Here is a 288,358-nt window from a genome sequence, read left to right on the forward strand (position 1 = left end):
TCTCTAAATTTGTCTGTGGTTTGCATTATCATCCACTAAATATATTTGGACATAGCATTACTTTTCTTGATCTGCAGATTCGAAAGCTCTCCGCCTTTGGCCCTCCTCCCTTTTAGGAATTTCACAAATAAATCAGTAACTAGCACTCACATAATGAATTGCACTCTTTTTTTTGGTGTTATATAATAGTTACATGCTTTTTAAATAAGAAGGGCAGAGTAACACAGTTACTCTAACGACTCACTAGGTTGAAAGCCTTGAAATGTGTCATTCTCATGTTTACACTGCACAATTTCTCCCTTTCTTTTTGAAAATATGTAAAAGTATAATGGATAATTTGACACTGTGGTAGCTTAATGGTAGGTCACAAAAATATCTTTAAAAAGAAATCTCTATTATTTTGTCTGAAAAATCACCACACTCCTGCCACCAATTATTTTTATTAACAACTTAAATGCTTTATGGAAGTCTCTTTTTGTACTAATTTCTGCAATTTTCAGAAAGTATTTTTCATCAAGTACCAAAAAGAACAAGCTACTTGGGACTGAAATGAGCCAGACCAAAAAAGTATCTCGTGTTACCTAAGCAATAACTACATGCTGAATTTGATATGCCACTGGTGCCAGAATTAGCCAAAAGGAAGCTCGTCTTGGCTGTGAATTTGCTGAAGATGTTACCAAATACAGTGGGAGTTTGGGAATCTCCTGATCGCCACTTTGAGAAGAAAAGGGGACAGATTTGGCTTTCAGAGAGTCAATCCACACAGGTAGCCACTGGTGTTTCCTGGAGGCCTCTGTGGAGTTCCTGCTTATTGAGAGAAAAAGAGATTTGCCCCACTGTTGCTGTACCACCAATTAAGGAAAAGAAATAACACACAAAGTGAAATTTCCAAAACTCAGTAAATTTGTGTTTCACTGCTAAAGACAAAGAAGAAAGAGATGGCATTGCATGCTGGGTCTAGAGTTGCGTAGGTTTCGCTACCAAAGGAAGAAGCAGCAGCAGAAAAGATCTGCCAGACCATGGGTAGGATAGGCTGTCTAAAACAACAGACAAAGATATATAATTTGACTCATGAAATCATTAATTGGGCCTTCTGGTATTGATTTTAATTTTTAACCACACTGGTCTGGGCATTATTGGCTTTGTAGCCAGGACAAGGCTGGTGCTTGTCTCTTACTCTTTTTTTTGCAAAGATGCTAGACAAGTTCATCTTTGAAAATTAGGACATGTGACTAAATACACAATGATAAAAGCACTTATATTATTTCCATAAATTCCCCTGACATCCATTTGAATGCAAATTGAGAAGGAAGAAACCCTGTTTAAATGAATTAACAAGGAAAGGCAGCAGGGGGATGCAGGGGGAGAAATGGAACTGAATACAGAGTAGATACAACCTCTTAAAAATAGAGTTGGTTTGTATTCAATATAATTAAAGAAGGCATTTTTAACACCATTATTTAGGGTCAGAGGCCTCTTCAGTTTGTTTATCCAGCTTGAGTGCACTGATACAGTCAAGATAGTGACACATGCTTCATCTATTTCAATACTGCAAACCAGGGACTGCCTGTTATGTATTGTCTTTCTTTCCTTTTGTCTCCATGAACAAAAGAAACAGCAATCTCTTAATTGAAATGATAACAGCACAAAATTAAAATGATACAGCACAAAAATTGTGTCATATGTTTAGAATCTGCAGCAAGCATAATCTCCTTTTGGTGAGGCTCTGTGATTGCGCTTGCTGCCCTGGTGTGTGCAGGCTGTAGAAGATAGATGACTGTTAGAAGATTTACAATCAACCTACACTTAATCAGTCAAACAGTTTATTTCAGCTTGAAAACTGCAAAGTAAGACAAAAGTTTATAAAACTTGAGTGTGGTACATTATTTAGATTGGGTTTCTCAGAGAAAGGGATACACTGCTCAGTGCAAACACTGCTTCCCAGTACTGTGCCTCTACATTGCCATAGTGGAAACTGAGGCTACAGCACTGGTGCCAACTCCAAGGTCCGAAAATGAAGAACAAGGGAGGAAGATAGGGCAGAAATACACTTCTTCCCATAAACCCACTACCAAAGAAACCAGACGAAGCCTGCAGGTTCACCCGGGTATTAGTCATCACAAAGCATTGAACTGGAAAGGATTGGGACAGATAAAATAAGATGGATGGAAATTAATCTTGTATGAGGCAGTACGGAGAAAACAAGTCCAGAAGGAAACCAGACAGAAATTAGGCATACACTCTCACCACATGTTCCCAAATCAAGTATCTGCTGCAATATATCTGTATGCAGTCCTTTCAGATCATGAAGACCAGTAGGTAGATACAGACCTAATGCAAAAACAAGTATGGGTTGCAAAAAGTGGCAATGGTAATTCACTGCATGGTATTACCACTGCTCAATTGCTAATCAGCTCTGACAAGTCAGGGATAACTGTACAGATGGATGTATCATGTTCAGAAGAGACATAAAATTACGGCACACCTTATTTGCAAATATATTTTCATTTAAAATTACTTAATCTAAAATAACTTTTTAAGAAAATTTAAATACCAGTCACTATTTTTTCACTAAAAATGTAAATAAATTTAACATAGTTCAAAATATTTGAGGCTGGAATAGCCACATGAACCCATTTGTTTAAATAGAATCAGTTTGAGCTTTGAGAACCACAGTACACAGTTCCATAACTCAGCTTATATGCAGATATGAACTTCATATTGCCTGAAAATTAGAAACTAATTTATTTGAATTATAGTAAAGAAATGAATAATACATTTAAATAACAACATGAACTGTCCATAAATCTGAGATAGTTGGTAGTATAATTTAATCCAATAGCGAGGGTTTGAAATATGTAATAGAACTGATTCTAAATTGTGAACTGATATAATTTCTTTGTGGCTGACTGGGTTTGAGTTCACATTGCTCACAAGATACATGCGAATGTTTAGCTACAGCTGAAAGAAATGAATTATATCCAATAGATCCTTTCTTCTATAGAACACATCAAAAACACAAAGCCAAAATCTATGAACTGCTTAGACAAAAGACTCCTTAAAATTAGTCTTTCATGAAAGCCATCATTCAATCATCTTCTTAATATGAGCAAAGATGTAAGTATACAATTCATGTATCAGGTGAAATTACACTATTGTATGCACATTGCCTCCATAAAACCATAGTACTGCAAAGCAAAACTTAGCTTTTATCCCAGAGCACTCTCTGACAAAACTAAAATGCTGGGACACCACCTTGACTCCTCTGAAACAGCTGCAGAGGACAGTCATAACTCTTCACAAGGTACAACAGGACTACATGATAGTTGTGATTAATGAAATCAAAGCCCTTGTTACCAGACTAATTTGGTTGGGTTACCAAAGTAAAAGTGCCTTGGGAAGCTTAATGTAAAAGGATTACAAACTTGCTTTGGTGGTCTCATCTTTGGAAGGCCTTCGTTGCATTGAGAAAGCACTACAGTGAGAACCTATGTTAAAACACCAGCTTTGCTTCAGAGTCCAGATGATCTTCAAGCCAAAATCACTCTGCATTTGATCTCCCTTTCTGCAAAATGGAAGGAAAAAAAGTCCTCACTTTTGTAGAAGACCTTGTGAGGCTTAATTGTGTGGCCTTGTAAACCTATTTGGGTAATAAAGGAGAAAGAGCCATAAGAGAATAATGAAGATAAGTTAGGATGTTCCAAAAACACAAAACTATGGCATTGATTAAATATTGAATTGAGGAGTAGAAGTAATAGAAATAGATTAAATACCATTATATCAGACAAAACATCTTCCCTACAGAGCTAACAGCTAGTACTGCCCAGGTAGATGTTCAAGGGCACTCCATAAAACCTAGATAAAAATGGGGAAACATTGACACAGCTTCATCTATTTTAACTGTTGTTTTGTCTGGATGGCAAGATAGTTTACTTACAGGTCATGTAGCATTCACCATCTAAAAACATGCATACTTCAAACTGTTACATACCCCTGTAAAAAATTATTCATATGATGGTGCTGAATGTCAGCAGCACGATGAGTCTCAGCTCCTATCAGACAGGCAGTGGAGATTCTGTGGAAGGCTCCAGATATAACTAGCAGCCTTGAAAGACAACAGTACTTCCTTAATACTCCCAATGCTGAGTTTTATGTCAAATTCTAAAAACTGCCCTTTTTTTCCAGCAAGATTGCAATTGCTTGAAAGGGGGAGAGAGAATCTGAGATAAACAGCCAATTAAGAAAACATTTCCTAGAATGATCTTGAGATGTTGTCTCACAATTATCAGAGCTACTGGCATTGTGCCATGTTGTTAAAGGAGCTAAGCTGTGATGTTAGTCAGACTTTGTGCTGAACTGTGCCACAGATGCCACCTTCCCTTGAGAAGATGTTAGCTGCAGCCACCTGGAGGTCACTGCTCAGGGCGTTCCCAAGCCTTATAGCTACTAGGGCTGTATGAAAAGGAGGTATGGTCCTTTGGATGTTAGGGCCTTTTTTAGAGTTTTGAAGATCAAGAAGTGAAGCAGGAAATTAATGAAAGTTTAATGGGTTTCTATGGTTTTAGCTGATTAGGTAAGATAAGGATCAATGTTCTGGACTGGTCAAAGTTTCTGGGTAAGCACTAGACCTACCTACTCAGAGAACTGCACAATGGCCTTGAGATTTAAAAGAAAAAAAAAAAAAAAAAAAAAAGAGAAGTAGTAAACCTGCCTGCCTGGGGAAAGGATGCAAGCAGAGTTATCTGGCCAGACAGAGAAAAGAAATTAACAACTTTTACCTGAGTTCAAGACCCGACCCCAGGATATCATGACCAAGGACCAGTAGGTTGTTTTGCAAGTGCTGGAACAAGAAACTAATCATCTGTTTCTGAAATATGTTTGTCCTAAGCAAGGGAAGGTGATACCCATCATCCCCTCTAGTCAGTTTGTATAGATTTACCAAGTTCACCTGCACTCAGTCACTACTGTGGAAATGCTCCCCATACTCTAAATATTTCTGCTCTATCTTTCCATCCATTGAAGACTTTTCTTCCACTGGAAACTCATTCCATGCTGTGTAAATGCTGTAGGCATGAAGACAATTCACAGGTGGAGGGGAAAAGGTATAATCCCAATGTTTTGTGAGACCATCAGCACCACAGTCCCCATAGCTCTAAAAAACAAGAGCTCTAAGTCCCAGTAAGAGGGTTGATCAACTGTTCTAGCATGAAGGTGATCCAGTTATGCACTAATTTTGACATTGGGGATAACTGCAGGAGGACAGGGAATTTTACTGAGAATGAAATCCAGACCATGTGTTGTTTGGAAAGATGTGTTACAAATGCAGATAAAGAAATGAGAATACATGACAAAGTTTCAAAATAATGTCAATTATAGGTAAGTATATCTGACACTAAAGTAATTCTGATAACAGAATCTCACATTTACATCCTCTGAAACACCAATGCAATATTTTTTGTTTTTTAACACAACATTTTCTCTGAGTGCCATTTTGAGCATGCACATCAATCTTTCCTACAGCACTCTTTAATCAAGCTACTTTGGTAATATTTTTCTCTCTGAATTTCCTATACTTTCTAGTTCAAGAAACTGAATCTGATACACTGTGGTATTAAAGTAACCACAGTATTCAGACATGTAGATCAGAGACTACTCAATAAGAGCAAGTCATTTTCAAGATGAGAAAAAAAAACAGCAAATCTGAAGGAGAAATAAATATCGTAATATTTTATGTATTCCAGCTATAATGTCCCATAAATGATTAAATGAAAGAGCTATTTTATAAAATGCATATAGAGAAGACTTTTCCTTTGTTCTGTAACCACAGATAGGGCTAAACTTTCCTCATAGGAAATTTTAAAATGGGGAAAAAATTATGGCATTTACCTTACCATATGGAGGCCTACATACCTCAGTACAGTGGTGGTATCCAACATGCTTATCTGCACTCCCACTTGACTCTACATCTGTCTAGCTACCCAGGAGAATGATGCATCTGGAAAGGTTGAATAGGCCAAGGGAGTTTACATGTATTTTGCAATGTTCTTGAGAAAACTTACTGGAGAGAGGTCAACATGTTTTTTTTCTTGCATCTCTTTGCATTAAATAAAAACATATTGTAAGTTATTTGAACATCCTGAGATCTGTTTTTATCACTAGGAACACAGAAACATATTTGAAAGTGTTTGCTTTTGAGAACTTTGTATGCAAGGGGAATGCTTGAGAGGGCATTATAGAAGGGTTAGTACTGAGCAACAGATATAGACAAAAACAGACCAAACAGGTTCCTGATGGAGCAAATTACCACAGAAAATGCTTTCTGAACAAGTTTGTACAATTGCAATCCAAAAATTAGCATCTTTGATATTTATGGGAGTAATCTGTGGTATTCTGTGACAAAACACATGGGAATGGTTCAAAGCTGCATGCAGGGAGGTTCAGACTGGATATTAGGAAACATTTCTTTACCAAGAGGGTAATCAAACACTGGAACAGGCTTCCTAGAGAGGTGATCGATGCCCCAAGCCTGTCAGTGTTTAAAAGGCATTTGGACAATGCCCTTAATAATACTCTTTAACTTTTGGCCAGCCCTGAAATGGTCAGGCAGTTGGACTAGATGATTGTTGTAGATACCTTCCAACCGAACTATACTATTCTATTCTATCTAAGAAAAAATCCTCATTTTTTCTTAGGGCAAAATTAACAATGAATAAAGGAAACAAAAAATTTTAGAATATTGATTTAAAAAACAAAAGAGAAAAATATTTCTGTATTCTTTGAAGATCAAATACTTTAAGGCAAAATATATTCACAAACATCATGGAATTTCAGAAGCCTAAGATATTTTCTCTGTTATTAGGTTACTAACCCACGGAGCAGTCAGAAGTAAAGGTTTGATTATTTGTTTTAAAAAGTCAGCAAAAATATGACAGAGAAATTTGATTTCTTGCACTGTGATTAAGACCAGTTGGTGATGTCCTCCAAATCTTAATACCTCTAGTTTAATAACAGTGAGAACTGAATAGATCTTTGTAAATCAACGAGTCCACCAGGATTTCTAGAACAGGATGTTTTACCTGCCAAGTGGTTTCTCTTCATTGCCTGGAAGAGGAGAGTTAGCTTTCCTGCCTCATTATCCTTTCAATTGTTTTCTCAAATTTAAATAGTGTAGTGCAAAAAAGGAAATTATTTCTTCTGCAGCTATGGAGGAAGATACCCAAGTAAAAAGCTGGTAATCCTGTATTTGAATGCCCAGACAGTAACGTCTAAATCATTGATTTAACTTTAACTATGGAAATAGATGAACATTTCTGGATCAATCTTGAACAACAACTGAAAGGCAGAACAGCTGTCATCGTTAAGCAGTAGATACTCAGCAACAGCCATGATTCTGGTAGCTCATACTCTAACCAGTTACTCTTTTACAGTTGAATCAGGTCTGACATTGAAACAGAGAACTCTTCAAAATAGTTAAGATGATCCAACATCACCTGCACGTTCTAATTTAGGATGTCTGCTACACTCGTTGCTGTTAAAGACTTTGTAAAAAGTAGTATGTACCTTCAAGCAGACAGGCTTTTGCCAATTTAATTTTAATGAACAATGCAAACATACCTTTACCAGCTGTGATGTTCTAGAGTTGTAAATGTTAAGTCAGGAAAGCAACTTGCTTCTCACCCTATAATATAGCTGAAAATGCTGACCCATGAAGATACACTACTTCAGAACATTCTTCCACTTACAAAAACAACTGCAAACCCAATATTTTTCCTAAAAAAAACAGACTGCATTTTTTTACATCTATAGGAATTCAAAGCATCACATTTAGCATCAAATGACATTATTAATAAAGTACAACAGCATCCTTCCTTATTTAAACAGCATGTTCCAGGGCTGTGTCAGTGAGGACAACCTAATGATGCAAAGGTTCATTTGCAAGTAATGTATTTTGCAGGTACACTATTCAGCTACTAGTGATACCCAAAAATTAATTTACACAATTACTCACTACCAGGCTTGCCGGGCTGAAACTAGTCCAAACCTAACAAAGGGGTCAATTTTCAACATTTAAACCAGATCATAAACTTTCCCAAATTTGATTGCTTGAAGTGGTAAAACTTCTAGTTTCCATATTACCCAGCAGTTTCTCTTTAAAAGAGGCAGCTGTGGAATACCTGAAATACTTAGAAACTTCTCTCTACAACTCTGGGTGGAAGCTGGCCAGCACAAAGGTTATAGGCTATATCTTTACACGCCAGTAAATGCATGAGAGCCATAGCCACCAGAAAATCCCACATTCTGGTGTACTTGAACACTTCACAGAAGTTAATGCACCCAAAAAACCCGGTTCAAAGCAGCAGCAAAACAGTATCACATCCATGGAGAGGCTCAGAGAGTCAAGGAAACAAGGTCTGGAGACAGGACTAAAATTTAAGAATTCATTGTTCCCACCTGTTTCCCCCCTTTACCTTATGCTTGCTTTTGAAGTCAAAAGGCTGTATTGATTCAGGATGCTGGTGAGCAGGGACTTTCCAGCAATTGTAATGCTGTAGGTTACAATATGTGAGCTCTGAGCTCATTGAGTCCTGGGAGATGGCCACATGCTTGTGTTTGCTTCATGCCACTGATCTTCATGGGAACACATTTTGTTTAGCAGTGATTTGGGGCATAAAAAACAGTCCCAGGGAAAAAATTAATATATTTCCTAAGTTTTTGATAGCATTTTTGTGAGCAAGAAACACCCCCTGTCCCTAGAAACACAAGGGGAACCTTGTGTAAAGAAATCCAACTAGGGTGGGAACTGGGACATTGCAAATGGTTTCCCATGCCCAAGAGCCAACTCTGTTACCACTTAAACTAGCTTTGAAACCTACTGTCCTCTGTGCCTTGCTCATCTGAACCACAAACATCTGCACTGGCAACTCGATGTCCTTCCTGGGATGCAACACATGCCACAGCCCTGCTGCAGCCGCGAGCCTGGCTTGGCAGCTCCAGGGGGAACACTGCCATGCTCAGGTGCAGGTGCTCCTGCTGCTGAGGCAAGCTGGTACATCTGAAAGCACAGGGTGAGACAGTTGCTATTACACTGGGGTACTTCTCTGAGAGAAGCAGTAGGGAGGTCTGAGTGGTGGCAAGGGAAAGGCCTTGCCTGGGGGAGGGGAGGCCTTCCACATCTCCTCTGGCTGAGGAGAGGGCTTTGATCTGCCTGGAATGACTGCGCCAAACTGTCTCATTCAAATGAATCTGCCAGACAGTTGGGAGACATTCCTCAAAGGGTCACCAGGCAAAGGGCTGCAAAGGAGGGTGACTCTGGCCCATGCTCCTTTATAATTTCTCCTCATCACCTCATCTGTCTGCTGAGCAGGCCTGCTGTGATTTCCCCCCACATCCAGGCTCAATTTGTATGCAAATCCTCCCTCATTTGTTCTTGCTCCCTTCAGAAAGGACAAATTTAGTATAATAACTGTAATTGCTTTAATAACATGAAAAAAACCGACACCTTTATGGGACCAACAATCAAAGATTGAAATTGTAACACAGCATGACAGGTGTGGAGGCATGCCACCATTACCGATTTTCCCATCTCAGTATTTCTTTCATCGTCTTGAAAAATGCTTATGTCAGTAAGCCAGGCATGGCTGGCTTGTGGCTCTTGATCTCCATGCAGTTCATAACAAGTTAGGCGGGGCTCCCACAGTAGAGGCACATAGCTGGTGAGCAGTGGGATCTCCTGGGACAGTGGCTGCTGGGCATTTGAATCCCTCTCTGGAGGAAGATGTGGGTCAGCATGACCTGGTGAAGTAGAGCTGCTATCAGTATCTTCTCACACTGGCATCCTCCCTCAGCTCCGTGGCGATGTATTAAATATCTTATGGCCTACATACATGTCACAGGTTTAGGCAGATGGCTATCTCTGGTTCCCATTAGAGAGACAAGAGGTCTCAGTGACATTTGCAGTGGTGGCCCATATCTCCAATTACACTCAGCTAACCTGCATCCCTCTTGCTGACCTGGAAAATGTCTATTCTTGGCAACATTTTCTGGTTTAATTCCGAGATTAACAGTTGAGAATCCATTTTCAGCATCAGTCAGCTGGACCAGGACGCACTTGATCTTGGCTTTTAGTTATACTCAAACCCATTGACTAACAATTACATTTTCTAGTTACTATTTGCATTATAACCTGTAATTTTGGTCATATAACAGCACCTCAGAGCTAGTCCTCCTGTAACAGCCCCTGCTTTACTAAAAGATAAACCCATCATCAAAGATCAGTTATTGCATGAACCAGAGTTCCCCTCCAAAATATGCAAATATGGAAATGCAAAAGATGCTGAGAAATGGGTCTTTATGCACACTCTGGTGGCCAGGGGCCACAATACTGCATTTCATCTGGAGACAAATGGGAATGAACTGATCCTTTTGAGTGCAAGGGGAACTCCAGACCCACCTCAACAGTCACTCCAAGGGCACACTTGCATGATGCAGGAGAGATAGGTGTAAACAGGTGTGAACACCAAGGATTTTTCTAAATCTTACATGCAGGGAGGAATTAAAAGATCTAATCAGTAACTGCAAATATTGATTAGTAGCGACCATCTCCTTCAGGCCTTATTCAGGCTAGATGTGAAGTGGTTCTCACAGATGAAGTGCTTGAGAACATGCTAATCACCAGTATCCAGGTGCTATAAAAAGCCAAACTTAAGGAACAGTTTCCCTTCCATTTGTTTTGACCCAAACCTAAAGGTAAAACTGCCTGATGAATCTCTCACAAGCAACCACAATAAGATTCACTGTCCCTAAGCACTTTTATGGATTATTTCTCCTCAGCATTGAGAATGGAAAAAAACAAGTAAGATTTCTTCTCTACAGATATGTATGCATTTTCTTTAATGTCTAGGTCACCAATACATCTACATATGAAAGCACTACACAGTATTTGACCTTGATATTAAAATTTGTCAGAGGTCAAAAGCGCTAAAACTAGGCAAGATATTTATATAGCCCATAATAGTAGACTCCTATATCACTGGCACCTCTCAGTGGAGACAGACCTGAACCAAAACCTCAGGTCTGCACATCATACCAAGAACAGAAAACAAATAAACAAAAAGCTAAATTTCTGTCTCAGATCTCAAGAGGGTTACCAGAAATGTTCCCAATTCTGCTAAGGTGTTTGAGTTTCAACTCTTCATGCTACAGAAAAAAAAGAAAAGAAAAAAAGCTCTCTAGTCTGAAAGTGAGCACTGAAGTCAGCTTGCCATGTGAACGAAATGAGAGAACCCCAAGGAACAAAATCTCAGCAACCTACTGCTATCTCTGGGTAAACATTTGTTTGCAATATCTTTTTAAAATAATACTGTCTACTTCAGTGATTGACGATTTCACCCCATTTATCACTGACAACTAGAATTATTTTTTCAGCTGTGGATCATGTTAATTGTGGAAGCTAATAGGGAGGAATGTGAGGTAAACGGTCTCAATACCTTTAGTGTATGTGATGACTTTACCAGACTTGCAGTACTGTATTTACTGTAACCAAAAGGTCATGCTCTATATTTTAACGGTAAACAGTGATCTTTTCTGCATCAGTCACACTCCTGCAAATCATGTACAAAAGTATTTTTAGAAAAGGCAATTAGCTTATTTTTTTTTTTAAATTAACCTTACTTTCAGATATTTGAAGGAAGGCTTTCAACTTTAACAGACACCCCTGTGTAAACCAGAGAGGATTACAGTGTCTCATTGGCAAACAAAGCAATTAAGTAAAGATGGACTAAGGCTGTTATAATTTACATTACTGACAATGTGTGCTCGTTTCTTCTCTGCAGCAAGGTAAATATTGAGGCAATGATGAGATTGCATTGTTCATTCCACTGTTAAATAAAAAAAGCAGTTTCCCAGATACTGCAGTTTAATCAGTGTTAATTTTAATGGTACATTCCCATTCACATCTTGAATCTCTAGGTTTTACAAAGACACCACACATGGGAATATTATAATAAAATAATTCTGATGTAGTTTTGCAAATAGACGTGTGTTACAAGCATTAAAAATACACAATTTTGATACTGGCAGAAATGGGGTCTTTGAAAGGTACACAGTATTACTGTAATTTGGGTGTATAACCTTCTCTGAGGATATGCTATGGACCATGGTAGCACACAAAGCCTACTATGAGATGTACATGAAGCTTTTGTTTCAAAAACCAGCAAGATGTGTATTAGCGGAAAATGGATATGTGCTTTCAAGTAAATGAGATAAGGTGACACACGACAGAAAATGCTATTTTAGCATGCGCTAACAGAACACAGAATGGATTCATTTCTACAGAATAAATTTTTAGACTGCCAACCTTAACACACAGCAGGAATTGTTGCTTTAAAGGGACTGTGTCAAAGTTGACAGGCCCAAAACGTTACCTACCATAAAATTAAAATTTTTACAAAATGCCCTTTTGATCCTGAGAAATCTATCAACCTTCCAAATCCAAGACTGTCACATTGTTAAAATACCAAATACTTTGCTGTGTGATTGGCCATTAAACTTGGTTTGGTTTTGCAACATGCATATGCAAGTCACGATTTTGGTCTCTCCTCCACACTATCTTTGGGACTATGCACTTAAACAGTACCAGATCTTTTGTTTGGGATTTCCATGATTTAGCATTTCAGTTAGCAGTAATTTATAACAAAGCTATAATATGAAGCTTTTGTACTCCAATGGTAAATGTCTCCTTAGAAAGGGGGGAGTTCTTCATACATGGAAGTTGCCAAACCACAGAAGGATTTATTTTTGTCTTGTTCTATTTAATACATGCAAATACTTTCCAGTGCACACTGAATTGCAATAAATTATAGTTACATGGCATAGTAATAAAAATGAACAACAGCATTTCACTATTTCAAGGTGACAGGTAAAAAAGAAGTGCTGTGATTGCTGGTTTTACTTTTTGTCAGTTTTAGCGCACAATCTAATAGTGAGAATTGAGGAAATTAATTATGAATGGCTTTCCTTATATTGCACACAAGCATAATAGGTACAATTCATGTGTCTTACTTATTAGCATGTGGGCAGCTTCTCAATATATGTATAGATTTTTCATGTGTGACAAAATGTTTCTGTGCTTAAAAATTAACTATACAACAGCTTTTCATTACAAATATGGTCTTTACCAAACCCAGGCTATTTTCAGGCAATGAGTCCCTCTATTCCCATAACAGTAGTATGGCTGGGCATGGATTATGTCATTCCTCCTCTTCACACCCTCAACTCTTAATTTTCCAAAAGCATCCCAAACCAGCACAGGACCTTTTGCTAAACACTTTTGTTGGGTTTACTGTAAACCTGACAACCAGATGATTAAAAGCTCTCTTCTATTCTTCCCAGTTTATTATCACAGATAACTGGAGCTGCACAGACTACTGCTAGCACCAATATTCACATTTGAGTATCTGCCTTTTCTAGACAGTTTCAGTGATTAAAAAATTAAGGCATATTTAAGACATCATAAATGGAAGTGCTGAACATGCTTGATGAACATACACTCCACAAACAAGGCTGTCCTGAATATATTCCATCAAAACCCAGCAGAATACCACATCTTACATTTTCCTGTGAAATCTGGTGAATGAACAAGCAATATATACAGCAGGCTTTGGCTTCTCTAAATATATCTGTGATAAAAGCTAAAATACATTATAAGCAGCTAGCATTAAGCATATATGTCTCAGAACTAGTTAAATTAGAGCTGATCTTTGGTCCAACCCACACAATTAAGTTCACCCATGAGCACTGAGGATTAAGGGTAATGGTCCTGTTCAGTCTCTTCATCTAACAGAATTCAGCAGCTCTACTGGATTTCAGGGGTCCTTTTCAACTGCAGATACAGATAACTTTGTATGGTTTTTGTTTTCATGTAGGATATGGGACTCTCTCGTCCTTGTGTTAACCTAGGCCCTGGATGACCAACCCTACAGCTGACACAAACAGATGTTTTTATTTGTTTGAACTATTAGGTCAAAGGGCTAATGAGCTAATGAAAATTCTTTCAAGAGCTGTCAAATGACGCACGATTAGCAGATTTTCAGTTCCTATTTATATGAAACAAAAGCACTAAAAAAATATTCCGAGTTTACAAATCTTTCATTTCCATCCCAGTCTTGGTAAGAGGCAGATTTAAAAATAATAAAATGAAAAAAGCATACCTCACGAGCTGAATCCACAAATCCAGTCTGGCTCAGCAGTGGTGTACTTCCATCAGCTGTCACAAATTGCATTGTGAGAGTCTCTTCTACTCAAACGTTTGATAGAATAACATTGAGTTGTCTCAGCAAGCTTATATTTTTCTCCTAGTATTTTCCTTTGCTCAACTTCTGTAGCTTCTTTTTGGTATATGTACTTTGCCATGTCACTTTATTTTAAAATAATTTTTAGTTATATAAACATGTCCTTCAGTTCAACATTATTGAATAATTGTATGAAGATTACTCCAATATCTGTTCCACCAATAAACCTGCAATATCTTTCAGATGTATTTCCAAAGTAACAACACCTTGCTGTGAAAATAAATCAGCCAATTTTTGGAAGTTTCTATTTTTATATACATGTGTGTAAATGTGTAACTGTATAATTTAGCAATGATAATACAGTAATATTTGTTTTCATCTAGGAGTAAATAATTTATCTTGAAGATTCCAAATCAAGGTAATACACCATACTCCCAAACTGGCTACTCCTCAAGAAATTCAAACTTAGCAACTCAACTCTACACAGTGTTTATTTTCTTTTTTTCTTTTTTTTTTTTTTGATATTGGAAATCATGTATAAATCACAAACAGTACAAGTTCCTCATGTCAGCAGTTGTCCACTTGAATGGGTCAACTTCTGTGTATAGACACTGTATTTTTAGTATAAAGTCAAGATAATATGGCAGTTAACTAATACTTTCTACTACAGTAAAGATACAAACTTTTGTAATATAAATTAATTGCCATTACAAAAAGGCAACTGTATTAACTAATACGGTACAAAAATCTGCAACTTCTATAAATATAATGAAATGCAAGAAGTTAAATGAAATAATACATCACAGATTTTTGTATAGCGCATTTGAAGAGGCAAGCTAAGATACACATGGAGCATTATACAGCAAGAAAGAATATCAAAACCCACTAAGATTTAACTTTTTTCCATACAAATGCTAGAAGTACAAGTACAGGACACAACATGGAAGCAGTAAGATTACCAGCTTAGAGCGGGTAGACAAAGAAGTCTTACTGACAAGTTGTAAAGCATTAGGCAGCAGACAGAAGCTTGTCAAAACCAGCTGTTGTTGGATACTGATTGATAATGTTTTCATTCTGACGGCTGAGACACTGCAGACAGCCACAAGTCTGAGAAGAAGCCCAATGTGGGCACATACACATACACACACATACACACAGAAAGTGATTTAACAGATGGCCAAAGAATACTTAAAGCACAATATCTTTTTTAAAAAGACAATGTTCACTCCTTAATGAACTTGCATGGGAAGTAGAGCCTAGTGCCCAAGTTTATTTCACCTAAATGATGAACACGTGAAAAGATTAAAAAAAAAAAAAAAGAAACAATTGAGATTGGTCATCTCAATAAAAACTGCATGGTGCTTACAAATTCTACCATAGCCAGAGCATTCAACAACACTTTAGACATGGAAGTACTACGTGAGCTGCTATGAACATTTTTGATTCCTCCATAAAAAGGTGAAGGTGTTTATAGACATTAAAAAGGTACACATCCATTAAGTCCATCCACAACACAAAACCACAGAAGAACTACATTCAAAGTGAAGTTAAGCATTGGTCTTAGCCTTAAGCAGTTATGAGGTATTGTTTCAACCTGTGGTGAGGAATGATCACTGTATTAGTAAGAAAAAGCGTATTTAAAATCATTCTGAAAAAAAATTCACTGCTCCTGTGTGCAACTGGCATTTTCCTAAAGAAAAAGCACTAAGCATCAAAAGGTCCTAGTCTAGGTGGCCACTGGCATATGCCAAAGCCATATTCTCATTGACTATTTGGACTTCTGCATGTTAGTCATGTAGCACCTTCCAACAGTGCATAGTTGGGAAATCATGACCAAAATGTAACATAGAAATTCTAAAAGTTTTTGAACTAGACTCACTCATGGTACATATAAGTATGGTTTTAAGAATGCAATACAGTTGGGCTTACTTTCATTTGCTGTAGCTTTTGGTCCACAACTTTAATATGGGAAAGAAGGGGAAAAACAGTAAAAAAAATTTTATCTCTCATCTTCTAACTAATGCTCAATGAAAAGCAGTAAAAGCTCTGAATCCCTCTTTTTGCCTCCCCAAACTGCCTGCCTTCTCTGGGAAGTAATTCTCTCACTCCTCCCCTCCACTTATTTGTCATTGTCCCTAAACAGGACAGAAATCTGGGGACCTTGTGGAAATCTGGGGACTCTGTAGCCTCTAAGCTCACATCAGCTAAGAGAGAGTTTAGAACTGTAATTTAGATCCAGTTCCTCTTTAAATGCAGGGAAAGGAGCCTCCTTAACCTACATGAGAGAGACTGATGGGCAGTTGGGTTCCATCTAAACTGTGCAGAGAACCAAACCAACATAGGGCTCCACTCTGTGTTTTAAAATTAACAATTCCAGTTCTTGAGTATTTCCAAGAGTATTAGGAGTGAGGCAATTGACCTGGCAGGAATGAGGCGAAAAACAAAGCAAGAAGAGAATCCCTTCAGGCTTTCAGCCTATTCTATCACAAAATTAAACAAGGAGCATATCAGGTTTTTGCAGTTTCTTTCTGATAATAGGAAGCAAGTTAAAACAGTGACTATCAGGCCATGCATTTCAGCAGAAATAATTCTGACAGAGCAATGCAAGAAATCTGAGGAAACTGAAACCTAAACAAAAAACCTATTAGAAATAATTTTGTCTAACAAAGAGTATAACTGCAAGTAAGAGAGAAATGGCTTTTATAGGCCTTTAAAAGCTGATCCTTGCTATTTTCTTATTCCCAAATAAACTAGCGAGAAACTACAATAAACTTCAAACTTAAAAAATAAATGCTCAGAGTGGAAAGATATGTTGCTTAAAGCCCCAAAAATAGGAGTAACAGGTTCCAAAACACAAGCACAATCAATGAGGAACCACTGACACATCACTACAGTTTGTGTTTGCAGACACTCATGCACGAGGGTAGCTGAATGCACAAGGCACAACATTCAAGGTGTGCACTAGTCCAGTGACGGATTTGCACATACCCTCTTGTGACTGACTTAATGGTGAACCAGAGACCTGGCATGTTTATTTAATGGACAAAATCAGATTATAAGATTTTAAAAAATCAACAGAAGGCAGCCAAAAAACTGCAAACCTACAATGGGGAAAACTTGGAAAGAGGAAGTATGCACTGTGTTACTGGAACCAAATGGGATTTTTCCAAATGCATTACAAATGTTGTTTCCAATGAATACTTTTTTGTCTTCTAAGTAACATTTGGCCCAGAGGAAGTTTGAAAGAACATTATAATCCCCTGAAAAGAGAAGCTTATAGTACAAACACTGGAAGGCCCTTAATTATGGTATAGATGCCTTGGCAATATTATGATAACAGTAGTACTCTATGAGTGAGTGATAAAGGAAGCAATCCTTACTTAAAATCAGTCACACTTCTAACTAGTAATAAAGACTCCACAGCTGAATTAACAGATATTTGCTTTGCTTCTCTTATGGAAAACTACTTTCAATGAAAATTATTGCTTTATCCAACTTCTGTATATTTTCTAAAAATATTGTTACTTAGACCACCTGTTTATGTTATTTATTTTTCCCAAATACTGTTATCAGCACACATCTGTTTGTTAATTTACCTTTCAGGAAACTTCCAGCAAAATAACAGTTCTGCCTTTGACAAAGTTATGCTGTGACTTTAGAAGAGGAATCAACTAACTTGTCAACTGTGTTTTCACTCAGTAAAACTTCAGGACTAACCCTTGCATTAACATGAAACTGCTTGCCTTTAAGGTATCCCCATTAAGATTCTTAGTGGCTGTGCTTTCCATACTGCAGGATCAGTAAACAGGCTAATACAAATTAGTCTCACAAATCCTTAAGACATTAGTTATTTTTTTTTTAAAAAAAAGTAGCAAGTAGAATTCCTCCTTTACAGACTGTTATTTTTGTGCGTGTAAAATTTCCTATCAAGGATGGTCGCAACGCAAGAAAGCAACATACAGTGTGCAGAAATAGTGGTAAACAAAGAGGAACTCCCTATTTCAGTAGTGTAGACAACTTTACTGGAAATAGTCATGTACCTGATTCACAGAATATTTACTTTAACAAAAGGACATTCTGCACTAACTGTGTATGAATAACATATCACAGCACTGTCTTGATACCACACCATAATTAAGCTGTGAGCAGAACATGCAGGTACAATGATGCCTGGAGAATCACTCTTCTCTCTTGCGTTTCACATTCTGGAAGGTTCGAAGTCTCTCTCTTCTAGTAAGTTTATTAGAAGGGAGAAGCTGTCTTTTACTGCCTCCATATCATCCAAGGAGCAGGGTTTAAGAATCCAGCGTTTTCCACGTGCAAGTGGCTCAAGTTCAAAATACTTTTTTATCTATTAAGAAAAAAAAAAAAAAAGAGATCATTGTATTAATATTATAATAACTCTCTGTCTCTCATCTAAAAACCCAAAACAAAACATAAAAACATAAAACATAAACCCCCCCCCCCCATGTAAAAAGAACAGGATACTCATTTTTAGAATCTTACTCACAGCTGTTCTTATAATACAGGTTATATGACATGACCTGAAAATGTTTTCTTTAGGGGTGAGTGACCTGCTTGGAAGCTACCATTCTACCCATACATTTAACAGCATGGGAGGTCTGGGGAAGAATTATATGGACTTTAAGGCAAAGAGCAAAGCACACAAAACAACAAAAGAAATTTTAGGTTATGTTCATATTTTAATGTTAAAGCTGCATGTTTCATCATACTCTTACTGGTAAACACTTAAGATGCAGAATTTTTCACCAGACTACTCTAACTACACAAATGAACTGTCAAAAATGTACAAATCCTAAACATTCCGGTCAAAGGTGACGTATAGCAGAGGGTTTCTTAACAACTTTGAGAACACTAGAAAAAAAAAAAAAAATCATCCAAACTCATTTAGTTTTTCTAAGATTAAACATAGAAGATTAGTGCACTAATGTGATTAGGATAGTAATAAGTATTACACGTGAGACATGATGTTTTCCACAATCAGTTCAAAATCCAACATGTTCCAACAAAATTTAGCTCTTTACTAACAATACCTAATAATGCCTATAAAGAAGGAAACTTTTAATTAAACTAATTCAATTTTTACTTCTGCAGCAACTGTGCAACAGAGGCATAAGAATATGATGTAATACAGAATTGCAAGTTTTAAGGTGATTATAAGCCTTGACAAAATAACTGAGGAAGATGCAGTTTCTTGGAAAGACCAATCATGGCTGACACTAATTACACCAACTGTTAAGGCAGAAACACAGCCCACAGAAAGACTGAGAAAGAAAAGATTTTCATTTAGTAGTATACTCCAATCACTTTTCAAAATAGCAAGTGCAGTATCAAAACATATTTTTGATGCCTCTTAGGAGAAGACAGCAGTCTGCAGGTTATTTTGGTCCATAGATTACTGTTTTCATCAAAATTTTAGTGTGATCCAACACTAAAATCCAAAAGTCTACTCATGTTTGACTTGTCAAAATAGACATTTAGTTTTCACATCCAAAATTATATCCATCAGTACTTGCTATTGTCAACATACCAACAGAAATATTTAGTCCTGACTTAGTTTGCACATTCTTGTTCCTTGTAATTATTGCCAAATATTCTTAATTCTTTTTTTTTTTTTTTTTTATCACAGACTGTGTCACAAATATGCAAGAACAGTTACTCATATTGTGGTAGGCAGTAGAGGCCCTAGACGGGCAACTGCAGCCACACTGTATAAGGCTCCATGTGCAGGGGGAATAAAAAAAGAAAAAGAACAGAAAGGCTTCCAAAGCCCAAACAAGCTGCAACATCTCTATGCACCTCTAGTAATGTATTCTATTAGAACAAACCGACTGTAGCTGTATCAACTCACATAAATCAGAATTCAACTGTGACAGTGTGTCAGGAAGGGTTTCTTATTTTTTAGAAAGGAATTTTGAGCAGAGTGTATAGTAACAAACATCAGAGAAAAAAGGATGGTTTTGAGATGGGAACTTCTTCCCCAGCTAAATACAGGTGAAACCTTTTAAAATCTATTTCCAACAAAGCAGAATTATACAACCTGCAAACATGAAAATGAAGTGTGGTATTTGACATTGACTTCCCCTCAAACATATTTCAGAAAACATACAGGTTGAAATAAATGGGACTTCAACAACCAGTATTTTAATATCAGCATACCTACTTTTTAGCATTGCTAACTCAGAGCTGTATTAGTATCTGATATGTTAGCATGGTTATATGTGATCAGAACCTAAATACTAATCTCAGTAAGGGACATACTGCAATGTTTCCAGCAGCTCAAGTGACACCAAATTGAATTTACCCCCATTAATATATTAATGGCACCGATCATAGTACTGGAGAAGCTCTCTTGCCTGTTTCAGCAACAGTCTCCTTGTCTGCTAAACAAGTGGAAGAAGTAAAAGCTGCAGAGCAGCACAACAAAGCAAGGTATGAGTGCAGCTAGCTGACAGAGCAGCCTGCTGGTGTTAAACTGACAAATATGGCTGAGTAATTTGAGGTGTTTCAGACCCACAACCCAGAGGATGTCCATCACACCCCCTCTACTGGAAGACTATTGCCATCAGCCCCCTGAGCTGACAAGTCTGTTCGCAATCTTATTTACATAGTCTCTTGAATTAAGGCTATACCATATGAAGAAATGATTAGGAAAAGCTCATTACACTGTAAGGAGAGTACTTGGGTTTAAAAGCATTAAATATTAGAAACACATACATAAGGAAATGATGGCAGTAAGCATACTAGCTCTGAGTTTTGTGCGTTTGTGGGCAAATACATCATTGCTTACCAAGGTAGCCTCAAGCCAAGAAAAACACAATGACTTTAAGCTGTATTTCAGTGACTGCAGATGCCAAGATAGAGTTTCAGCAGTTCAACTGATTTTGTGTAACAAATTTTGCAGATAAATTATTTATTTGGATGCCCAATGTTGATTTAAATTTGTTTTTTCCTATTTCTAGATGTGTAATCAAAATGTAACAAAATCAGCAATGTGCTGCCATAATTTTTCACACCTAAGGAACACTTCAGAGTTAATAGGCCTTAGATGAATGATGAAATTAAAATGATAGTTAAGCAGTGGCTTTTGAAATGGGAAGTTTTGATAATGGCATGAAAGCTCAACTGCTTATATTCACATAAGTAACAGCCATTCTGTTCATACCTACAGAGAAAAAAAAAGATTTGCTAGATGACTTGTCTCTAATCCAAATATAAAAAATAACACTAATTGGCTTACAAATAATAAATAACTAAGCCAGAAGTAGCACAGAAGTGATTTTCCACAACCCAAGGGACATTCTGTGGTATGTTACTACATTTCCTCATTTAAACTTTACACCACAATGGAGTTTGCTAAAGCCCAGAGCTCTGTAAGTGGGCTCTATGACTTTGAAACTTCCAGAAGAACAGTTTGCAGACATAAATATTTTTCAATTTACTATAACTTCTCTCCCCTTTAACTCAGAAGATGTGATTCAGTCCTAAAAATAAGTAAGTTTTTTTAGACTTAAAAAGGAAACCTTTTTTACATGCAAGAGGCGAAACAACTACACGAAAATAAAACAACACAATCAAATGACCAACAAGTTTATACAGTTGAGTTGTCCACTGAAACACTCTCAGTTCTCCATCCACTTTTCGTTTCTCTAGTTGCTTTCTGCTGCAATGACTATTATTCACACTCATTCCCTACCAGATTTCCTAACAGGATGCACACTATCACTAAAATATCCAAAGGAAGCTGAAATTCTCTGAATACTTGCTCACCTAGGTAGTCCTTGCATAATCAGATAATCAGCAGTAACTATTTTACAGCTCCCTTCAATCACACTAGCACACAAGGGGTGAGTTCCGAAGAGTTCTTTTGTCTTCCCCTCTTGCATAAATAGTGAAAGTTTTCTGCCTGTTCATGGATGCTGAAGAAAAATATAAAGACTCAAACATGATTTAGATGTCTGACACATTAGACATGCATTTACATACTGGCTTTGCATTTTTAAGTGTTCACTTTGGGACTGCTAAATTTTTAAGATATAACCTTAGAAGAAAATACAATCAATTAAATCCACATAATTTTAAGACTTCTTTACTAGTATTTTACAGGATCTCACTGTATGTCTTGACTCCACATGGGGGCCTTGTTTTATAGAGAAGCTGACATTGTATTTATGCCACATTCTGAAGTCAATAAAATCTAACTATACACATTTGCAATTATTCCCACTCTTCCCACACTCCACCTTCTAAGTCCTATTCTACTGGCACAATACGCTAAGCATATGGTTATCAAATGTTGCTTAACCTACGTGCTAGAAAAGTCAAGACACAATAAAAGGATTGGTGCCCAGAACCTCAGCTGGTGTAAATTAGCATAGCAGCGTGGAACTGATGTTACTAAATCGATATACGTAAGCTGAGTAACCAGGCCCTGCTGAAAGCTTTTGTATGTTCTATTACTCATCTAGCCAGTTCTCAACACACATGAACATAAGATGTATAGGAAAACTTAGATACTGTAATATATGAATACAGCCATTTCTGTTATTCAACATGAAGAAAACTTGATTGAAAGTATTATTTTTCATTCAAATTCAAATTTTAATACCAAATTTCACCAACACAAAAAGGCTTCTAACCCACTCGGATTAATCTGTTGTAAACAAATACAAAATTCAGGTAGTCACATTACCATGCTGTATTTTGAGAATTTAATGGATAAAGTATTTTTTCATCTATTGCTGTTTTGCTGCACAATTTTATTGGGGAAAAAAATTTGTAAAAACATATGTATGTTATATCTAATCAAAGGCTGCACAGTCATATCATTGTCCCCACTAGTCAAAATTTTTCAAAGATTTTTAAAGGACTAAGCAAATACTCCTGCAAGAGGGTGACTTGTGGAGATAAGAATTAAACTAAAATTGCATGAATCCATGTATTAACCACAAGAAGTCGTTCATTCATCTATTCCAAATCTGCATGGACAAGAAATACAGTAATAATGGGAGGTTGGGGTTCCCCATATTCACATTGTGAAAGTTTCATTGAGCTGTGATGCTGAGATTACCTTTTCAGACATCATAAAAATCTGCCTTTTGGAACAACTGTTTAGAAGATGCAGGAGACAAAGGCAATGTTGACTGCCAAGTCCATGGACAACACTGCCTGTAACAGTGACCAAAGTATGAGCAAATTCAGTATCTTTGGAGAAGAGAAAAAGCCAAAAGTCTATCACATAGCATTAAGTTTTAAAAAGGGAAACTACATAAAATGAGTAACTTAAAGAAACTTAACTGTGCAGCTAAAAAGGTAAAATGCTTGCAGGTGGCATAGAAAAAATACCATAATTAGAGGCTCAGAGTATATTTATACAGCTACAGAAGACTTTAAAAGAAACAAAAAAAGCTTTCAACAGTTGCAATAAGGAAAAGGATGGTATTAGAGGTAAAAGAAGTCACGTCTAAAAAAGGAAAACAGAAAATAAAAGAAAGGAAGTTCTGGCAAATTAAATAGAAACCACAAATGTTGACCTACTAACCATAGAGTGAAACCCATTGCTTAAATCACCACTGATGCTAAAAAGTAAACTGAAATCCACTCTAGTTTATGTTAGTGTGCTGGACTGCAAACTGCACAGTCTCTCGAGCAGCTACATGTGCTTTTCTGCTGGTGCTGTTCCGAGTATAGTGATTTATAAGAGTGGGTGGAATGGATCGGTAGCCACTTCATCTTAAATCAACTTGGTTAAAAAGAACCTCTTGTCTGACCAGAGCAGCTGCTCTAATGTGCAAAACTGTCAGCAGAAGTTTCGTAACTTTTATTCTTCCTACAGAGACACTTCATATCCTCCTGAAAAGATACTTCTCATGTGATTGCTCTTATGCTTCTTCATAACAGTGATCTCATCCATGTCTAGAGGGATTCTTGTAATGCACCTATGTCTCATAAGCACTCCTCCTAAAACACCTCTACCTCATATTTATTGACTCCATATGGAATATTGCTTACGCAACAGGAAGGGGAATGAAAGTGCCTCAGCTGATGGGAAGGGATGGTGATATGCTGTGGTCTAGAGCAACCTATGCACACGGTTATTGCCAGGAACACCAGTTGAGGTTAAACAACACTATCAGCCACAGAAATGCTCTTAAATTCTAGTTCTTTGAAGCTAAATATTTCTCTGCCAGCTGACTTTTATGTGCCACTGAATCCAAAGCGTGTACATGCGATGTTAAAAATTTGCCATGAATCAATTAAGTACATATTATGATAATGAGAATTATGTAACTGAGCTGCATTTTTTTTTTTGTTTTTAAAATATGATCTCCTGAAGTAAAATCAAAAGAAAACCTAAGACTGTCTTCTTCAGGGTAATTTCTCTAGACAGGATTTCAAAACCATCAGAAGCCTTTTTGTACAACTCCTCACAGGTAGTGGTGAATGCTTTACAAATTAGTATTTCTAGTTTGTACAGCTTCCCCCTTTTTTTTTTTTTTTTTTGCTTTTTACAAAAGATTACCTGAAACACTTCCAACTGAGATTTGTACTTAGCTTTGTAATAGACCTGGCTGATATTTTTGGCTCACTAGTCTTTACAAAGAGAAATACAGTCACTTATATGCATATTCCCCAAAATAATTCATACAATGCTTTGTGGAACAGATGCACTTTTCCATCCTTGCTATCTCCAGTGGGCACAAGACACTACACTTTTCAAATTGCAAGTGACTGCTGGAAGAAATGTATTCTAAAGAAGATACCTAACTGTTCTGAATGAAGAAATAGGATGCCTGGCAAATCATCATAGACACGCTGTTCCAAACAGAGAGCATACAGTACTGGCAAATGTAAGTGTGAGACAAGAAAAAGGGGAGTGAGCTAGAGAGCTGGAAGATGAATGCAGAGGGGTGCTTACTGTAAAATATAAAATGTTGCATCATCTATCAGGATGGAGAGAACAGAAGATTTTTTAAATGGATAAGTATGGTTTTTTATACAGATACATATGGTCATGTTATAATGGGTCTGGGACAAATAAGACTGATGAGAGTGAGGACAGAAAAATGCTGAGGGTGCGAAAGTGCTATTGAGATTTTCATGTATGTGGATGGAAGCAAAGATAGGCTTTGAGGAGTTACTAGCCTCTATCAGCTCTTTTCATGCAAGTCTTTACCACACAATGGACTATGGCATATTAGATTTCTTTGGTTACACTCCATTAATCTGTTCGAAAGAAATAGTAAGAATCAGGTAGCTGCCAAAAAACATACACCTATACTTTGCCTTCCATGTCGCATTCACCCAGCATATTCTGTTTATATAAGCACGTGCTTTTCCTACAACTGGAAGACACAGAGATAACATAAGAACAGTAGCAACGTATCTATTTAGAGAAAACCAGACTTCCAGCTGAAGATTCATATAACCAGTGCTGGGCAGCACAAACAAGACAAGGGCTCACAATATCCAACACTAGAGCGAGCAAAACAGCATCCCTTCTTGAGTGACAAGTGAAACGAGAACAGAGAAGGAAGCATTGTACAAAAATGCATGCCATGAAAGCACAGTAAAATATTTTCCTTTAATATCTACAGCTTTAATTCTTTAATTTATTCCAAAGAATTAATCAGAAGTGGAAATCAGACATCACATTTAATACAACAAGACTACAACTATTTAACTTACTGCTCATACTGCTTCCTCTCTTACCCACTGTTTTCTGAAAGTACTTTGGGTTTAAAAAAAAGGTTTTAAAAAAAAAAAAAAAAAAAAAAAAAAAAAGGAGCATATCCAAAGGCAATTTTGTAAGAAACCTTTTAAAAGCTTTTACTATACCACCACTCATCTCCTCCCTACTTTCTCTCACTCAGTTTTGTTCTTTTGTTACATCTTCAATTAAATAACTTAAAGAATACAAATAGCTAGTAGAAACTCAGCACTCAAGACCTTTAAGCAGATATCTTTCAGAGCCTTGCAGAGTTATCATAGCATTTTTTTTTTAAAACAGACTGCAGATATTAATGGTTTACTTCAGAATATACTACTAACAACAGAATACGCTGATTTCAGCAGCAAAATATGCTAGCTTTAATTCCAGATTGTGGTTTCAACTACTAACAAAACCTGAGACACAGGTACATAAGTGCTGAGTTTTTACCACCCACCCAGAAAAGTTTACCTGTGATGTTGAATGTCAAAATAATATTTAGAACAATGAGAATTCCAAAGGTCATCCTTATTATGACATCCTTCCTGCAAATGGCATGTTTTCTGTTCAGATAACAGTTAAACAGTATTTTCTGGAGAGGTGCATATGTGATGATTCATCTGCATTTGCCTGAACATGTATATAAATCTAGCACTTGAATAAATAACATCTGTATACCGTGCCCACATCTGCAAAGCACCAAAACACTGTATGGACATGTATTCTTGTATCAACAGCAGAGAACAGGATTTCTAAGGGCTTTGTGGTTGGTTCCCCACACTTACACTGCTAAAACCGTTCCAAGTCAATAGCCAGCATGAACACAAAAGAAAAGTCATTTATTCAGCAAGAGCTATAGTTTTACAAGATGAGCATTCTCATGCTCAGATCAGACAGTGGTGGTGCTGCTTATTTCGCTTGTTTCGTACCAGGTACAGATCAGAGGGTATAAATGTAGGATGGTTTCAACCTCCTTTCAGGTCCTTTGCTGATGGGAGTATTATTAGTTATGCGAAGTCCACACAGAGGCAATAGAAGCCCCAAACTACCTGCAATTAATCCTTTCTTGTTCAAAAGCAGAAACTGTGAAATAAATCAATTTTGGAAAAAGTTAACATACAATATTTCCAAAGCAGAAAGTGCTCCCAGAGACCCTACCACTGCCCTGCCACTTCAGCTCGTGGCTGCCAGAATGCCATGGGCTCTGTGACTCCCCCAGTTCCCCCACCACCAGGGACTTCTGCAGGAGGTTTTCTAAGGATTTTCTCCTTGCCCTATGGTTAGAGAAGACAAATCTGTGCTTTGGGTTTTCTAGGTCCAGGCCTCTGAAAGCACCAATGTTTCCAAACTCACAGTAATCCACTGTTTTAAACTAGTACTCCAGGAAGCTCCAGACTCATCTCCATTTCTTGATATTTAATAACTCTCCACCTAGAAATATGACAGAACCCCTTCATGCTCTGTGACTAGGACCCTGCTGGAGTAAGACCCCTCAAAACTTCCAGATTCCTTCATAAAGCACAAGGATACCAAAAGGAAAATTATACACCTCAAATCAGACTCAGTCCTGTACACAGGGATATAGAGAACACCCATGTGCAAAACCAATGTGCCACTACCTCTAAAATGATAGCAAATCCATGAACAATCATACATACAGAAAAAAGGGAGCACTTCACACTGAGAGAGGATGTTTTAAGGCAGATAACTGAATTGTTTCTGGTATTGGAGAGCAATATTAGTGAACTAACGCAGAGGTTTGCAGCACTGATGCTGGAAAAGCCAGGGATGACCAGAAGGATTTTGAGAAGATGGGTGAATACAATGAGATGCTGAAAAACTGTATGGTTCTTTTGACTCTTGAACTTAAAGGTAATAGGCTAGAATCTCTCTTTTTCCAAGCTCCAGCATTATTCCTTTCATCACCGTAGGCTGCAGCAGGGAGTCCTACCTGTCTGAAAAGTCTTTTAGTAAAAGGTCCCATGGGAAGGGACAAGCAAAAGAATAATGAATATTCTTCACTTACCACAACAAGATACCACTTGCCCTACATTATCCTGACCCACACTTCAAGGAAAAATATGAAATAATAAGCAGTAGATCAAGAGTTGCATATACATAAAAGAAGAAAGATCCACTGATACCTCAGGCAGGATATCAACCTTTACATAAAAAAACCTCCCACACCCAAAGAATCCACACTCGTCTCCAAAGAATGCCCAAATTCTAGGGCAGACAGACAGCATCTATGAGATTTATGGCCTCTGTGAAGGAGAGCTACTGATAATAATATGTAAGATTGCTTAAAACAGGATCTATAATAATACTATTGTTACTTTGATTAAGTGAATTAAGGCTTCCCTTTGTACACCTACCGCTGTGGAGTGTCTTTACCGTGTCACTGAAAAGCCAGATTATTTTTCAAGAACACCTCCCGAAGGCAGGAAGATTATGTCCTGGTGATGCCTCAATTCTCATGATTGCATCAATGAAAAACAAAAGCAGGTATTTGTCAAATGATTCCACCAGAAAAGGAAACCTGGCTTCTGCAAGCTAACAGGCAACTCCTTCCCTCTACCTCTGAATCTGACTCGCAGTTTTACCAACAGGTCCTAACATTAAACCTCAGGTAAGCTTCTCACTGGAAAGGAAACTGTATATAGCAAATATATAGCTAATATTAATTTAGGAGGATGAGAAGTTTAATATCAGTTGACTAAAATATCTTAATGCAACAGATTTTTCCAAGCACTCTCCACTCACCTTACAGAGTAACCTACCTATTCAAAACTGTGATGTAATGGAGGTTTAACCACCTCTTTAAATTCTGGAGTTCTGGTGCTCAAGATAAGTCTTAATTCTGCACATTTGCAATTACTGATTGAGTTTTCTTTACATCAGAAACCACCATATGATAAGTTTGCTGACCACTAGTTACAAGCTAAAAGGTTATAGTCTCTATCTAGCTTTTTGAGAACATAGTCTAAATTTGCACTATTTTACCACTTCTTGATAATAAACTATTAAATTTGACTACAGCTAAAAAGACCTTAAATAAGTACTCCATATCAGGCCAGGAAAGCTTCTGTATATTGAAGCTAATGAGTTTAAGTCCCAAACTTGCATATAAGGAACAACCAATTATCCTGTCTGAAACACAGGCTTGTAAAACTCTCAGTTACTTGTAAAATGGTCTGCTACACATGAGTAAGATGTTGTTTAAATGACTTGTTTGACTAGATGCATTCACCATGAAATTGATTCTTTTAAAGCATTATTTTTAAACTTGATACAAGTTAACTGTGTAAACTGAAAATGGAAAAAAAATCTGGCATTATACAGTGTAAGTTTCAGTATGAGTTTAGTTTTTATGAGGTCGAGGGTTACTTGAATGAGAAACTCATCAAGAACAAATAGTCATTTGTAGAGTAGTATTTGAAAGGTTTAATATGATTAAACTATTCTGCCATTTCTGTGCCAAGATGTATGGCATAGAATCTACTGTTATTCTACCACAGCCCGTGCAGCTCCAAAGTAGTACAAAGACAATAAAACAACAAATAAAACATCTTTCAGCCATAAGCACCAAAAATAAATCTGAGTTGCTATTTTTCTACAGTCTGAAAGCAGCACTGTATTGTGGTTTTAACCTGACACTTCCAGTTAGATTTATTATTATTATTTTGTTAAGCCTTTTGTTAAGGCTTATTGTTTTGTTAAGCCACCAGCGGGTGGCATGAGAAAGAGATAAGTAGCAACAGGCTACTGAATATTCCTCAGTCTCCAGCTCAGGAATACAGTTTTCAATTTTAAAGTGATCCAGATTTGAAAGAAAAAGAAAAAAACATTGCAAGGTCATGGAGTTGAATATATATATTAAAAAAACAAATCTGAAAATATGTTCTTCAATAACATTTTAGATTTGAATATTTAGCATGGTCCTATAAATATGGACAGATAGACCATGCCAGGGTTACTGACACACTAGAATTGGCAAAGTAATGTTTTATGTTTTATTCCATAACTGGAAAATGGTTCTCTTGGTTTATTACAAATCAGTGTACTAACGGTACATTGCTAATAATTCACAGATGTTTTAGTGACTTAAACCAAAAAAAGTTTACTTGGTAACAGCTAGAATTTGAAATCTTACTAATGGAACATTTTCTCTCAAAAAGAAATGACCTCATTAAAAGATGAAGCACTAACAGTAATTTAAAAAAAAAAAAAATCAATACAATGAATAAAGTGTTTTATACATTGCTACAGAGAAGTTGGAAAAGATACTATGCTGCCTACTGCAAAACTGTTTTGGAGAAGAATCAAGTTGTCAGACTTTAAATAAAGAAGTATTTGCACATTCTACAGCAGTTTACTCAAGATCCAGTGAAGAGTGCCACCAGCCATGCTGTTTTAAAAGCCCAGCTGTAGACAGATTAATAGAAAGGACAGTGTCATCATCACGTCAGTCAGACCACAGGCAGTGCAGCAGGAATTGGAGAAGGGAAGTAGAGAGAGGTGTGAAGAGATCAACTACACAAAATGGCTTTAGATGACTTACAAGCAATAAAACATCCTGCTTCTAAAGATGTCTAATCCATCACAGCAGAAATTACATCATATTAAAAGGAAAAAAAAAATCCAGTCCAGCTGGTAGTGTATCATCTTGATGTTTGCCAACTAGAAAGCACAAATCTGCAAATGGACTTGACAGTGCTTGAAGCAGAGTATATTGAAAAGTGGATAATGGTCAGAAAAATCAAGGTGAAACAGTGACATATTTATCAGGAAACAAAAAATGGTTCATTTGTTCCCTTGATAAGAATCTATCAGTAAAAACAAGGTATAAATGCAATCAACTGGGTTTAGACTGAAGACAAATGAAGGACAACCAAGTACAACTGGATCCTATAAAAAATCCACTGGCTGGTGGGCCAGCTGGATCTTCAGCCATTCTTGGGGGAGGGGAGAAAGCAGTTCTGCTTATTTTATACAAGACACATGCAACACCATAATGCTTCTAGTAAGATTTGTATATTCCATTTTTTATTAAAGGTTAACATATGTGAATTTTGTGAATTTTACCATAAGAGTTAGTTAACACTAAGTTCCTTCCCTTTTAGCCTCGTCTCTATTTATGGATACAGTATATGAAGATAAAAAGCCAATGAAACTATATTTGATGTTATATTGTTCTACTAATATAAACCAGTCCTTATTTCTGTGAACAAACTCAGTCATTTGCTTTGCACAACAAATTTTTTAACATAAAGGGTAAACATGAACAGTTCAATTATTTGCTTTTCATTACCCACAGTATATGATTGATCAGCTCAGTCATTTGGTTTTCCTTCTTCATTGGATGACATTTTAAAGCACAGCAGTAACAGACAGATAACCCAATAAACAACAATACTTGTGTTTGTGCACAAATACCCTGGATGACATGCAACTTCTCATTCTCTCTCTTCCTTTCACTATTAGCATTCAGAGATGTCAGTATGTTTATTATCAGTTATGTCATTTACTCATGCTTGATATAACAGTTTAAGAAAAATACAGGACTGCACTTTAGCTATCACCTACACATCAGTCTACACACAAGACAAACATCTCAATTTGTATCATATAAAAAGTTAAAGAGACATTACCATTAAAAATGCCCAACTGAAGCAAGAGGAGAAATACCATGTCTTACTGTCATATCCAATACTGTTTCACCTCACTAAGCACTCCCAACATCTTGATGAGCTATAAAGAAGTAAAAAGACCTGGCCAAGTAATTTTTTTTCACGAACAGTTCATCTACCTAGCACCAGTCCCAATCTGTGGAGATATGTACATATCCAGTGCAGCAGAAACCCATTTTACAGGAAGAACAAAATAATCTGTGGTCTTACACTTTGATATTGGCACATACTTGTGCACAGTACATTTTTACCACTGCATGGTAGACTCAAGTTCATTTGTAATCACACACCTGTGCAAACTGAACAATATATACAAGTGAATGCCTGGAAAACAGGACAAGGGAGAGAGAGTAAAACAGGAGCTGTCTGTTGGAAACAACATAACATATATAATTCAAAAAGGTTTTAGATTCCTCCTTGTAAGTATTCTTTGTCAGGGAATAATACTATTTAATTTAATTACTCATTGCCCATTCAGACATATTTTAATATGGTAAAAACAGCTACTGTTCAGAACTCTCCATAGTGCACTGGACTTGGATGCATTCTACTAACCTCACAACAGGCACCCTTCCAAATCAGAGGGGAGAGTAGAGGGCAACAACACCTCTTCCAGCTAACAGCAGCTTGTAGTATTTTTCACTTATTCATTTATTTATTTTAAAACCAGTACAGATTGCAAGACACTGTGATACCACAGTGATATAGATCATACCTCTATTTGATACAGATCAATCTGGAACATTTTGAATCTCTAGTTTGAACTTAAAGCTGAAGATACCCAGAAACAGGAAACTGTGAGGAGAAAAATTAGTAGAGGAACATCAAACAGAAGAAAAAAAAATCCCTTTCCATACAATTGCTAGCATTAATATATTTTAGGACCATGATCTAGGCCACCTTCCTGCAGAAGGAAGTTTGTGCAAAGAAGTGGAGGTCAAGCCTAGAGTGACACAGTTCACTGAATGACCAAATAGAGGTTTACATATTTCCTTTATGGCTGCTGGCACTGGTTTTGGCCTAGAAGCCTCTAATGAACAAAGAGAGCTCTGATCCCTTCTGGAGCCATTCATATGTGATTAAGATCCAACAATACAGCACTTTGATCCACTGAGCTACAGAAGGATTGGATGTTTCCTGAAGGAGTCATTTCGGGTGAAAGGGGAAGAGAAGAAAAGAAGAAGGGATTTTTCCTGATCAGGTCAATCTTACTGAGACAGCACTCTTCTCACATCTGACATGCATTGTACTCCCTTGAGAGTTTTGAAGCTTTGGAAAGATGACAGATGACTGAGGTATGAAAAAGAGAGTGAACTGTGGCATCAGTGTCTCAAGTACAAAGAATAAATTTATCTTTTCTAAGAAGGAATAAGACTCACTTTCAAGAGAGTGAAACTGAGTTAGCTGTTGCAAGTCATATTGCAGCAAAGTACATACAAACAGACAATTATTACAGCAAATTGGATAGCATCCTTCATAGATATGTTTGAAAAGCTTGCAGTACCATAGTCAAAAATACACACTTCTTCACTCTGATGTAGCTGAAAACAGCAGGAGATGTATGGGTAGGTCTATGAAAAAAAAAAAACCTCTCAGAAAATGAACACCTGGTTCCTTGAAAGTAATCTTTCTATCTTGACACCAATATACTTCACATAACCCAAGTGAATTAAAGGTCTGTTTGAAGTTAGAAGAGCATGCACATGACACACCATTTGGAGGAGTATTTACTTTTTTCAACAGACATAAGTATTAAGCACAGGTGATGGATTCGGATCCACAGGAATGAACAGAACCTGGAATGTCTAGACGACCAGGAAAGCATAACACAGGTGTGACAACTCTGCTTGACTATCACATTCCAACATTTTCAGTATAAACTAAGTAACTTCCATCATCTGTTGATATAAAAGCAGAAGAGGGAAAACATACTTGGCTTTGTCTACTACAAATGTCTACTCCTAGTAATTTATTTTGGAAGCTAACTCTCCTTTTCATATTTGGGTTGGATGCTTCCAAGTCCACCTGGGGATGGCTCAGCTCTCTGGCTATGCAGTACAACAATTCTAAGTTCAGAAAACACTTTAAATTCTCTGTCACTGGTTTAGCCAGATTGCTCATACTTGAATGCTTTTTATGAAGCTGTCCTACTGGACAGCAGGTGATTTTTTGCTCAAGAGAAAATCTTCATATTTGACTTTTACACTCTAACTTCTTGAATCCCTTGCCAATGTATGTGTAATACAATTACTCATGCACAAATCAAGCAAAACACACTATCTTTCCTCAGATGATTTTTGAAACCAACGTAGAGCTGCACTGACAGCCAACTACCAACAGCAGAAGAGTCAAAGTGAAAGCAAAGGAATCAATACGGTGGTAGTTCCAAAACTAAAACCTACTGTGGCTATTTGCAATGAAAGGGGGTTTGCCACCAATCTCGTACCATAGAAGAGACTACCACTCTCTGTAAACTACTCAGTTTTATAGCGCTATAATGTCAGATGTATATTAAATAAATCTTGAACTACTGTGTTTCTGCACACAAGTAATGAAATTAAAAGGTATCTACTCCTTAAAGCAGAACCACAGAAAAAATATATGGAACAAGCATTTTGCATTCTGTATTAATTCAATGTTGATAAGGAGGGTTCCTCCAATTCTAAAAAACACAGTTCACAGGAAAAAGATGGGATTTGCTTTGGAAAGCTCACCCACAGTTTACGCTTAAGGACCATATGGCAAGTGATTTAGGTATAGTTTAGCTGTTTTGAAGTTGAAGTTACAGAAAGGCAAGTTTTATTTTCCCTATCACACATCTGCAGTATAACATGTTCGGAAGACAGCTTATCAGTAAAATCTTCTTCAATAATTAAAGTTTGATTATTCCTGTCCTAATTTCATCTGCTTTGCAAATGATAATCTCAAATTAATAATTTAATTTTCACCAACTAATTAAAAATGTATTAGAGCACATTTGCTATTGCAAATCCATGAAATAGGAGACAATTTAACAAATTCATTAGACTAGTATAAGTACAAGTTTTGCAACTTTAGAACTATAGACAAGAAATTGGTCCCTTTGGAAAACTAACAGTGGGTCATTCCCTTGGACCCACCTGTGAGTTAGCAGAGGGGCAGAAGTCTGGAGAGCAGCACTTCTCCATGACATTTACAAAGCTGCAGTTCATTAATATTACTGCTAAGAGCAGAACCTGGTGTGACAGACCAACACAACTTTTGACCCTATGTAGAATTAACAACAAAGGCATAGATTTTAATGGCAAGTAAACAGTTAGGTCAGCTGCTAACCACTGCCAACCTGCAACTGGATGTAGTGACACCTCTGCTTTTGAAAGTAGGGTTGAGATAGCGCTTAGGGATATGGTGTAGTTGGGAACTGTCAATGCTAGGTTAATGGTTGGACTGGATGATCTTCAAGGTCTTTTCCAACCTAGATGATTCTGTGATTCTGTGAAACTTGCCCTACAGCCATACACAGCTGAGATGTTTGACAGCACTAGTGTGACTGCTCTTCTTCACCTTTAGGAGTGCTCCACTTTTCAGAATTGTCTGTACTGCAAAAGTACCCCACATGTAATTGTGTGACAAATAATTTTTGGTAATTTTATTATATTCTGGGTTTTGGAAAGTCTGCTTTGTTCTACTCCAGTGACTGACAAACTCGTTTTCTGATATTCATAGAATCATAGAATAGTTTGGGTTGGAAGGTACCTTAAAGATAATTTCATTCCAACCCCCTGCCGTGGACAGGGACACCTTCTACTAGATCAGGTTGCTCAAAGCCCCATCCAACCTGGCCTTCAACACTTCCAGAGAGGGCGCATCCACAACATCTCTGGGCGACCTGTTCCAGTGTCTCGTCACCCTCACAGTGAAGAATTTCTTCCTTATATCTAATCTAAAACTACTCTCTTCCAGTTTAAAACCATTACCCCCTGTCCTATGCCTACAGTCCCTGATAAAGAGTCCCCCCCCATCTTTCCTACAGACCCCTTTAACTACTGGAAGGCTGCTATAAGATCTCCCTAGAGACTTCTCTTCCCCAGGCTGAACAACCCCAAATCTCTCAGCCTGTCCTCACAGGGGAAGTGCTCCAGCCCCTGAACAACTTTGTGGCCTCCTCTGGACTCGATCAAGAAGGTCCATGTCCTTCTTATGTTGAGGGCCCCACAGCTGGATGCAGTACTGCAGGTGGGCTCTCATGAGAGCAGAGTAGAGGGGGAGAATCACCTCCCTCGACCTGCTGGCCACACTTCTCTTGATGCAGCCCAGGACACAGTTGGCTTTCTGGGCTGTGAGTGCACATTGCAGGCTCATAGTCAATTTTCCATCCACCAACAACCCCAAGTCCTTCTCCGCAGGCTTCCTCTCAATTCACTCATTGTCCAGCCTGTATTTGTGCTTGGGATTGCCTTGACCCATGTGTAGGACCTTGCACTTGGCCTTGTCAAACTTCATGAGTTTTTAATGGGCCCACCTCTCCAGCCTGTCCAGGTCCCTCTGGATGGCGCACCCCTTCCCTCCAACGTGTCGACCACACCACACAGCTTGGTGTCATCGGTGAACTTGCTGAGGGTGCACTTGATCCCACTGTCCATGTCACCAAGATGTTAAAACAGCACCAGTCCCAACACCGACCCCTGAGGAACTCCACTTGTCATTGCTCCCCACTTAGACCTTGAGCTATTGACCACAACTCTTTCAAATAAAAAAATGCATTCTTAAAGGTTGTTGCTATAGATTATGATAATTAAATTCTATGCAGAGTATTGGTGTACTGCAGCGGTTCAGTTATGTCCAGCTTAATCAGGCTTTCCCAAAAAGCCCTGTCACATCCTTCCTGATTTAAGTTCAAAGTCAAAGTCATAGCAAACTTCTGACCAAACTTGTCTAAAATAGAGAGAGCTGCCAGCTCAACTTTGGCTCCCAGTGACAACTGAATATCCAGTTGCAGCTAGGATGAAGGATGAAAATTTGGCATATCTGCAGCAGTCAAACAGACTCCAGGGGTAAAGGATCACCTTCTTTGCTTTGCCTGGCTAGGTGGAACAAGGGGGGCAAATTTTCTCTGCATTCGCTGGCCATAAGCTCAGTCTGCTTCATTTACTATTCACTGTAGCAGTAGAATTGTCCGTGTGACTCATGGAGGACTCAAGTCTTTCACAAACACATGATGACTAGAGCTCCAGTTGTGGGCATACATCGAAATTAAGTCAAGTTTGGTCAGCAGAAATGGAAATAAGAAGAGCAAAGGGACTACGCAGTTGTCTGGGGTGTTTTTTAACATTTTCCCACTTCCCTAATTCAGCTCTAAAGAGAGACCAGGAAGGTAGGAATAGGTGAAGAAATGGTGAAGGATAGAGGCAACAGGCAGCAAAAGAAAGACATGCTCCATTAGGAACATATTGAGACAGAAGGAAAGATGTAGAACTCAAAGCAGAAAGTTCAGATCATGACTAGTTCCAGATTAGTTTTGTTTACTGGAAATTGCAAGAGGCTGACACAAGGCATTATTGTAAGAGAACTCCACCTTCCATTACAGCTACTTGTTTATCTCCAGTGTTTCCCATTCATTTCAGAAGTCATCTGAAAGCTCTCATTCCATAAAGCCCATATTTTGGGACACAATACAGAAGTTAAAAAATAATTATATTTTGCAAATGGTACTGACATGTTAAAGGAATACCATATTACTCCCTTCTCTTTCAGACCCACCTTAATTTGAAAAAGCTTCAATGTGAGTAGTTTTTATGATTCATGGTCATTCAAGAATGCCACTACTAACTGCAAATCACCATCATGATGTTCCCTGAAAGCATGGCTAATAAAACAATACGGTAACATTTACTATCCTTGTATCCAGTAACAGGATCTAATATTCAGCTAAGAGAATACCTAGAATCATATACCATAATTAGAGAGAAAGTAAAACATTCAAGGCACGTCTTCAATAAAATTAAATTCAGATCTTGGATTTTTTTTCTTTTTTGTAAACACATAACCTATGAGCATCTGGTTTGTTTACTGCTATATTGCTTTCTTTCATTTTAAGATAACATCTACTTGTGCAGGCATAAATAAACTCTAGATTGATACAAATTACAAAAGAGACACCAGATCTCCTTCTCAAAAAGAGTTGTTGGATTATAGAAGGCTTTTGTGCAAGAATACCATCTGACATTAGAGATATTAATGAAGGAAATGTCCTATTTCCCTGTGAGCTATATAACTATTATTTTCCTAGGTTTACAGATGGAAAGCTGAAAGCCAGAGATTAAAATCCTCAAATAGGCAAGTTATTTCATCAAGTGTTTGATTCCCAGTTGTAAGCAGTCCCATTCAGGTAAGTAAATACTTCACTTCTGCCTTGCAAGCAATTTTTTCCAATTCTTCCCACCCACCCCCATCCCAAGTATGCTGGAATAAGCTCTGCCAGGTAATGGCTAGCCAGAAGAAAAACAACACTTCTTTTTAGGAACTGACACCAGCACAGACTTGTTCTTTTCTGAGTCTGTGCCTTGAAGAAGTTCAGGAAACTTGTCATTTCTACACAGAAACTGTCTCCTAAAATAGATTCACTTACAAATGGGCTCCGGTAGCACCTGGATCTGGCACATCTTGTGACCCCAGAAAGGGAACGAGACAGGTGAGTTGGTGAGGAGCTGTGACATGTTTCTGGGTTTTCCTTAGGTCCTTGTTGTTTTGGAAAACATTATTAGTGCTTACCATCTAGCTATTCAGTAAATTACTTATAAAAGTGTGAGGACATCCAGGTTCTCAGGCAGTTAACTAGCTAAAAGTTAGAGTGCCAAGCAGGTAATAACAGAAAAAGGTGTAGAGGGCTGGTGTGCTCTGAAGACAAAGACAACCTGTCTCTCTTTAGATCAAATATTGGGAAGCAGTAAATTACAGTACTTTGGAATTATGGAAAAATTAGGATTTTTTGACTAGTCTCTTTTCCAGTATATATTAGTATAATGAATTATATGTTGTGAATACCGTAATCTTTCTTATTCATATCTTTTAACTTTTTCACATCACTGTGATATGACTATATGAAGTGCTAATTTTCTTTCACTTGCAGGTAAGTTTGAATACACAAATTCAAGGGGGTTTAAGATAGAGTAAGACCAAGTTTGTACAAATGATGTTTTGTTGGCAAATATTATCTCTTACTCTTATGGGTAAATTTACATATAAAGAACTGCAATGTGACGAACAAATTCTGTCCCACTTCCCCACATTTACAGCCATATTAGGAGTCCCAGTGCTATGTATCTGCCACACATATAGCTGTGTAAAGACAGCTGAGACTTCTGCTTGGCATGGAGCCAAGATGACAAGATACTAAAGCCTATTAACAGTGCATCATGACTGTGAATTAAAGAATCCTGTGGAACCATAAACTGTCTAGCAAGAAAATGAGAAAAATAATAAAATTTGATCAGAGGGTTAATATATTTTTATTAGTGCCTGGCAACAGACTAGTAATAGACCATTTAAACATGTACAGCAATATAACTGACTTTTGTCAGATGCATGGTGGTGAAAAAGTCTGCAGACAGTAGAGTATTTATAGCTAATTAAAAAAGAAAAAGAAAAAAGAACCTGACTAGACTTAGCATAGATTTTATCCATATTTCTCAAGCTGATATTCTCTGGAATTTGGAGATTCTCTAAAGGAATCAAAACATTACCGAATGCTTCAAGGCTATCAATGACAATAATTACATAGCAACCACTGCTGGGAAAGTAGAATTCCCACTTTAAAATCCCAATCTATCTAAACAGCTCAAAACACAACTCTTCCCTCACCAAATTCTGTCTAAACAAGGTAAAAATAGCTGTTCCATGCACAGAAAATTTGCCCAGTCCAGAAGATGAATGTTGCAAGCTAGAGCTATGTCTCTGTCGGTGGCTGCAAAAACTAGTATTTTGAAGTATGTCTGGCCCATTAGACAATAATTTTATAGCAAGTCTCAGAAATAAAATAACTACTTTTTCATCATAGATTATAAAATGAATATAAAGTATTTTGTAACTTAAATTTTATATTTCCTCAAACACTTAAGTCCTGAGAAACCATATTTTATGGCCGTGGAAAGTCTTGTATTTAAATACTGAAAAGACTGTATTTAAAAAACCAAGGATGTTTAAGAAGCTCCACACTCTTTTTCTGGCTTTCCCATTTGTGTTCTGTGAACTACTAAGCTAATATTAATTCAGTTTAGCTACTAACACATTTGAGAAGTTTGTGGACAAAGAGTTTACGAACACAACTGAAGATTTTTCAAGTAAATACAAACAGAAAGTCAGAACATTAGCTGAGTATGGAAACATTAACAGTAGGTTTTTGTTGTCCTCCTTCCCTGCCAAAATGGTCTTACTGTTTACTTGTTAAGATATTTATATATATTTATGCAGAATTTAAAAATAGAAAGGAAAAACATCAAAGAAAAAGGAGAAAATAAACACGGCCTGTTTGTCCCTCTTCATTCCTTCCCCTCTCCCCCTCAACTGAGTGCCTTTCCTGTGCTTACCTTGTTCTGATCTTTCAAATCCACCCAACTGGACAAGAACCATCTGCTGCAGCACCACAGCCCACAAGGCCAGGAATAGCATGGAGAACCATAGCATCACTTAGCCAACAGGCTGTTTTCTCACGAATCCTAAAAACGTGTCCAAGAGCCAGGTCATACTGCCTTCCATCTCCCACAGAACAGATTGCAGTGACTCAGGATCCTTCTGGGTCAGAAGAAGTCTGCTGGGCCAACTTGCCATTGCTGTACACAGAACTAATTCACCCCTCTTAACGGCCACTCCACCAAGCCTGTTTTCAAATCATTTAAACATGTTCTGGCAGACAGCTATAACAAGTAAGTGCCTTTCAGCAGCAGGTTGAAGTGAAACTTTGGGACTTTCAATGAGAACAGACGTGCAATTCAGCTTAACACTGGAAAACTAATTTTTGTTAACATTTTTTTTTTTAAATGATGTTTCATCAAATGACAGTAAAAGTTATAGTGGTATCACATAAACACATTTTCTCTTCATCTCTTGAGGATCTCTTAGAACAAAACCTGGAATCCTAACACCTTGCTGTGCTAAAGCAATGGTTATTTTAGTGATTTGATTAATCCATTCTAGGTCAGTAACTCACTAGTTACTGACTAGTTATGTGAGTTGACTTCATAAATAAGACTATAAAAATGATACAGAGAAGGGGAGAGGTTACTGCCAGAGACAGAACATCTTTAAATAATAAAAATTAATAAACTCCACAGCAGAACTCAGATGGAAATACAACATATGCTTCTTTTTGTTTCATGCTTACTATGCAGTAGAACTTATTTTGGCAATTAAATCATGGTAAGAAAGATTTTATATACAGAGAGATTTTCCTATTGGTATTTTATATGGAAGCAACTGCTATATGAAATCTTCATACAGAAAGGCAGCTATAATAAGCAAGTTAAATAGCACTGCCTTTCTTTGGTGTTATTCTTCATGTTCTTGATGTAAGAGTTTCACCACAGTCTCCCTCTGATAATACTCTAGTGATGGCAGTATCAAAACTGCATTGAGAGCATCTGATATAAAGCAATACTATGACTACTTAAACAATATCATAAACATAATCTATTTTTCCAACTAAAAATATGACCAATAGTTCCATTAAAACTCTGTATTCTACTAAAACAAGTTGGAGATACATGAACTGAAGTACAGGAACAGCAAAATGCCTTATTTCACTACTTTAAAAAATATTTTAAAAGCCAGTATAAAATTCTGGAACATCACAGCAAGGCAGCACAACCAAGCTTATTTCAATACAATATCACCACTAATGACAGTTCAAGAACCAGAAAAAGGAGGCAAGGAAAAAAACAAAGAAACTATTTCTTCAAGCATTTGTGATGTCTGCTAAAGGGCAGAAGTAAGGTGACTGATAGCATCAAGATAAGCAATAAGTTGCTTATTAGTCTGGGAAGTCACTATGCTCTGCACACCTCCATTGCAAATTGCTAATTACTTTCAGTGGTGCTCTTTTACTCTTAAAAGGTGTTTCAGCAGTTCCAAACACAGAAGTACTTACAAAAACTACTCACAGCTTTGCTGGCTGCTAGTCAGTCTTTTGCTGTTGACAGGTGTTTCCTTAATAGCTATAAGCAATATAGCAAAGTTGATCTGTAGGCTAAAAAAAAGATGAAGACTTGAAGCACTGCTAGGTGGCCTGAACGCAAATGTCAGGAAATATGCAAAAACTCTTCATGTGGGACAAGTGAGGAGAAAAGCACAGTGGAAGTCATACCTCAGAGAACAATGTTCTTGTTCCAACCCAGAGATCTGTGGTCCTTTAACACTACAAGGTACCCGGCTCTTTAATGACAGTAGCCTTCTACTTTCAAAAGTAAAAATAATTTGATGCTAATGACAACAAAAGTTTAATGTCTGTGTTTACAAAGCAGCTAAATACCACGGGTCACAAAGAGTAAGAAACTCTTAGGCATTGCGCTGCAAGCCAGAAGGCAGAGCTACTAATCTATCTGTTTGCTGCAGCTGGTGGCTCTTCCTGCTTCTCCTACTGGAGAAGCAAGACGAGGTCTTGTCTACCACAGGACTATTGAGAGATGTGGAAAGGGAGAGCGCAACACAGCCAATAGACCAAAACCAGACAGCTATTGTGCTACCCAAGCAATTATTTCTGTGTATTGGCTTTCTGTATCTATAGGCAGGTACCTGAAGCTTGGACGATCTTACTTTCTGTTTTGAAGGCCCTGATGCTCCAAAGCAAAGACTCTGAAAATGACTGCTGAGTCTCACTAACTACCATAAATGCTGTGACAATGAAGGAAGAATTGTTCATAGAGACGGTGTCCTCCCCAGCTCCCTCTGAGGGCAACTATAAGTTCAATGGCAACCATTCACATGGGAAGCTCTGCCAGGTTATGCTTGCTCACAAACTGCTCACGCAACAGCAATATGACTGAGAGCAAAAGCTCCCAACTGAGAATAAAGAGCTCTTAGATGAAAAGTGAGCCATGACAACCTGAAGAGACTGGGTTTTTCTGATGGGAATATCCCCATGGAAACTCTCCCAAATCTCATATGTGAGACCACATCTTTTTTAACTAAACGTTCAGGAGGCTCATGTAATTATTTGCACAGAGAAAAATCAGATAAACATACATAGAAATTGCATGAAAAGAATACCAGCTGTGAATGAACAAATCAACTATCTTAAAAAACTGAGCTACAGAAATACAGGCCAACATTGTTTACTTATTCCAAGCTCCAGACATTCATTGTCTGATTTGTCAAAGTTCTTAGCATTTTATAGCACTTTCCAGATTCAAACAAAGTGCCTACTGAATCTTTGATTGACAATATTTAACATAGAAAAGTTCTCTCAAGTTGCATATCAAGAAAAGAGAACTGGGAGAACACACAATAACAAAACACTCAAAAATGCTATGTTTCACTGATTTATTGGACATGAGATAAAAATTCTGTAACAAAGGCACTCAGATAGAGAAGCATTCAATTACTTCAACCATACACTTCTTTGTGCCATTGCTTTGCACACCCTCCCAAACTGATCCTATTCCTTTCTCCAAGGATCACCAGTAGAGACCAGGATTAAGTAAAACACGAAATAAAACTTCCATATTCAATAAGGCTTTTAAGCCCATGCTGAACTTCAAGTATTTAAACTGTCCCATTAGTAGTTAAAAAGACATTGAAGAGCTTTAAGGACCAGGGATGGGACCTTTATAATCTCTAAAAATAAGTCCTTGTTTAAGAGCTTTGCTAAATCAAGGCTTAAACACTTAGAAGTATTACCAATGGCTGACCCCCAAAAGAATCCTTGCTGAATCTTACTCTTGTCCCTTACCACAGAAGCATCTGCATGTACTTCAGCCTGCCTGATGGCCCATTTTTGGCTCTCCACACTTGCTCTGTGAAGAACGTCTAACACAAAGACACTGCAGAGGAAGCTGAAGATGGAAGGTGACATCCAGGAATATCAACAGTGCAACTGATATTAATATTTCACCAATATAGAATGCCAAAAATAACCAGAAATTAATTTAGGCCAAATTTTTCAAATGAGATGCCTACAGTTAGATTCCTAACCCAGATCTGAACGCTGACCTGAGCAACTGCTCAGTTTTCAGAGGTGTTGAGAACTTGCAAGCTCAGGGTTTCATAATTTCAACAGCACTGAAATATCAAGCCTTTTGTTGAAGTACCTAAATACAAATTATGTAACATAACTTTAGGCTGGACTGACTTGCTTTAAAATTTTGTTGATGAGAAAATTAAAATCAGTCACTAAATTAGTCCAATGAAATGACAAATGGAAGCACCCAAAACCATGTGGTGACTTTCTGTTTTATAGCAGTATGGAGCCCCAGCACTGTAGCTACCTGAAATCAAATTTCACAGCTAGAAAGCTACTTTCAAAAGTATTCTCTACAGCTAGTTTTCAACATGGAAACAGAAAAAAAAACTACTGACATTCTTTGTTGTACACAGTTTTGAATCATTTTTTCCTCTCTCAGTTGAGGTTTTTTGGGAATATGATTGTAAATCATTCAGGCAAAGAAAACATTTCCATAGATGGCCAAATCACCCCACAGCTGAAATGCATCCACACAAAAACTAAAAATAAAACAGAATTATGCATCCAACTAACGTAAGTGTTATCTATTACAAAGAGCAAAAAGAATGCAGCTCACACTGAACACAAACCATAGCATGCTTAAAAGGGAGACCACACCAGCCTACATGCTACCAACCGATAACGTAAGACCAACAATTACAACTAAAAAAAATGATTATACAAAACCTGCTTAGACACAGGTCCATGCAGGACTTGAGTATAACTGGTCACTGCCATTTGCTGTTGATGCAAAAGACTAGCAGAGAAACAGAAACCTACAGAGAGAAATGTGCCTGAAGCATAAGCCCTCTCTCCCACATACCACCAAGATCCTATCTCGCATACTCCTGGAAGCCACGCACACAGGGCAGAACCTTAGTACAGGTTCCAAAAAAGCAAATCAACTGTTCCTCAAAATAATTCACTGAACAATCAGAAGACAGAGAAGTCACTTCTATGGAAGAGAAAAACTCTTCTCAATGTGGTAACACTGACCACCAAAAATCATCTACCAACAATCATCTGTGCCTGACACAGTACCAGGATGATTCTGTAATCAGATGAAATTGCAGCAGGATGAAAGTGTATACAGAGGTGAGAACATTTTCCCCTTAAAAACAATATTCATGTAGCTACTCTATATGCATGTTCTCAGATCATTTTCTATTCACTTATTTATATATTAAAAAACCACAACCCTATTACTTTAGGAATTGGAGCGTTCTTCTCTTTCATACACAAATGCGCATCTAGCTACATAAAAACAGCTCCTCATGGAGCTAAAAGGGGAAATTCTCTTCCTCCTACAATCCCCTTTTTCACCCTCAAATGTCATATTATACATAATACCAACTTACACATATGTATAGAGGAATAAATGACTTCATATACTGTTGTATCAGAAGACACCTGAAATGTTTGTAATATTCTTAATAAATAGCCAATTTTAGGATAGTCCACATACTTGAGCATTTGCTTCACTTCCATCCGCCAAAAAATGTAATGTAAAATTGATTCTTATTTGTAACTGGAATTACTAAATATTTTATTAGGAGAAAATGCACTTGAAAACAACTTATGGAGAGAAGCAACTTCTTAAGTGTTTTTCACCACATCTGTTTCCTCTTACGCAAGTGTACAGAGGTATAGAGTATGTCACAAATAGACAAAGCTTACTGAAGGAAAGTTAGACATCTAAAACCAAATACAACCACATCAGGCTGATCTAGTTAAATGAGACTGCATGTTGTAAATTTTCTTCCCATAGCTAATATTCTTAGTGTCTACATTTCCCTTAGTGAAACTATCTATCTATTCATGAATATGTGTCCTTCAATGGGAGTGTATTTCACAAACTGTGTGGGGGAAATACAACCAAACTGTGACACTCACTGCCGCAGTACGCTATGGATGCCAGAGTATAAATACATTCACTAAATAATTTGAGAAATTCATGGAAGAAGCACTCTTTTAGGTGGAAAGGCGAGAATGCAACCTGCACAGCTGGGAAATCCCTAAAGAGTACTGGAAACTGGGAGAGGACAATGGGTGAAGCATCACTGTATATCTCACATGTTCTTACACTGGTACAATGGGAGTCCAAGCAAGCCATGATCGGAAAGGTGCACTGGGAAAAATGGGCCTTCTGTGTGACCCAGTGCAGCAGCTCATACACTCTTCACGTGAGCAGCATTTCTAGTCTTGCAGTTCCAAATTCACCTTTTATATGAAACACATCTGCTTTATGCCATTTTAACTTGTGCATCATACATGTCTTTTCTATATTAACTGAAATGTAATCCTCATCAGAGCAATGGACCAAACAGCCAACAAACAGATGACTACATGAACCTCACCGTCACACTGTATACTCATGCTTTACCACTAACAACTCTGCATACCTGTGCTACTCACCTATGGACAATACCTATATTAACACAGTACAGGAATACAAACAAGGTGTGAGGAAAATGAAATTACGATTACTGCTAATTAATAAGAATGTTACAAAATCAAGAAAGTTGCTCTACATTTTGATTGATAAAAAAAGACTTAAAATATACTCCCCCTAATTAAATGTAAAACACTTTACACTGTCTTGCAAATCAAAACACCATACTGTACCTATATTCATAAAATGTGTTAATCATCTTCCAAAACAAACAATTCTTTAGAATTATTTCTAAAATCCTTTCAATAATCACAAGTAATCTTTGTCACAATGCAAGTCCATGATGAGATGTTTCTAAAAATACAAAGCCCCTAACACACTTTCTGAATACAGGAAGTGATGCTAAAGTATCTGAGAAGATCATAGGAAGTCTTTGGATGTGGTAACACACAAAAACTCTCAGTATGAGAGTAAAACACCCTGGGATATAGGCAATTCCTGTTACTCAACTGCATCAGACATTAACTCCTATAAACAAGAAAATACATCTAAAATTTCCTATATCATATTTGAATATAAATTAAAAGCAACCCTTATACAATCAGATTAAAAAAACCCAATTATTTCTGAACAAGAAGATTATGCTACCTGGTAGGACTGGGAGCACAATTTTGATGAACAACAAGTAACATAGTAAATGTTTCTGTGGGGCTACACTCCTCTCATGCTCTAATGTAAATAAGGACAAACATCAGTATAACGAGAGTTGGGAATCAGAATTTGTGACTTTTGCTTTCAAAATTTTAAGAGGAAAAATAAGAAAGAATGGAATGGCATTAAAGGTTTGTCTTTTTCTTTTTAAAAAAGGGAGCAAATCAACTGCAAGATGTCATGAACTAAAATTAAAGAGATTAAAAATCATTAGTGAAAATATTAATCCACAGAAGCCAATTGCAGATTTCTACCAACAAAAATTAATTATAAAGGTTCCGAAAGGACTGGGAGCCTAAAATATCATAAAGCATAAAAATCCCTACTCTTCAGGGGAAGATTGCAAGGTTGAGCCAAAAGAAGTGATATTGTGATAGAGTGCAGTTCATTTATAAATGCTTTTGCAGGGAAGGAGGAAACATTCCTCTGGTATAAACCACGAGTAATTAGTCTGCTAGATGATTAGCCCGGCAGCTTCTAGGTTTCTATCACGTACCATTCTGCCTTATATTATTGACGTTACTGTGGTTAAAAACAATAGTAGTATGTGCTTTAACCTTGTATTCTGGATAGTTGCCTGTTGGACTTGACTTTCAGAGGCTTTCTGAGTGCAGGATGTTCAGCATGGTGTGAAAGGCCATAAATAGTTTAAACATCACTCAAAGCTACCAAAAGACATCCACAGCTGAGCTGCAAACTAAAGTGGAGGAACTCATGCACACAACACACCCTTGGCAGCCAGCAAAGTTCAGGCCTCCCAAACTTCCTGGTTGTTTTTCCTCTTGCTTTGGGTGTATAAAAAAAAGAAAACAAAGCAAAATGTTTTAAATTTACAGACTGCTATTGGGTTTCTTAGCAGTCAGCCCCGGGTCAGTTATGAGAAGATTATTTTCATATGATGGATAACAGAAGTAAGCTGAATTTATGTAAAGCATTATGTAAGAATCCAGACTAAATCTTACTTTGTTTTCACCAACAAGAAGCTTGGGAATCAACCAGATTACAAACATTAATGTATTAAAAAAAGCCATATGATTTTACTTAGGATCTCAGTAAGGAGTGTGAGCCAAAATGCTCACTTTGCAGGAGGTATCATTGCAAGACCAAAGCACAGGATTGCTCATCACATTCCTTGACCGTATGTCCCCCAGGTTCTACTTTTTTTCTAGTTTTGGTTGGTGAACGGGCATAAACAAGGAGACTGAAAATTTGCGGCTGATAGAGATGTTCAGGGATAGTGAGGGCAAGTATTGATGGATTGATGGATCTCTGATACTGAATTTTTTGTACATTAATCTTATACACTGACGGAAACAAAAAGTTCCATTAACATTCCAAAAGTAAGAGCAACCAGGAATGTATGTCCTTTCTGTTGCACAAAAGTTTTGAATTAAAAAGCTCAGTTAGGAATCATAAGAAATGACCACCTTGATTTTTCAGGAGCACCCTTCAGAATATGGAATTAGAGTATTCTGTACTTTAAAAGACAGGTTATTAGTTCTGTAGATCTAACCCTTGCTGTGCCATTGTGAATTGTTTTGGATGAGTTAATTTTGCTTGCTTATCCTATTCCCCTCAAAGGCAACTAGAAACTGTATTTCCCTGTTTGTAACATGTAGATAACACTTATTTTGACTTACTTCTCATAAGTAGAAGTTACTTACATTCATCCAATTATTTGAAAACTCAAAGCCTTATAAGCAAACTTGTTATTGGAGCCTGTGAAGAATACACCTTTGCCGAAAATGGTATAGTATGATAAAAACCTAAATGTATCATCTTCAGCTTAACAGAATAGCTTTTCATGTACTGGAAGGAGACAGTGGCATGTTTCAGCAATGTTCTTTCTAAAGCCTCTGTATCACCATGAAGCATATGGCTAAGAATCAATGCAGTGAGATCAGACTGAAGTTCATTGAGTTACATAGTGATCTCATTTATCTTTGTTTTTGAAAGGCAAGGTTAGGTAGGCTATATTTTCACATTAACATCTGCAGAGCATTCCAAAATCCTGACATGGCCAATGACATGTAAGTTCCAGGTCCTGTGATTTATCCTTCTCCAGTACACATAAATTAGTGTGTATAGATGGAATCCTTTCACTTCAACTAAAGTACATAATGTAAAATAATTTTAGCTGACAGATGTTTTTCTTCACCTGTTTTTTAAAATTAATTTACAAGTCATTATGATTTTATTCAGCATTAAACCCATAACATATATATATCCATAGACATTCTCCAGTCATCTATCTGGCAGAAATTAAGACAGGAAACAGCTGAATAGGAACTATACTGCATTTGCTTATTACATTTCTGTGTTCAACAGGCAAAAACATACCTAATAATAATTACTGAAGGAGAATAGAATGAGTGCATGTGTAGATGATGGGTTTGATCACAAAGCACATACAGTTTACTGAAGCTCACAGTTAATGTGCTTCATTCCTCAAATCCTTCCATATATGGGTAGGATCTGACCTTTCCTTCAGACTGGCCACCACTGTTCAAGTTTGTCTGGTCAAATAATTTCACTGCAGCCTTTTGACTAGTTTAAACTGTAGCTGAAACTGTTCATAAATATATGTAACTTGCAATGACTTCTGTTTCTAAATGCAATGAGTTTAATATTTAAATTGGGAAGAATAAAAGTTTGAAAAAACACATTTGTCAAAAACGGAACTTTACCGTTGTGTTCAATACAATTCAGGGAAATAAAAGTCAGCATATTATTCCACCATATTTCCCAGCAGACTTAAACATCAAAATACGTTTCCTGCAGTTTATATAAAGGCCAGACACAGAGGCAAATGCACAAAGTATGACATTAGCCATACTGGAGCTATTAATGGAATAAACACAGCAGTCAAAGACCTTCTGAAGATAAAAGCATCACTCTCTCCCGTCTCTGGAACTTTGCCCAAATCACAGTCATATTTTCAGATTTGTCAGCTTTTTTTCCCTGTAATCAAAGGGTTTCCTTCATAACAGTAAATAAAAATTAAGTGTTCCTTCTGTGCTTCAAAGTAAAATGGTTTCAGTAATGATGCACACAGTACAGTGTGTATCGTTCTAAGGAAAGATTTACTGCTTCAATTTCAATTTAAAAATTTGTATTGCCTCAGGGTTAAAAACACTGGTACATGTAATCATGCGGAAATCAATTTCTTACAAGTGAATTGCTTGCTTTTTCTAGTATCTAGCTCTATGTTTGAGAAGGGTCATATTTACTAATTAATACTCAGAGAAAGAGGTTTTATAATGTAGAGTAAATCTAAGTCTTGCATAGTCAACAGTAAAATAATGTTAAAAACTTCAACTTAGAATGTTAACTACACTTGGCCTTAAAATCCTTTCTGCAGGAAAAGTAACTGAGCTAGAAAGGACAGTTATGTCAATCACTGATTTGACAGACTGACAGTTACATCAGTTATGACAATTTCTGGTCTTACAGACAATCCACAGAGTTTCTGTACAAATCTCAGCTATTATTGTTTGAACTAGAACGAAACTTTAAGCAAGGTATCTGGTCTACTTTTAAAAATTGCAGAAGCTTCAACATAGGGACAAGTCACTGCGGAACAAAGAGTTACTATGTATCAGAGCACCATGCTGACAATTTGTGCATTTACCCTGGCCCATGACAAATTCAGGATAGTTTGCATCCTCTGAGAATTAAGATCATTCAAATTACTTTGTGTTTGCTGACGACTAAGTATGCATGGACTATGACCATGAATGAGCTGACATGTAGCAAGTTTGTATTCTGCTGCAGCTGTTTTTTTTTTCCCCAAACGCTTACTGGAGTATGGGAAATTATTTCTATATTTAACACCATCGAATTGAAGATCCCCTTCTATTCAAAATATTCCATGTATTTATTTACAGATGACAGTACAGTAATTTCTGAATGCTTTATTTGATTAAGAGACATAGCTTCTTAACTGATTGTCAAGGATTTTCTGTATCTCAAATCAGATACTTTAACACTTGCCTCTAAAAACCTGGATCAAAGATCTGTTAGAAATGGGGACAAAACCCACTAGAAAGTGTTTGGACTTATGAAGACAATGCTTTCTTTAGATGAATTAGAATGGCAGTTACAGTCTTTGGTATTCAAAGTAAGCCTTGCTGTCATCATTGCCGAAGGAAGTCTGCTGTCTTATGGCAAAGCTGAAGCATCAGAGAGAAGATAGAAATGCCAATGTTACAAACCTCATCTCACTTTGTCTGTGCCATGTTTCATCTTACCGTGATTGCACATCAAGTGAAATAATATGCTTAAGTGGTATTCTTCATTTCCTAACCTCTCTGTTAAAAGGAAAAAAAGTGTTGCTGGCATATAGTAGACCTTCAAATCTCATTTGGATTCCTTTTCCACATACTGCAACAGTGAGCTATTTTCCGTCCTCCCACTCTCACCCAGAAGCAATGTCTGCTTGTCACTTCGATAGCTGCTCATGAGAGATATAAGTAGTAACAAGTTGTTGATTTCAATATTTAATTTATTGCCAAGAGCAGAAGCAATAAGCAAAATTCTATCTGACTATGAGCAGTCAGCAGATTAAATACCACCACAAACAAGCCTGTACCCTTTAAGTGTGACTTAACCACACCTTATAGCTCTTCTACTTTATGCTACAAGCCTTTACATAATGTCTAATGAAGCTGCAATTTCTCTACACTGGCCTGAATATCTAGATCACTTGACATAGTACAGTTGATCTGCCTGTTTGATACCCCTACAATTCTTTTTATTATTACCAAATTTTGAGTATAGTCGGTGAGACACACTGTGACTGAGGCTACTCAAGTCAGCACACAGGCATGCTTTTCTCTAGCACACACCTTTTTGGGGGCCTGCAGTCTGACTGTCAGCTACAAGAGTGAAAAGACTTTCCAGATCTCAGAAGACTTGCAGAACATACCCAGGCATGTGGATAGAGGACTTGGAGGACAAGTATTACGGATTTTGAAAAGACTTACCCATTGTTACACATCTCTTTCAATGCCAGAGCTCCTGTGAGGGAAGCACAATGTCAACCATCCTCATGCTCTGGGACTATTGACAGCTACAAGCAATTATTTCTTTATAATTTATTTCAAAGTTGTAAGTGTGTCTCAACTCTAACACAGCAAAAGATTACATTTTTAAACTGTCAGTTTTTTCATGTTTTCCAAAAGTTGTATCAGGTAATACATGTTATTTTTTATCTGAACTCAAGTGACATTTATTTGAATGTTCTAACACTTCTTGTTAGGTGTGTATTTCAATACTAATTGTACATTTTAGTAATAAGCATGAACCTCCTGAGCTGAGGTTCCATTAAACCACAGTGCACTCTCTGCAGTTCACAATAGTGCATTAAATAAGTACAGTTTCTACAGCTACCTGGACTAAAGCTAAGATCTTTAGTTTTATTTGTAAAATAAATCTATGACAAACCATGAATATGAGCAAATATGTATAAGAAGTTTTCAACCTGTAAAAATTTTCTGCAGATCCAGTATGAAGGCAGATTCAGCATTGCTAATGGCATACAACTCTCAGTGTGGTTGTAGGAAAAAAACCCCAAGGTCCACAAAATCCCTACAAGCTCTTCTAATTCCAGCAATAAACTGAGTAAGATAAAAATAGGGGCAATGAGAAAAACTGAGGTGCAATATTGATGGAACACTGCCAGTTGCTGCTCTCCTTTAAATGGAGATCTTTTGTTCAAGCTCCCCTGTTGCTCACTGTTAAAATAAACTGCCAAGTTCCAAACCTTCAGGTGTTCCATAGGCCAAAGTCAATATTTTAAATACCACTCTGAGAACACCAACAGCATTATTAATTTATGTTTTTATTGTGAGTCTCAGGATATTTGTTGAATTTTTTTTTCCCCACACCCCAGTTTCCAGAGTCATGCAATGACAACAAAAACTCACCTGTTGCATTAAATGAAAAGAGTTGTTGGAGATAGACACTTAAATAAGCAGGCTACCGTTCCTTACCAACTTTGGGTTATGAAGGCAGGTTAAAACACAGTTCAATACAATGCATGTTGCAAATATCTAATCACAAGCAGACAAAAGAAGTCTGCACTAAACAGTGCTCCGCTCTCAGTCTTCTACAAAAATACAGATGGAAAAATGTTTTTTGGCCATTGATGCTACTTGATCATTGCCAACAGCTAGGAATCTAGCAGGATTCATAGCACATGAATACTTCACCAAATTTTCTTGTAGTTTTCCTTAAACTAGTACCAATACCTTTTTTCTTTTATTTTGATTGAGCTTCTGCCAGCCTTTTGCGCATCAACTTTTGTGCATCAACCATTCCTCCAAAATACAGTGACAGACTGCTCAGACCATCTTAAAAGAAAAAACCTCGTGTTGATAGGCTTTGACAGCGACAAGCCTGTAGCTCTCTGTTCCTGTTGGATTTTGATGCCAGGAGAGTTCCCCTAAGTGAAAAGAACTTCTTCAAACTCCCTGGGGGGGTGTTCAGGAAAGCAACACTTGAAATCAGATTTGTCCACTGAATCAACATTACTAAAAGTCTGTTCAAATGCTATAACAAACACATGAAGTACAGCACAGCCAAGTAACTTTACTTTATAAATCATATCGTTTTCATTTCCTGAATTCATAACCACAGTGATGCAACAATGGAAACTTTTGTATGTTTATAAGTTAGATGACCCACAATCGTTCCCTACAGTAAGCACTAGTAATTTCTGACTATTAAAATAATTGTTATATTCTATTGCTATGGTTTGCCTAACATTGTAAGCCAGTTTTCTATTTAACAAACTGTATTACATTGGCAACAAGCTTTCTTACCTTAGCCAACGGTACTGGATGTGATTAATTTCTAACATTCCTTTTGGAAGTCAAAACAAACATCCACTAAGTTTTCTTTGTTTGCCATCTCAACATCCTAAGCAGGCTGGCCTTCTCACAAGTTCATGTTGGTTGTCCCTAATTAACTTTTTTCTTTTTAAAATGTTTGATTTGCATCCAGTCAGATTCTTTCCCTTTAAACTCCCTTTCATCTAACATTAATCCCCAATTGTTATATTTCATTTAAATGACAATCCCACATTATATTTTCAATTAAACTTTCAATTAAAATAGACTGTTCAGACTTACAACAGAAGTCATTGATGTGGCAAATAATGATGGGAAAAATGAAGATACCCTTTACAAAACTCTATATACAAAGTACTGTATGATAGGATGAGATCTTAAGACAATGTCACATCTGATCAAGAAGGCTGGTTTGTAAGGTTCTAAAATATTTAGAGGGATTACTTTAGGGTATTAATTTGTAATCCCTCACTTTTTCTTAAATTACTCTCATCTCAGTATTCTTGTGCTGGTTAGAGGTAGAAGTTAATTTATTCTTTCAGCTTCTGTCATAGATACCTCACCTATGTAGTCAGCAAAACTGCTGAAAAGATACCTTGCAGATTTTCTCAATAAGAGTTCCTTTGAAGGAAAACAAACTTGTGCTTCTGTCGAATAATACACAAAGTAGCTGTGCAAGGTTGGATTCTACTCTTCACACTGCTAACTAATATTCACGCATCTGCTTCACACCTTCAGCATAGTAGCTGCTTTCCAGACACTTGAGAATGGCAGCCTGTTATCTTTCAGGTGGCAGATCAAACTAGATGTGCCATTTAAGCAAAATAACCACAGAATAGCTTGCTGGAAGCAACAACCACACTATGAGGCTCAACGGATGAGATGCAATGAAGAAATTCTGTCTATACAATCTGTTTCATCCATTTCTTTTCATAATTAACTTTAATCTTTGCATCCTATGTCTCATACTTAATTTGTTTAACTGGCTGAAGTCTAGAATGGCCTCCAGCTGTCTAGACCATTGAACTAAGAGTGTAATCCTGCACTAGCTCAAAGTACATTGCCCCAGTTTTTGCTCCCGGAGATTTATGTGAGCAGTCATTCACAATGCTTTCTAGTTTGTCTTTGTAAGGTATTTCCTGTTCTACTTGTTTTAACCGCCTACCTTTTATTCTATCCAAGAATCACCTGACTACCAGTGTATTTACCATAAATATACATCTGTTTTGCCAAAATTTAAGGTTTTTCTTGGTGTAGATCTTCCACCATTTTGTTCTTTTGGTCACTTACAAGGTATAGTTTATGTCCTTCCATGATATTAATTACATTATTGTGTACATTTGCTCCAGTGTGATGAAATATCTACATCTTTCTTTCTCTCTTCCTCTCCCAGACTGTATTTTTTCTTTATTGTGGGTGCATGACCCCATGGTATAAGAGTAGAAAATTTCTTCACATTTCATCTTAACTTTTACATGTACAATCTCTGCTGGAAATTTTACAACATGTTATTTTCTAGAGTCAGTTCTCTGTAGCACTTAGGTAAATAATAATTTAACCTACATGTCTAAGAACATGGTGATTTTATAACAATCACAGTCACAGATTTTGATTTGCTCAGCCAAAACACAACTTATCATAGCTCCTAAGCGGTTTTATGCATTCTTCTACTTTCCAAAATAGAAGATATACCTGAGCTGTGTACACGTGGCTTGAGGTGTATGAGCCAACATTCTCATGGCTTCATTTCACAATTTACATCAACCAATAGTTACTTTGAAATGCCAGTCCCTGAACACTTGAAAAGGTTCTGTGATAAGGATCTAAGGCAAATTAGATGTCTCCCTCTCTACTTCTTTCCAGCAGAAAAGAGACTTGATGCACTAAGAGACTTCCTATGTCTGACTCTATCCCCCTAGTAATTTGGCAGAGGAGGCATGCCTCCAATATATTAAACCTCCAAGTTTCATGAAAATGAACAAGTGTGCAGAGGACTGTAATTCCATTAACGGACCCACTCGCTAAAAGAATGCAGCCCATATCCAAACCTCATTAGAAACTGGAGAATCCACAGAGGGATGTAACAGCGTACACACTTTAACTATGGAAAAGCCTCAGATAATCCTCAGATCAACTGTAAGACTCAAGTCCATTAGAAGTCTGTACCTCATGGAACATTTCCTTCCAGCATTTTTCTCATCTGCTCATTTTTAATGTAGCATCTGCAGATTGCTCATCTTCCTTCTTGCTTCCAACCTTTTTGACTGCTTATCTATATTGTTTAATAATTTTAAAGTTTATTTTCTTGGATTTGTATATCCATGAAGTAAGACATCCTTCTGTGTGTCCCTCCTTCCATTATTAAGCAGTAAAACCTCAATCAAATTTTTAGTAAGTTTTCTTTCTGTTTTTTCTTTTTCTTTTTTTAACCTTTTGATGATACCTGTCAGATCTCTTTATATCCCTTTTCCTCCCAACTAGTCACAAGCTAGGACTTCTGCTTTATCTACATTTTCATACTTTGCAATTTTATATTTACCAGGTTTAAAATCGATCTTTACATGTCCTAGAAAGTCCATCATATTTTCTTTCAGATTATTCTTTCTATCTGATCCTTTCCACTATTCTGTTATCTCCATATATTGTCAGTATCTTTTGAACAGTCTGTAAAGGGATTACTTACTTTCATAACATTGTTACTTCTATTTAAAAGTACAAGCTTGCCACACGTTAATTGTGCAGTCCTCTCCCCTTCAGTTTTAGTCATCTATTTTTTCTTTCTTGGGCCTCTACATAGAGTTATTTCCTCTTTACATGTTCTCTTGACTAATATTTTCAGCTAAAAAATTCAAACACTACCAGTAAATAAAGCTAACACAACACGTCTCATGTCTGCTCAGGAAAAAAAGTTCAACCTTAGTCCAATACTTATCCAGATATAAATTACTCTAGGGAAGTAAACAGGGTAGAGAGACTACTTTTAAAAGAAATAGTGACTGCAAACATCCTGGCTCCAATAGTGAAGACAAAGGTATAAATCTAAGCACAGTTCTGAACAAGATCAACTAAAACACATTAAAAAACCTGGATAATTTATACTTGATCATTAATCATATCTGAGCATCTGTAGAAAAATTTCCTGAAGTTTATCACCTACTTTCAGAGTGTCAGTCTTTACGTATAATCACTTAAAAAAATAAGTAAAGAAAAATAATTATAATTAAAAAAGCAAAATCCCTCCAACTGACACAAAGACGGCAGTGGACAAAGTAGTGGCATCCAAAAATCTAAGTCTCTACCTTTGTATAAAAACATCACACTTGTTTAGATTTTAGAAAAATTAAAGGTATTTGAACTGTAAATAAACAATGAGAAGAAAAACAGGGAAAATTCAGTCTGACCATGGCATCATTGGTAAAGCAGTCAATAAAATATGGACTTCAAAACTCAATGTATTTTGTTACTATGTTTTTGTGATAATTAGGAATGCTGAAATAGAAGTGAGAGTAGCAGTCAGCCACAATATGTATCTCAAACTATAATGATTTTTCATTTAAATTAAAACATTGCAAGGAAGAAGATATACCACTGTATCATATTGAAAAATCATACTTATATTCAATAGTGATTTTCTTCACAGTATTTGGTGTGCTCATTAAATTTATCTAAAATAGCACAGTCCTTCCCAAGAATAGTATCTTGCAAAGGAAGAGTAGGGCTTTTTAAAGCTGAAGTCTCAAACTGAAACTATAATAGTACTCCTAATTTATGTCTAAACATTAAGCCATTTAATATATGACAAATATAAAATTTGTTGCTCAATTCTAGGAAGAAAAAACTGGTGGGATAGATTTATCTGGACATTACTTAAGTGAGCAAGCAGTACAAAATGTAAGATCTGTAGCTGCAGCCCTATTAGGGTACGTAAGCCAGAATGGAAAAGCAGACCTGCATTTTAAGAATACAGTTGGCAATGAGATATGAATTTCCTAAGGTTTCAGGAGAATCATTTGGTAACAGACTGAAGAAAGCTGTATAAAATAAAGTTAGCATAAACAAGAGTGCTCACATACTGAACGAGCTTGTCCGCCTGTAATATCAAATCAAAAGGAGTTTCAGGACACAAAACATTGCTGGCATACAACTTCTTATAGGTCTTAATATTACTACCACACTTTCAATCTCCTTTGAATTAGGGGCTGACTTCCAGAGGCTGCTTCTCAAAATTCAAAGCTTTATTTATTTTAGATAACGTTCATATATTTTTTTAAGGCATTCCCATCACTGACGAAAAATTGCCAAGTATACTTATAAGTACATCATCTGGGCTCTCTACCATATAGAAACATGGATCAAATCTAAGTGGATAGCTGACTTTCTCCAGACACTTTTGGAGTCCGTCCCGAATGGTAAATAACTATCCCTGATTATGATGTTGAATAGAATGGACAGAAGTAAATCAGAGGGAGAGAAAAATTATACCACCAAGTCTAGCACTAATAGAAAAGATAAATAGTTCAGAACTGTTCATATTCTCAGGAGCTGCAGAGTACTACATGCCTATATTTTTTTGACATTTAATGGGTATTTTTCAACTTAACAACCCAGCAATTACTTCAGATCTTCATAGGCTTTACTTAAGCTACTACACACTTGGACCCAACACAATACTCTACTCTCTTTCTGCTGAATTTCAATTCAAAGCAACAGTATAAACCTGGTAATATCAGATTGGAAGAAAATGATCTGCAGTAATTATTAGTAAATTACTTCAGTGCAGCCCAAGATAATTAATTGCTATCAGTTTTGATTGCTTATGGAGAGCTGAAAGTAGCTAGAAAAACAGTATGATGCATTTATTATGAACAGAAAAAACATAATCATTGCTCTCCAGTCTTTACAGGGGACTGTTTTGCCAAGTCTCTTTCCATGGATCTAAAGCGGACATGAAAAGTAGAGAATAACCCTTTATCTGCTATTACCATATCTTGATTGAAAAATATGAATGTCACAATAACTCGAGGTGGTGGGTGTAGATTTCTTCCTACAGACAGATAATGTCTATGGCCATCATGAGAAGCTGGCATTTAGATCTAAATCCTAAATTCTATGACATATGTTTTTATTTTGAGTTTTTCCCCCTCCCTGATTCAAAGCACTGGCAACAGAAATTGCATCAACAGATTTTTGGCATAGCCATGACAGATCCCACATTACAATGAAAAAAAAAATCCCCCAAAAACTGTGTGACATTTTCTCTTTGCGACCAGTGAAAGTCCAGTGTATCAAAACATGACATGCCAGACTTTCGATATTACTGAATACATAAAAACCCCAAAGTGTTGGCATGCTGACTAAGACTGCATTTAAGGTTCAGAGAAATCATTAGATCACTTGATTTGACAATCTGCATAACACACATGAGGCATTTCAGGCGGCATTTCATGTAATCACTACAATGACTCGTAACTGGTAACTCATGGACTCCATTCACTGAGGATTCAAAAAACTGGAGCTGAAGGATATGTGCAACACTCCTGTTTCTCAGAGGTACAATCAGATACTATCCAAAAGTAGGTGTTAGGCATGGGAAGGCTGGAAGAAAAACTGCAGGGAGGATGGAAGCAAAGTAATTTAACATACTTTCACTAATGTTAGCATCCCAAATCAGCTTATAGTACAAACACACACAAAGCCGTATTTTAGGTTGCCATGGTAACAAGCACCAGATTAGAAAATTTTCACCAGATTTAGGTTTTTTGTTTGAAAAAAAAAAAAATAATGACTGTCATGAATTCCCTGGTGTATTCTCTACATCACATAAACAGAAAGCCAGGTCAGAAAACAGATTTAAAATATGGGCTGTGTATATGAATAACCAGTAGCTTTATCCCAAAACACTTGGCCTGATCCATAAAAAACAGTTGTTTAGTTTCACAAACAAACTGCTATTGTTATCACAAGCGTAGAAAAGGGAGAGATGAGCATGTAGCGGCCTCTTTCAGTACACACACATCAACTAGAAAACCTTCTTAGAGCTGTAAGGAGAGCAGACTAGCACAAAAGGCATATCTGAAAAGTGTTCTGCATGTAGATGGCTCCTTCCATTAACTGAAATGATGGCTTTGCTCAGGAGCAAACTGATGAGTATGAGCATCTCACTAAAAGAAAAAAAAAAAGGTGCTAAGGCCAATGTCCTCTACTGTCACGCTTCTCAAGCATGGTGGAAGCGCGTGGCTTTTTAGTTCATCTGATCATATGATCACCCCAGGAGTCAAATACTAGGTACGCTTCCAGGGTCACAACACTAAAAACAGACAGATGTGAAAAACAGTATTTGTCACACCACCCCAACTCACAGATTTACAAAGCCAAGAAAAAAACCAGTCATTCTGGTTAAGTTTTAGCTTTTTTATAATATCACAAAATAAATTCTTTAGCCTTTCTAATACTCTCCAGGCAATTCTGAACTCTTTTGTGATCCCATCAGGAGCTGTGACATCACCTAAGTGTGTTTGCACTGCGCCAGCTGTTGTGTCAATGCCCACAGAATCTAAAACCATTCAGAAATTTTTCTTTGTGAAAAAATATCCAAAACAAAAGCCCCTAATTCATCTATCTTCAACTTTTTTATTCACATCAAGCAACTTAAAATTCTTGGAACATCCCGTTTCCTAATCAGGATTGAGAAGAGAAATGTGGATATTCATGCAGCATTTGAACCTCAACTTTTAAGTTCAGAGCTTATCAATGTGCTGTAATAACACCTTTATGACTGTCAGTTCTGGACATGATTTTGTCTTCTTTCATATAGTTTAAAAGGGAAGCACTACCATACAAGGATAGATAAAAGAAATAAAAGTTGCAAAAGAAACACAGGTTGACTGGAGGACAGGTAATCATATTTAAAATAACACTGATAATTAGATTTTAAGAGTGCTGACTAACACATAGTTAGATACCTCTCATTTATTTGCATGTTTCAGTGCTACTTTACATCTAGTTAGGATAAGAAACTTAAGTAAGCACACAGACAAGTTAAGTAGATACACAAATGAGTATCCGCACATGGCAAGGTAAGTTCAGAAGTGTAAAAAGTAGGTGATCAAGCATAATTACATATTCAGCATACCTAATGAAGTGTCTATAATGATAAAAGCATACAAGAAACCCCTTACCTTGACAAAATGAATCCTGCAAAGTGATAATTTGTAATAAAAACTCTTCTGAGCAACTTTACACTTAAGGCAAAAGGACAAGACTGAAAACTTACTTTAAATACTACATTATTAAACCTTTAAAAAACCCAAGTAATTATGTATTATAAGCTATACTTGTACCAGTTGTACCTGAAACTATTTTCCTGATGTAGAAAGTAATTCTAGAAATAGCCGAGTGGCTCCTTCTTCCTATACCATGCTCTTTATACCAGATTTACTCCATTTGCAACCATGGGCTTAAATTCCAATAATTCATTTTCTATGCTCTGTCATGAAATACTAGCCCACTGAGGCTAAAACTTCAGTCTGAGCATCACTATCAAAGGAACTGGGATAACTTAAATTCAAAAAGGTAAAAGAGGAGACATGAAGTTTAAGGTACCAGTAACCCAAGCTGAGGCTGGAATTTGACAGCTTAAGTATTATCTTTTCTTGCTGTCCATCTGTCAGAGAACTTGCACCTAAAATCCTTTGCCAACTGTGTCAAGTGACTGACCTTTGGTAGTCAAAATGTAAGTCAGGTTTGTGTTAATACTGTAGAGTTAACAGGAAAAACAATCAAAGAAAAAAATACGTATTTTATTACAAGGGCAAGCAGATGCAACACTGACTACATACAAGGAATAGATCTGTTGAGTAAGGTGACATTTTCACATAGTCACTTTTCAAAGTAGAACTACATTTTAAGGGCTTTTGCATATGTTTTACCTAGAGACCTCTGTGATGAAGTGCCAATATCAACTTCCCTTTCTCTTTAGTTGCCAGTTTTATTTGATTTCTTTCTTCAGATATGTGCCAACTAGTTTCAACTTGTTTAACAACATTTTTTTAAAATCAGCTGCCTTGCTGGAATGTTGAACTGATGCATGCGTGGGTGTGTTTATAATACATGCAAAAAATACATTAAAGCAATATAAAGGGTCTGGTTTAAGCATATAAAAGCTTTAAGCATTAAGGCAAAATACTGGAGCAGACACCCCTTTACATATCATAATACCTTACTAAAACAACCACCTAACTTGCATAGAAAGTGTTATGTGGAAGTACTCTGTTCATTTAATACAGCTGTGGTTTATATGGTTGAACTGCAAAACTAATGGAATATCACAAGCCATATTATTCTTTAATGGAAGGAGTTATATTTGCAAAATATTTCATCCTTAAATATCGTAATATGTAATAAAATTATGCAATGCAATATATTTGATTATAATACATATACGATTGTGTACTGATGTGAAGTTCTTTCCAGCCAAATTATTTGATAAAATGTTGATGACACGAGCATAATCAAGCAAGACTATAAGACCAGGATGCCAGATATACTATTAAAGGAACCAAAGCAGCATCCTGATCTGGAAAAGCATTAAGATTTCCTAATGAAGTCAGCTTGAGGTCCAAAAGCTTGCCTCTTTCGGGCCCAAACCTCTTAAGCTGTCATAAGCAACAATTAGAAATCCCTTAGGAAATTTCAGTTGTGTTAACTGGCCTTTCTGTTACATTGTGATTAAAAAAATTATAGGATGAGAATAGACTCCCACATAAACCTAATGACAGAGACAGTTCCCCAACAGCACACACTTCCACCTAACACTGGCGGCGATCACACTAACTGTAAATCCTAGTACTTATGATAGACACTACTTTGTAGCTCCCACAGGAACAAGCCATGGAGTTTGATAAAACATTAAACAACAAATATTAAGGTGTTCCTTCTGAAGGCCCTTTGGGCTTAATTGGATTTACCTTTGACAGTTGATAAAATACCAAATTCTTCTTGTTGTTATCAGGAGAGAATGAGAGGGAAGTGTTAACGGGAAGTTTTTGGGAAGACTTGTAAGATTTTACAGCTCTAACAGTCACTTTAGGATAACTGGATGATCAGCATCATTTTGATAAAGAGCAGCTATTTGTGTAAGTCCTATCTTGTGCTTGGGTGTGACTTCTAGTCCACCAGCACAGTAACAAGCTGGTTTGTAAAAGAGAACTGTTCAGAAGAAACTTATTAAATTCTCTTCCAGGTCTCTTTGTGCCATATCTCTGCCATCTGAATATTTTCACTACCTCTGAAACACGGTCAGATGCTTGTGATCTTCTCTGATGCCTTTGATTTCTACACTTTTCTCCAATATATCTTCTGCAGCAGCTGTCTGAAAGAATCAGTGCAAATTCTTTTGTTGCTTTAAGTGAATTGCCCTAGTTTTCACAGGAAAAGTGAACAAAAAAGCCACCCACACCACCTGCCTGGTCTTGACTTTGGTCAATCACCACTGATTTCACCTGCCTGAACTGTTTAATGATGTTCTGAGGGCAGGGAGAGCACGAGTGTCCTGGTTTTTTTTAATCATTGCTTGATTCTTCCATTATGTGAAAGGAATTAATTTGTTTAAATTAAACTCTTTCGGTTAGTAGAAGGTATCTTGCATCAAAGACATTTTAAGAGTCCTCCAACTCAATAATTCTGCTTGCCTCTGCCTGCCTCACTAAATGAGTGAATTTGAGGGGAAATATATGGTGTTTAAGCTTGTCCAAACCCGACTGAAGATACATGGACAAAAGAAAATGGTAGTCTATGGACTTTTTTTTTTTTTACTTTTCCATTTTTGGCATTGTTTGCCTTTTCCTGTCAGTCACTCAACAGTGGATTGCAAAAGTAGTAACTTGAGATTTTACTCATGCACTACTTCAGCAGAAATTCCTGCTATGTAAGAGTTCATAAGAAGGTCTCAGGGGATGTAAACCAACTAGCAGTTGGCCCAGACTGGCCCTTCATGTTTACATACCTTCCTTTTTGTAAAAAATAAAAAGTTCCCTCAAAGAGTCCTTAGTGATTGCAGACACTGACCTAGCAAGTTGAAAAGATAAAGTGCCAACACAATGAAGTGTTACACATAAAAAGTTGTCTATGCTCATCTGTTACAGTAGTAAGGCTCTACAGACTATTACAAAAAGTCATATCATAGCTTAAAAATAAGAGGAATTCCTGAAATATTACACACCCATTCAGATTCCATGTACTCTCTGGCATCATGTGTCTTTATTGATCCAGGTTTGACCATTTACAGGTCTGTTTATATGCCTTTGGCAAACTTTGGCAGTATTTGATGACTGTGGCTGCATAAGCCCCTGCTTTGGCATGGTGGATCTCATACCCACCTTCAGGAACAACCAACCCATCAGGCACTTACCCACCAGCATGCTCTGCAATGAGGGATTCAGAGGTGACCATTAACCACTGAACAAACACGAGACCCCTGAGTTCAGCTTTGTAGTCTGATGGTAGCTTAACTCTTGCCCTGACTTTTGCCTAATATTTGAAATTTTCATGCCAATTTGACTGCTTCAATCTCAGTTACTTGAGCACAATGCTTTCTGCATCCTTCCAGCATGCAAGGGCACATATGCCATCTGACATAAAAGCACTCAAAGTACTTTGTCATCACAGTTATAATTTAATTTAAATCAATTGCAAAGCTTCACAGAGAAACACACTCTCTTCTAATAAAGACAGTAGACTAACACTAAAATGGTTTTAGTTCAGTCAGACGTATTACCACAGGTATTAGAAGATAACACTGTAAAGCATTTCTCCCAATACCCATATCTAACCCTCATCCAAATGGATACTTAGTTACTACTATTTTACTAACACTACTGTACAGGATACAGCTATGACAAAAGAAGACATCCCAGATGTAAGAATTAAAAAGCACATTTGATGTAACAGGGAGGAAGGTTTAATATGTATTCCACTCCTGGTTATGTCAGAGTTAAATTTATGTCAGCACTATCAATATGTGAAGATGTTAATCAAAACCAACTTTTTGTTTTTGTGTTTTAATGCAATGAATTGGAATGAAATTTTCGTAACCACAGATTTTTTCTCAAATTTACATTTTTTGTTTGCGATAGTGTGAAATACTTACGTCAATTTATGCTTAATACCATGTCACATAAAAATATACCTACTTAAATGACAGAATGCAAAAAGAGGGGAAATAAAAACCTCAAATGATTTCATGCCATGCAGACCACTTACTTTTTCTAATTTATATGTCTGCCTTCAAAATATGTAGCTTATGTTCTAAGCTAAATATGCAAAGCTAGATGTATATGACTTTATTTTACATTTAGTTCTGTGGAACTCAGAAATTAGTTCAGGGATCAGCAACTTGCATTTCATTAATGAATACGCAACACTTCCCACTTTCTTCCACGGCCATCTTATTTTGATTCTTGAAAAACAAAACCACTTTCAGTTTCAGCAGAAGACATTAGGCACTCAGAATGTATTGGTCAGGTGTCTAATGCAATATACTTATTTTTTAAAACTCTAGTCATTGTTATTCAAACATTTTTTATCCAAGTGTCAAATACAACTGAACAGCAGACTGGATTCTTCAGGGTCAAACAAAAAAAAAAAAGAGCTGCACAACCTATTTGCTAAAAAAAGGAAATATTTGGGAGGGTTGGAGGGGAAGAACCTCCAGAAAGGAGTCAACAACAGATGGTAGATAAAGGAGGAAATAATCCATAAACCCTATCTGCATAAACAAAATAAGACATTGTTTTCCATGCAGAAGCTCATAGCACTTTTCCTACTAGACAAAAACACTGGTGTTTTAGCTGTGGTGGAAAATTAACAAAACAAAACCAAATAGAACAAGCCTGAGATCAAGGTGCTAAGAACAGCCTGGATTCAGAGTCTGGCCTGCAAGCAGAACACATTTAAAAGAAAGAGTCTACTTTCTGCTGAACAACAGTATCTTGGAAACACATACTCAAAGTTAAGTGATAAAATTTTATTAGAAAGTCTTTACCCGTCTCTTTATGATACTCAAAAAGCTGTGGAAATATTCATGTCAGATGATTACAAATGAAATGAGCAGAAACAAAGATGATGTGCCTGGGGACATCAGAACCTGATGAGCCTTTGCTGTACTGCAGATGTGAGTAATAAGAAAAAAACGTTCCCTAAACTCTCCTCACAGATACTACTAGTTACCACTCTATGCTATTTTAATTTAAGAAATCAACATAAATGATTGAACACCTACAATTTGATAAATTAATGAATAAAAGTTTCAGGACAGTACTGAATGCAGTCTGAAAGTTCTTCTATTTTTCACTGACAGTGTAGCAAAGTATAAAGCTATATATTTTTAATTAAATAAATATTCTTTGGTTTTCAAAGACAGACAATTTATTTCTGGGAAGGCTAAAAACCTAAGTCCAAACAATCATTCTTTTATATTTTAGGTAGCAGATTAAAATAGCATCCACATAATGATATGAGCACTTCCTTTTTAAGGAAAGTCCATTGGCTGCGGCAAAGGCAGGCAACAAAATACGGGTTAGGAGGAAGAGCATGGGAGAGGGGGCACACTGCAGTCTCCCTGGCTGCCACCGCAGAAACCCCTGGGGTAGGCAGGGGCAGACGGAAATATTATCCTTGTCGAGGTAGACCAGGGTTCTCGGGTAAAGCTGTTACAAAAAAGAGACAAAACTGGTAAGTAACAATTACGTAGGATAAATGGAGAGTGGCAGAGCTCCCCTAGCTTCCCCAGGACCAGTGCAGGGGATACACCAAACTGAAGAGGGGAAGGTAAACATACTTCAAAGGAGAAATGCATCTCTCCTCCATTCAGCTTTCAGTTGAAGCTTGGACACAGGTATGGCTGGATAACTGGGCTTGCAGGGATGGAAATGTCAGTGGCTTGCCAGTCATGCTGGAGACAATAGAGAATCATGCTCACAGTATCAACTAGCACATCCTGAAATAAATTACAGAAAACCTAAAATACCTCTTTGAACTCAAAAGAACCAAAGAATAGGTGATGTGGTCACTAACATCAGACAAGAGTCCACACTTCCAAGCCACATCATACAGGAAAACAGGGACTAGCAATAATTCAAGTCTGTATAAAAACAGGGCCAGATCTCCTGGCTTGCGCACCTGTATGAGAACTAAATCCATCATCTCACAACTCCCCATTAAAACAGCCCAGTCTGGACCAAGACAAAGTCATGCAAGAATCAGTTTAAAAAGAACAATCTTTCCCAACTTGGAAAAGAAACAAATTAAACCCATGTGTTACATAAGAAACAAGTGGTTCTATAAGCAGCTGAAAGAGTAAAACTCAGGTTTCTGTAAAACGCAGATCTGTGTCCTGCATAGATTCTCTGGTATCTAGCACAGGATGAACTTGTTTTTCAGGAGAGCACTCAGAGATGTTGAAGTTGGACAAGTGTCAAAATTTATAGCTAGTACGGCACACGGGCAGACACACACGTGCAGAAAGCACCATCACATAAATTTTGTTTTCTTAGGAAACCATGTTCAAAAACAATCCCTCAAATGATATTTATTTTAAAGCAAAACCTCATCTGTAACATGACAGCAATAAAGAAGGAAATATCATGTATTTCAATAATGAGAGTTCTTGCTACATTCCTGAGACAAAAAATCTAAAAGTTTGTTTTAGGGATTAGGAAATTTGAAGTAAAAAAGCCTTGCTGTGATTTTCTAAAGTCTAAAGAATAAAGTACCAGGAATAGAGGAAGCATTGAAATTCATAACTGTTTTGGTAACCCAGAATCCAACTCTCTTAACTTATCTGAAACTCATAATCTCCTCCCTGTACTAAATTAAAAAGTATTGTACAAAAAAAAAAATAATATTCTTCTGTGCTTTCAGTTGATCAACCAATTGAAAGGAGCTTCTATACAGAACCTAAGAACTTAAGTATCATACTTCCTGATATTCAGTCACATTGGGACATTTGGGTTCAGAGAGGAGAGCAAAATGATATATATCACTGTTTCACTCCATAATGATCATGTCTTATTTAGTGTACAACAGCAGGAAAACAAAAAAGCTCACAATAATAATGTCAGATATTTTTAGTTAGTTCCAAACTAATTTTTAGTTAGTTCCAAAATTTGGAATTTTTTATAACAGTTAATTCAAAAACAGAGATTGTGGGAGTCTCAACTGCAAAATTACCATGCTCAACTGGTTTGAAAAGTTACTAGTTTTAGATTTTTCAGGTTTCAAAATGTAACATTTCAACTATTATTTGAACACCTTTGTTTCACCTTCAATACTACCTTACTGCAGAGAATACTAAAATAATCTTTTCAATATTAAAAAAAACCCAAAACACTGAGCTTTTCAATAGCTTCACCATTAAAACTGACAGGTTCTCATAACATATTTCAGTTTCAACTTTTTTTTTTTCTTTTTTATATAAAGAACTGTTTCAACATAGTAATTTGGGGGATTTTTTCAACTTTATCCAAGACCAAAGCAACCCAAGTTTCTTGACCACCATATCCCAATATGGCACTCAATATGGAAGAAGAAATAGCATGCAGTAGGTGCAATGTCCCAACCAAAAAGACACCTGTCAGTAGCATGTTTACAGCTACAATTAATCCAGAAGCTGCAGACACACTATTCTTAGAGCACACAGTGACATGGTTAGGCACTGTTCACTAGTTGCCCAATTAATCTATTTAAAAGTTTCATCAACAAAATAGTTGAGACAAGAAATTATTATGTTAAGACTGGTGAGATATAGAGTGCCATTAATTTTAATTATTAGTAATCTGAGAGATATTTAACAGTGTTTAAGGTTTAATCCATTTCTTTCTAGCTCATAAGAATCAAAATAAGTTTGTACTAGAAACATAGATTTATTGTTTTTTCATCTTAAAAATCATTCAGACACTATTGGCAAAGAAAACAGCCATTAGCGAAGGGGATGTGCCTACATAGGCAAGAGCTCAAGACCCTACTGTAGCAATAAGAAACTCCAAAATACAGAAACAAAGATAAGGGACTACCCAGTAGTTACAATCTGAAGAAGTTGTGGGGGTAGAGGAGAACAAAGACCTATACTGATTATTGATTCTTAGTCAGCATCACCATGCTCCTAACAGGAGGGAGGCAATCACTCATTAATAAGAGTCAAGAGTAACACCAACAATTTTCATGGAGGTTTGACCATGTGGTTGTAGCTTCGTTTCTTCCTGTTTCTTCCTGCTCCTCATGGCAATTTCTTTCAGAATGTGCTTCACACATACACTCCATAGAACTGAGGAGCACACAGAAAAAATGTGAGAATTCAGGCTCCTTACAAGATGCCACAAGAAACATACTACGTCAAGTGTTTAGCATATTGATCAATGTTCACCTAGCATTATTGTTCTTCTGCACTGGAAATGACATTCAATTATATGTTAAGAGAAGTCTATGGGCTGACCTTCTCAAGGAAGCAGCTTGCAACTTGAGACACAGCTCAGAAATGTATACTCAAAACAAAAAGGCTTAATAAAGGTCAAAGATTCAGATAAATTTTGCACTTTTGGCATAAGCATTAGGTGTGTCAGAAAGTATTCAAAATAACCTCGGTCACTTTTATGCTCAAGTAAGATCGATTTGTAGCATTAAATACATCTCTCCTAGTATCTTTAGTAACTATATTTACATAATAAGCATGCTCTGTGTGTCACAGAATATTATAGAACTACTATTACTTATTCAAGGATCTGAATTCTCCAGGAAATTATATGGGGCCAAACACTATTATACAGTTTTTCATAAGAATTTATGGCAGAACTTCAACTACTTTCCTGTTAATGAAGTATCCAGTTTTTTCTTAAAAACACTAATTTTATCTTAAAAACACTAATTTTCAGAAATTAGAAACATGTGACATTAATGACTCCTGCATACTGCCAGAAGCTAAATTGCAGTCTTTATAATAAGAAAGATTAGTATTAACTTACGTCACAGTAAATCAGTTAGATCACAAAACATGAAAGTTTCCACAATCAGAGTTGCAAATGCTAAAGCCTTTATCAACCAGCCATTCACAGCCCTAAGAGCCAGAGAACACCTATTCTATAAAACATTCAACGCAGTACTTTTTTCGAGTTCAAAGTCTGATCAAATAGCAAGCACTTGCTTTCTTACCTAGAGCTCAATTCTATGACCTCTTCAGCTTAACCAAATAGTTTCCCCACTGCAGAATGTTGGGCCCTAAGGATTTTAGTACTTCTTTCAAACACCACCAAGGTAAGGCTATTTTTAAAGAGTACCATAACTAATAGTTAAGCCTTAATCCCCACATGAATAGCACTAAATAAAATTTTATTAGACCTCCTAAATTCACATAGTAGTCATTGGCATTATTTAGGGTGTCTAGATTGACAAGGAGATTCATACTTTCACTGCATGCAATACCCATTACATACTACATTTTAGAAAAACACACCCATATATAAGATCCACACATAATTCTACATACGTGCAAATAGTATCATGAGGCTAACTGTATGTAACATTTTAGCAGAAGTATTAATGCTCACCATGTTCAGGCCTGCCCATGTGCCCATCTCAGACTCCCTAGCAATGCAAAAAGCTCTTCGCAAAACAGCTTTTCTTTTGGAAAATGACCTTTTCTTTCATGTCTCCAACCCAAACTACACACGCACACAAAGTTCAATGTGCACCACGTTTAAAATGTGGTATATAGGACATCTCAGAGAACACAAACACTTCAGAGAGTCATCTGGGTGGTTCTTAAACTCACTCCCAAGTTTTGCTGAGTTGCCTACAGACAATGCAAAAGCAAGCGTGTGTGATTATGTGTAGACAAGGCAGGCAAAGGAAGGATTCATTACAGTTTACCACATTTTTTCCTGTAGAAGATTTTTTTCTTTGTTTTTTGGCAGTTTGTTTGTCTGTTTTGGAGGCGAGTGCACAGGTGCCAACTCTTTAAACAACTCTGAAAGACAACAGTCAAAAACTGGAAGCTGCTGAACTTCCAGGAACGGTAACCTGCAGCTGAATGTGGCAGTGCACAGCTACAGAGCATCCTACCCAGCCAGCAAGCATGCTGTGGGGTTGGGGGTTGCAGAAGGCAGGCCCATGCCATGAGTGGGGCAGTGACCGTGCCACCGGTGCTGCCTGCAGCTGAGCTCCATGAGAAGATGACTGATCCCTTAACCCAGCTGTCGTTGTCATGTGTCAGCTCCTTCCCCCAGCATGCCAGAGGTTTCCTCTCCCAACAATCTGCTGAAATAACTGCTTGAATAATTACTTGCTTATTTAGTTCAGTTAGAATGGTTTGGGCTAGCTTCAACATCAGTAGTATGCTTTTTAAATTATTTTTGTAATTTTGTTTTTTGAATTTTTTTTAATCCTACAGACAGAATGGGGGTGATAAGCGATGACATGTTATGCCACAGGTGTTAACTTGCAGCAGGGATAGTAGTGGGGAAGTTTGGGGGTGGGAGGCAAGCAGGGTAAGCGGAGGGAGCTGGGGGTGCAGGCCAAGCTCCCCCTGCCCAGCTGCAGGAGAAGAGGGCCAGCAGCCAGACACAGGGAGAAGGAGGAGGGAAGGGAAAGGCTGAAGCTCACTGGCAGGTACTTGCAGCGACCCAGCACCAGCAAGATGGCTCAGGGTCTTCAGAGTTAGGCCAGGCATAGAACTGGGGTCCTCAGCAGGGATGTCAGCAGAGCAGTACCATGTCCCACAGCTATGAGCTGGCCCCCAGCTTGATGAATGCCAGAGCAGTTTGTAGCCAATAATGTCAAAGAGCTGTTACTGTGTTAGTCCCCATCTTCAGGAGGAACCAGCAGCTAATGTCAGTCATTGAGCACAAAGCCACACAATTAGCAACTCTGTTGAGAGGGACCTAGACAACTCCAGTGACAAAGTCCCTGATCACTGGCTATCATATTTAATAGAGCACTTTAAAAGTATTATTTAATATCTTCTGAGATTTAGGACATAGTGTTACTATGGTTATAAGCTCATTTGCTTTCTTCCCCTTGCAGGCAACAAATGAAAAATAGAGCAGGAGATCGTCTTGTTCATGGGTATTAACTGGTCCAACTCTGGATTCTCTTAACATAATTCTCTTTCTCCATAGTCAATGAAGGTTTATTAAAGGCTAGAAGAAAATAAAGCATTCTGAGTAGATAGGATGGGGGATAAACTTATTTTTGCTAATTGAGATGGAAAACTTTTGAGGCCCAGTTCCCACCTTAAGCTGCTTACTAAGTACCTTGCCAATCTTTAAAACTGTTACAACTAGATTTATACTACCTTGCCAGACAAAATACACACGGAATTAACTGGAATGATCACAAATGCTTTTTTTTTTTTTTTTTTTTTTTAAAAAAAAAGCAACTTACCCAGTTGCCAGAACTATATTTAAAATAGAACATCTACCAAGAGCTTTATATGGCCCCCATAATTGCTGTGCACCTATCTGAAACCAATCAAAACAAGAAGTCTACTTAGGAATATGGTTGAGAGATATTTTAATTCATAAATAATATAAGAAACTGCCTGGGGAGGATTTTAAAAGGGCGTTTGTTGACACGGGTAAGAAATTTTGCACTAGTGAATAGAAACAGTTGAAAACAATGCAAGCTTCTTTGGATAATAGATCATTTTATTGTTCAGTATAAGTATTGTAAAGAAAACCAAAGAGACTGAAATTATTGGCTCAGTTTAGAAATTATAACATTGAACAAATCAAAGTAAAAAATAAAAGCCCAAAACAATACTGGGAGATGAGAGGTCTGGTCAGGTTTTACACAGACTATCCAAACAGCTGGAAAAGATGTTGATTCTCTGAGGGAAATTTGTAATGTATTTGACTCATGTTTTTGTGGAGCTGCAGATTATCCTGAGGGGTTTGAAAGAAGGAACATATGCCAAGAAGTTAAGAACATTATCTGGAAAATGATAGCATTTTAGTAGTTTTCCAATATAGCCAGCAATAGAATCTAAAGTTTAAAAAAAAAAAAAAAAAAGTAAAACAAGAACTGGTGAGGTGGTCAAAATGAGAGATTACCTATTGATGAAGGGGATTCTTCTGCTTTGTTTTCATGAAATACAAGTAGGCTCACTTTTTCAAAAACTAGGTTTTCTTTTCAAAAAATGTTTTCAGGATTAAATTTTTAAAAATATTATCAATTCCTTCCTAATTTTCACAATTTTACATCCATTAAAACGACAGAACAGAATGAAATTCGTCATTAATACAGCTCTTACTGGTTTGTTTTTTCAAGTCACATATGTAGTACACGTTGTAAGTGACAGACTACCCTTAACATGTGTAATACTGTCTTCACAAGTAAATCTGTTTTATAATGATTATGACTTTACAAACTATTTATTTTTAGAGATTTGCAATATGCTCCCTCTCACCATTTTCAAGTACTTTATGAAACTGGTAATTACAGAGATATTTTGTGTCTTTCTGCAATTACATCTTCTTCTTTTAGAAGCCAGCTTCATGTAATTAAAGATGGGGCTGGAAAGATTCACAATGTCACTTTTCCAGACAAAGGTTGTTGTCCTTCCTTAAAAACGGTGGCTGAAATTTGTGAAGTGTCAAACCAAGATGACTATTGTGTGTCATCTTATTCATTGTTTACTAATTATTAAATTAGTAACAAAGGTAAATATTCAGAAACTAGTCCAAGTTACTGCTTCTTGTCCTAGTGATAAGGTTTGTGGTTTTTTTAATTCTATTTCAGTAATCTAGAATTTAATATTGCGGGGTGGGGGGGAATATACCAGATACTTGTGGAAGGATCATGCAGAATTTGCAAACATCTTTGGACTGACAGACTGACAAGCTTCTGCAAGAAGGGATGTGCCCGATGTACCTGACCGACCATGAGGTGGGGAGGCATGTGATGGATGCTCAGGGTTTGGTGTGGGGTACTGTGCCCCAGCAGGGTCCCCAGCCACAGGGCTCTGGGTGTCATGCACATGTCCCCTGGCTGCACGGGTATCACAGCCTCATGCACCAACAAGGCCGACAAGGAAATTAAACCATCGCCCAAACAACCTTGTTCAGCCTGATGGGAGATACAGACAGTAAGACCGTGACATTGAGACAGCAAGTAGCACCAAGATCAAATGCATTAGGAGTGATTAACATGCAAGGATTCAAAATTTCATGATTCCAAGAGCAAGAAACTTGACAAATCTCAGTATGCTGGAGCGGGATGCACGTTCTTTCTGAGTCAGACAAGTAACGAGAGTTCATCAAGTCACTGATCAAGCTGAACCCAGCTTTGTACACAAAACCTTTTGATCCCCTTTTAGCATGGGAAGAAGCCTCCAGCTGCCCTTCCTGGTCCAGGCCGCCGGGGGGGTCTGCACCAGCACATGGGGGCTCCTGGCACAGCTGGGATCCTCATGGGTAGGTGGCTAAACCTGCTCTTCACTGGTAGACCCATACTGGTGGACTAACCAGACGTGTGGCCCAAAGGCGGAAGCATCATTGCGAATACCAAATCTGAGACAATTTCAGAAAGACAAGCACACTGAACGAGGTTGTAAGAGCTCTATTCTGTTCCCAGAAAAATTCAAAAGCGTTTTTGTCATTAATTGTATTTGGAGGACATAGCTCTGCAGAGAAGTAATCAAGTTCAAATTGTTTGCAAGCTTAACAGTTTTAAGGCTGAATGATGAACACATCCAAACCTACAGGGAAAAATTCTACTTGCTCTTTTAGTCCAAAAATGACAATTAGAGTTTAAGCGGCACAGTTGAGCAGATCCAAACACCAGTTTAAAATTCAGTCCAGAATCCAGAACATAGCAGCCAACTGAAAAGTATCTGGGGATGTCCAGATCAGTCCAAAGAATTCAAACCAGCATTTACTTAATAATCATAATAAATGTACAAAAGCATGTTAACCCAAAGGCCAAAAAAGTAATTGTATTTACCAGGATACAAAATTCTGACCAAATTCTACAGCAAATCAGTCAAATTTGAGAAAGTCTGGAACTGGTTTTTCACTTCACCTTGAAAAATTACTAATTGAGCAGCAGCATTTCAATTTTGAATAAAATCAAGTAACAAACATGTAATGAGAAGACTTCTGTTAGAGTGGAAGACCTCAATCTATTTGAAAGTCACAGTTTGGTTTTTTCCCAACACCAAAATAAAGGACTGCAGATTCACAAACAAAATCTTTAAAACTGAAACATTTTTCATATGTCCTTAATTTAAACCATATCTCAATTTTGGATCTGTTACAGAAGCGGAGGCAGTCTTTTTAAGATGAGTTTAAACCCTTATGCACAAATATTTCTCCATTTCAGTAATCAGGCGGGTCTGTTTTAAGACAATAAGACGTGACAGGTAGCACATTTGCGGGAGATCAGTGAGTCCCTTGGTTGCTCTGCAAGATGCAGGTCTAAAGGCAGAGTGACATCAACCAGCCGAGCAGTGCGGTAATCCCCTGGGACTAGCTGTCATGTCTCATTGTCGTTATGAAAGAAAAATGGTAAACAAGGAAGCCAGTCTGCAATTATGAATTTATGGATGTTTGTTAATGAGTATCTCAGACCTAGTCAGACAGCTCCTTTTGGAGTATTTTTCAAATTTCATAGGCTGTTTCAGAATAGTCCTTCAAAACTGATTAAAAATGCCACCATCATTAGATTATATGAGAAAAAACACATTAATATGTTAACACAAATACACTCTGAAAACCTGCGGAATACACCCCCCCTGTAAGTTTCAGGCATCAGCTCTTTCCAGTGGACAAATAATCCAGGGATGAAAAAAAAGAGGAGAGGGAGAAAGGGATTTAATTCACAAAGGCACAAAAAAGAATGACCCAAGAGGACTCTGAGGACCAAATTTAATATATTTCTGGTTTAAGCCACACAGACAAAAATGAGGTATCAGAAATCATACATTGTGATTTATGCTAAAGGAATCCTCAGAAAAATCCCCAGACAATTACACAAAAAGATAATGAGGATAAGATGATACAATTTAAATGCAGATCACCCAGACAGACACCCTCTCGGTCATTTAGTATGTCCAGACAGATGGTTCTTGCAGCAGTTCTCTTACCCTGACTATCCTTAAAATCAGGGTAATCACTTGGATGAAAAATAACCTAAAGGCAAAACCCATGAAAAAAAGTCTTTTTAAAAAATCTTTTTCTTAATATTAATTTAAGGATTGAAAAAAAAAAAAAATAGAATGCAACTAGAGCAGTACGATATTAAGAGAACCAGAGAAACGCTGATGATTTATAATGAGTGCTGGTACCAGACAGGGGAGTAGGGTTGGGATGGCAGTGGATAAGCAGTTCATAAAAGTGTCTTGGGCTACAGGTCATATACAATATAACACAATATCTTTTTTATGGGAGAGATTTACTTGCATGTCTGTTTAATCCTTTGCTGCATGCCTTGGTATACATAAGATCCTTAAGAGAGACAGTACAGTGCAGTTTCATATATGGTATTTAACAGTATCCAGGCACTAGTCTGTAGTTGGAGTTTTATAATTGATCATTCTCCCAAATAAAACTATATTTTCCAAGATTTTTTGAACAACAAAGGCAAACATCCACTGAACTACCTGAAAAAGCCTTAAGAGCAGCCTCTCCATGAAACAAGAGCAGCAGGTCACAGAACAGTGCTTACTGTCATCAGCTAAGACCCAAGCTAAGTAAACAAGTTTTGTCTGGAACTGTGTTTCATTTTCCCCGTGTCGGGAAAACCCGTTACTACTTGCCCATTCACTACATTTGCCCCCTTGCAGATTAACCCAGGTGCCGCACATTGCACGACTCAAACCGGTTTCAGAGCAGTGTACTAGCTAGCTTGTAAACATGAAGACATTCTGGTCTAAGGGCATGAGATGGCCACTTTCCTCCTCTCTGTCCACTATTTATTTCACTTTAAAAAGTTGTAAGCAGGAGGAAGAGCATGACATTGCAGTTACAATATACTTCTAGTCACCAGGGAACTCCCTCCCTCCAACAGCATCTCTGCAGACCCTCCATCCAACACATGCCCTCACTGTACTTGTGCATCCACGAGCTGAGCAGAGTTCAGCTGAAGGGCTGTTGTCCTGGCTCAAGCAATTGAAGCAACTCTGACAGAACCAAAGAAGTGTCGAGTGAAAGTGAGAGATCGAACTTCATGTAGTGGTGTTGCAAGTCTCTGCTACGCATTACTTCACACATCCAGGTCATCAAAACAGCCAATGCTCTAGCTCAGCGTGTCGCAAAACCTTGCCACCATCTGCTTAGGAAGCAATACTGCCTGTATAGTTCAAAGACATGGGGCACAGTGTTGTTTCACATCTACTCACATTTAGACATTTCTGTGGCAACATGAAAATCATCTGATCCAAATATAAGTATTTCTATGCAGTACTAATGTAACTGACCCAAAGAAGAGACTGACTGAGTTTCAAAAATTGTCTTAGTTATATAATCGCTGGAAGAAAAATGTATATTTGAATCATTTCAGGTGTAATTACATGAATTATGATTAAAACATATGAAGGAATTCAAATATACTAAAAATAGTAATAACATTCCTTTTGGAACTGAAAAAAAACCCTACTATGAGTAATCCAAAACAGGACCAGGGATCTTATATTTGTACTAGTGATTTTATTTTATCTAGGTCCAAGCTATCATAGCAAGATTAACAAAACATTTGAAGGACACAAGGTTTTAATGCTTGAATGTGTTATATCCCAACTCTTACACGGCACCTGATGTAGGTACAAGTGACTTCCTTTTTCCAATCTCAGATATAAATGGATCCAAGGGGAATCAGATAACTTCTTACTTAACAGTATACAAAGTTACTGTGATGTAGATATTTCTACTGTCATTCCTCACAGACGCAGTTAAGTAGTTAATTGTGTAAGCTCCAGTATATTTTGGCTCAAAGAAAAGGTTAGTTTAAACTGTCTTCATCAATAGAATACATCAGTGCATTTTACTTTGCTCAGAAAGGAAAGAGAAGCACTCAAACTGCTGGGTATGTCATTGCAGTTCAGGGCCAGTAATCAAGTTTTGTGTGGTAACTTCTGAAACAACTTGTGGCTGCTCCACACAAAACCTGACTTGGCTCCATTTTCATTTTGGTTGTTGCAATTATATCTTCAAGTTGAAGACAGTGAGAAAGATGGCCCATTTATGCTACAACAAATCCACTTTCTTCTCTTGGGACAAGGAAACAAAGCTATAAAGATATATCTAGTATTGTCAAAAATTTAACTTTTAAAGGAAAATTAACCGTACCATCCCTAAAGGAAGTTATAATCAGCATCCACATCAGGAGTCCTACGAGTCCAGGATTTTAGAAAAATGAAGTTAAGAGTCTGATTGGCTAAAACAAAACCTTTTTTTCACAAGGCATAAATATTTCTTCATTTTCTCTTATCTGCAATACAGAATTATATTTTCTTGAACTACTGGTATTTACTTTATTATCAACTTCCAGAGATATCTACCAAGACTCATTCATACGGTGTGGGGTTTTTTGTGTTGGTTTTTTTTTTCACAGAATACCAGGTTGGAAGGGACCTCAAGGATCATCTTGGTAAAAGCACAGTCCACACAAGAAGGCCCAGCACCCTGACCAGCTGAATCTTAAAAGTGTCCAATGTTGGGGAATCCACCACTTCCCTGGGGAGATTATTCCAGTGGTTGATTGTTCTCATTGTGAAAAATTTTCCTTGTGTCCAATCAGAATCTCCCCAAGAGTAACTTGTACCAGTTACCCCCTGCCTTTTCCATGTGACTCCTTGTAGAAAGGGAGTCTCCATCTTATTTGTAGCCACCCTTTAAATACTGGAACATGGTGATAAGGTCTCCCCTAAGCCTTCTTTTCTCAGTTTGAACAAACCCAACTCTCTCAGCCTTTCCTCACATGGCAGGCTTCCCAGTCTTTTGATCATCTTTGTGGCCCTCCTCTGGACCCTCTCCAGCCTGTCCACACCTTTTTTGCATAGTGGGGACCAAAACTGAACACAGTATTCCATGTGTGGCCTGACAAGTGCTGAGTAGAGTGTGATAATGACTTCTTTATATCTCTGCTGGTGATGCCCTTGTTGATGCAACCCAGCATCCTGTTGGCTTGCTTTGCCACTGCAGCACACTGTTTGCTCATATTGACCTTGTTGTCCACCAGGACCCCCCAGTTCCTTTTCTACAGAGCTGCTCCCCAGCAGGTAGATCCCAGTCTGTGCTGCACTCCTGGATTATGTTTTCCCAGGTGCGCGTTTGTGGGTGTTTTTTTTAAATTAGTTATTATATATCAGGCTCTACAATGGTAAATGTATACATAGTAAACACACTGAAGTTCTACCAGCTTGAGAAATACTACAGTTAAAGAGTTTCCAGCACTGGCATTTTTTTCCCCTGCAGAACAGGAAAAATTATTGCAAATGGTAGGAGCTGTGCACTGTCTGATCTCTCTATTTAAATCAAAACCTTTATTCCTAATTTCAAGAATGATCAACAACTTGCCAAAGGCATATGACTAAGGACTCAAGACAAACCTTATAGGGAAAACCTGTCTCTACAGTTTTTGATCACTTTGACTTAATCAAGCCACAGAGCATGTTCTTGTCAGAGATGAGCATGGTCTTTGCAGACACACAGCATCACAAGAAACAAAAGCAGAGTTACCGAATAGAAACTGTCTAGACAGTCAGCAGAAACTTGAGCATTAGCAGGAGGCATCAGCATGCCTCTGAGCCATGACAAGAGAGGATTTTGCTCTTTCCCTAGAGAGATTCCTCTTTTGAGCAGAGTTCCCACCTGTGAACAAAATGCATAATCAGTCCACAGCTTTCTAAGCGCTCTTGTCAGGTCATACCTACTGTGTGAGCCCAGGCCTCATGTGCAAGCAACCAAATTCCCGTTTTGAGGATGCAGGCACAGCATTTAACTACTCACACCACATAGCTTGGCTGCTGCTGCAGCAGCATGCACAGAGTAAAAGAGAGTGAAGCAAAGGGCTGTAGTTTCACATCCCACCTTTGCTCTTGTTTGGAATAAGGGGATGATAGCATAATGATTCCTGAATGTCCTACAGAAGGAAATCTAGCAGTGTCCTAAATTTCCTAATAACTCGAGCATCGAGCATAACTTCGATTCTAATAATCATTTGTTTTGTTTTATAAATCCTGTAACTTAACAGCAGTGGAACCACATGGAAAACAAACTGAGAAAAATGTTGATCTTTAAAATCTTAAGCAAATAAGTATAATTTGATTCTGGTTTTATTTTTGAGTCTTTTTTTATATATATTTTTAAAAGGCCAGTTGAGTTTCCATCAGTATATTTCTTTTGCAAAAATTGATTCTACAAATGTTTATAAATTTAGAAAAGTGAAGCAACAGCACTGCAAATCAGGCTTGGGAAGAATCACCATAGACTCTTTTCACCAACTGTATCACAGAAACATTTTAATATTGACCCTTCACCAACTATAAACTATAGGAATTACTGAATGCATTAGCTATTTCCAGCTGGTACCTAAAGTTTAAACATTTATGCACAAAATGAGTAACCTGACAGTCAGCTTAGTCCACAAAAACTGGTTTTGGGTAGATTGCTTTGGTTACAGGAATGTTACTCAATCTATTAGTGTTTATGTACATTAGCATAATAATTAAATATATTCAAGCCAGTTTTCTTTTAATCTGAAAACCTCGGCAGCTCATTACCACTGGCAGTTAAAATGATGCTAGACTCAGTGGCAGCATGCCTAACCTCAGAATCGTTGAGGTTCATTGCAGCAAGCAAGCCTCTAAATCTCCACACTGTCCAGTGGGGACAATCAGAATTGTGCTGATTGAGAGGAAACTACAACAAGGATACAAAAGGGTCACCACACCTAAACAAACATTGTGGCTGAAGGCAACTTCAAACTTTCTATGTTTTGTAAACTACAGAGACTTTTTTTTTTTCCAAGGAAAAGCAGAATGAGATTAAAGTCCTTCCATTTATTTTCCCTTAAATCATCCGGTTTTCTAGTATTTATTCTTTATGCTCTGCCAAGCAATATTATAATTTACAGAAGTTTTTGCTGATAGAAAAAAAAAACCTGGAAGTCCTCTCCAATGCCAAGCAACAGCAGTTCAGAGAGTTTAACTGGTGAGTAATGCACTGATGAAATACCGCAATGCAAATTTTTTTCAAAATATTTAGGACTTAGAGATTACTTGCGGAAATGGTAATGTTTCCTAACAAATCAAGTGTTTCAAGAACAGACCACCCAAATGTATTATCATAAAAAGATGTCAGTTACTTAATTACATGATAGAACAACACATTTCTACTTTACTTCTCCTTTTCACTTTTTTTTTTTTTTTTAAACAAAATATATCCTCTCTAGAGAGTAAAAGGTTTACAGCAAGAGGCGGGTTGAATTAACTTTGCTAGTAACCAACTGCCTCATGTTCCAATTATTCTGGAAATAGTTTAACTTGAACCATGATAATATACATAGAACATAAGAGAATGAAAACACTACCCCTTTTCCACATCAGAAATGGCTTTACTAAGACCACCCACAGTGACTTAAACTGTACTTACACCCAACTAAAGATACTTGTATTCATGCAATGTATTTTATATCATTTCAACTTCCCCACATAGACAGGTCACGAACTACTGTATTTCTGCAGTCTGAGCAGAAAGTGAGACATTTCTTGAGGTACTTCAAAGATTTTGCAACGCACCACCTAAATACCATATCTCTTAGATTCTCAACCAGTCTACTTTGAGAAAATATACAACCAAACATTTAACCAGTAAAATGTGAAATAGAAATCATTTACATAAAATTAATCTGCAGGATAAAGTGCTATCCTGTATTTATGCCAGTCTGGTAACTCCCAGCAGTCAGCCATTCAGACCAGGTCTCCTACCCTTTAATGCAAATAAACACAGTTCTTATTAAGACTTCATAGGGTCTTCACAAATACTGCCTTAATTTACACAAATATTACGAAACCTCTGCCCGGTATTTTAATTGTCCTTTAAAATGAGTAAAAATATTTTTCTAAAATGTATGCATAATAATATGCCTGAATGTTCAGAGAGGTATCTACCAGCAACATGCCTTAAACACAAGGATAGCTTAGTGAATATTAAACAGACAAGGACTGTATTTTTCTATTTGAGAGTGAAGTGCTGAAACAACTACTTTGTACTTCACTACCTATAAGCCATATTGTGTGTTCATCACCATTTTACAAAATAGTAAAGTCTACTAAAGGGACTATAAGTATCTGATGAGAAAGCAATATGTATTGGCAATCCATTAGAAAAGGGTAACAAAAGGACAAAGTATTTAAACAATTGAATTTCACAGCAGATAACTTTAGTGGATGTCATAAAATGTGCTATATCTGTAAAAACATGAACATACCGAAGGAGAACATGGAATAAAACTGGATCAGAGGTGCTCTGGCAAGAAAGCAGGGAAAGAATAGGGATTTTGTAAAAGAATTCAGCACTGATCCTTTTCCTTTTCTGTGTGATTACCCCACATTTCCTTCTGGGGCTGTGACAAGATCTTTGGTTTTTTCTTTCTTATTTTATAGTGTTGCAGTGTACCATTTATTTTCACATATTCAATGGATGACTATGCACTTTTCTCGGGTGGCTGTCTCAGTTGTGTACTTTTTATGTGAATCTAAATTTGAGGGGATCCTACACCTCATCTGAAACTAATCTACTGTGCAAAGAAACTTCTACTTATCTCCTCGCTGCACTAAAACTTTTTAAACCAGATGTGTCAAAGTTATTCTGCAAAAAGGGGCTGAATTCCATGTTTAATTATGTCCCATGGAGCAGGCCATAAACCTTGTGCTATCACTGACAAACTGGTTTTGATCCCCTCTTGAAAAGAAGCTGCTTTGGCCCAATGACTAAACACAGAAAACAGACCTATATAAATGAAAAAAAAATGGTTTAGCCTTGCTTTGTAAACACAAGGAAAACAGTACTAGATGTTAACATAGTAGTGACTGGCAAACAGAATTTTTCATACCTCACTGTAGTACATAGCTCCCAGTTGATCAGCACTGCTTCATACCTTATTTGCTGTTGATAGCCTCCCCTAAAATGTGCTTATTCTTAAATCATTGGCTGGTTCACAAGGAAGAAAAAAATCTGCAGTGAATACAACCATTTATGATCTGTAATATAGTATCACATGACCATACGAACAAAAGACGATCAATAAGGTTGAATACATTGGACTAAGTTTACATAGTTAGGACAGGAAGTTTAGTAACTTAAATGCTGCCTATTCTGGTCATGAGGTCTACTTGCAACACATCTTCAGGTAAGAGTTCCACTTGAGTAGTATTAAAGACTTCAAACTGACATACATAAAAGCAGAGCTGGCATGTAGCACTAGATTCAACAGCATCCATTCACGAGATGTTAGTTTCTAAAATCAGGTGTCTTTAAAAAAAAGTTAAGGGAGAAAAGATGGCTGTCCAAATGCAATGATTAGATAAGCTTGTAGGCTGAAGTCTCTTCGAAGGAATGTTTGTATTATAAAACACACACGAGACCACAGTCACTGTATTAGTCCTTTTTCTACAAGTTGCTCGGGAGAACATCGTTTTTGCTAACACTGGTGCTTTGCAAGACCTTGTATCTTAAAATACTGCTTTTTGAACACTTTCTACAAGAAATCCTGTGACTTGGTCTGGTACAATTTAATCACCTCCTACGTTTTGAAAATCTTCTATAGACTTTTCAGAGGCAATGCTAGCTAAGTCCTTATTAGCCACATAAATAGAAGATTTTTGCTTTCCACCGATGGGGACACAGTCATGCTGTCCCATTTTCTCTCTAGTTTCAGTGTTTTCTCCACAAGTTATCCCCTGAGACATTCGCTAATGGCAAAAAGCTGTATGTTACAACACTGAGACAGAAAAGAATGAAGAAAGAAGCACAAAGTATTGCCAAGTGTTACTCTTAACTACTGCCTGATGTACACCTGTGGAAATCTTACAACCAAGCTCAGGAGGGCCTTCAACCTGAACTCAATAGCTTCAGCTAGGCTTCCCACAGGCAGCATACCCCTCGGCCTGCAATTTGTCACAGCTAAACTGTACCACTCAGGTATCTGCTATATACTATAGCGAGGCACGTAAAATTCTCAATTTTGCATGGGTTGAAAGGGTTGAGGGAGAAACTTCTGGTTACGTAATGGTTTTTTACCAAGGCTGAAACCTGTGGCCTAGCACAGTACCTGCCTTGAGCAGAAAATTTTCCCTGTAAATCACTGGTAGAAATCTCAGATCCCACACAGGTTCTGCTCACGGGCATGAAGGAACCCCAGCAAAGGGAAGGGACCTCTGGAGCTCACTTAGCTAACTTCAGGCAGGCCAGCTGTAGCTTTGTGAGTTGTGAAAAACTCCAAAGAGAGACTCCACAACCTCTCTGTCCCCATGCTTTCCTGGGGGAAATTTCCTTCCTGATGTCCAGCCTGAACCTCCCAATCCACAACTTCTGGATATTACTGCTTATGTCACGTTACCTGGCTGTACCAAGAAGAGTTTGCTTTCATCATCTCTCTAATGGTTTCTTAAGTAAGCAACTATTTCTGATTGCGTTTCAGCCTTCTCTTTGCCAGATCAGAGAAGTCGAGCTCCCTTGTAGCCTCTCTTGGTAAGAAGGTGGCCCTTGGCCACCCTGGCAGCTTGCCACTGGACCCCTCCCACTTTCTCCACATCCCTGCTGACCTGGAGACCCCCCCGCCTGAAACACAGTATCCACAGAGGAAGATGAAGGGCACAGCAACTTGTGTGTGGCTCTGAAGAGCTGCTGCTAACACCCAGAACAAAATTTGGACAACCTGCTCATGGTGCTAATCACTCGTGTACAATCTGTGCAATGAAAATGTAACCAGAAAGAAAGATATCCAGATGGTAGTGGCTAGAACTGAAATGTAATTAGTTCAGTCAATACAGTAGTGTATTTTTAGATCTTCCACTAGTCAAAACAAGAGATGTTGCTCAAGCAAATTTAACATTGCTTTAAAAAAAAAAAAAAAAAAAAAAAAAAAAAGAAAAGATTGCAAAAACTGTATGCATGTTAATTCTATAGAGACTTTTTTCTGACAACTTAGGCAAGAGCTGGAAAGCATATTTTAATTCATACAATGACTAAAAGTAAGAACACTGCCAGAAAATATGATTTGGAACAATTCTTGGAATACAGAGGTTCATCTGTTTTGCAAAAGAAAGAATCAGAAGCACATAAGTGTAAGCAGTTATTTTAAACTTGCCTATTAAGCAAGGACACCAATAGCTAACAGATGCAGTTATTTTCAAATTATTTTAGCAAAACATACATACTATACATGACAAGACTTCCCCCCCCCAACCCTGATTGAAACCTGTGTCCTGGTAGACACATGACAATAATACAAACCTGCCTATAAAACTCAGTATTTGTCTGAGGAGAATTATACTACATAATTAATTAGTGTTGCAGTAAAAGTATCTTTCATATGATTTCACAGCAAAGTTGGAAGGTAAAAAAATTAATCTAGATTGTCATTTCCCAGAACTATTTAAACCACTCAGTGGAAAACTTGCTTTTGTTTGTCTTTAGTCTGGAATAAGAAACACTCCAAAGGATCTCTTTCCTAAAAACAAACCTAATTATTTCCAAATACACGTCAGAATACTAAGGAGACCCAAACCTTTGTAAAGTAGTTTAAGCACCATGGCTTTGATTATCATTGACACATAACACCTATTACATTGTTTGGATCTGTTTTGATAAGTGCTACACAAACATATTAAGAGTGAAAACACAAGCGGAAAACATCATCTGGGAGGAAAGAGAGGAAGGAGACACCAGCCAAGTAACAAATGGTTACTTCGTGTCTCTAGCTGTGTAACTGGCAAATTTCAAGAAGCATCAGTCAGAGAGCAAGGGTATGACTTTCCAGAAGGGCAGCTAAACTGAACATCCCTAAGAGCAGGCCATCACATGGAAAAGGTACTGTAAGGCTCATACAGCAGAAAAAGTGGTGAAAAGCTAGGTAAGTGCTTTCTAATTCTAAAACAGTTCCTCAGTTTAAAATAAAGACCTTGATTTTTCTAGTTAACAAGAATAAGTGCAGGGGTTTTGGGGGGGGTGGGGGTGGGGGTGAGGGGGCTGGGTGGGGTGGGGTAGTGTGTTTGGTTTGCTTTGGTTTTTACTTTGGTGTATTTAGGGTGCCACAGGACCAACACCAGGAGAAAAAACAAAACAAAACACAAACCCAAACAAAAAACCACCCCATGGCCCTAGAAAATTAGACAAGGCAGTGAGGAACTGGGTTTTCCATTTCAAGAAGTGCATAGGGTAAGTTATGAATGTTTGGTTACATTTTGTCTTATGTTGCATTTCAGTGGTTAGAAAACTTCAGTGGAGTGGTGAAGAGTCCCACTGGCTCAATGCAGAATAGTGGTGGTAGCCAATATAACAGTGATAAACCACTTTAAAATGTCCAGTGCACCACAAGACAACATCAAAAATACATGGCAAACCGACTATTAAAGTCATTCATTCAAAACACATTTGACAGTTTTCATGGGGCTGGTCTTAAGATCATGGATTTTTATTTATTTATTTAAACATTTTTGAGAAGTTACAAGCCCTTCTGTACCCAGCCTGAACTACGATTGCTTTCATAATTACTGCAAACATGGTTCAACTTTCGGTTTTTCATCTTCTGCTTTCACTTTTTGCCTAAACAATTTTATGAAACAACCTTGTTTTCTGCCACCTTCTACCCATATTGAGCAACCTAAGATTGTAAACGAGGGTAGAGTTTTCAGGCTGAACACAGCGTATTCCCTACTCCCCTAATCCTGCAGAACCTCCTCCGCCTCACATCTGCAGGGCTGGAGTGTTGCCAGTGGCAGGTCTGTTCTTCACGGCACCATTCCTTCGATGCCTGTAGGGATTTCACTGCAGAAGATAATTCTGACCATATCTTACTGAAACTTGGTGCCATTTGATGATAGTTTGATAGCCTGTGCAAATTTTATTGAGGGTCTTGCTTCATTTCTGGAATAACTGCCATTCTCAGTAATAAACAAAACCCCTGATTCACACTACCATGATTACTAGCAATTTTGGCAGCTTTGCAGGTCAGACCCAAGGCTGAAGCAGCACAGGAGTAAAACCACTGTTTCCCCCTCCTGGCTTTTGAAGTCATGGCTGTAACACACTAGGAAGTCAGCTTCTGGGCATAAACATAGGACAGTTTTTAGGACTAACCACCATGCACTCTCCACAGACTCTAAACTAAGTTTAAAATAATATTTGCATCAGGAGAAACTATAGCTGTAAAGAGAGCTAATTTTATGCTGGTATGGTTGGAATATTGCACCTGAACTTGCTCAGAACTTAGGTACTCTCCTTTAATACAAAATTAGCTTTGGGTGTAACTATTATTTGTTTTTCAGCAGAACCTACAAACTATTTCTATTTGCTAGTAGCTAAATGTAACAAAAAGATGTTCTCCACACCCATGAAGTTTAATTTTAGGAGCCAGAGGCTCCTGAAACACCCAGGTGAGCCAACAGCTGGCTCCCATCTTCCTCCAACCACAAATGGAAAGGTGGAAAGTCCTAAAGAAGGAACAGCCCTAATCCTGTTACTCCTCTGCATCTCATTTCCTTTTCTTCCACTCCATGCCAACCAACCACCTCCAACCAAGTTACATTCATTGTCTTCCTCTTGAGGGATTAGTGGTCCCTTCCTTGTTGCTGTGAGAAGTTAGTCTTCCTCATCAGGAAACTTCCTTCACTGTATCTAGTCTCAGATCTGTCTGAGATTACCAATTTTTGGTTTGTTTGTTTTTGTTTATTGGCAGAACTATACAAGAAGAGAGCCCTAATTTTAAAACTTTAAGTTCACTTGCTAAATACTGTTCATGGTTACTAATTACTTCTGCAAGGTTATCATATTCCAGGCTTTTGCTGCTGCTCCATTTCTATCAGATGTGGCAAATCACTAGGGAATATTCTGATTCATATTTTTTGTCATATGAATAAAGAGAAACAAACTTCATTTTTTACATCCATTCCCTACTTCCATCTTTTTCACTTTTTGTAAATTAAATTTTTGTCAATTTGAACAATTTACTCTATTTCAAATAAGGAATTAATGGTTCTGTAGGTATTAAAACAAAAATTTTGAACTGCTAATAACTGAATAGCTGAGTGTGTGTGTGTGTGTACATATATATATGTATGTCTACACGTCTGTGTGTGTATATAGATATATACACAAAAAGGCAACACCCTAAGGCTAAATTATCTTTTCAAGAAGATTCTCCTTCACTATTTTTATCGTGGTATAATTTACAAATGCCACTAGAGACTGGGGCCCCACTGTATGATATGCTGTACAGACATCTATTACAACTCAGCTCCAGCTCAAGAGAGTTCACAAATCTGTATTTCTCCTACAATGCACATAAATACAGTGGGGCTGTTCAGTTCTCCAAAACTAGCTTGGATAACACCCTTGAGAGCACAGACCATCAAGCAATGACTATACTTTGTATTTGATTATCCATGTATTTTTTAGAAAGCTAGGTAGCACTTTGGCTTAAAAACATTTTGAGGAGCACTGTATTAAAAGATGAAGATCAAATGGACTTTGACACTGTACAAAAGCAAGCCCAGCTAAAAATCAAGCAAGTCTCTAACTGCTGAGCAATCAAAAAGCACTGCTTTTGCAATGGCAAACTTTATTCCATATGGGAAGAGGTGGGGTAAATGTTTCATTCCAGCTTTAAACCAGTGAAATAAAATTGGCCTCTCATATTATCAAGAACAATGCCAAATAAAATAACTTGGTGGGTCTTCTCCATTTCAGTCATCCTGCAACGTTTCTCAGTGCTGCACATTCACAAAGACAGTGGCTCATCTGACACACACAACAGTCGTTCATTATTTTGTTTTACTGAATTGCCTGATACACAGCTGTTGACTTGTAGCCATTGCAATAGATGCCACACATACAAAACAGAAGCTCAGCCCCAGAGCTTACAATGTACGTGTAACAACATAAACAACAAATGGATGCAGACATTATCTAAAAAAGAGATAAAGCTGGTCAGAATATTCTCATCACACTGCCAGATGATAATATATAAATATATACATATATAGAATATACATATGGCAAGTTTCTCTTGAGTAGAGGCATACACAGAGGTGCTTGTTTGAATATTAGGTGAGCAACGGAATTTATCACCATAGACAGAGTTAGATGAATGCTACACTTCATATAAACCTGCAAATGTTCCTGTTTAAAAATTTCTTTTCATGAGAAGTGGAGTCATGAATAAAGAGCACTCTCTCTCTTAACATGCAATTTGATTCCACTAGGAATCCCCAAGCAATCATTCCTCTTTCTTCCAAAGCATGGAAAAAAAAAAGCATCAATGGCATTTATCAATAAAATGGGTGCCATGTATTTCTAAATATTGCAGTGACAGTGACAGGAATATAAAAAAATTTTAGGAGCATATGAATAAAAAGATTCACCACAGTCTTATCATGGGATTGTTTGCAATGAAGTTACTGACAGATTCCCTCTGATATGATTTCAGACTTGAATCATCAGTAAGCTACTGAGTAGGTAACCCTTTAAGCACAAATCCTTAAGGTAAACTGGGAACAGTATCTAATGTAAATGCAACACAAGTGTTCTCAAAACTACCAGTTGAACTATTGTTCACATTCTTGCCATTTCCCAACCAAAAGCACCACCTTCTGTTAAGTTACTAAGTGCTACAGTCCAAAATTAAGTTCATGGCATCAAGGATACTAGAACATAAAATGCGTACCATCAAAGAATGTAAATAATAAAATTATTAAAGATATTAGGGGATCAAGGCCACTGGGATCAGGAAGGAAAGGTCTGCCACCTTGCTTTTTCATCTGTATACTTCCCCCTCCCTTCTCTTTTTCACTCATCTCACTCCTCTTCCACCATCTCTCCAGAACTCAACAGATCAAAGGATGCTCCACCGATTGTAAATCAAGCCAGAGGCTGCCAGGCTGGAGCACACAGCCAGGGCGCAACTGCAGGGAAAGAGAACACAACTGCACTTGCATCAGCAACAGAGGTTAATAATTTTTAAAGGCTATGTCACACGTTCACTGGTTTCACAATTACAAAAATGGAGTCTGTGGTTTAGTCACCAGTAACAACAAGGTTAAAATGTATCAAAGCATTCACTTTTTTTTTTTTTTTTTAAACTTAGAAGCCTGTTTCAATGTTCTAGGAAATCACTATTTTTTGAAACCCATTGGTTCTTTTTAAATGCTTAAGTTTATATTCAGCATGATTCAGTCTAATTTCTATTAATGTGTCTACAAGTGTAACAATATCCTTATCCTTTCCAAGCTGTTTCAGTGTGGGATTTTTTTCAGTGTTTTCTTTAAAAGTTTAGCTGGCTGTTTTATAATTTGTCACCTTTTGTCTTCTTTCAACAGTATGTCATTAAGTCTTTAATTTGGCGTTTCCTGTTGTCTGCAGAGGGTATATGCTGTTTTAAATCCAAAGGATTGCAGACATAGATGGTGGGTAAAATCTGTGAACCATAAGTAAATTCTTATAAGGAACATACAAAAAAAGATTGTTCTTCAGTCAGACTTAAGCCATTACTTTCTTCAAAAGAAGAAAAGACACAAGTTAAGAAAAAGGCACCGCCAAAGACCTTCTGCCCAAATGTGCATCTCCATGAAGTTTCCTGCTGAGTGCATATGAATGCACTGCGATCTGGGAAAAGGATCCAAATAGGATTTCAAACATCCAAAAATTTTAACTCAAACATTTAGGTATTTCACCATGCTGCTATTCATTCATTCACTGATTTTTTTTGTCTTAGTTTAAAGAGATGCTAAACAAAAGGAGAAGAGCTCTACATGTATTTACATTCCAAAACTAAGCTCCCTTTACCACCCCCCTAGTCTGTCATCCCTTCATAGCTAAACAAACCATAAAGTCTAGCCCTATGTTCTTGAAGCAAAGTCACAAACACAGTAAGAGAAAAGTTCGGTCTTTCAAGAAGACAAAGATGAAAAGCGGTTTTAATCTATTATAGCTGCCCATGTTGTTTTGACTATGAACGGCACTGCATTCAGGTAATATGTGCAGACTAAACTGGTGGAGGAGTGGGATCAATTTCTTTACTATTTTGGCTCTACTAAGCTTTTGCTCTTTGACAATCGCCCACTCATTAATAGCCTTTCCTGTCCTACTGCTAAGACTGGCTCTTATACAGTGATACATTTCACAGAACTATTTTGCAAACAAAACCAGAGGATAAATATTTTACCATGTAAAAGGCAGGCAAGAACAACTATTGGCTCTCTGCAGCAGAGGGGTTTCCACAGGGGGCAGCCTGACAGACCCTGCCACCCGCATCTCATTTGGCACGCTGCAGGGCTCTCTCGGGAGCTGCTGGGTGCTTCAGCCAGGGCAGGTCCCACGCTGCAAACATCAAAACCTGCAGGTTTTCCCCATTTCTGACACACCGATATTTTTCACACAGTACACACAACATATGGTCTATGATCTGTACCTTTCCCAAGGAGCTGAGAATCCAAACATTAAAAAGGCACATCATCCCCTTGGGAAACTCCACAACACTTTCTGTTTGTGCTGAACACTTACTGCACATCAGTTCTCTGCTGCAGAAGAGGTAGAAATACCCCATTTGAAGCAGGGAAAGCATAAGAACAGTATGGGAACACACTACTAGATTAACAAGGAAGTTCCTTCACAGAGAGAATGCATTTAACCCACTTTTTAAAAAGCATTCATAATGAATTATGCTATCTTGTTTGTGAGTCATATTTTAAACCTTAGTATAGTATGTACAGCTGAAAGCTTTTAAACATGAGAGTTTTACTATAAAGCAATTTAATGTTATTGTGAAGATGTGAAATGATACATTAGAATAATGTATCTACCTAACAAAAGCCTCTTTGGTGAGAGTGGTATTCATTTTTGAAGTATTTACAAAATTACATTTTTGAATACTAGAAGGACCTATTGAGATCGTAGCGACGAGGATGATAAATTGAATTGCATCTTGTTCACCGTTTCAGTTCTTCTGGTGAGACACTGCTGAGCACCACCCTCTTTTTGAGCATTAAACATGCAACAACAGTTTTTTTAGACTGGTGCTAAAATATATTAGACTACTGCTTCTGACCATGTTCATGATATGTGTTTTGCTTTGTTATTCAGACTCAACCTTAAAGGCTGAAGGATTCCAGAACCTGACCTTCCACCTGGCTTATTTGAAAAAGTTTTGGCCTCCTCTATGCCAAAAATACAAGTTTTATGATCTTGAAAGTTCTACAGGTTGAATTGATTTCCCCGTATTCTGCCATCAAGAATGAGGTAGAAATTTATAATCAACATTTGTATAGCATATTTAAGTGGTCATGCCCAGCATTAAGTTACATTCATACCATTTTTGAGAGCCTTCATTTGTCTCTCTATTACTTCATAAATACAGTTAAAAGGTTTTTGGAAGCTGTATGCTGTCACAAACTCAAATGGAAAATTAATCTAGAAATGGTTAAAACTGTTGCAGAGGTTTGTCTGTGTGGGGAAGAGATTGTGAAAACGTGGAAGTACTACAAACTATTCATCCAAACTCCCCCACAGACACTCTTACTAAAAGCTTTTCTGTGGTTTAGTTTAATCTACTTTCAAAGTGGACTAAAAAAGGAACTTTTAACATCCTCCCAGAGAGCTACTGTAGAAGAGCTATTCCTTGATAGATATTTTGGGTTATTTCTCCATCCAGACAAGCCTTACGTGATACCTTTCTTGGCATACTTCCTAATGTTACATCATCCACCACAATGCTTCAGTCTTTTGGAAACAACTTTGTGGGTAGATCGAGGTATTCTGCATTCCAAGTCCTCTAAACTCTTCCATACTTCTCATCTATAGGCCCGGTCTATATAAACAGGTTTTCATCAAGCATTTGTACAGAAAATGTGAAGTCTGAACATTCCTCTGTCCTGTTCTGAAAGTTTCATTATTATGTTTCCTTCATACACAGAAATTTTCCATACAAATTAAAAGAAAGTTCCCCAGGTTTTGTGGATTTTTTGAAACAACAAACATTAAGAAACTTGTTGTTTCAATCTAGGAAACGATGTGTTTAGAATTCCAGAAACACATAAACTTTAGGTCTTGACTTGAAATTGTTCTTTTTCCTCACCTTCGTAAGAGGAAATGACTGATTCTGATATAATAGTTACGTCACTAATCCAAAACTTAACACTGTACATTAAGTCTGTTCTATGATGATAGAAAACGTGCACCTGTGCAGATACATCCATCAGAAGAGAGGCATCCAATAATTTTAAGATAGAAAACAGCAAACTCCAGAGTCCCAGGGGAAAACAAAACAAAACGTAATTTTACACTTTATCAAATGAAAAACTAGGGAATAGGTGAGCAGGATGTCTCTCCCTTTTCAAAAGCAGAAGAAATTCTGCCAGGCAGCCAACTCCAGCCAAAGGAATAGAACATTCCACTAAATAATATCATGTAATACCCCGTCTTATCCTTATCTGCCAGCATTATCAACATTACATTAAAATGAGTTCATTTCGCTCAATTACAAGTTTGAGACTCTTAACATGGCATTGCAATGGTTACTTGTGTTTCAGATATATCACTGCCACATACATTTAAAAAAGCAACACAATCACTGTTTCCCTTCAAATTCAAGAGACATTGGCACATCATTGTTATTTTGGCACATGCTAATCTAAGTCGAGCACACAAAAAGCAGGTCTGCTGGAAATCAATTATGTAGTCTCAGAGGATGGTAAGGCCAAAAAACGTAAAACCATTTATTAGAAAAATGTTCCCAACGTGACAACAAATGGGGCATTGTAGAAAACAAAAGTGTTCTGGACATCATCACAAGGTTCTTCATGACCTGGTTTGAGAAGATGCTCAAAGGCATGACATGGGGAGTCCTGAAAAAAAATACATGGAGTCATACTCAAGGACAAAGTGATTGTTTTTCTGGCCTGCTCTAGTCTGCATGATTTCCATCTGCTGTTTATTCATTCTCTTCAACTTCATCCACTCATCTACATTTTGTGAGAAATAGACACATTTCATGTCTACCTGATTTACAGTCCAGCTTCAGTCTCTTGCTTCCCTCATTCCACCCTGAACTCTTAAAGGCTTCTAAATTTTTCTAATGGCTGTTTTCTATATGATACAACCTGGTTGCTAAAGTGCAGAAGACTACTGTATCAGTCTTAACTCTCAGACCTGATCATTGAGGCTTTCTCTTCTGAAGGAAGTATGTCAAGCATCCAGCCTGCTGGCCACATCCATTCCAGTAAACCATTTCATCTGGCCTATAGGATTTTCATTAATTTGTAGATGTAAGAAAACATAAAGCACAACGCTAAACCAAACTAGCCAACTGGCAACTGCTCTGTGAATGAACACACCCATATCCAAGTCAGAAGTGGCACTGCCAGGCTTACTCTTCCTCTAACCTAAAAAACCTTTCCAAGAGCTTATTGCTGCTTCTGGGTCCAAGCTGACTTGAACATTACTCTGTTGCCAATTGATTATGCATTGAGCCAGCTGCCAGAATGTGTCTCACCATTTGAAACAAATTAAAACTGTTTCTCTAAAAGCAAGTCCACAGCCACAGGCAGTGAAGTCCCTCCACATGTTAACTCCACATTAATTATCATCCTCTTCTCATGAAATTTCAGTAAGGTTTTAAAAGCAAGCACTCAGAAGTGAGGAAAATGTGAGGTAAGGCTGCTTATGCGGTCTGCATTTGGCCCTCTTAACTGCCATTAAGATACTAAAATAATTACACACATCAAATCCTATTTTCTCCAAAGATGTCTCCTTGATTCCATGCAAGTGGGCAGCCTCTGGAGAATGAGTTCTCCATTTCTACATGCAGGTTAGACCAAACAAAGAAAGCATAACCATGCAATTTGCCTGACACTCTGTGGCTAGTAAGCAGAGATATACTTTTCTATCATCCAGTTAGACAGTCAGAAGCTCTCGATTTTAGTTCAATTTTTCTACAGTGAAATCCACAATTACCAAAAGGTAGTTGATCTCAGGGAGAGCAATACACAGTGCAAAACAGGGTGAGAAACACCCATTTGGGGACTTTATTCCTGGTTTAAGGACCAGGCTTCACAAGGTGTTTAGGCATTTTCAGAAGAAGGATGATGCCAGAAAGGATTCACAGCAGAGTAGCCTTGGGTAGGTTAGAATTCCTCCCTCGGTAACAAGCGATTATGAAAGCACAGATTATTAACATCAGTCAGCAGACATGACACCTGATCTCATGCTTTTCTGACTACCTGCCCCAGGACACCTTTGTCTGGGCCAAAGGGTATTCAGAGGGAGGAAAGCAGCTGCAGCCGTAGCCACCACTATTTTATCTGCGTCCTGTCTGGAGTTTAAATTGTGTGTGTCATACTGACGCAAGACACTAAGATGGTTCAAGTGTTGTGCTAATAATGCTTAGTGATTTTGGCAGAAACCCAGGAACACACTGTACAAAGCAAAAGCTAGACAGACTATGACAATTTTCAATGGCTTATAACTTGCTCAAGTCTCCAAAAGTTTTCAAGGAGCTAGCAAAAGACTCCCTCTTACTTTTTACCTTTCTTTTGCAGGAAGGAAAGTAAATAGAAGTAGCTGGAAGTAAATAAAAGCTTTTCAAACCAGGAAGCATTAATATTGAAAGAACTACCAACAGTACAGCAAATTTGCACTTCCCCTGAAAAATTCAGACATCATCTCCATGGTAAAACAACAGCAAAACTCCCTTTTAATGGTCAGTTATCAGCCTGCAAAACCCTTATGAGTCTTCATCTTGTAAAATCCCAGTTCTACAGTTCTGATAAGGCATTTGTAAAAATATCAGTTGTTTAAATGTGAAGGATTTCTAATATGCAGTTGTTTTACTGGTAATAGATCTATCTATCAAGATAACAACTTAGAACAACTAATTGTATAGAGCTCCTCATAACTCTGAAACATCATGTACAGTACTAGACATAAACAGGGCTCACCTGAGTCTTTAGGAGACTATCACTATCTCACTTTATACGGTAGAGCTCTTAATTACATAAACCTTTGTTACTTGCCACATATACTTTTACAAGGCATTTTAATTTAGAGGGAGAAAAAAGAAATCCATTTAGTTACAGAAGCAATCCGCTTAATGACAGGAAATTCATTATTGCATGACAGTCTGGAACTGCTGGCCAAGCCAGCAGAAAACTAAGATTTTCAAAACCAGTTTTCTCTATATAAGCCTTGAATTGACCTAGTTAGAACGTTAAACAGACGTGGAATCCTTCTGTAAACTTTTAAAGGTCTTGCCTGCAGGAATAAATTTGCACAACTATCATCCCAGAGTTGTGTCTAGTCCAAGCTATAACAAATTGACAAACACAGGGAGTAAGTGTTCCCAGAAATTAAACTTGTTTAGAGATTTCAAATCCATGTACTTTAATGCCCAGTGAGTAAGTTTCAGCAGTTTCAGAATTCAATTCTCAAGAGTAAACTGTGACAAAGACAAAAGTTGTTCTATACTGTGCAGAAATGGTTTGTGATAAAGGAAGCATCAGGCTACTTCAAGCTTTGGACTTATCTCCAACAGAATCCAAGAGACTGATCTATTGGTCTTCAACAGCCCTCCGAATTTAAAACATAAAATCCCAGGACAGAGATTGCATATGGCACAAAGTAAAAACGCAGCACTTCTTAATAACAAATACTTCAAAATCTGTGTCAAACATTTAGTTTCAGATAAGACAAAAACTTCCTCTCATGTTTCTAATTTGGCAGGACATTAAGCACAGGCAATACTCTTAACACCTGTCAAACATAACTCAGTTCTTAAAGTGGGCTCTGTAATGCACAGCAGCAGGTAAATTAAGTTTTTCCTTTTTTTCGCTAAGACCATGACTCTTTATCCCTAAGTAAAAAAAGGCAAACCAAAACATAGAACAGAAGCCTTAATCATTTTCACATCTTTTCCCTATTAATTTTTCTATACAGAAAGAGGTGATGGAAGAAGCAGGACCTATCCCCTAGAAAAATAAATAGTAAACAAATAATCTGTGGGGAAGAGCCTATGGTATCAAAGTTCCTCTCTGGGAGATAAATGGACCACAATATGATCACTGAATGAAGTCCATGAATTTTCAGTCACCTAAGCATACTAAGCTTTAACTGGTTTTCTTATAACTAATTTATTTCCCAATATCCTGTATTGTACATCAAGTCTTTGTATTCATTTAAAATTTGACAATTTTAAAAGAAAATACTTATAAAACATATCGTGCCTTGAAAATGTGACTCCAGCACAATAGATCTGTCTTCACTTTCTGAATTATTCACAGACAATATCCTGTTCATCTCAGTACAATTTTATTCTTATAAAAAGCAAACAATACAACTGGGGGGGGGGGGGGGGGGGGGGGGGGCAGGGGGCAAAGCTGCATCCCATCTTGTCTTAACCAGTCCGAAGCAATTCTACATGGGGAGGAGATTCTTCTGGATATTACTTAGACCTCCTTAATGAAATTCAGGTGTAATCCCTAAGGCTCTGTAGCAAAGAGTATCGTTAGCTCAACTACAGAATATGGTATTTGCCAAAAGGGGATTAATTATGTTTAGATGTGTCTACTATGAATACCAACAAGTCTAGAGCCACTATTTAAAATACATTTCAAAATTCACTCAACTTAAAATTCAGTACAGACCAAAATATAAACAATTTATAAAATACACTGGGAAATGCTCTAGAAGATTAGAAAGACTTTGTTTTCATTAGTTTTAATTTTATTAATGGCAATTACAATATGAACCCCTGCTCTTGTCCTCTTTCAACATTAATGTAACAGAAGTTTTCTAAAATGACCTATAGCAAACGCCAAGCATAAACCTCTATGATGAACTCACAGACACTGAAACAGATTCTAAACTGAAGTAGCAAAATGCTTTTATGGACCATAGAAGATACTTATGGGGAGCAAAATGTTCGATTTATTCCCAGATTGCCACAAAGCAGTCTGTGGAGTGATCCACAGAGGTTTTCCACCAGCACACAATGGGGCCAAACTAATATTTGTCACTTAATTTTCTCTCTCCTTCATGCTTTTCCTGAGGAGAAAGCTTTATCCACTGATACTATTTTGGTAAGGTTTTATGTTTCTTCAATAATTTTGATGAAGTCTAGATTAGGTGAAAAGCAGAGATAACAGTCAAGCCCTACATCTTGTTAGACCAAACATATTTCCCAGCAGCTTCAGATATTTTTTTTTTTTTTATATACTTTCAGCCTGTCAATCCACTCTCTCCCAACCGGGACCATAGTGTACTCAGTACTCAGAGCATTCTAGTAGTCCACAGGGTCTAAGACTGCTATTTGCTGCCAGACAGAGCATGTGTATAAGAAAACTAAAAATATTGACTAAAAGAAAACAGACAAATAGCTCTAAATGTAAAACTGTGAATGGACATCGTGCTAAACAGCAGCCCTTCCCTTCTTTTGTTTCAAGAAGATCAGGAAGATGTTATATCTGTGCTGCACATTTCAGACAAATATCCTCAAAACCAGCTGGTATTTCACTTTCAGATTTCTGAAATCATGAAAATATTGAGATATTGCACTTTTCTTCAAAGTTATCAAGCCACTGACAAAAAGTGCAAATGAGATATCTATACAGTCAGTTAATGCATGTGTTTTTGCATGGAAACTTAGTGCCAAAAAAAAAAGGTACATCATCTGGAAATATCAGCAATCTGGAGTTTTTCCAAGGTTGCTAAATCAACTTGCTGTTTTCTTACATAGGCACTGTAAAAGCTAATGCAAGTGTCCAAGCCCAATAACCAGTGATAAGCCTGAGATCCTAACACTGACTGTAGTCCCATGCTGTATCCCCATCTGTACCCAGATTTTAAAAGGTTTAAAAACATAGGGGGAAAAAAAAACCAACACAGAAGAATCAGTGCTGACAGTCCTTGATTATCTTAGCAGAAATTATACATTCTTGAACTCTTTATTTACTGACAGAATGAAACAATATCTTCACTTCCTTCATCACCTTAGTGTGTTTACTAATCTTTTTGCACACACTTCAGAGTCAATCCTCTTGCCTAATTGTATGATGCACCCCTGTGAATGGGGTGGTGGTGGGGAGGGCTCTCTTCAGCTAAGAGAGAAGAAAAAGTCTTGAATATAGCAGATCAAATACTTGTCTAGACATAAAAAATCTAATTTAACATTGAAATGTAATTTAAACAAGCTTTGGATAAATCCTTCAGGTAAAGCTAAACTGGAAGTTACATGCTACATCTACATCTATAGTTGTATTAAGTCCATATTTTGAATATTTTCTATTATACAGGCTACTAATGTAAGGAAGTCCAACTGAAGTGGTAATTGATGTATTTTAAAATTTACAATATTGTTAACATGGAAAAAAGTCTCTGTATTCCTGGCCCACCTAATTTTTCAGCTTTAAACGGTTGATCTCTCACCATAAACCCTTCCTTTGTGAAGACACACGATGGCCTATGCTAATAAAGGCTTTTGTGTATAATGCAGCAGCTGATCATTCAGAACTGAATTTGATTTTAAAAACAAGACTAATAATACAATTCAGGTTCTTTCACTTAACTAGCAGGATAATGTATTCCCATGCACCCTGAGATACAAACCCCTACAAAAGCAAATATATAAGAACTCAGCAACAAAACAATACAGTAGTAGCTATTACGTATGTCGTTCTCTTGCCTCTCACTTATATATATATGATGCATTCTGCTAACAGAAGCATTTTTCCCTGCTCCTGTGTTAATTTTATAGCCTGTCAAGTTCTAGGAGGATAGGCTTAATATAGATCAAAAAGCAAGACTCTGGTCACTGTTTAGCCAAACTAGAAACAGAACTGCGTATGACTGTTCCGCTTCAGCACCATAACTATAGAGAGAGGCACCTGTAATGACCAATGACATGATGAGGTGAAGAAAACAATCCCATCCATGCTCTCCTCCAACTGAAGGTCCAGAAATAGTTAACAACCTAATTCATGCACGTGTTTGAACGTCAAATTCTTCAGGCTAACATAACACAAAAAACATACATATGTTATTTTAATCACCAAAACCTTTTAGAACTTATAAATTGGTAATAAATCAAATTGTCAAAAGACTATTAGAAGATACCACTTTTCATTTTTAAGTATACACAGAGGAAGCTTCTGTCACCCAATTCTTGTATCAAATATGCTTTAATTTTGGATTTATTCTCACACTGACAGCTATAGTATGTTCCAGCTTGCTGTAAAAAAACCCCTCACAAACATTGTAGCAAAAAGGGATGGAGGTATTTCCAAACTGGAAGAAACAGACACTAACTAAACAACACAATCAAAGCAGTACAGCCAGTGAAAGTAATTACACAATTATGTAATATGTTAAATCCAAATTCAACTAGTTTTCACTGGATGACCTTCAAATATCTAAAAGCAACCTGCAAAGGAAGAAAGATTGCACACAGAGTCTTATACAAAAACTAGAAGAGTAAAAACATTACTCCCTTACTATTATTACTCATTTATTTAAGGAGTAATGTATTTACACTGTTACTATTTATATTGTAAGACTGGGAAGTTTTTATAGACTCTTTGCATCCTTTATCCAGTTCATTTTAATTACAGTATCTAAGTTTTCATTTTTGTTTTTGCTGAAGAAACCTCCCCACATTTGCCAGGAGTAAGCTTGGATTTTCACAAGGTGTTTTTGATGCAAGCTTGTACAGCAATAAACAAGGCATATTTGGGATGAATTCCTGTAGCATGCTACAGTTTATTAAAACTGAGAAGAAATCAACACAAGTAAAAGACTTGAAAAAGACAGGCAAAATCAAAAGTGAGAGGGAGAGATGAAGCCAGGTAGCTAACCTGCCCTCCCCTCACTCAAATGGGGCATCTGCAAACGTGGTGAGATTATCACCTTGTCTTCTTTCCCACCTCCGCAGGACCCGGTACCTCACAGGCTGTGTCTGGAAACACATGTAGTAAGTAATAAAAGGTTAATGAAAAAAATCCTCTTACCAAGTTTCAAAGCATATTCCTTTTGCCAAGGTCAGTAAGAACGACACTCCAGGCTTTAAAACAGACTACCCTGTTTTTAACATTTTTAACTAAAAGTGCAGGCCAAATGTGTTTGATGGGAGAATAAAGGCAGGAAAACAAGCTGAAACAAGCTACTTTTTAGGGGATGACTTGGGGGTGGCGGGGGGGGTGGGGTGGCGGGGGGGGGTTGTAGAAAAAAATAAAAGTTTCAAACCATCCTTAAACATGTCAATAGGATATTTTTATGCAAGTTATTTAAGAAAAAACAAACAAAACCCAACCCAAGCTGTTCTAATTACACTTACAAGGTGAGTCTCCCACCTGCAAAGAGTGAGGCTTTCCGTACAGTAATGACCACTGGTATCTCATGCTGCATCTCTCTCCTCATCAAGGGCACCTGTGGGATTGACTCCTCCACCCAGCTGCCTATTTCCACAACATGTGCAGGAGCTTAACTGTCTCCGAAATACTGACATCAGGATCTTCAGCATAAAACAGCCAAACAATTTTAAAAGTCCAGTTTCAAACAAAAGCTCAAACTAACCACAGTTCTGAGGGATGCATATTCACAAGTGATTGTGCCCCATGGCAACAGTAGCCTGTGCACAGACTGCACAAACCTCTCATCAATCCATTTTCTCCTGCCTGGGTAACTACAGCATTGTACTGTCTTTATCTGCCAATCCTGACACTACACAAGTCTTCTCATGCAAACATCATGCAGCCAAAATCCTACTCCCAGACCAAACAAAGGCATGAAATCTAAGATCTGTTCTCTCCAGTTTTCTACAATTTTGCCTCTTCTTACCAAATTGTAGTTGTCTTACAATAGACACAAGTCTTGGCAGTAAAGATGTTAGCTGTCACCTAGCATACCTGTCACAAAAAGAAAACGAAAAAAAAGGGGGGTCAGTGGCATTGCATGTTCTTCCAGGTGTTCCTGTAATGATGACTGAAAATGATGGAAAGAGTGGTAGTTCCCTCTGGAAACTGCAGACGTGATCCCAGAATACTGCTGCTGGGTATTTCTGTGGAAGAGCTAAAAACCTAAATGTCATCATGGTTATACTTCTTTAAAAGCTACTGTTTATCTGCATATTCAGAAAGGCCTTGCTCCCATCGTGCCATGTGTGGAGCAGGGCAGAGCTGTAACGTGTAGTGCCCCAGCCAGGCTGTTACATGTTTGGTTCTGCATACGTAAAAAAACCTGCACCACACTAGGACAACTCAGCAAGAAAAACCTGAAGTCGACTAAACTAGTAATGAAAAACAGTGAAATTATCAACTGTGACAGATCTTTCAGTACTATCCAGGATCCTGTATTTTAACAGCACCCAGAAACAACGCATATGCCATGAAGACACATCTTTAGACACACAGAAAATTCTCTTTCTAAGCAGTATGGGCCAGAAATACAGTTATTTGACTGTGTTTTGCAGATACCTTATAGAGTTTCTCAAGATACTGTGTGTCATATGATCAATTATTCTCCTTAAGTTTGAGCACTACAAAACACAGATTCAGGAGTAAATATACTCCCCAGCTTGGGACATTGAAATCTATAAACTCCAGTATTTCATATAAGAGCTACTCTGGGAGAATAGCTGTATGGACTTTTAAACTGAAATGCTCCATTCTCTGAAGGATTGAGTCCTGAACATGGACTGTTCTAGTTCAATTTGTCCTGGAATTTATTTAAATCAGCATGTTCTTACTCAAAGCTTTTTTTTGTTGTGTTTTTTTTTTTTTTTCTACTGACAATTTTGCTCAAGTGTGCAGGACTTTCCATTTCACACTGAGCATTTTTAAAATGCACTTTACAACTTCTTTTTAAAATACACTTTAAAGTTCTCATAATGTATACAAATACATCCTAACAACTAAAATTGAGAACTGAGACCTCACCTCAGTGCCGCAAAAGAATTAAGTTTCAGTCATTATATAGGTTGCTCTGTTTCTGGATGCTGAAACAGACTGATCACTAAATTCCCAAAACAACAGCTGAATGCATTCATCATGATTTTAAAAGGACTCCACCCTCATAATTATGCCAAGTGAAAAATACTTTCAAGTTGCCTGTGAAATGGGGGGGGAAGGCTTGAGATTTTTGTAGGAGATTCTGTATAAGCTGAGCAATTTCCCAAATGTTATTTCATGCTATTATATAGCATGAATTTATTTTGTAGTAACACTAGAACTGCTTTTCTTATTTAAATGGTAGCCTGAAACAGTAAATATGTTGGAAAAAAGGTCAGCAACTCAGATGTTCTCTTAACAACTCTCTTGATGCCTTGGCTTCTCAGCCTAAAAACAGGACAGCTACTGGAACAAACTTAGGTACATCTAAAAGAGGGTATCACCACTTGTGAGAAAAAAGTGGTACTAAAACAGGTATCGATACAAAGCAGATGTACTTTTCTTGTTTGGAAAGACACTGGACTACCCAACCTACTTCATAAAGCCTGTTGTAACATAAATATACCATAACACTATGTGACTATTTATTTAGCAATTACAAAACCTGTCTATCTTCTCTTTGCTTTCCTTTTTCAAGCAGAACAGAATGCAGGTCAGTGACGCTTTGATAATCTTTAGTAAGAAACACATAATTTGATACAGAAGTATTTATTAATCTTTGTTTCAAGCTAAGTCTGGATTTTTTAGCACAAAGTTATATACAAAATGCTGACTTCATTTAAATGACAGAATAATGATTGAAAGTAGAGAAAAAGCATTAGCCTGGATATATCACCACCATCTTGAAAATTATAATATGTCAAATGATTATGAAGGACAGTGTTTGACAAGGCTAATAGCTAGACTGATGTAATTCGTTTGATTGCAAGTTCATGCTGATGGCCTTAGAACTATGACTTTTTAAAAAATCATTTATATACATATTTTTGTATGTATATATAATATATAAAATATATAATATGTATAGTATAAACACTATATAGTATATATAATATATATACATACATACAAAAGCAAAACAAAAAAGGATGATCCAAATCTGATAGGGTAAGGAAGCAAGTCTCTGTTTTTCCTCTTTTCAGAGAGCTGAAGTGTCAGAGAAAAACACTAGCATGACTGAAAGACAGAACACACTCTTTTTATGATTTAAACCCAATAATTATGTGATAACAGATCAGAGTGACATCAGTTTGCTACAAAATATCTTCTGCAGTGAAAGAATTTAGCAACCTTTGTAAAACTATCACAATGATACAGCATGTCTGCCATTAACAAAACAGAGAATAGCAGGCAGTGAAGTTTTTACCGCATTTCAAATTAGTATAAGATCTAAAGTAAAAATACAGAACTCTGTCTTGGATACATTTAAAAAGTATGATACTTGGGGAAAAAAATCAGAATGGGATTCATTTACTAAACTTTTTTGATTATATGGGGTATCTGGCTATCTTACTTACGAGAGAAATTATGATAAAAAAGTGATGACCAAGTTATATCACTAAATAGTAATCACTGGTAACAACTGATAAGGCAGAATTGAAGAGCAGGGATATCTCTTAATATTCCCTGCAACTAACTGTTCCCATCAACTAAGGAGAAAATTTAAGCCTCCACACAAAAGATAGCATTTTTCCTAACCATTTTGGCTGATGGAAATCTGAGTATATACTAAAACGAACAACAAATATATTCCAAAACTAAAGTACAGGGATTAACTTGTTAATCTGGAGAAAAAACATTTAGAAATATGTTTTATGGTACTCAGCACATCTCTTGTCATAAAGTTCTTCTCCCTGTCATAATTTGGAAATACTTCAAAATGCATACCCTATGATTTCCCTCATTATAAAAGATGTAGTTTTATACGATATTACAATTACAACTGAAAAGTGTTTGGCAGAGGTACACTTAGCTATTCAGCTATTTTTATTCAAGCATGATTTTCTGCAGATTTTCCTTTTGCTCTAGTTTTCACACCAGTTCCCCAAACAGAATGAATTTGGTCAGTCCAGTTCCCGTAAATTCAACAAAATATTCTGTTTAAAAATAAAAAAATTAAAAAAATCTCTACCTACCTGATGAATTCAGAGCCAAAAATCTACTTTTAAGAAAATATTTGCATTGGTGATAATAAGGTTTTCTGGTAACATAAAAACGAAGCATTTTAGGGTAGTGGAATAAACTATGGTAATCTATGTATTTACCTACCTATATTGGCTCTTAATGAAAGCAACAAATGTTTTTCCAATGTGATTTTGCCACAGCTACCTGGGACTGCTGAGCAGAATGACAGCTTCCGCCAGCAGTTACCATCGATTCTGAACCACTTTTCTTTAGGAAAGCCCATAAGTTTGTCATTACACCTCTTCTTCCCCTTACCCCAGCCAGCTTCTTGGTTTTCCACCCCAGTTTGAAGGGAAGAGTTTTCAGTTCTCTTGCAGAACTACTGGGATTGATTTCTATCCATATTTTGGAAACACCGAAGAAAAGGCAATTAAACTGTGTCCAAACAGCTATAGCAAAGTACCTTGAAGAAGACTTTTTTTGTGTCACCTTTCCAATACAACTTCTTTCAGTAAGATTTTAGTATTTGTCCTGATCTAATTGTAAAGGTTGTAATTCTTGAGCTTTATGCTATTTCTCTTCCAATGCCTTCAGTATCATTTGAGAGAAGAATCCCACAAAATAACGACAGTAGTCCATACACAAGTTTTTTCCCATTGTCTGTCATCAATACTAATTTCAACCACTACACATATCAGACTAATCCCATCCCTTCCTTAATATTCTTCAGTAATTCACAGACAGCTGTTTCCTTCTTCATCTACATGTACCTAAGCTGTATATATTCAGCCCCAATACTCACTCCACACAAATCAGTCCCAGCACCCTCTCTAACATGGGGTCCATTTGTATGCAAGAATGCAGGCGGTTATTGTCCTGGCACCAAGATGTTTGAAAGCATCTGAGCAAGATATGCAAGGTGATCTTGAATACTGTTGCATACGATTATACTTCATTCTTGGGTAGGTCATAGATGTTTCACTTCCCAAGTAGAGATTTATTGGCAGCTATTAACAGGACTTTTTAATACTTTCTGAAGGCTTCAATTACACATGTCTTGTGCTAATACCTTCCAGCTTTTTTAGAACTTGTCATGGATATGTCCCCAGAAGTTCATTAGCCATTCACTCATTCATTAGCAGTAGCAGCACTATATTTAAAAGAACCTGTTAATAAATTGAGTATCTTCAACTTACAAATCTAGGACTTAAAAACCCTGACTCTTTTGGAGAAACACACAAGGACATAGGTGATGTCTACATATTTGTATATGCTGTTACAAACAAGCCTTATTCCAAAGCTGGATTTCTTCAAAACTCAAGACAACTACTGTTGTGTATTTTAAAAGACATACCTATTACTAAAATACACATATTTAACAGGATGTAGTGCACTTCCGTCAGGCAGACAACATCCAACTCCACAACTGAATACTAAAACATTTAATCAGCATTTAATCCTTTAAGTCTTTGATAAGTGTCAATTTTGGAAGCATTTTATTCTTGGGAGCCAATACTTTCACTAAGAATGAACCAATACATAGAAGGAAGCTGCAAGTAGTACAAATGACTCTTAAATATATATGCTGTTCCTCACTCCTATATCTTCTGTAAGCTGGTCATTTTCTTTTCTTGTCAGTTTATACTTCTTCCTCTCCTGGAGAGCTTTCAACTATGTGACAATGAAGAAATCAAATACCAAAATAGCAGCAACTACATATCCTCTGCATGACAGTGTAATTTCTTCTGCCTTAAGGCAGTGTCTAGCACTGAAATCATAGCCTGTTTACTTCTAACTGGTGCTATATTACACCAAAGATTTAACTCTTGCTTATATAAAAGTTGAACAAAACCCAATTTACTCACAATGGTCCTATTTAGAGCTTAGAGCCCAAGCCAGCAGTACCTTTCACAGCCAAAGCAGTGACAGTACTTGGACTGAACCCCAGTCCTCATGCAAAAGTACAGAGAAGCTCAAGCCTTACTGCTACTTGTATTCCTATAAATAAGAAAGCAAACGCCTATGTACATTGACTCTGTTTGGTTTAGAAGCTGTTTAGAATGTTCACAAGTTTAATATTTTAAAAGAAATTATCTTCAAGCATTTTTAAAGTAGTTTTTATACCTGAAGTCTAATGTATTTGAAACAGATCTTTCACAGGGTAATTAAAGAGTAAATATTTGTGTGAAGGGGTCTCAGAAATTGATAATTCTATGCTCATCTGAATTGGGATGCATGAATTCTGATAGCCATATCCCCCCCCCAAAGGGGGAAAACTTGAACTAAAATGAGCAAATGAAAATGCAGCAATAGATATTGTGAATTCCAAAAAAGGAAGAAAATAAAATTATTAGCTACACATATTTTAAGAGCATCTGCAGAAATGTAAGGTATTAGCTGACAGAATCAGAGAGTTGAGAGGACAACAGCATTCACGCAAGAGTCACGTAGGTTAGAAGAGCAGCACTCTATATGCACTGCTGCCTATGTACTTTAGCACACATGAGCAGTTTCACTCGTGCCCACAAAGCTGTCTGTCACATAACCAGATGAAGTTGCTAGTGACTACCTGTTCAATGTCACCAAGCATGAAAGAGTTTCACTCAGTAATTCTTTAGCCAAAATGGTTCCCTTACCACAAACTTTTCAGATACACCTGTAACATTAAACATGTCCATGAATATATTCCAGGGAACTGAGGCCAACTGGTACAAAATGGCATGTGTCTAGGGTGGTAAACTCCCCTAGTCTGCAAAACTGAGTGGCCTCACAGAAACTGCCTTTTGGGAATGATCCTTGGAACACTGACTACCAAACGGTGTCCAGGAATTAGCTCACTGGTTTTGGCATCAAGTTAACCAGGATATTTTTCTGTAAAACTTTTAGTTTGGACATAGCCAAGGAAATTCAGACTGTTCCCAGGTCCTGCCTGCATCTACATAGAGAGAAACTGCAGCCCACCAAACCATCTTCAGCTGGCACAGGGGAAAGAGTTCAATGTCATGTTAAATAATACCAGGCAAAATTGGAGACCAAAGCTGAGGAAACAGACGTTAATTTGTTACTGCAGTGAGAAGGCAGGTAAGGAATGGCATATTAAGAACTGTGAAGAGAGGGTCTGGTTAAAAACCTAGTTTTCCATCCACACAATGTGGAGAAGAGGCAAGGAAACGACTCCATGCCTGTGTTTATAACCTACATAGTTACTCTACTTAACGTGGTTACTCTACTCTCCCACATGAGATGCCATGGTTACGCTATTTTGGGAGACTTGTCCTATCCTACCCTGTTTCCTTAGCCTGGCAAACAGGTCTCAGGAACAAGCTGGGGACAAACAATGCCCGAGTCACCACCCAGGAACAATTAGAAAATAATCATGACCTTCCCACTGTGAGCTCCTAGACCTGATAAAGCCACAGACTTAGTGGTGCATCTTACATCATCATGGAACAAAAGGAAACACTCAGAGCCATGGCTGACTCACATAAAGCATGCATTTCACAAAAACATGTTTTTGCTGGGCACATTTCTCTGTGCTTCTGCATACAGTTCAGGCATGTAACTTGGGCCATATTCCATGACATTCTTTAAGGCTGCACTATATTCATACATATTACAGTTTATGACAAAGCAGAATAAAGCAGGAGTTTCCACATCTCTGTGCTGTACAAGATTGTCCACAATACTATGAAATTTCAGTGCCTTATTTTGGCAGATCTCTGTTTTGTTATTGGTTATAATCTATTTTACACAAACTAGCTTGATAAACTTATATAAACTCAGTTTTCTTTAGCAAATGTTGCATGCTTGGCAAACAAATTTTGCTAGCATTTTTTAACATCTAAAAATTCTACAGTGATGCCCTTTATCTGTAATAATTGATAGGAATTATAAACAGTGTGCAAAAAATAATTCTAATTACCAACACTTTTCTGCAATTATTCTATGCGTTTTGCTATTGCTAGACACCTTAATGAGCACTGCCTCCTAGTATTAACATAAAAATATCTTTTACATATTACAATAATTTTTATACAGTTATTTTGAAAATGAAACCCACATCTTCCAGTATAAGATGAATAAACAACTTCTGTGTATTAAAGTTATGTTGAGGCAAGCACTGATTTTATGGCGTATTTCCAATTCCCAAACTAACACAATACGCAATTCATCTTTTCTTACACCTGAATATTGGGACCAATTTCATAGCTAGCAATTGGGTCCTTTAACCCACCTTCTATCAATGAGTGTTGAGAACACAGGTTCAAAGGTCATTTCTACACAGCAATGCAATTTCATAAATTACATAGTATTATCTAAATAGATTTAAAACCAAATGCTTTCAAAAATAAAACTCCATTAAAATTGTTCTTACTCTCTAACTCTTCTGGTACAACTTTCTCCTTTGATATCTGCAGTGAACATAAAATCCTGAAAAAAACCTGAAACTCCAAGAGTATCTCACATGGCCATCTCTAATTTGACAAAGTCTATTTTAGTGAAAGAATGCAACAAGCCTGATCAGACAGACAATATCAAAAAGTGTTTAACTTCAGAGCCGCAAGCCTAATCTTCTGCTCTCTAGCATGCACCAATTAAGCCCCTATAAAAAAGACACAACTAGATTCACAAAAAAGTTCCAATTCAAATTACTTGGTCACTGAGAGCAAACACCACGAATCATCAAGATTTTCCAGTAAAGATGACCTACAATATTTCGTATTCATATTATAACACTCAGTCTTTCTCATTCTTATTAGTCTGAATTTCTGGGAAATAGCTAAATCCTTTAAATTCATCAAAGCATATAAATGTTTTCCATCACAATGTCTATTTGGGATTGAGAGTGTTCCAGTTTTCATTTTAGTCTTTCTGATCACTGAAATGTTACACTTGAAGAAAAGCTTATAGCAGTTTTTTAACATTATGTCACTCATTTATAAAACTTGGCATGTATATTGTTGTAAAATAAACAAACTATACAGCATAAAAAAAAACCCCAATTAACTGAGACCTTAGCTTAGAAAGTACTACTCCCTACATAGAAATATGATCAGTCTACTGTCTGACATTGTTAGAGATTAATCTCAAAGGGAAGGGGAGCTTTTTCGGTAACAAAGATTAATTTCTGTGTTACAAAAATGCTATTATAAAATAAATACACTATTCTAAGATTTTAATTCTTCTTGGTAGTAGAAAAGCTAATTTCTGTATTTAAACTGTGTCTTAAGTGCAAGACAGGGGTGCCATTCCTCAGGTTTTAGTCTAATTATTTTATGTTATGTGCCAAAGTACATCAATAGTGAAACAGAGCTGATGATACAATTCACAGAAATTGTAAAATACCACAACAGTAGAAGTTCCTATATTAAGGCCACCTTATCAGTAAGTCTTCTTTTTGCTGGGTCACAGGACTCAACAATTAACATCAAGGCCCTGACACTGAGTAAAGCCTCAGCTTTCATCTACTTCAGATGATCTCTTCAAAGCTTCATTATAAGATTTATTTGCACTAATTAACAGAGATCAGAGTCAATTAGCTATTTGCAGGCTGCCCATCACATCAGAAGGCACCTATGTTTGCAGTGATGCTGCATGACAGCAAACTAGATCAATAAATTAACACAACACTCATTTTCTTCCCTAAATGTGCATCTCCAGATTTTGGTCACCTCTGTGCAAATATTGTCAAGGCTGCTAAACTCAGCACAAGCCCAGTAACATTAAAACTCTTACAGATAGGAATTACGTTTTTTCTAACTATAACTACAACTTCCAAAAAGCACCAAGAAAAACAGTAATAAAAAAAAATTATCAGTGGTTTTTTAACATCCAAAAATGAAGGATCAATCTTCCTGCACAGCTACTTCTTTAACTCCAGAAGGCATTTAGGAGAAGTAAATAATAAAAAATTTAAAGTTTTCACACTGCAGTCACCCTGCAATCTCTCTGTAAAATGCATCTTCATCTTGAAGCTAAGGTGGACAGCAGTAGCAAGCACAGTACCAAACCCTGCATTCAGACCACAGAAGTTTCACTTCGCAAGTGACTGCACTGTGAGAGCTGAGGCAGCGCTGCCATTCATCTGCCAGTTCTGTACTTGGCAGAACATTTGTATCTTTGAATGCAGTGTAATCTTCTGTTCTCTATTAATTACAGGCTCAGTGACCAGTAGCAGAAAAAGTCTCCACATAGTATGTATAAAGCTAACGACATTAATTGAGTGGCTCCATCTTCCAGTTGAGCCAGGACGTGCCTAAATTAATGTGATCTTAATTCTGCTTCATGAGAATATGTACAGAAATATAACCTCATGTTATAATACATATTTTGTGCTAGCACATCACAGTGATCATTATGTAGGTATCTCCAAAATCTCTCTTGAAGGCAGACCTGAGCTGCCTTTGCCTGGGTTTCAACCATGTAGAGCTAAGTCATGACTTGAGACCAAGAGGAGAGTACCTGCAGTGGTGTGCTGAGGGCCAGGACATTCCGAGCTCAGTGCCACACTGACACGACCACACGAATCCTGGTCTGCTCAGAGTATACTAACAGTCTTCCTGAAGCTGCCTGGAAAATACTGTGTAGACATATTTTTAATCTTTGGCTGATTTTACACATTATTTCTTATTTGATCTTATATGATACCTATCTTGATAACTTTTCTTTGGCAGGATTGAAAACTGGTTACTGCATGAGATTTCTGAATGCTTTTTATTTTCGTAGCTTTACATCATATGGAAATGAAGTTAACTCACATTATGCATTTTAAATACCATCTCAAGCTCTTTTATAAGTGGAGCACACTGAGATTTTCAAACACCAGAAAAACTTTGGGATGTCTCAAAACCACTGCTTTAACCAATGAGACTGAGCTTACAGAACTATTACTCAACATGCCATGGATGTGAAAAATCACTTGTATTTTTTTTAATCAATAAAGTAAAAATTATTTTTCTGATTACATTAATGTACATGCATATCTGAATAATTATAAATATTGCATTAATAGATGTACACCTATATACAAAAAATATAAATGAAACGATACTGATCATAATGCAGATCGAGTAAGGGATCAAAGGGATCTAGCCAAAACAAATGAAGGGCTACATGAGGTGAGATGCCTCCAGTCACAATAATTGCATGTGAATGGCTTCTGAAAGGAGTAAGATGAATTACACATATACCTTACTGAGCTCTAAACTGTCCACCACCTTCACAACTAGGGCAGGGGCAGATGACTATGTGGAGCCTGCCAGGCTGCTCAAGTGCACTCCTCCTCTCCTGCAGCCAATGGCAATTCCTGGTCCAGCTCAGACAACTGAAAGTACATCTTTGAAAGTAGTTTACTCTCTTGACCTGATTATGATTGTAGGTTTATTAGTCAAGACACTTCAGAAACACTGCATTCATATACAAACATTTCCATCTTTGCCTTACCAACCAAGTCTTGTTCCAAGGATGGATCACATGTTTTCTTCTCACTAACCTAGAACTGACAGTAATGCAGACCATGCTTACACCTCTGTCCCTCTGTTTCTTAGAAGTGAGCTCAAAACAAGTGGACAGCTCAATGAAGATTTCTGTCCTAGGAAGTAAGATTAAAGATATCCTAACTGAGACGGATGAATAAATTAGAGGTAGATGTGCTTTTAAAAGAAAAAAGATTGAGGCTGAGAAGATCAAGACCATCTTAAAAAGGAGAAATATTTTTTTTTAAAAATCTAAATCCATAACAATAAAGCTTTTCCACCCTTAGCTTATCAAGGATTTCAAAACCCTAAAATATCTTATTAATTGCCTCTAAACCTGGTCACATCGTTTTCTTCAGAAAAAAGAAATCTCAAAACCCACCTTGCACGGAAGATTCTGGGCTAGGGGATATTTCTTAAATATTTGTACTTTAGTTATCTGTTTGGCTTGGTCATGCATGCACTTGCACACCATCTCCCTTTTCATGTCTACAGAAAAGCCAACAACCCAAGAAATCATCCCATAAACAAGTCCTGGCTATGTGAAGACCACCACAGCATGGCAGAGAGGACAGCCAAAATACTTCCATTTCCAAGGCTTTGCAAGTCTCCTCAATAGCAAACAGCTACACTGCTTTGTCTTTGCACTTTCTATTTTAATAAACAGCCTTGCATTTAGCTTTAAGTATATTTTACCCTATTTAATGGAAGTAACCACGATGCCAGGTACTGGCTATGAAACTAGACTATTTAATACTCTCAGTAAAGCTTAGTAACTTTCACAGACCACTTTTATGTCTCACTTTTCACAGTGATACAGCTGAATCAAGAAAATGCCCATTACGAACATGTGCTTTTTAACAACACTGAAGATAAAGCATTAGGTTTGTAAAGTTCTTTAGAAGTCTGAAGAATTTGTAAAGCATTTCCTAAAAGATTTTGTGTTTAGAGCCTGACAAGCCTGCTCTCTGTACCTCAAACATCTGCCTACTCCACGCCTTAATACACTGCATCTCCACAAAACCAGCCAAAGCAGCAGCACTGTAGTAGGCTCTCATACAAAGGAGACAGACAGTAGGAAACAGCCAAGTGACTAAATGGAACTTCTTCTTGGGGAAGTGGTACTACTTTGGTGTTGATACTGACCTCCACTGAGCACAGAATACTCCTTCTGCAAATAGAGAATATTCAGTAAAAAACAATGAGATTAGAGTATGATAAAAAGGATGAGGGAGAGAAGAAAGGACATAGGAACCTGGGGAAAGAACCGCAGGATCAGAAACACCACCAGAAAAACCCTGCCTCCTGTCTATTTATCATCACATATATAAAAGCAAATGAAAGTCAGAAGAACATAGACAAACTATTTTAAAAGTTGGGTTTTGGTGATTTCCTTCCCTATTTCAGCTACACTGTGAAAGAAGTCAAAGATAATACAGCAATTAAGCTAGCTATAGTTTCTGGAAACATTTATTCTGGGCTTTGAACACTGAGCCCAAATCACTCAGTCCAGTTCTGTATCCCATCCTTATTCTTTGCAAGGGAATCTAAGCAGAGATGCTTTCTCACACCCAGTCAGGTGATTCTTCCCTTCTCATCAGAGCTGGGCAGAGAAGAGGAGCCAAGCAGCTGCACAATTGCAACAAATGTAATTGACTGATCCTTTCAGAAAACTTTTTCCCCCATCATTTTCTAAAACCTAAGCCCAAGACTTGTGTATTTTGCTTCATTTTCAGAATCCTTGAAGATGGTCCTGAGAACCTCTCTTAGAAGTGCAGATTTCCATTATAAGTCATGCTAAAAGAAGCTAGTATTACTGAAATTCAGGGGAAATTCATACTGAAATATATATTTAATCTTACTCTAAAAACTTCTTGAATGGACCACTTTACATTCACAAGTCTGGAACTCATGATTCAGCTTCCACCATTCATGTCTGTCATTTCTGCCTTAGTGCAAATTCTTGTTCAATTTGTCCAAAGTCTGCAGTACTCTACCTTTTGCTGAGAGGAGGATGACTGAGGTTCTGGGGTTAGAGACATGGAAGAATAGGAGGCCTGTTAAATGGTCTTTATTTTCCTGGATATTTTGATAACATTAATTTCTTCTAGGTGATCAAAGGGAAATGGATAGTGGAACTTTTTTTTTTACTGTATTAAAAAAAATTAATATAGATTGCCAAATCATTAGAAAACTCTGAGAGGAGACACATAAATAGTTTTTCACTTAACTGTAACTGCTACAGATTAGTACTCCTGTCTCCTCCTCCTCCTGTTTTCCCTTTTATATTACCGGGGATGAGCAGATTAGGTAACCAGTCATCAAGCATTCTCTTAACCCTCTAAAATCACCCGTGCTTCTCAAGTTCCTCCCTCCTAGCTGTCTTGTTCCCCCTCTGTGTTAAGCCAGAAAGTAACTTCCTTCAGGATGCTATAAACAGTGATTACTGGCATGACAATGTGGTTTCAAAGCTGAGTTTCCAGTGGTTTTAAAAAATTAAAACCAAACAAAAACCTCATAACTAACCTCCTGACACCCAAACTCCCAAAAACACCCAAAACAACAACAACATAAAAATGCACACACAAAACTTTCTTGGCAGCATTAAGGGGATACTGCTTGGTTGAAAGCAATAGGATTTGAAAATATTGGGAAAATTTAGATCGTTAAATCTACTGTAAGCAGTAACCACTGCAAATAAAAAAATAAAGAAATAAATGAAATAAAATTTAAAAAGACTGATTTTTAAAATAAAGTCTGGGATTTCTCTGATGGCTTCTGAGCTATCCCCTCCTTATTGACCTCTCCCTAAGAGAGAAAAGGAGAGAAGATTAAAACCAAGATGAATCACACGGCTAGACTGAAGTGATTCTGCCCCAAAATTTTTTGGCTCAACTGTACAACCCTGAGCTGCAATGCATTAAAAGCTTGGCCTGTATGCAAGAAAGAAGCATGAACACAGGATTTCTTCTCAGAGCAAATTTGTGCCCAACCACTTAAAGCATCTATGTGTGTCATTCACTTTCTGACACATCTTGAATAAGATGAAGATGCTTTCAAAAAAGCAATAAAGCAATACAGGATGTCGGTGTCAAAGGTAATCAAGGTCTCCATATATTAAACCACAGATTTCCTTGTGTAAAGTGAGAATTCTGTAAGACCAGTACAAAAACCAGAGCTGAAGACCACCATGAATGTGTGTCACAGTGAAACAACTCGTTCTTTATAAAGGTACAGATCTTTTCAGCACATAAAAATTCATGCTGAACGTAACTCGTTTAGGCCTCTTATTATAATCTCAATTTCCTTTACCTCTAGGTATATGGGGCCAGATTTTTCATGTGATGTTATTCGTATACATTTCAATCCTCCTGTCACTTTCTTACTTCTCTAGAAGGATGTTATTATCCAAACATGTGGATCTGTTCTTTTCTCTATAATCTAATGAGCAATATTTTATGGGCTGTATATTCATCTAGAAATATTGTATATGTCTGCAGTTACATAGACTATGTTGAAGGTAAGAGCGAAAAAGATACTGCTTATGTTCTTTATACGAGATTGTGTTTTATGTTTCTCATGATGAAGAACAGGACCAGCAAAGTCTACACACATTGTAAAGGCCTGTTTAAAAACTACTCACTTCATGATCTAAACTACTTGCAATAACAGATTATCTGATTAAAGGCTCCTCTAACATAAGTAGATAAATTTATCTTGCCTACAGGCATAAATGAGAATGCATCAGCAAACTTACAATAATGTTTACCTATTGGTCTCTTTCACAGCTTAGTAACATACACTAAAAAAGCATTTTAATAAATTCATCTGCCTTTTGTACTTCAGGGGAGGGGGGGACAGAAGGAGAAAACACAGACATCTCCAGTTTTCGTGTAAGCCAGCAATTTAAAAGGGGTCTATTACAGTACACTTGGCTCCTGAAGGAACTACTCAAGAACCTGCCATATGGCATGCCAAGTTCTTTTAAACTCTATGAACACGTTTATTATAACTGCTCTACAAAATCTGCAACAAGTCTTGGCAGACGTACCACTCAACAAGAGGAACACTAGACCAGATGTGTTTAGAATCCAAAAGTGCAAAGTTGCCATTTTCCATTTACAAGTCACCTTTAATCTTTTCAACTAACCTTTCAAACTATAGTGAATCCAGGGTCTTGTCTACTTTAACAAGACAGATAGATGGAAATGTAATAAGAGAGTTCAGTTGTCAGGCTAGCTCTTCATTGGACAAAAACACTTTTCTAGTATGTTAATTAGTCTTTTGGTAAATGTAACTGCAGACAAACTAAAATGACTAAATGCTGCTGGGCTGTAAAATTACAGTGCACAGTATACAATCTTTCAGTTGCCATTCACTGCAGCACTGTCTGGAGGATGTATGTAAACATACATGCACACATCCAGGCTCATTCTGAATGATCCTTCCTCTCCTCCCCACTCTCCCTTTTCTTTCATTTGCCTACCAGAAAACATCTGGAGTAACCAAAACTATCATGTGAGAAGTGGCCAGGATGTCACTGATACTGACTAAATGATCAGTGGTAAGAATTTCAAAATGCCACAACCAGTAATTTTCAGATGGTCATGCAATATAATAATGTAGCAACATTTATTAAACTATGTACTTTTTTCTTAAAGAGTTTCTGGCTCCCAGAATTGAGACAGAAATAGTTTAAGAAAGAAAATTAAAACAAAGATTCTGGAGCACAAACCATAACAGCTCTAGCAACTTCAGGACCTAAGTAGTCAGAGCAAAAAAGTTCTTTTCATAAAAGCATGTATGTCAGTGGCGTGTGGAGGCTGAAGGCTTCTCAGAGGTTTATAAAACTAGCTAAGATATGAGCAATGAAAAATATCACAGTATCTCAAAGTGCAAGCATCAATATATATTTTAAGATTTACATTAGCATTTTCTAAAGAGAAAACACATATTTTCTCACCTGGAATTCTTTACAAAGATATTGTTCTCTTAGAAACTGAAGTGATCAAATAACAAAGAGTATATTTTAGTAAATTATTATAAAGCTGAGGAAAAATACTATGCTGAATGCAGATTAATAAAGGAATGAATTATTCCCTGAAATATGTTGCCTGAAGGAATATGGACAATGGATTTTGGTGATGTGTGTGGGTTTTTTTTAAATAAGGGGGGAAGAGAGGAAATTCACACCCATTGTTTTACTAAGGATTAGAACAAAAGGCAAAACACCAAGAATCAATGAGAAAAAATGTACTGGAAATACTAAGATAATTTCCTAATCTATCTAAATTTCCACAAATGTCAATTTACACTATTGAAGAAAACTTACATTATAAGGAACAATTTTTGAAGTAAGTTTGGGTTTCCTTTCAGGGAACAGAGTCATCCATGGTGCAAATTTCTGGCTGGTTATGGAACACTGAGATTCCACAGTGCTGCTCAAGTAGTACTTAAGAAGTACACCTCCATCAAGAACAAAGATACCTTCAGAAAATATGCTTCCCCATATTTTGCATACTACTTTTTCATTAGATAAGTAAACATTAAGTAACTTTAAAAATCAGACAAAAATGGTATACTTTAGGAAACAACTCAATATGGTGATCAGTTCCTAGAAGCAGCTAAGAACACACCACAGACCTTTGATTTTCAGTGTTTGGTTTGTTTGTTTTGAAAAGGCAGAGATCCTAGTAGAGTAACTGTAGCACTGCTTAGTGAGCACAGAGGTTCAAGCAGCATAGATCAATGTTAATCCATGATCAACAAGCATTTTTAACCAAGACCTAGCAATTTCGGAAGATTTTGAACTGTTCGCCAACACTCAACAAACTTTCCTGAAGAAGCCTCCCAACTTTCCTCCTTACCACCAGCATTTGAATGAGGATACTCTGACATACCATATTCACACAGCCTGTATCTTTGATAACTACATCAGTGTAACATCTCAAAACCCTGAATTAGTATCTCCATTTAGATCACCTGTATTGGTCAGAGAGGTAAATTCAATCTTATAGTTTAAATAGCAAAGTCAAGGAGGTTCTGACAGATTGGAAATTGGCCAATGTGACGCCCATATATGAGAAGGGTCAGAAGGATGATCCAGGAAATTACAGGCCTGTCAGCTTGAATTCGGTGCCTGGGAAGCTGATGGAGCAGCTCATCCTGAGTACCATCATACAACACATGTGGGACAACCAGGTGATCAAGCCCAGTCAGTATGAGTTTATGAAAGGCAGGTCCTGCTTGACAAACCTGATCTCCTTCTACGACAGGGTGACCTGCTTATTGGATGAGGGAAAGGCTGTGGATGTTGTTTACCTTGACTTCAGTAAGGCCTTTGACACCGTTTCCCACAGCATTCTCCTGGCGAAACTGGCTGCTCGTGGCTTGGATGGGCATACACTTCACTGGGTAAAAAAACTGGCTGGATGGCCGGGCCCAAAGAGTTGTGGTGAACGGAGTTAAATCCAGTTGGCGGCCGGTCATGAGTGGTGTCCCCCAGGGCTCGGTTTTGGGGCCACTCCTGTTTAACATCTTTATTGATGACCTAGACGAGGGGATCGAGTGCACCCTCAGTAAGTTTGCAGATGACACCAAGTTGGGTGGGAGTGTTGATCTGCTCGAGGGTAGGGAGGCTCTACAGAGAGATCTGGACAGGCTGGAGCGATGGGCTAAGGCCAACTGTAGGAGTTTCAATAAGGCCAAATGCCGGGTGCTGCACTTGGGCCACAACAACCCCCAGCAGCGCTACAGGCTTGGGGAGGAGTGGCTGGAGAGCTGCCAGTCAGAGAGGGACCTGGGGGTGTTGATTGACAGCCGGCTGAACATGAGCCAGCAGTGTGCCCAGGTGGCCAAGAAGGCCAATGGCATCCTGGCTTGTGTCAGAAATAGCATGGCCAGCAGGGACAGGGAAGTGATCTTACCCCTGTACTCGGCACTAGTGAGGCCGCACCTCGATTCCTGTGTTCAGTTTTGGGCCCCTCACTACAAAAAGGACATTGAATTACTTGAGCGTGTCCAAAGAAGGGTAACGAGCTGGTGAAGGGTCTGGAGCACATGTCGTACGAGGAGCGGCTGAGGGAACTGGGGTTGTTTAGTCTGGAGAAGAGGAGGCTGAGGGGAGACCTCATCGCCCTCTACAGCTACCTGAAAGGAGGTTGCAGAGAGCTGGGGATGAGTCTCTTTAACCAAGTAACAAGCGATAGGACAAGAGGGAATGGCCTCAAGTGGCACCAGGGAAGGCTTAGACTGGATATTAGTAAGTATTTCTTTACAGAAGGGGTTGTTGGGCTTTGGAATGGGCCGCCCAGGGAGGTGATGGAGTCCCCATCCCTGGAGGTGTTTAAGAGTCGTGTTGACATAGCTCTGAGGGATATGGTGTAGTTGAGAACAGTCAGTGTTAGGTTAATGGTTGGACTAGAGGAACTTCAAGGTATTTTCCAACCTAGATGATTCTGTGATTCTGTTTACAGACTAGGAGGAGCATGCTCCTTCAAACTAGGGAGCATCTTTCAACCATTTCAGCAAAGGTGGTTTCTAACAGAATGGTAGCAAGAACTGCTTGCCACATTACTGTGTCTAGCACAGTAACACAATTTCAGGACATTTCATAGGCATTCTACTTCTTTCCTTGTACAAACCAAGATGAGTTGCTCAAATCTGGATGACCTTATGGAAATAAGCATCATACAGTTGGTGCTCTCAGCACCTTATGTACACCTATTTTCATCTTAATGATGAAGATCAGCAGTTGGAAAAGGTCATGACTGAGACCTCCCAGGATGATGAAGAGCAGCTGCTAATCATGCCACAAGTTATGCAACTGCTGGGGGGGGAGTTCAAAAACCAAAGCAGATTGCTACAAAGACAGGCCCAAGTACAACAGATATATATCTATATAACTGTAGGGATAAATACTTACCTGTATGCACAGGAACATCAGACAGAGCCAGACACCCTTCTCCTCAGGGGAAACTCGGGGAAAATGAGACACTGTGAATTTTGCTCTACATGACCACCACACACCTTCCTATATACCTCCGAGGTGAACACTGGGATCTGATTCAGATTGATGAAAGACAGATTAGCCATGTTAATATTCTGATAACATTATGTCAATAGGGTGAAAGTATAAGTATATAGGAAACAAAGGGGGAATATTTCTATAGATCAGTGCTTCCTTTGCAACAAAATTCTGGGATACTGAACTCCCTGAACAGAAACTCTTTTTCTATAGGAACTTTTCCATTCAGGTCATTGAATACTACTAATCAATAAACAATTTTCTGAGGACAGTTGAAGAACAAACACCCAGAGCAAAACATGCCATAAAATGGGAGTTGTTTCTTCTGATGATATGGTGAAATATTCCAAATGACACAAATGTCCTCCTACAACTCTTTCTGAACTTAATGCCAGGACATGTTTGGTTACTGCTTGTCGAGTTAAGTTCATTTTCTCCTTTCAACAAGCACCTCATACAAAAAAAATTCTTATTAATTAATGTTATTATTCCATAGCAACTTCCTTTACACTGTCACAACAAAGATCTGCCCATCATAATGAGATTACGTAAAATATGCATCCTCCTTAGTTGTATAACACCACCTAAAATGGACTTTACATAAGCTTACATAAGCTTCTTTTACCAGTGAATCTTTTCTGAACGTGCATGCCTTCTGGACAACCAAAAATCCAAAGTTGCTTTCTTCAGTTTAAGAAAGCTGTTTTTATGGTCTTGCTGCTCCTTAACTCCTTAAAGGACTTATTAGCATTATTCAAAAAGTTGATAAAGAACATTTAACTGTTTAACAATACTCAACAGACAGTTGATTATAGAAAGACATGTCAGTGCACATATGGCAGGCGGATAAATTATGCACATCTGGATTACTTTTGGCAAGAAACACAGCTAAGTGTCTAACGCCAAGTTTAGCAATCTGTCACTATCAATATGTGCATTTATTTAAAAGACATCAAGGATTCAAAGTCATATTTTCTATTTCTTCATAAAAGTTCCAGCGCTTCATGAGACAGCAAAGCAGGTGATAAAACACACTGCTTAAATTGCCAAAGGCTGTATAAACAGGGATAATTCTGAACTCACCATACATATAGGAGTAGCCAAGTTTTCAAGTCAGCTCTATCCTTCATTAGTTTATACTAATATCTAGAGTAGGCATATAATGAAGTTCTGAATAGCCAACCTCAAAAATTAGCTGAAAATGGTTAAAACAATTTCAAGTTCAAAGAAAATTAAACAAAATGAAATGATCAGAAAAGTTGCAATTACAACCTCATTTGTAACAGTAATTGATTATTTTTAGTGACAGTTTAATGAGAAAATATGCCATCCCATATATAACTTTCTTGGCCAAAACAAAATAACAGATTAGTGATAGATAGAGCTTACACCATCTTGAAAGGCAAGCATAAAACTGAAGGTTGAGAAGTCATGCTTGTTCTTAATTTAAAACTAATACAAGTAAACAAAACAGAAAAACTCCAATAGATATGGATTAGCATTTGCCACAGACACCAACAGTTTTATAAAAACAAATTACGTGATTAAGAAGACAGAGTTATTTTTCTCGGAAGAACAGAGAGCATGACCAAGAAGGCCTTCATATATCCAGAATTATTAAAAAAAAAAAAAAAATCAAAATCGGATTTTGTGGCAAAAAGCCTACTCGCTTTCTTATACATTAAAATAATTCAACTCATACTAAACACAGGGGAGAAGGGAAAGCAGTATTAACATCGCCTATCTTTTTTCATGTTAAAAAAGCTACAAAAACATGTAAGAATTCCAAGACTGCCCATTGCCTAAGAAAAGGTGAAAACCCCTTTGGCTGATGGTGCTGTTTCTTTGCTGTAATAAATCCCATTTAGCTCTAGCTGAATGATCATACCAGACTCATCGACAGTCCTCCTATGATTTGTATTTCTGAGGGGAATAAAACCTCATTCTGTCTCATCTGCACTGGCTAGATGTACAGAGAGGCAACATTAAGCCTGCATAAGTAAATTTAAGTCTTATCTTCAAATGTTTGACTTCATTAAAAAAAAGTTAATTTTTGTGTTTTGTATGCAACAGAGTAACTCATTTTCACACTCTTATTGGTATATGAATACATGAACTATAGGAAGGTTTTGATTCACAGTTGTAATGGAGCCTTAATCATATCAATAAGAAATGGAAATTACTCAAGATTTATAATAATATTTATTCAAAATACTTAATCAAAGTTACATTAATATTTGCCATAACAAAACAATTTTGGAATATATTTCAGTACCTAAAACTTTGGCATGTTATCTATAAAAGTAGTCCCCATTTAGATTTTATTACACACACACACCCCGACACACGCACACAGAGGTAAATAACCAGCCACAGCTGGTTACATTTTAAAATAAGGACTTGATTCACCATCTTATTAAACAAGAAGCTAAGAGTGAGTTTCAACCTAGTCAAACATGAAAAAGAAAAGCTGGAAGAAACCTGCAAAGAGACAGCAGAATTATTTCCCTTCCTGATGGGCAATCTCTCCTCTGGTAGAGGAAAAAGTATCACGCTGCTGGGGCTGTTGCGACAACAGATTTCATACCAGTCTCAGGACAAGCACACTAGGCAGCAGGAATTCACAGGTCTTCGAGACATTCACTTGAGGTACTTTTCTGTTTTTTCATTTGTATTTTCCTGCTGGTTCACTTCTTAGTGGATCATGGTACCTGTTTCTCACTGTGAATAATCTACTTCTCTTTCCTCCAGTACCATTAAAAATTTGCATTCTTCTTCACAAGTACTTAAAGCAAATGTGCAAAATTTGATACAAGTGTTTCCCACCACAGAAAAAGAACCTGAGAAATTCTCCTGACAAGCATGCATACAACAATATTTTAAGCAGATTATTAACTAAATTGAATTGAAAATCTCTTAAAAAGGATAAGTGCAAAGGGTTGCTTACCAGTACAAAATTCTAAAACACCACTGAAAAGAGTAAACAACAAACTGAACAGTGCCACAGTTTAGGAATAATACAAATTGACAATACAGTGTACGCTCTCTATTAGGCGCTTGACATGAACTACTTATGTGCCAGCTAAAATGAATAGACAGGGAACTTGATAACTTCAGATATTCTGTATTTCACTTTAAAATTCTTTCAGTAGATTTGCAATAGTTTACACTGTGTAACAGTGGCTTTTTTATTGGGTAAACATGTTCAGACTCAATCAAATTTACCTCAGTGTCTAGATACACTGAAATGTCTTGAACATTGAACTCTCTACCAGCAGAGGGGGAACCTCTATTGGGATTTCTTTCTTTCCACGCACTCCAAAGGCAGTCTTCTGAACCCATTATTTAGCTTGCAATGCATTCTTTTTATAAACCTCATATATAAGACTAGGCAAATACTCCTATTTCCCATGGGCATTCAAGACAGAAAACTTAAAATTGGCTGATTGCTCTTGTTGCTTTGATCACACCATGAGATAGCATTCCTAAAGCTACTTCTAAAATTTCAATGTATAACAGCATGAGCGTATGTTAAAGGAACTGTATACACTCAGATCTCTCTTGACCCTTGTTTTAAATGACTTCGTATCAGTCTGCATAACTCATTTCACAATCAAAATTTTTGGAGCTTTGTTTTTCTATCACAGAAATCAATGTTTCTTCCACCTGTACTTGGCTGTCCAAGTTATTCAAACCTACAGATTGTCATTATCATCCCAGAGCATTTAGAAGACTTTTCTCTATGAACATAAGCTGGACTGAAGAAATAACTTGCTTCCACAAAGTCAACTGTAAACTTGTGCAGCAATTCCACAACAAAGACAAGAAATGATGTATTTCCTAACACCTCAATAATTGTAATGACCTCTCCCACTGTAAGTAACAGTTATTTCTCATCTTAGTTTTTCTCCCTCAAAAGCCTGCCTTGGATTAAAGCAAACTGTATGTGATATCAAATTAAACAACTGGTAATTAGCTTGTATGATGAAAAATAATTATATTATGGTGTATTAGTTGTAAAAAAATGTAACTTGTTTCTGCTGATAGCGACTGAAAAATTGGACAGTGGACATTTGCTGGAGAGTCATCAAGTTGGAAACTTTATATATAGAAGCATCTTATGAATTAAAATATTTTAAATATACACAGTTTTTATTTCATTTATTTTGTGAGATGTCACCCACAAAAGATGCTCTAGATTGGAGTTTATCATGAAGTGGTAGTAGCAGATATAAAGCAAGAAACTCAGATCTAATGTAAATCAAGGAAAATACTGTAAACCGATTCTTCCACTTTTTTTTTTTTTTTAATGGAGCTATTATTAAAAGTGGCCTTAAAAACCCACCTCAAGTAAAGTTCTATTTCAAGGGGTAAACATTTTAAGGAGTAAAACACTTTTCTCAGTACAGGATGAGTGCCACGTAACACATACACACACAAAAAAAAAGACCGAAATCCCTGGCTAACTTTGCCAAAATCTAATCTGAGTGCTTAACTGTGTCATTAGTTTGTGCTCAAACAAAACTTTGATCATAAATTCCTTTTCAGAGACCAAAATGAATGACAATAGGAAAGCAGGTTTCTATGGCAGGGCAGCTCTGTTAAAGCTTTCAATAACCATGTCAGCTCCCAGGGGCTTTAATTTGATTCTGTGGTGGCCTTTGTTTTTATCTTTAAAGAATTCAGTAACTACATGACATACACGTACCTAATTTTTTTTTTCAGTATTCTTTGGTAAAATTTTAATTGCTCTCAGACACACATTTGTGAGGTGCAGTGGTCACCGGGGCAGATTTGCAGAGCACCACAGACAGGTGAGGCTCTGAGCTTCTGACAAGCCCCAAATCTCAATTCTTTTGGGGAGGCAAACATGCAAGCACAGCTCTCATTTTCTGCTTTTTTGCATTCTTCTTCCCACTCAATGCTTGGTGACATTAGCTGGCACGCCCTGTCCGTAAATACTTTTTTTTCTGCAGAACTAGTTTCATGGGGGGAAAAAAAAGAAAGAAAAGAAATTTTCTAGGACTCTAGTTCACTTTTCTCCTCTTCATCTCTTCTCCCTTGTTAAATTTAAGATGAAATACTCGGGTCTGCAAAGACAAGCAGGAGATTATTACTGCATGAAAAAAACAAACCTTGTATTTTCTAACAATAGACTGCCAGCCTCAGAGTCAGACTACAAGAGACACGTGGCTTGGTCCTTCCAAGAGAAAACTTTAGATACTCTGTGTAAATAATAATGTTTCCTTAGTGCTATGAAATACAAAAAAGCTGTTATGGCCCTAAAATATAGTACCTAACACAGTAAAACTTTGTACGATCCAGTGCCCAGCACACAATTTAAAGGAGAAGTAGTATGGGGTTGTTGGAAGGGTTTTGGTATTGGTCCATGATTGGCATAGAAAATTATGATGATAAAGTTTTATTTTGGAAATTAGCCTCAGTGCCTCAAAGGTCATGAACACAAAGGTTATGATGGTGGTATCCATAACTCTTCTTCTGTAGAAACAGAAAGTATTCTACTAAAACAGTAGATAGCTAAAATTCTAATTTAAAATCAGAGAGGTTTTAAATAAGGTGACAAACATAAACTCTTTTTGAAAGACAACTATTTTCAATAGCCATGAAGTAGAAATTTGCTCAACAAGAACAGACTTCAATTTTCCTCCTATCACCAGAAATTAAGACTTTCAGAGTGTTTCCAAGTAAGGTAACTATAAACATGATGGTGATAAATAATTGTTCACATCTGTCCCAGCAACAAAAGCTGCAGATAAGAAAATGTTTCTCTATTTCCGAGCACTGCACAAAGTGCCCATCTAAGCAAAGTCTGAAGATGCAACAGAGAAAATAGAGGTTGTGAGACTGATGGTCCTGATCAGATCTATCGCTGCTGTAGAGGGAGGGCAGTTATGCAGAGTGCAGTCAGCTGAAAAATGCTAAATTTGTGGAATCCTGTGGTGTTTTGCAGGACTTCTGGCAGAGTTTTGCTACATTTCTATAGAAGTACATGGGTTTCTTGCTGAGTCTTTTGTGGAGCTCAGTCTGCAAATTCCTTTAATAGGTACAGGATTGCCACACTTTTCAGCAGTAATACTTTATACCACTCTTCACAAAACTCCCATAAACTTGACTCCTGAAGAGACTGGTCAGTCTAAATTAAGAACAAAGTAACTGATGAAGTAACAATTAAGGTCCAGAAAAGAGAACTGGGAATCAGATTTAAGCTTTCTTTTTCACCTCTGGAAAAATTCACTATTTTATCAAAGCTTGCAAACTCCATTACACAAAGTAGCTGAGGCTACTTTTTGCCTATTAATACAAAATTAAGGAGCTGTTATCTATCAGCACTTACATTCTGTATATTAACACTTATCTTCTGAATATTAGTACCTACATTCTGGCTTACTAATTCTGAAATACTTCCAAATAACAACAACTTTTTTTTGCACACAAGATGAATTAAAACTCCATTAAGAACATACAATCAAGCAAAAGAAACAGAAACAAGTGAAATAATCTAAACAGTAACAGTGAATCTTAAATCTACAAGATAAAGGAAATTATGGCCTTCAATGGGTATACTAGCAAAACGATCATTTCACTATGGACATTCCACATATCTAAAAAATATTTTATAAGAATACTATTCCTGCATTCTTTAACACCACAGCCGAATGAAAAAGGAAAACAATCACACAAGTAGAGAATATTAAATTGCCACAGATCTCAAAAACATTAAACTCGGAGAACGACCCAACTGTTTCTAGATCAGACACCCGTAGTAAGAAGGTAGTGAAACTGACTGGTACATACCGAAATGAATGAAATATGCAGAATAATTTCTTTACAACAGATAACTATTTAGGAGATACTGTATATTATCTATGTCTTAGGTAACTCAGGAATGCCATTTCACAACTTGACATTGCTATATTTATTTCCAAATGTTACAATAAGAGAATCCAGACCAATATCAAATAAAATCTTTTTCAAAGGATCAGAAAAGATTTTGAATGACATAGCCCTCAAGTGTCAGAGCAACATCACTATCTCTTTCAATGAATTTGCAGCTATTGCTGTCAAAACAGCTTACAAACTGACAGGTTATATAAGTACACTAAAAATTGTATTTTGAATATAAATATAAATTCAAAGTTTAAATCCAATCTTAATTCAAAAAAACGAAAATTAATTTTCAGTCACACTAAAATAACCCAATGAACTTTGGCACATTTTTCCAGCATTCAATGTGTTTTAGACCGAAGACTAACACAGTGAGTCTCTGACTGATAATCCTGAGCAGGGCAAGTCAACTTTTCCTCCACTGCCTGATCACAATACCCTGACAAGGCATACTGTATTTGCAAGCGTTTCCAGTTACTCATTACAGGGTCTCAGAATACTTAAAATTGTACCTTTCAGAACACAAAATTGTGAAGTCCCAGGACCACAAAACTGTCATACTAGTTTATCGCTTAAATGATTTACACAACTTCTCCAGTCAGAGAAGACAGTACCATGACCATAATGGCAACGTATGTGTGGTGCAGGACTCCTTATGACAGCAGTTCTTATGACTGATACCACAGTTCTTTCATTTGTGCATATATGCATAAAAAAGCACTGTGATACTGGCTGAATCAGAGCCATCTTGGAAAAGGAAAAAAATGAAAATATTCAATCATTAGAGTGATAGCACCAGTTGGGACAACATAGCCTTGTTTTCTGTTCTGTTTGTCCAAACTTTTGCATTAAGCTCTCAGTTCCTGCTTCAGATTCAAACTCTCACTGGAATCACCAATAATTAGATGGCCATTAGCTTTGTGGTTGCAGCTGACAGTCTACCAGTGCCTAAATTCCTGTAGAATGAATAGCAGACTGTTTCTTTACCTGAAAGATGACAAGCAAGTACATTAAAAGACTGACATGTTCCAAGACTACACTAGTCTTTCAGTTAAAGACTAGGTATGGGGAGTAAGATGCATGAAACCACCCAGTCAGCCTTCTGCCTAAAAACCACGAAGGAAGGGGCAGCGCAGTCCCAGATGTAATTCCAATCATCTCTGGTAAGACAATTTGTAACTAAGGTCTCTCTTTAATTCAGTTTTTGAGTGTCTGAGAAAAAAACTGAGTGGACAGAAGTACAATTATGAATCTGAACCTTCCTGAAAACGACAGTTTTGCAAATTATTCTGCATCCAAGCAGCTTGATTTCTAGTCTCCTCTCAGCCATGGTTCTACCCAGGACATTAGTCAAGTTCCTCCTCTTATATTGTATCTGTTTCCTCCCTCCAACGCCCCTCTGCCTGAATGGGCTTCAACAACAGTGTTTTAGGGCACGGTTCTTAGCTATGAGGTCTCCTCCCCAGGAGAGTGTGGATTACAGCTGCAGACTCTAAATGACATTTTTATCGAGTGATACTTAACATACACTACTCATTTAATCTTCAAATGCCTTATGGAGACTCAGATCCATGCACATCCTCTTCAATAGTACACAGAAAAGGATTCAAACACCAGACCACAACTGAATCAAACTAACAGAAGGAGGCTCCATGTGCTCCACTGCCAGACATAGTAGATTTTTAAATTGTCTCAGCTCCGTTCTAGTTCTATCAAAAGTGGAGATGCCACTTCGCTGATGTACTCTTTGAACACAGCTCACTTCAAAGCACCCATCCTCCTGCACAGGGGTCTGGAACTTAATGATCTGCTGCCTTCTACATGCACAAAAACCATCAGCCAAAACCTGGGCCTTATTGCCTGCAAGAGCAGACCCTTTAAGCTTTGACCCAGTTTGGCCACTAACAGCCATCTTCCTAACTCAACCATGCTGTCAAGTAAATGTCAACAAACTAACATATAACAAAACAAAAACTTAATTCAATGTTCCTGATTTCAAAACAGGCAGTCCTTCAGTAAATAAACATTCCGTCTATGATACAAGTAAGTGAAAAGTGACTAACAGGCAAAAGACTTTTTAAATGCCTGGAGAGTTTGAGAGGGTTTGGAAGGAATAAGTTTGCCAGAAACTGCTGGCAAGCACACTCCCTCCAACAGCCGGCAACGGGATATCCAAGCATGCATTTTTGCTTCCTTTCCCAGACATAGTATTATCACCCCCACCTTCTTATTTATGCAGGGGAAGGGTGGCATTATTGAATTTATTTTTGTAGTTAAGCAACAGTTTTTCCTATTGCACAGAAGGAATTACTTCCAAAAGGAGAGGTAGCCAAATACATCTGGGGAGCATTTTAAGCCCATTTCACAGTTTCTAAAATCTGAACTGTCAGAGTCCATTGGCATAGCATAACACTCCATTTTTATGCAACATATTAGCTACTGCATTCCCAGTTTAGAACATTTTTAGAGGTGTATTTCTCAAATATAACCCAGAGACACAAATAACGACTTAAGAGAAATGTAAGAAGGCACACCCATTTTCTTTAGTAAAAGAGCACCTCCAACTACTTTTGTATTTTGTTTCTCCCATTTTGCGTCCCATCTATGATGTAGACTAAATCGCAACCACTTCACACCATTAAGGGTTTTACAGTGGATAAGCTGCAGGAACTGTAGCTCAACCTGCAGGAAGGTCTAATTTTTTGCTGCAGGTTATATATCACAACATATAGATAAACAGAATAAACTTCTATGTTGCATTTTAGTACCTATATCAAAAGTTAACACCTCTGTCTTACAAGAAATGCTTTCTTAAAAGGCAATTATGAACTGGAAGGAAAATTTTCCAAAAGCCCACATTTGGCCATATCACCTCTTCTTTTGTGACCAGTCTTCCTGAACCCAGCAACAATATTACCATGAGAAAAGATCTTAATCTTTTCATATAACACCTGGCAAGTTTATGTGAAAACAGATTACATGGAGGTAAGCTTTCCATGTTTTTTAAAAGAATTTCCAGACAGCATGTTGCAAAAACTATTCACATCTTTAAGAAAGCCAACAAGAATATATGAAAATTTACCATGTTCTTCAGATGGGTAAGTAATATTTACTCATCCACTGCCTGCAACTGACAGTATCAGTACATTAATCTACTCTTGGAATGATTTTTGTTTATAAGCCAATTTTTAAATACTGCTCCAGTGTCTTGATTCCTAAACAAACACCCTCAAAAATTAGTCCAGTGAGATGACATTAGTTTCTTCTCACTGAGCAAATGCTTTGTAATAAGCAGATTGGCAGAGATGACTTAATTCAAACACACTGAGTAACTGAATAATTAAATCAAATAGAAGAGCTAATAAAGAGTGCATAGGCACTGCACAGACAATGTTATTTAGGGAATGGAGAAAGTCAATGGAAAGAGAATAGTAGTAATGCTTAAGTGTGTTTTGATTCAGTATTCTGATTTGTTAAACATTTTCCCATCATTTTATGCCCTAATAAGTTTCCATTGACTAACATGACCTAAAGCTACAGAGAAAGCTAGTCAACTGCAGGGCTTCCTAGAACGCATCTCCAGCAAGCTGCTGCAACTAAACATCAGTTAAACTAATTGAGAAAATGGAAATGTATCCTGCTAAAATTTTTTGAGACTAGTCTTTGAGTCTAGTAACCACTAAGCTACTTTGGACACTATGTTGTTTCAAAATAAATTAACTCTATATCAAAATTCTAATAATGAATTAATTTTACAATGTGGCAAAAACAGGAGTGACACAGGGAGAAAGTAATTGAGAAATGTGTCACAGTATATAGAAAATATACTTTGTTTCCCATGTTCAACTGTCAAGCAAACTTCAGTTTATCAGGAGGTAAAACTATACCATATGTTCACTGCAAACAAAAGAGGAACAAGATAAACCAAAAAATAATCTGGCACCACATATTAATATGTAATCCAATGCAAGTAAATACCGAAAGTTAATGTTCAACATGATTAGCCTGACATCCTATTGTCTTCTCTCCCTTTTAATCAAGAAGAAAGACTCCCTTAATGTCAATTAAATTATTTCAATGATCAAGTGGGGCACAGTTCCTTAAGTCAGATAAGAGAAATTCTTTTAATTATGGTCAACTGTTTTCAGATGTTTAACTCTGTGTATTTACTAGTCTTAATGAGACACACAAAGATCAAGACAACAAACTCTGTCCACGTAGTACAATCTAAAAGTTAACACAGTTGTATACCAGTTGTGGAAAACTGATATTTGACAGCCAGCAGGAGTAAGAATCAATTAGTGAAACTTCTGGTAGCAGACAGAAAAAAGTACCTTACCCCTAAGACCACCCATTTGTTTTATTACCTACTGCTTCAATGCACAATGATAATATAGCTAAAAGGCTGCACTTTGATTTTTACTAAAGCCAGACAGATCAGAAATAGCAATGACAAGAGTTTGCTATGAGTTAAAGGCTATCAATGCAACAGCTTAAAAGGATATTCTGCATGGTAGTTGTACTCTTCAAATCATGGTGATTCAGGCCACTGTCAAGTAAGTGAATAAAATAGAAGAGGAAATGTAAATTCAGAAATAGGCAGCTCCAACTTCTTCTTTTTGTAATGGTGAAGCAGCAATAAAAAATTTGCAAATATTAACCAAAGATGACAAAGTATATTAGCCTGTCTTAAACCAGGCTATCAGGTCTAATTCAAGTGTTAGGAAGCAACATCTACTACTAGGAAAAATAATTATTCAGAACATAAACAATAGTTTTTTTAGTCTCTGCATTTGTAAATGTAAATTTAAGATAAATCTGTGTTCATTTGATTACCAATGGCATGAAGATTAGTGTTTAATGTTCACGCCAAGAGAAACAGTAAAGGATATGAGAAAAAAAACAAAACAAAACAAAACAAAACACATAATATGCTGCAGAAGACTCAAAATCTGCATTTCTGGGCAACTGGTGCTAGAATTTTATTTTTACATACATACACATATGTGTATATATATGTGTGTGTATTTAATAAATACACATAAAAATTATATATTATATGAACATGCGCACACATACACTCTACAGATCTCAAAATAAGCAGCACGGGCACATAATTAAGGGGTCCCCAGGGCTCATAAAGAAAGTGCAACGACCTTGTTAGTGTTTGGCCTTTCTTTCGCACCCAGTCTCATTGTAAAACAGTCAACCATGAAAGTACTTTAAAAAGCTGGTTTTCTTTTTATATTTACAGCATGATTTTATAACGTACCTTTCACGTTTTAGAGAAGCTGGTACTTCTGTATATCTTCCTGGCAAATTTAACATGAACCACAAACTTCCCAATTTACAACTTTCAGAAATCTGAATGCTTTTGAATACCAGGATTTTCAACTTTGCAATTTAATGACAACCCTGCCTTTGGCCTTTCCTGACCCGTTGTGAAGTAAATCAGGCACACTAATGTGGGCTAACAAGTCTTTTTCACACTGTTCGATCACCCTGCATCTTTTTTCTCCACAGACACCGCCCCTCTCCCACTCTCTGTCTAGCCATCCTCCCTCAAAGCAAACAAAATGGTCACTGTAACCCTGCATTACTGCTCATTAGATCACAGGTTAGTCAAGTGGAACTGCCCGAGGTTCCCAAAGGAGAGCTATACTTCAAAAATCTGTCCATGTCAAATGAAGAAAAAACCCCTGAGCGTGGGGTCACCCAGATCAATGATCAAAAGAGACTGAGAATAGTGGAGGGAAAAAAAGAAAAAAAAAGCCCTTTTTTGTTAAAAAACAGCCTTCTGTATAATAAATCAGAATACAAAGATACTAAGCTTTTCCTCCCCCTTAACAACACTCCATTTTGGCTTTAAAATGGAATACCTTGTTGTTCAGAATATTCTCTACGAGTAAGATTATTTTTTAAGTGCTAAGAGTGAGATATCAATAGAACTCAAAATTACCTTAAGAAAATTAGCAAGAGAAATAATAATAATAGAAAACATTGGGGATTTCCTCTCCATCATATAAATATCATTCAAAAATGTAGTTTAAATCAATTTTCATTCTATTATGACTTTAATTTAAACAAAAGATGCATTCTGAACTTCATGAGAAATGATACAGGTAGTATGTCCACAGAAGAAGCAGTCAACCAAAATTATATAGTTTGAACTCTTCTGGTACATGACAGATGTGCAGGCACGTGCAATACTTGGAACAATGTGCATTTTCTGTAGCCTCTGTTCATGTAGCAATTTATTAAAGACAAATAAGAAAAACACAGAAAAGTCCAAAACAAAAAAAGATTTTATAATGAAGTAACAACTTTATCTGTAAGTAATGAATTTTGATACACAGAACAGACCAAATTAGAATGAAGACTACTGGCTGTTTAACAGTTCTGTGCACACATGTGCTCCTGAAAGCAACACTGGATAGTCACTACTTACCCAGAATGAATGAAATATGACAAGTTTAACTTACATAATGCATTTTAAAAATCACATCGATAACTCTACTTATTCAAAATGAGTTGCATATTTTTAACACAACAAACACACATTGTGCCACCAGTGAAGACACTGCTGCAGCTAAAGAGATCCCAGTGTTTCTGCAATACCAGTGACAGAGCATCTTTCATTTACAACTCTGAAGAGCTTTATTTTCCTGCAGTAGAGAGCAAGTCAAATTTCATACTCCTACTTCCTCTATCCTCAGCCATGAGTAAAGGCATAATTAGGAAAGGGGAACAAAGGTATCTAAATCGGAACAGAATATTTGGTAGTAGATTTGTAGTTAATATATGGTCTGTTGCAAAAGCATTACTGCAGTACAATGCTATAGGAAATTGAAGGAAATAAATCCTTAACATCCTCAAATGTTTCATACAATTTCAGTAAATAATTTCTTAGCATTATTACAACAGTAACATAAAAAACAAGATGAGAATGCAAATGGTGTGATAACGCATTATAAAAAAATACTCAAAAAAGTTTACAGAACCTGTAATGACAGAAAGACAAATGTGACAACTTAATTTTAAACAAATAATGCATTTATAGCAAATATATAACAACATATGCAGTAATCCCAATTATCCTCCTCTATACAATATGTGTGGATGAGATGAACAGCCTTTTAAGAAGAGCTCATTCAATAATTCAGGTTGGGGTTTTTGTTGTTTTTTTAACAATTTTCTAGATGCCCTGCAGTATTAATACCTGAATGAGGAACTTCAGCATGCATTAACTTTAAAAAGGACCACAGGCAAATATCAGGTCTTTAGTTTTTAGACTATTTCTGAACCTTGCAACTCCACACCTGAGCAGAATCTGAACAACCAAAGATAACAGTGAAGATCAGAAAAGATACTGAGAAATTTTGTGTATGCATCGCCATGGATTATTCAATGCACAGTTAATACTCTTCTTGTGAACACTGGGGGAAAAAAAAATGACCTGTGTACAACTGAATAATGCATTAACGTATTTTCAAGAGAAAAAAAGATCAAGTTTTGCCTTTTTTTTTTTTAATGTTTCCTAGTTTATTTATATGATCCTTCACTAATAACTCTTTTTCCAGACTAACTCAAAATTTTGGGCTGTTCAGACTCCAGTAGAACAAATTACTGTTTCATGTCAGACTGCTATAATAGATTTTCTAAACTTTTAAACTATTTTGAGGAAACATTTACACTTATGAAGATTCCAGCATGACTAACGACATGCTGCAGTATCAACAAATCATCACTAGAATAATGTCATTATATTCAAAATTCTGCTTGTAGTCTTATGAAGACAATTATTCCCAGATGCTAGAGAGTGGATAATACACGTTTCTTCAGGGGTATGTCTGCACCTGCTCCTCAATCACTGCAAGGAGGGAATGGGAGAATGGTTTCCTCTTTTTGAACCAAATGCCATTATGCACAGCACAGAAAAGATTTCTGAAGAAATAATGGATACTGTTCTCAGCATACATCCCTACAGAGGGCGGCCTCCAATGGACTGCTATAAGCAAAAACTCAGCAGTACTCCATCCCCATTCTCCCTGAACTGTGGAACCTTTCACCACTTTTGAACTTGCTGAACTCCTTTCTGGTTTGCATTTCTGCTTCAACCCAGAATCACAGAATCACAAAATCATCTAGGTTGGAAAAGACCTTGAAGATCATCCAGTCCTACCATTAACCTAACACCGACAGTTCCCAACTACACCATATCCCTCAGCGCTGTGTCAACACGACCCTTAAACACCTCCAGGGATGGGGACTTCACCACCTCCCTGGGCAGCCCATTCCAACGCCTAACAACCCCTTCTGTAAAGAAATACTTACTGATATCCAGTCTAAGCCTTCCCTGGTGCAACTTGAGGCCATTCCCTCTTGTCCTTCGCTTGTTACTTGGTTCAGGAGACTCATCCCCAGCTCTCTGCAACCTCCTTTCAGGTAGTTGTAGAGGGCCATGAGGTCTCCCCTCAGCCTCCTCTTCTCCAGACTAAACAACCCCAGTTCCCTCACCCGCTCCTCGTATGACATGTGCTCCAGACCCTTCACCAGCTTCGTTGCCCTTCTCTGGACACGCTCGAGTAATTCAATGTCCTTTTTGTAGTGAGGGGCCCAAAACTGAACACAGGAATCGAGGTGCGGCCTCACTAGTGCTGAGTACAGGGGTAAGATCACTTCCCTGCCCCTGCTAGCCATGCTATTGTTGATACAAGCCAGGATACCATTGGCCTTCTTGGCCACCTGGGCACACTGCTGGCTCATGTTCAGCCAGCTGTCAATCAACACCCCCAGGTCCCTCTCTGACTGGCAGCTCTCCAGCCACTCCTCCCCAAGCCTGTAGCGCTGCTGGGGGTTGTTGTGGCCCAAGTGCAGCACCCGGCATTTGGCCTTATTGAAACTCATACAGTTAACCCAATTGCTCTCTACTCATCTCTTGTGCTTTACTGCCAGTAAAGTCTTGGGAAGTGGTAGGGAAAGAGGTGCATGAGATTTGTCACCTGTTTCCTTCCATACCTCCTGTTACTCCTTATCTCTGGATTATCCCATTTTCAAAAACTACAATGTACTCAATAGCACTGAAGTTCGTAACATGGGAACAAGCTTTGACTTTTGGCTTCCCTCACACCCACAGAGCCATCTGAGGTTTTTTCAGAAGCATAATGTCTTGAAGGAATCCTCAGGGGAAAAAAAAACATTTCAGAACTGAGAATGGATAGAAAAGGATTTAGTATCTCCTTATAACAGTAGGTCTTTCCTTCCCGGTCTTTGACAACTGCAGCATCATCCCAGTAACATGCATCCAGAATGCTGATGTAAAGATGATGCTTTCCCTGTCCTGTCACCGGGAAACACATCATTGTCTCACACGTATGCCATCACCTCCATGTCCAGAGCTGCATGGTTCATTCCTGCTCATAGGAATTTTATGGTCACCCACCTAACGAAGCTTCAGCTTCTGATGGGCTAATGATGCATCAATTTTCAGTTTTGCTTTCGCTCATGCCACAGTTCAATACTCAGGAAATTTCCCTCAAGCATCCTCAGAAATGCTGAGTTTGAAGAGGCACCAAAAGCATCCCATACCCAAGCTGAACTCTGAGCACCTTCTATTTGATGCAGGTTTAAAGAAACTCTGCAAACACATGCTCCCAGCAAGCTCTTTGAGATGTTGTGAATTACAGGCAATATTAATCTATGTTACTTCACAGTGCAAGTAGCACTGATGCAGCTGAAAATTTTCTGCTTTTGAGGCACATAATTAAATACCAACTTTACATATCTACAAGGATATGAAATGGATAGATTTTCTCCTGTTGCAGTTATTTTTGAACCTCTCTGGCATGGCCAATAAAGATGGTCGTCATCATCTCTCACAGAATGTGAGTATCTAATTCTTGCAGAATGGACTGAGACCAGAAATTCATTTCATACACTGCATGCCTACTCTAATGTAATGAAGATTATGTGATCATAATCAAGTTGAATTTTTTGCTTTTAATTTAATTCAGCTATATTGAGTACCAAATATAAATGATACAGAAAAGAGTTCAACTACTCAAAATCAGAGAGCCTATTGCTTGGTAAATAGAAGAATCACAATACAGTTAACTTCCCTTCAATCAGTAAACTTATTTTACATTAAAGACTTCTTATACTTTCTCTTCTAAAAAAAATCAAAAAGAGAAGGATATGTCCTCATCATTTTCAAAAGCAGCAGCTTGTGTTCTTGCACTCAAGAATTCATTCTAATAAATACAAGAATGTCTCAAAGGAAAACACATCCTAAATCACTTATACAATAGTAAGAGTTTTCACAAACTTGATCCAGTGCATTACTAAATACTTTTCCATTCTTTTTCATCTGATCCTGAGACCTTTTTTATAAAAACTGTAGAGTTGTACTTGGAAAGTAGTTATATAGCTACTATTTTGTTCCATTTGAAATAGTTATTTATTCTGAAAGAAGTACATCTCTTGCTCATGCAAAATGTCTCACACAGTAATTAAATTTTTGAGCACTCGGGAATTCCTCTAAACTCACAGACATAGAGGCCCAGAAGGATCATAACGATCATGTAGTCAGATTTGTATCCAAGAGGCCTCAGGATTTCATTTAATTCTCTACTAAAGCCCAGCAACTTTTGACCAAGCAAAAAAGGTTTCAGAAAGAACTCTAAAAAGCTGCACTCTTTGCAGCTCCAGCGGTCTTTGAGCATTCTAAGAATATAAGCATTCCTAAGAATACAAATATTCATGAAAAGCATTTACTAAAAGATGAATAAATATTTTTGTATCTGAAAGCATTTGAAAGCTTCTCTAATCACTTTGTTTTTTATTTATACAGACTATGCTCTACCTTCACAGTCACTATGTTTAGTTCTGTAGGCACAACCAACTCCTTCTCTTTGAACAACAATTGCTTTATTCTTCCTCGGCTAGGGAGACAATAAGGACGTTTACTTTTCAAAGCACATAGTGAAAACAAATGCTTCTTTCATATGTCTCTCCCAACCCCAGTAAAAGTACTTGCACACCTACTCCAGAACCTTAGTTGTTAAGTAATAGGAAAAAAAATATTTCCCAGAACTTCCTGCATAACCTTCCTCTACTGAGGTTCACTATAGTGAGATAAACAAAAAAAGGTGAGTGAGAAAGGTGGCAAGGAGAAAGGTCCAAGTCTCACTGGATTTTAGAGTTTCACACCACCATTTCTCTGCACTAGTACCACTTCCACTCTCACCTTCTTCCCATCTCATTTGTGCCTGTATACTTGCTTATCCAACAGTCTTGTGAGCTGTCTGAAAATAAGACCAGGAGGAAGGAGGGGAGTAGTTAAATAATTTTTACGCCCAAACGAGTTCATCACATGGTCACTCCAACAGTTGGACTGTCACACGTTGAAGGATGGGATAGGCAAAGAGGCCAGCATGCCAACCAGTACTGTTGATAAAAGAAACACTTCAAGTAAAACTATCTAAATACATATAAAACAACCATTTACAGACACAAAAAGTGCTTTAAAAATCAAGTTACTGATGCTGAAACTATATACAGCAATCCAAAATCTACTTCAAAACATGAAGCTTTCTCACAGACCCAATGGTACTGACACCATTAGCCGCAAGGGGCATTCAAGAGATTTACTTCTCTAAGGACAGTCTGATGTTGTGAAGCTGGTGTATGCTGAACAGTACTTCCACTTCTGTGTCTTAGCTACTCTTGTCCCATTCTTCAGTTCCCCGTACATTGTGCAATATGTGCACATCTGGTGGTTTGACCTTGGCTAAATGCCAGGTACCCACCAAGTCGCTCTATCACTTCCCCCCCCTTCCCCTTTTTTCACAACAGGGCAAAGAGGGGAAAGAATATAAGATAGCCAACCCTTGTGGGTAAAACAAAAGCAGTTTTAATATAAGCAAAGCGAAGCAAAGGTCCGTGCGCGGAAGCAAAAAAAAAAGAAAACAGATTTATTCTCTACTTCCCATGAACAGGCGATGTCGGGCCTTCTCAGGAAGCAGGGCTCCAATACGCGTAGTGGTTGCCTTGGAGGACCAAGGGTGACCCCACCCCCTTCCTCCTTTCTCCCAGCTTTATACTGAGCAGATGTCATATGGTCTGGAATATCCCTTTGGTCAGTTCGGGTCAGCTGTCCTGGTTGTGTCCCCTCCCAAGATCTTGCCCACCCCGTCCCACTGTGGGGGGGAAATGTCGGGAAGAGCCTTGGTGCTGTGGAAGCACTACTCAGCAGTAGCCACAACACCAGTGTGCTATCAACACCCTGCCAGCTCCCAGCATAAAACACAGCACCATGAGGGCTGCTATAGGGGAAAACTAATTCCGGCTCAGCCAGACCCAGTACAGCACATTTGCAGGTGTGATCAAGCATTTCTGTATCTTCAGGAGGGTCATTCCAATTCAACTCCTTCAATCCAGTTTCTTGCAGATTTACTTCTTTGTCAAGAGCAGGGCTAGGAATTTACTATTCAGAGATACACTTTTCTTTGTTAAATGGGCCACATACATTGGTACAGCACAGTTATTTGTAAGCTGTATTACTCGCCTAAAGATTATCAACAGTTCCAATTCATCTTTCAATCTAATGAAAATATATTGGGGATTTTATCTGCCATGGCTTTGTTTATTGTAAAACATAATTGAAACAGAAATCCATGTAAAGAAAAAGTATGCTTACTGGTTGGATTCTTCATGTCACATTTTTATAAAGGGATTTTCACAAAAAGTAGAGCCATTCTAGATATTAGAAATCCTTAAAACAACTTTAAAGTTCCTTTTCAGATCATCTTAATTCCTTCTTTGCATTATTTCCTCCCATGCCAGTGACTTAAAGAGAACAGATAAATCCAGCTTCACCCAACATTTTCAGTTTCTCATTTTAATTTCTTCATACAGTCACTTGCATTTTGCAGTAATAACTATTTAATACCCAACCTGTTATTAGTATAATCATTCTAACTATGCAATGATTAAAACAAACCTACCTACTCAATATTTACATTGAACACAGTCTTGCAACTGTATGAAATTGCTTTGCTGTTTACATCTAGCTAGGATGTGGATGTATTCACAGATTATTTTTATTTAAACTATCTTTTTATATTGTATTTTAGTTACATTATTTTATTTTAGGATATTTTTATATCTACATTATCTTTGTAACAGGTCTGAAGAAATTCTTTAACCAGAATGGGAGTTCCTATGAGACATGTAAATAGGAGTTATTTCTGCGTTGTTCTAAGCATAGTAAAACTAATATTTCCTAAACTTCAGTTTAATAATATCTTCTTCTCCTGCAAATGTGTTCATAACTGAAGTCTGACAAATAACTCCTCTATTCCCACAAAGGCCACAGTTGTGAATGAAGCAGCCAATACTCAGAATAGCAGAGTCCAGCTCCAAAACAATCTTCAAATATCAGGGGATACACCTTGGACGAAAAGAAGTATTTGCAGTGAGGGGATTGCAAATATTAAGGTCATTAAGGTCACTATGACCTCAAAACAGGGTAGGAATCCACATTTTGGCTATTTGATGCAGTAATCTGAAAATAAATCATTTCAGAAACAGTTTCCTGAGGAACCAAAAATCTGCCCCCAGTTTAACTTTGCTATGGACGTCCCTGTCAGAAAGTACACATATTTGAAAGAGCTGGTCTTTAAGAATTCAGACAGGTGAACTAATGTGAGAGGCTTGACCAGGGTGAGGATGGGACAGACTGCAGAGAGCACTTTGATTTTCAATCTCAGTTTCGTGCTAAGTTTTTGTAGTACCTGCTGCTGGAGACAGTATCTGCTCAAAACTGTTAGCTGAGACACTGCATACTCTCTGAAGCTAAACCTCCTCATGTATCACTGTTCAATGCTGTTTTTCAGATTGTTAGTAATGACATCTAACTGGTACGTCAAAAGGATTTCCAAAAAGAAAACATTTTCCCCTAACTAGCAGAAACTACAGAAGGCATTTACTATAGCAAAATAGTAAGAAGATGCCAAAAAAAAAAAAAAGAAGTAATTACATCCTGGAATTAAGCCTGTCATATGCAGCCAACTCAGACCATAAAGCATCAGCAGACCCAGAAAGTGCAGCTTTCAGAGCGCTCCAGCTCCCTGGCACCAGTAAGAGCCTCCACAGATGCTGACAAACCTGGACATTCTCCTGCAATGCTTATTTAGCTTTAAGACACTTAAGGCATCAAGAAGACATTGTTTATCTACAAAATTATTTCCAGACATAAACAAAAGAGAAGAAATTGGCAGAGAAACAGATATTAGCCCTCACATCCCTAAGGTGGCTCTTTTCACCCTCCACTTTTCTGCTAGCAGAAAACCAAATTAACTACTGTTCACAATTCAAAACCCAAATGCCTTAAAATATTCTCAAATAAATACATCACCATCTATGTAAACATGGGATCAACCTTTCACACTTGCTTATGAAAATACTGTTTGCATTTCAAAGATATTTTTAATCTTGCTCTATCAAAGAAAAAATGAAAATAGGAAGGACTTTGCTCTGGAGTTTCACACACCTATCAGTACTGCAAATTTAAAATAAGATCTTGTATGCAAGAGAAAGAAAAGCACTTGTGACCGCTGCACTACATAACCTTTTCACCTTTTTTTCCTGACAATACTTAAACAGATAAAATATTATCTTAAAACAGACTGAGAAGACTTTTGATTCAGTGTCTACTAGTAAGTCTACACTAAAAAGCTCTAGTATATTTTGAAACAGGAATTTAGAACATATCTTCAATTCCTTCCCCCTGATACTGGTGGTCAGCAATTTATATGCATGAAAGAAATGTATTAATTGCCTGCACTTTTGGATAACTAAAGGAAAACCCACCAACAGGTTACACTTGAAGAATGTCTTCACATATATGATCTTAGAACAGAATAGTTCCGTTGGAAGGGACCTATAGTGATCACTTAGTCCAACTGCAATCTTGAAAACAGCCTTAAATATAAAAACCAAAAAATCTCTCCAAAAGCAACATGCTGCCAAACATGTAGCTGCTTCACCACTGAACTGGCCAAGTTTCATGGTTTGATTTGGTTTCTCTTTAGGTCAGTCCTATGTGACTTCCAGAAGTCCTCAACAGATTCAGACAAGTGTTTGCTCAGCACAGCCTATTCCTAAAATACAGCAGCTATGGACAACTTCCAATGCATCCTATCTGCGAGTCCTAAATATTGCTCTGACCTGGGAGGAAAGCAACTCTCCATTTGCATACTGGTTCAAATCACAGGAATCCACTGCAATATTCAGCTTCCAATATTATTACACAAAGAGGCATACATTCCAAAATAAAAATCAACAAGTTGGGAATCATAGCAATGCTGCTGTTCCCTTACAAAGCAATTTACAGTGCTTTTATCACCATAAATCTCCTGTAATATTTTAAGCCTGTAACAGAAATCTGACTAATCAAAACCAGCTGTTATAATCAGAAGCACTTTTGTGATGGAAAACCAAAAGCACACTCCGTCAGCAAGATACTTATTAAAAAAATACATCATTAGGTACACTGTTTTAGAATTGCATCCGGTATTTTGGAAATAGTGGCCAAATTGATCCGCCACCATCTTCCCATCTGCTGAGTAACTAAATTGATTTTTCACTGGTAACTATTTTTATTAATTCAGAAGGTTTCCATAAGGGCAGTAAGAACTGACTTACATATGATTAATTCTTCATTATTGTGATTGTAACCTAAAATAAGATTATCTTGTGGCATACCTATTGACTCAAATACAACTGTCGGAGTTTTACAGTCTGCTTAATATATGTAGTCTTTATTTCAGCATTCCTCAGTCGAAATCACTTAGCAGCTATTTGAAAACACTTAAATGCGCTACTGCCACAGGAACAACACTGTAACTTACAAGTATCTTTGACATTGGAATGTGGAATAAACACCACAGAAGTCGACATAAGAGAAATAAGAAGCACAATATTTTAAATGTCATCTTAATTTATAGTTACTAGAATTAAATTTACTTTCTTGATTTCATTTTAAAAATTAAAAAACTAAGAAACAACGAACCAGCAACTGAACACAGAAAAAAATTATTATATTTACTAATTAGTGTTACAACTTAGCTTCTCCTGTATTTATCCTGATTCCTTCAATAATATGAAGTATATTGTCGAAACATGCCTAACAAAATGAATTAGGTTAAATTACATCTCATAAATTAAACAAATTATTGGGATATTCTTACAAATAGCCATTATAGTTTTGAATTATACTATTCATTGCATTGCTTAATACTTACAGCATGCAGCTTCTACAATATCATTTCTACTCAAGTAATGCATGGAGAAAACACATTAATATCAAATATAAAATCCTGAAAACCTGAAGCAACTGCACTTTCCAACAATAGATATAACTAACATCTGTTGCAGAACTGCTTGGCACTTGTACAGTTTTGTGAAGGATTTTTGTTGTAGATAAATATTTTTCTACAATTTTTATTATGCACCACTCAGATATTTTCTGTAATTATACTACAAAAAGTCCTTTCATATTCATTAGAGAAAGGCAATTTGTTGCCTAAAAGAATGCATAAAAATTTCAGCTGTGATTCATCTGCCTTCTGACACATAAAAAAAGCAACGAAATACCTATAATTAATGGACTTAGTTCTGCAAAAATGCCTAATAAAATTCTGAGTGCTCAACACATTAGTTTTGTTAAATCCTTAAATATGCTCTTTTTGCAATAAGGAATGGTCTTATGCTTCAGCATTTTACTTTCATTTCATATCTCAATAATGAGGACAACAGCACAGCAAAGCCTTTAGGAACGCAACAAATTTCCATTTTAACATCGGCAAAATTGACCGAATAAGGCTCCCAATTTCCATACACAGCAAAACCACAGGACTTCATTTTTTCAGCTACAGGATAACAACTTTGTGACATTCTCCTCTTTTTTTTTTTTGTAATTTTGTTGTCCACTAGTCTTAAGTAGAGAATTTCAACAACATACACTGAGCTCTGATACAGGGGGTTTTTTTCCTGAAAATATGCATAAACTGTGCACATTTAACAAAATTCTTGCATTCAGCATTTCATGCAGACTCAAAGTAGCAATCAAGACTTGTTTACTATGATAATACACTGAAAGGTTTCTTTTTAAAGACCATGCAGCAGAAACATATTTAAATGCTATTGTAAGCATACAAAGATCTACTCCTCTACTGAGATATCAAGCAACAGGTAATGAGAAGAAAATGAGGGTACTGTCAACAAAAGAGAAGAAATGCTATCTCAAAATATAGAACAAATTCAGTTCAGGCCCAAAAATCTATCCACATGGGCTCAACTGCAAAATGGAGAGTTACATTTCTAATTTGCTGTAAACTAACTGGCATTGTATTCACTATTCTTATGAAACTGGACAAGGAATATTTCTTAAATGATATTTATAATCAAAATTCTCAATTATTTTTAAAACAAATTTTAAAGAGGAAAAAAGTAGTACATTCTGTTGATGGAAACTGTAATCTGTACTGACCTATGAAAAAAGTAAAAATCAAAATACATTGGGCATATTTGGATGAATAAAATGAATGTGTCTCAGGATATTGACATTTTTTAAGTGGAAGGTTTAGGAATACATGCTTTGCTTTTACATTACACAATAAACTAGAAGAAATTAATAAACGGATATATAAAAATCCATATTACATTTCCTTTAAACATCCATTACTTCTTCCTAAATCTGTTTTAAGATGAACAAGACTTAGAACTTGTATACTCTACCCCTGCATCATTTCAATTTACCTTTTTATGTAACTTGACATACTAAATCCCAATTCCTTTTTCTTTTTTTTTTTCTTTTTCCTAAGCATGGATTGTTGGACGAAAGGACAAACAATCTAATAGAATATTTCACAGTGTAACTTACGCAGTTCTCATTATTCTCTTCCTCTCCTATTAAGAACATTGCTATACTCCAGTCACATTTACATTACTCCTTTTTAACACATAAGTTTAATTTTTTACCTTTTATTTATTTTTGGCTAAGAAATGAGGCATAAATAGCAATAAGACAGTACAGAAAGTACATACAACTATACTGCAGTTATCCTGCAGTAAGTTTTCCACTGAATTGGATTGGCATTCTTCAGAAAGATCATATTTTAGACAAAAGTGCATCTTAGAAAGCAACAAGTTTAAATACAAAGCAGCAACACAGTAAGGTGCTGAAAAAGTTTTCACTCTGCTGTAATAAAAAACATGACTCACAGAATAAACAGGAGATTTCACATACAATCTTTAATAGGAAGAGTCCTTTAAATGACATTTATGAACAGAATGACATAACCAAATTTTAACTTCTTCCTACAACTTCAGAAGAATAAGTAGAGTTTCTCATGAAAAATCAGTAACTTTCAGCATTTCCTCAAAGGTATGTGAGATGATAGGAATGTAGGTAAGACGAATTTTTCAGAAACTTAAGAGCAAAAGGTACACTGAATAGAACAATTCTATAGCTTACTATGTGATAGCTACAAATTAGACAAAGACATTACTCCTTAAAAGAAGAAAATCAGAACAAGTTAAGGACTCCAGAACAGAAATTGCAACTGTGCCCTCACATCAGTACATAGCAGTTCAGAAAGAAAAGCTTTTACATAAAAGACAACCTACAGCTGCAATCTAAGGCTTTAAGCAGTTGCAAAGAATGAAGTAATGCAGGGTTAAAACTAATAGCAAATAAACAACCAAGTTAAAAAATCACTGTCCCAGCAGCTTTTGATAAGAGTAGTTTAAAACCGTCTTTTCTCCCTTAAGCACAACATGGTGAAAGCAGGAGAACTGTTTGGATCCAAGTATTACTTGTCTGTTTTCCAGAACTAAGCCTGTATAGAGTGCATTGGATTAAGTTCTTAGGGGCTGGGACTGTTCTTGGTCTGTGCACTTACGGCGAAGAGTAACTGAGGCCAGTCCTTAACTAGGATGTCAGGGTAATAAGTAATACTGGGTTAGTGGTGTGCAGATAGTAAATACAAACAGGCAAGATGCTGCCATGTTAACATACCTCTTGTACGGAGCGAGCTGCTGGCTTGTCTTGATGATTGGCCAGTATTAAAAACGGCAAAGTACATAACTGTGGGTGCTGGAGAGCAGAATGCAGTTCATTCCTAGCAGTTTCTAGATCATCTTCAGAGGAGGCACTGTCTAATACAAATATTACCCCTTGGGATCCTTGGTAGTAACGACTCCAGTATTTCCTGATATTGTCAGCCCCTTTCAAGACAATAATAAGAACTAATTAAAACAAGAATAATTAAACAGATTTAACACTTGCATTTGAAAATAACCCTTACTACTTGGAACAATCAAAGCAATGGACTAAATTTTCTCCTAAATAATTATCACTGAAAGAATAAAAAGGAAAAAAGCAACCATAAACCCAACACAAATACAGAAATGTCAATTTAACACTGTTTAAATAAGGAAGGAATTTGACTCAATGCAGTTGTCATCCCTGAAAGTTTCTGCTCCATTAATGAGTACTGGCAGAACTACCATGCGTTCAGTGACAGTCTAATTCTATACCTTCTCACTGAAATATCTTGGTACTAATACCTAAATCTTTGCCCATTCTTTTTTATTTAGCCCTGCAGCTCCTTGCCATAACCTGTAGCTTCTGTCATGGCAGTTGCTCATTTCTGAGCATGATAAGATCTTTCAGTTCACCTCCAAATCATGAGGCAAACACTTCATAACTGGCGAAAAAAGGTGTCAGGAAAGCCTATTAAACTAATTAGATACCTAATGAGGAGAATGGTGATACAATATTGAGTTGAACAGTGAGTGAGGAGCTATGGTAACAACATGCAAAGGCATTCATTTCACCTACTTTTGCTCTGTGAACCACACTAAGGATTCTGGAAGACCCCAAGAGTAGACACATGAGTGACTGTACAGGCTTATGTGCCACAGTAATTTTTAGGGCACAGTTCAGCAGCACTCAGCCATCTCAACAGAAGTCAAGCAATAAGGTTATCTACAGAAAGCTTTTGTCTCCCCTGGAGAGCAGCATTTGTTGTAACATTGAGGTAGGGAAAAAAAAATTGTATTTGACAGCTGTCAAACTAAAATATGATTTGGATATGGGCTATTCTTTGTATGTCTGAATCCAGTACGACACTCATGGGGACTAACACTAAAAAGTGAACAGCAGCAGCAATACTCCAGAAGAAAATATGACATGTCTGCGAGAGAGTGATTTGCAGAAATGTGCTGAAGGTATCCTTTACAGACACTTTTCTTACTTCGAGATAGGGAGAAGTGAACTTTAATATAGACACAGATACCAAGTGCTGATAATAATAAAACTCCATTTTTTAGTGAAACAAAACTACACAAAAGTTCCAAGCAACATGTAGGCACAAAATGAGAATATAATGCAACGTAATTACTATAACATTGATAAGATACTTAAAATATCCACTTAATGTAGACATTGTGCAACAGAGAAGACAGTCACTAAACAAAGGTGAAGAAACAAATATCTAGAAAGGAATTTACACCATGTACTTCAGGCATCCAACTCAAAGTATTCAAATCTCGCCCCATGGAGTTACTATCTTCTCCGTACCGGCCACACTGGAACCTTAACCACTCCAATTTAGGTGGCTAACAAACATTGCGAACACACACTTTTTTCTACAGAGAATACTGAAGTAATACCTGAACAGTTTTTTTTCTGCAAGAGATCTAAAGAGTTGATTACTTAAAGGTAAATGGTCATGGGATTTAGTAAAGACCTTGCTTAATTTCTCTATTAATTTAACCAGACTGAAAGTAACAATGCACAAATAGGACAGGTGTTTCATTTATTTTATCATCAACTTATGAAGATCAAATACAGAAGAGGGACTGCACTGAAAGCTAGTTCTGATTCGGTACCACCAGAATATCTAACAATTGTACTTGTAAAGAATTTCATAGCATCTGCTAGATGTCACAGTCTTTCCAAACAACCATCTATGTCAGAATGAAGTACGCAAGTTGTCAGAGGGATACTATTTACATAGCCACACACTGCAGTCTTAAAGGCATCTGAAGTATCACATTACTTTAAAAAATGGTAGAGAATCATTTTCAATGAATTTAAAGGCCAACACCACAATCAGTTCTTTGAAAGTCTTTTTTTTCTTGTAGCAACATAACAACTGTCTTCAGCCAGCTACTTTCCAATCACATGTCGCTGCCAGACCCCGAGTTTTATCTTTGCAACCTTACTATTTCTAAAGAGAAAAATTGTGTGGTCAACTGCAGAGCATTTGACCCCTTGTATACAGGCACATGGAAGAAAGCATCTCACAGATCCCTACACGGGACATTGGAGCCAGAAAAGCAGTATGCTCATTTGTTGACCTTATGGTCCTGTCTTTTTGGTCCAGGTTCTTTGGCGGCTCAACATTGTATCTCCACATCAACTGTCCCAAAAGAAACACCACCAAAGCATTGTAGTCCTTTTCTCTCCAGCCCTGGCCAGACATCATGGCATAGTTATAAGAACCAACTAATAATGTCCAACAAGACTTGGTGTTTCCTTTGGGATCTTCCATTACAATAATGACCTGTTCTGAACTTGCTTACATTGCAATTCTGAGAAAATCACAGCCTGATGTTTAAGAATAAAAAAATTTGCACTAAGCAGTCAAGAAAAAAGAATGAGAAAGTGTGTACCTTGGGGTGTTATTTTAACTCATTTTTTGGGAAATGCACTTGAAAAATAACTCTTGGCACCAACAAGCTATCAGCAACTGGAAATCACCATTTCTACAAGACAAATACGCTTAGATTCTTTTGCCTTAACTCTTCATATCTAGGGAGCATAACCTGCTCTCATCTTCTTTCTCCAGAGCATTAGGTAGTATGTCATGGTGTTATCCTGGGCAGAAAACGCTGGCCTGTGAATAGTGATCCAGCCATCACACTTTACAGCATGACAAATTCAGTCTTATAGAGCAAGCAGTTGTTTTTAAAGGGGCAGTTTAGCACAGACTAGCCTATGAACTAACCTTTTCATCTATTCCAAAGGTTTCTAAGACAGGGAAATTCAAAGTCTGAGTTCTTCAGCAATTCAGAATGTAATGTGCATCCATTAAACATCCTTTGGCTCTCAGAGACTGCTGAGATAAACCTTAACTTGGGTACCTTAACTGGTACCCAAAATGTCCTTTCAATAACACTCAAGACACTCAAGCATTCATTAGGTTTGTCAGCCTAATATCATGTGTTTCTCTAACAGCTTTGCAAGCACATGATTCTTTCTTCAACCACTCTGTGCCTAAACTAAGATAAATAAATATATATATATATATATATAAACTAAGATAAATAAATAACTCAGGTAAAAATCTCCAAAACATCAGAAAAACATAACAACAATTCACATTAGAGCTAAGGAACGTGGGGAACGTGCTGTGCGAAAGTTCACTAAAATGTGACATTCAGCGTAGTATTTTCATCAGATACAAGCAAAAGCCATGACTCATGCCTAGGCGTATGAATTGTTTCCCTCAGTAATGAACCCACAGGAGTGGGTTGAGTCCTGTGATGTGACTAAAACATCCCATTTACAAATAAACTGGGAAAAAACCAAAACAAAACAACAACCCACTCTACAACACAATCACACTACTTATTAGAAAAGACAGTATTCAATCAAACATAGGCTTGAATTATTTTTTAAAAGAAAAAAAAACCCTCTCCCTCCAGAGAAATGAAGGGTGCTGTAATTAATAAACCCCAATCAGTCAACATTACTACAGGGCAGTTTTATTCAACTAACTGTTCAAAATTTTAGTAAGTTTTCATCTGTAGTTTTTTAAATATCAAATAAATTCTTTTGATTATCAGCCAAGGGTATAGTGTGTCCATATTAACACCATTTATGATTTGTATCAGTGTCAACAGTACCCTCTCAAATGTCTATTGGAAGCTGAAGGGAAGAGTTTGAGAGTTATGCGTAGTTTAATACACATCCAAAACAGTTCGCACAATTACGCACCCCTGTAAATATTACGCACCCCTGTAAATATTACGCACCCCTGTAAATATTACGCACCCCTGTAAATATTACGCAAATTGCAGAGCTGCAAATCTTCCTTTCAGCTATGAATACCTCTGTTTATGTCTTCATCCACAGCAGTTTGAGGCTACCTTCAATTCCCTCCTTTTCAGTACTTTCAGAACAGAACATAGTATTACAGAAAAAATCCACTGAAAGCAATTTAAAGGTGTCAAATTTGTTACTTGTCAAAGTTGCAGCAAGCCTCCAACAAAAGCACAATGAATATCACACAGTCCTTGCTTTAAGATAGTCTAGCCTGTGCATGAAAACTCTTGTTCACCTCAAAGTGCATCACAGCTTCAGAGAAGTTGTAGTCTCATATCCAGGAAAGAACTTTTTTTGTTCCCACCAAAAAGAGTTAACCTGGGGCCATGAAAGAATGCAGGCTGCAACCAGCTTTTCTATCACTTTAAATATAACATCTACTCACCTGAAATAAAGACACCTACTATTTTGAAGGTTTTCTAGTTGATAAAATATAGATAATTCCTCTAATGATATTAAATTCCTCTAGTGATATTAAAAAGATAATTCCTCTAATGATATTAAACAGACTGTTTCTAATTAGCAAAAATGTGAAAAGATGACAAGGAATGTGTCAATTGCACCACAAAATCTTTTTGCATGAAAGACTGGCCCATGGGTGGGGGAGTAAGAAGGAAGGGAAGGGAAAGGAAAAAGAAATCTCTTGTCTGTTTTTCAGAATCTTTAAATACACCCTACCTTCCCACCCCAAGAAAATCTTATGAAAAGAATTTTGAAATAACTTTCTAAATTTGCATAGGGTTTATAACTTCCCAATCATTTCCTCACAAGGAAAACAGATTATTTTCTTAGGTAATCAGGAATATGCCTGAAATCTTAGAAATCTTAATACATTTTTAAGAGATGTGGCTGCTCCTTATCTATCGTGGGCATACTCTCTACTTAGGTGTCCCAGTACTCCTCTTAAATAAATACAGCATACACATTTATTTATTTTTTAACACTAGCTAGTTTTTAAACTGTTAGCTTATTTTAATTACAAATAAAGTTATAAATCCTTTCTAGGATATCCGTTTTTGTATGTACATGCCATTTGTCCACACTGACAGACACACACAGATACAGAAGTTGTTATCACAGCCTGCTTTCTCTAGCCTTTCAGGCAGGGCACTCCTGCAATCATACACAAGGCATGGCAGCAAAACATTGGCAGTTTTTTTCCTGAAAGAAAGTTTTGAGATTGCTAGATCAGCTATACTCACAGCAGCAATTCAACAATAATCTGAACAAACATCATAAAAGAAAAAAAAAATTGAGGAATAAATTTTCTGCCTTTATATTCAATATGTACAAAAATCAGAAATACACCTAAGTTTACTGTGCTTCTTTTTATTTTTCTTATCAAACTGAAGTTTATGGAAATCATCTCTGTCATTTCTTGTCTGCCTTCCAGGCTTCCCCAGTGAGATTAATCTGGAAGCCAAGCCTGCAGTATTTTCCCTATTAGCTAACTTAAGTGCCATCTCCAACTATGAATCTCCACCTACTCTGATATTTAAAACTGTTAGAACAACATTTAGGCTGCAAGCACTTGGAAGTTTTAAAAACACTGTATTTACACTTGCCTGCAGAAAGTCACTTTGATCTACTTGAGTGTGTGTATATTACTACCATTTTAAAATAAAACATAAAATTTGAAACAAAAATTTCCTGTTCTTGTCAGGAACATAAAGTTCATTTTAAAAGTTCATTAAAAAACCTTACATATTATTTCAAAAGAAAGATAAGAAAATATGTGCCCTGCAATATGTTCTAACATTTATTTAAGCCAGAAGTCTGAAGCTTTAATAGTTTGCAACAGGTGGCATACCACACTAAACTGGACTTCATGTATGACAACCATTCTCAAAATCACCCCTGCTTCTTTTTTTTTTTTTTTTTTTTTTTTTTTTTTTTTTTTAAAGGCACAAACACACAGTAAGTCCTCTAGGGCTAGCAAAGAAAATCACCTGCCAGTTTCCTCTCTACACACTACCCCATCTCTGCCCTCCTTCCACTTCTGCTGGAGTCAATAACAGCCAGAATCTCAGAACCAGCAGCTCAACTCCCCAGGCTGATGGTTGCTGCCAGCACTCAACAAGGCTCAGATGTACCCTCCTCTGAGCTGCAGTCACATCTTTGGTAACAGTGCAGGTAATCTCAAATAAAGCTCAAAATGCATCTTATACGGCACTTAAGACTAGTAGGCATATAAAGAAAGGATCAAGTCTACCACAGCCGCTATTTCTGTCTGTTTAGCCCTTCTGCTCACTGGCTCACTAAAGTTTGAATCTGCTTTAGCCTTTGAAAGGATCAAGGCCTTTTCTGTCTAGAATCAAAAATAAAAACTTTTTTTCTGTTTGTTTGTGGAGGAGTTCATAAAATGTAGGTATCATTTCTGATGCTAAACTAGGTTGCTATACTCTACTCTTTGATTCAGCCTGAAGAAATGGAGTTGCAAGTCCAACAGGAGACAGAGGCTTTTTAGCAAAGGTTCTCCTTTTCTCTCCTCGAAACATCCCATTAAAAAGAACAAACAGCTCCCTGCCCCACAAAATATGTAACTAGGAAATTTTGTGGTTTGATTACCATATTGTACATAGCTTTGATAGGCACTGCTTGCATGGTTCCTACTTGTTCTGCATAGGACAGGCAGCAGGTTGTCTATTCACACTGAAAAAGCTAATTGTAGAAAAAGAACAGTATTTCCAAAGAACAGTGGAAAGATTGCTACGCTGAATCCTTATTGGAGCTTCCTCAGGACTCATGTTAACAAGATCCGTACGCAAGTGTAAATGATCTCTCTTATCTATGAAATGAAAAAACTATGTGACAGAGCCTGGGCTTAGGCACCATTTGAACAGCAGGCTGAGTATGATTGATAGCAAACAGATCTAACTTTAATGCTTTCAGAAGCTGAATGTCTCTGTGCAACTCACAGCTTGGACAGCTCATCAGGGTCATCTAAAAATTTCATCTGCTAAGACGTTCTGTAAACTGTTAGACGCAGCTATGTCGCAGATGGCATTGCATGTACTCCACAACCAGATTTTGTAGAGGTGTCAGCTGCCTTTTAGTCAAATACAGTACGGAGATTTTATTGCTTTGCGTTAGTTTGTCCCTGTGAAGATGACTTAGGCTGGCATTTACTTGTGGGATCGGTTTTCTGATGACTAACTAGATGAAATTTTAGCTGCTCTGCCAGGCTATGTTGCTAGAAGGGTGTTCAGTACTCCCCTCTACCTCCACAGAGCAAAGGAGGAAAGTGGTTTCCCATAACTATTTAAATTTTAAATTCTAATTAATAGCTCAACGTTATTTTCTCCCTCCTCTCTCATTTGTTCACAAGGTAGATACTACCTGACAAATGTTGCTGTCTTCTCCAGGGGTTCATATTTTCCATTCAACTTGGATTGCATGACAGTGTGACTCCCCCTCCTACTCTCTCTTCTTCTGCGCTCTTTACTTCCAAATTAAGGCAAAATCCGCATGCTTTGTTTAACCAATACTATTTAAAGTTAATTGTTCTCAAGCTCTCACCTAGACAATTAATTCAGCTGGCCTAAGGATGTGAATTTACTACTTTGGTCATGAAGCTTACGAAGGAACAGCAGTGGGGAGGACAGTTCTCATTTCTCTTTTCCTGGGCATGCTCAACCAAATGGAGACTTTAGCATCCCTGATACTAACCACCCCACCCTTGCTAAGCTCTTAACACATTTGCCTTAAATGAAGTTCCAAAGATCACTATACAACATGTTGATTGTCATGCTTGTGAAAAAGGCCTTTGGGTGGATTACAAAAACGTAACACAAACATATGACAATATATTTTAGTACATAATACAGACAATGTTACTAAACCCTGTATTGGGTTTTTAGTATTTTTAAACTTGGTAAGAAGAAAAAGAGCACATCCAGAATCATTCTTTTAAATTTGACCAGGTTCAGTACTTGGCATCTCACCTGTAGTTTCTAAGGCTGCATTTACAAGATAACAAGCTAAATTATAAAATAAATTTATTCTAAAAAAACAACTGTAAATTATTAGTTGACCTTCAGAATGGACCTAAAATCTTGGTTTAGGCCTGACTAAGTATCTACATCACAACAGACACTACGACTTCACATTCTGTTTTGACAGCATTACAACAGCAAATGACTGAATAAACACACTGAATAAATGGTGGTTTCAGGCACTGTGTCTCCAGGCTGGAATTTCTTAGAACCAAATAAAAAGCTTCCTATTGCCTTTGCACCTTCATTATCTGTCTTGAGAATAAACCTTAGCATCCCAAACTTCTTTCAGCAAAACACTGTTAGAACCTTTCAAACAACAAATGTTATCACCTGCCTTATTTTTCCAGTCTTTTCCCATTCTCCTGTATGTTCATTGTACACAATTTCATCCTCAGTTCCCACCAGAGGTTGCTGAACTGTAACAGGAAATCATTAAGTCCATAATTTCTTTCTCTACCATTACTCAGCTGAGTTGCATAATATAGAGAGATATTTCCAGTTATCCTGGTTAGAATACATTTTGAAAGAACATGGACTAGGGCACATCACATTTCCACATTAATCTAAATTACACGCATTGTTTTATGGACTAAATTTGTTGAAAGAAAATGTTGGGGTTTTTTTTTAATTTTTCAGGGAGCAGGAAGGGATTATTGGTATATCAAAACAGAAACTTAGAGAACGGGCAGTTCAGTCTGGTCAGTAAATAATGCAAGACCTCCTTTAAAAGTAATTCAAGCAGGCGTATCCTTGATTTGAAAGCTATATATATTCTTACTTATTTGGGATCAAATTCAGTGTTTTTAAACAAAATATTTATAAAATCAGATAAAACCCTTATTTTCTGGTAGGAAGGCACTCTAACTTAGGAAACAAACACATTAAAAAAAATCAGAAATAGGATTTTTAAAAAAAAATTCTTGTATCATGTACTTCAAAGAAAAATTTCTGCAAAAAGAGCACAGCAAACTTTTCTCCATGTCCCTAATCCTAAAGGCTAATCAGACCAGAAAGAGACAAAAGAAGAGAGACTGTTTTCATTACACTTTGCGTGAAAATTTACAATCCCTACAGAAACAAAGAAATAAAATCTGGCTTCATTAGCAGATCCAGAAAGCAACTAGCACAATAAAAAGTAGCACCATCTTCGACCTCAAGGAAGGATACTGCTTTAACAAAACAAAAGGATACTATATAGTCAAGATCTGTTTCACATAACTGCCTAACTGCTGAATAGAAGAACTTAAGCAGCATGCCTTCCGCTGTAAGTTTTTCAAATATTGGCTGTTAATACATTGCTGTAAGAAGACGTACGAAGCTTTCAGTTACCTAAACCTAAAAGACAATTTTAAAACCGAGTATCAAAAATTAGAACTATATAGAACTTCACCCTTTGAATAACATGCAACAACAGTGATTGTTAAAAACAGATGCCTTTCTGGATAACACCTCCATACTACAGTAAAGAGAACTTAGATATCAATACCATAACAACTGAAGGCAAAAACCAAGAATAAGAACAAAAACTTAGGCTTCTCTTCAACAACAGAAGTAGAAATTCCAAAATAAAATTTAGGTGTGATTAAATATATAAAATGCTTTATTTTCATACAGCAGCAAGAGAGAAACCATGCATACTCCTGAAAGTTCAAGTTCTACCTTCATAAAACAGTAACATGTCTCAACTAGAAAATTAAACATTGACCACCAACTTTTGGAAGAAAAACAAACTTTTGGAAGGTTGCCTTAGCTCCCTTACCTAGGCACTGAAAGGCTATCAGAATTGGCATTTTTCTCCAATATCTCATAGAAAAAAACAGATGATACCATTTCTAAGTACAGACATGTAAACACCCATAGTTAAAGGGAAACGAAAGAAAAACGTGGAGTAAAAATATTCTGACAATCTTTCTGTCTTTGGGAAGAGATAAATGGGTGAAAAAAACAAATCAAATATTCTGGATTACTTCAAGACATCCTGTCATGAGACATCAAGGCACTCCACCGAGTTAAGGTTTCTCATAACACGCATACCTGCATAAAATAAAAGCTGTATGATAAGAAATGGTTAAGGAAGAGACTTCAACGAGGATCTGCTATAGAATACTCAGACTCAGTTCTTGATGCAAAAACTGCAGAAGAAGTATAAACTGGGCTGCAAATGATTCACCCTACTTCAAAAAAAATCCCCAAAGTGACCTAAGTGCACATTATGCAGCTAACACACTCAAGCAGAACCAACACTATCCTTGTGGAGTGGTCCCTTTATCAAAGAAAACTTCTGCTTCTTTTACAGGATACATGCTCACACAAGAACATGTGTGTTTAAATCCATGGATCAATGGTAGTAAAGAAGAAATGCTATCCTTTTAAGGAGGATTATCTCAAAGCCTTCTTGAAACAGTTTCAGATAAGACAACCGTCATGAGACTTGATTTCATCTCATGAAACTTCCTTCAAGAACCAAGTTAACTTCTACCCCAGAGCATTTAAGAGAGGTTTCAACCCTGCTGAAAATCTAATGAACTTCCTCAAGATTCATTCGACTATGTTTACATAGTTAATAAATAAGATCTACAGAAATTCTAGAATACAAAGAAGATCTACATGTTTTTTTAATTAGAAGAACATTAGAGGAAATTAGACTCCACAAGAACTCCCACTCGAAGAGTGTTTTCTTCCTTTTAACAGAGCTACCTCTTGATTACTTAAGACTCAGGGTCAGAATTTGGCAGCCAGATAGCTTACCTGTATACAGACAACTAAAAAAACACAACCACTAAATAACGATCTCTCCAAAACCCAACAAATCCAACAGGAGAATAGATCTCAAAGAATATAGCTAATTGGAAGTTGGCTGCCTTTACAACACTTTCAGTGGTGCAGCAAATATACTGGTTTTGCCAAATGTTCACAGAGTTATCTGAGCCAGTGCCCATAAGTAAAAGCTTACATGTACAATAAACACAGACAACACATTTCATTGAGCTGCCACATAAGCCATACTACAATTACAGTCCAGTTTGTATTTCTGTATAACTTGACCACTGCAATCAAAGAAATTACATTAAGGAGATAAACCACATTTATTCACCTTCTGCTGCTCCTGCTTTTTACTTTTTGTTCTTTGTAGTCAGCATTTGTACAATTTTTCTCAACTTTATCTGCTGTGATGAAACACAGGTTTTAAATTCCAGCCACATTGGTTTATCACTTTTAAATTTAAAACAACTAACAGATTGGTATGATGAGACTTAGGTACTGCATGTTTTTATAATCAAATTAATAAATGCTATACCTCCAAGTTCTTTTACGTTCAAGATGGCATTCTGGAATGGCACCGCTTTTATACTAAAACCTAAGAATAGAAATAAAGAGTATTAGTAAGTTATTTGTTAAAAAGGCCATTTGAAATCAATTGCATACATTCAGAAAAGACTATTTTCTTCATCAAAAACCAGGATTTTGCACGTGAAATTCTGTTTTGAGATGATGTTTAAAAATATCAGTTGAGGGGGAATAAATAAGTATGAGCAATGAAATTTGTAACGGTACTACTGAATGGCTGGCACACATAAAATTCAGCACAAAACTTCCATCCAGGTCATCTACCATTTGCTAAGGAGTTAGTATAGAATATACCTTTATAAAATAATTTTTTAATGCATCTGTAACTCAAGTTTAGATTTTAGACTACCATAATATGAAGTGATGCTTCTGCAATTTTTACAGGTTTTGGTTATGCCTAGAGTATTAATCCTGTCTATAAATGTTATTAACAGATTGATCCTTTTACAGACCTAAGTGGTATGTATTAAAATGATTACAAGCACACTAGAAGCGTCTATGAATATCCTCTACTAGCCTGTTATACGCTTAAAACTAAAAAACCTTTTTAAAAGTGGTATGTTTTCCCTTAATTGAAAATTCAGACAGCCAAGAGAAAGGGAATCTGAAAGACTCCCAGCAATACATCAGCATACTATATACTAAATTCTGCATGTTTAGTACATACGCATGTATAAGTGTATATAATACTTTATATCAGAAAAATTATGTCTGCCCTTTCAGCATAGTGTCCAGATAGGCATTAGATTTATTTCCATCTAGCACAAGCAGTTTCAACATGACTACATACCTGTGAACTGAGTAAAGAAGTTTTGAAAAAATGTGTTTCACTCCAAGTTTAATAGCTATCATTTAACAGAAACAAGATATTTTTTATTCCAGATCAGACCAATAAGATATTCCAGTACTCCAGTCATGGTCAGTGCTAAATGTAGTAGAGGAAAGTACTAGGAAATCTGAAGGGAATAATTATGAAATATTTCTGTTGTTGTCTTAAAACAAATCCTAAACTCTTCCTAGAAAGGAGAAAAAACTAAATGGACCTGAGTGGTGTTGATGAGAAAAGCAAAAATACAGGTTATCCTTTGAAAACTGAGTGGAGAAGTTGTCATGTTGTATTCCTGGATTCTCAACAATATTTTCTGACATAGCAAAATATGGTACATATGGGTAGATTTATTACAAGATGAATAGCCTAGATATGCATCATTTTGGTCTCGATGCTGCCTAGTTTTCTCCAGAGTCCATTTTTATTCCTCAGGTTGCCTAACTAAATAATGGTATTTTGTTGCAACTATCTATAAACATGTAAGAAATTTAATTTTTAAATTAATCATATTTCCATTATTTCCTTTGATAGATCTATACTGCTATTTACATTGCTACTTCTTTCAGGGTCTAAAGCGTTAAAGCATAATTTGCACTAATTACAGGTGAACTCTAAAGATAAAACTCAGAAGAGGGGGGGAAAAAGAAAAAAAAAGGCTGAACTACTCTACAATTTCCATCTAACTTTTTGAGTTATGCATTGACACCTTCTCCACGTAATGAAGTGTCAGGTCTCTTTAATATTCCCAATAACACCAATGTGAAGGCAATGGGTTAATTATTCATAGCAGAAGAAAACTGGTATTTTCTTGTACCTGTTTTACTTTGTTTACTTGCAGTTGTATTAAATAATTTTATGCTCTTGTAATTTAAACAAAGATACACTGAAGACCAGTTAGGGTTGCTAAGGGACAATCATAAAATTCAACCCCATGAACCACAGCTACAATATAAAGCCATGTAACTATAAACACAAGTTACTCACACACCACTATCTGTTCCCTCAGCAAATCAACCTCAGTAAATCGCTGCGGCCACAGAACCAGATTTCTTCCATCTCTATGATCTAATCTGTCCTCTTTCTGAACTTTGCAGCCAGGTATTCCTTTTCCTCACTCCACATGTTTGTTTCTGTTTTTTCTGGTGCTGTTTTGTTGGAGGTTTTTTGTTTGGGGTTTTTTTTGTTGTTTTTTTTTAATCAAAATACCCTTTTCAGTATTAGGCATTCTGCTTCATCTGCATCAGTATGCATACCCAAACTTTTTGGACCTAAGATACATTTTAACTGTGTTTTTGTGTCTGTTTCTATGTATCTTCTCCATGCCACAAACTTTGTAAACTGATTCTGTGATCTCAGTCTGCCCTTACTACATAAACAAGCCTTTTTGCTGATCTAAAAAGAAAGGATTATCACCAGAAATAAACATTTCCATTACATTTATTCTTTTGGTTGCTAGCATATACCACAAGACAGTACCAACCAAGTATGAGATGAAATAAATCCCAACTTAAGTTTCAGAGCATCACTGTCCCATTCTATTTTAAAACACATCCTCCTCTTTTCTGTCCATATAACAAGACTGCTTAAAAAACGTAAGTAAAAAAGAAAGAAACCTTTCAATGTGTGTCTGTGCTACTGCTACTGTATGTTTCCAATAGTTCTACTTCATTACACCACGATTTGTCTTTAAACACATTCCAAATTGTATGTTTTCATGGTATGGATATTCCCCAATGTATGACCAAACACTGAAAGAGTCAGTAGTGGCAACTTCAAAGCAATCCATTAGGTACTTTCAAAAGCAAGATAACTTAGCTGAAGTTCTCTACCACCTTTGCTAAAGGTGTTTCAAACTCAAAAGTTACCTTTGGGCAACCTTACAGCACACCATGGAATAAAGGCAGCATCCTACCTGTGGTAGACACTATGTTCTCCGGGCTTTCACTGCAAAGCTGTGACAGAAGACTTGTCTTGCCAGAACCAGTGAGGCCTATGCAAACCAAGTCATATTCGGGTCGTGGTGGTGGCGGTCCCTTGCAGCAGAGTGCTCTAAAACACTGCCAGGGTAGGGAAAAATAAACAAAACAAAAAGAAATTACATTTTTTTGCAAATGTTTATTCCCCAAGGTTTTAAAAAAAACAAGTTTATAAATTTAAAGGCATTGGAGAGAAGAAAATTATTATTACAACTTACTGCTTTGACAAAATCCACAATAATAGACTGAGACCACCTCAACTAAAATCTAGAACAGCCTTATATGAAAACATAAATATACCTGTTAGCTTTTCACCTAAACCTCATGGAGCTGGATTGAGGAAAGTGACACCCATTTCCTGAGTGGCATAATGCAGTTACATATGCATGAGTTTGCTTCCTGTGCTAATTTCATGCAATACCTGGTGTGAACATCAAAGCAGCTCATGAGCAGCTGCTGGTCAGGCTCTCCCTGTTGTTACAGGAAAGAATCAGAGAACTTTGCTCCACTGATATCTTTCCTTGGCTTGCTTTGTCATGTGTTTTACCTTACAATATCAGCTGTTGGAGAGTACAGCTTGTAAAGAAATAAATTTTGCTGGACATAGCTCTAGTCAAAAATAGAGAGACTCCTCACTTTCTCTGGAACAGTATAAATTAATCACAATATAAAGAATAAAAATTGCTCGCACGAAGCCTGGAGTTATGCTCACGTCTCTTCAACAGTATTGCCAAAGTAGGCCAAGCTCATCCAAAAGGTCCTTTAAGCCTTTAGTAAGGTTCATCAGACCTTTCTTTATATGTAACATGGAAAAGTTTTATGTAAAAATCTAAAAGCGTACTATTCTGGGAAAGCTAGGAAGTTTGTATTTAAGGTATAGGGTATCGTTACCCAATAAAGTCCAAGATAGACCTCCACCACCCCAATATATATACCTTTTTCCCGCCAAGTCTGCCACCTTCGTATCAGAGGAATACATCTGCTATAACAAGGAAGGGAAAATATGTTTGTGCAATCACTCCTCTCTCACACATTCTGTCTTTACATAGTCCCAGCTCTTTTTTTTCCATCTTAATCACAAGCCAATCACTGCATTAGGTAGAGAAATCCAGTCTTTACAACCTTAACCTACTTCATCTACACAACTACCCAGGATCTCTCACTGAGCGCTACTAGAAGAGCCGAGAAACTGAACAGATGTCAGTAAGGCACTGTTGCAAATAGTGAGGTCTGGCTCTGTAAGCAAGTCATCCAAAGAGAACGTGATTATAAAAAGACAGCTCACAATGCAGAACTTTTATTGGATTCTTTCCATATAGATGGTAAGTTATTACACATGCTGCCAAAACAGTCTGCATTGGTTTAAAGAAGCAAAAGATAAGTTCAGGGAAAGTTACAAAATTCCTTCAACACCTTTTAAAAATATGAAAGGAAGTATTTTAGGAGTAAAAACATTTACAGTAGTAGTTAAACTGAACAAAGGCAACAGATTTTAAAAATAAAAGTTTTGCCTCTATTAAAATTTGATTCAAAAAATATTTTTTCAAGAAGGTTTGCCCTTATATGTGTGTCCATAGCTAAACAGAGTAAACGTGCCTCTCTTTATTCACTGATGTCAGTTTATACTTATCTCACAGATTCTACAGCAAATACTCTACTCTGGTACTTAAGTGAGAAAGGCCAATTGAGTCCATTGCACAACATAAGCTCCTTCAAACAGAGTTTCCACTTAATGGGTATCAGGCTGAAGGCCACATAAAATTCTTCAAAGCTTGCCAGAGCTCCTGAGGCTGTGTCAGGCCCTTTGCAGCCAGTCTTGAAAAAGAATTCAATTTGTCCCCATCAACACAGCATCTTTCCAACACCTTCTTGATGTCATATTAAAAAAAATAGAGGAATAGATGAGCTGATGAAGTCTGTGCTTCTCTCTGTCCAGACAGCGTGTCAGTTGTTATGCAACCAGACACAACTGTCATGGCCCTGACTTAAGAACTTAATAACCTGCAGTTCTGTCAAAGATAATTATTGCTCTTTGTAGAACACATATGGAGGCTCTGTGGGTGACAGAGGGGCTCCACAGTCTGGTTTTGTGAAGTTCAGTATCTCTTCAGTGCAGATTCCTTAAGTCTAACTTAGTCTGGAGAATCTTTACATGGTGTTGATGAAACGTATGATCAAAAATCCAGGTCAAATTGCATGTCCAAAGCAGCATACATAGCCCTGCCATCCACTCACTCATCCTTCACCAGTAAACACAGTTAGGTATGAAAATTCCTGAGATACAGCAGACACAGAACCCCAGCAGACAGGGAAATGGCTCCCTCCAGACCACTCTCATACTTTATGTGATATGATTCCCCTATCTTTGTTATGTTTGTGACTTTGTTCTTCTGCAAGGCTAATTTCCTGCAGTAGACATTTTTGTTTGGTTGAATAAAAACAGACTTTAAATATTCTAGCTTCAAAAAGTGCTGTGTATAGCACTTACCACTGGATGACATGAGAAATTCTACAGCACCTTTTAGGGGATACTTGGAATAATGCATTTAAATTTTATGTACTTGTTTTGCAATCCTCCTTACTCAAGCTCAGTGAACATCTCTTCCATTGGAAATATCACTATACAAACAGTCTGATCACTGCCTTCCTGTTCTCTCAGCAGCTTAAAAGTTCCTTGGCCCCTAACAAAGTAAAGGCTATTTAAGCATTTATAGAGACTAAACCTCTATTGTCACAACTTTGGCAGCTGCATCTAGTAGCTGTACAAGATCTGTGGAGAGTAGAAAATTCAGAGGTCACTGACCATGCAAATAAAATTACATCCTATATTCTGCTTTTGATTATGGACAGGAAATGTGTCCTGAAATATTTTATAAAGCATGGACTAGAGCTACACCATTATTTCAGACGTTGCCACGTATTACAGTACAGTCTGAAATGTACAGAACTGGAAGAAATGTTTATTAATATCTGAATCTCCTGATATCCAAAATACAAATCTATCAAAAACATTGAGAGCTGTTCAATTCACAACTAGCACTCAGTCCTTTCCAAAACCGGCGTACTTTCCACTCCATTTGGGCAACCCAAAGGGCATAAGAGAAACCTGAAATAACAGCCTGGCTGGTCTTGAAACATTTGTCAGATATGGACCTAGAAGTCTCTTTGATTTCACAAACCTGATTTGCTTGATGAGTGACTGTCGAATAAAAGGCTGCCTTTTAAGTATTATAAAACAAACTCCAAACCTAAATGAGGCCACTTGGAGGGAGTGCTGGAGAGGACAGAAAGAAAACATTTGACTACTGCAAATATAGGGCCAAGCAGAGCTACCTGGCATAGTCACTGAAATGTTGTGCAGGCTATGGCCATGCATTTCAGCCCCACTGCTAGCAAAAAAAAGGAACATTTTTTGGAGTCCTTTCATCCTATCAGGGTAAGACCTTACTGGCTTTAAAGGGAGAGACATGTCAAACAACGTGTCAGTTTTCGTTATTTTTAAGAACATCACACTGAAAACTCTTTATAGACATTGCATGGGGAGAAGAAGCAGGCAAAGAAAGGCAGACAGGGAGAGTCAGGAGTTAATTTACTATTTTTTAATGAACAAGCAGACTTTAAAGTACTGAAAATAAATGAATACAGTATCTTGAAAAAATGGATGCATTTAGCCAGTTTTGGAAAAAATTATTTATCTAGAAGACTATGAGTAATTAGGTGCTGCAGTCTGCAGAAAACTGCAATATTCAGCACCACTGCTACTTTCATTTTATTTGCATGTGGGCATGCATGTTGCACATGCACATGTAATCATATACATGACTATGTATGTGGAATGAATGGAATCATATGTATATGATTATGTAATGGAAGGAATTAGCCAGTCCTACTCCTGCTTAGAGATTTCTATCCCAACCAAATGATTCCAGTTTTAGGTAGATCAGTATTTGAGCTGACAACCCTAGACAGTGTCCCTTTAAAGCCCTACAGAGATTTCTTCTGGGAAAAGCATTAAATATTGTGTCTATAGCTGGTATGGCCAAGACTTCTGATACGTGCCACTCAGAGATCACAGATTGAAGCTTTGGGCAGCAAATATCCCTGAATTACTACTCTCTCCAACACATTACACTGCCTCCGGCCATTGAGTCTGTCTTTGCCTACTCACTGTACTTCTCATTTCACTCTCTTTTTTGGGGTGAAATACTCCATTATTTCTGCTTTGTTCTGGACCCATCTCCTGTCTGTTTCTTTTATTGCCACTATTTAATAGGGACAAACGGAAGCAAGAGATTTTATGCTCAGTTGGTTAAACACACACACTCTCATGCAAAAATACCCTAAGTTAGTACAATATTAATGCTAACAAACCAAGCATTCAGAGCTCTTGAAATCCAGAATTAAGGCTGAAAGATCAACCATAACTCTGCTCCACTTCCCTCCCCCTCCTGCTTACACTTATGAATATGGTCTCCCTTTGCATTTTATTTTTCAGTTGAAGTATCTTTGAACAAACAGACCTCTAGTACCCAGCACACATTTATATCCAGAAGGCTAGTTAATCATCCGAAGCTGCTGATGAAACCTCAGTGAGATTATTTTTAAAAAGTCAAATTTACACACAGCAGGCTCTACAGCTCTGATGTTGTACGAGATCACACAAGCACAAAGCAATCTCAAACCTTGATGAGATAATGTGAAAGGTAGGGGAGAAAACAAGGCACTTATAATACTAAAGATAGGAAACAACTGGGGACAACATTGGTATAACTGAATGCAAATAATAAAATACTCAAGGTACCTGAATGAAATTACACACAATTAGGAGAGAGGGGGGGAAAGGGACATATAAAAAGACCTGAATTTTATGTGTATGAATTTTATCTCTATGAATATTTTATGTTGTACCAATGTTAAATTGGTACAACAGAACCTATGCATTTGACCATGTGAGCTAAAGCTGCTGACTCTTCAGTTTCCATCCTGCTGCACAAGTGGTTTTAGCACTACAAAAAAAGGGAGGAAGAGGAAAAAACTACCAATTTTAAGGCCCACAACCAGTGACACTGCTTTCTTCTCTTCAAAACATCATATTGATAAAGTTCATCTTAGTCGATATGACAAGAGTAATATGGGGACAAAACCTAACAGATTGCTGTCCATTTTGAGGCTACCAACAGAGATGAATGAATACTCACATAGCCACTGCGATCCCAAAGTGATGTTCCGCACAGGTGGAAACACTAAAAATCATGACTAGTCACCTTTTCTGACAGCCCACAACCTCATTAAACAGTGACTGCTATACTCAAGCTCCTCTGTCCCAATACAGATAATGATCCCAACTCCAGTAGAGGGATCCCAGCTCAAGGACTGCTAACCTACTGCACCACTCCCTCCACAGGACAAAGTACTCCTTCAACCTGGCTAATCTTCATGAGCGCATGCTCAGCCCACTGATTGAACCCAAAAGCACTCTTGCTCTACATGTGCCCACACATCTTCAATTTTATAGCAGTCTGTGCTGCAGCAAGACAGACAAGTATATGGCACTGAAGACAGGAGAATATAAAATGGGACAGAGGGAAACAAATTCTCAATTAAGTGAGGCAGTTTTACAAGCAGAGTCCTGGTGAAGTCCTACCTTAAGGAAACAGCAACATATGGTTTAGAGCAGGAATCTCAAATTCTCCCTTCTGACCACTAAGAAAAGAAATACATTTGGATTCATGGGTTGAAATTATTCAACAACCCCTGCCAAAAACTTCTTGGTATTTCAGAGGAGCCATGCTTATGGAGTCTCAAAAAGAGCAATCACAACTCAAATGACTTTCGACATCCCTGTGTAGTCACCAGCTGAACAAGACATAAGACACAGGCCTACCCATTCTTCAACATATTTGACAAATCCCCTACTAGTGGAGGAGGCTTGGAGGAAGTAAGGTCAAGAAAAAAGAACTGGCTGACTTCTGACAAGCCAGATACGACACTGCTGTTCAGAGCGTATCACTTCAAAAGACTTCATGGTCATGCTGCATTCTTCCTTTGAGTGATGATAATACAATCACAGTGGGTTGGATCCTGTCCAAAATCCAGAACAACTTTTGGATTTCTCAAGAAAATAAAGTCTTCACTAGCTCAAGGATTAAATAAAGTTTTCAACTCAGTTTTTGGTGGTCAAGCTGCTGGCTGCCACATTGCACAAGGATGAAGGACAGTATCTTTGTATAGCAATTGGGCGGAAGGCAGGAGCTCATTTGTTTTGTCTGGTTTCAAAGGGACTGCTCTGGGGTGAAGGCTTCACCCAGAAGTTCAGGGTTTTAGGAACCACAAAAATTCGATAAATGCAGTCAAAAACATAACTTCCCTGGAAGCAGCTGTAAAGCAACAGAAGTCCTTCACCTACTATCAGCCAAAATAAATCACAAAATCTCACGTCCAAAATGGGAAATGAACCTCTTTGACCTTAATCTCTTCCATGCTCCTGATAAATAAAAAGGCAAAACCAAATTATGACTCTCCAATCCACTCAGACTGTGCTTGAAGAAAACATGAAGAAAAACAGCATCAAGTTCTGGATATACTCAGATATTCAGTGCAGTAGTATGATTTAAAAGCCTACATAAAATAGAATAGCACATGGCTATGATAAACCAATGCTGACTCAGCAAAACAGTTAAACATATGCACAAGTTCTACTCTGAACATGAGAAGACAACCACTCACTTCACTGCAGTGAAGCTCTGCAATCAAGCTCTAAGAGGGTTGTCGGACACTTTCTAGGTTAAGTGTAGAATTATTGCTCAAGTTGCTTCCTCTCTGACAGTTTGCTTTCCATTTGTTTTGCTGCACAAGAGTAACTCATCTCTTTCAACCCATCAGTCCATTAACGTTTAACAGCAAGAGACAAAAGCAACAAAAAAGATGAACTAATGTCTTTGCGGTTTGTTTCACATCCTAAGGAAACACAACCATACTAATAAAGCCTGAAGAGTCACTGAAAATACCAGCAACAAGGCAGTAGCCACACCACTGAAATGTGCAGAAGTTAAGGATGTAGTTCCTCCTGTCACTTCTGATTTCTAGTAAGGATGAAAGATACATAGAGATTATTTTTTTTTTTAAATATCCCCCCCCCCCCCCCCAAAAAATAAATGTTTAGAGCTTTCAGGCTTGCTAAAAGCTATTCCTTTACAGTTTCTGAGCCAAATCATAAAAAGCTTTTCCATGATGTGTTACAAGGTTTGAACACTTTTCTTTTGTTCAGCATAGCATGAGTAATTACTTGTGTTCTATAAGCTCACATGGGATCACAAAACCAGAAACAAGCAAAAAGACCACTTAGTGTTCTTTGATTTTTCTAATTAAAGCTGACTACATGTCACCTAAATGCAACAGCACACTTGGTTCTTTCTTCTCCCTGAGAACTATTTGGTACACAAGACCCTGGACATCCATATTTGATATACATGGCACACACAGTATTACTTCTATAAAAATATAAAAAAGAGGATTTATGGAAACAGTACAGTGATATGCCCAAATGGGTCAAATAACCTCAATGGAACAAAATTACAGAAATACTTCAGGTACAAACAGAAATCCAGATGTACACTAGATGAAGAGGAAGGTAAATGAAGACTTGCATTGTATTTCATACATTAAAAAGAATAAGAAAAGCTACTACTGCTGTCCTACTCCAAAACTGCTAGGCAAATTTAAAGTACACTAGAAGAGTAAAACCCATCACCAAGTGTGAAGTGAGATTTCTGAAAGTTACAATACAATACGTAGCAAAAAGTGTCTTTTACATTTTCAGATAAATTAAACACATTCATTTGAAAAATAGTTGAAAAAAGCACAAGGAATGGCCAAATATGACAAATAAGTGTGCCCTCATGCGCTGATAGCCAGAAGATCTCAAGGGGGATTCAGGTGATACCAGTTAACGCATCCCTGAGAAAAGTAACAAGATCTGAATTCTTTCACCCACTGTATCAGTAACATTACAGAAACAAACTCCAGAGAACTTTTTCCACCCAGCTTTAGCCCATACTTTCAGAGTTGCTGGGCAGCGTCATAATCACAACTAAAAGAAAATAGCTCCTGGGCTGCATGCATGTCTCCGAGTATCAAAAGCAAAGAAACCGAGAGAAACTCCAAGTGTGTTTTATGGGAAAAAGAAGAAATCTCTAATGTTTACTTAAGGCAAAATGTTTCCTCTGAGATTTAAGCCCCACGATATGTCTTGTTCTTTCTTAAGAAAGATTTCAAACTAACATTTACCATCAAATCTGAGAGAAATGAGGAGAAATGTCTTAAGGACAACAGACCAGACTGTTTTCTATAAAGTCCGGTCTTACTGAGCATGTTCATAGCTGAGGTAGAATAGTAAGTACAAAACAATTAGTAAGTACAAAGAGATTAGTAAATAAAAAGTATTTCACAAGTATTTCTGGGTATCAGCCAAAGTAAGAAAAGCTGTACAAAAAAACAAAACAGAAGGACCCACTGACAAAGGAAAAAACCTAAAAGAGTTTTAGAATTATTTTGCAAAATACCACAGAGCAAAATTAAACAAAATTATGATAGTGTGACAGTACATTAAAAGGAAAGTACAGTTTTAACTGTCACTTTTAAACCCACCTGCTCAGGGGTCCCAGCTAATAATTCTCTCTTTGCTCATACAGTAGAAGCAGCGCACCATAGCAAATTTAGGCATTATTCAACCGAATGTTTCGTTGCTAAAATTATCAGAAAGCAAGTGAAAGAAGATAACAGTAGAGAGTGATGCAAAAGAAGTTACTAAAATAGAAACAGTCTATGCAGTTAACATTTAAATATAAGAGCAAAAAGCATTACTGGTATACACACAGTCTAACAAGAAGTAATGGGAGGATTTAGATAAGAGGAGAAGGTGGACAAAAGAACAAGGATAGCTGGATTTTGCAGGCAGCACAAGTCTTCTGGCCAAAGAATTATTCTGCTTGGAACAATGAAGATTATACTGCTCCCCTACACTAGAAAATGGAGTAAGAATTACACCAGCACTGGCAGAGACGCAAATGGGAGACCTAACGGGCGTGCTCTATTACCAGTTCATGGTGTTATCAAACTCCAGTTTGAATTTGAAGCATCATACAGTTTCAGGCTATGGGCATTTCTCATTCATTAGGCTCCCTATGGATGATTTCACTCTTACGTGCCCTTTTCATTTTACTTTCCCAGTATGCTATAATTACAAAAATAAGAAACTCTAAGAGGATATCTGTTTTGACCAAAAGACCAAGGGAATAGGAAATATGTAGTAACACACAGGAACTTCTCCTCCCCCCACCTTATATAGCATAAGAGCTTTATTTGGCTAGCACAGCACATTACTACTGTGGGAGGAAACAGAAGACCGATCTGCACAAGAACATTAATCCAAAATATACAATTAGAGGAAGGCATACGGATCTCAAGTATCATTAAAAATTCTTCAATTTTTAATCAATTTGAACCTCTCTGAATGTAAAACTGGTTTTGCCTCAACCAAACTCCTAATGAGTTAGATTTGAGAAACATCAGCCGTTGAAAACATCTTATGCTCCAACACAGGCATTTTGCATTTCTTCTCTCTCCAGCTGCAAATTTGGCTTTTTTTTTCTAGCTATGTATCTGCATCTATCACTGAGTTTCTCAGCTGTCACCAGTCTGTTTGCTGATGAAGATTCTATTGGCTATTTTGTTCATCTAGCACTGTAAAGTCAGAACTGTCAAATTTGGTTTATGCTGAGCATGCATAGGTCAAGTACTACACAGCCTTTAAACTGTCTCAAAGAGAAACCCAACAGGTGCTCTGTTTCTACTGCTTGAATGTTTGGGGAACGCAACTCAATTTGAGATGGGGATTCTCAGTGGACAGGGAAAGGAACGGATCATACAGAGTAATGGGTCAGCTACAGATATATGCTGTTTCCACTGCTTGCACTGTTAAAAAAAAAGTAAGCCAACAAAACCAAACAAAATAAACCACATAACCCCACATAACACCCACAAAACCAAGAATTTTTTTAATATACATTGACCAATACCTATTCATCTACTTGAGTTAGGTGGGGGGAAAAAAAGAGAAAAGGTAAGGAATATTTTGTAGATAAATTCTGGACACACTCAGAGGTTAAGCTGCCTTTGAAAGCCACAGCTGAATTTTAATTTTTTTGGGGGAAAATGGGAGCTGGTAAGAACCAGCTTTATTTCTTGTGAAAACAGAAATTATTGTGCCCTTGCTCACAAAACAGCCTGTCATACAGCTATGCCTACTCACGAGTATGACAGCATGCCCTCTCTGCAGTGCAGACAGCCCAAACCAAGTTTCTCCTAGCGAAACTACAACTACTTTTTACCAGTTAAAGGGCATGAAATACTTCAAACCACAGGAAGGTATAACTATGTCAGGTTTGGGGTTTTTTTTGTGGGAAAGATCCACTACTAGTCCAAGAGCTGCTGAAAATCTTTTGAGGGGATTCACATTCTTCTCCTTTGGGTAGGTGCAGCATCCAGGCAGCTCTAGCAAACGCACGCTTTAAAAGGGAGTGAAAGCCCTCAGCCTGAAACCTTCCTGTGCCATCCCTTTCCCAATGCTACTGCTTTCACTGACAGTGAGCTGGGTGTCTGTTTTTTCAGATAATTATGACACAATAGTTCCATAAAAATTCTCTTAAGTTAAAAAAGCAACAGGTTGTTACTTAACAATATACCTTATGTTGATGAAATACAACCATAAAGCCAAGCAGAAATAAACTCAACATGCTACTCAGATAACTGAGCACAGCTCTGAAGTGCTCAGTCCCTCACCTGCTTTAATGCACGGCTGTGAGAGATTGAGTACTTGTTCTAAGGACTCTGCAGACACCTCAGTAAGAACTGACTTACTGCTTCTTACTGGAACAAAAAATTTACCATTTATTCCAGATCAGCATAAATCTTGCCAAGCTGGGAAACTCCCCCTTTTGCTGGCTAGAGAAAAAATTTCTCTGAGGACCAGGGAGAATTGCCATAATGATGGGAGTCTATAAGAAAAACATAAGCAATCTGGAGCCGGTGGCATAATTCAGAGTGAGACAATGAATAAAAACAGGCTTAAGAAATGCAACATAGCTGTCTTTCAGAAACTAAGACATATGATTAGTTGTAAAAGCAGAACACTGGCTTTAACTCAACCTTTTTGTTTAACATATTTTTAATTTTTTACATTCACTTGCCTAAGTACTGATAGCTTATTAAAGAATTGTAATAACAGGAAGATAGGATTTTGTAATATAAAGGTATGATAAGGAAACATTTACAGTGAAACTTCAGTAACTGGCGATTACTTACATAGCATTAGATCCATATTATTGAAGCACAAGGAATGTATAGAGTATGAGAAGAGATGCACACAGTTCTCCTCATGCCACAAAGATTTTTCACTGAAGAGGAAGCATTCACAGCCCACAAGTATTTCTCCAAAGCAATTTTAACAGTGAAAAGATACAATAAGGCACAGAATATATCATGCCATTTCATACAAGGATTAAGTGCAGCACAGTTTGATTACATTATTTGGTAATAAAATTACAAAGAGTAGAATTTAAGAAAAAAATAACTGCACTAAAACAGTCAAATAAAGATCACAGTATCTGAAAAAGCAGCAGAACTATTTTTCTTTCCTACATAGTAATAATAATATAGTCCTCTTTATTTCAAGAAACATGTAAATTATCCTTGCAAGAAATTCTTAAGCTCATGTTATCAAGTTTATTGCTACAAAAGCATACAATCACAAACTATGCCTTAAAGAGATCAATGCTTAATCGGGAAGAAATGCCAATCTAAAAAAGCAGGGGAAGAGAGACATTTGAAGAAAAAAAGTATTTCAGAACAAATATCTTATCATAAACATTCATGAAATTAAGATACATCAAACCTTGGTTTCCTAGTTGGCTGCACAAGATCCATATCTCATACCTAGGTGGAATCATCATGCACATAGATGAACCTTGACTTTGTAGGTTTGTAGAGCAGAGACAAGAACAAGGTGCCAGTGTACTACTATCAATCAAAATGCCACCTCTGCAGAGCAGTTTGAAGAAAAAACTCTGCGCCAAACCCCACAGCCCAACAGAATAAGAGTTGGTAGTGGGGCATCAGCTCTACATACAACCTTCTTGGACTTGTACAACTGAGCAGTAAGTAGAGAGGACTTTCTGGAGAGATACTGAACCAAAGGAATTAGAAAAGAGGAAATCCTCCAAGACTCCAGTCATTTCCACCTCTGCAGGTCAAGAGCAGAAAAAACAGAATTTGAAGTCGTTACTGTAAAAAGAATGTTTTCTACTCATTTTCATACAACCAGTTTATAAAGCCTATATAAATGAGAAAAACATGTTGTTTACAGTCTCTGGCAAGAGGCAAAATTTCTGGTGTCCAATGTAAAGCATGACATGTCTCCCTATGTCTCCTGCAACAGAGGAGCTAAAGCACCTGCAAATTGTGTCAGGTCACAATCCTCAACTGATGAATGCCAAGGAAATCAAACTAAAAAATATGGAACAACATATAAAAAAGCATAAGCCTGACCATTCCTCAAGCCTCATCTAGTTAGGCAGAATGCTGAAGCAGAAATTCTCCTGCCACTATCAACGACATTGCTCAAATTTGAAAATTTGTTAACAGCTACTGTTTTCCTATTGAATTTTCCAAGTTCCTTACCACAGGAAACTAAAAAACCTCAGATCTTTTAAGCAATTAAGTGCACTCTCTAAACCCGGAGATATTTCCATGGAAAAGAACAGAATACCCAGGCAGATAGTTCAAGATGAAGCAAAACATAAGAAATTTTAGTGAACATATGCTGTCTCAATTTCACAAATCTAAATGCATTTTCCTAAACAACTGTGAAAGGCCTTTGGTTATGATGAGGCAAACTGTGATTTCCAAAACTAATGTGTGACTGCCTAAGTTTTTAAACTGACAAACCAGCACTGAATTGGGTTATTTTTTAACTTTGTTCGTAGAAACAAGCCAGCAAATTTCATTAAACCTATTTTAGCTAACCTCACAAAGTTGAGGATAAGGTCAGCCTGAACAGTAAAATTCAGCCAAAGAGCTGTAAAAAAGACCTAAGAAAACTAGCAGGAAGGGGAAAAACTATGTTGTTATTAATGCATTACTTCTAGTGAAATACCACTGAAGTCCAACGTGATCCAAACCACAGTGCACTGTGTGTAAAGCAGCAAAGACTGTTCCATACACGAAAGAGAAGAAATAATTACATGGCTTTTTTTTATTATTTTGTTCAGACTTGGAATTTGTTTTTGGGACTGATTCAATCAATATGCAGTTCAAAAGAAAAGAGTCCTTCAACATAGCAACGTGGTCTAAAAAAATTACTAGATGCAAATTTCAGTGCTAGTTTTATTCTTAAAGGCAACAAAAAATATGAGAACATGATTGTGATGTCCATCTAGCACAAGGAAACTAGAGCAATTTAAAGTTTATTGTAAGAGGACACAACTGAGCTTAGAAGTCTCATATTTGACTCTTGTCCAAAAACAGGAATCAAAATGAACTATTGAGCTGTAGTCTAAACGTTTGAAGATTTTTCAGCTGGGGACATTATGAAGCCTTAAATGGTAAAAACAGTTAAGTCCTATCCCAATAAAAATCCTAGGAAAAAATAATCTTCTACGAATAAGATGAAGTTCCAACAGACCGTAAATTGATTTGGAAATGTTCACATTAGAAAAAATCATACTGACAGCAATACGAACAGTGTTGAATAGTATGATACCAGGTAAATATTTTTGCACTAAGTGTACATATGAAGTCCACAGTAAAAACATTGGACTTCCAGGCACACTGAAGTATTTTAATGACAAAAGTATCATGATTCTTCTTCCTGCTCTCTACTGCTTTTCTCTTCTGCTAAGCCTTACATTCCAGCCTAATGGCAACATATTTTCTACTCCAATCAACCATACTACTCAGTGGTATTTCCTAGAAAAATTTTTCTTGTATGTCAGATAAACACAGAATAAAATCCTTCAGGGACATCCTGATATACCACAGATTCCAGTTGAAATAATACTGAAGCAAGAAATTAAGAATTTCCTTAGTGAACCTACCAGCATAGAAAAAAGGGTAAAAGTATACACATTTTAGCAAAATTTAACTGTATCAAGCATGTGACTTGGACTTCACTCTATAATTTTGAAGCTATGTGGATTCAGAAAGATCAGAAAAGTCATGCTGTGTGAAAGATCAGCTGCAGTAAAAATAAACTGAAATGGACTACACGAGCAGCACTATGGTACTGCACTACTACACGATCATGCATGTTTCATTTGGAAAAGAAAAGCAGCTCATATGTAGAATTTTAGAACAGTGAGGCCCTTCCCATAATTTTTTGGTTAAAAAAAATTTGGTGGTAGCTGAGTTGACAAAAGCAGTGACAAAAAAAAGTTACCTTGCAGGTGCTACACAGAAGCTCATTAAGGGTAACAAAAACATATTCTTTCCTTGATGAATTGCTGAACTTCCATCCACAATTAAACACTCCATTAAATCAAACTGCCCATAAAGAACTGTGTGAATTTGCAGTGCGACTCATTTATCAGTGTTCCCATACAATTCTGTGCTGCCCACATTTTCAGGAATTATACCTGCAAGCTTCCCCATTTTTACACATGTTCAAAGAATTTAACATTATTAGACTGTCATAAATGACTTAAGATTTTTGGCAGGCCATTTTCTGTAATAGCTCTGAATTTCCCCTAAGTGCTTACTGTGGATGACTTATTTTAACAAGAATTAACACTACCTTGTGGCTCAGACAAAATCTAAAGTCTTAACTCCTCTGCATCACTAACATGCCAAGTGAAGGACAATGTTATACATGTGGTATTTGCTTAAGGTAAATTAAGATGCATGATGTGTTACATACATTGAACATTCTTTTGATCTTAACTTGGAACTATTAGTCCTTATAAAGCAGAGTAAGACCATCTCCATATGCTTGGTCTGAGTACTTTGTAACTCTGGTCAGCAGAGTAAGAACTCCAGAAAATTTTAAAAGAAATACTTTGCCAGTCACAGCAGAGTTAAAAAACAAGCAAGATCGTTAACACTTCCCATTCCACACATTCCAACTATATTTAAAAAGTCATACCAGTTCTACTCTGCATTCCGAATTACTGCAATATTCATTAGTTTCAGTGTAAGAACCATCATCAGTGGAAGACTGATTAGCTCGTAATGTTTTCTGTGTTGGTTGCGCTCCAGATCTACTTTGTTACTGTAGTATAGACAAACATTTAATCAATCTTCCCAGAAAGAATCTCAGCAACTAAAGCTATTTCAGTGGCTCATTAGCTACCATTAAAAACAGACTTTATCACTGATATCTTAGGACAGTTAAAACAAAAACCAGATTGCATGGATTTGTTTTTAAAGAATTTGATGTCATCATTTTTGCCATTATAAATTGACACTGAAAACCAATATTGGCCAAGAAAGCATACATCCTGTACTTTGATTCTTCCATTGTTCATGGATAGGAAAAAGTTTCACTCAGAAACCTGAGCACCTAAAAGTTTTAGAGACATTCAACATCATGATGGTGAAGTCCCCTGTAGTATTTCAGTGGCTTTTCACAGCTCATCTAGCAATTATACTTTACCAGCTGAGCCAATATTCAAACAATTTCTTATTACAGATTGCTAGTTCACAAATCTGAAGGAGATTTTAGAACACTGCAGCAAGTTCCAATTGTTTTTTCCATACTTTTATATAGCCTAATAACACAGGAAATTGTGCTTAATTCAGTCAACACTTTCATCCAAACACCCAAAGAGTAGTGTTTCAATACTGAAGAGCCACTATTCCCCTGTTGTGCTTATCCTACAGTCCCATCACGCCATGTTAAGTCATACTGCGTGGTAGAGGCCAAATTTTCACTTTAAGTATCAACACATGCTACACGTATGTGGGGTCCATCAAAACCAGTGTATGAAGAAGCAAACCCTTCCTATGGTATAGCCTCATTCCTTCAGGGGAGTTTGCTTGTTTGTTATCTGAGGGGTGCAATATCTTTTCTGTTTTCTTTTGCAATTGCCAATTTTAAACACTGGTAGGCTACAGCTTCCAAATCAGACTACTGAAAGAACTGCCACACCCCAAAAAGCAGACGAGGGATTTGGTTTGTTTTTCTAATTGGGAACTATTTGTAGTACTCCTGGATGCTTACATAGTAACAGTAGCTAAAAACTCTTGCCATCTTTGGCTGTCCAGGAGACTGCACCCCTTCTCCAGGAATGTGGATTCAAGCATAGTTATCCATGTATTCATCACCCCTAGGCTGAGTATCACCAAGTGCTACACCCCAGGGATGAGGTGTTTCAACTGAATCAACAGGCAGCCTGCCCTGCAAAGCGGCGCGTGGGGATTGCTCACCCGCGCCGGGCTGCCTGCTGGTCTGTTACCAGATTCTTTCCAAGATCTGGTGCTTGATTTCATGCTAATAAGTGGGAGTTGATCGATTTCCCCACGAATTTCTGTGATGATAGCAGTTGAGAGATCATTGGTACGGGCCAAATCAGAGGAGGGAGGCTCACTTCCACAGCAGCTGACTTCAGCAGCAAAATACTTGTGGTGGTGTCTCAACCGCAAAACAATTATTAGTTCAGTAAAATTTCCTTTGCAATAGCATTGTGATTATAGGAACAGTTTCAATGCCTACAAACAGAAAAATGGAAAGCACCATCTCAGAACACTATATTGAGTTTCAGTAGGCACTCGTATCACATTATCATATATTTTGAGCACGTATGCCAGCAACATTTTTGTCTGAACAAAAAATGGTATTTATGAAGTTGCATGGAAAGCTTATGAAAAATGCATCAAATGTTGCTTTACCTAGAAGTAAGAGCAGCAAGGGGCCAAAAAAAGTGACAGATTTCTTTTACCCAATTCTGTTGCTTGCCAGTTAGAAAGCAGTTAATAAAACAGAGGTAAAATAAGTAGATAAAACAAGGCAGAGACCATTCCACAGTTCAGATTCCCCATGTCTTTCCTGTTCCAGCTATTCCTAGCTACTCACTTCAGTAAACAGTACTTCTTGTTAGTCAAGTCTTGTGTTAAGCCTTATTTTGAGGCCTTGATGCTACATTTTTAATACTGGCTATTCATACGCAGCTCTGCACATCAAGAATGCTATTGTATCACCACAGAAAAATAACTACCTAAGGCACATGCTTCAGAAAGCAATCATTGTAGATGCTGTGCAATACAGCAAAAGCTCCAGTGCACACAGACCAGGCATAGGAAGAGCACGTAACACTGTCCCTTTTCTAAAGTGGGTTTTACCGATTTAAAAATAAAACAAGTAATGTGCTTTACACAGCCATAGCAGGCCCTAGACAACTCAAGTGACAACATGGAGCTACATGCAAACAAGTGATACTTAAGCCCTTTCAGATAATGCACAAAAAGAAAGCAAACATAAATTAAGAAGTGGATTCTTATTACTCCCATACATTACAGGTATGCATGACGCAGTGAATCTTATAACTCAGTGAATCTTCACGCACAGGTTACTGCTTAACTTACCTAAACTGTTTAAATCCATTTAAATTAAGCTGCAACTTGTGCATAGACTAGACTGTAGCTCAGTATGTACTTATTATCAAAAAAACATAAAGAAACAAAAGAGAAATGTATGAACAGAGCTTGAAAACTTCACTTACCTAACTTGATAGTCATTAAGGAAAAATCTACGTGGAGAGCAGAAAGAACTAAGACATCTATTTTCATACAGCTGAGTATTTCAACATGAATTTCAGGCTGCCCTGCTATGTGAAAACAGTCGCATATTAACATATGTTGCTGTCTTCTGGTTCTGTTGACTCTTTAGTGTCTTTGTCAATGTCCTAAGCTTCCTGTGTGAAATTAAAATCAGTCCATCTCTCAAGTCCAAGACCTAAATGCAGCAGCATATTAAAAAAAAATAAATCCAATTCTCTTTGTTACTTACAAAGCCACTCTGATTTCCCGCTTTCAGAACAGGCATTTGTTAATGCAAATGCATCAGGCATCACATTTTTTCCTTATGTTTCAAACTACAATATTGCCAAAAGTACAAATTTCTATTTGTTCAAATTTATTTTGTACTTATACTACATGTGGCATACTGAATGTGCCAACTCTCAAAAATCACACTGCAATCTGAGTTGCACCCTCTGCTAAAAGAAATCTCACTTACAAAATCTAACAAGACCACAGCAGTACAAACACAGAAAAATCTTTCAGACAATCTAAAGCAATTGAGATATCCAGATAAATGTCCCGGGAACATTCTGAAGAGATATTTGCAACTGTAAATGGAGTGAGGACAAGAAACAATGGACAAATTGAAGCCTGAGAGGTTCAGACTGGATATAAGAAAATACTTTTTACCCACAGGAACAGTCCAGCAGTACCCAGAGAGGCTCTGCAGTCCTTATCTTTTACGGTTTCTTCCACCTGGTTTTCAAGACCAGAACTAAGCTTAATAAAACCTTGAGCGATCTAGTCAGATCTCAAGCTGACCCTGCTTTGACCACAAGGTTGGACTACAGACCCCTCCAAGATCCTTTCCAACCTCAACTGTCCTGTGAAAGCAACACAAAGTCTACAGTCTCTGATCTTTCATCTGTGCAAGTCTTAGGTGAAAACATTTTCCAACAAATACAGTGTGTAAGTTGACAATGCTCTTACAAAGCTACCATCACAGCATCACTAGGGAGGGCCCTTAAAAAGCTTGAACAGCTTATTAATTTGCATAGACTTCCACAGACTGCTCGCTCCAATGTAAGACGTGTTGATTCACTGCCAGTTTTGCCCAGGTGCTCAAATCCTAGCACCCGCATCAGCTTAGTCACAGGGTGAGTTGCCACTGCCCAAATTACCATTTCTTTACCAGTGAAAAGATCTCTAGAGGTGTATCACAATGGGCTTGGGTGGGTTTTTTGCTTTGTTTTTATGGTAAGGGGGTAAAGAGAACCTTCTCCCGTATTAACTGGAAAGGAATCATCAAGCATCTGCCTGTGCTTCTGGGAGGGCTGTGGGACAGCTCTGAAGGACTGACAGATCTATTCGGTATCCTCATTTGCAGTGGGCAGTTTGCCAGACTGAGTTAAAACAATACCTGATGTCTAGTTTATACTCCCAGCTGGGCCAGCTAACTGGGATTTAAAACACTCATAAATTTGGGTGTGAGGGTGGTATGCGTTGACAAGGGATTAGGCCATGACTCTAAAGGACTTCTTTTCTGATACAAGGTCAGCTAAAGCAGTTCCACACTCCCCCTCACCCTATTCTCCTTGAGGCATCAAGGGACAGGAACAGGAACCTGAGGCTGCCCTGTATCTGGGGGTGTGGGTGATGGACCTGGGGCCCAACCAGCACCCAGTGGCAGAATGCCCCAGCTCCAACATCAGGGCAGGCAAGCTGCAGGTACCACTACCATCTTTGGGCTGGCAGGGGTAGGCTGGTCTCATTTTATTCTTAGAAATCAGGCCTCTCTCTTAGCTGCTCACCTGCTTTTCACCACTTACTCCACTCCTCTGCCTCCACGCCTTGCACACCAGTTGCCACAGTCTGTTTCCTCCTCACTCCCACTTCTCTCTCCCCACTTTCAGAGGAAAGGGGAGATGGCAGCACCTTCTTTCCTAGTTAACCACCTGTCAACAAAAATTCCTTCAAAAAAAAAAAAATTACAGTGACTCCTCCAAGTGCAAAGCCCTACAAAAAGTCCTAAGTCTTGCTGCTTGCGTACCTCCAGAGTTGGGTAACACTGGTGAGCCACCTCCTTCTGGAAGGACATACCAGGAGGGAGCATCTCTGGCCATTACGATGGCAGTGCCCGGCACCGCCAACCAGCAGCTCCTAAGATTTCCTTCTCTACTCCAGCCACGTGCTCACGGAGCAGACTGTCCATGGCTATGGCACCAGGGGTCTCTGACTCTCAGAACTGACAATGGTTTGTAATACACCAACTTCAGGCACTGGTGTGAGTTCAGACAGCACAACACACCATCCTGTTGGGAACCTGACCAGGACAAATATTTTATTAGTCCCTCTGCTACTTTTTGTAAGTTTAGGCTGCACCAAAAGTGAAACTTTGGGGGTGTAGGGGAACCAAAACACAAAAAAAACTTTTTTATCTTTGACCTTTTAGCCCACCTCTGGTAAATTCACTTTCAATAAGCAACAAACATGTTCAAATCAGTAACCCACATTCATTAGTGGGCAGTGATTATAAAAATATTGTTTTGCTGTAGAAATAATGATTCTTAAAAATTTAAACTGTCCATGTAAAAACTTTTAGTTGATTCAGACAAGTTAAGACAGCATGATGCAAGATTTCATCCCAAGTTTTCACTATATCAAAATAAAACCAGAAATACACTTAAAAAATCTCAATTCTTAAACTTCAAAGAATAGTACTCCATTTAAAGCCTCCAAGGCTGGGTAAGGTTTTCTAATGCACCATGAGCAAGGAATAAAAAGTAACCAAGTATAACTTAAGAGTCTTGAAAAAAAATAAATACCACCTGTATTTACTGTATGTAGGTACATGTTTCACAACATCCAGTTAAAACCAGAATAAAACTATAGTGAAGTTAAAATGGTCACTCAACTGTTTAAATCCTGTATTAATATTAATTTTACATTTATATGGAGTTTATATGGTTAATTAAAATATCTCAATGCAACATATGCTTATTTTGATAAAACTGGAGCAGAGGGAAAAAATCAAAACCAGGAGTGTTTCTCTTGTTCTACTCAAAGGCAGTCAGAAAATGATGTTGCCACCAAGACATGGAAAGATACAATATGGAGACAAAGCTCGACAAACTATTAGTCCCAGTAGCCACAGATAATATCCCTAAGAAAGAAAAAAAAAAAAAAAGGAAAAAAAAAATAACAGCTCTATGTCTTCTCTGCACAAAAGAGAATAATTCTTATTCTGCTGTTAAAGATTTGTTTCTCTGATATCTTATATTCTTTTCACTAAAGAACTTGCACAGAGGAAAGTTGTGTAACAGTCAAACATGTTCAGAACACATAAATCACAGAAATCTATCCAATAAACAAGGATTACACCATCACAATCTCTGACCATGGATTTGTGAAGAATAAACTAGCTCCTTTTTCCAAGATTCAGTAGTACACTGCTGCTGTGTAGCAGAGAGGTTGTGAGCCCCCAAAACAGCACACAGGGAGCACACGCCTATTTTGTGGGAATAGTCAGCTGCCTGCTGGAGAACGAGCTCTGATTTCCTGGAGCTGATTCTTGTCAATTACTATTTACATTTTTTTATTATTTACATATTTACTGGATATATTTACTTTCTTCCAATGTCACAAAGCTCCTTCAAGCAAGAAAAATAACAAGAGCAGAGGATAAAACTGATAAAATGGCTTTATATTTAATCCAATTCTTGTTCTTAGTCATGATTGGTAATAATTATTCCTAGCAAACAGAGGCGAGACTTTCCAAAGCACATACCACAGACAGACTTGCAAATTAGTTCAAGTATTTTGTAAAATTGTTTCTTCATTAAGTGGTAGCATTCCTCAAATATACAGTTTACTATAACATCTGGATCCTTTCATCATCCCATTACTCCCTTTGCTATTCTTGAAATATCCTTATAACAGGAAAACATTTTCAAAACATGCTCTGGCATGTTCAAGCCCAAAGCTTGCCACTGCAATTCAGCTATTTGAAATTTACACCATCTCTTGTTTCCACCATCAAATGTACCAGCATGTCCAGCTTAATTTAAAATTTCCCCAACACTCCTGCTTAGAATTCCCACTGCAACACAAATTACTGATGCCCTAAAAAAATAAAAACAGAGAGATACCTCAAACCCCATGACGTTTGGCTTGTTTTCAATATGCTCTCCTCAAAATCATCTCTCCCCTGGTCAGCCATCAGTGGTTCTTACATTGCATAGTAGCTATGACCCTTACATTTGAGGTGGCACGATCAAAGGAGCCCTGGCCAGACTTAGAAAAACATTTCCACTGAGAATGGACATACTGCCTGTCAAAAGGTTATTCCCACTGCGTACAGAGAGCAGCTCATATTACTCTAGTGTAACATGAAAGTGCAAAATCTAGCCATAGTAATCCACATACATGTTTTTCTTTCCAAAAAGGGCATATGGGAGACACTGACCGGAACAGAACATCCGTATTATCATTTGAAGGGAGGAGATGGACGGACAAGGGAAAGCTTCCCTAATCAATCCAGCTGTAGGAATCAGCCTTCAAAAAAAAAAAATACTATAAAAATTCTGCCTCTAACCATAGCAATTACTTCTCTTCAGTTGCTTTCCTCCCCTTTAGTTAAAAATTTATATATGCAAATATACATCTACATGTAGATAATCACACACACAGACACGATCAGACTTTACACTCTGTGGAAGACAAAATAACTTTGGAGGCGTAAATCTTAATGTCAATGACAGGAAGGCTTTGGTGAACCATTACCATAAATCTGACAAACGCTAATTTGATGGGTGGCTGTATCTGTCTGCTGCAAGACCAGTCTAGACAGTCTATTGAGAAATCCTAAAACACAACTGTTTGTTCCCTGTAACACCATCTGGATATGGCAATAAGAGCCGACCCAGTGCCATTCACACATGGATCAAAGCACATGCTAATGCCATCATGAAGTCATACACATAAAAAATTCAATCTGAGAACTCTATGCAATTTTCCTAAGTCCTCAGTGAAGAAACCTCAGACTTAGCACAACTCAAGCTAAGTGCATGAAGAGGGGGAGAGGGTGGAAAAAAAGAAGAGAATATTTAATGAGCTTGGCCTTCCCAAGGAATGTTAGGCCACCCATTGTATTGGAAAAGGCTCATGTCACACTTCAGTCATGGCACCCATCAGGGTGCCCCTTTACAAAAATTGATCCGGAGGTTTTTGTAATTACCTGTTTCAAACAGAAAGAGTGCCCAGAAATACAAGAAGGTTTCCGACGTGTAAATCTTGCATTTTCTTGCTTAAGACAGAGCTGGCAGAATTTGCAATATTGCAGACAATATTGAAAACCCCTCTCTCATTAAACTGCACCATGGCACTAGATCAAAGCACCAAGGGCCCCCTATTGAACTTCTCTAAATATTACAAACATAAGAGCAAGTCTGGGTATGCAGAAACTACAAGTAAAGCCAATTTTTTTTCTGCCTCCAAAAAAACCAAAACATGGCTTCCCATGATTACAGCTGAAAAAGGTACAAAAATACTATATAGCCATACTGCAAACTTTAAATTGACAAAGCTTCATCCACTCCAAAAAAAATAAAATCAAAGATTACTGGGATTTTTTTTCTTCTGGGATGCTTTTTAAACTACTGCCCTTCAAGAGTTCTTGTAATTTTCATTTAATGTATTGTGTTATGTAACAAATCCAATAACCTGCACAAGACATTTAGCTTTGTCATAAAATCCACTGATTTTTTTTTTCTGTGAAGTATCTGCTAATAATAAGCTTCCAGCAATTATACTGTTCCCAGCCTTTTGACCATTGAGACTGTATTTCCCATTCAACTCTGTTTTCTTTTTATGATGTAAAAGTTTACAACAAGCAGTCTTTAGCCTTTCTGGAAGAACCATAGTATGAAGCTAGTTTGCTGATACTGAAGTTGTATCAAGACAGAAAGCAAAGTCAGATTTTAACAACCATTTTGATACAAGCTCCATCTTTTAAAATTTACTTCCTATCATTTAATTCTTTTTATCTAATCTTTTGAAAGCAATCTAAATACTCATATGAAGGTATTTCATATAGCAAAAATTTGGGCATGACCACAATCCTAGCTTCTTAAATACTTTGTAAATTAAAAAATGACAAGTGACAAAATTTATTTCTACCATCCTGAGCAGTTCAATGCAACTTAAATAACTACTAAAACTACATTTTAAACTTTTATAGTTTGATCTTAGCAATTTCCTTACTCACAAACAGAATTAGCATGTTAACAAGAATGACCTGTCATAAAATACTGCAACACTAATATAATGTTTCATAAACTTACCATAGCAAAATAAACTCCTTAGTTCCTTTACAGAATTTGCAAAAATCCTGTAAATCTGCACACAAACACACAAAAATCACTGGAACTTAACTTCCAAACACAAATAATTTAATAAAACTCTCAGTCTAACTTGAAAAAAATATATAATTGTAAGACTAGTTATAAAGTTACAACAGCTATACTGTGGTGCATCACTAACATCCAACTGTAAAAAAAAAAGTACACTCCGCAGGCATCATGATCTTCTAATGGAAATCTACAATTGTCTTAAATTTTAAATATCTAAGTTCTGTATATGGTGCTTAATAAAAACTTCAGAAGATAAAGAAGTTCAGACTGTTACAGAGATTAAATATTCCGACGAACTTTCTGCTAACACACCATCACAAGGGCCAATTCTAGTAACTTTTTTTTTACTGATATAGATTAAATACAATTACATCTTTTTTTCCTAGAAGATTAACACTCCCAACACACCCCACCCCCACCCCCCCCACCCAAAGAAAAGGAGAGGGGGGAACAGAGAAAACTTATTTTTGCAATCAGATGACTCTTCAGGACAAAAAAAAAGTGATCAGATAGTCTTTCTGTTCAAAGTGTGTTCACGGATAAACAGAAAAAAAACTCCACAAAGATTTCTGGTACTAGAAAACCCACGAGAGATTGGCCCTGACTTAAAACTCAAAAGACTGATAAACTGTGAGTCATCAAGTTTTCAGACTGTAGAGATGTTTCAATAAAGGGAAGTGGGAGATGTACAGGAATGAACTGTGCATCACACATCAAGAGCTGTTTCTGCAGAAAGCTAGTAATTCCCCTTGAGGAAAAAAGTTAGGAGTGTACATATCGCAGTGAGCTCTCATTACATTGGAAATGGCATTAAATGGCATCATACCAGCATTAGGCTCTTTTATGTCTGAATCACATACAAAACAGATAAGTGAAGAACACATATGCATTTAGTATTTGTTTATAAACACCTATAACCTCCTGTCCCCTCCAAATTTCTACATAGACGGTTGCCTTCAGAGAACTAACCTAATTCTAGATAGAACAGTATTTAACCTATTAACGTTTCAGCAGCAGACATGTAGTGAAGGGCATGTTATACATGGTTTAAAATTTCTTCAAACTCCCCTGCAAGCACTGCAGCAGGACAGCACTGCCATCTACTGTCCACTGCCGCAGCAGAAGCCTTCCATACACCTCCTCCAAAAAGTCTCCTCTGACTTAAAACCACCACCTTTCCTAAGCACCGGACAGAGGTGACCCAAAGACTCCACCGTGAGAAGCCAGACTCGGGGAAGACACCTGCACCGGTAAACTCCTCTAGTAATTCTATAATTCTACATACTATAAAACAAAAGGGCGTGGTTTTTTAATGAAATGTCCGAGCAGCAGAGAACTGCACCGCAGAGCAGAGCGATCTGCAGCTGCTCCCCGAGCAGCACTGGCACTCGGGGTCACCGGGCAGCTGTGCGGTGCCCTCTCCTCCCTTCCCACGACGCAGCTGTACTGCCTGTGAACACAGACACGTCCCTTTCCCATTTTTTAGTCCTTTCACAGCACAGACATACATAAATCTGCTTGTATCCCAAGAAGCTTTTCACACACACACAAACATTACAAGGCTGCACCAATCACATACCCAGTGTTGTCAGCACAACAATCATTAACTCTTCAACTTCACAGAATCACAGAACCGTCTAGGTTGGAAAAGACCTTGAAGATCATCCAGTCCAACCATTAACCTAACACTGACCATTCCCAACTACACCATATCCCTCAGCGCTATGTCAGCCCGACTCTTAAACACCTCCAGGGATGGGGACTCCACCACCTCCCTGGGCAGCCCATTCCAACACCTAACAACCCGTTCTGTAAAGAAATACTTCCTAATATCCAGTCTAAACCTTCCCTGGCGCAACTTGAGGCCATTACCTAGCGTATTCTAGCATAGCAAATTTATTTCTGCCAAATGCTATAGATACAAATCATGCCTCCATTTAAAACAAAATCATGCACTAGCTAATAAAAAGATACTTCATTCAGCTGCTTAAAAGAGTTGCCAGAAAGTTACAGACATGCCCAATTCATTTCAATCACAATGTTCATATGATGAAGAATTTAGAAAAAAAGGAGCACAAGGACTTATTTGTGGCACTGACTTTCTCACTGAAAGAAAGTAAGTTTGACTGGTAAGTTTTAAGGGATATACTTAAGAATTCCACTCCAAAAGTGCTCTTCCATTTAACAAATTTGGACCCCCTAGAAACTGACACACATAATTTAAAGCAAAGACATGATGGATTTTGTTAATGGAACACATTTTACATGGTTTCATCATAATGATGAAACTACTGAAACTTAATCTGTATATACACTGAAGATAACTGAACCACTCCATTATGAAAAACAAAAAAGTTATCACTGTTTTGCAGGGTACAAATAGCCATGTAATTACTTCAATCATAAGGCAAGTGCCATGTACTTAAAGTACATAGTTACTAATGTCTCACAGATTACATGGCGATAAAAGGTTACCTGTTACCATATGTAGTAATTTGGAGTTGATGGTGACAGTTGGCAGATGTTGAAGATAACTTTAAAATGGTGAGAATAATTGTGAAATCTGTAATTACAATACTGTGAAGTCACATATTCAGAGGGATCTGGTTTACTGTTGTTTTGTTGTGTTTTGGGTTTTTGTTAGACAAATTCTATCAAAATGTGAATGACCTTTCAGAAAACACAGGTGCAGTCTGATCTATAGATCTGCAGAGATATTACAGGTATGGTGGTCCTGAAACTTCTTAATCACAGAATCACCTATGTTGGAAAAGACCTTGAAGTTCACCTAGTCCAACCATTAACCTAACACTGACAGTTCCCAACTACACCATGACCCTAAGCACTATGTCGACTCTACTCTCAAACACCTCCAGGGATGGGGACTCCACCACCTCCCTGGGCAGCCCATTCCAACGCCTAACAACCCGTTCTGTAAAGAAATGCTTACTAATATCCAGTCTAAACGTTCCTTGGCGCAACTTGAGGCCATTACCTCTTGTCTTATCGCTTGTTGCTTCATTAAAGTGACTCATCCCCAGCTCTCTGCGACCTCCTTTCAGGTAGTTGTAGAGGGCAGTGAGGTCTCCCCTCAGCCTCCTCTTCTCCAGACTAAACAACCCCAGTTCCCTCAGCCGCTCCTCGTACGACCTGTGCTCCAGACCCTGCACCAGCTTCATTGCCCTTCTCTGGACACACTCAAGTAATTCAATGTCCTTTTTGTAGTGAGGGGCCCAAAACTGAACACAGGAATCAAGGTGCGGCCTCACCAGTGCCGAGTACGGGGTAAGATCACTTCCCTGTCCCTGCTGGCCATGCTATTGCTGATACAAGCCAGGATACCATTGGCCTTCTTGGCCACCTGGGCACACTGCTGGCTCCTGTTCAGCCGGCTGTCAATCAACACCCCCAGGTCCCTCTCTGACTGGCAGCTCTCCAGCCACTCCTCCCCAAGCCTGTAGCGCTGCTGGGGGTTGTTGTGGCCCAAGTGTAGCACCCGGCATTTGGCCTTATTGAAACTCCTACAGTTGGCCTCAGACCATCGCTCCAGCCTGTCCAGATCTCTCTGTAGAGCCTCCCTACCCTCGAGCAGATCAACACTCCCACCCAACTTGGTGTCATCTGCAAACTTACTGAGGGTGCACTCGATCCCCTCGTCTAGGTCATCAATAAAGATGTTAAACAGGAGTGGCCCCAAAACCGAGCCCTGGGGGACACCACTCGTGACCTACCACCAACCAGATTTAACTCCATTCACCACAACTCTTTGGGCCCGGCCATCCAGTCAGTTTTTTACCCAGCAAAGCGTGTGCCCATCCAAGCCTCGAGCAGCCAGTTTCGCCAGGAGAATGCTGTGGGAAACGGTGTCAAAGGCCTTACTGAAGTCAAGGTAAACAACATCCACAGCCTTTCCCTCATCCAATAAGCAGGTCACCCTGTCGTAGAAGGAGATCAGGTTTGTCAAGCAGGACCTGCCTTTCATAAACCCATGCTGACTGGGCCTGATCATCTGGTTGTCCCACATGTGTTGTATGATGGTACTCAGGATGAGCTGCTTCATCAGCTTCCCGGGCACTGAAGTCAAGCTGACAGGCCTGTAATTTCCTGGATCATCCTTCCAACCCTTCTTATATCTGGGTGTCACATTGGCCAATTTCCAATCTGTCGGGACCTCCCCAGTCAGCCAGGACTGCTGGTAAATGATGGAAAGTGGCTTGGCGAGCACCCCAGCCAGCTCCTTCAGCACCCTCAGGTGTATCCCATCCAGTCCCATACACTTGTGTACATCTAAATAATCTGCTATCAAAATGTGACCAAGATATCAACATTTAATTTTTCATTGTTTCACAGAGCCAAGATCACCTGAAGATTTTGCCCTCTAGCCTTATTCTATTTTTCCTGTGTAGCTTCTCTTGCATATTTCTCTTTGAGTGGTATCTTTGAGATCTAAAAAGCTCTCCCAAAAGACCTCTGCAGTCACTCTACCCCTCTTTCTTGTTAAATAGTTCTTCAGAGAAAGTTCAAATATACTTGCTATGCAGAACCCACAAAAGCAGGTCACAGCCTTCTCTCTATTTTCTATACCTGGTAGACAAAAAAAATACAGATGAACTGGAAAGCCAGAAAGATTTAATTTTCATATAGTTCTGATCAGAAAGTGCAGACCACATTAAAAATTCTCTCTCTCCAACTGATCTGGGAACAGATTTTAATCTGAAAACTGCTAGACTATCAAATTCAGAATCCATTGGGAACATGAAGAAATTAACTTTCAGATGTCAGGTGTGATATATACAAATTATTACCTTTTTCTTACAAGCTACATTCCATTTTTTACTTGAAGTCACCAGTGAACAAGAGACAATGGCAAATGCTATCTGTAAAGAGCCACTTTTTTATAATCTTGATTTTAGAAAACCAAAATCTGGGAACTGAAACCTAGATGATGCTTCTCTTGGTAGCTCCCCCTCTTCATATCTGAAGAAAGATGATCAGCTTCGCACCTACCCTAAGTCACCTACACACCAGAAACCTAAGAAGGAATTACTTCTTTACAGCCTGTAAAAGGAAACAGATACCTCCAAAAGCAAGATTCTTCTCATTCTAGAATTAATGTCTAAGGTCACAGGTCCACTCCTTCTATGTTTAGATTTAGGAGACGTAAATCCCACCTGTGGTAAGAAATAGATATCAACAGGACGCTTGTATTGAAAATGAGTTAGGCTATTTCATTTTTGTTATGCAAAGGATATTAATTCATCTGTGGCACCCAAATTAAAATCTCTCTTCATTAACAGGCTATTAGTTGTCCCTTCAACACAACATGATTTCTGACTGGGAATTAATAATGAAAAAAAATTATATAAGATGCAAAACAACAGACAGAGAAATGAGTAGCTAGAATTGCTAAACACATAGTTTTTAAAGTGTCTTCTGGTGGAAAAAAAAAAAAAGATTCCATTATTAGATGGGAATTGTAGGATTGCTGACAGTAACAAAGAAAAGCAGAAGTTTCATACACACATCTGTCTGAGAAAAAGCAAACAACATTCTTATGATGATGATGGAACAGTTTCCATTCCAACAGTAACTCAGGAAGATGTTAAACAGCAGATATTAGTTGGACACTTCTACATCAGCAAAGCAGTATAACCTGGATACAAGCATGCTGAAAGAAATGACAGAGGTACTGGCTGGACTGGTAATGCTTACTGGCATTAAGGTTTGAAAAACTAGAACTGGAAAAGTTCACAAGAACAGAAAGAAGTGCTATGTCAATATTTACAAAAGACAAATTGGATGCCCTAAATAATTATAGGTCTGTCAGCCTGAAGATTTTGTGAAGAAAAATAATTTTTATGTAGTGAAATAGCTGATGAGAGATTTGATTATGAACAACTAAATTAAATTACACAATGAATGCCAATCAACAGGTCTACAGACAGTAGACGTACTGTTTTTAGACTGGGTTTAAAAAAGTATGTCTTTATGTAATAGTCTCAGTCTTCTGGAACACACTCAGTTTGGCACTGTAGGACATTTTGCTTCATCCATTAGAACAATCCAGTATCAACAAAGAACTTTTAAAACTGTGTAAGTTTATTTATGTGCTCCAGGATACACCTGTAAACAAGAAGCTTTCATCGAGTGATGCATTTCTAGTGTGATCCCATGGGACCTGCCCATGCTGTCTGACATTTAACAGCACCCATCCCAAAGAAGCCCAAGGTCATCAACAACAGAGAAAGAATACTGATAAATAATGAAAAAGACAGCTTGCTGATACATTACTAGGTGTCTAGTAGCACAGCAACAGAATTTGGAATAGATGCTTCTTGAACAAATCTACAGAAGATAATCCTGTTTCAAGCAACTAGATGTGGAGTGGGTTTCTTGGAAAGAAGGTCGCAGAAAGCAAATCATAGGCAGTGTTGACTGTTCTGAGCACAGGTAATGGTAGGTGTAACAAGAAACCCAAGGGTATGCACATTTGCATCTAGAAACAAAAAAGACAATGGTATTTTCTGCCCTGGAAAATAATGCCTCTGAAAATGTTTTTTGGCATGGTAGCTAAATTTTCACAGGGAATCTATAAGGATCAGTCATAGCCTCAAACAACTGATGTCTGCTTTGGAGATTAGGGAATTACTGAATTGGAAAAGAAATTTTTGTGATGTAGTTGACACAAGAATATTCCCATTGCACCCAGTATTGTAAGCACAACAATAATTTATTTTTCAACTTTTAGCATAGCAAATTTATTTCTACCAAATGCTATAGACTCAAATCATCCATCCATTTAAAATAAAGCTTGCAGATAAACTATCCACTAGTCTGTCCTGATGTCCCTGAAGAAGAATGTTCAAATATGCAGAAATACAGAATCAAATAGGTCAGAGAAGAGTCATTAGAATGAGTGAAAGATTAAAATATATCTCTGATAAATCAGGGCTTGAGGAACTTGTAATATTTGACTTATTAAAAAAAAAGAGCAAGGAAAATCTTCCTTAAAACATACAGAAGAGGGTCAAAAATGCAATAGCCATTCATTAAAGGAGTGGCAGTTAAACACTACAACATCTTGCACAGACTGTACTGGATTTTCTAATACTGGAAATATTCAGATCATAATTAGATACTTTGACCCTCACCCCAAAAAGGTGGTTTACTTTAGAGGATATCTATAGACTTTACTATGAATAAAGACAACACTTTCTGGATTTACATCTATTCATTTATACTGGATAATCAACAACAATGGCTTCACCAAAACAGAGAAAATGCAGTGGATGTCCTTGAGATGAGTATTTCTGTGCTTGGTCCCCTAAGTGCCATCATGTGCTGTTCAACATCTCGCAGTGCTGCCAGAAGCCTGAGTTATGCTGAAGCAACCCAGACATGGAGACCAACTCACATTTAGAGCAGAAGTTAACTCTAATGGGGACAATACAGAGTTCACTAAGTTACAACTGCTGTAGGCTGAATTTGGCTTATAGCACTTAAGGCAGTTTAGACAGAGCAAAGAGCTCAAAGTAAACACAATTCCCCATTTATAACACAGCAGCCCAGTCTTTTCAATTCTGAGAGAGAATTACCTCTTTCAGGACACCTCAGTGCATCTCAGACCCAAGAGGAAAAGCAAACCTTTCAATGGAGGTGATGGGATCTCCTCTAGGACAGAGCAGCGGAAAAAGCTTCCTGCTTACCTAGCCTGTTACAAGGACTGCAAAACATGCAGAAGCAGAAATTACTTCTGCAAGAGGAAGAAGAAAAGAAAGGAGGCAGACGGGGGACAGGAACATCCTTTTGTCATTTTCCCTTTCCCTCCCTGCTCCAGCCAAGAAGCCAGCAGCAAGAACTGGTTAAGGAAAGGCAGGAGACCTGCAGGTGTTAAGTAAGATGGTTTTTTCTCCTGCTACCGCTTAGATGCCACAGCATGTTCCTTTGTCCCTGAGGACACAAGTGAGGAAGCATTTTGCTCGTTCACTCCCTATGTCAGATGGAGTAAGCCTGGAAGACAGAAAATGACGGCCTACCAAAAGTTGGACCATATTGACTTCAGTGTACTTCACCTGGCTGCTCACTTCAGATAGCTTTTTATAAACATCAAATTCTTGTTCCATGTTTGGTGCATCTCACCATATTCCACAGAAAATGCATCCAGATTTCTGTGGAAAAAAAAAAATCAGATTTGCTTGCAGGCATCACTCCAGAGAACTTCAGATCCAGAAGTTAAGATGTGCTGTTCACCCCTCTTACATCAAATATTAAAAGGCTCTCCCAGCTAACTTATGCTACTGATCACATGTATGCAATCCCTAAGATTTTAACAGATGTGCCCAACTCTGACTGGAGTTCAGTGAAATGTGCTGGGAGTACCCAGAAAGGCACAGAACCCCAGCAGTACTTCAGTCAGCAAAGGAAGCAGAACCAGCTCCTAACACACAAGGAGCAGACAGTTTATTTTAAACAGTAATAGTTTTTATCTAGTCCATTTTGACAAGTAATAAACTATAAACTTTTCAATTACATCAAAAAATAGTTTATGCGTGCATGCAAACAGGTCTGCAAAGTCTGCACTAACTCAAGAATTGAAATGGTGTCTGCAGATGACCATTATGGGGTAGCAGTTTAGACTGCTTTTATTCAAACCAATGCAGCAGAGAAAATTCACCTTAAGTGTGGTAAGCTTGAAAGAAAGGACAATCACCAAATTGTCATTCAGACATAAGACAAGATCAATTCCTGCTGAAACCACACTTCCTTTTCCCAGCTGGGAACTTATTATAGGGAAACCTCACAACTGAGAAAACATTGCAGAGTGCCTATACACACCCACATTGGAACAGATTACCAATTGTTAGGCTAGTGAAGGCAAGCATATTTCTCTAAAGCAATCCCTTCTCCTCTCAGGAGATAAATCTCATGCAAACAATACTTGCTAGCAACGAAAACATAAGATGTCAACAGCTTTCCAGTTTATTATGCTATTTAACATCAAGTTTGTACCAAGCACAGTGTGGAAATAAAAAAAAAAAAAAAAAAAAACCCTGAAAAATGCACAGTCATTTCTAATGTTATTCAGGTCAAATTCAGAACAGTTTAGTTAGGAAAGACTGGAATGATTCTGAACTACAGGAGGCCTTTGAGAGTCTTGGACATGTTCTTAGGAGCCAAAGAGGCATAAACAAAGACAGTGTTAAACATGCAATAAATCTGAGGTTAAATTGAACCAATGTGGATAAAAACCAAACAAAACACCAAAAACATATTCTGACTGGCATGATGCTCTTAGTAAGCCACAACACAAATATTGTCAGTCCTCTCTGTGTAGCAAAATGGAAAAGATACGGCTAAATGGACAATACAGTATTCTAAGAAAATTCCCCCTGAAAATTCAGTTTACAGTTAATAATTTGCATATAAAAATTGTATAAACCACACTTTTTCCACAAGAAAGCTTAAATATGTTACCTGAAGCAATTTATCATCAAGCTGAAATCAAGTTATCGTATTTGAGACAGCAGTTTCCAGATGGAAGACATATGCTCCCACCTTGCACAGTTTTATTTCACTATTTAGGGATTATTTAGCACACATTAATGCCACAGAAATTTCCTCAGTTCCTGCATGTAGCTAACAATTCCTATTTGGAGTACAGCATTTGACACAGATGTGAAAAGATCAAGACTAACTCATGATCTGGAAAAATGCGAATAGTAATGCCTCTAAGTATGATAAAGGACATCTGAGAATAAAATTTCATACATTTTCCTTACAAAATCTGTGCCTTGGTGACTTATGATACAGATCTCCTAGACGCAACAGCCCAGTTCAAGACAAGGCTCGTCCTTGGAGCGTGAAACCAAAATAAAAGAAAGAAAAGCTTATGAGAATTCCTCAGCAATTTATACTGACCCAGGTGATGCAAAGCTGGCACTGGAATGCTGCCTTGGTTAACATTCTGATTTGGACCAGATGCTTCTAGGTCTAATATCAACAGTGCATCAACTTGACATGAACAAGGAAAAAGCCTTTAACATGCAGGCAAGACTTATTCAGAAAATGCAAGAAGTACAACAGCATTCATGGAAGCCTCATGAAGACTGACACACTTTCATACAAGAGTTACAGTACAGTTTTAAGAGAATCTTCTGAATATTGAATATAATCTTATGAGGAAAGGCTTCTGTTGTTAGGAGTTATAGCTGTTAAATAATAGCAGTAAAACATAGGTTATTAGAAAAACACAGGGCCAGGATGGATACAGAAGAGATTATTGAGTCAGCCACAAGGTATGAAAGAACAGGACAATCTAAAACATCACAAACGTCTAAGAAAAGCAAAACCAACGCTTGCCTTTTGCTAGCACTACAGCTTACATAAGCAATACAGGAATCCTGAGCAGTAAAATAACTCTATTAACAAAAGTGTTCAGTTTTCTGGGCTTAAATCTTTAGATCAATTTAGCTCTAGCATCAAAACTTCACTGAGTTACAGTAGTCCACCTTCAATATTTTACTTTTCCTGTTTCTAGGACAATCAGCAACTAAAAGGAGCTAGAAGAAACAGATAATAAATCAACAGGTGGGAACAACTCAGAAGATGTAGAAGGTACAAAGGAATAAGGCTTGTGGCAATGCAACCTGATGTTGGTAAGTCAAGTCTTCACTCAGCAGCTGAATGAATTCTCTAAGGCTCCACTGGAAGCAATTTTGTAATCTCTCAGAGTAAGTCTCAAAACTTTACTATTCCCTTTCATAGAAACTGATGGATTTGTATTAATGAACATTTTTTCAGTATATTGTCCATTAGGAACAGGACAAATATGAACAGAACACCCTTGAGCACCTTCCTTTGTACTAGGTGTTCTTTTACTATTTTCTACAAAAACCTGAGAACTAGCCTCATCATGCATTACCCTCTATAAATCTTGAGAACAATACCGATCCAGACTTCAGTACCATGCTGCAGATAAACTGAATGCAGGACTTACAATGCTGTGCTGGTTCAACAAATGATTTAAAAGGTACCGTACGGAGCATTTACAGTGAAAGTAAAGGCTGATGACTTTTTCTTTCATGGTACAAAACAAGGGCATGCATGGAATGGACATTTTTCAGTCCATATTAACTCAAAGGGATGTAGCAAAAGGTTTCATGAGACAACTAACAGCTCACTGCTGTCCAAAGGGTAGGCTCACACCTTTCTATGTCTCTTCCCAGCTGCATATTACTGCCCCTTAGGTGTCCTTGGTGCTAATCTGATCCCTCCTATGAGACCATTCAGTTCACTGAGCAGTCAGAAAACCAACGTAACAGTGTAAAAAATAAGCCAGTTTGGTAAACTGGCAGAAAACTAAACAGATCCTAGAGAGTACGACCACCACATACACACAGCATGCCACAGCAAGAGGGAAAGGGGGTCACAAACCTCAGAGCAAGGCTCCCCTTTCAGCAGCCAATTGGTTCTGGCAGCTCAGCTGTCCCATGAAGCCTCATTCTAACCATTCCCTCATTTTACAGGTTCGAACATTTATCTAGAAAATACCATGTGACTGCTATCTGTCACATTATGAACTAGGTGGGCATTTCAGTGAATCCACAAGGTCTCCAGCCTCTAGCTCAGAACTGCCCAGATATTTCTATTAATACTCACTCACTTGAGCCTGAAAACATACTGTTGAACAATTAAGTGTTAACTAAAGAGTTAAGTACTCGTTTTTCATTTGCCTTGCTTTTTTTTCCTCAGATAAAACCAATTCTCTTTCTCATTTGGAGCCACTGCTGGATTTCAGTGCTGGCCTAACTTGTTTGTTTGCATCCTGAGGTTTCCTCTAGGCTCATTTGTTCTCAAATATATCTGGAATCTTTCTTCTATGTCCTTGGCACTCATCAGCACTATATCTTCATGAGCTCTGCAATACAAGACCTAAGGTGAGACAAATTCAGAATCTGCTCCCCCAAGGACACAACTGTCTAACCAGAAGGGATTTACATTGGTTTTCTTTTCAAACCAGACAAATCTATCTTCCTGGCATTTCTTCTTCCAGAGTGCCTAATAGCTTAGTCAAGATAATGGAAATGGCAGAAAGGAAAACGGTCTAAAGGCATCATAGCCAAATTCTCCTCATATCAAAAATCCTGCACCTATTTCAAAGAAAAGCTATGTAAGAACAACTCTGCCTTGAAAAGTCACAGTGGCAATTTTGCTCTTTCTCTTCTGTAAATATTCTATAATCAGAAGACAAAAGATGGATAAGGTTCCTTCTCCAAGGAAAATTGCACAATGATTCAGAGATGAATTAGTTGTGAAAACAGTAATAAGCATCAATTACTTCAGTATACTAAAAAAGCAGCTACTTCAAAACACAAAAAAAGGAATAAAAAGGGGTTCCTGCCCCCCCCCCCCCCCCCTATAATTAGACAGCAAAAACCCACTGTTATAAGATACTATAGAATCCAGTAATGGACAAGAATCAAAGAAGTTCCAGACATTTACACAGCAGCAAGCACGCTCAGAGAGACGGAATGTAGGAAAAAAACAGACTGTAAGGAAAATGAATTGTTTAAAACCAACCTTTAACCATTAGGCATTGCATAAAATCCTCATAAACATGCAGATTATTCCACGTGTTCGCTATGGGAGTTTTTCATGTTTTTACTGAATGTTGGAGACTATGCTCCCAGCTGGATCACAGGTACAAAATCTGACAGTTTTTATGTTCTTATCTCCCACACAAATGCTACAGGAAGTAAAAGCTCTACTATGCATTACTCACATGCCAAAGAGCGATTTGCTTCTATAAAATTCAAACTAAAAAAACCCAAACACAACAAAACTATATAAAAATCAAATTTAAAAAACCCAAACACATCAAAACTAAGGCAAACCATACACAGCCTAACAGCTGTACAGATTTGCAAGGCAACTGGAAACAAACCGACCACTGTGGACCCTCCCTAGCATCCTACTTCCTCCCTTTCCCACCAGTTTAGCCAAGCAGGACAATTGCTGTGGGTTGCCACCCTCCCTGCAGAGCAGCAGCACTGCAGGTGGTGGTTCTTGTTTGTCTTCCCACAGGACAAAAGCCTAGAAATGTCGTGGGCCGCAGTGGAATGGTTGCCTTTCTGTTCCTAGTTTCTACATCCCTTTGGCATGACACTAATGCACTGTTAATTTCTCACTACCACCATGTCTCTCAGATGTCAGGCTGAGGCACCCACAGACTCAAACTGTCCACTGTGCAAAAAGTGCCTAGTTTCTATGAGGCGTTACACTGAACCATTTCACACACCTGAGTGAACTGCTCCAAGCTAGCTCTCACTTTCTGCAATGTTGAATGCCACCGGTGAGCTAGCCCCAGACTTGCAGGCTCTCTGTGCTCCTGTACACACAGTTCCCGCCATTCTCCTGAACTTACAGATGCACTTGCTTCCAAGCTTTATTCCTTGCTCCCTCCTGTACTGCAGACCACACAGCCTCTCAGTAATTGCTCTAGATGCTCACAAGTCACTTGGCTATCAGGTTGCCCTGTATTGTACTGAAGGCATGATAACACTAGGGAAAAAAGGGGGGGAAAACCCCAAACAAAAGCAGCTTTTTCTCCCCCTCCCTCCCTCCCTCCCGCTTCAGAATTCACCTTCCTAAACTTATCCCAGTCTCCTCTCGCCCTCCTTCATCACACCTTCCCCACTGGTAGGGATCTAAAATCTGTTCATCCCCAGTAGGAATGAGGGCTCCGTGTCTTAAACTACAGCTTAAAATTAAGTTTGTCTGCAAGCAGTGTTTTCAAAACAACATGGCACGCCAGCTCTTCACTGAAACATAAATCCTCATCTCCCTGCAACTCTAAATGTTTTCCAGCAGTAGTATAGCTGCACCTGCGCTACAGACACATCATCCCATGTTTTACAGGTGTAAAAACCAGCCTTATGGCGAAGTAAGGAGCAGTGACAACTAGGAAAGCGCAGAGTAATACGGTGCATTGTGCAAACGAACCAAAGTGCAGCGGGGTTCTCCTCGCCGGTGCGGCGCCGGGAGGGACCGCGCCGGGAGGGACCGCGCCGGGAGGGACCGCGCCGGGAGGGACCGCGCCGGGAGGGACCGCCGGCGCCCTCCCGTGGGCCGCTGGGGAACGGCGCCGCCGCCCCGCCCCGCCCCCGGGAGCGGCACCGGCACCGCCCCCGCCGCGCACCGCCCGCGGCCGGCGGGGCTCCACGCGCACCCATCCATTCTACAGAGCGCCGGGGGCGTCTTTGTTCCCTTCTCCGTAACAGCATGGGGCCGAGGAAGGCAGCCGCCGGTGCCCAAGTACCCCCCCTGCTCCGAGCGTACTCTTGTACCCTCGCGTCGTCTCTCGGACTTTTTTCCGCTTTGCCAAAGCAGGTTGACAAGACCCAGGTCGAGCTTTCCAAACGCAAACTGGTTCTTAGTAAGGCACAGGAAGGGGATGGATTTCGTAGAGATCGTGGGGAGCCGGAGGGCGGGGGGAGAGTGCAACACACACCACAGAAATTTAGGTTCAAAAGAAAAATCCTTTCGTTCTGTTTTGGAGGGTGGTTTTTTGTTGGGGTTTTTTGGTTTTGGGTTTTTTTTTTTAACAGACTTTTAAAAAAACCTCCCTGAAAATACATTACATTGGTAAGGCTTGTGAACTGCAATCTCAGTGGTCCACTACCAAAACGCAGCTGACTTTCTGGAAGACCAAGACTTGGTATTTAGACAAAGGCTGCTCAGGAGACTCACCTGCCAAATTCCCTTTATACCGTTGCTGGAGTGTGTTTGTCAGTGTACAACTTTTTAATCTGAAAAATAACAGTTTGGTAAATAAGTTCTGAAGTAATTTTCTAATGCTGTTGTCTCCTAGCTCTTCCTAACAAAACAGATCAAAAGCCACAAAAAAGCCACATCCATAACACACAGGGAATTCTAAAGTCAACTACAGAAATTCAGAAATTAACCCAGTGGGATGTTCAGGAGATTCAAGACAATCATACAAACCTATACACTGTATATACCAGAGGAAGCACTTAGCACTGTATTAACAAAGAAGAGAAGCAGGCAAGTTTCAGTAACACCTTCTAAAAATTCTTAACTGGTCTCTTGAGTCTTACCTGTCAGTATCAGAAAACAGCAAAAGTAAAGACACAAATTAAAGATTTCCTCCCAAGAAGTGAAAGAAGTCTGAAAGATCTAATAACTACCCTGGCTTTCACTTATTTAAACCCAACAACAAGGTGTCATAAGTATCTGAACCAGCTACACACTTAAGTCATTTTCAGGTACATTCTTCAAATTAAAGATTATAACAATGTTAAGGGAATATAAGAAGTGGTCAGAAAATAAACCAAAAAAGTTCAAGTTTTAGAAGACCTTACTTGAAGTTTGTGTCTTTGCTTTGCTTTAGCTTCTTCTGCTGTATTACAAGTTTAAGACATTTAATCCCCTTCCCCTTCAGAAAAACTGCTGTCCTCACTACTGTGCCAAAAAGATCACCCACAGACTCTCCACAAGGAGAATTTCCAGCAGTGTGCGAGAACACAGTCAGCGGTTACCTGAGACTGTGACTCACAGAAGAGCTGCACCCAAAGATGGTGCTGGCTGATCTCAATGGTGACCAAGATGGGGGAGGTCCCAAACAAGTGCAAAAATGCTAATGTCATGTCATCTTCAAAAGAGAAGCCAGAAGGGAACTACAGGCTGGTCAGTCTAATTTTGGTCCCTGGAAAAGTCACAGAGCAAGACCTCTACAAGAGGAAAAACACTCGTCTGCTTAGGCAGACAACTTAGGTAAAAACTGGCTAGGTGATTGGCTTAGAGGTAGCAGCTTATACTCTACCTGGACCACAGTTACAAAACGGAGAACTACAGGGTCCCAAGCTGTGACCGGTCCTGTTTTAACAACTTTATCAGTGACCTGGGAGGAGTCACTCTTACCAAGTTTGCAGATGACACCAAACTGGGGGGAACAGCCAATGTGCTGAAGAGCAGGGCTTGCCTTCCAGAGGGACTTGGGCAGGGTGGAGGAATGGGATCTTGGGCAGTGCAGCCCACAGAAATGCCAAGCCCTGCCCCTGGGAAGTCAGAGCCCCAGACAGTGGTCCAGGCTACACACTGCTTGCCTGGGCAGCAGCTCTGCAGATAAGTCCTTGGGGCCCTGGGGGACGACGAGCTGCACAGGAGCCACCCTGTGGCTGGCAGCAGTGAAGGCCAGCGGCATCCAGTGCTATAGTAGCACAGGCACAAGCAGGAGATGGAAGGGAAGTGATGATCCCCCTCGACTCTGCACTTCTTGGACCACATCTAGGTAAGGTACTACTGAGTCCTCCGGTTTGGGCTCCCCAGCCCAGGACATTGCCAAACTGGAGCAAGCCCAGCAGAGGGCCACCAGGATGCTCAGGGGATGGAGCACCTGCCTGGCAAGGTGACCCTGAGGGACAGGACTGCTTCAGCCTGGAGGGCTTCTCCTGCCTACAGGCAGGTCACTGACATGACAGAGTCAGGCTGAAGGAGGGCACAAGCTGAAACAAGACAAGTTCAGGCTGGAGATAAAGGGAAACCTTTCTCCCTACAGGCACAGTACAGCAGCGGTGCAGGTTGCCCAGAACTGCTGTGTGGTCTCTGTTCTTTGAGGTTTTCAAGACAGACTGCATAAAGCCCTAAGCCACGTGGTCCAACCTCCTCGCTGACTCTGCTTTGAGCAGGAAGTCAGACTAGAGACCCCCAAGATTTCCTCCAACCTCACCTGTGGCGTGACACTGTCTACAGTGCTGTCAAGCTTCAGTGCAAAACTGAAAGTCCAGTGAGCGCTCTTTAACCTTTCATTTACATTAATCTTACCTGTTAATTTAATAGACGACCAGAATTGTACAACAAATCCAATTTGTAAACTGACAGTATCTTTGCAAAGCCACTGCCATAGAAGAAAAACACAGAAAAGTTTGAAAAACCTACTAATTCAGATTCACAAGGCTGCGTGGTATCATCTTCCCCTCTTTTGGACACAGAGGAGGAGGGGCCTTCATAAGCACCATCACACTGCCTGTTATATATTCGCATCAGAAGTACAAAGAGAACTGCACAACTCTTCACGCAGGTAATACAATAACAACAAAACAAAGTCACATGTGCCAGAGGTCAGTGCTGCTCCACCTGCAGTCAGTATAAAATGCAAATTCAAGAAAATCAGTACTGGACACAAAGAATATGGCAGTTTTGGATCTAAACCTAAATTCATTCTTCTAAATATTTGTCCAAAAAAAAAAAAAATCAGTTCCATAGATTACAGAACTTATCACAGGTGAAGTATAAATGAGAAGACCTGCATTCATCTGTATCAAAGAAAACAGGAAGCAGATGTGCTGTTGGCATGCAGAGTGATAACAGAGTCCCTGTGTTAGCAAACAAAATTGCCAATGCAGCAAGAGGTACATCACAACTTGTTACAACTCAGGATGTGAGTTTCCTCAAACCACCCAACTCATTAGCAGAACCTTGATGTTTGCTTTTAAAAAGGTCTGCTGTGTGTAGTCCCCACGTCAGGGATTAATGAACTTCAGTAACAGAGGACTTGATTCTTGTAAGTAAACTGCTTAAAACGTGGTAGCGTGTAGAAGGTTCTTTGGATGAGAAGTGGCATATGAAACAGCTGTTAGTCCTCCAGTCTCCTTAGGAAGGAGGTTCAGAGAGAGTGCAGTCAGCTAACAAGCATGCTCTGCAGCAGTCAGACAAGGGGATGCAAGAAACAGTTAATAGTTTCTGAGATGGCGGTAAATTACAGGAGTCTCATATTTTAAAGAACAAGTGGAAGGGACTGCATAAATACCAACCCTAAGAGTAACTCTGAAAACCCCAACCTAGCATATCCATAACAGACAAATCCTCAACAGTCTGAGGAAGGCTCACAAAGAGGAATGACTACCACACAACCAGACTAATTACAGATAAATAAAAGAAGCTCTTTTTAGGCTTACCAGTTATTGGGCATCATATTCCCAACCCACACTAGAAACTGCTACACAGATTCTGAATGTTTGGAACAATCACCATCTCATCTGGTTACTGACCTCAAGACTCTGCAGTGTCTGACGTCCAGAAGCAGAGCAATAGTAACTGATCAGCCCCGCTTGTGAGTCACCAGGTTGAGCTCCACCCACGCTAAGGTACAGTATCTAACCTACATCCATCACAGCCTGGGCGAAAACAGATGTTATTGGGAAAATGAGAACTACTAGGGGAGGAAATGAGAAATAAAATTTAGCATTTGACCTTCCTGTTCTTTTCTTAGACAGACTCTATCTCCGCATGAATTTAAAACTCTGCTCAGCTAAACTAGTAACTACATATATATATGTATGTATGTATAAAAACATTGCAAGAAGTCAACAAGTTAAGACCCAGCAGAAAGGCTGTTTTTCCTGTTGTACTGTCAGCTCCTAAAGATCCTAAAAGCCACCCTCTGAAGAAAGTTCTCTTTTGCCAGTGGCAAAATTGTTCCAGATATGCAAGCAACTGGTGGGGGGTAGGGAGAGATTAGTACAAATACATACATGCATGTACATCATCATTCCTACAAATCAGTCTATCACGTATGCTCTCTAGATCTACTTATCTGTTTTTCCCTTCCCTTACTCTATTTTTCTTCCTTTTCTGTTTTCTTTGCTAGTTACAATAAGCTTTCAGGTACTCTAAATACACCAATGAAGAACTCCATCTGTGCATGTGGTAAAACAGCTTTACATATGGCAATACTGGAACCGTACAAGTCTTAATGTACTCTACAATGTTAATAAAAATCCTAAAAATCTTTTTACATTCCCCCTGGGAAAATGCCAAGATGAACAGAAGCATGAGAGGATGGCTACTGGTTGAAGGAAACCTCCCCTTCTTCCTTCCTCCTAACCATTCCCTTTTCCTCACTCTGTGCATCCTCCCTCCTGCAGCACGTAAGCAGTAGATCAGACAACTATCTACTGTATTTTATTATCTACTGACAATTATATACTCTACGTTCAGTCTTGCTCTATTGCTCTCCTGCAGCTGCAAGACTGCATCAGGCAAAAACCTTTTGACTGGCTGGGCTACCATGACCTTTAGGGCACACCCCAGCATGTGTTGACTATCAACAAATGTTGCGGACTGTAGACCTAATTTCAGGATGTCAGGACACAGGCATCAAATCCAGTTCTACTCCGGATATTAATAAAAATGTGTGCGCATAATGCACCTCTTTCCACTACAATAAAACAGTGGGAAAATTATAATTTTCCATGCTCTTTCCTGTTATACATTATATTTTACTTTCTGTTCTCCAGAAATGTCTACTTTTTTTTTTTTTTTTACTCTCTCAGAAGATGGATATGCATAGTTCAAAATGCAAGAGCACTAATCATTTACACAGCACTAACATCTGCAAAGAAATCCTGGGCAAAGTAAACAAGCACAGCCAGGGAGTAAGACTTAAAAATGGTTTGCTGTCACACTGCTGCATTTTGGCAGTATGTCATTATTTGGATTAATGTGTGCATTTCTGGCCTTTGCTGAACTCTCTGCACACCATACTATTCCGAATGATGCAAGTGGACCAGCTGATGTCATAAGTACTAACTTCAGATTTGAAGTGACAAAGAAACATCTCTGGTAATGATGTTAACTTGTCCTTCTTAAGTCTTTTGACAGCGGAGACAATGGCAGTGCAACAATCCTTGACTCACACAGGACAAATCACAGCAAATTAGTCTGTCACACAAATCTGTAGACTCTGCAACATCATTTGTTGCAGAAATTTGAAGAAGGCAAGGGGTTTTCTCATTACAAGCAGAAGACTGCCAGTTTGGCCAATGTAATTCTACTGCTGCTTCTGCTGTGGATTCGCTCTGTTAGAACACTTACACATTTCAAAGATAGATGCTATTTTAGTTACCCAACATGAGACACTGGAGTATGATTTAGAGAAGAACTACTTCCTGCTACAGTCAACGTTATAGATGCATACAGGGAATGGATGGCATGGGATGAGGCTGAGAATTCTGGAAAAAAAATGAATTCTGGAGGAAAAAAATTCATATGAGTCTGAAACTGGATATTACACAATCTAGACTTTATCTGCTCTATGCTTTGTTCCATAACTGAAGAAATTTTACAACCTCACAGACATGATTAAATAAAATTCAGCATTTGTGAAGTACCCAGACATAGTAGCCATGACTGCCACATAAAGACCCATAAAAGCACAATCAAGGGGGATTTTCAGAAAGCTTTCTAAAATTCTTCACTTATGAAAACCAAGTGGTTGTGACAGAAAAAGAAAAGCCTTGTATAGACAAGTAATGGGTTATATGGCAGGGAACAGAGAGTAAGAGTAAATAGTCAATTTGCAATGGAGGCAGACCACTTGCAAAATTTCTGAAGGATCTGTGATGCATCTGCTGTGGCAAAGGTGAGCAGTAAGCAATATCCAATTATTCCAAACAGCACAGACTAAAGATTCATGAAGGGACACTGTGAGACTGAATGGACAGCAGAATTGCAGGTGACATTCAACAAATAAAGTGATCTACACGGAGGCAAAAAAACCTGCAGTCCTAATATGCTGATGGGGTCTAAACTGACCGTTGTATTACTGAGGAATGAGACCTTGGGTTATGATAGTCCCATGGAAATAGCAGTTTGGTTCTTGATAGTTCTCCAAAAAAAAAAAAAAAAAGTGTTAGAAGTAAGGACAGGAACATTATAAAGCCATTGTATAAATCTATGTCTCAATCTAACCATGTTTATATCTAACACTGTATTTTTTATTCCCCTTAACTCAAAAAGGGTAACAGAACTGGTAAAGGTTCCTAAAAGGACAAAAAGGACAATCAAAATATGGAACGGCTTTTCCTTCAAGAAGCAGTCTAAGCAATCTTAGGTTATTCATTCTGGAAAAGCGAATTTTGGAGAGGTGTAACAAATTTACGAAGTTTTAAGTAGGTTCTAGAGTGTGGTGGTATTCCAAGTACCTGCACACTGTCTCTTCCAGTACAAGAATTAAGAGCTATTGAACTAAGCCCATCACAGATAGCTTCAAAGGGACAAGAGGTAGTTCGTCACATAACTGGTAGTTCACCTGAAGAACCATCAACTCTTTGCCAAAGGAGGCTGCAGATTCTGCCTGACTTCATGAAGAAACAACATATTCAGAGATTAAAATCTACTGATGTTAATAAGGTGTTAAACCACAACTAACTTCAAAATCACCCACACTTAAAAGATTTGGAAGCTTGTAACATATCAGGTAACAGTAGCACATACACCTTTCCTGTTCTTACTGCTCCACAGTCATTTGTTTATGGCTATTAAAACACATTCCTGGTCAAGAGACATATTTAGACTGCCCCAATATGGCCATTTTTGTGTTCTAATTCTACCTTCAGAAAAGTGTTCAAATACAGAAAAAAACATGAGGGAACAACACCTAACTCTGTTTTTCTCCACAATTGTTAGCAGCAGCTAATTAAATTACCACCACCCATCCTGTGAAATGAATGACTCATGGGTCCTGTGGGGAAAGGAAGAGGGAAAACAAAGCAATGTAAGTAATTAAAGAGTACACCAAAACACACATGAAACACAGAGGACAAATTAGGCAGGATTAACTTGATTGTACATTTCCCAACCTATGATAGCTTGGCTTTGCCATCGGACAGTTCTAATGTCTCCTGTGTACAACCCCTGTTTCTAAAATGGCATATATAAATTTCCAGTGGTCTGGAAGAGTTTGATATATGCATCTTCTGATGAAGAATGTCACTCACACGTCAGAATCAATGGAATGGAATATGTGACAAATCTCACCTGCTTCCCTGGAAAAAGAGAACTGTGTAAACTATCAAAGACAGTGCTTTAAGCTAAACTGGCTGACCTTGTGCTCAAATAGTTATGGGAGCACTGAAACTATATTCTAGCAGCTAAGCTTGGCAGCCATACCTCTCTCCATCCATTCCAGGCAGATCAAAGTTGCATGTGACCATAGCTATTGATGTTATTGAACAAGAAGAAATCAGATGTCAGCACACTGAGGTGGAACTGTTTAGTCATCAGTACCGGAACATCACACACCTCTCTGCCAGTTACAAAGATACTGCTGTAAAAGTTATTCTGTATCTTCTGCATTGCATCATAACCAGAAAGTGATGCCTGATTATGTGTTAAAACTGGGCTGAGTTTACTAGTAGGTGCATCTGTCAAGGGGGAGGTGAGATTTATTTTTTTTTTAATTCTGGGTTCTTTCCCAGGACAGAACCTTCAAAAGACAGTAGAAAATGGTAAACAGGGATGAGTAAGTATACATAGACTGCAACTTCACAAAAGCTGATTTTCTTTAGGGACAGACATTTAGGAATTCTGTTTTAGCAGGAAGAGCAAAATGCTAATTTCCATATAAGTTTCTATGCCTGATGGTGGCTGCTAAGAGAAAATGTACAAAGGAGAGTTGAAGTATACATGTATAGGTTTATCAAATACTGTTTGTAGGTTATATAGCAAAAACCTGAGGTTTAATGTCTTCTCTAAAAATGTTTGCTGTTCAGTGCAAATATGTTTAAATACTCATATAAATGTTTAATCCTTCAAATGATATTGAATTCTTCACTCCAGAACTATGTTGCAGCATAATGTTCTACCACATACTAGGAAAAAATGTGCAACATTTACTAAAAGGAAAAATAAATCGGAAATGTAATGTCCCTGGTTTTTGACAACGATAATTCAGGAGCGTCTGATTTATCAGCTCTACCAAAATTACTCATTTTCCTCTTTAATGTTACTATTCTAAGAAGAGTGCCAAATTCTGCAGTAGCCTCTGAAATCAGGTATTGAGAGATTTAAAAATTGTCAAGTTTTTAGTTTTTAAAGAGGGATAGAGGTATTTTATGTCCACAGCATTTTTAGAGTAGAGATGGGAAAAGACCTGTATCATACTTTAGGTAAAGGAACAACAGTTACTTATCTAACTGCATCACTATCACATTTTTGGTATCCATGTTTGCTTTTTGCTAAAGAAAAGAAAGAGCTACTAAGACTCACCCAGTGACAGCAGTCTGCTTTCCTGAATTTTCATAGCTTTGTCATTTCTCAGTTTGCATGTCAAGCTAATACCTTGAAATATTCTGTTGAGTTACGCACACACAGACATACACACACACACACACAACTGCATGGTTCTGGCCTTCACATGTAGTTATTTCATTCAACATGCATGCATGTTGCACCGGTCATTTATTTCAAATTCACTAAAACATGGAGCATTTAACTTCCGAGGGGTTACAGATTTCTCCTTTAGAACCCAGCTGTTTTCTTTTTAATTACAACATACGCAATTTCTGGGTTTCATTAACTATCTGCATTGAACTGGTATCTAGGAAATCTCTTTGTGTACAGTTTAGACAACTAAATTGATTTACAACTAAATTGGTTTACATACCAAGACTATGTCAGACCATGTTTTTATAACACTCAATTCAATGTCATCTACAAGAGCCCACTTCCTGTACTGAATTACAGCTTTCAAGTAGTATATTGGTATTATAACTTATGCTACAGTCAGTTCAACTTCTGTTACCTACTCATTTAATATCTGATGAAAGACAAAATAGCATTTTAATATTAATTTTTATGCCCAGAGTCTGTCAGTCAATAGATTCAGCAATATGAAGCAAGATTTAAAACACGCATAATTCACAAAAGCTACTGAAGTACTTATATTATCCAGGGAACAATTATGTACCTTTTGCTGGCAGCAGCTCAGCCACTTAAGGACAAGGGATTGAACTTTTACACCTACATTCAGAAATTGCAGCTGTTTCTCATTCTCCTGACCTGGAAGAAACAAGCTGCTACTAGCAGTTAAAGATAAGCTAACTAACCATTGGTAATGTAAGCTCTCACTAGACAGCGCTGTGGAATGAAGAGAACTATTTAAAGACGGACACCTACAGAAGACCAACTGAGTCTGCAAATTTTTCTGAAAAACACCAGTATAAGTTTAAGGAGAACAGGTAATCTTTGCTTCTTTTAAATTCTCTGTGAATTTCTGGAAAAGGCTTGGAGACATTAGGAAAAAGAAACTAATGACACATTTAATAGCTGAATGTCTACTTGAAAACTAAGGGCAGAGGACGACAGAGTCTCTTAGTATACAAACCCACACTCCTGGAAGGGAGAGGGCAATCATGAGCACTTCTCATGTAAGAAAATCTGTGGTTTATAATCACTCTCTCAAACTTAGCAGGATTTTTCTCAGTAATTTTACTGTGAATGGCAATTATTCTGAGTATTAATAAGGAAAGACTGCTTTGTAACCGCAGTGTGTCAAGCCATCAATCAACATCTGCCTGGTATAGAAGCATGCAGTCTTCATGGAATAGCTCTGTAGGATGTGTTTTTTTGTGATCAGTCATGCAGCACACATAGTGAGCAGCAGGACAACTGAAGCAGACAGCAACTTAACAATACATGGTATGAAACAGTCAAATTAGCAATGCTCAAGCATTAGCCATAATAATGACTGGAGCTCAGGCAGAAAAACAGATCATGTTCAGATGAGTAATTTTCTTACAACAAGTATCGTCACTGCTTCTGGTACTAATTTTCCAAACAAAATACAATTATGCCATAGCTAAAACATGGAAATGATCACCAGAGTATTCTATGAATTAACCTGGATGCCATTAATTTTATTCAAATACTACTATAAAACAGACTCCAAGACTTCAATTACACTAAATCACTTTAGCCATCAGGAGACTTGATCAAATGCCACAAACTGAGAACTGGCATTATGAGCGTATTATCAACACCCAAGATCCACATTTAGGGCACAGAGCAGGTAAGATACACCGCCATGTGGGCAAACCACCTCCCAACACACTGGAAGTGAAAGAAGCAACACACCCTGAAGAAGTCTGATCTCACAGGAAACTTCTTCTTGATCTCAGATCTACCAGTCAAGCTGACTCCAGTCATGGGAGCCCGAGACGAGGCAAGCATCTAAGAACACTGAAACCGCTGTCCACCGTTCTCCATGTTATTTCCAATGCTTCAGAAAAAACTACCATAAAACTAATCAATTGCTCAGCACAAGAATAAGCATCCTCTCCAAATCCCACAGATGACCAGATAAACTGCTGAAACACAAATTTTCTCCTGCCTCTCCATTTTTTTTTTCTGTATAACACTACAATCATTATCAGATTTCATGGAAAATTTCCCTGAGTATACATGTTATCAGCTTCTGAGAAGCAGAGCCCTTAATTTAGGTAGTCTTACTATAGATTGAAGAAAACCAAACAACAGCACACATTTGAAAAGCTGTGAAGAAACCACTGGAGAAAAGGCAAAGGAAGGAGGAGTGCACATTGCATGCATACACCTCTTGGGTCTCAGAATCCGCCCTAAAATATATATACAACAGAGGGGCAGTAATGCAGAATGATTTTGATCCACAGACAAAACAGCTTAGCTTGAGTATCACAAGAGACCTTCCATTTAGACACAGTTCAAGAAGTAGAAGGCTGAAACATCAAAGCAAGAGACTGAGTGAAGCAGAAGCTGAGACATGGGCATGCAAAAATACATAAATTATCAAATGTAGAAGGCAAAACACAAAGCCTGCACTGACAGAAAAGGTGATCCTGGCTCCCCTCAACAATTCAGATATCTGTATGAAAGAGGTAGGTGTTCTAAACTAGTCCTGACAGGAAATTATCAAACCTATATGGTTAGACAAGCATAGTATTGCTGTGAGAATGATCTCAAATTCAACCAGGAAAGACAAATGGGTGGAAAAACAAGCATTTCAGAGAAAAGCTAATTCTTACAGAATAAGAGAATAAACTTATAGAAGAATACAAAAAAATAAAAATATGCAAAGCCTGTTGTGTGGTAACACCACTCAAAGTGAGACACAATTTGATACAAACGATTCTGCTGACCAGAAAAACAACAAACCACACACAAAAACAAACAAACAAAACCAACCAAGCCCAAATTCACTACCAGTGTGTTTTAAGTCTGAAGACACCCTGATGATTCAAAACTAGCCTGTCTGTACAAGAGATAATAACATAATATCAGCACAATTGACAAGCATTTCTTTCCTGACTTCAGACAAAGGTATTTCCCAACTCCGCTATGACAGCCAATCTCGGGTTTTACTATTTCCTTCAGGTTACATCAACCATGATTTGCCCTCAAGGTAGGACAGTGTCTCCAAGATAAAGATTAAACAAAGAGTCAAGCATATAGCCAGAATTAGAATTGGTTTCACATTCTGGCACTGCCTTTAAATCTCTCTCTATGGTAGCTTCAAAAAGCATTTCCCTGTTGCTATGTAGAATGTGTATGTCAGCAAGAGAGACTGGCTATATGGAACAGACCACAGAAAAGCTACTGAGCAGGCACATATAAACAGAACAAAAATACATAGTTTTAAAGTAGTATTTGTTACAATAGACAGGCATGCAGTTTTGTGGGGACAATGTTCAGACTTGTGTTCACCTGCAGAATGGGAATACTCTAAAAAGACAGAATCTATACAGTTGTTTTATTAACAACGTATGTATAAGAAGTCTCTACTCCAGTACTTGACCACCTTGCTCAACCATTCTGAATGTTTTGTGAAGAGCTAAGAAAAATTGTAACAGTTTTTGATTAAGAACACTGCATTTCAAAAACATCAAATTTAAAAAAAAAAATGTAACCACTCATTACTGCTAACACAGAAATTACAACACCTTGGAACAAGAGGTTTTGGGGTTTTTTTGATGGTATGAATTCATCTTAAGCAGTGTCCGGAAACTAATGAAAGAACTATTTCTAAAAGGAAACTACATTTCTCAACATACCAGAAGCTGTGTGTGAGAAAGCTCCACCAAAATAAGTTTGTATTGAATTATTATTTGTATCTACATCCTGTTTAGCCATTTAGGAGAAGAAAAGTTTAGTTCAAGTTTTGTAGATCCCTTTGTGTAAAGGTTTAAAAAGGCTTCTGCTAAAAGAGGGAGGGCCCCGGCACTTATATCCTCCAATTCACACCCTGTGGCAACTCAGAACCTTCAACCTGGATTTCCCCAACAAAAATAAAGCCATCCTTATCATTTCCTCACGAAGCAGGTCGTTTTAAGCTTTAAACAAAGAAATATAAGGGGGATGTTGAATTATAGAAAAAAAAGTCATGTTATTGTTTATAGGTTCATGTAACTTCATCAAAATATTTTGACTGAGTCAAAACCAAGTTTTGCCAGAGAAGGCTATGTTCATCAAGCAGTAACTCTGCAGAACTGCTTTTCTACAGCTTTCCACATGTTCCCAAGACCCATAACGTTTGAAAGAGGTAGGACTGGGCACAGAGACTGCTTAAGGACCCTTTTCTGGCTTAATTACAGCAGCATTGCACTGAAATGTAATTGATGTTTGCTTGCACTTTAGACACCTTCTTGAAGTGGCAGGCTACCTCAAGAAGTTAAGTCTTACATTCAGGTGCACCTCACCTTCAAGCTAGTTATGCAAGGACAGCACATCCTCTCACACTAGCTTACAAGGATGTTCCAGCATACACATGCATGGTCTCTCCTGACTAGGTATTAGACCTTTTAGAGCCTGAAGCAAACATAATTACTCAAGTTAGTCTTCAATGAAAATACTTGCTTCCCCTCTGCACGCACATTTCTGAGAGCAAGTGCAGTTGGGTTCCTGTCAAAGACGAAATGGAGAGTCCAGCCAAAGCAGAGCAGGAGATGAAAAGCACAAGTGGAACCCCCTCATTCAGACGGAGTGAACACAGAAGACAACAGCTAGCACTGAAATAAATTAACCAGCACAGAAATTAACCAAGAGTAGTGCAGATTTACTTGCATTACCTGAAACTTGAGGACATAAACTATTAAAATTGGCCACTTTTATTTCATACCACATTCTGAGAACCCTGGATAAGGAGCCAAAATTAGTCCAAAGAGTTTTTACAGCACAGAAGGTACTCCAGATAGAGACATTCATCAGATACAAACCAGCATAGGACCTCTCTGACCCCATACATAATTGCTTTTAATTGCATTTATTAGAATTGTTGGTGACCAAGTAGAAAGTCATACACTATAATAGTCCTGTATTTCACCACAAGAAATACAATCTGAAGTACAACTCATATACTATATTTCTGTAAGAGAAGACCAAAACAAGACTTATCTGTCAGGGCAGAGAGGAGGGGAAAAAAAAGTATCAGTTCTGAAAAAACACACCAAGCCCAACCAACCCTCAAAAATACCAAATCACAACTGTTAAGTCTTCACCACACAGAGAATGTTTCTTTAAATTATTTCAGTGTCATGATCACTGTAAAATGTATTTCATTTTACTAAACCACCATTCTGAAGTATGCATTCTGCTTTCAGGCTTTTTGAAAAAAAAACATGTATGATGCTGAGTTCTAAAAATATAACGTTTTCTTTCACAATACAGAAGTATTTCAAAGACCAAAATTGCATATAGCCATTTGCTCAAATTATTAGATAATTGTCCCATGTGACACCACACAAAAGCATCTGACTCTTGCATACTTGGGCTTTATTTTAACTAAAGATGCCATTCAAAATTAAATACTGTAATATAAATATAAATGATACAATCTATCTCTGTTTTAATTCTATGGTACAGGAACTAGCCCAAAACCAAATTATTTACAACTGTCGCTCAAAAAAATGCCAATAGAAATTTATTGTGTGGAAGTTAGTTTTCATTCATGTGGTTTTCATTTTTTTGGGTTTGCTTTTAGCCTATTTTGAGCATTCATTCCACACTTCCACCATGTGGGGGGCTAAAAAAAAAAAGTATTTTTTTCTTCTCCCTAAACAATTTGCTGCTTCTTTTCTTTGCTCTTGAATTTCATTTCACTTCTGGTTGATTGTTGGGATCTGTTTTGAACAAGGGAATCAACATTAACTTTCCTGCAAAATGCAGCACTCAAACATGAATTCCAGCACATAAAACTGTTTGGAACTGCAGCTCAGAGACTGTACACAGTCATTTCAAAGTCAGGAGATTCTAAAACCAATTGCACAGTCTGTTGTCTCTTAAACATACTGAACCAGCTGCATTTGACATAGTTCAGCTTTACCATTTTGATAGTGAGAGCACTGAAAATCACATTCTTTGGTAAATACTTCTGTTTGCCCCTTCAGCTCACAGGGGCAATCCAAAATTGGGGAGGGAAATCAAGAAACCATCCTGCAATAAAAGTCACTAAGCTTCTAATAAATTTTTAAACATCCTATTCAAATGCAGTTGATAAGTAGGACCACATCTTTAAACTACAAATTAAGAGAAGACCTAGAAAACTGATAACAATTTTGTTATCTAATATTATGCTAACATAATATTAAGTTATGAAAGTAACATCTGGAGCATGACTTCTAAAATTAAGGCAATATTTTTCATTAGAAAACCACTTATATTTGCATATACCCATGGTGTGTATCTGAAAATTTTCCTATCACAGTCAGAACCTGCATATGACATCACCTTCACAGCTTCCAACAAAATCAACAAAAAGATGCTTAACTGGTAAGTATCCCAAAGGTATCTATTTCACACATGTTAAAATACCCATTTTATTCACCAGTTTATCTAACCCACTGTTTGCTCTAACAACCTTTTTGACTGCCACTCCTCAACTTTATTAGAGAACAACATAGTGTTACTGAAAGTTGAAGCCAAGAATAACTTGGAATTTTGAGGGCGATCTAACTCAACTTATCCTTCCAAATATGCAGCTACTTGTTCTTCAAGAAAAATCTGTCGCTTGGAAATATTCATGTTTCCACAATATTTTTTGGCATTCTAATGGTGATATGTGTTTCTGGGTGCACATTCTATGGTTACTGAAGGCACCTGAAAATTTAAAATAGACATGATATATACTTCTTTTATTACACAAACATAAAACAGACAGACAAGATATAGAATTTATTATGAATTATGTACCTAGTTTAATATAAACTAATAAATTTTTTTCCAACTGAAATGTGGATTTCTAAAAGCTACAAAAAAACTATTTAAGAAAGTGCCTATTGGATAAACTCCAAAGTAAACAAATGTGACAGAACAGAAACTTTCTAGACTGCAGATTAGTCTGAACAGAAACTTCCAAATAACAGTAAGTAGAAAAGAGGACATCGTAATTGGTTTGAAATCTCTATTTTGTTTACTTCTTCAAATGTAGAAAGACAATAAATCATTTAATTTGTTTTATATGATGCAAGAAACATCTGAACAACCACTAATCATTTAAATTTACAGTTTAATCACCATAACCATATTAATGCTTACGCATAAAAAGTGAATTAACCTCACCCTCTCTAAAATAAGCAACACAACATACTCTCACTGAAAGACCTACAGGTCTTGCCTCTTGCTAAAAGCTTCACCAAACAGGAAATAGTTCTGTTAGACTATTCAATCCAGCTAAGTAAATTGGCCTGAAAGAACTAAGAAGAGCCCTAGTGCTAACAGCCAGTCATTGCATGCCTTTGGTGGGAAGCAAGCAGAATGTTAACCAAACTTACAATTTGTTTAAATTTACCAGTTTTTAGCTGTAGAAACAGCACTACATTCCATAAAAATAACACAGATTGACTCAACCCTCTAAACAGATTTCCAGGTTTTAAATAGCAACTTCCTTATTGTTAAATCAGAAATAGAATGAGTTCTCTCTGTAAAAGATCATAGCAAACAGCTGCACTGAAGTTAATTGGTCTGTAAGTAATACATGAAACTAAGGCCTAAAGTCTAATTTCATAACGATTCAAGTTCCCCATTAACAAAATACCATCCAATGATGGAAGCATTTACAGTGCTTTTTCGTTCAAAGTATACTATTCTTCAGGGGAGAGAATCTTGTCACTGTAAAAATTGCATCTTCCAAACTGCTGTAGAAGAAGTACTGAGTCACAACTAGTAAGTCTCTTCAGAAACGGAAAAGAAAATGTTTCCTCATCTCACTCACTGTTCTAGGCACATCCAGGTATATTTATGTTGTTTCTATCGTCCAATAAATTCAAGTGCTAATGTTGGTGAAGCTTATCTTCTAAGAGTCTTTTCAAATATCCTTGACAGAAGAGTGTCTATCCAGTAAATGATTCTCATCAAGCAATTTAGTATATTCAGCATGAAAATAATAAGCTGCTTCTGCTTTTATTGAAGTAAATAAGGCAAAAGAAGAAAGGGGAGCTACGTAGCAGCACCTCTGAATTGTAACCTCCCACACAAATAACTCCTCACTCTGGTTGTAACTTAGGGGTTCTGTACAGAATGACCCATCTGTTAATTTACAGAAAGCTGAAAAAGTACATGACAACCAATTTTCAAACCACAAAGGAACAGACTTTTCTCCCTGTTTGCTATGTGTAAGACAAGAGCTTAAACCGTAGCAAGAAAGATTAACAGGAGATTTATGTCAGATCTTAGAAAAACAGTGTGTAGAAGAGTACAGCTAGTCCAGCTCAGAGAGAGATTTCCAGAGGAGATTACAGAATCTGCTGAGGTTTTTTAGAGAACCAGTCTAGTCAGAGCTGGTTTGGCCATAGCTCATCCTGATCCTGAGCCAGGGATGAATTAGATGACTCTCACTTCTTTCAGCCCTATTTGTATGATCCTAACCTGTGAACATGAACAACAGTATCATTTGTTCATCAAGGAAGTCTCTGTTTCTGAGGCTTCTTGTATTTCACCAATCCATACCATAAAATCTTGCATCAGTAACACATCGATCCATTAATTCATCTGTCCATAAAACACTTTTCTCATTTAAGGTCTCCTTCAAAAAGGAGGGATTTCAACCTTGACAAACCCAGAAGAGCCACTGAAAAGACTTTTACAGAAAAATCTTCTTTGGTATCCCAAATAACTCTTGCAAAGCTTCACCAAGAATCAGCTTGGTCTTCAAATAAGGAATCTGTTTTCAGTACTAAACACAGACATAACCATCAGGAAGTAACTGAAGTCAGTTTAAGAGCTAAGGAATACAGCAGTGCTCAGTGTCTAAACAGCAACACTGAGACCTGCAATCCTTCAACATACTGAGTGTATAATAGTAAAACTTCATATATGACTCTTATAAATAAATAAAATTTTTGGCACCACATTTGTTATGCACTCTCTCTTTTCAGTTCTCCACTGATCACTTTTTTCTCATTAAGAGCAGAAGACCTTCCTTGTTGTTACGGTAAGCAGGCAATACACATGCTGAAATATAACACAACGTTTTTTAACAAAAAAAATTCTAGCAGTGAAGGGAACAGGGAATCAAAACTCAAAAATCCTGAACGTACAATATCACAGTTAGCATCTATGGAAAAAAAATGGTTACTTAATTAGAAGCAAATGCTAACAGGAAAAAGATTTCATCTTACCTGGCACACCTATCACACCTAAAGAAACCCTGAAAAGGTCAGAAGGGAACAGAGCAGTGACAACATGAAACCAAATACCATTCTCTGCAATATTATTCAAGTAGAGCAAATTACTAACACCTTCCTTCCTCAGGAAAGAGGTTCCTACACTACAGAATTTTAAATGGGGAAATCCCTAACTCACACAAAACAAGCCTATCTTTTCTCAATCCCATAATAGATTCACAAATTTGCAATCACAGTGTATTTTCTAATTATGTTCTAATTTCAGCAGTAAAAAGAACAGAAGGCTAATGTCAGAATTCAAATACCCAGACAGAGGTACCATGATTCAGAACCACAAGATGTTGTTTAGAACTTGCTGTGAAATACCAGTAAATTGTTTGCATTTTACACCTCAGATTACCCTGCTGGAAAAAAAAAATTAGATTGTGTCTAATGAATTAAAAAAATTAGATTGTGTCTAATGAATGTCTTCATGAAATTTGGAAGTTGAGCCACTAGCTGCAAGATTCAGGAAGCAAGCAGAAAGAATAATAAAACCATTACAAAGAAGAGTTCCATGGGCATTTCCAAATACATTCAGATTTTGTACTTACTAAAAGCTTTGTTCATACTGTTCATCTGAAACTGATTCACCATCCATTAGATTATTATTAGAGGGTGATAGCTCATATAAGATTAATTCACATTACATTACTGGCTCAGCAGAACACACACCTAAAACCTCAGTTTCTTCTATTGTGGTTTTCTTGCTCATTATCCGATAGCCCTAGAGCCTCACATTTCCACTAGCTCTGCATAGCTTGTTGCATAGCTTGTTCCACAGCAACTTTTTTTTTATATACATTCTCACCTTCTTATTTATGGGGTATTTGGATTTAGAACTCCCATTTTATGACCTCCACATTACTCTCGCCTGCAAGGTTGTGGTCTGGTATTTGGGGTTCTCATGCTACTCTAGCCTCTGCTTTTTAATCTGGTATGTCAAGGTGTGCATTTCCACACTTAATCGCTTTCAGAGCTATCTTCTTGTTCAAAGTCAAGTGAGATGTTACAGTGAAAAGCATTTTAGAACCCCAGAAACCAAGAGTTACTTCCCTCTAACATCCCATAATATTACCCAGCCTGCTTTTGAGAGCCTCTCTCTTAGTAGATTCATTCTCTTTCATAGAGAATAAATTCAAGCAGAGAAAAAACAACACACTTCTTATAAAGAGCAAGGCAAAAGCATCTGAAACACAGACCTTGATGTCAGTAATGAAAAGTCTTTTGTCAAGTTTTACTCTACTGGCTTGTTTCCCTTCATCATTCTGGGATCTTGTGTCTGTACAAATTCAGCTTCACAACAAATCCCACCTTGTTTTCCACGTGTAGACAAGAAGTGCATGTGGCACAGAACTTGCACAGTTTCCACACACACTGCTGCATTTGATACAATCCCTATCTGCCTGTAGTCTGCTTGTCACAGCAGAGACTACGCTAGGAAACAAATGGAGTATCAACCTCTGTCGGGCCTCTAGGTATGACCCTATACAGAGGGGTTATTACTTAAGAGTATATAATCCAGAGAAATGCACTGGAATGTCTTCTGTGTAATTCAAGATGACAACAAAATGAAGTAAGCAGATCTTCAAGAGAACACTAACATAACACAGACCTGGCTACAAAACAAAATCTCCCATGTTTTGGAAATGCATGCAGTTTTAGAATCAGTGAACAAATAATCATCCTCTGTAAATTGAAGTGCGTGCTGTCTGACTACACTACAGTGTCAACATTGGTTAAAAAAGCCATCATGAATGGAATTTGAGGGAGATTCTAGCATACCATTTACCTCAAAATGTTTCATCTGCATAAACACCTTTCCACCACCACCGCTCACCACAACAAACAACTGAAAAAGTTAAAACAGTCTTGTAAAACTGGAGGAAATTTTTAAAGAAACACTAAGAAACAAGTCTGAGGTACAAGTGAAGTGAGCTGTACAGAATAAAAAGCATTATTTTTGTCAGGGGCAAGAAGTCTGATCTAACAGAGAAGGCCAGGACGAAGTAGAATGACATCAGAGAGATGAAGAAAACAAACGTGATGCTTAAGGGACCACTGAACAGGATGGGAGTGTAGAAAATAGATAAAATAATGAATAACTGAATTGTGCAATGAAAGAGAAAAGACAGCGACAAACATTAGCAGATTACATTGAAGTAATTCCATAAGCAGTGGAACCAAAAAAAACTTGAACATGCAGAACCACACCATGTGGGTGATGTTCAGGAGTTTTGAGGAGGCAAGGAGGGAGGTTTGGCATGTTTCCCAAATCAGGTAACCAACACACTGCCACAGAAGAGTCAGAGATTAAGGATATTCAGCTTCAACCTTGTGCTAGCTAGAACTGCTGCAAACAAAATCACCTCTGCACAGTCTTGGAGCTCTTCTGCCATGTCTATTCATCTCAAACAGGACATACAGATGTACTTCATATGACTTGGCCTGAGGAAGACCCATGCACTGCACTACGTGTTTCGCTTCAACAAGAAGCAAACACACTGAAAGCACACAGCACTGCTCTTCAAAGAGCAAGAAGATAAGCAAAAAGGGTAGGTCATGTGTGGGCCTGAGAAGCAACATTTAATAAAATAACTGCACAACAAATTGTTTGTGTGCTCTTAAAGAGGACATCAAATGGGTTGAGTGAAACAAGGTGGGTCTAGCACTTCAACTGATAGTACCAAATGCAGCTAGGAAATTAACGCTGCAGGTTTGGGAAGCCTTAGAAGAAATAATGCTGCAAAGGGAGGTGCAAGAGATTTGCCTACATTTACACAGGCAATTGTGACAATACCAGAAAAAGAATTTTAAAGTCTTGGTTACAACACACCATGTGATAGCTGTAAGTAACCTCTGCTTTCCAGGACACCAGACATCCCTGATATCACTTCCCACATCTTACCAATTCCTCAAAGTCTATTGCCCAGAATGGCATTTGAGATACTAATACACTTGATTACTCAAAAGCTAAGTTTTGAAATATAAGTATGTGTACTTATTAACATTCATACCAGTGGAACCATTGTATTAAGTTACAGTATCTATTAAACCCTGTTGTTTCTACTCTTCAACAATACTCAGCAATATAAACTCCTTAAAAATTCAATGACATTTTGTACTATATAAATCCTTGCCAATAAAAATGAAGTGGCACTCTTTAAAGGTCTTCATATTACAGAATATAAATAGGTTGAAAATTTGTGTGAAATATTATCAAACTGATCAAAATACAAACATTGCAATACAAGGCTGATCTAAAAAGGGCTATTTACTCTAAAGAGATCTAAAGGATGCTGTAGAACAGCCCTCACAAAAGCATTTATGGCTTTAATTACACATAACACAATCTCAAAGCATTTTGAAGACAGCAGACTATGATCATAAAGAAGCTGGAGCAGCAAGAAATTCAGCAGACCACTTTCAAAACTAACTTCAACACCTGAGCAAACACTTTCAACTTTACGGTGAGGAGAAACATTAAGAACACCAAGACCAGAAAGATATTAACAGAGAGAATTAGAAGGGTCTTGTCCCAAAAATAAGCTAACTCGGATGAAATTTTAGCATTTGATGCACTTCCTTTAATTTTTGTAATCTACTATTCACTTGTATGACCTCTTCCCTTAAAAGATACCTACTCTCAAAAAAAATAAGGTGCAAGGTTCTGTACATGGGTGGGGGCAATCCCAGGCACAAATACACACCGGGTGGAGAATGGATTGACATCAGCCTGGAGGAAAAGGACTTGGGGGTGCTGGTTGACGAGAAGCTCAACATTAACCAGTAATGTGCACTCGCAGCCCAGAAAGCCAACCGTATCCTGGGCTACATCAAGAGAAGTGTGGCCAGCACGTCAAGGCAGGTGATTCTCTCCCTCTACTCCACTCTCGCGAGACCCCACCTACAGTGCTGTGTCCAGCTCTGGGGTCCCCAACACAAGAATGGCATAGACCTGCTTGAGCGCATCCAGAGGAAGCCACAAAGATGATCAGGTGGCTGGAGCACCTCCCCTGTGAGGACAGGCTGAGAGAGTTGGGGTTGTTCAGCCTGGAGAAAAGAAGGCTCCAGGGAGACCTTATAGCAGCCTTCTAGTACTTAAAGGGGCTACAGGAAAGATGGGAGGGACTCTTGATCAGGGAGCATAGTGATAGGATGAGGGGTAACAGTTTTAAACCGAAAGAGGATAGATTTAGATTAGATATAACGAACAAATTCTTTCCTGTGGGGGTGGTGCGACACTGGAATAGGTTGCCCAGAGAAGTTGTGGATGTCCCCTCCCTGGAAGTGTTCAAGGCCAGGTTGGACGGGGCTTTGAGCAAACTGGTCTAGTGGAAGATGTCCCTGCCCATGTCAGGGGGCTTGGAACAAGATGGGCTTTAAGGTCCCTTCCAGCCCAAACCATTCTATTATTCTATGAAACGCACGATGTCTTCAGAAAAGAGAGTTGAACAATATACAGTAGTAATCATAGTAGTAATGTATGACTGATGCCCTCAGGATACAGTGCAAGCACATTCATAGAGAAAAGCAATCTTTTATCAGCCTAAGGAAAACAGACAAGCTTTTGAACTCACAGTATCAAAACAAATCTAAGACCTCATGAAGAGACTGATCCCACTGCTGCAGTAATATGACATTTTGTGTAAAATGTAATTATCCTGAAAGAAATATAATTTCTACTATTTCTAATAATTTTCATTGTGGTTGTCCAGCTGTTGTTAAAGGCAAATACAGACCAACCAGAAATAATCCACAATTCTTTACTCAAAAGCAACACCACTTTTGGGAAGCCTGTAACAGACCGATAAATAAACTGAACAGCTGTATGCAAATACTATGAATGGTATATCACCAATACTCACTATATCCATTTGCAGGTCACCTGTTAGATTCTTATTTATGCAGCTGCACAAAGTAGAGGATGTGATTGAACATGCATACACACAGAACAGTGCATGCAACTTTTAGCATAATCATTGGCCAGTCTTTCACTAAATTTAGAACTCCCCAGCCAGACTCCAGGAATCCTTGCAAATTAACCTATTTTTTTTGCAAACCTCATGGCTATACACAGTCCCAACCTTTGGACTACAGAATATGAAAGAAAAAAATTCTTTTCACTGAAGAGACATTTCTAGTCTTTTGCTCCCTCAGTAATTCAAATAACAGAGCTAACTGCTGGATTTGTACACTTGCCACTCAGTAATTCCACATGCCCCACTGCTGTCTTTCTGAGTCCACAGTCACAGGACAGCTCAAATTTCAAGCATGTGATATTTATCATAGGAGACTCAGGATTTTGAATACCTTTGCTTTGCAATGTACTTTCAATTTACATTTTAAATCTATTATTCATTTAAAAGAATTCTTTTTTATTTTTATAATTAAAAGAGGCTACTTTGCAAACTGTACAAAAAAAGGATGCTCAGCAGAGGCCATAAGGAAAATTCCACGCTCACACAATCACCCCCTGCATCACTTGAGCCCACAGGAGTAGTTTATCTTTCATGCAGAGCAGCCACTGAAGGCAAACCATGGCATTTTGCCAGTACATTACACAACTGTTTTCTGGAAAGACAGCAGCATTGAAGATCAGGAATCCTGACTTCCAAAGGGAAGATGCAAACCAGTGTTTATGTACAGGATAACTAACCACGCAGCTTTGATAAATACAAACTGAACAGCAAAGATTTGAGACTCTTGAGGATTTGGGCTTTTTCCTAGTCCTCTGTAAAGTTAATGGTCTGTGGAACAACACTCCTGTTTTCTAGAACAGGATGGGAACATGGATAGCAGAGACCAGTCAGAAGGAACACAACCCTAGTTCATAATGTCCCTAGTTCAGGACAAAGCCCTATTGCAGCTTGCAAGTTTGTCAAAGGGGAATTTCATTCTGATAAAAATTAACAGGCTAATTTGGCAAACCATAACTTTCCCAGTGAAATCAATTACTAGTTGTCAGAGGTTGTCAAAGGGCTGTAAGTACAGTGCAAATCAGTTAATAGCTCAGGGAAGTAATGCTGTCACAGCAGCATTGGCTGGACCAAGCTGCTGAGCTCTCTGAGCAGATAACATGAGCTCTGGCCACAGAGAGAGGCTGTTCAGAAATTCAAGTAGTTTACTTTAACCAATGAACTTTGCTGAGAGAAAGGGTAGAGAACTGTATTTTGATCCTCACTCCTGGCCCAGCCTTGATGATTTCCCGTGCCACCTGTCTTTACTTTCCTTTCCTCATCTGGGGGGGAAAAAAAAAAAAAGTCACAATTCTTTGTTTATTTCAGAAAAGTAAAAGGGAGAGTCTCATGGCAAAAATATCCACGCTATAGCTAACATTCACATGCACAGAACAACACATGCATCAGAACTTTCTGCCTCTTTTTCTCCTGTTTAGGTGGTAGCAACACACAGCACAACCAGCATGGTTCAAACAGCTTGATGATAGATTTGCCACAACATAGTGGACATACTCCCATCAAATCCAAGCCACTGCCAAGACTCTGGTGACCGCAAGAACCTTTTATTTAAGGCTGGAAGTTGAAAACATTTATACCTTTCCTTTCCAGCAGTCTACCCACAGAATATCAACAGTGACTGTAAATGGAATTGTCCACATGTCCCAAAGGGTAGCACATAAAAGGATTTTTTCCTGCTACCCTTTTGTGCCTTTGTTTTGCTGTTCATGTCAAGGACATGACATGGGAAAGGGAGGAGTAGACAGGATATGCTGTATGAGCTCTGTTACTACTTTAACTTTGCATTTTCCAATGGGAAACCACGTCAGAGAGGGGAAGAGTCTCACAGGAAGCTTTCCATACTGTAAGTCACAGGCTGGCTCCTGAACCTTTCCAAACACGCTCCATGATTACCTCCTATTCCATGACTGCCTTTAGTTACTGCCTCAGTTGGTTTCTCTTCTCTTAAGAGCTTCCCCTCCACCACTTCATGAATAGATGTTATTTCTGTTTTGTTCTAATGTCAAATTCCTTAGCACACCAGCTGTTTCCAGTCACACCATTTAAAGACATGAATTTATCATTATAAACAGACAAAGGTAAGTGAATCCAAAGTAAACCAGAGAACTAAAAGCATGTTTGCATTATTTATATTACTTACCATATATAAACTATAGTAAGCACAGCTGTATAAATGCCTCATTTATTTCCACATCTCACTGCGCAAATTCAAGCCAAGAGGCTACTAATACCAAAATATCCATTACTCATCATTCTCAGGAAGAAGATGTCAACATTGATGAAATGCTGCTATAGTGCATCACTTTTGCCATACCCAGCATGAGAAGCAGAAAGCTCTTCAGAGAACTTGTTATCCTTATTGTTTTGGTTTTAAATTAGTGTTTTATAATTGTTTATCTATTGATGCCATATTCTGCAATCAAGGAAAACTGTTACTTTCTAATTTCTTAAAAAGGGAAAATATTCTTTTCCATTATTTTTCTTTCTAATGCATACCAGCAAAGAACCACACTTTCACTAAGTCTCCTTAGTTTTTCTGCATGGTTCTCACCACTGCAGATGCTTCTGTCCTTGTTTTGTTATCTAAAACAACAAGTGATAGGAAAATTACTTTTTGCTTATTCCTGGAATCACATCTAGGGGGTAGGGATAGAAAAGAATACCTTATTACCCCTGTTCAAAAAAGCTTACTATTATACGCAAACAGTTGAGAAGAAAAAAGGTCTCAAAGCCTAGTACAGAGTATCAGAGAATCTTCCAGAGATGTGTAGGCATACAATCATGCACACTGTTTCTGAGGTGGAGTCCTAAATACCTCTACAGGCAGCAAATGTCCCATTATAAAAACTGTCTTATAAGATAACAAATTTTGGATTATTTTTCCTGTGATGTTCATGTTGGTTGAACTCTCCATCATTATTTTATTACGATTTTTACCTGGTTGAGAAAATTAAATCAGAAACAGAAAGGAAGTTAATGACAATATAATCATAATCTTTGCTACAAGATGTCATATTCTTACAATCTCCATGGTCATGCAGATTCAAGAACTAATTTATCTGCCTGTTCCCACACTTCCAACTGACACATCTGACTCACACACTAGTACAGTGGAAGAAGCATCTGAAAAGACTGGTACTTCTGCCAGAAGGTACTAGCTGTCTAGAACACACAGAGGAAATTGAGTTTGATTCTGGCTGGTTGGTTGGTTGATTGGATTTTTTATCACAAAGTTTTCATTTACGTTTATAATAATGTTTTCATTTTAGGATACACATCTTTCAGCTTCAAATCCTTACAAATACCTGTACAGTTTTTATATTAACCACCTCTGCTTTTCTACTTCCCCCTTCATGGGTATACACTTCTAAGTAATCTCATCTGGTTTAATTCCCCCGAAATGGGCATCACATCTCTTTCTGCACTCTTGCAAAGATCTGTTTTTCCTAGCTCAAGATACAATGAAGCTTCACCCTCTTTCTTAGTCATGGTAGCTGAAGGCAGCACAGGCTCTTTTGCCATGGATAACTATATCAACCCTTCCTCCATCTCATAATCTGTACAGGCCTGAAAAACAGGAAGCCTATTTAATGGAGTAGCAGAGCTGAAGTAATGGGTGCTCAAGAGCGTTACTGATAAGCAGCTTGATAACAGACTAACAATTGAGATGTCTGTAATCCAAAGAAGCCTTTGCAAGATACTTGCAGCACGGCGCAACAAAGACATGCGGAACAGAAAGTGTCTGAGTAATACAGTACAAACTGAACACATAGTGCTGGTAAGGACTGGCACTTGAGAGACTGCTGAGATTTTGGATAAAAAAAATCAGCCAGTTAACAAAACAAAAAATCTATTCAATCTGCAAAACAGCATGCAGTATTAAGCACACGATACAAGATACATGGAATTAATTAAATGGGAAATATGAAGTGGAGTTTTGTGTCTTGCTTCTTGACATCAGTAGGGAGCACCGTACTTGCTGGCTGCCAGACTGCTCGCATACCTGAGCAACAAACCCAGTGACTGAGTTACATGACTGAGCAAGAGCAGGGCACAGTGCAGAGGGAGGAACTATCACACTGCGTTTCCGCATAGCTCTCACTTCAGCAGGCCTCTCCCTTTGATACCAAAGCTGTCCAAACCCTCTCTCCAGCTAGATCACCTGAAACTCGCCTTCCCAGTGACAGTACTCTCAGCACCTAGCATTTTCCTAAAGGAACCATTTTAGCCTTCAAATACACTTTACATGGGACACATGTCCTCCCTTTACACAACAGTGCATCTCTGGATGCTCTGAAGCCTACTCATCATCCTTCTCACTTTCCTCCCTTAAATACCAGCAGTTGATGAAATCAGTTCTTCTCAGCATTTTCATAAATGAAGCTAGCTCTTTATATTTTGCAATTTAAAACATTTGACAAAATTAAATATTATGCTGCCCAGAAGGTCACAATGAGATATCAGTTATCCAACTATTACTGTAACTGCAGCTACCACAACTTAGCAGCGCACTGCAGTATACACACAACATGTACCAACTTCAAACTAAAACAGAACCAATTATTGTCAGAGGGTGTATGTTGCTACACATTATACCTGCTGTGGTGGTTTAGGCCCTGCCAGGGTCTGAGACCATGCGGCCGCTGCCCCTCCCCCACAAAGGGAGTGAAATACAAAGCCCCGGGGCTGAGATAAGGAGAGGTTTAATACAACAGTGCAACAGTAACAAAACAAACAACAACAATAACAGTAATAACACTGAACAGAGCAAGATATGTACAGATACAGCAGTAAGGAGAGCGATGGCACAAAACACGCGTTCACCGACTCTCCCACGCTCTGACGCCAGGAGGTGACGTCAGCATGGTATTGAATAACCCGGCTAGAGCTTCCCCCCACTGCTGGGGAAACTTAACCCTATCCTAGCTAATCCAGGACACCTGCTTATACCTGATTCTGCAATACACACATATTTATACCTGGACATCCTCTCAAATTAATCTGAACAGCTTACTATAGCCTTCTAAAGAGCTGGCAGATGCTTTGCATACAGAATCATAGAATCATCTAGGTTGGAGAAGACCTTGAAGATCATCCAGTCCAACCATTAACCTAACACTGACAGTTCCCAACTACACCATATCCCTCAGCACTATGTCAACCCGACTCTTAAACACCTCCAGGGATGGGGACTCCACCACCTCCCTGGGCAGCCCATTCCAACGCCTAACAACCCGTTCTGTAAAGAAATGCTTCCTAATATCCAGTCTAAACCTTCCCTGGTGCAACTTGAGGCCATTCCCTCTTGTCCTATCGCTTGTTACTTGGTTCAGGAGACTCATCCCCAGCTCTCTGCGACCTCCTTTCAGGTAGTTGTAGAGGGCGATGAGGTCTCCCCTCAGCCTCCTCTTCTCCAGACTAAACAACCCCAGTTCCCTCACCCACTCCTTGCGGCTGACATACCTTGCAGCCATTAAAAAACCTCATACTGTAACCGTCTCTGATCCTTCAAGATAAGCATACTACTATCACATAGGAACTTTGAGAGAGAAAGACTTCCTAAAGAACTTAAATAGCACAGGAAAATATGCCTTTGACTTTGCAAGTAGCAGTTTCCTCCATGAGGATTTTGTCCATATTGCCCAAATCTGTTATTTTCTACCATTCAGAAAATAACCTTTCAGATACTGAAAACAGAATGCAAGCAAATGTCACAGAAAAAGACCTCAGGCACATATTAAACCCTACCTATAATCAAATTCTGAGAATCAAAGCAAATGCTAAGCTTTGCGATTCTGTCCTGAAGTAAGACTTACTGGTATAGTCCTCATCACAGTTGTTCAAAAGTCTCCTTACTACACTTTTGACTGTACATCCTAATAAAATGGGAAGTCGTATGTGCAAGGCTTCCTCCTGAAAAGCATTAACTGTAGGAGCAGCATTCCCACTCCAAAAGCTCCAGGATTTGAAGCATGACTTGAGCAACAGTGTCTTATAAATTGTGTAAGCTAAGCTTACACCCTATTCATCTAACTGTTCTCATCATTAGCTGGAACAACTGGGAGCACCAAAAAAAATAAAAATTCACATATTTGGGACGTATGTTTGAAGTAAACCGCATATTTCCTTTCTATAACTTAATTAAGTTTGGGAAGTTTAACTTTACAGCATATGGAAAATATTAAGGCACTCCAGACAAAGTTTACAACAATATGTGCATTTAGCTAACATGTTTTAATACATGACATTACTCAAACATCACTGGTATTTAAAAGCAAATATATATAAACCCTTTAGCAATTACATTAGGCTAGAATTCTCAGCAACCGATACACATGAATTCTAAATTTTCTTACACCTTAAGAGGTTGGCTGAATTATTCTTTACCTTTTTAATTGAAGTGGAGAACATTTTTTCTGTCCTGGTATTAGTAAATCTTTGACAAGACAAAACCATGCTGTCGTCTGTTTAAAATCCCTTTTGCTAACTGCATTACTTAATCCCAAAAGACTAAGAAATTTCTTTTCACCCAAATGGCATTAACACTAACAAAAATTATTTAGTTAGTTAGAACATTGCCTTACCGTGTAAATGCCAATTCTACAAACAGCAAATGAGAGCTGGATGCATTCAGACATAGTCTAAAGAAATTAAAATAAAGACATTACCAAGAATGCTATTCATTAAGAATTAGTTTTCTTCCCATCTCTCCCCAGAAAGAAATACCTGATGGTATATTACTTTATCTTTTTTTCTGTAAGGCTGTATTAAACAAGCTGAGAAAAATGCCATATAAATTCAGACTATGCAGATACTTACTACCTTTCATACTGAAGCAGCTGCCAATACCATTACAGTTACTAATTCAGTATTTCATTATAGGTGTCAAATTACCTAGTGCTCCCCAAAATGCCTGTACACAACAGTAACATTTTGCATGCAAGCTTTTAGTCCCATTTATTTTTATCTACTCTGGTTTAAAAACAACCTGCAAGAGACATTTTAATAGAGCAATGTGCTTCTTGGCTTCTTAGCGGACTGTGAAAAGCTTCCATGTTCAAGTATTATTGTTCTTCTCTCCCTGTATCATCATTCAAATTCTCTTCCTCTCTATACCAAAATAATGCAAATAATTTCATGTTCCCACATTTCTGAAGTTACACTCCTTTAGTTTTCTGAGATTTTCATGTTTAAAATAGAACTGTCTTGAATATTTTATTTAATCTGCTCTTACAGCTGTGAATAATCATATTAAAAGATTTTACCCTCAACTCGCTCAACTTCCAATCTGTTGTGATGCCACAATTCTATGTCTTCTGCAGTCACCCAGAGAGGCTGAGGATGGACTATGAATTTCTGATGAAACAGATGAAAAACACTTTTTTTAAACAGCATAAAGGAGCCAGAAAAAAATTCAACTCCCCCACACCAAAACAAAACCTATTGTAGGTTTGCCATTGTTTATATACAGTCAGGTACAATAAGCCAGGCTTACAATGATTTTATTCAGAAGAAAAATTGAGGACTTACTTTAAATAAGGTATTTGAGAAGTCACTGTAGGCAAAAATTAAAGCAATCAAGTAGAACATTTTTACTATATGTTTAACAAGTTCACATATCATCTGCATATATTTTAAAATGTTGAGGGTGAAGTGCTGGATGTTACAGACTTCAAACAGTTATCAGTGAAAACTTCCTCTGCTCCCTAACCCCCCCCCCCAAAAAAAAAACCTGCAACTGAATTGTCCATTTCAATAGAATTTGATTTAAATAATTAAAAGAGCAGACCTTATGAATTAATTCTAAAAATGTGTAGTGACATTTTTCTTTTGCTATAACTGTTAAATTTAAATCTTAAATCAACAGTATTTCACTGAACTGTCTAAACATCAAAAAGCGCAGCAGAAACACCTGAAAGCAAATCTCAACACATGGTTGATTTTCTTTTCTTACTGGAAGCAACGTAGATTATTACTGACAAGGAAATGCTGTGTCAAAGCACAATTTAAAAGTCCAGGATATTTCTTCCCCTCCCCGATTTCAGAACAAAAATCCAATTCTACAACTTATGCTCTGAATTTCCCCCAGAAAAAAAGTCACAGAAAAAGTGGAATAGAACTGACTTTGAGAAATCCTATGTTACACAAAGTGGTGGAGTAGGGTTATAAACCATATCCATACCCCTCCTGACAGTATTTACAGACTTTGTTCCAAATGTTCCAGGGATGGATGACTTCCCCAAGCAATCTAGCCCAGTGCTTCATTACCCTCCCTACTAGAAAGTCTCCTAATGTTTAACATGAGTCTGTCGCAATTTAAACCCATACTTAAACACAGGGCAATACCTACAGTGATTTGTACCATCAATACAGTGACAGATTCTATGTTGATGGCAGACCCCAACTTTATATACAAATTAAAAGATTATTTCAGGTTGCAAGGGAAGTAAGCATGCAGCAGCAGCAAATCACTACAGTTTCTCAGTACATATAGTGTGCTTTTATTCTAGACAAGCACAGCATTATAAATTGTCTTCCTTTTTAAATTTTTCTTCAGTACTTCCAGACTATACATTCACGGGAGAACTAAGCTGCAGTTCCAATTCTGCAGAAAGCGCCTGTGGACCCTTGTTTCAGTAGAATGAAGGAAGCTATATCTGTGTTATCTTACTCGTCTGTTGTTGGGTTTGCTACTGTTTATGTTTTGAAATCAACAAGCTATTACAAGGCATGAATTCTAAAATTATCTCCCCTTCCCACTGTCATATACAGTACCAATGAATGTTTCCCCTATGCATTTTCCAGTGAAATATTAAGCTAATCCCTTCCCCAAGCCTCCAAAATAATGCTTATGATCTGCATTCTGCAGCGTTAAAACAGCTCATTAATTTCAATGCTGTTATCAGTTTCTCTCTTATATTCACCCCTCCTCCCCCCTGAAAATTTACATTCCCCCAATATTATTTCAGTTTAATCACTGAAAAAAGGTCACGAATTGATTTAATTACATGTTTAGTGATACTATGTTACAGATTAATACTCTGACCACCGAATCACATATATATGATAATCTGCAGCTACAATGGGGAATTTATTCTTGATACTTGTAATCTTTCATTACTTCGCTTTTGCAACTCATTTTAGACCACACAATTAGGCAACAAAACAATTGTTGGAGAATTTGCATTTAATTTACTTACAGTTTATTGTTGCTTTCTGAAAGGATTTTACATGGTAAGCATGAAAGTAAAAGAAAAAAATAATGTAAAAATATACCTGCAAATATTACAAAAGAAAGATAGCTTGTTTGATACAAGCTTATTCTTAACAGAAGTCACTTAACATGTCTAAAGTGAGATACAAAGCCATCAGGTCAAACGTGTCAAACATAAGCATGCATCTCTGCCAATATGCACCCTTCTGTTTAGGCAAAGGGTCATCTCACAAACATTAAATAATTTCTCCAGCTGGAAACTAAACTCATGGCTAATATACATATTTGCCCAAAACTTTGTTATTTTAATCATAAACTGTTATTTTAATCATGACTGTTTGTAATGACTTAGAAAGATGTCTGCCTTGCAGCTGTGCAACCTTTCATTCACAACAAGCATTTGTTCTGTCGATTTTTTCAAGCATTCAGCTATCAGTACAAATATCAGTGTAAAATAATTTCAGGATGTGGTGTTTAAAACAAAAAACCCTCATACAGCTCTGACACAGGCACACTTTAGTCTGCAACCGCACAAATTCATTGTTTTTACTATCTATATCTTCGGCAAATACAAAATTAAATTCCTGCCCATAATATTTACAAGAGAGCAAATTTTTAAGAAATTAATTACAGTATGTTCTGCAACTGATCACTTCAAAGCTGTAGTCACCAAGTTGAAAGCACTAGTCTCAAGAACCTTGGTGGGCAAAAGGGGAAGAAGGATCCTAATCAGCTTCTCAGAAAGACACAGAAGGCTCGACACCTAAGAGAACTGCAGGAGCTGGTATCCTCAATTCTGCCAACCAAGAGATATACTCACCTTGCTTTGTCACCTCAGCTTGCTTTGCCATAATCCTAAATAAATTACAGCACTGAGTATAGTTCCAGGACCATAAAACCAGAAAGCAATATGAGAAAAGGAAGTTGTTGGGTTTTTTCTGGCAATACATTTCTTTAGTAAAATCAAAGATTAAGATGCCCTCCTGATCATTCATAAAGAAGTGGTCCACCCCAGTAACCACTTGGAATTACTGGACCTTCCAGGCAAAAGCTTTTCCACCTCCATTCTTACCTGCATCTTTTTCATTGCATAAGAAATGTGAAAATTAGCAATAGAAGCATAAACAATATGCAAATTTCAAGATTAAGATTTAATATGTACGGAGCCTGAAAGAAGTTCTCAGTGCTTATGTGTTTTAAAGAACATGTAGGTACCCAAAAGCACATACAACTACACTACAGTACAGGTGGCAGGAACTTTGACCAGAACTGCTGTTTGCTAGGCTTGTATACTGGACTCCGAGTAGTAACTCGAAGGCTCCTCTTTTTGCACAAGATGTCACAGCCTTCTGGCACATTCCATTAATAACATTTCTAATTTAAACTCCCCAAAATTCTTTTTTCATACAGTTCTCAGGGATAAAAGACACACAAAATATTTTCATATTCTCCTTTAATGCTGAATAATTAGATTTTTAAAATACCAATCTTCTTGTACGTGATCATTAGAAAAATAAACATGAATTTAGAGACTAGAAGAAACCTGATGCTGATGGAAAGGCAATGATATGTGAACAGGAAATAGGACTGGATCCAAGAACTCTCTTGTCATCATAAAAAGTAATCAAGTGGAGGCACCAGAGAACAATGCTCTCCCCTCTTTCAGGCAATATTCTCAGTAAAACTGTTTTCCATGACCGTTTCCAGGACTGCAATGGTTCAGACAGTGAAAGATGCAGATAAGCCAACACAAAATTAATAGCTGCAAAAACAGCACAGACATTTCTCAAGAATTCTCTACCTTTTCTCCAGTCTTGCTGAAACCTGAAACTATGCAAGTTTCTAAGCAACAATAAAGCACTGAGAGAAGAGATCACTCACTGTAGAGTGCATCATCACTCTGCACTCTACACAGGCTGTCAATTCAGTTTCAAGTTCACTCAGTGTTGTGGGCCTTACATATAAATCCATAAATAGGTTAGCATACAAATGTTGCAAAGCAAATAGCCTCTGCTCATATGTCAAGGCAGCACCACCAAGCAGAAGGAACGTTCTAGCTACATGTCCCTGAAGGAGATTTAAGTATCTTAATAAATCCCTCTGAATTAAAAAGTCTCTCACCTTCTGTGCAGTCAGTGCAATTCTGCTCACACTGGGGAGTGTTCCTGGACACCATCCAGAATATCTCCATTTTCTAACTGCAATTTCCTGTTCTGGAACTAGATCTAGACGTCCCCTCAAGAAGGAGGGGATGGAAGTCTTTAGCACACAGCCTAAGCACCACAACACACATGGAAGCAGATCTCATGGACACATCCTCAGGTTCCAGGAATCACAGCTGCAGGATCTCCACAAGCCTACCATCACATCTGAACATCATGTTCAATACCACCCCACGATGGACCTGTCTTCCAAGAAATTGTACAAATTCATTGTCTACTCATCTTGGTCTCCCTAACGTTACTGCACAAATCAGACACACAATTCAACTAAACTCACAGGAAAAAGCAGCTCCTGGATTATAACTGTCATTGAGTTCTTCTACTGGGAGAAATGGGTTATTGCCTATTTACTCTCTCTTTATGATTTCAAAGATGTCTATAACATTGCCTACCCACACCATTCACCTGTGTCTTCTTCAGACTGACAGCTATCACTATTTAATCCCTCCTTGTAAGGAAGTAATTGTTTTCTTTCAATTACTGTGTCATCCTTCTCTGTATTTTCTTTGGTTTTACAATGCTCCTTTTGAGATGATGCAACCAGAAATGTGGCATTTCAGACAACAGCAAACCTTACATGAGATTTTTTCTTCTTAATACTCTAAATTTGTTGACAGATGTCTAGGTTGAGATGACATTTTAAAGAAGGATCTTTTTTCCCTTTCCTGAGCACTGATGGTATTTTGGGGCCTATCCATGCACCTGTACTGCCATGTGACTTCTACCATAAATACATGCAACTTTGCATTTATCAATACTGAATTTCATCTTCCATTTTATTACCAATATCAAAAGAGGTACTATGATTTTTCTTCCCAGGTTCAATATGCACTCTTAGTATTTGTCTCTGCATTAGCCCATCTAAAGTGTATGCAGTTTATACAACTAAACTCAAACATGAAATTCCATTGTGGTCTCTGCATTCTCTTCTCTCTCTTATTCACTGCCAGAGCAGCACTATCAATGCTCATTTATGAAACTTACTATTGACAGTTTACAGAATGATTATTTTTAATTGCTTCAAAGTTTTTCATCTCTATTAGAGGTAAAATCATATAAAGGAAGACTAGGCAGTAATTGTTGTAAAAGCTAATAAAATGTAGAAGACAGATGCTTCTTCCATCCAAAAGCTCCAAGTCATAACAAGAATTAAAAAAAAAAAAAAAAAAAAAAATCTGCATACTCACTTCCCCCATTCCTACCGGCTCTTGGATGCCAAAAGCTAAAGTAGTCCTGTGAACAAATTTTTCTTCTGCTGCTCCACCAAAACATAAACCATAAAAGCAAAGCACTGTACAAAGACGCATGTTCTTCCTGCTGTTTGTCCTTATAAGCAACAAAGCTGTAGGGCTGGACTGCATCAAAACATAGGAGGACTTGCCAGCTAGACTTCCTGCTTTGTGTCTCTTCTTCAGATAGTAGGAAGCTACTTACATCCTCGTGTTAGCAATTAATATAGTCACCTTACCAGGCTGCCAGTGAGACAAAAGAAAAGTTCTGTACCCTGAAGAGCTCCAGCATGAGATGAGCCAATCTCTTATTCAATTGCAAATACCCTATTTATGTCCCCAAGGACTTTTATACAGTCAGACAGTTTGCACTTCAGAAAGTTCTGCTGTACAGACAGTGAAAAAAGGCAAAACCAACATACTCCAGAGTATTATGAGCCAAAATCCAAACAATCACAATATTTTAAGTACCACATGTGTTTTTTTCCTTATGGCTTTACAGCTGTTTGGGCCCACATTTGTGCATTTAAGTTTGAAAATAAAAATGTTTCTTTTGTTAATGGAAAGCTGATATCCTCACATACTCACAAAAATTCAGAACTCAGTTTAAGAGAATAAACATCACAAGCTGGCAGTATTAAAAAACATGAGCTGATGATACTGACGACAAGCCAAAAATGGTAATCAGCATGAGGTATTGGGAAGAATATTCTGTCCTTACTAAATGCAGATTTTCTCACTTATTAAAAGCTTGCATTTCTAACCTTTTGTGAAATTCATTAGCATGTTGCCTCAAGCTTGGAGGTCTGACTGAAGAATTCTGCATATTGCATAGCAACATGGAGCCCAACACATATTGAACCTGGGACTAATTCACAAGGACACTATAGGGCTATTCATAACAAACACAGACTAGCACATTTGCAGAAACTGGGACACATTTTTTAATGTAATAACATCTACCATTCTAATGCATTCCTCATCACAAAAAAGGCAAAATGGTAATTTGATTTTAAACGTGCTAATTCACTTGTTTCTTCAGTGCATGTGTCTGAGGAGAATGCAATTTCTGGCACTGCAATGCTCGTATGACTTCACAGAATCTTGTGGTGGAAATTATAATCACATTAAGGCATTCTTTTGTGATCCCAAGGAAGCTGTATCAAGTTTCACTGCTTGTAACAGCCGTCTTTGAATCAAAAGTTTACCTGGGGAATTCAATAATGCTTCCTATTGCAGGATGAGCAAATGCTGCATTTGACTTTTATCTTCTGCAAAGGAATTCTACAATTCTGCTCACTGATCTGTGTTCAGCCAGGTAATTTCCAGTGAGTTAAATCACCAATATTTTTATTGCCCTTTCTATTTGGCTGATTACATCTTTCATTCAGCAAAACCTGTTTGCAATACTGGCTAGGTAGATTCTACCAAGGGGGAGGATTTGTTTTCTAGAGCACCTCTTTCCCAGGTCTTCAGCCAGATCAGGTTCTTGAACTCCCAAACTTACTTAAATCAGAAGCATATTCATTCAGGTGAGGTCATCTCCCAGAATTTATTCCATTTGCCATTCCCAGTCGATTTAGATTTGAATATTATGCTTCATAGACCTGAATTACCAACAGGAAACTAGCAACAACAACTTCTTTGGGTGATGGTTTCAAAAATTTATTTTGGGTTTCTTCCTACCTTGCTATGCTGATGCAGAAAGTAATCAGAAGCAGAAGCGGCATTCTCACTTCCAGATTAAGTGAACCTGGCTATGTTATACAATAGCAAGTAGCACAGCATAGCAAGAACTGACAAGGAAGACCAAGTATTCATACTATGTACTTGAGACGTTTTACTTCAGACTACTTCAGATATGGTCCTGTGGACTGACAACCCATCAGTTGAGTGCACCTTCCAATCTGGTTTCATCTAAAAAATATCAAATTCATGTGATCTGTGATCACTCTGCAATGCAAACCTATGTACAGTAAGTAGAGGTGACTAAGATTCACTTCAAAAATTCACATCTGATCCAAACACTAATACAGTTGCCTGCACCCTGTACGCTAGTTGACCTTACACCTGTTAGCTGTCTTCTTTCTTGCGTTCAGCTATATCTCTACTTTGAAACAACTGGCAGGCCCCTCATCCTTGTGCCTGATCAGTTTCCCAAACTGAAGGAGGGATAGTATCTTAAGACACAAGCCCCCATGCTCTACAGAAGGTGTAAAATATCAAGGATGTTACAGTTGATAGATGAGTCAACAGACAGCCCCAATAATGCTTATCATTACATGACTGAAGACAAAATTCATACAATGAGAGGGATGTTTAGCAAACAATAAAGAGAGCAAGGGTACGTAGACCTTTGTTGCTCATGTTGCAGGTGATATATCAAAAACTTGTATATATGCCTCAGAGGAAAAATCCAGGGTTTCTAGTACAGACCTTCCCCCACCTTTCCTTTGTAAATCCCACCGGTTTACAAAGTTTCACTGAAGTAAGACTCGAACCTTCAAACAGATGCCTCCATAATGTCATTTATAGGATAAGAATGTTTTTGATGCCCTGCAGATAGCAGACAAAAGAACAGGCAACAGCAATGGAAAGACAGGGTCTGCAGTAGATCAGAACCATTAAGTCATCATGATCTATCCAGTATTACCACTTTCTAAATCCAACCTGCCCAATTAAATTAAAGGGTCCAACTAAATAAAAGAGAAGGTCTTAAAGGTAAGCTGTCCAAGAAAGAGAAGCTGCTCAGAAACATTTTCTTTTTCTTTTAATATCACCATTATCTTTTAACCACAGCTTGCTATGTGCAGCTTTCTCTAGTCAAGAAAGACTTTGCCTGAATGCTATCCAGAACTTGAGGCCAAGACCATTCAGAAACCAAGAAACTCTGACATCACTTCAAGGCCTATTCATCTAAAATTTGAAAATTTACTTCAATTTACTCAAAACCAACTTAAATTTCAGCTTCTGTATGCACACATACAGAAGTAAAATAGTTCATAACAGGTATCAAAAGTACAAAGAACCAAAAAAACCCAAATTTGTCAGAGTTTAAAAACAATTCCCTGCAAAGCAACAAGGATTCTACCACACTGAGAGTGTGCACTCTCTTGATTTTGCAATACTCATGTTCATGCTTAACTTTTAAGAAAACTTAAAAAAAACGAAAAAAAAAAATCACTGAAGTTGATGTGGCTGTTCACGCAAGAAGTGTTATCTTCCATTTCAGGTTGGAATATACTCTTCATTACCTGCCCAAGAAACATTATGCAACTAAGACACTACAGAGTATAGGACACAATTTAAGGATAAGCTATCATTAAAAATACTAAATATAAAGAATTATACAGGTTATCAAATTTATCTTACAAACTCAGAGTACCTTCTTTTGTGAAGTCACACTGATTCAAACTTCTACATCACCCTCTGAAGTAGCTTTTATAAGCTCTATCCAGGTCACGCTGATACATGCAACCATTCCACGTAAGATCTGTATCTAGTATAGAGGATCCAACTGAAGAAATACATTGTGAAAATCTACTCAGCAGCTTAAAATTTGCACTACAAGTACCATGTATGAAAAATTGAAGCATTGCTATTGTTTCCCCACAAGTTCTCCAAGCAAAAATTGTAAGACTGGTCACATGCCACGCTTTTCAAAAGATGCACCATGCCATAATTTCTTAAATTAGGGATAGTCTACTGAACATAGACCAGCCAACACAAGTCTATGTATACACTATAATCCTTCCAGACACAATGCAGCAAGAATGAAGCAGAAGAAGTTTGCAGATACACCACAGGACTATGAAGCCATGAAAGCCTACAAATCTACACTGGTGCAGCTGTGTTTGCATAGTAATGTTGTAGAGGAGTTAACTTCAATACAAGGAGAATAAACTGTATGAGTTAAAGGTGCCTCTAAATGAGGGAAGATGGATTCTTTTCTACAGGTTGAACCGCGTTTAGTTATGTTGATATAAAAAAAAAAACCCACACCACTCCTAACACTGTAATTATATCAATACAAAAATAAAACAGGCACCAGGCTCAAGAGTCTCTTCTAGATATTAAAGATACAGAGGCTAGTGCTACTCTTCTGTTACAATGCAAAACCAGACCAGGGCACCAGACAAGGGCACCACAGAAGATACTCTCCTAATACCAGTACTTTACCAAATGGCATTAGCCATAAATCAAGGATCACACTGTAAGTAGGAGAGGTCCCACATAGGTTTTGGGTATGTACCCATACAAGTCTCAGGGCCAGCAAAAAAAAGGTGACTCCAACTGACTTGGCTCTGAGCAGGTTTTGGACATTTTCAATAACTTGCTGATATTAGCAGGTGCTGCAGATGTTCAGTATTTCTTGGGATCAGTTCCTCAAAGGAGAAAAAAGTCGCCATCAGCGTAGGCCCTATCCAGGAATAATCAGGAAAAGAACCTTCCTATGCAAGTCTGGGAAGAGCTAGCTGAGGGTACAATCATTCTCAAGAGAGAATGACTTCTGAGTCCGTGCTGCAGCAAACCAGACTTCAGTCACCCTAGCCTCCTTCCACTAAACTCCCTTATTCAGCCCCACTGCTAACCAAAATTTTGACTAATGTTCTGTCATGGGACTACTTGCCAGAAACAACTGCATCCTTTGCCCTGCTGTCTGCTTCACACCAAAGGCAGAGGAGAGAACCTCACTGCCTGCAGGCTGCAACACTGGTGCCCAACATGAGGAACCAGCAAAGGGACCTCCTGCTTAAGTTCTGAAGCCCACATAGGTGCAAGATCCCAACACAAATGCAAAAAACACAAAATTCCTTAACATGTACAGCTTTTTGTTACTGCTGTTATGAAAATAACGAGGTAGTTGTTGTACATCTATAGGTTAACATCCACACTATAACTGCAAGTCTTGCATGAATAAAGAGTAGGCCCATCCCCCACTAGGGAAGACTGTAGCAACAGCTTGGTCCTCCAGGCTGAAAGTAGGCTGTAGACAACTCATTGCCTAACTCACCACCATCAATTCTTTTTGTCAGAGCAGGCTTTCTAACATGCTTGAACCTGCTGTTCATTACCAAGAAGATCCATTCCACTTTACCACCATTAACAGGAAAGGTGAAGGAGGACCAATCTCCTGCATTTGATGAAGATGAGGACTGGGAGGGAAAGTCCTCTGCACGAGAAATATTTTATGCTGACAAACAGAATCTCTTTTCTTTCCATGTTATACACAGATGCAAAAAAAATTAAAAACTTCCCTATTTTTTTTCCTCCTTTTGTTTAAAAGAGTTTATGCCAGCTGCAACAAGTACTCCAAAGATCAAGGGACTCATACTGTATAAGAAGTATTGAAACCCCAGCAACAAGTACTGGTCAGTGATAGATGAAGGCATTTTGGACTGTTCTGGAGCATCAATGGACCAGCATCCTGTTTAAACTATTATCCCCAGCCCCTCGCTTTTACCATCTATAAAAAATAATTTGGCTGATCTGTAACAACATCTACATTAAAAGAATCCTTTATGTTTGATATGGCACTATAACATGCATTGTGAGAGTGATGAGACCTTGAGAAAGTCTGTCTTCAGAGATACTCCCTGATACAACAGAAACTTTAAGCAAAAATCGCCTAAACACTCATCCTGAAGATTCACTTGTTTTAGAGATGGCACCAAAGGCGGCCACACAACAGAAAAGAGGAGAAGGATCAACTGGAGAATAGGAGTAAGGAAAAAAACCAAAAAAGTAGAGCTATTTAATCCCCTCCCTCCTTTAGTTAATACAAAAACATGCTCTCTGTTTCCAAGGCTTATTAAATTTATTGTTCTCAGAGTGGTTGGCCTTCCACACGACAGCCTGTAGCAGTCACAAAGGTTAATGCAAGCATTTCAAAAAGTACAGGATGGCCAGTTTCATCTGGATATAAGTACATAAAATAGAAAATCTAAGAAACGGCTCCAGGCTCTCAAGGAGCAACAAGGTTGAGCTTGGTGCACAGCAAGTTTATTATTAGTACTTCATTAACTAGGTTCTTAAAGAGAAGTCAACCTACCATTTCTGCCACAGAAGACTCATTTTCTATTGTCTCTGTTACTCAAATTCAGGAAGGAAAGCCTAAAACATTTTGGGGGTATAAAGCCGAATAACCCAAAATAAACCTAAGCTACATGGACACAAGAATAATATTTAAGTAAATATTTAATAAATATTTCCGGTTTAGTTAATTCATCATCAGAAAAGGAAAAGTCAGCCACTGCTTGCAGGTCTCATCTCAATATGGCAAATTTTCAAATCAATTCACTAAAAAGAGCATCTCCAGAGATTTTGACTGGTTGATGAACCTCTCTTGAAAGCCTACATCCATGCGCATCTCAGGTGAAGATATCAGAAAGGCTGAGTCAAGTTTCTGACTCCAAATACCTCCTGACTGGTCATACCAGACACCAACAGCGAACAGGGAAGGCCAGCAGAGACCTACTACTTATTGCCCTGACTCTTGGCAGCACTTCACAACGAAGGAGGGGGAACAGTTTATAGGCGAACACTCAAAGAAACAAAACTTGAGTGATGGGATGTGCCCATTACACTCTCCTGCTGTCATGCTGAAAAGACCTGGTAAGCAGTCACCCTACTAAAACAGAGTCACAGCTCGTGACCTAGCCGTGCCACTGGCTTTACGTGCTGAGCGTACGTCGGTGAGCCTGAACACCGACCACGACCCTGGCCTAAAGTGCGAGCCTGCGATACGATCTCTCACAGGCGAATAAAGCCAATACTCATTAAAGAGCAATAAACGTTACCCCTGAATACCAGCTGCCTGGGCGCAGCGCGGATCCCGCCCAGGGTGACAATTTAGTTCATTCAAGCGTACCCTAAGCTCATGCATTTAGGAAAAAACCAGCGACCCGGGTCACGGCTTTAGCAATCTAATAGCGGCCAAATGAGCGGGGCCGCCGCACGCTCCAGCGGAACCCTGCCGGTTTATCGCCCTTTAACAGCCCGGCGGGCCGGTGGACGGCAGCGCGGCCGGCCCCCGCCTGCCCACCGCCCCACCTGCTCCCTACACACACACACACACACACACACATACCGCCACACACACACCCCCGCCGGGGACGCCGCCTCCGCCGCGGCGCGCTCGGTAAGATGTCCGACGGCCCGGCGGCGGGGAGGGGGGGTCGCCCCGCTCCCGCCGGGGGGACCTACCAGGTAATCCATGTACCGGGTGGCGCCGAGCGCCGCGCTGCTGAGGAGGTCTCCGAGGCCGCGGGCGGGCAACCGCCCGGCTGACAGCGGCGCTGAGGCACCGGGAGCCCCGCCGTCAGGGGGAGCGGCGCGTCCTACCGCCGCCCCGCCGGCCTCGGCGGCGCGGTGGGGGAGGCTCGGCCGCCGCCGCAAGGTGCAGGGCTGGGGGAGGCTCGGCCGCCGCCGCCCCGAGGGCCAGCGGAGGGTTCGGGGGCGCCGGCGCTGTCCCGGCGGCGCTGTCAGAACCGCCCGCCGCCGCTGCTGCCGCCTCCGCCCGCACCAAGCCGCGCCGCAGCGGCCCTGCGCGCGCGGAGCAGGGGGGGCGGGGGGGGAGGGGCAGGGGCGGCTGGGGGAGGGGCGGGCGGCGGCGGCGGGGCGCGCGGCGCGGGGGGGCGGCGGCGGCAGCGGCCCAGCCAACCCCGGCCCAGCCAGCCCCGGCCCAGCCAGCCCCGGCCCAGCCAACCCCGGCCCGCCGCCGGAGCGCCCGCCCGCAGCCAGAGCCCCCGCCCCGCGCGACGTCGCCGTCAGCTGACCGCACACGTGGGGCGCGACGAGGACGCTGTTAAAGGCGTATGCGCAGGCGGGGGTCCGCTGGCCGGTGCCGGTCGCCTTCTGCTTCCCGCCTTGCGAAGGCGACCGGGGCTCCGCCACCGGCGGGCCCGCCGCCGAGTCAGTGGGGCTCTCCCGCGGCGGGGCGAGGTGAAGGCTGGAGCCGGCGCCGCTGCCGGAGGCGGCGCTCGGCGAACCCGCCGGCCAGGCGGGAGGTGCCGCTGCGCTCTGGGGCCGGGCCAGGTGGAGAGGGGGTGGCAGACCCCCGGACGGGCCTTGTTACGCGTGGCTTAGGGCTTAGACACTTGCGGCGTTGGCAGAACCGGGCCGTGCCGGTGTGGGTGCGGGGCGGCGGGCCCGCAGGCGCCGGCGCCCTGTGCTGTGGAGCAGCCGCGGCTTCGCTTGCTACGTGCCTCTGGCGCCGGGCGGTTGTCAGCCGGGTGCGGGCCCCTGGGGGGTGCGGATGGCAGGCAGAGGCCGCGCAGCCGCCCGGCGCTCGCTGGCTGACGGAGCGCCCTGGGAGCAGAGGGGATCCCCGCCCCGGGTAGAGAGCCACCCGGTTTGCGAGCACTTATTTCTGATGGGTCGGGACGGGAGTTTTGTAAGTAACCTCGGTAGAAACAAGGTCTTGTCGGGAGGGGCCGAAGCAGCTAAACCACGTTCAGCAGAATCTCTAAGTAAACTTATTTCTGAGAAATCTGATGTAGGCAAGTAAGAAGTTTATCTTTATCCTATAGCATATTCCCCCAACCACCTGTGAAAGCAGTGTTTGTGTCTTGTACTACAACCCGATGTCTGACCTGTTGGCTTTTCCACAAATTTTCACTGTTAGCAGTAACACCTGTCTTGCTGGAGAAATAGAAGGAAACGTCTCAATATGACTGTGAGATAGGCGATCTAGAAAGGCAGTATTGAGTGAGGTAATTAAATAAAAAACCCACAGTATAATAAAAAGGATTGTAAAACCAGGTAAGGACCAAAGAGGAAAGAACGAGTAAATGAGGATCCAAGAGCAAATGGAAATGCATGTTTGTAAGAGTATTAGCAAGCAGCTGGCCTAGATCTAGTCAAGTGGGATGGAGGAAGGGCACTTGCAATTGCTGCTCTGATTTTTGTAATGAATTAAGGCCTGTTGCAAACAGGCTCAGTTACAACATCCAGTCACTGCCTGAGTGTTGGTAAGGTGTACCCCCCATCTGCCCAAAAAGCAGGTAGTTCTTGTCAATGGATAATTCATTTTCCTCGTGTGTCTAGAAAAAATTTGCTTCCTTTGACCCTTCTTACTTTACTTTGGGAATCAATGTCAAATATAGCTGCATAGCAGATTAATTCAGATGAGTACAAATGAATTTGTTTACTTTGAATCATTAAAAAATTTGCTAATTTTAGTATTTCAATAGCTAAGGGTTGGAAGGAGGGTTAGAGGCTTGCCCCTTCCTGCTATTCAGTATTCTGTCTGTTTTCACAGCCATTGCTGGCAATTTTCTGCTGATCATGAGATGTCCTTTTAGCAATGGGAACTACAGAGTGAACAGAGGTGGCTAAAGTACACCTCTCAATAATGTAACAAAGGAGCTGCAAAGAACCTGGATTTCATCGTTCTTCTGTCATTGCATGTGATTTTTAACATTTTGCAGTGCTTTCCCCTTAACCTTTACAACCCTTTATTTCTTCTTTTTAGTAGCAGTAATACATCACTCTTAAGACTTGCTGCCTTTAGATGCTTCTGTAAACGAAGGGTGGCTGGAAGAGAATCTAAATGAGAGCATCAGGAACAAGCAGAGGTTTTAGAAGTGTTTCCTATGAGAGTAATGGGAAAGCACTGGGAGTTATTTCTTCTAGGGCTGATTGAGGGGAAAACAGAATCCATGTGTAGAGAGTTGCTGCAGAGAGGATGTTATGATGGGAAAAGAAAAGATTGGCTTGTATTGCAGCAAGGGAGGTTTAGGCCAGACACTGGAAAACACTTTAATGAGAAGGATAATCAAGCATGGACAGACATCGTGACCAAAAGTAGTAGAATTCCTGAGAGTGGTCATGAGTTACATAAACATTTCTCGGGTGTGGTTTAGTTAGCACTGATTTAGATCTGGAGAAAATTAACTACAAGATCTTTCTGTTTTATATGCATCTGATAGATCTGATTATGAAGATGCAATATGTTCATACATGCAAAGAAAAATGCTTATTCCCAAATGACTATTTTATACATGCAATTTTCTTTCTAGCTTATAAATAAGTCCTCATGAGCTGAACAGAACATCAGTTAACAAAATCAGAAAAATTCTTGTGTATGCACTGCAAATCCCACAGACTTGATTGAGGAAAAAAAAAACAAGCCTAAGCTTATATATTAGTCATTCTGTTCTCTATAACCACACAAGTCTTTTGGCCATAGTGTAGCCTTATGGCACATTCATTTTTGTGACATAACATTGAATGATAGCAGAATGTAAGCAGAATACCAAGTCCTACAACACATGCCTTCTAGCCTACATAGCAGTCATCATGTTGCTGAGATTTTTTTAGCAAGTCCCGTAGGATTTGTTTCATGTAAAGTTCAGTTTTATATTGGAACATATACCTAATGCAGTGTTAGCTACCTTCATGAAGAAGTTTGTCAGCAGGAACTAACATGTCAAGAGGGAAGGGAAAAGATCAAAGTATTTCTATGGGGCAAAACTTCATGTGGTGGCTGTTAGGTAATAACTCTGGTTCCAAAAAGTGAAGTGAGCTTCTTCACAGAAGCACAAGTCTATTTTCAGTTAAATCCTGTTGCAAAAATTATTTCTGTAAAACTTGTATGAAAACTAATCAGTCTTGAACTTAGGCTTTGCCCCTGAGAAGTGCTGAGCACAACTTTTAATCATCTATTGTTTATGTCAGTGTAATTTAGTGAGTTTGAACATTTTAACATATGATTGCCACCTGCCAAATTCAAGGTTTTATCGCGCTAGCAGTCAACAAACTCTGAAGGTAGATTTGACATGTAATTATAGTTGTTTGTTAGTAGGTATTAGTGAAATGGGAATTTAAAATGTAAATAGCAGTGAATATGCCTATTTCCAAACATATCTGAATGGAACTAGTAGGGGTTTTTTCAGAATTGTATAGTCAGCTGTATGGATACAAGTTGTCCGGTAAGCACGATCTTGGAAAACAACTTGAGGGACAGGTATACCTTTTAGTCATACTACTTTAATTTCTGGTCTCATTAGTTAAGTAGATTCTGGCAAAGATAATATGTAGAAGTCCTGCAGAAAGCAGTGCTATTCATTCAGTAGCAGTACACATGAACAGTATGGCCAGTGCTTCCACATCATGGTTTGAATGACCTGAACACTGGATATTTTATAAAAAGTGCCCTAAAGCAAAGAGACCTAGCAGTATATCAGTGCCTGGGACAATCTAAACCACTTTGCCACATCAGAATCATTTCATTCATTCAGAGGACAAAGTTCACGGTGTGTTTCTTGTCCCCTTGCTCCCCCCATGCTGCCCAACTGCCATACTTTTTAATAACCTTAGGTGAAAGGCAACTGACTTCTGTTTATTAGCAAGAAGGTAGTTGTACTTATCTTCAGTTTTTACTGATATAAGGTGCCCAGATAGCTCTGGGCTAAGAAGCTTAATTACAGAAGAAAAAATATTGCCCTTCTAACTAAAGTTGAGAAACACAGATAAAGCATTCAATACTTCTGAAAGTACGAAAGAGACTACCTTACTCATACTGTGTTATGTTTCAACATCAGTTTTCCATGGTATAAGGTTGTTACAGAGGGCATATGCAAACTCATCTTAGCAAGTCATAGGATAGTTAGCAGCAGGAAAGCAAAACATTATAAGGTGTAGCTTCATGTTAATACCATATACTGGAATAATTAAATCTGTAGTGAAAAGCCTCACATAAAAATATGGCCCTCTTCAAGGTGTTGAGGATACTAATACAGTAATGTAAATGCTCCCAAATGCTACAAAATCCCTTTATTGGATGTGGCTAGAAATTTAGAATTGGATGCCTTAAAAGATACAAGTTGTGGTTAGTTCAGAAAGACAAATGATGTGATAAAACACTCTCTGACTTCACTGGCAGAACAGACAGGAAGCTGGAGATAAGAATAAGACTAGTTAGAGGAGTTCTGATGTTCAGCAGATGAAAAACTGATAGAAAAAAAATATTTGAATGCTCTAATAGTAATAGATGTCTAAGTATAACTTTTAACAATAAATGTGTGTGGCCACTTGTGACCAAAGTATTTCATAGAAAGATCCAGAAGGGCATAAAAATGGAAAAAGAACTGGACATCAAAGAACGGGTTTTTCATAAGGAGAATTTGAGTATTAAATAGAGGACAAGAGCAGTCAGCAGTTGTGTTTGCAGCTCTAATTTCAGTGACGGAGCCTGCTGTTAAACAGTCATGTAACTGTTTCTGGGGAAAGGGAGAAGCTGCTCTGAGTAAATAAAACTTGAAGCGCTTTGCAACTCTATCTGATGTATGAACAAATGTCAACATGCAGAGATACTACAGGCAAAGTGCATGAACGCTATGGGAGAAGCAAGACCTCTCAGTCAAAAATCTCTTCCTCTTTCTCTGTGCTCTAAGGCTTTGCTACCTTCTGGCATTATGGTCATCATGTGTTTTATGGCTAGGTATTTTTCCTACAGAAGAATACATGGATATGAAGCAAGCAAGCAGATTTTGAAAGGATTTTTCACCTGTTCTCCTCCCTTTTCTTGTTTCCTGAAATATTTGGCTGTCCTTGAGGTAACCTTACTGGCAAAAGAACAAGTCAGTCTAAAAGCAAAGATTAATGGTAAAAAATCCTCAAAAGTAGAAACCAGTTTCTGACTGTAGTTACACTGATATAAATATAGTATAATTTTAATGAGTAATTAAACCTGTGGAATATGAATAAAGTAATTTTAATATTACAGTTAATTTTATATAGGTTATTTACTCTTCCCCGTGCACCAAAAAATGTTACTGTTGGTAAAGTAATGCAACAAGATTTGCATGAAGAAATTCGAATAGATTAGTCAACAGATTATATTGCTGAGCAGACTGGAAATTACGTATGTTTTTTCATTTCTGTGTCACCCAGCCCAAGTTGGTAGTGCTATGGATTCATTTTTCATTTCATGACTCTGTAATGGAAGGACATGAAACAGTCCCACAGCAATAAAAATAATAGTTAAGAGTCCTAGTCCTAAACTGGCAACCTTGTTTGAATTATTGGTGGAATTTGAAGACTAAATGATCACAGATAGGAAATCTGCCTTGGTAGCAGGGGTTCAGGGTTTAAGAAACTATGGAATCTGGCAGCCCTAGATTTAGGGCTTTAGGGTTTCATCTCATACACACTTAACAAAACATTTGACTTTTCTTTGCTTGGTTTCTTTTTTGTGAAATGCAGAAAATAGTGTTTTCCTATGGCAAAGTGAAGATTTTTTTTAAAAAAATCACAGTTGCAGTCTGATTTAACCCTCTACTGCTTGGGGCGCTCTGGAAATACCTTCAAGAGATGGATTAGAAGTTGTATCTTCATGTCCCTGCTGAGAATCAGTGAGGAGGCAAACACTAAGACCTGTTCCACATAATGTCTACCTTTCTGGGATAAGCTGAACTTTTTGATTTTTGTGACTTCAGTGTGGTACATTTTATGATGATTACAGTTCCAATTAAAGTTTATAATACGTTTGTTTCTAGTTTGAATATTGTTTACAGAGTATTCAAATATTTATCTCTCATGTTCAGATGTGCCTTTTTAGTGAATAAATAAATAGAAGCAATACGGTTATACTATGGTCTTTAGTGTTAAGATTCAAATACATGTTTTCATCTGTAGCCTTTTCTTTTGTTTTTGACCATATGATGAGAACTCTGTTAGGCCAGAATTACACTTGTGTTCCAAATGTATCCCTAAAAACATTAGAGAGACAATACTCTGTTTCTCTCAAACTATAAAGTGGGCTGGTTTTGGATCCAGTTCTTAAAGCCTTCCACCTTCCCATTTGTCTTAGAAAATTCGTCTTATTTTCAGAACTTCTCAAATCAAAACCTTGTGAAGGTGTGAAAAAAATGTCATTACATTAGTAAAAGACAATATATCTTATGACCTACATAATACCTCTGTTGTATTTGGTGATTAACAGTGCCTATCCCATAGGTCTGTCTGTCCAAAGGAGAGGAAGGTGGTGCCTCAAGTAAAGCTGTTCAGAGACCTGGAACACGGGTCTGACTATTGCTAGCATCAGTCCTTCACTCTAAAAGAACAGGATTCGATAATGGCTTGTTCAAATTGGTGAGAAGAAATATGAAGTCTCAAAGCAAATGAAAGAACAAATAACCTGCTTATTGGATGAGGGAAAGGCTGTAGATGCTGTTTACCTTGACTTCAGTAAGGCCTTTGACACCGTTTCCCACAGCATTCTCCTGGCGAAACTGGCTGCTCGAGGCTTGGATGGGCACACGCTTTGCTGGGTAAAAAACTGGCTGGATGGCCGGGCCCAAAGAGTTGTGGTGAACGGAGTTAAATCCAGTTGGCAGCCGGTCACGAGTGGTGTCCCCCAGGGCTCGGTTTTGGGGCCACTCCTGTTTAACATCTTTACTGATGATCTAGACGAGGGGATCGAGTGCACCCTCAGTAAGTTTGCAGATGACACCAAGTTGGGTGGGAGTGTTGATCTGCTCGAGGGTAGGGAGGCTCTGCAGAGAGATCTGGACAGGCTGGAGCAATGGGCTGAGGCCAACTGTAGGAGTTTCAATAAGGCCAAATGCCGGGTGCTGCACTTGGGCCACAACAACCCCCAGCAGCGCTACAGGCTTGGGGAGGAGTGGCTGGAGAGCTGCCAGTCAGAGAGGGACCTGGGGGTGTTGATTGACAGCTGGCTGAACATGAGCCAGCAGTGTGCCCAGGTGGCCAAGAACGCCAATGGCAACCTGGCTTGCAACAGAAATAGCGTGGCCAGCAGGGACAGGGAAGTGATCTTGCTCCTGTACTTGGCACTGGTGGGGCCGCACCTTGATTACTGTGTTCAGTTTTGGGCCCCTCACTACAAAAAGGATGTTGAATTACTTGAGTGTGTCCAAAGAAGGGCAACGAAGCTGGTGAAGGGTCTGGAGCACAGGTCGTACGAGGAGTGGCTGAGGGAACTGGGGTTGTTTAGTCTGGAGAAGAGAAGGCTGAGGGGAGACCTCATCGCCCTCTACAACTACCTGAAAGGAGGTTGCAGAGAGCTGGGGATGAGTCTCCTGAACCAAGTAACAAGCGATAGGACAAGAGGTAATGGCCTCAAGTTGCGCCAGGGAAGGTTTAGACTAGATGTTAGGAAGCATTTCTTTACAGAACGGGTTGTTAGGCGTTGAAATGGGCTGCCCAGGAAGGTAGTTGAGTCCCCATCCCTGGAGGTGTTTAAGTCGGGTTGACATAGCACTGAGGGATGTGGTGTAGTTGGGAACAGTCAATGTTAGGTTAATGGTTGGACTAGGTGAACTTCAAGGTCTTTTCCAACCTAGATGATTCTGTGATAATTCTGAAACAAACTGCTTTTTGCTTATGACCTTGTATTTCATATTTATATTCAACATGTTAACCCATCTTACATACTTCAGCTTTGTATCTTCCTTAACAGTCACATCTTTCTGAGAAGTCACTGTGACTACATACCTGTACAACTAAACATTGCCTGTAGTCCAGATATAGCATATATTAAGAATATGCTCAGCAAACCATTGCAGCTATCAGTGGAAAAGACCATTTCATCTCTTGCCGGAAATAATGAACATCAGATACAAAGGCTCAGAGGTTTAAGATTTTCTACATTTTAACTTTGTTTCTGAATCTTCCATGAAAAGCAAAATGCCTTTTAGCAAAAAGGATAAAATAAATGCTCAAAATGAGTAAGAAACAATTTGTTGGTTTTAGCCTGGTCTAGGTAGTACCTTAAGAAGAGAAAGGACAAAGTAGTAACACATGCCTTAGAGTTTGAACTCCAGTTACCAGTTCACACAAAAGCAATTCTTTCACTTTTATTCATGTTAGCTAATTTAAGCTGTGCAGGCATGTGAATACAAGTTATAATTAAACCTGCATTTTGCTATGCAGCATATCCTTAGGAGCTCTTTTTTCTTTAAAGCATGTCCTGAAGTCCTCCTGACTAAAATGTGCTTAAATGTTTTGCTGCATATTCCTGATGAATTAAATTATGTAACTAATGATAAGGCACACATACCAACATGCAGCTGAAACAGGATTTAAAAGCAGTATCAGAGCATAAGACTCTGGAAGCAAAGTATGAGCTATAGATATCAGTGCCTCAAGAAATCATAACAAGCCTTGAACAATACCAATCCAGAAAGAGAATCCTATGTGGGTCAGGTGTATTTACCAGACGGATTGTGGTTCAGCCACTTTTTGAAGAAAAGGAATAGAGAAAAGGTTATATCAACTACAGATCATTTTAAAGGATTCCCATTTAGTTGAAAAGCAGAAAATACGGTCCACTGTACTAATTCTTGAGGAGAAAGACAGATGTAGTAAGTAAGGAGATACTGTGAATTGAAACCAACAAGGTAATTGGGAAGTCTTAGAAACAAATCATCTCTCCAAAGGGTTTGTTTCAATTGTAACTGTTCCTGAGGCATTTTGTGATGTTTCTGTAGGTACAGTTCTATACATCTGAGGTAATAAAAGTTTGAAGCAATGATATGCCAAAAGAATCCAGATAAATCATCTTCATGCTCCTCCACTAGTACAGCAGATTTAAGCTGGTAACTTAAGAAAATAGTGCTACACTAGAAAATATGTCTGGAAGAAGGAAAGCAAATGTGTGTAACAAAATGTTTCTTTTTCAGCTCCACTAATCTCTCTGTCCTGAGACTATTAAATAAATAACTTGAATTTTTAAATCACTCATCTGTCTCCTTGGTTTCCAAAAGCAACTCACATACACCAATCTGAATGGGATCTGTACTGTAGATATAACATGAACTGAAGGTAATCCAAATGTTTTTGAAGGACCCTGCCTTTTAGGCTTGGGAGCCTCCACTTAAATATCTGTATAACCACCTCCACCTTCACATGAACTGCTCTTAGAAGGTTACCACATGGAATATAACGCTGGTGGTATTCAGGACCGGTTATATTGCTTTCTCCATAAAGTGCTTTGGCTGACTGCTGGCTACTCTACAAATGCTGTAATTCCACTTACATGGGAAAGGTAGGATAGTTTATGTCAAAACAAGGTAACTTACTGTCTTTTCTAAGGTTATGATGGGTAACTAATGTTGAACACAGCGGGCTGTTAAACAGGCTGTTTTAATATAAACCTTATAAAAGTTTATTCAACAGATACTTTAGTATGTGCTTCAATTACCAATAAGTACAAAAGACCTTAGTTCAAATGTTTATAGAAGCAGAATATTAAATAGGTTCTTCTTAAGTTTTTTCTTAATTCAACTTCCTCTTGGAAATCAACAGGTCAAATTCTTGCTATTTATTTTATATCACAGATTTTTAAGAAACTGTTCTAATAGTGTGAGTGGAAATGACAAAGGATCCCCATGCAAAATGGATGATCCTGATAATGAGAATGGTTGCCCATGTGGAAATCACACGCAGAAAGATACTTAAAAACATAATCAGTATTTGCATCCAGTATTTACATCTTCAGGATAATCTTTATGTATCATAGCAATAATAAGAACATCTTCTCTTTGGAAGACTGGAGCCTCTGTCTCAGGAAAAGCAGAAAAGCCTATACCGCTCTTTACAAAGATCTGGGTACTTGATTGGAAGACCCAATTCATGCCTCCAATAAAAACACTGCTTTCAGCACGAAAAAAACACTAGCTACCTGACCTTTGTGTAAAGGGGTTTGTTCAGAGGTTTTCCCGGTAACTGGATTTTCCATAGGCATTTTAACAACTAGGCAGGCTTGAAAGAAAAATACGGTTCTTGAATTCCTGGGTGTCCAGAATGCATATACTCTGCTCTGAGCCATACTGTGTTGTGTGTGTGCACTCTGGTAGTGCATACCCCATCCATGGCCAAGAGGGAAATGTAAAGCAAACAAGTGAAGTAACTTAGATGCGCTGGTCCAATCAAAACTAAATTGCAAAATGAAATGAGGTGGTATAATTACATCACATAGCTAGCACATCCATCAAAAGATGTGTTTTGCACTTTGAAACTGACCATGTAGTCTGTGTATTTTTGGAATACATATTTTATCTTTGAATTTAGGCTAAATTAACATGACAAGATATGACACTGTTCCTCCCTACATGGAAGAGTTTTTAATGAGACAACAAAACACCATCTGTTGGGAGACAGGCAGCTGACCTTGAAATGCCGTCACTCTGACAGCTCTCTCTACTGTATCTTGTTCCCTGCCCAGAAGATCCTTCCAGTAATACTGTTCCAGAATGTCTGGAAGCCACTGTTCAAGAGAACAGATTATAACAACAGACAATGGGACTTCTGTATCCTTTAAACATAGGAAAATGGCATCAGATAGGTATTGGGATAAAGTGGGATATAACATACTGGGGTTCTGCTTGCTTAAACCCATTGACATATAGAACTCCACAGAAGGAATACAATTAATATTTTAGCTCTCAGGCCAGAGTAGACACCTGCAGGGAGTCAGTGAGAGGATTTGATGAAGTCTCAGAAGCTCAAGACAGATCTGTAATAAATGGAAAAAATTAGTATCAGGCTCTGCTGTGGTGAAGAAGAGAAGTGGCAGTGCTCAGCAAGTGTACTTGAGGGTTTTCTTCCTTAGAACTGATTGAAAGCAGGGAAAGAGGAACTGGGAGTGAGTTAAGGGGGTTTCAATGGGAAGGATGACTGGAAAAAGTCAGGTCTGTGGAAAGGCGTGGAATTATAGAAAAGGGAAGGAGAAGGCTGAAGGAAGTTCTAAGGCATTGGGGAGTCTCTCCACACACTCACTAGCCCTCATGCCTTCAGATGAAAGGATACAGGACATGTCCTTCTGCCTCCTCCACTTTCCAGTAGTCTCTCCTCTCTCCACACTCCATCTTAAAACCTAGAGGCCTCTTCTTCCTTCCTCTTCCTCCCATTGAATGGCTGCCACCTCCCACCCTCCCCAGAGGAAGCATTCACCTGACTGCATAGACAGGGCAGGGAAGGGGTGGCCAAAAATAAGCAGGCAGGTTGCTGCCATGTCTCACACTAACAGTCCACACTTCACACATTCCAGCTTCACCCCCAGCAAGATATTGCAAAACAGGTAGCAAGGTCACATACTGTTGTTTACTTTGGCTGTGCCTGGAAGTTAAACTTGCCTATTGCCACTGGTATTGGTGAGAAAAGCTTCCACAGATTTCAGCTGATTTCCAAGAGTAAAAACTAAATAGTTTGTTAGCAAGCCACTTTTTTCCTTGGGTGTTTGGAGAAAGGTTGAGGAAGCCTTTATTGCCATTACTATTTTTTACAGAGCTATTTGGATGCTGGTGGTATTTGTACAGCAGTTTTAAGATGCCTCCCTCAGCTGCTAGAACATATAACAGTATATACATTGTTCATGTTCTTTATTGCTCCCTGCAGAATAAAATTTTTGAGAATTTTTTACTTTCCTCTCAAACAAGGCAATACATAATCCTTTGGGGGAAAAATGCAGTGTAGCAAGAGTTAATAACATGATTGAATGAACCAGCTGTACGGCATTACACTATTTAAACAATTCTACTTATGTCTGCTGTGTAAAATTAGGTGTAGAAAACAGCTAGAGGCAAAGCCTGTTGTAACTTCCTAGTATATTAACTATGTCATTTAGACTTTTTAAGCCTGTGAAACATATAATGATTTGTTCATACCAAAGCATGGACTAAGGCTTATTGCCATTTAACAAAGGAACAACTGCTTCTTTGCCGTGGAGAACAGAAGATGGTCACTGGCAGGGAAGGATTTAGTCTAGAAAGATCAGAGTGTGCTCTGCTGTCATTGCCTTGTTTTTACTGGGAAGATGTACCAAATTAATAGAGATGTTAACTGACAATTATATTAAATGTGAACTTGCCCTAACTATGGCCAAGAGCAGATCTGTGTTAACTGCTTTTGTCTGAGATAATCACAATTAGTCACTGTATTTAAAAACACAGTGTATTACTACATTTAAAAGTTCATTTAGTGTTTTCTAACCAAGGGATTCAAAGGGACAATGGAGGTGTCAAATAGATTATTTCAAATATCGGCAAGGAACCCTAAAAAAGCTGTTCTGCTCACAGGCACAAGCAAGTTCTCTTGAATCAGGGCGCTTGAATCATCACTGCCTCTCACTTTTCAGGTTCTATTAACCTGCTTTGGGACTCAGGATGGGGAAACATATGACTAGATTTCTGTCAGGATAAGATCTTCCGACAGACTTTCTGCAGTAGGTCTGCACCATTAAATATGTATTAAGACTTGCAGAGACTCAGGAATGAGACCAATTCCATATACATTATAGTAAAATGTAATTACAACCTAAGAATAGGCAGAATTCTTATTTCTTTTTTAGTCTCCTTATTTTATACAAACCATAAATGACTAGCTATTATTCCATGTTATTATTTACAGGAAATTGCAAGTATATAGTTAATAGAGAAAATCATGGAGTTTGTGACAACTGTACTTACAGCCAGCCTGGATAAAACACATTTCTTTGTTGTATACTCTTTGGATTGTGTTCACTCTCTGTTTTAGCTGAATTTCCTTGTAAATCAGATACTACTTAAGTTGACACACTTCATTATACACACTGAGCTGTCCTTCAATTAAAGACTGAGATGAAGAAAGCTTTTTGCTAACAGTTGTTCTCAATGCTATTTTACTGTGTCAAGACTTCCTCTTAAATATAAATATCTAAAGTTTTCATAAAGATAATTAAAATCATAGGTCTAGATTTTTAACAAACTTCCATTATCTTTGCCAGATCTGGTATCATATAATGCAAATTTCTCCAGGTGATGGTGAGTGTGAAAATCTCTGTCTAGGAGTTAATGCTTTAAGAAGCAGCCCCATTGCCTGCCGAAGTGCACTATAGGAGTTTTGACTTCAGTGAGTGTGAAAATTGTGTATTCCCAGTCAGCTCTTCTGATTCCCTTGCATGTTATCCAGAAAAACATCAGAACAACCTGAAAAGTTACAAGAAGGAGGGAAGGAACCTGGATAGTCTTTGGAGAGATTACAATCTGAAAAGGTAATAAATTTTTGACCATTTGATCCAAAGACATAAACAGACTCCTATTGACTTTAACTTTTAATTAAGTCCTGAACTCCTGTAACTTCTTAGCAGCTAATGAGGTGAAGTTAGGGATATTCTAGTACCTACAGCTTGCTTTATGAATAGGAGCCTGCGTAAATCAAAAGAAAATCTATCTGAACCTGTTTTCAAGAACTCAGAAACTAATGATCTTTTAGAGATCCTTTTCTTTCCAGATTTGATTTTAAGAAAACAAACAAATAAACAAAAACACCAGCCAAACAATAAGCCAACAACCAAAAACACCCCACCAGCAAGGAAATTCTTACAGTCATCAAGGATGTTTTGGGAGATAAACATCTCTCACTTTCAGTGCAATGGGAACAACTAGAGTAGAATGGGAAAAGCTTTATATCTCCTGTGACAGAAAACCAGCCAACAAAGCAGTCGCTTAAGAAAAAGACAAAAACTGGGATGTAAGCAAAAAGTGATGTAAGATCTGATCAGTGAAATACTCACTAACACCTGGGTTTGTCTGGTCAGGATTGCTTATCTGAAATCCATCTTATGTAGGTTTTTGTCAGAAACTACAACAAAATCTCCTTTTTTATTACTCAAGTGGTAATCCGCACATTCATAGTAATATCTGGGCACACTTCATACAAATAGCTTTGAATTTTCTTTCAGTCTGTACTCAGAAAGTCTCATGTCTGGGATTTACTTTTTAAATCTTGTCTATTTTACTATTATCTGCCGTGGAAGTGTGAGTTACAGTATCTGTAGAGTGAGCAAGATATATACAATATGCAATATTGTTTCTGTCAGTATTTATTGTACATCAACCACACAGGGCAGCAGAGGACTATACCTAACATCTGACATTCTAAGACAGTTTAAAGAAAATTTAATTCCATCAATAAATTTACTGCTGTGCTTTTGTGCTTGCAATTATCCACAAATATCCTCAACATTTTTCACATATGCAGTTTAGTACATTAGCACATGCAGCCACTGCAACATTTTTTTATATTAATGCCCAACAAGTCTCTGAGGTTTATTTTTTTCACTCTTTCTACAGTACAGGCATTATAAAAATAAATATTTAATCCTTGTGTCCCTTTACCTTTTTCAGTTCTTACGCATGGAAAATTGAGTTTCAATATGAACTTTGCCCAAGAGAGGACTGAAAGGTAAGCGTACAATTGTTAAAATTGAATTGAACTCAATCAATTTCATCCTGTAAAAACTCTTTGTGGACAAAATCCATTAATAGTACTATAGTGTGATAATCCTAGAACGGGTGTTCTTCTGTGTTTTCTTTGCAAGCTAATATTCTACTGGTGAATAAAACAAAAGCAAGATCATCAGTTATACAAACAGGACAGAAATACAATTACATTTACTTCACCAAGAGCAGCAAAAGGTGAATCTGCTGAAAACATTTTTGTTTCTATTGAGTATGCATCCATTTGACAAACTTTGATTACTACATGCTTTCTTATTCTCTGTATACTCAGCCTCCACTTGCTGTACCTTGTATTTTCAGTTGCATTATAATGATGTCCTAGCCTGCAGCATTGGATGCAGTCATCCACTGCTATGCTATCACATTCTATGAAGCAAGTGACATAATTAGAGCCATAATAGAGAAGGGGGAGGGCTTATCCCTTACAGTAAATCCACCTCTGATACCTGAGTCAGCAAGCTGTTCTTTGGTTTCATCAGGAATATTAAAGGTGTATTCACATTAAACTCAATTTCACCTTTGTCACTTTGTCACCTTCATACTTTCAGTTATTATGATCCTTGTTTGCTCTGTGTTTTTCCACTGAAGGCCTCATATGCTAGCTTGTCTCTTTGTAAGAGTTTTCGCATACATGCATTAGAAGATAGTGTCTCCCCTGAAAAGCTCAATCTAAATAGGGCTAGGATCCTGATAACTCTTCCCCCACTCTTTGAAAGTGGAACAGAAAGACTGTGGTTTGCCAGAAGTCATAGAGAAAAGCCTGTGGGAGAGCCAAGAACCAAGACTAAATTTCTTACCTCCCAAGTCAAGGCCCTAACCACAAGTCCAGCCATCCTTTCTTGCTAATGTCTTGGCAGCTGGATTATAAACCTATCTTGTGAGTAATAAAACCAGTTAGTGATGATTATCTGAACAGCACAAACACAGTAACACTTCAGACGTGCCAGGGAGCAGACTTACGCAGTCAAGAAGCTCAGCTGCATTACAGTCAAGGGTATAGGAATAAATACAACAGAGGACATGCACACTTGGAAATGCATTTCTACTTGGGCAATGTATTGTGAGGCTGGGAACTTTACACTAGCACTGTCCCCCTTTCCCCACTGTTCCTGTGTTTTCAGGATGAGGGTCTAAAGAGAGCATGTGAATTCAGCCACTTCAATGCATTTCTTTCATCTATCCCACATGCAATTACAGTTCAAAAGGTGAGGGAAAGCAAGACAAGGGTGTGAATATTCTGAGTCCATCTTGAAGAATTCTTGGTTAGGAATAAACTGCATTTGTCCTTTGAGCACCCTCCACATAGTCTTGAGGATGGGAAAAACTGGCAAGTAGATGGCCCATGAAGGAATGAAGGGAATCACAATTTAAAAGACATTGACAGACTTCTCAACCAAACTGAATCTTTCATCAGGAAAATAGGTCACAACAGTAATTTTTTTTAAAAGCTCATTAAGGGTTAGGTATTCCGTGTGGTAACTGTATAGATTTCAGCTATGAGAGCAAGTCCAAAGCATGCTTTACAGGGTCCTGTGACTCCCACTAATGTGTTTTTCTTTTTCACTTGAGGGAGAGGCCAACAGGCAAGGTACAGGCTTCTCACCTTTAACCCATCTGAAGAATATATGAGGAGGAATAGATGTTCTATTTTATTTCTGTTTTATTTCAGCAAGAAGGATAGATAGATTTGGATCATATCTGATACTTGTAGTCTCGGCTAAATAATAAACGAAAGCTTTCTGTATAACTAACATGAAATTTGATCAGTTGCTTCTATGTGGAGGGTTTAAGAAGACAAGGAAGGTGAGTTTGTTAAGTCATTAACATGTAACTCTGTTAATACTTACTGAGGGAATTAAGGCTGAAGATTAAAGTTACTCTGAGCACATGAAAAATCATAAGTAGTGGTACTAAAATAACCGGAGACTGGGAGAATCTTTCAAGTAAAAGCTGTATATATTGTGAGCAAAAAGCACAGTATATTTGTGTTTAGAATAAATGATCCTCATTAGTATTGATCTCTAATTCTTCATTTCCACCCTGTTCAGCAGTTCGACGTGCCTGTTAGTGCACTGTCTCAGAACTGAATGAGCCTTGGGCAAAAGTGATGTTTTTCACATTTTCCCTGATTGATATCTAGCTTTAAGGGGTCTAAGACTGCATACAAACAGATATTGGTAAAATTCCCAGTAATTTCAGTGGGATACAAATGAAAACTTCTAATAGAGGCATTTTAACCCAGATCCTACCAGGTCCTGCCTGCCTTTCCTGATATCATTCCTGCTGCAGATGGGGAAGTTCAGGTTTATCTCTGCTGGAACAGTGGGCAGAACATACCGGATAGATTTGGTGTCCAGACAGGGAACTGCCAAGAGGTTTCAATTTACCACATCAGCTGACCCATATATCTCATGGAGGAGGAGTAGATGGGAGTCACAGCGTGGTCAGAACTTCATTTTAGAAAACTTTACATTACTATCTGAATTATTCTCCAAATGTGAATCTATCTTTCTACATAGCCCACATCTGCACAGTGAACTATGCGTCATGCCGAAAAGCAAGGAGAGGAATAGAAACCTAACAATTGTGGCTATAGTACAGCAAATATTCAAAACACAACATTAAAACCATCATTGAAATCAGGCACTTAGGAAGAAAATGCTAGATTTCTGATTTCCTCTATAGCTTTAATTCAGTCTGCATGTGCCTGTCTATTATGATGTGCCGTCCAATTACATAACTCTACTGTATATTTTCCGCTCGACTACTACCTTTGTCAGTATTCAATTTTCCTTTTTCTTTGGTATTATTACTGCTGTGTGTGGCCCCATGTATTATTTACTCACCAATTGTCAAATCCTGTCTGAGGACAGAATTATTCATTGCTTTGGCACACGTTATGATACTAAGTGCTTCACAGATATTAATTAGTTCATTTTCACAACAATCCTTTAAGATGAGTGAATATTATTATTGTTTTCTTTCAGAAGCAGGAATGAGGCACAGAAAGTTAAAGGTCAAAGTACCTATTGATTTTTGGTACCTAATATAAGACAGACAGGATTCTGCAATATTTAACATCAAGTAGCATCCCAGCTGGACTGCTTTTAATATCTGCAAGTACAGCTTTCAGTGCCTAACTGCTGGAGACCAGGTCTTGACATGCCAGCTCAGGCCTACTGTAGTTGAACAAAGCACAGGCTAATGGAGCCAGGTATTTCTGCTAACTTTTCTCCCCACATCTGGAGGTAATAACTGCAGGGGGTTTTATGTGGTAGGCACAGGGATCAGCCCAGTCATTCTGTAAATGCAGGCAATTAACTCCATATTATTTTGTACAAAGGGCATAGCTGACATGTAGCAGATTCCTATGGCAGCCAATTTAGAAGCAGAAAGATACCCCTTAATTAATTTACCCACAACTATGAGATGTGGACATTAAGGGTAACAAGCTCTTGAAGACAAGTGACTGTAGCAGCTGCATTTTGGAAACGCCTAATGCCTTTTGCATGTTCAAATGGAGCTGAATTTTGCACGTGGTCATGCACCTGATATGTAATTGGTATGCAGCATTTTGTAACCACATTACCTAGCTGTCTAAATGCTTACTTCAGACTTGGATATGAATGAAAATAAGACTAAAATATGTGAAAATAATGCTGGACATTTTAGATCAGGAAATTAGAATTATTATTGGAGCATGCAGAGTGATTTCAAAGAAACTGAACATCTACTGAGAAGAAATATTAACTTTGAGTTTTTACATAATCAGTGTCAAACTGCAACAGTAGAATAACTAAAAAAACACTTTTCCATCTTGCAAAATAGTCTGGTGTCTTTTTATAGTACCATCAGGATGCATTGTTGACTCTGGGAACAAGTAAAATAAGAACAAGAAACTTAATTTGATCTTTCAAAATAGTAGAGTCCTTTTGTGCTATTTAAGTACCTAACCTTAGAGGATGCTGCTTTTCTACGGTGCGAGACAAGACCCAGTGTGATGGTTTAGCCCCTGGCGGGGTCTGAGACCACACAGCCACTGCCCCTCCCCCACAAAGGGAGTGAAATACAAAGCCCCGAGACTGAGATAAGGAAAGGTTTAATACAACAGAGCAACAGCGACACAACAAACAATAACAATAAGAATAACAGTGATAACAATGAACAGAGCAAAATATATACCAATACAGCAAAGAGAGAACCAGCTGCGCCAACCCACGCGATCACCGATTCTTCCCGCGCTCACGCCAGGATGGTATCCGCATGGTATCTGAATAACCCGGCTAGAGCTTCCCCCCCACTGCTGGGGAAACTTAACCCTATCCTGGCTAAACCAGGACATAATCCACCCCTTTATTCTATCCCATGTGCATCACATCCAGCTGCCATTTAGCAATTAGCATTGACAAAGAAAAATTGACAAAAGCACAGTATAACTCACGGTGTGTTTTCACCCACAATCAAGTCCCCTTGTGGCACGCATCGGACCTCTCCATCCTTCTGCATCACCCACCAGGTGCACCCAGGTCCTTGAGCAAAAACAATCCCGTGGATGGGTTTGCCCTTCCCCGGCGCAGGACTAACCCAGACCATTTTTCCCAGCAGATCCCTCATGCACACCACAGGGACTTTATCCCCGTCTACAACACGTGGAAGTTTTGACTGAGCCGGGCCAGCTCGATTGGCAGATCCTCTTGTGTTCACTAACCAAGTGGCCTTTGTCAGATGTGTGTCCCAGTGTTTGAAGGTTCCACCCCCCATTGCTCTCAATGTAGTTTTCAACAGTCCATTGTAGCGCTCGATCTTCCCAGAGGCTGGTGCGTGGTAGGGGATGTGGTAGACCCACTCGATGCCGTGTTCTCCTGCTCAGGCATTTATGAGGTTATTTCGGAAGTGAGTCTCATTTTCCAACTCAATCCTCTCTGGGGTGCCGTGTCGCCACAGGACTCGCTCTTCAAGGCCCAGGATGGTATTCTGGGTGGTGGCATGGGACACTGGATAAGTTTCGAGCCACTCAGTGGTTGCTTCCACCATTGTGAGCACGTGGCACTTGCCTTGGCGGGTCTGTGGCAGTGTGATGTAGTCGATCTGCCAGGCCTCTTCATATTTATATTTCATCCATCGATCTTTATTCCGCTGGGGCTTCACCCGTTTGGCTTGTTTGATTGCAGCACACGTCTCACATCCATGGATAATCTCTGAGATGGTGTCAATGGTGAGGTCCACCCCTCGATCTCGAGCCCACCTGTATGTTGCATCTCTGCCTTGGTGGCCCGAGGTCTCATGGGCCCACCGGGCTATGAACAGTTCACCTTTACGCTGCCAGTCCAAGTCCACCTGAGCCACTTCGATCTTAGCAGCCTGGTCCGCCTGCTGGTTATGTTGATGTTCATCAGTGGCTCGACTCTTGGGTATATGGGCGTCCACATGGCGCACCTTCACAACGAGGTTCTCCACCCGGGCTGCAATGTCCTGCCATACTTCAGCGGCCCAGATGGGTCTGCCCTTGCATTGCCAGTTGTTCTGTTTCCATTGCTGCAATCACATCCTGGTTGGCACTTGCCATCACCCACGAGTCAGTGTAGAGATAGAGCCTCGGCCACTTTTCTCGCTCAGCAATCTCCAAAGCCAATTGGATGGCTTTCACCTCTGCGAACTGGCTCGATTCACCTTGTCCCTCAACAGCTTCAGTGGTTTCCCGTGTGGGATGCCACACCACAGCCTTCCATCGTCGATGCTTTCCCACAATGTGACAAGACCCATCAGTGAACAGGGCATATCGTTTCTCTTCCTCTGGCAGCTCGTTATATGGTGGGGCCTCCTCAGCACGTTTCACCTCTTGTTCTGGTGACATCCCAGCATCTTTGCTCTCTGGCCAGTTTATGATCATTTCTACTAATCCTGGGGGATCAAAGTTCCCTATTCGAGCCCGTTGTGTTATCAACACAACCCATTTACTCCATGTGGCATCTGTTGCATGATGTGTGGAGGGAGCCTTTCCTTTGAACATCCATCCCAGCACCGGCAGTCGGGGTGCCAGGAGGAGCTGTGTCTCAGTACCGACCACTTCTGAGGCAGCTCGAATTCCTTCATACGCTGCCAGTATCTCCTTCTCAGTCAGGGTATAGTTAGCTTCAGAGCCTTTGTATCCCCGGCTCCAAAAGCCTAGAGGTCGGCCTCGGGATTCCCCATCTGCTCTCTGCCAAAGGCTCCAGGAAGGGCCATTCTCCCCAGCTGTGGTGTAGAGCACGTTCTTAATCTCCTGCCCTGTCCGGACTGGCCCGAGGGCCACTGCCTGGGTAATCTCCTGCTTAATTTGTTCAAAGGCTTGGTGTTGCTCTGGGCCCCATTTAAAATCGTTCTTCTTGCGGGTTACGTGGTAGAGAAGGCTCACAATGAGGCTGTAGTTTGGGATGTGCATCCTCCAGAACCCCACAGCGCCCAGGAAAGACTGAGTCTCTTTTTGGTGGTTGGTGGGGCCATGGCTGTTATCTTGTTTATCACCTCCATTGGGATGTGGCGACGCCCATCTTGCCATTTTATTCCTAGGAACTGAATCTCCCTTCCAGGCCCCTTAACTTTCTGTTGCTTGATGGCAAAACCAGCCTTCAGGAGTATTTCAATTATCTTCTTTCCTTTCTCAAAGACTTCCTCAGCTGTGTCCCCCCATACAATGATATCATCAATGAACTGCAGGTGTTCTGGACCCCCACCTTTCTCCAGTGCAGTATGGACCAGTCTATGGCAAATGGTGGAGCTGTGTTTCCACCCCTGGGGCAATCGATTCCAGGTGTACTGGATACCCCTCCAAGTGAATGCCAACTGTGGCCTGCACTCTGATGCTGTTGGGATGGAGAAAAACGTGTTAGCAATGTCAATCGTGGAGTACCACTTGGCTGCCTTCGACTCCAGCTCATACTGGAGCTCTAGCATGTCTGGCACTGCAGCACTCATCGCTGGCGTAACTTCATTCAGGCCACGGTAGCCTACAGTTAGTCTCCATTCGCCATTAGGTTTTCTCACTGGCCATATAGGGCTGTTGAAAGGTGAATGAGTCTTGCTGATCACCTTCTGGCTTTCTAGTCAACGGATCAGCTGATGGATGGGGACCAGGGAATCTCGGTTAGTGAGGTACTGCCGCCGGTGCACCGTCTTGGTGGCAACCGGCACTCGCTGCTCTTCAACCTTAAGCAACCCCACCACCGAGGGGTCCTCTGAGAGGCCAGGTAAGGTGGACAATTGCTCAACCTCCTCCAGGGCAGCTATACCAAAGGCCCACCAGTACCCTTTTGGGTCTTTAAAGTACCCTCTCCTGAGGTAGTCTATACCTAGGATGCACGGGGCATCTGGGCCAGTCACAATGGGGTGCTTATGCCAGTCCTTCCCAGTTAAGCTTACTTCAGCTTCTAATAGGGTCAGCTGTTGGGACGCCCCTGTCACTCCGGAGATGCAGATGGATTCGACCCCACTGTGGCTTGATGGCATCAGGGTGCACTGTGCGCCAGTGTCTACCAAGGCCTTATATTCTTGTGGTTCTGATGTGCCAGGCCATTGGATCCACACCTTCCAGTAAATCCGATTATCCCTTTCCTCCACCTGGCTGGAGGCAGGGCCCCTCTAATCCTGCTCACCATCACTCACTTGATCTAAGAGTGACTCCTGCAAGAATGACTTCCTGGTCCCCTCAAGAGGGTCAAGCATACTGTTGGCCATTCTATTCTGTCTGGGGGATTTCCGACTAGACACTGGAGCTGCATCTCTCTTGGAAGACTCCCCTTTCATGGTGGTCTTCCCTTTCAGTTGCTGTACTCGTGCAGCTAGGGCGGAAGTGGGCTGTCCATGCCACCTTCTCCTGTTTTCCCCATGGTCACGGAGGAAGAACCACAGGGTGCCCCGTGGTGTGTGTCTTCCACTGCCCTTCTCTTGGGTGGGGAAGCGCCTGCTTCTAATGGCTGAGACATCGGCCCGTGCAGGTGGAACGTAGGACATGTCCTCTTCCACTTTCTGGAGCCTCTGAGACAGTTCCTCTACAGCTGAAACCAAAGCATGTTGGGAGGGAGACTTCCCTCATATTGCCAGAGCTGGATAATCACTTCATCCACTGTCTGAGTCTGGGTGTCTCGCCACCAGGACGCTACTGCTAATGCTTTGGAATGTGCCTCTGGTCCACTTTGCAGGAACTTCCGCCACATCAGCTGTGTGCAAGGGGCCTGATCTGGATCCATTGGTGACTGCTCATCATTCAGATCACCATAGACCATGTCAAACACAGCCAATTCCCTGAGGTTTTGAATGCCTTTCTCCATGTCGGTCCACTTGCCTAACTGACATAGAGCATCAAGCATCATCCTTGTAGGGGTACCTCTCCCTCACACCGAGCAGGAGTCGCCTCCAAAGGCTGAGGGTTTGAGCCTGTTTCCCTATTGCCTTGTCAATACCAGCCTCCTTGGCTAAAGGTCCCAGCTGCTTGGCCTCTCTCCCCTCCAATTCAAAACCAGCAGCTCCACTGTCCCAGCACCGGAGCAGCCAGGTGCAAATTTGCTCACCTGGAAGGCGGCTGAAATCCTTCCGCATATCTCACAATTCACTGAGGGATAGAGATTGGATGATTACCTCCGGCTCTTCCTCCTGCTCTCGTGATGGGCCTGGTTCATCATCACCCTGTACACTGCGAGGGGATTTTTTGGTATATTTGGTTTTCTGTATCGGGGCAACTGATATTGGTACTGCTTGTCCCTCTGGCCCAGCTGCTGTGCTGGTGGAGGCGACCGGTACTGGCACTGCCTGTCCCCCTGGCCCAGCTGCTGTACCAGCAGGTTCACTTTCAGACCCTGCAGCCCTTTTTCCCCCTTGAGGGCAGTGATCAGTGTTAAGGGCGATGCGGTAAGCATGGGCAAGCCCCCAGCACATCGCAGCGAGTTGCATCTCCCGGGGTTTGTCAGATTGGCAGCACACCTTTTCCAAACACTCCACCAGTTTATCAGGACTCTGCACTTGTTCGGGAGTGAAATCCCAGAATGTTGGGGGTGACCACTGACTCAGGTACTTGCCCATCTTCTCCCACATACCTAGCCATTTATAACTATCTGCCCTCGGGGCAGGTTTCTGGGTGGTGCTATTGTTGGAGAAATACAGCATGGCCCAAAATAAGATCTGGCAGACATTCAGAAAGCATTGTGCCGCGAACACAGTGGCCAGGAGGCTCCAGGGATAGCTGAAACTCTCAAAAACCGAGAGAATCTCTTCCCCTTTTGTTTTTCCCAAACAAAAGACCAGGCAGCAAACAGGTACCAGTTCACCCCCACAAGCAGCGATACGAGCCCATTATAAGCAGACAGTAACCAGTAGAGCAGAACAAGACCCTTGATACATTTTCCACCGAGAACAAACACCAGCACTGGGAACACACAGGGGATATAAGGATTAATCCAGCCCCACCACGCAAGCAAGTCGGCCAGCATTGCAAACGTTTCTTATCAAACAATACGAATAAAAACAGGGAAAAAAAATTACACCTAACAGATGGCTCTAACACACCTTCTCCTTTTGTCCTTATCTCAGTCTTCTCCAGCCCCACGTTGGGCGCCAAAGTTGTGGTGGTTTAGCCCCCACGCGGGGGGGCACGAGACCACGTGGCCACTGCCCCTCCCCCACAAAGGGAGTGAAATATAAAGCCCCGAGACTGAGATAAGGAAAGGTTTAATACAACAGAGCAACAGCAACACAACAAATAATAACAATAAGAATAACAGTGATAACAATGAACAGAGCAAAATATATACCAATACAGCAAAGAGAGAATCGGCTGCGCCAACCCAAGCGATCACCGATTCTTCCCGCGCTCGCGCCAGAATGTGACGTCCGCATGGTATCTGAATAACCCAGCTAGAGCTTCCCCCCCACTGCTGGGGAAACTTAACCCTATCCTGGCTAAACCAGGACACCCAGGATTACAGAATTACCAGTTGCTTGTAAATTGGTCCCAAATCTCTATTGCTATGCAGCTCATGCACATTAGCCCTCCCAGAATTATGTTTTATAGAAGGGTCCATTACTATTGTTTGCTCACTGATGACTAACTGCTCTCCATAGCTCCCCATACCCAGGAAGAAAGAAGCATGATTTGGCAACTGAAGCCGTAATTCTTGTTCCTGAGCAGAAAAGGGACCTCTCTCCAAATTACACAGATTCATGTGGGAGAACTGAATCAAACAACATACAAACTATATGAAAGTAGGAAGGAATTAGAAAGCATCCCCTCCTCAGCTGGGTCATGTGCTTAACCCTAAAATGTTGTACATAAAAAAAACCTCTGCCAAAAAAAAGTCTAACATTGCACCAGTGGAAAAAAATGTCATAGGCTGTAAACCACTGGTATGTGATTTAATAGTCCATCATTGTTCTTAATCCTGTTATTGTTTTCTTTGCTATTTGTTTCCACAGCAAAATTCCAGCAGTGATAGAAAATGAATAGCAGCGAGACAGCGTGGAGTCCATCTGAAACTGTCTGGTAGTTCTTGCTCTCCTAGATTGTTGCTAGAATAAGGTTTAATCCTGCAACCTTTACTTCTCTAATATCTTCACTGAATGCTATGGGAATAGCAATGCGAGTAGGAAGTTGGCAAATTGGACAATCAATCATTCATTATTCAACATCCAGCTGCCTTTAGCTACTATCAATCAGTATATTTTGCTGAATGAGATCTTGCTTGTACACTAGTAATCAAATTTCCTCCATTTTAGAACATTTCTCTGTATCCATTTTGTCTTTCACTCTCATTCTCTGCTTCTAACTTCTCTATCCATGCATCATTCATTCTCCATATAACAGCATCTATTTTGAATTGGTACAAAATGCCAACAGCACTAATTCCTTTGACTGCATGTCGAATCCCCCTCTGTGGTTTGTGGTTCTGCTTATGATCTTCCTATAATTCCTCATACCTAGCACAAAGAAGCCCCACCTCACTTTATAAATAACAGAGTCCATACTCTTTGACCATCTGTAAGTAGCTTTGGCCAGCCCCAAAGAGCACTACAATCTATATCTAACACACTTAAGATGCGCTGTAAAGATCTGAATTATTTTTCAAAACTTCTCTCCAAGAATAGGTAATCACTTTAAAGTCCAGTATTACAAATATGACTACAGAACTATCCTATTACCCTACACAGACCTAATTTACCTCTTTGGGACAGCAAAAATTAATATAAAAAAAAGAACTTCTATGGTGAAAATAGAGCAGTTTCTATAACATGGGAGCTAAATCTGCCTTTATAAACATTATTGCTCTCTCATGATCTCACTACAAATATTTTATTTCTTGCACAACATGCTATCTAAACATAAACCTTAGCACAATAAAGTTTAACTAAGGATCTTCTGACCTTCAGGAGAACAATATACAAACAATAGATTTCACACAGCAATTCTGGTCTATATTATTGTAAAAATAGCTGTATTGATAAATATTTGTTGGGAGAAAAGTGGTGTAGTAATGGAAAGAAAGTGCTACCTTACCTACTAACCAGGTATCTCATCATATACATGATACGATGACTTTTTTAAGAACAAAAGCAAGTCTCCCATTAGTTTTTTCCAAACTATGTGACACAGAGTCTTTGCATGTAGGGAAGCATACAAAGCAGGCCAGAAGACAAGTTTTCAGATTTTTCAAGTACTAACAGGTATGGACAGAAGCTCAAATAAGAAAGAGGAGAAAAAAGTTTTAAATTTCAGGCCTAACACTTCATTAAAGCATTCACTACTTATGACTGTGGAATATCATAACTGTCCAAGTCTTGTAAATCAAGATTCATGGTCAACTGAATCTGCAATCTTAAAGAAAATTCTGGCCAATGCTGTCTTCTGAGCTGAGCCTGTACCATGAAAGAACATGTAATTTCCAAACCAGTAAGGATGATAATGTTAAAACTAAGGATGTAAATTCTGCAATGATATACACTATGTGCAACTCTAATGAAGATAAAAGAATTATGTGGTTTACATATCAGAATTTTCTACTCAGATTTAACTGAAAACTCTGTCTACAAAAAGGGATTTCTAACATCAGATTTTACAACCTCTGCAGCCTTCCTGGCATTGCCAAAATTAGGAAATTAAGACAATATAAGAATATTTTTCTAACTCCAGCACTGAAGGAAATAGCAATTCTGACATAGGAACAAGATTTTGGTTGGCTTTTACCATGTGGACAGGCAAGAGGATGCAGTATTTTTGCCAATGAATTATTGACTTTCCTTCTAAGACTGCAAAGCTGGGGGAGAAGATGGCTTTGTGATACAAATAGGTGGCCCATAGAATGGAGACATGGCTACCAACAAATTTCACATTATCCACTCAGTCAGCATATGAAAACAGTAGTGTTGAGTCACCATCAATCCCCTAACGCTCTAAATTTGAGATTCTGGGGCAAGCCTTCCACTCTCATTACTGACACACCCAGTCTCCAGCTGCTCTTAGTCAGTTAAAGATGCTCATCATAGAAGTTAACTCCCAAGGTACAGTGACATCAAACAGCACATTTATGTCACTCCAGAAAGGAATTGTTCACTCACCATAGCAAACTCTTCCTGTAAATCCTTCACAAATCACAGTAGTTGCTCTTTAAGGACTTTCTGGATGAGGTACTTCTACCCTGGAATTGGTAGCTGGCCACCTTCTAGACCAATGTGTTGACTCAGCCTCAATGAGCTTTGGGCTGAGTGATCAGGGATTCTTTACTTGGTGCTATGGAACTTACCCACCTTGGTGATGCATGGTGGTGGGTGGCTTTTATGTTATTTGAAGAAATTTCATGGATTCCTGATGTTAAAAAAGAATCTCACTGATTCCAGTTGTGCCTCCAAGACACAGTCACAAAGGATGCAGGATGCAGCAGGGCAGGATGCCTTACTTAAATCAGTGGCTTCATTCAGCATCCAGTGCTGAAGTCACAGACTAGATAAAGCCACAAGCCACCTTCATATCAATGGCCATTCAGCTGATATCTCATTGCTAGCAAACACTCAGAAAGTATTGCCCGCAGCTCTAAAATTTCCTAAGTACATGGAAATACATATTCTAATGTAGTTTTGACTCTAGCTCTCATGTTGTAATACAATATTTTCATGGTAGCTAAGCAACAAAATGAGTTCAGTTATAACTTTAGTCCCTTCCAACATGTCAACACAGTAAAAATTTTAAATCTCAAAATTCATTTAGTAAGTTTAGTTATTTTCTGGCAAGTAATTATTTTGACAATCATACCCAGAGCATCAGTACACCATAGGTCTTCAATTCATTCTAGCTATTTAACTTCAGTCTTAACTTTGTTCTTAGAAAAAAATAAACAAAATGAGATCATGTGGGTTTTGTGCTAATTACAGGTTAGCATGTTTTATGTGTGATTTAGGTCCTAGATTTCCCAGCCCTTACCCCTAGGAGCCTTAGGGAGTACCTAATTCTAAACAGCAGAAATATTTCTACTCCCAGAACTTCATAGGTGAGATTTTCAGTACTTCTTTTACTTCTTTTATTATTTTTTACTGAAGTGGTCAACCTCAAAACATGCAAACCTGAAGATCTGATTCATGGAATACGAGTTTCACATGCTAAATAAGCAAGTGAGGACTTGCTATGAAGTTTAAACAGATCCAAAATAAATACACCAGTCTTACTGTACTCAACTGCCTTGAATTATTCCTATCAAGTCTCAAGTCAAGAGGCAGAGAAGGAGGAAACCTGAAAACTGGCATTCTTCTTGGAACACTAGTTAATATTTAACTGATGAAAAATAAGACTGTTTCTACAGCAAGAGTGCATTAGATCCTGCCTTTCAGTGGCAAAACAGAGCTTCCAAGCCCTTAGGCACTTACTCTCTTTTAACTGTTCCTTTCCTCTCTACTGTTCTGTGTGCAAGAGTGAACAGATGATTACCACTCTAAATAAAATACTACCGTTTGCTTTCTGTAGGGGTTCCTCAAGAATTTGTGAGGCATAGATGCATATGCCTATAACAGACATAAAAATGTTTAGAAAACAAGCCATGTGAATAACAAAGCAAATACTTTTAAAGAGTTCCATGACATCACTTTAAAGTAACTTTTATAGTAACTTGAAATTTTAAAATCATTATTATACAAGTTGCATTTTTATTCTTTCACTGTTCTGTAAAAATGTGGCTCCACAGCAGTTGCTGTGGTCCTGTCACCTCTCATCCTCATCCTTCACCTGTCCTTCTATCATCTCAACATGTCAAAAAAAAGTCTTGTTATAGTGGATGTAACATGTCAAAATGATAGTCCTTTCCATGCTTACTTGTATTTCTTACACAGCTTACTAACAAATGAGCAAACACTTGATTCTTAGTGCAAAAACTGAGATTAGTTTTCCGCTTCTTAAGAGGCCCCTAAAATTAGGAGATTGAGTTCACAGTTGCAAGTGAGCATCAATGCCCTGGAGAGATTTTCCAAGAGGTTGGGCAGATCCAGCCTTTTCCAGGTTTTGAAGGACATGACCCATGGACTGAAGCCTTCCTTCAGCTAAGCTGGCTGTGTAACAACACAGCCCTTACAACTTGCAAGAAGTTTTATAACACAGCATGAAGTCTTGTTGCAGAAAGAGTTATGTTGTGATTCACTGACCAATATAAATACTTTGTGATTGGAATGAGACATTAATAAAAAAATAATCCCTCAATATTTCTTCAAAACAGAACACCTCGTATTTGCTGATAAGACACTTGCAGTGGTTGTGATTACATTTTTGATTCCTTCAGAACTTACATATATCCAGATCTAACAATTCAGCTAAAAGGACAACTCATAGATCTAAAGAGTAATGGACTCAAGTGACACAAGTAGGAGACAATAATTTTCTGACTCTACAAAAATATTTTAAATATCATGTGGAAAATAGCTCTTTACCATCTGGTTTCCACAAGTGTCACTCCACATTCCATTCTCACATACATTTTTTTTTTTACTATCTAGCTCTACAGTACTACAACAAAGCTTACACTCCCATAATGGGTATAACAACAGAGTCGGCACCAGTAAAACCCACCAAGTCCTACTCTTTCTTATGTTTCTTATGTATTGCCAAGTCTAAAGTAACAACATCTCTTCTGAATGACATGTGAAGTAGATCATGAGTGGCATCCTTGGGTGTTTTGGTAAAAGTAATTGCAGTGCTCTGACTAAATTCATTTGGATAATTACATGGCTCTCATTTGAAATTAGCCTGTTAGCTTTTGCTAGAAGAGTTTTTGTTCACTTCATTCTGCAGCCTTTTCCCTTTTCTTCCCTTTCAGCAGTTACTGAATGGTAGCTGAAATACATACTTCTCTTTGGGGAATCAAGCATGCAGGGAATTGCAACAAGGAAATCTGTTATTTTAAAGTTGTGTCAAGCAGGATGTGCCTGTATTTCTTAAATATATACATCCAAAATGTGTTATTATCATGAGTTTGTGTACCTTACATTTTTGCAGTTTACAATACAGCTTTACAGGAATGCCTGCTTTCTGTAGTTTCCGTAAGTTCAACATGAATCAAACATTTATTTCTCCCCCTCCTCCAAAATACTGAGAAAGAAGCTTATATTATCTTGAAAATAGCCTGTTGTAAGTTAAAATCTTTCGGTTTTCTTCCTTTTATTTGTCTTTCCACAAGTATTTCACAGACTGATAGTGATACCTGGTATTAGCATGCAGCAGGCTACTTGTGATTTCTTTTCGCAGCTATTTTCTCGTCCAACCACAAGATGTCGGTGTGACCCATTTATACTGGCACCGTGTTTCTCTCAGTGAACTTGCAAGTTGCCAACGGATCCCATTCTTTTCCTTTAAAAATCCGCAAGAGATCTTGAGAACACAAGTATTTGCGCTCAGTGAAAGAGCGCATGGACTGAGTGCAAGGCCAGGATAACTAATTGCCTCACTTCAGCTTTGCAAAGAACAGCTCTGCAATACTTCCCACGCCAGCCGGTGGTTCCCCCACCCCCCCTGCTGTGCTGCGCCTCGGTGAGGCCTTCGAATGTACAGAAAAAACAGGAAAGAAAATCCGAGGCACTGAGCTGGCAATTAAGGACATCGATCCTGCTCCTGCCGGATCTGCTCTGAAGGTTTAAAATTACCTCAGTCATCAATTGTTATTAAAATGCATTGCTTGACTGAAATGTGCTGTATATATTTGAAGAGTATAGCAGCATAGGCATCAAAAGTTCCTCAGTTATTACAGCACTAGGTCCGTATTTAAATTTGAAAGCCTGAAAATATATTCTGAATTGCTGGGATGTTCGCATTTCAAGAGTGTTTTCTTTTTTCAGTCTATATATGCTCAGCGTTAGTAACAAAGAGGTAAGAAAGATGGTACTAATTCCTGAGCCGTTAGGTGGCAAACAGAGAGAAGAGGGGACTGGGACCAAGGAGAGAGCAGGTTGGGAGAGCAGAAAGAGTCTAATGGATTCATTACCAAAATCTTTCTGATTCCATGTCCTACAGAGTAGAAAGGGATCCTGTGAATTTAAAGGGTATTCAAAGCATCTTTCTTGCTAATTAGACCAGTCAGAGAGTTACAAGTACACTAAACACAGACATTTGAAAGACTAATGCAACTGTTTCTGGGAATAAATATAGCTGTCCCACAGTGAGCTGCACTGAGGTGGTGATTTCTGTTTTCATTTACAGTGTAAGTATAGGCAAGTTTATCTTTTCCCAGAGAAGATGGGAATAATTAAAATAAAATAAAAAATAAAAAGAATGCAGTATTCCTGCACAGTACATTTATTAATGAAGTGTAAAACTGAAGTAAAATAAGTCAGGCTATCATCACAGAATTCAGTAGAGACAGTAATAACTTTAAGCATCTCTAAAAGCATAATTTCATAACCAACCAGGCACTCTGCTTCATGTCAGGGTTAAAGTTTCCTCATCAAGTGAATCATTGGCTAGCAAAACAAAAAAAAGCTGCTGAACAGATAATGGGCAACACTCCAGGTTATTTTTACTAGTATTTTAGCAAGCCGTACAATCGGAATTGCATTTTTAAATGATTTCTGGAGGACAGTTTGACAGAAGAAAGGCTAATAGTTAAATAAAGTAGCATAACTCTCCTCGCAATGCTCAATTAAATGGTTGGCCATTAATGTAAGTTATCTTGAACCTTTGATCTATCTTTCAAAATTTCCTTACCTTGCAATTCAGCCTTCATGAGTTTAAAATAAAATAGCAACCCTAGAACTTTAATTATAGATATGTCTGGTAATCTTGTTCTGCTATCGACTCAGTGCAGAAGTTCATTTCTGATAGCTATTGAAATTCAACTGCCTCTTTCTTTGTGAGTCCATTAGCAACCAAATATCCTATATAAACTGACTTGCCATTTTTATGGTAATGGAAGATGTAAGGACAAGAAAGTGACAGGGTTCTGAACAATAGTAGCCAAACAAGAAGGAATAAAAGTATCTCATTTGATTATTTCTAGCATTAGTGCAACTGAGGGATATAAACAGTTTCCACCATCAGTTGCGATAATGCATTCTGCTTTACATTACCAAGCCCAGCCAGAGGGATTTTCTAGCAAATATACTGAAATTTGGAAATGCTTTTCCCTTTTCACTTCACTTTCCTCTTAGATCTTGTTAACCAAACTATTAACACTTGTAGGTACTATTTGCCCTGAGATCACAGACTAGCAAGAAGATTACACCACAGAGAGCCTTTGAGGTCATCAGTCTTGTTCCCCAGACACATGTGGTAGATGGGATCATAGATTCAAGCTGTTAAGCCCCAGAAGATGAAGGTTACTGGGACAATGTGCTATCATTAGGGATTTGGAGTTGTCTTTACTATTCTGCTGAGGAAAAGTAACTCTGCCCTCTCCTGGAAGCTGTGAAACATGAGCTTTCACTATAATTCTCCCTGCACTCTTGAGTCTGACTCCCTGACACATGGGAGAAGGCTCTGCTGTGTTGTAGGTCACTGAGATTGCAGGCTCAGCCCTTCAGGCACCCCCTCTTTGGGCAGAGATTGTTATGGTTCCCTCCTCCCACCAGTAACATGGTTAACCATGCCCATATTTCACCTGCGCACAACTTCTGCAACAATATACAGTGCACTTCATAATTTTATAGTTTACCTAACCTGAAATCTGCTCTGTTCCTACTGTTAAGCTAATTTAAATCCCTTCCTCAAGTAACTTTGTATTTCAGTTAGAAGAAATACACTTGGTATTTATTGCCATGTATCCCTTGGAAAAACAGAATCATTAAACTTCCACTTAAATCAAAGAATCTTTCACATTATTTGTCTCATAATTACAAACAGCACAATATTGCAATAATCAGATGTGCACTAACATTTTGCTTTTACTGCTCATGCATGAAAGCTGTGCATGTGTTGAAGCCACTCAAGACCCCAGCCCTATAAATAGTGCTCTATTGTTAGTGGATAAAAGATGAAACAAGTCTCCTGGCTCTGGAGCACAGCACACCCTATTAAACGTTAAGCTCTGCCTGTGCTAAAAGTGAAAGACGACATCAACTGATAAACTAGTCTGCGGGTAAGGCATATGACTGGGAAGAGTTTGCTCTGACTCTGCAGCTTCCCCAAAGCGACAGGAGCAGCAACTTCTCTTTCTGCCTCAGCAATGGCAGAAGCTGTTATAAGACACTGGGTGGAAACTCCTGTACGCTACCAAGAGCAGTTTGCTGTCCAAGAGCTGGAAGCACACAAATTGGACCACTCTTTATATGCTTTGCCAGGCCCTTCCACAGCTACATTGAGCAACAGAAGGTGTATCACTCAAAGTATATCTGGCGCTAGGAAGAGTGGCCAGGAAGAGGAAAACACACACTTTCAGGTCTTGCTGGATGTTGTGCAGTTCCGCCCCGAAGATATCATTATTCAGACTTTTGAAGGCTGGCTCCTGATTAAAGCTCAGCATGGACCCAGAATGGACGAACACGGTTTCATATCCAGAAGCTTTACCAGACAATACAAATTACCCAATGGAGTGGAGAACAAAGACTTGTCTGCGCTTTTCTGCCATGATGGCATTTTGGTTGTTGAAATGAAGAACTCAGTGGGAAAGAATTAGAACCTTGACCATAGTTTATTGGTGAGATAAGATCATTCTTAATATAACAAAATAATATTATTCAAGTAACACTGCAGAGTGTAATAAGCATGTAGCTGCATTTATATTATAGTAAAGGAAAATCTTTGTATATATTTTTCATTATGCTGAGTTTATTGTTCGATGTGAAATGTTAGACTGCTTGCCTCTAGCTCCATACATGTTGGAAAGCTGGGCTTTTTGAACAGAATAAAATTTAGGCTAGTCACAGCAAGAGAAAAAAATAATCTATTTGATAACATATTGAAAATAAAGCATATTTATGAGTTCAGTAGGAGGAGTTGCATTTCTAGGGAATAAGCATTTGTCATACATAGTCATAATCATTAACAAAGCAATAGACAGATTGTGAGTCATATGGAAATTTAATTTACATACTGAAAAATCTGTTTTTTGTAATTTTTGAGACCAAATTCTTCTTCCTTAGGCTCTGGAGAAGCACATGAACTGAAGGATACTATCAAGAAAAATAAAACCACTATTTCCACAGTTCAAGCTCATATACAAAAAAACCCTTGAGAGATTGCTTTTTAGAAGTGTGTTGCATGCTTGAAACTATAAGAAAAAAGAATAATCACTGACTACATTTGCTTGAACATACAGTAAGTAGAAATGATACTTTCTGTCAAAGACAAATTAATTTGAAAGAAAACATTCAAAGACATTTAGAAAATAGATTTTGTTTAACATATTCTGCTATCAATTAGCAACTGAAGAAAAAATGTATTGCTTACAAATACACAAAAGGATCAAATTCTCCTTTGTGAAGTCCTGGTAATAAAAAGGCATTACTCTAGCACAGATGCCTTTATTCTTATGCATTTTAGGTAGTCTTGTTTTTCAATCAGATGAATATTTAATTCTTCATGTTGCTTGACAGTTTAGGCTGAGATCCCACAACTGCGTCTTCAGGAGCAAATTTTTCTGCCTATATGCAGTCCCACACTCCTCATATGAACATGGGCTCTACATGAGTCTAATTATAAGTGCAGGGGTTCCTTACTACACACACAGGTTTAATTTCTGTCCCAGTGTCTCTCATTTCATGAGAGTGGTAGAGATGAAAAAAAATCCACCCACTATATCTAGCATATAGTCTTCTGAATGTTAAAAAAAAAATGCTGTGAGTTTGTAAATACTCAAACATTTGAGGAGATCTGCAGCTGCAAGTCGAACTGCCTCCTTTTATGTCTACTGGAGATGAGTATGACTGCTGTGCTATGAATAGTAAAGGAATGTGGAATGGAAAGTACCGAGTTAAATACAGACTCTTTATGATAGCCATCTGCTATTTGGACAAGCTAAAAACATATTCAAATGAAACTGAATACAAATACAATTTTAAGAATATGAGAAAAAATCTGATTAACAAAACCCAGGCTCTCACTAGCTCAAACCAGAGAGTTCCTTTAGTTTAAAATGAAAGCCCTAAACCTTGCAAATCTGCACATTCATTAGAAACACTCATGTCATGGTCATTTAGACTTGAAGATATTCGAAGCAATTGATTTTAGAAAAGGGGGTAGTCCAATTCTTGCATTTTATTTATTATTTGTGCTAAAACTCACAATGAATTTGTACAATAAATGCAGAATAAGGTCTGGATTGTAAATTTCGATCCTGTGCAATTATTTTATTTTTTGAACAGAGCAGAAGACAAGATCCTAATGTTTTCTAACACAGCAAACCAAATATAAAACATATGTCCCTACATTTCCAGTCAACCCACACTTTCCCTTCATATTGCCTGTGTTTAAGCCGTGTATTCATTTAAGATAATAAACGATCACAGTAGAAGATCAGATCTAGATTTTCAACACTTTTAGGTCAAGAAGCTTCTTCAGCCATGAATCTGATGGAAGATGAAAAATGGATTTTAAAAAATGAATTCTAGATACAGGTCTGGATTTAAACTTTACACACCAATTTTATAAAAGCTCACAAGTTTAGACCCATGGTTTCCACATCACCTTATGGCAAAACTGTTGGGTTAGAGTTTAGGATCACCAGTTAGTAATCATCTTTAGTGATTTCTGTTTACAGAGGATTCTGTAAATTCAATCACTTAAAATTATAGGTTATTATAAAAATTATTCTAGCTATGATTGCAATGATGGTATTCATAGCCCTAGACATGAAAAAGCAGTTCTAAAACAACATAACTGATTTAATAATTTGAAATTAGATCATGATTAAACTACTGGAAACTTGGCAAGAAATTAGACCAGACAGCCAAAATCATATAATCTGTTCTATACATGTTAATACCATGGTTACACACAGCCCTGCTTATGTACACAGCCTGCCTCATAAAACTGGAGGAAGAACTTGGCATTTGGCTGTTCTGTCATAGGTCTCTTCACATCATTCCATACCCAGATCTGTACTTAATCGCAACATCATCAGTCAGAAACCATTGGAACATACTGCTCCAAATGTGGCAGGGACACAGGTGAATTTTACCTTCTTTTGTACCCAGAGCTTTACAAAAGCCTATGTCCATGCTCCTTGGTGAATGGGAACTTGCCCTGGCTCAGCACTCGAGTGCTTGCATAACAGGGACCATGCTGGAGTATGGACCTCCCACTGGCTTCCTGCATTTTAGCACCAAGAACAATGCATAGCAAAGTGCTTCCCTCCTCTTTTTAGTGGCAGTGTATTGAAAGTTGTTGGATGAATGATTTTTATGTGTTTATCAGAACAGCATCAAAGTACTAGGCAGAGCATTTCTGAATTGTCTGGAAAGAGCTGTTTACACATATTGTATGTGATGTTTTATAATCTGATTAGAACTGAATGTGAATGTCACAAATAGAGCTGCTAATATTGCTCATGGACAGCAGAATGAGAAATTTATCAACAGCAAAGGTTTTCAGAACAGCTATAGCTTAAGACAGGTTTAAAATATGATGATGTGATTAAATTAAGAACCCTGATATTGGCTGCTTACAAGTCCTAGCCCAGAATAAGTGATAAATGCTGCTGCAAGCCTTGCAGAGCAAGTGTTATGGAGCCTTCTCAATTCCCATTGGTGAAGGATTACCTTCATAATTGATCAGACTGCTCCTCCAAATGGATAAAGATATTTCATGAATGTATCTAAGCACGGTGAAAAATGCTTTCATAGAAGAAGAAAATGTCTCAGTATTAGCATTAGTCTACAAAAGCAAAGTAACAAACACATTCCCATGTGATCCCTGTGGGCAGGAAGCCCACAAATGCCTTGGACTTGTTGCCTTTTTATAGTTTCTGCTGCATCCAAGGCATCTGAGATCTCTCTACACAGTCTGATACTTGTGGTGCAGTGAACCGAGGCTGACACCCATCAGTCACCCAGTAACTGCTCAGCTACAGCCCTGGGCATTGGAAAAGAGGGGAGGAAATCCCTGGGGTATCATGGTGGCAACATTCCCTCCAAGAGCAGTAGGTCTTATGTTCCTTACTTAGTTCATAGCCAGGAATCAAAATGTGCTTTTTCATCTGAGTAATGCTACAAGATTTGGCTTTTAATGGGAGTAGGAATATTTCTGAAAATATTGAGTGCACCATCTCTTATTTGAAAGAGATGGTAACCTTTGTCTTGCCGACTACCAGAAACAACAGCTGGCCCCTGTCATCCAGAGGACAGGGTCTCAATGGCCCTACACTCTGAGCACAGGGGTTAAGTCTAAGGACTTAGACCTGTACGTTACATCAGAGATACCTGAGCTGGCCCCACTTGTGCTATCTCTGGAGCCAGAAGTACTGTCCCTGTGTGCCAACTCAGGTCCAGAAATCCCGGCCTTTGCTGTGCTCAGACTAAAAAATCATCCCTTATTAAAAGTACTTTTACAAATGGAGAGACAGGAGAAACATGGCACTACAGCTACAGCTCAGGACTCGCTGTCCAGGTTAATGCTAGCGTGGTGGTCTCAGCTCTCTGCACTGCGGTGGGCTGTAGCCTCACCAGAAATCCCATCAATCCTTAAAAAGTAACACTGTTTAGCCACATGGTAATACCGCTGATGCCAGCATTTTTGGTGGGAAGTATGTCTAGCAGCTGCTTGCCCAAGTAGAACTGATGCGAGTAGAGAATCATTTACAGTTCCTCTTATGATCCTCGGTGTGTTTACCATGCTTTGGGCTGACCCTGACCCCAGCAAGTAACCCTCTTTGCTGACAAAGCATGCTGCTCCTGAGCCCTGTCAGCTAATACAGAAGCAGCAGCAGGCAGGTCTGTGCAAGGGCAGGAGACAGAAAACTGTAGGACCTAGGTGGGCCTCAGCATGTAGCCAGCAAGGAAGCCCACCAGAGGTGTCTCAGGCAAGGATGGGGAGCAGGAAAAACACTCCAACTGGTTCAGAACATATACATATTTATATATTGTCATGGTTTAAACGCAGCCAGCATCTAAGCCCCACACAGCTGCCCGCTCACTGCACCCCAGTGGGATAGGGGAGAGAATCGGAAGAGTAAAAGTGAGAAAAATCATGGGTTGAGATAAAGAGAGTTTAATAGGTAAAGCAGAAGCAACACACACAAGCAAAGTAAAACAAGGATTTCTTTCACCACTTCCCATTGGCAGGCAGGTGCTCAGCCATCTCCAGGAAAGCAGGGCTCCATCATGTGTAATTGGGTAGACAATTACTTGGGAAGACAAGTCCCATAACTGTGAATGTTTCCCCTTCTTTCTTCTTCCCCTGCCTTTTTATTGCTGAGCATGATGTCATATGGTATGGAATATCCCTGCGGTCAGCTGGGGTCAGGTGTCCCAGCTGTGTCCCCTCACAACTCCTTGTGAACCCCCAGCCTGCTTACTGGTGGGTGGTGTGAGAAGCAGAAAAGGCCTTGGCTCTGTGTAAGCACTGCTCAGCAATAACTAAAACATCCCTGTATTATCGACACTGTTTTCAGCATGAGTCCCAAACATATTCCCATACTAGCTACTATGGAAAAAAATGAACTCTATCTCATTTGAAACCAGCACATATATATAAAGATTTTAAGGCATAATATTCATACCTCCTACAAGAAATATTTGAATTTTTGATAAAATGAGTATTTTTAAGGGCTGAGAAAGACATTTCAAAATTACTTAAAAAAATTTATGTTGTTAATAGAAAAGGAATACCATACATGGACTAAAACCTTGGAGTGCTAGAATGAAAGAGTAAGTCACCTGCTATCTTCAGCTACGTTTCTTTTCAATTGCACATCCCTTCAATTTTCCCATCCATTAATTGTACATTCCCATGATGTAAGCAGATACCATGGCAGAATTTTGAAAAGATTCATTTGCTCTTACCAGAGTTGGATGACATGGGGGTTAAAGTGTGAATGGCCTATCTGAACTAGCCACCCCAAAATTTCTACAGTCAAGTCCTCATCACCTCAAGCTGATTTACTGATTCACCTTAAACTAGTCAGCTTGTGCAGTCATCCCTCTTGTTGACTCTGCATGAAATTGGTTTGATCCAGCAAGGCCTCCTCACTCAGGTGCTGCTGTGCCAACTCCAGGGCTGCTGGCATTTCACTCTTTCCCAATACAGTACCGATGCAGCACAGAGCTCAGCTGGCTGCTCCTGTGGCTGATTCATATGTCCAAATCGGACCACATGAGTGGTTCCCTGCATGTGTGTGACTCCACATGAGAGGTAAGATGGGATCAGAAGATGTTTTGGGTTCCAGTGACAGTAATGCCTTTATTATTAGTTCCACTCCTCATTTTCTGGGATATCTCACTCTCCTCGTAGTCTGGATGCCTGAGTTAGCTGTTCCACAGATACCGCAGCAGCACTGTGGTGTAGGCACTAAAAGCAGGCATAGCTTTTGTCTGTGAATGAGCTAATTTTGAGTTTGGATGTTTGGGTTTAAATAAGTCCAAGTCTTAACTAAAAGCGATAGCATTACATCATAGCTATAATGAAAAATTAATGAAGGGAAATGATTTTCAGAGTGTGGTTTGACAAATAAAACCATAATTCTTGTACTCTGTCTTACAAGGCAGAGAGAAGCAGTGGTGACAACTGTATGCATTTAAATAGTATTTCAAGTATATTTTCTGTAAATTTATCACAATTGTCCAAGTCCTGCTGCCATGATCAGTATGTACTGTACAAGATGAACCATAAATACAGTCTCTGCCTCAGTGTATATATGAAGCCTTAGGGCTTGATCCTGGAATGAAACTGTTAGGGACTCAATGCAGATTAGAAGATTCTGAGATAAATAGCTGCAGAAATATGAAATCTGAGACTCATTCTATTATAGTATCCATAACAATATTTATCTGAGATCTTCTAGAATCTTCAGCCTGAAATGGTTACAGTGTGGAGACAGTTAAGGTTTCTAGATTGATAGGCTTAAAGGTCAGGAGGATCAGTGATGGCCCCCAGTGTGATCCCCTGAACAGACCCCACATCATCTCCCTTGCTAATTTCCTCATGAAGCCCATAATATATTTGAAAAAGAACATATATTTAAGTAAGACATCAAATCTTTGTTTACAGACTTCAGTTGATGGAAAACTCATCACACCACTCCATAATTGTTCAAGTGTTAATAATCACCATGGCCAACAAAAAGCAGGTTTTCCCTAGCCCTCTAAGATTTGGTCAGTGATAGAAATTTTACCCTAAAACTAAAAGTAATAGTCTGGACAGCTCTTGGGACAGTCTTTTTACTATCCTGGTGTTGTGAGTTACAAAGATACAAAAGTTTAACATCTGCTGCTAAACACCCTCTTTAGTTACTGATAGAACACAAAGGAATTCATCAACATGAAAAAATGTGAATATAGTTTTTCTACATACAGAGCAGTAATATTTATTGAATAACCTTAGATATATTTAATATTTCTCCTGGATCATCATTGGCAGTTTTGTCATCTTCATGCCATACTCATCTAAGCTATTGTTAGGATTTTGTTTCTTGCTGAGTAAGTCCTGCCTGTTGTTCCACTGGCCATATAATTTTTAATAAGCTTTTTCTTGTAACTAATTGTTATTGCTTGTATCAACATCTTAATTTTTCCATTTCTACCTTCACTTACCCATTAATAACAATATATTTTACGTTCAGAGAATTCTGCTTATATGAATACAGCTCTGTATTTATGGTTAGCTAATCAAAGATTCTTTTAAATGCATACAGAATGACCACAGGCAGGTTCTGACACTGTTTCTCTTAGGAAATCATCATATCTTAACATTTCACTAATGGTATGGGATACCTGATATGTCTCCAGCACTGAAATCCCTTCTAAAACAAGGGTTTAATAAGGAAGCGACAGGCTGCATGATAAGGAATTCATATTATTGACCTTCTCTCCAATACACAGACCAAACCAAGCATATCAGGAACCTTCTTCACTGCCTCATTCTTTCCAAGCCTCTATGTTTACCAAAATACCAGCAAAACCCAGAAGCTAAAACATTTACTCTAGAATAACTTAATGCCATTTTCAGCCACTGAGCTTCTCAGAACTCCTCATCTGAGCTGAAACAGGAAACAGCACAAGCTAATTTTTTTTCCTTGAAGATAAGACAGCAATCTCACTCAGAATTTAATGTCACTGCCTCCTGGTAGCAGAATGGTCTCAGCTTAAATGCAAGCACTGAGAGAATGGAAGATATTTTTGTGCTGGGTTTGTGTGTGTGACAGGGTTTTGTGGTAGCGGGGGAGGGGGCTACAGTGGTGGCCCCTGTGAGAAGCTTCTCAAAGATCCCACGGCTCCAAGTCAGACAAACCTCTGGCCAAGGCCAAGCCAATTAGTGACGGTGGCTGCACCTCTGCGATAACGTATTTAAGAAGGGGAACCTGGGAGTAGGAGTGGGAGTTGTAAGGAGGAGTTGTGAGGGAGACACCTATGTGAACATCAAGGTCAAAGGAAGAAAGAAGGAGAGAGGAGGACGTGGGCCGGAGCAGAGACTCCCCTGCAGCCCGTGGTGAGAGGCAGGCTGTGCCCCTGCTGCCCACGGAGGTCACTGGTGGAGCAGATGCCCACCTGCAGCCTGTGGAGGATCCCACACCGGGGAAGGGGGCTGCTCCCGAAGAAGGCTGGTACTCTGAGGGAAGACCCCACTGTTGTAGCTCAGCGCTGGGAGGGTTGCAACCATGTGGGAGGGACCCACATTGGAACAACTAGGGAAGAGTCTGCAGCCCGTGGGGGTGGTTCATGTCAGAGAAAGTTCGTGGAGGACTGTCTCCTGTGAGAGGGGCTCCACACCGGAGCAGGGGAAGAATGTGAGGTGTCCTCCCCCATCCCTGAGGAGCAAGGAGAGGCGGGACTGACCACATCCCCCATTCCCTGCCCCCTGTGCTGCTGGAGGGGAGGACGTAGAGAAATTGGGAGCAAAGCTGAGCCCAGGAAGAAGGGAGGGGTGGGGGAAAGATGTTTTAAGATATGGTAATAGTTCTTGCTGTCCTACTCTGTTTGTTAAATGTTGTTAGTGTCTGAATTAAACTGATGTTCTTTTTCTTCCCCTAATGAGTCTGACTTTTGCCTGTGACCATAATGGGTGAATCATCATTCTTTGTCCTTATCTCGACTCCCAAAACTTTTGCTTTATTTTCTCCTTCCCATTCCTGAGGGGGAAGGAGTGAGCAAGAAGCTTCATAGTGTTCAGTTTCCCTCTGGTCTCAACCCACAACTTTGATGGCCAAACTGCCATCAAAACTGGTCTGTGTCCTAAGTTAGTGAGAACTTGTTCTGGTTTCCAGGCTGAGACTGAGAAGTCACTCTCATAAGGTTTGACAATGGACAGTAAAAACTCATAGACACATAAAGGTGAGGCTAAAGCTCATCCATCCTGATCAATTGACAGGTATATCCGAGGAGCTGCCAGTGACTAGTCCTTCACCCTGAAGCCAGCATCTGCCAGCCACCTCTCTGCACAGGGCCAGAGCAACTTCAGGGTTGACATGAACCTCTTCAGCCCAAAGTACCCAAGTCCCATGGATTTCTAAAACCCAGCAGCATTTATTTTCCCTTGATAAACCCCAGGGTTAACACAGACACAGAGCCCACTAAGGAGGTCCTCTCTGCAATTTCTGTCTCCTGGGTGAGGATAAAGATACCTGCATGAATGAATGCTCAATGCTTCATTCTTGCTATACCATACTTTATTCATCTTATACAATGGGTTTGTTGCTGAGATAACTTTATTTTCATGCCACGTTTATACGGCACATGGACATAATGTTGACCTCACTGGGACTTCCTTACCAGTTACCCACTTAGCTCACAGTCTTGCTTTTTATAAAATGTTTGTTATCATGAAAGGTATTGGATTTCAAATATATTGGGATTACTCCTTACAGACTGGTGCAGCTTGGACTAGAGCACAGCAGACTCATGCATCCTCTTTTGCTGCGTCTCAGTCTTTACATTTAGGAGGTAAATTTTGCCTGTATGCATGTCAAGGGAGTGGCAGGTGATAAGGGCCCATTCGTCTGTAACCACAACAGACTCTCAGCATCATCAGAATGTCTGTCTCACGCATACCCCCACTGCCACAGCATGGAAGAACTGCATACTTAATGGATTTATCTTGACAGCATCCTTAGATGGTTATGAAACATTATACCTTCAGACAGGGAATGGAGACAGACAGGCATTCCAAGCAATATTAAATGGAGGGTTGAGAATTTCTGAGTAACAGCCATCTATTACACAGACTGGGGCTGAGATAGCTAATATATACCGCAAAGTTCAAACAAGAATCTCAGCGCTTCTGCTCAACTACCTCCAATTTTACACAACCTAGTTTGAAAAAAGCTATGCAATATCTGCTTAATTTATGCTCCTATTTGAAAAATATTTTGTTTTCTCCTAAATCCGCATGCATCTTTTCCTAAATTCCGTAACACACTATAGTGTCACCATTTCTGATAACTGTTTTATGTTTTCAGGTGTGATTTTACAAAACACTTAAATCGTAATCATATGAAAGAAATACCCCTAGAATAACATATTTGTCACATTTGTTGCATTTTCTTCAGTGCTTTGTTAGTTCAAAGTCTACTTGCTTTTAGTGTGGCAACTTCGGTGTTTAAAATAATTTTGTGCCCTCTAGTGGCAGTCCTGCTAGGCACCCTGAACTGCGACGTTCCATGTAATGTAGGAATGGAAGAAAATCAGTTTATTTCCTTTTATGTGAAATTTATTACCCATTTCTATAGTTTTTAAAAAAATAGTCATTTCTTGTTATGTTAAGATAGTACCACCAGCAAAACAAAATAATCTAGAAAACACAAATAGCAACAAAAAAGACATCACATACTGAGTAAGCATTTGACTGAGTTTGCTCTTAGAAATTATATGGGTGAAAATTGGTCTATTTGTAGCCATTTCCTTACACAAAGCACGATTCAGTGTGTTTCCTACTAGGACATTGTTTCATATCCAGACACACAGTTTTTCCAGGGTCCACAGAGGGTATCATCATAATGAAAAGTCTAAGTGCCACCAGAGCTTCATCTTCTCTCATGAAAAAACACTTTGCTTTTCTTACTAAAGCAGCACAGTGATAGCATAGAGGAAAATTAACAAAATAAAGAAGGAAAGATTTGGGGACTTCAAGGAAAAGTTACACAGAGGTGATACACACTTTTATCATTTTTTGTTTCAGAGCCTCTACTCATTCACCTTTTTCTAATTCAAGATAGCCTAAAATTGTTACCTTTTCCCAAAAATGTTCCCAAATTTTTTATTTTAAGCTTCTGCACGTGAGCAGAAAAATAAATCACGCTGCTCTGAAACACCTCTTTCAGCATATATTCTCAGGGGTTTTGAGATGCCTAACTCCAAATTAAAATAATGAAATATCCAATACATAGACATTGGTAGACATTTGGCTTTAGTTTGACTTTCTGTTTCATCCCCCAAATTACAGACCACTAGGAACACATTAAATAATAGACATTTTTGCTGAATTACAGGTTTTCAGTCTCAATAGGATCAGAATAACATTCACTTTGACTCTGAAAGTTCGATTCCCAATGAAGACAGCAGAAATTCCTGACCAAGCGAACACGTTCACATACGTGTTTTGTGTAGCTGTAAGTGACTATGTGCTGTTCTTATTTTGAAATCCTTGCTTCTGCTAGTCTGAGCAACAAGAAACAAAGGTCAATCAATCCAACTCTTCTACTTGGTACCATAGATGGTTACCGAGGGCCTAAGAAGCTGGCTTCTTCAAACCCTTTAAGTATATTTTTTTAGGGTGGCTTCCAATTTTCAGTTTGGTTTTCTTGAAAACAATTGTTGAGTTTTTAAAAATGTTAATTTTAACATCCCCAACAGAGTGCTTGCACACAGTGGTAATCAGAGTTGGCTCACTAGTGGGAAAAAGATGGAAAACGTCATTTACAACCTCGTTATTGTTCCAAATTCTCTTTGTAGTTTTGTCCACTAGGGAAATAATATAACACACTTTTTCCTTTCATAATATTGTCTTATTGATGGCATTAGTGCCTAAAAAAACCCATGACCCAATTTCATGTAACTTAGTTTTTGTTAAAATCTCGAGATAAAACTGGAATATTTTAGAGAATAACTGTTTCACTACTTTACGCTTATTTATTTAAGAAATACTATCCTCATTAGCTTTACAGATTTTATGCCTTCAAATTCTGCTGGTAGCAGTTTTTGCACCTGTTGAACTTGACACCTTTGCTTGTGTCCATTTGAGATACAAATACTGGGCCAGTATTTACTAAGAAAACATCAGATCCAATGCACTAAGGAGGGGCAGGAGG

At 38.4% G+C, this 288,358-nt stretch overlaps 2 protein-coding genes across 8 annotated transcripts; one reads left to right on the top strand and one right to left on the bottom strand.

The window, feature by feature from the left end:
- Window positions 1-14,761: 14,761 nt before the first annotated feature.
- Window positions 14,762-242,749, bottom strand: ARL15 (ARF like GTPase 15). 7 transcript variants are annotated; one of them, XM_074812238.1, is made up of 9 exons: window positions 242,440-242,749; window positions 231,769-231,784; window positions 229,834-229,924; window positions 229,153-229,209; window positions 160,840-160,984; window positions 158,049-158,108; window positions 146,655-146,863; window positions 66,689-66,847; window positions 18,571-18,639 (listed from the first exon to the last, which is right to left on the bottom strand). In XM_074812238.1, exons 4-8 carry the CDS (start codon window positions 229,204-229,206, stop codon window positions 66,725-66,727), a joined length of 591 nt encoding a protein of 196 aa, XP_074668339.1. In that variant the 5' UTR covers window positions 229,207-229,209; window positions 229,834-229,924; window positions 231,769-231,784; window positions 242,440-242,749; the 3' UTR covers window positions 18,571-18,639; window positions 66,689-66,724. The 7 variants fall into 7 exon arrangements, 6 of the variants coding, with proteins under 6 accessions (XP_074668338.1, XP_074668340.1, XP_074668341.1 ...); XR_012621585.1 differs by lacking the exon at window positions 66,689-66,847 and adding an exon at window positions 32,425-32,504 and having other exon boundaries at window positions 18,602-18,639; XM_074812237.1 differs by lacking the exon at window positions 66,689-66,847 and having other exon boundaries at window positions 14,762-18,639.
- A 33,278-nt stretch (window positions 242,750-276,027) lies between these two features.
- HSPB3 (heat shock protein family B (small) member 3) lies at window positions 276,028-278,231 on the top strand. The gene is made up of 2 exons (XM_074812448.1): window positions 276,028-276,601; window positions 277,047-278,231. Exon 1 carries the CDS (start codon window positions 276,131-276,133, stop codon window positions 276,578-276,580), a length of 450 nt encoding a protein of 149 aa, XP_074668549.1. The 5' UTR covers window positions 276,028-276,130; the 3' UTR covers window positions 276,581-276,601; window positions 277,047-278,231.
- The last annotated feature ends 10,127 nt before the right edge of the window (window positions 278,232-288,358 follow it).

This window comes from Strix aluco, chromosome Z, assembly GCF_031877795.1.
Source record: "Strix aluco isolate bStrAlu1 chromosome Z, bStrAlu1.hap1, whole genome shotgun sequence".
Classification (NCBI taxonomy): domain Eukaryota; kingdom Metazoa; phylum Chordata; class Aves; order Strigiformes; family Strigidae; genus Strix; species Strix aluco.

Coding starts and splice junctions, on each gene's coding strand:
- HSPB3 (XM_074812448.1), top strand. CDS start 276,131: ATGGCAGAAGCTGTTATAAGACACTGGGTGGAAACTCCTGTACGCTAC.
- ARL15 (XM_074812237.1), bottom strand. CDS start 229,206: ATGTCTGAATGCATCCAGCTCTCATTTGCTGTTTGTAGAATTGGCATT. Junction 160,985..229,152: donor GTAGAATTGGCATTTACACG/GTAAGGCAATGT, acceptor CTACCCTGGCAG/TGTTTTAGAGCACTCTGCTG. Junction 18,640..146,654: donor CAGCTCGCTCCGTACAAGAG/GTATGTTAACAT, acceptor TTTTCTTAATAG/ATAAAAAAGTATTTTGAACT.